The sequence below is a fragment of the Spermophilus citellus genome (assembly GCF_964194105.1).
Source record: "Spermophilus citellus genome assembly, chromosome: 4".
NCBI classification, from domain to species: domain Eukaryota; kingdom Metazoa; phylum Chordata; class Mammalia; order Rodentia; family Sciuridae; genus Spermophilus; species Spermophilus citellus.
The window spans coordinates 38263375-38541864 of NC_138185.1; the positions used below are offsets into that span (position 1 = coordinate 38263375).

Sequence of the window (278490 nt, forward strand, 5' to 3'; positions counted from 1 at the left end):
ACGGCTTCAGAGATTCAGTCTTGGTTGCCCAACTCCATTGTTGTGGGGCCAGAGTTGAGTCACAACATCAGGGTGGAAGGGTCTAGTGGAGGAAAGCAGCTCAGGACATGAAAACCAGGAAACAGAGACAGACCTCTGCTCATCAGGGACAAAATATAAACCCCAATGTCTCACCCCCAGTAACCTTCTTCCTTCATCCACACCTGACCTGTTTACAGTTGCTACCCAGTTAATTTATATCAGTGGATTAATCCACTGATTACTGCATAGCTTTTATAACTCAATCATTTTGCCTCTGAACATTCTTGCATCATATCACTGGTGAGCTTTTGGGGGACACCTCATATCTAAATCATAACATAGATCAAGGTCTTCCAGACTTTTTTTGGACTTTTCTAATATTCAATTTGCAGGGTCTAACTAAGCTAATAACTAAATATATAGACAACAAATGTAGAAACAAACACCTGATTCACTAATTCATGCTATACATTCTTTTCTGTAGCTATGTTATTATTTTTGGAGAGGGAGGATATTTAAGATACAGCAAAACACATAGAGAACAACAGAAGAAATATCTGATTTAAGTAATTTTTAAAAAACATCCAATTGAAAACCCATTTCTAATTATAGAACTCTGTATCAACAATCCCTAATTTGGGAATTATTGTTTCCATATCTCTTTTTTAACTTTTAAAACATTTGACATTTGTAATCACCCCTTTAAAAGTATACTTAGTGGGACTAGAGATGATGTTCAGTGGTAGAGTATTTGCCCAGGCATATAAAAAGCCCTTGGTACAATTCCAAACACTGACATAGAAAACAGTATATACCATATTATTTGCATATTACAGCTTGAGTATAACTGAAAATTTACTCTATTTTTCTAAAAATTTTTCTAATGAATGATATATTTTTGTGGCTCATCCCTAATAGTAACTCTACCTTCTGTATGGTAGTCCATTATATAAATATTTCACAGAATTATTTTATCTTTGCTTTTTTTCAATGAGCTAGATTTTTAAATTCATCTTCAGATATATATGGAGATAAATATATAAACTATTTAAAAATATTTGTTTGATATTTTAAACAATGATATGCTAAGCATTATATGCAGGTCTCCTTGGGAGATAGGCACAAATATTCTAGTTTATTTTATATATAGTTTAACAGAATATAGTTTATTTAACAGAATATATAGGTATATATAGTTTAACAAAATAATAAATATTCTGTCTTAGTCTATTTTGTGTTGCTATAATAGGATACCTGAGATTGAATAATTTATAAAGTAAGGAGGTTTATTTTGACTCATGGTTTTGGAAGACTATAAACAAGATGCCAGCATCTGCTTGACTTCTGGTGAATGCTTCATGACAGAAGGGCAAGTGGGCACATGCAAAGAGACAGATGGTCACTGAACACCATCAACAGCTAAAACCATTAACACAATAAAAAACATTGATCCATTCATAAGAATGGATCCCTTATGACTCCAAACACCTCTTAAAGGACCCATCATTCTTCTACACCATTACATCACATTGGGGACCAAGGCTCAACATCAGTTTTGTTGGGCACAAACCATATTCAAAGCATAACAGATACTATTCCCATTACTACAACTGCTGCTATTGAGAATAAGAGCTAACTTTTCTTAGTCTGTTTGTTTTAAAGTAATTAACTCATCTAATTCGAATACTTCTGTGAAATAGATGCAACTATCAAATTCACCTTAAAATTTAAAAAAAAATTGGAGAGGAATTACCAGGTTGTGGAATTTTCTACCTTATGAAATACTACCAAATTCTTCCCCAGGACACTTGCAAAATTTTATATCCCTATGATGGGTATGTGAAAGCTCCTGCTGCTCCACATTCTCACCAAAACTTGGTATTCTCAGACTAAAAATTTATATATGTGTGTGTGTGTGTGTGTGTGTGTGTGTGTGTATACATAAAGAGAGAGAGAGAGAGGAGAAAATGTAAAGAGATATATTTATTGATTGTTTGGAAGATAGATCAGAAAAGACACAAGGAGAAAGAAATCAAAGTAAAAGCAAGTCTATTTTAAGAATGAGGGAAAGATGGTCAAAGAATCAACAAAAACACAAGATACCCCAAATGAAGCTCTCACGTCCTACTTGGTAGTCTTATACGCACCCATCCAAGCCATAGAACCATACATATGCTAATTCTTTCTTTTCCCAGGGCTCATCTGGCTGTCAAAGACTACAGGGGGATATCTGAATTAAAGATCAGAGAATGGAAAATTCCTTTATCTCCAACTCTCAATTCATCCCCACTTTTAACGTTATGACTTTTCAATAAATGGGGTGTCCCTAAGCACCTCTGCTCTCTCCTTTTTATTATGAATAATTCAAATAGCACAGAGCAAATCAATAACATTCTTTTTAACCTAAAGTTATCACTTTCCACCAGGATTCATTCATTTTCTTTTGTCTCCTGCAAGAGGAAGAAATGTTTATTATGTGTGCTTGATCGATGACCAAACACACCCAAACTATGAACAAAGGAGATTAAAAAGCCTTCGCTACAAATCAAACACACGCTCTTAAAAAAAAAATGTAACTCCACTAGACCACAGGAGACACCAATTTTTCCTAATTTGTTAGTATTTACTCTCTAAAGTCTCTAGAAACTTCAAAGTGGTATTACAGAGCTAGGATCTTCTGGGTAACTGAGGCAGCGTCGAGGTCCCCTTTAAACCTCTATTCTTACGATCAAGTCAGAAAGATTTCAGACACGTCACTCAGAGCAACAGGCATGAGTTTATTAGAAGGATGGGAAAAGAGAAAGGGGACACTCTCAAGGGAAAAAGTGGGTTCTTCCAGAGAGGAGAAGAACAGCATGTCCTCCTGCCCTCCGATTTTATTGGGGTCCCGGGAAAGTTTCCAGAGTCTCACCCAAGCCCACCTTACTGACAACATAGGAACTGCATGAACCACCTCCAAGAGAGAATGGTGTGGTGGCCACAGAGAAGGGGTTTTTAAAGAAATCGAGTCACCTTGTTTTTTGCTTCAATTCAGGAATTTTCAGTTCCTTATGCTTTGAACAGTCCCCACCAAGTTCTGTGAGAGTCTTGATGTTTTGCTATCAGGTGATTGGGTGTTGTAACGTAGTTTCCAGTGATGAGTGAGGAGGGTCCTAGAGACAAGGTTACAAAAGAGAATGGCATCAGGCTCAGGAATGGTAGTTTTTTCTTAATTCTGGGGGAGGTTTTAATATACCAAACCCCAATCTTCCAGGTGCTTTCAACTACCTTCATTATCTTTTCCCTGCTCACTTATTCATGACCAAGTAGTTACCTAACAGTAGGACCAACTGGAGTCCCCAAGGTGTAAGAAGAAGGATTTTGTCACAGCTACCACAGATCCCTTCCATGGGCCAAGGCCTTCTGCATCCAGTGGGTAATAGAAATTTGGGCACTTCTGTAAAGCAATGAAAACAGGCTTGACTGGATAAATGGTTACCATTCTGCTCAAAAAACAAATTTAGGCCATAAAAAGTAAAGTAACCTCTAACAACAAAATAAATGGCATTTTAATTGTGAATTTTATGTTTTCATGGCAAACTCCTTTTCCTCACTGATAAAAATTAAGTTATTATGACCTCTATTTCAGAACTATAAAAATTCTGGGTCCTTACTGAAATTAATTTAAGAATTGTCACTGGCTGTGAACTACTTCCTCTGATCTCAGAAACCCAGTAAAAATATCAACAGTTACTGCTCCCTCAAAAAAAAAAAAGACTCCTTTCTTTGGATTTTTCAGTTCCACCCATTTTTAAATCATCTGAGCTTTTCAAATAACCAACAAAGATTCTCTAATGGGAAATAGTGAAAGAAATCATCCTCTCTGCCTGGAATTCTGGTTTCAAGGAGAAGCCCGGGTTTGGTGTCTGTGTTACTGGTCAAACTACTCAGGTTCAGTGATAGAAGAATATTGGAATAGTGTCTTCTCCCTCCATCTTTCCCAAAGTAAAGTAAATGTGTTTTGTGGCAGAGCCTTGGGCATTGAAAGGGTTTGCAAGCTATTTAGTTGTTATAAACCAGTCCTTATTCTTCCATGAAATCACTTCAAGATAGATAGAATTTGCTGTGATTTCCGAACCAGAATCAAAGAATACTTGTACATTTAAAAAAAAATCCCTCTCTCCATTTGAGTCTTGATCAAGCCAGGTTGTATGTGTTCTCCATTGGGAAATGATATCCAAACCTTCTTGAGTTAGCCAGGACTTATAGCTATGGTTCATGATTCTAAGAATACCAGTGGCTTCTTTCGAGAATATTCTAACTAAGAGTAGTTGAGATCCTTCCTCAGAAGACAATGACATTTAAAATAATTTAGTGTGAGGTTAAGATATCAGGAGGTATGTCATTAGGCAGAAGTGTGTTTGCCCTGGGATAGTGTCTAGAGGAACCGCTCAGGCTTGTCTTCATTTTACAGTGTATGTGAGTGGTGTGAGAGATCTGGTAGGACCGAGGAATGTGGAGGGACGAAAAGCAAAGGGAAAGGAGAGGGACCAGGGAGTGAAGAAACAGCAGGAAAAACATAAAAAACACGAAAGGAGAGTGTCCTTATCCCTACAAAATCACTGCTCTCCCTGAAAACAGGTATGCTAACAACTCTGTTAATTCTCCATAAAGAGACCTACATTTTTTCTTTCTTTAACACATTTTAGACTTCCTTGGGGCTATACTAACCTCCACAATATCAGAATAGATATAGCAATAATCAGGATATCAGTAAGGGAAAAGGTGACACAGCTAAAATAATAAGTAGTTTTGAAAAAAGTAGCTCTGTGTACACACACACACACACACACACACACACACACAAAACACACTGGTTTAATCAGTTTTTTCATCACTGTGACCGAAAGATTTGACAAGATCAATTAGAAAAGGAAAATTTTATTTGGCTCACAGTTTCAGAGGTTTCAGTTCATAAATGGCTGACTCCTTTGCTCTGGGCTGGAGATGAGGCAGAAGGGTATGGAGGGAGAAAGCAGCTCAGGACATGGAGGTCAAGGTGCAAAGAGAGCTCTGCTCACCAGGAACAAAATATATGCCCGAAAGGCAAACACCCAATGACCTACGTCCTCTAGCCAGTTCCTACCTGCCCACAATTACCTCCCAGTTAATCCATATGAGTGGATTAATGCACTGATAGGTTAAAGCTCTCCGAACCCAATCTTTTCACTCTAAACTTTCTTACACAAGAGCTTTGAGGGACACCTTATATCTGAGCCATAACATACACATTGATCAAAGTGAACCAAGCTTCCTCAAGGTTTTTTCTATGTGCTCTATTGGCTATGTGACATGGTGGTTGTGAGAACATGATTCCGTATCTCAGGCACTGATGTCACCTGAGACAATATACCCACAATCATTATTGTGCATTGTGTTTGTGTGGGTTTCCCCTGAAATCGGTGTTGAGACAATAATTTAAGAGCATTTAGTTTACTTGGGGAATAAAGGAATCACCATGAAGAGGAGTAGGGGAGAGGACCGGGCAAAAATTCCTTGTCAAACCAGCTGCCACTGAGGATGACCAGGGGACATCTGGAGATGAGTGAAGAACACAGTGCCTCAGAATTAACTCACATGAGGGGAGAGGGAACTGGGAAGTATACACACCAGGGCTGCAGGGATGAGGGGAAGAGGCATACATAAGTTTCTTTGGTGGTGGGTGAAACAGTCTTAGTGCCACAGAAAGCCCTCGGGAATAGAGATGCAGGTACGAGCCAGTGAAAGCAGCCCCATGAACCGAGTCTGTAAAGGAAATGGAGCTGGGCAAGGCCTTGAGGTAAGAAAAGCTTAAAGTCACCCTCACATTACCCAGAGCACCTGACAGACACATAGGTGTCATCTCCTTCAAAGGAACACTATGAAGCTCCAGTAGCAAGGGGACAATTGAGTTTTCTATGGCCAACTCCACTTGCCTTTAGATGCTCTAGAAAGATGTCCAAAGGGAACATTATGAAGCTCCAGTCAAGTTACAGAGGGTGTCTTTTCATTTCTCAAGATGGATCTAAAATCATGATAAGGGGGCCTCATCTCACAGAAGCCTCATATCAGCACCAGTGGAGCAAATAGCGTGTTACATTATTAGAAGAAAAAAAAAATACCTGTCTTTATTTCCAGTTCTGAGAAAGAATTCTCCAACCCCTTGGAGTTGTTAATGAGAGTGGCTATGTCATTGGTGTTGGGCCCTTGGGTTACACTTGAGTTTATTTTAAAAAGGAGACTTATGATGGACCCATTCTATATAGTTCAGGGCACAGCTAGCTATTCAGGGCTCACAGACCAAGAATGCTATTATAGGGCTGAGATTTGAGCTGCATTATTAGCCCCTTCTCATGGGAGTAGAGAGGACCAGAAACTGGCCAAATGATTGATTGTCAATCATGCCTACATAATGAAGCCACAAATTAAAATAGGGACACTTGAAGTTCAAATGAGTTTACCTGAGTGACAATTGCACATTCATGTGTTAGGAGGATTCTGTGGGACTGTGTTTCCTACTTAGGACCCTGGCAGACATAGTCCCGAGCATCTCTTTGTCTGCTCCTCTTTTGTGCCCTTAAAAAAAATGACAACAATAATATAGCACTTTCCAAGTCCTTTGACACATTCTAATGAATTATCAAACTTTCCGGGAATAACAAGAACCCCAGAATTTATAGCCAGTTAGTCAAAAGTCCAAGTGGCCTGGAACTCTAAGGCTTACAGCTGGTGTCTGACTTGAGGTCACTCTTCTACAAGGCTTTTCCTTCAACCCGTGAAATTTGACCTACCTCTGGATAAAGTCAGAATTGTATTATGCAGTTGCAGAAATTATGCAATTCATCTAATGTTTTCTAAATGCTAAAAGGGCATGGGCTCTGACTTGGATCCTCTTTGCTCTAGTTACAAGTATCTTCTACCCCATCTTGCTGAATTTTAGGCTATTTCAAGGAAGATTCAGGCTGGGGTCAGGGAAGACTCTAGTCAAAGCTGGTTTAAGACCTCTAGGAATATTGTGAAGTGTGTGACAGTTTCAAAATATATAAAAATACCAATAAAATGGACAAAATTTCTTTCAAAGCACAATTAATCTATGGGGATATCATGTATCTACAATAATTCCTAAGCCTGTTCTTGAATCTCATAGCCTGAAACTTAATCTACAGAGTTTTGACTAATATTGGTTTAAAATTAAATATAGAGCTTGAGATCTTCCTTCTGATATGACCATCACACATTTGGGGAGATTTCTGGGTTTGCTGGGGTGGTTACCCTTTCTCTTGCAGATCATATGAAATACAGTTGCGTTTTTTACTCACATTAATCTTAAATGTGAAGATAAAATGATTTATTTTTACTTTTCTAGAATTGACCTTAGATCTCTCACAACTACCTAACAGCAGATGTGTGCACTGTGTTTCATTGTGTAGGGTAAAATGGAGATAAATCTGTATAGATTTTTAAGTCACCTTTAAAAAAAAGATTAATGTTGCATTCTAATTATAAATAATAGTGGATTCATTGCAACATATTCATATATGCATAGAACAAAATTTGTTCAATTTTATTTCCTAATACCTCTCTTTCCCTTCCCCTCTTCTCTCCCCCTGATCCTCTTCCTCTACTCCATGAGTGCCCTTTCTATTTTCAAGACATACCTCCTCTTTTTTTCTCTCTTGCTTCTCCATGCAAAAGAGAACATAGACCTTTTTCACTTAACATAAAGACATCATTTTGAAGAATAATATACACATAGAAGTACGTACAAATCATGAATGTATGTCTGAGTGAATCTTCACAAGGTAAACATGCCTGTATAATCAGCCCCAGATCAAAAAACAGCATGACTAGCACCCCAGAAGCTCCCAGGTGCCCCGTCTTGGTCAAGATGGTGGGAAGGTTGTGATCCAGACTTTCACACCTGCATTCAGAGTTCTTGGTGGTATATTCTAGGACATAGGTTTATCCTCCTGTCATCAGCTGCTGACATCGGTGGCCATCATAGCTAATCAATGCCCATCAATTGTCACTGCTTACTGAATCTCATGACACTTCTAAACACTGCTCTGAATCCCCGCAGCACAGTCCCCAGGAATACTATCATGCTTCTCATGGAATTCTGGCTCATGTGGTCATTTTGTAGTTATCCAGGTAAGAATGTTTTTTGCCCCACCATAGGGACACCATCTGGAAAGACACTTTACCTTTCTCTCAACTGTTTTCCTTCACTGGGGAGAGAAGTTAGGCATGGAAGAGCATGGGGCACCTCTTCATAGCATACCCAAACACCACTCTCTCTCTTTCTGCCTCACAAGATGGCACCATGTTTAAACAAGACCTCCTCAGCTTGTAGCTAAGGCATCTGGGAAACTGGCACTGATCTTAGAAGGGAAGCCAGATAAATCGCTCTAACTCCCTGTTTTTTTTTTAACCCCTAAAGCAGCATTATTGCCTAATGCCATATAGGATATAGTCACATGCAGAAATACAGGCTTCTAGAGTTCATGTAGTGTGCCCTTTCTAGCCTGCCCAGCCCCAGTATTTTTGGGATGCTGCACACTCAGCTGAAGAACTTAAGTTGGCCTCACCACTACAGCCAACCCCTGGAAGAGATCCGTCACTCCCTCTCCATCTCTCTTTCTTTAGTCTATAAGATGGAATCTTCCAAATTCCCCTTCCATGACATAGCCTTCTACTCTAGGGCATTAACTCTACTAGCTGAGTACTTCTCTCCTTCATTTGGATTATCTATCTCCTATCCTAGTAGCCAGAACCAAAAGGGGCATGTTCACTACCTTGGAATAAAATTGATAAAAATTCTCCAAAGTTAGAGAAGGCTTTTTGGCCCCTCAAAAAACTGATTTCCAAGATTCTGATTTCCAATTTCATTGTGTGGGGTAAAATGGAGATAAATCTGTATAGATTTCTTGCAAGAGGTGTGAAAGGAACACTCTATTTCATGCCAAGAACTGAATATTCCTTTTTTCACTTTAAATATCTTTTATAATAAACCTAATCAATCTTAATTCTATCCTGCTCTTTTCTTTTTTATTTTTCCCCCCTCTGAAACAAGCAAATGTTCTCAGGGGAAGTAGAATAGAATGGGGAAGTCACACACACAAAAATAACTTTCGCCTTGTGTTAACCTTACAACATCCTGTGGGATATGTTTTACTGTCTTCTTTTGAAGGCTTAAAGCAGTTAAGCTATTTGTCAATGTAGAGCTACAATGTGAAACAGAAAAGGAATACACTCTAAACTGGTCTTCTTGACATACTTTGGTAGAAATTTGTATTAGGGGGAAATTTCTGTGTTTTTCCAAGGAGATATTTTTACCTTTCGGTTGTTCAGATGATAATAAAATGTAACTTTACTCCTGGTGCCCTGGGAAGCCCTCAGCAGGTAAATTATATGCAGTGTGTATGTGCTTCAAGGAAGTGCCCTGCCTTAAAAAAAAATTTAAAAAGGACCACCATCTTCACAACAAAGGACACTCTTGACCCCTTTGAGGTTGGTATGATGCAAATTGATGGTTTTGCTTGTTTGGAGGGAGGGAAGGATTGAGGAGAAGAAGGGAATGATTGAGCCTTCCTCTGGAACATGAGAGTTATGGGCACAAGGGAGCCTCTAGGAAACTCTGCCATTCCCCAGGGTTTTCAGGAACCTGCTAGCACCCATGGAAAGCTCATATTTAGGATCAGGACCATTGGACAGTAAAGGGAGGGAGTCTCCCATAATTCGGGGAACCTGGATTACTACTATAATCAGGAAGAGGAACTGAAGTTGAACTGTCTCCATTTATCATTCATACCCACTTGACACAGAGAGAGGAGGGCAATTGTGAAAATAAAAAGCTCAGAGTTCATAGTTTGTTTTACTACAAATAATGAAACCATCACTATGGATGTAGACATATTCAGGGCTTTGAGTCTAGAATCAAAATCATCTAAATCCCAGCCATTTGATTAACCTCAGACAGGCCACTAGATCCCTCTAACAACTAATTCTCCCGGATGTGAAATGGAGATTATCAATGCTATCTCATGGGTGGCTTTCTGGAAGTTAAGAGAGATAATTTAGAAAAAGTCCATAGTATGGTGTCTGCTAGTCCGGCCCTCAAAAAATATCCCAAAAGTGTTCCTGTATCCTGAGAACAAAGCTTTGTTCACAAGCTAATTGGCCATTGATCTTCACATTTATTTTCAGAAAAATGAAAATTTCAAGTTCATTGGAATTAAAATGTTCTAGCTCCTTCTGGAATTGTGAAGATATTGTTTTTCAAAATGTAAGGTGAGTAAAAAAATCCCTTTGTCTTATGATCAGCTTTCAGCTCTTTTCAGGTGGCATTTGCATTGGTCTGCTGGTAAACCCATCTAGGATGCTGAGCAAATAAATGTTTGCCTTCAGTTGGATTTTCAATGACACCAGATATGTAATTTGATGTCTGGATGCCCTCGGCTAACAAGGACAGAACTGTCTTTGTTAGGTTATTTACAGGAAGTCTTTGTTTACCTGCCCCCAAATGTCCTCCTCTCAAATATGTCTTAAAGTCTGACATGCTTTCTTCAAATCCCAAAGGCTCTCTATGTGTTCATGAGCTCTTCATCTATTATAATGCAAATGTCCCTAATTAGAAAAAAGAATAATTCTGCATTGATTCATATTTTAAAGAGAAACATAGCCACGATGTTAACAAGAATTTCATGGCAGTCCAGATGTGAGGGTGGGGTGGGGAGTTAACATAGGAGAGAGCATGGGACAAAGGGCAAATCCAGGTGGATAATCTCTACCAGTGCAAGTAGAAAAAAAGATGAATTTTAGAAGTGAACAGGTGTTCAGAAGTGGAGATGTGTTCAGATTCAAAGGGAGCCAAACTCCATGACCCTTGTTTTGTTTTCTCATTTACAAAGCAGTCATTTAAATACCCTTCCTAAGGTGATTTTAAAGATTAAATGCTTTTAAAGATTAAATGCTTTGGAAGGAAGTGATGATCATTAGTTCTATCTCTAGGCCCTGGAATCTGAAGGCCTATGCTCAAGTCCTTGCTTATCCACCCCTCGCTCATTGCAACTGTGAGCATTGCTTGGTTCTTATCTATGTAAAACGAGACACTTCCACTGTCCCACTCATTAAGAAAATGATGGATGAGGAACACTCAGCTTGTTTCTAGTTAAAACTACACAAATCACTCGAGTCAGCTGCCATTAGTTGGTCATTTAAAGAAAAGGGTCATCCACTGATATTAAGTGAATAGATTATTAACATTAAAGCATAATCAGTCACAATTAGCCAGAAACAAATTTGTCTGTAGTCATTACAATTAAAATATTATCTTTCTGATAGATAAATCAAAAAGACTATTGAGTAAGTTTAACCTGTAATAAGAGAATGAAGGAAAACTTCTTAGACTGCAGTTTCCTCAAGAGATGCCTGAACTCCTGGAATCACTTCTTGGCCCGGTGCCTTCTCAGACTCATCCACAAGATGGCAGCCTAAGCTCAGCCAGTTTTGCGTTTTAGCTGGCCTTCTAATTTCTTCCTTCGTGTTTGTTTTCGGTTTAGGGCTCTGAGCAGAGGAACAGTTGTTTTGGATTGTGGACACAAAGCAAATCAAAATGGATTCACATGAGTACTAGTAACCTCTAAAGGGACTTTGCTTACAACAGTTTTCACAGTCTCAGGAAGACCTACACTTTCTTCAGGTTGTAGTCCCTGAGTCAGGGGGCATTGTCTTTGCTCAGGACAAGTATTTGCATTTGTTGGTGCCTCCTGCACAAAGGCAGAAACCCCAGTAATGGTCATATGTACAAGAGAGACTGCAGTTTACCTGTGACAGTGAATGAAGGCAATTCCTAGGCTGGCTAAGCAGCCTTGGGAACTTCTTAGGGTAAAAATCACTTCCTCACTTGCAACCTGTGCTCCCTAATGAATCTGCAGAACCTTCCCTCCTGGGTACAAGATGCCTGCAGTAGCTCCAAGAATCAATCTTGCTACAGTGAAGGCAAAAAAAAAAAAAAAAAAAAAAATGGGGAGCTTTTCTTTCTCCATGGATTTTGTAAGAATGGAAAAGAATCTCCCCAGCAGACATACACTTACAATTGAGCAGTCAGAAATTCATCTTCTGACTCTGACTTACCAGCAAGAGGAGTGGGGATGCCATGATTCTTTTGGATCAGTCATATCCATCCCCTGGGCCTGGTGAGAGTCTGCCTTCCTTGACCACATTGTTTCTACCAGATATCAATTATCCTGGAGCTGAGTTCTAGAATTTAGAGAGTTAAAAGAAGTCAGGACAGTCTTATCTCCCTGACGCTGAATGAACACAAGTCTAGCTGTGGCTGCCCCAAGAGAGCTACACTGGACTAGAGCTTATGTTAAGCAAAGACCAAGAAACTACCAATTAAACTACCTGCCCTTTGATGAAGGAAGAAGTAAAATAAATGCTGCTGTGACCTGTGTTGGCCATGACATCAAGACGCTACAGGATGAGTGCAGGAATACTCACCTGGCTTCTGGGACCTACTGTGCTTGGACTGTCTCCCAACTTAAAAAATTGCCTTTGCTTTCTGGGACTGCTGCCTTCAAAGATATGCAGCCTGTTCCAGCAAGAGCAGCTTTACATAGAATCAGCCTGGGCGGTGGCCCTTCCATGGGAGCAGACAGGTTTAGGACCCTGTTTGTCAATCTCTCACTGTGCCACTGGGCCAACAGTTAAGCGATCCAGTAATTTTCAACCAAAGGGACTTTTGTCCACTTTCTATGACCTTTCCTGGAGCTGACCTATGGGGATAAAGCAGCAAAATATAAATGTAGGATAGCCTGAGGAAGGGGGCCTGGGAAGGGGCATTAATAGTAAAACCATTGATCTGAATGCTTATAAAATGGAAGATGAGTTTACATATCATCACTGCACAGGACTCTATAAAACAGGAAGTTAAATATTCAGGACCATGGTATGCACCAACTCTGGGGAAAAGAAGAGAAAGAAATGGGAAGTGACTTTGAGTTGCGTGTGCACTCTTCTTTCTCTTAAAAAGTACTTGCTTGCAGAAATGAACATGCTGTCTGTTGGGATGCCAAGGCCACAGGAATAGTTAAAAATTTCTTCATATCCATTTGCAGTTAATTCCCTCTCCCAACCCCAGCTTTAGACAAACACTGATCTGTTTTCTCCCTATAAGTTTGCTTTTCCTAGACATTTCATACAGATAGAATTTTACAATGTGTGGAATTTTTTTTTTTTTTTTTGGTCTAGTTTCTTTCACTTAGCACAATGTTTTGGAGGTTTATCCGTATTTTAGCATATATCAGCTCTTTTTAGATACTGAATAGTATTCCCTTGTGTAGATACAGCACATTTATTCAACCACTCACCAGTTGGTAGGCATTCAGATCACTTCCAGTTTTCAGACATTTTGAATAATGCTTCTCAGAAACATTCACATACATCCTTGTACAAACATGTTTTCAATTTGCTGGGTACATTCCAAGTGGAATTGCTGGGTTTCATGATCAGTATAGCTTTTTTTTTTTTTTCAAAGAGAGAGAGACAGACAGAGAGAGACAGACAGAGAGAGAGAGAGAGAATTTTAATATTTATTTTTTAGTTTTTGGCGGACACAACATCTTTGTTTGTATGTGGTGCTGAGGATCGAACCCGGGCCTCACGCATGCCAGGCGAGCGCGCTACCGCTTGAGCCACATCCCCAGCCCAGTATAACTTTTTAAGAAACTGCCAAACTGTCTTTCAAAATGTCTCTGCCGCTTTTCACTCCTACTAACAATGCATGAGGATTCCAGTTTCTCTATATCCAGTTTCTCTATACCATCATTGTCTGTTTCCTTATAGTCATTTTAGTGAGTATATAGTAGTGGGGTTTTAGTATTTAGGTACTGGGAATTGAACCCATGGTTGCTTTGCCACTGACCCATGTCCCCAGTCTTTTCTTTTTGAGACAGGGTCTTGCTAAATCCCTGAGGCTGACTTTGAATTTGCAGTCCTCCTGCCTCAGCTTCTTGAGTCACTGGGATTATAGGACTGTGCCACCACACCTAACTGTATAATGGTTGTAATCTGAATTTCCATAACGGTAGATAACATTTACTATATTATAATGCACTCATCATTCTTACACTGATTAGCCATTTTTATACCTTTTTTGGTGAAATGTCTATGCGAGTCTTTTGAATATTTTGGAGTTGTCATCTTGTTTAGTTTAAAGAGTCTATAGTCTGAATTCAAGTCTCTATATGATTGTCTATACATGATTTGTTTTCTACTAATGAGTGTCTTGTGTTTTTGTTATTTTAATGGTATCTTTTTAAATGTGAACTTTCTAATTTCTATGAAGTTCATTTAATATTTTTTTATTGACATGTTTTTGATGTTATATCTACGAAAACTTTTCCCAGTCCAAAATAATAAACATTTTCCCCTTTCTTTTATTGAAAGCTCAAAGTTTGGCTATTGTATTCAGGTCTATGATCAACTTTTAGTGAACTTTTTGAATAATGCAAATTAAGTGTCATTCTTTTTTTTCTATTTTTGCACATAGATATTCAGTTGTCTCAACACTATTTGTTCAAGAGGTTGCACCTTTGTTAAAAAAAAAAAAAAACTCATTCAGCTATAAATCTAAGTATTTATTTTAGACTCTCCAATAGTTTCCAGTGATCTATATACCTGACCTGTGATAATTGTGATAATACCATGATGTCTTAGTTAGTGGAGATTAATAGTAAGTTTTAGAAGCAGATAAGTAATCCTCCAAACCTGTGTGTGTGTGTGTGTGTGTGTACAAAGGGGATGGGGGGGGGTGTGCTGGGAATCAAACTCAGGGCCTCATGCATGCCAGGCATCCGTACTCATATTCTTTTTAAAATTGTTTTGGCTATTTAAGTTGTTTTAATTTCTATGTAAATTTTCAAATAAATTTGTCTGTGCCACCAAAAATATCTACTGGTATGTTTTTAGTAATTTTTGAATTTGTAAACTGCTTTAGAAAGAATAACTATCTGGAAAATTTTGAATCTTCCAATCAGTGAATATGAAATCTTTCCACTTATTTATATCTTTTAAGTGTTTCTCAGCAATGTTTCATAATTTTCACTGTTCAGGTTTTGCTACATTTATCTTTATTTTATACTTTTTCATGCTATTATGAATGAAATTTTTATTTCATTTCTGGATTATTTGCTAGTATGCAGAAACACAATTTAATTTTGTAGTTTGAACTTGTATCCCATAAATTTAATAAGCTCCTTTATAACTTCTAAAATTTTCTATATAAAGGATCTTGGCATCTTAGAATGAAAACTATTTACTTAAAAAATCGTATGGTTTTATTTTTCTATTTATATACTTTTTTCATTTCACCAGTTTAAAATTATAGTGTAATGTTAAATAAAATTGATAAAAGTGGATATCCTTTCTTTGTTTCACAAACTTAAGGGAAAAAATGACACTTTTGTACTGTTAAATATTCTGTTATATGTGCTTTCTTTCATAGCTATTATTTATTAATATAAGGACATTCTTTTTGTCAGACCATTTTGTTGATTTTTTTTATCAAGTGTGGGTGTTGGGTTTTTGCAAATGCCTTTCCAAAGTCTATTGATAATGTGGTTTGTGTCCTTTATTCTATTAAAATGGTAGGTTGTTTTCATTGATCTTTCACGGTTACACCTCCCTTGCCATCCTGAGATAAATCCTATTTGGATTTATCTCATGGTATAGAATCCTTTTTACGTGAGGGTATCCCTTTCCTTTCACTTTCAATATGTATCCTTAAATATAAGGCAAGCACCCTACAGGGGATATTTAGTCTGATCATGTTTTCTATCCAGTCTGGCAGTGTTGGACATTTTAGAATGTTTAACCATGTACATTGATGTCATATGATTGTATTCCTATCTGTCATTTTGTCATTTGTCTTCTATGTGCCCCTGTCATTTTTATTCTTTATACTCATTTATGACCTTCTTTGGCATAAAATATTTTTTCTCTAACATTTTAATTCTGTGAATTTTTTTGAGAATTTTTTTGATGCTGTTTTTTAATGGCTGCCCTAGGGAGTGAAACATGACTCATCCCGGCCTACTTCAATTTCAATTCTAATAAAATATAAAATATTTGCTCCAACTTAGCTTCATTTCCTCCCTCCTTTGTGTTGTTACTGTCATTGGCACAACATTGACAATTAATTTCTTAATGAATAAGAAATACACTTATTTTGGGTCTAACCACATATTAACTATTTCTAATGTTATTCATTTCTTCCTTTGGTTTTGAGTCACTGTTTGACATCATTTGCTTTCAGTCTGAAAGCATTCATTTTGTAGTTCTTTTTCAGATTTTTTTTTTTTTGTAAGTTCCTTTAAGTCTGGTATCAATTCATTTTCTCAGTCTATGTTTGAGAATATCTTTAATTTCCCTTTACTTTTGTTGGGGAGGGGTGTCCTGAGGATCTAATTCAAAGACACTTTACCACTGAGCTCCATCCCCAGACCTTTTTATTCTTCGTTTTGGAGACCGAATCTTACTAAGTTGCTGAGGGTCTTGCTGAATTGCTGAGGCTGGCCTTCAACTTGTCTCTGCCTCCCAAGTCTCTGGAATTACAGATGTGCGCCATCTCCACCAGCTGCCTTCACATTTCTCATGATGGTTTTTCTGGGTCTGCTGTCATGATTTAGTAAGGTCTTTTGTTTTGTCTTGTTTTGCTTTGATTCTTTACCTTTTTTGTCTCCACTGCTTCTGATGAGTGGTCAGCCAATAAGGAGGATTTCTCCACTCTGAAAGATAAACTATTTTTTTTCCTTGCTACTTTAAAAATTTCCTCTTTGTTTTCAACTTTTGACAACTTGACTACAAAATGTCTAGGCATAAATTCTTTTCATTTATCTTTTCTAAGAGTTGTTAAGCTTCTTGGATGTGAAGGTTAGTGCTTCTGATTAAAATTTGGAAATATCTAGCTGTTATTCAAATAGGTTTCTTCTCTTCTCTCTCTCTTTTTTCTTTCTACTACACACATTAAGGTTCATTTTATATCTTCCCCTCAGTATCTGTGAGTCTGTTGATTGTTGCCTGTAAAAATCTGTTTCCTAAAAAAAATTTCTGCTCATAGACAATACACATGACACTAGACAAGCAGAGTGATTGTGGAAAATAATGATAATACAGAAAAAAAGTTTCCTGAGGAACAATACAAAGATGATCAGATAAACAAAATACCAGAGGACTTTATAATTAGGAAAATAAAATAAAACAAACACAGAAAACTTCAATAAAATAGCAGAGCTCAATAAATAAGAAATATACTTATTTTGTAACTAACCACATATTAACTCTCTCTGGTGTTCTTCATTTCTTCCTTTGCTTTTGAGTCATTTGGCTGAATGCCCCTGAGTTCAATCCCTAGTACTTCCCCCCCCAAAAAAAATAAAAAATAAAAATTTATAAAACTATAGAAATAAAGAAGACTTGGGTATACACTTTCTTGCTGGTCCAGTATTCCAGTCAAAGGCAAAAAGGGGTTTTGCTGGTTTCAGCTAAATCTTGGTGAGCCTCCATTCTGTCAGTATCTCATATGCAAAGACCCACACATGGAAACTGCTATAGCAAAAGAAGACTGAATTCATGAAAATAAGTAAAAACACATACTATGTGGAATTATGTACTCTATTACAGTCAGAAGGTATTAGAAAAAACTTGAAAGATATGGGGTTTTATGAGACAATTTGGGAGACAATTCAGAGAAGTGGGACTTTGGCCTGCAGTGGATGCTGTCAGAGAGTAGGAACTGATACTCATGGGTATCTTAATAAATCTCATTCAAAAGGTGCTGAACAAGGAAGTTAAAACTCTATTTGCTAAAAAATGTCAGTAACTCATTTCTTGCTAGGAGAGGAAAATGTTTGGCCAGCTTTGCAATTTCAACTATATATATATATATATATATATATATATATTCGTTCTAGGGATTGAACCCAGGAGTGCTTAACCGCTGAGCCACATCCCCAGCCCTTTTTATATTTCATTTAGACATAGGGTCTCGCTGAGTTGCTGAGGCTGTGTTTGAACTCTAATCCTCCTGTCTTAGCCTCCTGAGCTGCTGTGATTACAGGCGTGCACCACTGTGCCTGGCAATTTTCATATTTTTGTCTGCAATTAGACATTATTACTGAGTAGACTTGCGTTTTCTTGATGTCATGGTGACAGAGTTTCCTTGTCTGAAATTCATACTCTGTTCAACAGAACACCATTACCACCACTTTTCCTCTGATTATTGAATTTATCATTTTATTTTTCTAATTTCTCTTAAATGTTTTTCTAAAACTGAAAGTGATCACAACACTCAGAGAGACCAAGAGATCTTTATTGCAGCAGTGCAAAAGAGAAGAAAAGAGAGAGAGAAAGAGAGCGGGGAAAGAGAGGAGAGAAGGAGAGAGAGAGAGAGAGAGAGAGAGAGAGAGAGAGAGAGAGAGAGAGAGAGAGAGAGAGCGCAAAGAGATTGAGGGGCCTAGCAGGAGGGAGTTTTTATAGCCAAATCTAATGGGGTCTCTGGGTCTGCAAGCTGCCTTGTTGATGTACAGTGATTGGATCATATAGTAGTTGCTAAGGTGTCATCTTCTGCCTTCAGGCAGATGGGGCAGGGGTCAGATGTGGGTTTCCATTGCACCAGACTGGTGGGGGTCCAGTATTCAGCCTTGAGTGGGGTTGAGTATTCAGACTTGAAGCAAACAGGTGATAAAGGACCAGACAGAGGGGGGTTTAAGTGTCCAGGTTATCCTGCAGCTAACATTCGTTCAGCCCACCCTGCAGACAACTTAGTTCAGCCTGCCCTACACCTAACAGAAACTGTATTTAATTCACTTTTCTTCTTTATCTCTATAGTTTTTAAAGTTTTATTTATTTTAAGGGGTACTGGGGATTGAACTCAGGAGCCCTCAACCACTGAGCCACATCCTCCTCCCTTTTTTTTTTTTTTTTTGTATTTTATTTAGAGACAGGATCTCACTGAGTTGCTTAGCACCTTGCCATTGCTGAGGCTGGCTTTGAACTAACAACCTGCCTGCCTCAGATTCCCGAGCCACTGGGATTACAGGCATGTGCCACCCTACCCAGCTCTCTATTTTTTTTAAAGCACCATATATTGTCTTATAAAAATATTATAATCTGACTACTAAAAACTATTTGGGTTTCTCTCAAGATGACATGAATTTATCTTCTCCATGTATTTTTGAAAAACATCTTATCTTCCTCTTACAGAGGTTAATTTTGATCCACCAGAAATAATTACAGTATTTTGTAGCCAGAACTCTTCCATCATGAGACATGTTCCAGTGCTTGCTTTTTCCTCCTATGAGCAATGTCCCTTTTCTCTATTGGGGTCTGCTGTCTTCAAGGTTCTCTTGTGGATTCAATTTCTCATTTTTCAAAGTTTCACAGCGTTTGTTTCTTATAGCACTTCAGGAGGGACCAGCAAGACACCTTTCTCTGAAAGCCATTGGCAGTTCATCCAGATGGCCAGGAGCATGACCAGGTTAAAGTAGGCTAAGACCCTGCCATGTTTTTCAGGCCTTTCTTCTCACCAGCCTTTGCAACCTCCTGCAAGAATTTGCAAATCACAGTGTTTTTATGGTACCCTCACACCACTCTGGTGGTAGGGAACTTATGTATTCCTCATAGTGTCATCTTCAAAATGGCCTTGCTATGAAACTTTATCTGGTGACTCTGATAGAACCATTTCTCTTCTACATAGTGATCTAAAAAAAAAAAAAACTCAGGTGGTCATGACCATCACAGTGATCTGGAATTCCAAGTCGACAGGATACACAGAGAAGAATCAGCAGGTCAACCAAAGACATGGAGACAGCGGGTGGAGGAATCCAGAAAAACATTCTGTAAATCCAAGAGGCGGACTATGGCTGTTGACAACTAAGAGAAGCTGGTGACAAGCAAGCTTGGGGTAGGGGTGAGGTATAAGGAAGCTGTAGGCCATGGTTGACTCTGAGATCCATTAAAGGATGTAGATAAGAAGGTGTCCTTGAGAGAGGCCCACGTGAAAGAGACCTGTATCGGGAGCCCAGGTGTAATCCTTTCATGCTCAGCCTCTCCACTGGGTTCAGGCCCTGACAAGTGGCCTTTTTTCAATATCCTGTGCCTGCATGGCCAATCCCAACTCTGCCTTAGGTTGGTCACAATGCAACCCTAAGACCTCAAGCTTCCCCATCCCAACCCCACACTTGAACTCCATCTCTTGACCTCACCCACCTCTGATCCTGTACAGAGAGACCCACCCAGCAACACTGCTAGTCTCCTTTCAGATCTTATTTCTCTTCAGACGTCTTACCTCCATCTGTTCAGTAGAGATGATGTCACAAGATTTTCTGGAGAAAATAATCAGGGCTCATTCCCAGGATGCAAGGAGAGCTGGGTCCAAGAGGCCACCCAAAAAACATAGGGTGGTTTGTGGTCAGAGGCTTGTGCTGTCGTTCAGCCTTAGTATCTGAGTTCACCCCATTGAAGTACCTTCCAGAACTTTTGGCTGAAGTTTCCATGATGATAGTAAACAAGACTCAAATGCTATGGCTACCAGGCTGGGCCTCATGCCAGTTTTGTTATGTGCTTAACAATTAAGAGCTCAGATGTGCAGCTGTGATGAGCAGAACAGAGGAAATGGAGCCTCCAGTGTACAGAGGCCCAGGAGAGACTTGAGCAAGAGGAGACTAAAGGCATAGATAGGGAAAGGAGAGGTTCAAAGATCTACTCCAAACCTGGGATCATGGCAGAAGCAATGGGAAGAATCAAAGAAAGGACCTTAGACTGTGGAACCTAGAGAGAAAGGTATGGAGTTTGAGGGAAGCCCAGACATTTCTGTGTCCTCAGGATTCATCAGAGAAATGAGAAGACCCAAGAGGGGATTCATCTATATAACAGGTTGCTGTTGGTAGGACTGTCTTAAAATAGAGCATATCCCTGGAGAGCAGAGTTCTCCCAGGCTGCGACTTCGTGAGCAGAGGCCTGAACCTCCTGCCAGGAACACCACCTGTGCAGTGCAAGCATTAGGTAATCAGGAAAAAAGGTTTTTTATTAGTCTTTTCCTTTTATGAAAGTTACAGTCACATAGACTAAACAGTCAAGTCATTTATTTTAGGTTTTCATTCAGAATATGATTCCCTCCCTCTGTTCTCTGATGATATAAAAGAAAAACAAAGTGAAACTCAAACTCAGTTTTTCTTACCATATGTTCACAACACAAACCACTTTTGGCATCTGAAAGTGGATGGGGTTATTTCCCACCAATATGCAATTCTGCCATGGACACACACTGGGCATCTCTAATTCAGTTTAATTCTGACCTTATCCACCATCAGATCCCACAGCAGGAGGGCTCTGCCCACAGGTCTGTCCTCGCCTCACTCTCAGATTCTCTGGAACTTCTAACTGAGAAGCTACATATTAGGGTTCCAAGGATCATTTCTTCAGGCTTAGTTAAGGTGCTTGAATGGCTCATGGAACTCAGAAAAACTTTTATCTGTTTATTATATAGGATATTTTAAAGGATACAAATAAACTACCCAATAAAGAGATTCATAAGGTAAGGTCTGGAAGCGTCCCACTTCCAGGCACTTCTGAACCAATACACGGAGCTGAGGTGTCCTACCATCCTGGCCTGTGGTTGTGTGCTTATTCACCTTCCTGCAAGCCCCCATGCACTCAGAGGTCCAGAAGCCCTCCACAACCTGTCCTTTCAAATTTCTATGGAAGATTCTTTGCATAGGCATGATTAAAGCATGCACAATCATGCAGAAAAGCAATAGAAAAATAAGGATATGAGCTAATGCTTATAGACTGAGTGGGGAAACCCAGCAAGGCCTGTCTGCTCTTCTGGGCCTCTCTGTGCAAAATTTCTCCCTATAGGGAATGGAGCAGGACTCTCTGAAACTGGGGTGGGGAATTTATGATCTATTATCAAACATAAGTCAGAGAATTTCTTTATGGTCTCTTCAAGACAGAAAGGTGGGGAAGGATTAGTTTCTATGGCCATCATTGGGGAGGAAAAATTCTAGTTTCTATGGCCTACAGATGAAAGGAGGGTAGGAAATAGGTCAGAGAGAGACTCTGTTTTCCAGGACTACTTCTGAAGCCTAAAGTATCCCAATGTTATAGCAAAACACTGTCTTCATTCCAACCATCATTTTACAAGGGCTTCCTTTTCTCTGCATCCTCTCCAGCCTATGTCAATTTTTGTCTCTGTGACAAAAGCCATTCTAACTGGGGTGGGATGATATCTCATTATGGTTTTGACTTGCATTTTCTTGATGGCTAATGAAATGGAGCACTTTTTCATGAATTTGTTGACCATTTGAATTTCATCTTTTGAGAATCTTTATATCCTTTACTCATTTTAGTTGGATTACTTGTTTATTGTCATTGAATTTTTGAAGTTCTTTATATATTCTGGATATTAATCTTTTGTCAGCTCGATAGTTTGCAAACATTTTGTTCTCTGTTACTTCATTGATTATTTACTTTGATGTGCAGAAGCTGCTTAGTTTGATATAATATTGTTTTTGCTTTGGTTTCTTGTGTTTTTGAGGAGTCTTATCCAAAAACTAATTGTCCAGATCAATGTCTTCTTAGTTTTTGGTTTCTTGTGTTTTGAGGAGTCTTATCCAAAAAATAATTGTCTAGATCAATGTTTTCCCTGTTTTCTTCTAGTAGTTCATGGTTTCAGGTCTTACATTAAGGTCTTTTAACCAGTTTGAATTCATTTCTGTTTAGGGTGAGAGATATACTAAAAGTAAATCTACCATATTATTCTGCTATCCTACTTCTGAGTATTTCAAAAGGAAATAAATGATACTAATGTATCAAAGTGATATCTGCACATCCATGTTTATTAGTGCTCTATACACCATAGATCAGCTATAGAATCAACCAAGATGTACATCAATGAAGGAATTGATAAAGAAAATGTGGCCATATATACACAACAAAATGTTATTCAGCCACAAAGAAAAATTATAACCTATCATTTGCAGCAAAATAGATGTAAATGGAGGGCATTAAGTTAAGACTGGACCAAGAAACACCAATATCCCATGTTCTTTCTCACATGTGGATACTAAAAATAGTCACCAGAGCATGTAAATGACTACGAGAGGCTGGGAAGGGTTGGAGGAGGGATTTAGAAGGAAGTTGAGTAATGAGTACTAAAACACAGTTTGGGATGATCATGGTTCTTGATGTCCTATTATAAATTTTGTCAATAACTAGAAGAAAGGAGCTCAAATTTTCCAAACACAAAGTCATGATGGAAACATTAATCATCTTGATTTAATTAGTACATATTGTATAAATGTATTGAAATATTGTACTGTACCCCCAAAATATATGCAATCATTATATGTTAATCAAAATTTTTTAAAATGTTTAAGGCAAGGGAAGCATTAACCACCCTGATTTGATCATTACACACTATAGAGATGTATTGAATGATCACACTGTACCCCATAAATTTGTACAATTACAATCACAATTTTTTAACAAGATTCACCTCCATTACTCTGAAGCTGTTCAGAAACTGCTTCAGGAACCAAGGACTAAAGGCCAAATACTTATCTTGATTCTTCTTGTCATTTAGGACATAATAAGAGCTATTAAAACTATGAGCCAGGAACCTTGGACAAAAACTAAAAATATGCATATCTAAATATCACAAGTCTCGGGAAAACCTTTTTTCTCACTGGTATTGTCCTATATTGAACTTCTCCCAGCCCTGCAGCTCCCACTGAAGCATCAGCCTATACCTCTCCTCTAGGTAGGTCTCTGCATGACAGCTGCCTATGCAATGTGAGTCAGTAGTTTGGGTCACAGTTGTCATTGGTTGCCCACAGATAATGTGTCCCTGGAGAGAATTCTCAGTGAGTCCAGCTTTGCCTTTTCTTTTCTTTTTCCCCCTCATCTATGCTTTTGTTGTATCTTTATAGGACTATCTGGGTGGTTTGATCTCATCTTTGAATGATGTGAACTTTTCCTGAATCATATTTTCAATAGGATGTTCACATAGGAGAAAGCTATACACTGTGGTCCAGACTTCAATTGTTTGTCTGCTTAAACAACATATGAAATAGTTTTTCATGTCCATAAACTTTAAATATAATTTCACTCTGTGCTATTCTTTTTAATCTTGATTTCCTGGAACAGTGTCTTGCTCCTACCACCTCATCTAAGTATCACACAAGTTCATCTTTCCATCTCCCTCTCTGTCCCTTTGACTCATGTCTAAGTTGTCACAGCCTAATGGTCTGTGAACATGGTATATAGGTAAAGACAGAAGTAAGGATCCAACTCCACTGGAAGAATTTGCATATCTCAAAAGATGACATTGGCTACTCCTATTATAAGTAATGACACATACACTCACAATTTAATCTGTATTCCCCTTAGATAATTATACATTTTGGACATCAAACTTACATCTATTATCCCACTCACACATATATATCTTATATATTTGGAGTAGATATTTGAGATGTATAAAGAATTGAAATCTAAAACTGTCCTCTTTCTATTAAATCATGTTACTTCTAAAAGAAAATCTAGAAATCTTCAGAAGAAAGCAAGAATAGGCTACTTGGAAGAGCTCCCAAGAGGGGTACTGACTCCTTCTTCATACACTAGTGAACATAAAGACCCTCAGTATGTGGTACCCTTTGTTACAACTTCGAGTTTTTAAGTCTTTTGTAATAATTTTTTATTTTATTTTATCTAATTAGTTATACATGACAGTAGAATGCATTTTGACACATCATACATAAATAGAGTATAAATTCTCATTATTCTGGTTGTACAATAGAGTTACACCAGTCATGAAATCATATATGCACACAGGGTAATAATGTTCAATTCTACTCTCCTTCCCAGTCCCCAATCCCCTCCCCTCCCTTCACTCCCCTCTATCTAATCCAAAGTACCTCTATTCTTCACAAGCATCACCCCCTTATTGTGAATTAGTATCTGCATATCAGAGAAAACATTGGCCTTTGGTTCTTTGGGATTGGCTTATTTTGCGTAGCAAAATATTCTCCAGCTCTATCTATTTACAGGCAAATTCCATGATTTAATTCTTCTTTAAGGATGAGTAATACTTCTTTGTGTACATATACCAAAATTTCTTGATCCACTCATCTGTTAAAGGGCACCTAGATTGGTTCCATACTTTAGCTATTTTGAATTGAGCTGCTATAAACATTCATGTGGCTGTATCACTGTAGTATGCTGATTTTAAGTCCATTGGGAGTGGTTAAGTCTTTGGAGTTAGCTTCTCAGAGACTAATGATCTCTGTCTTCCTTAATGCTCTGTCTAGAGGGTCAAGTGATTGCATTTTTTAAGTGTCACTCAAACACCCTTATGCCTTTGTAATTAAGCCTTTACATTTACTCTAACACTGATTAGTACCTGTTGTTTAGTCAAGTAATTTCAGCTGATCCTTCTCAAACTACTTGTATAAGGACCAGTGTTTTACTTTCCCACTGGTCCATATATACTTTTTAAAGTATACAGATAAATACTTTAAAAAATTACTAGAATAACAAAATACAGAAAATCACTGCACATAGACATTAGGAGTCAAAATTTATTGGTAGTTTCAGCAAATATAAAACTAAATCAGAACAGATATAGCATCAAAAAAGAAAAGAATTTCAGAAACAATACATAGTGTGAAAAATAGGCACATGGATGGTTAATATAAAAAAATACTGTTCTTGTTACTTTTGTTTTTAATAAAAAAATTTAAAATTGTGAATAAGATAGTCAATTTCTCATATTAAACATGTATGTAACACTTTGAACAAGCTTAATGACATTTAAAAGATTTTACATTACAAATTATTTAACAATAGTAGAATAAAAGTTTTAGAGCCATTTTATCAATCTCAAAATATCAGGGATTTTTTAGCTTTTATCCAAAATGAAGTATATGAATGTGCTATATTTTCAAAATTGATTTTTAAGTCAGACTAGCCCACACCTTTAGTCCCACTTCTTGGGAAGATGAGGTAGAAGGATTTTATGAATCCATAATTTTGAGAACAATTTTGACATTTTGAGACCCCATCTCAAAAACAAAAGCTATATATATATATATATATACACACACACACATATATTACTTATATACATATATACACATATATTAATCTTTTAATGATAGTCAGTTACATGATTTTCCTGTGAAATTGTAATAATTAAAAATAAATCACCTTCTAGATAAAAGAATGAGATCTATATACATAAGCACTAGGCATGGATCTTCTTTTGTTAGAAAATAATGAAAATGTAAGGTGAGGCTCTTGATGATAAACCTTGGCAGATGTGCAATATCAAGATCACCAATTACTTCCTTGATAATTGTTGTCAAGTCATGGAACTGTATTCTTTCAAGCTTCTACTTGGGATTTTGCCCTTCAGTCTTATGTGCCATGGAAAGACATGTTAATTTTTTCCTTCCAAAGCAATTGTAAGGCCACACAAAGAACACAAAAAGACAAATAAGACAAGTTAGACAATTAAGAGCAGCCAGTTGTCCAATACTGTCTTTAAAGTCAGTATCAAATCACTTACCTTGCAGAAAAACTGAGTTGATTCCATAGTTCAAATATTCTCCACTGAACTTTCCCCGTCAGTCAACAAGTTCCTCCAAACACATTAACAATTGTTTTTGATCGGCTCCCACATTATTGCTTCCCAAAAGGAAAATAATCTTAAATCTAACTTATTATTCCTCATGGGATACACGTTTTACTATTTCTCTAAGCACAGTTTACTTCAACTGTATAGTACTTTAAAAAAAACGAAGAAAACATTACTTTGATTTATAATCTCTCACAAACCTCTACTGTGTGCTATTATTTTGTATTGTATTGTTTTGTTTTTTGGATTTCATGGTACTGAAAATTGAACCCAGGAGTGCTCTACCACTAAGCTACAATCCCAGTCTTATTTTGAGACAGGTTCTCAAAAATTGCCCAGGCAGGCCCCAAATTTTCAATATTTCTGCCTCACCCTCCCCTATAGCTGAGATTAAAGGCTTGTGCCACCACCTCCAGCACAGTCACAGACCTGTTAATGTGGGTAATTGTTCTAGAACACGGCCCTACTCTGCTCAGCAGTTATATGTAACTCCTCCCAGTTATGTCTTGTCTTTGACGTGGTCTATACCCTGTTCAACAAAGAAACTCCACTTAGATGTTGTAACACAAATGGCAATAAAAGTCTCTAAATACTTGCTCTTGGTTGCTGTATTAAGCCTATTTTAAGACAGAAGTAAATTATTCACTGGTTAGCAGTGATTCACAGACTACACCTTGCAACTCACTGATTCAACCATTATATTCTCCCCACTCATGGGGAACTCTCAGAAGTGATATTTAGATGATTTTCTGAGTTTGCAAAGTCGTTCCATGATAAACTACTCTGCCCTTAGGATGCATTCAATAAATGTTTATTAATTAGAATATTTAGTAGAACTACATGAGGAGGCCATGTTGTCATTATCTATATCCAAGAAATATTTTTTAACACAGTTGTCTTAATTTTGGTTCAAGTCAAAAAAGAAAGTTTGTTATTCTTTTTGTATCATTTCGAGCAAGTCTTTTTGTATTATTTTGAATATATCTTTTCTTGGTATGTGGAGAAACTCAGCAACAGAGGGCTGAGTTTCCCAAAATTTCCAAACGAAGAACAATATATTCACTGATCTCTCAAAACCATCTCCTTTATTTTATTTATTCATTCCAATTTCCCACTTCTTTTTCTACTAACGTTCCCCAAAGGAACATATACATTTACTATATGTCTTTTATTATGTGTAGTTCTTATAAAATGCATAGTGCTGTAATGTGTGCTTGTTTTAATTTTAGTAAATGCTACTGTTATATTTTATTTTCTTTCTTACTCTTTTAGTCTTAATTCTTCTTCTAGACAATGCCAAGAGCATAAACTTTGCTAGCTCGTTAGTGTTCTTTTTTATTAAATAAAAAAAAAATAGATCCATCTAGATTAATGTTAAGCAACCACTACAGACAGGTCATATTTGGCACTGCTGCTTTATGAAAATAAACTTCATGGAACATGGCCATGCCCATTCATTTGTGTACTACGAATGCTTTCCCTCTACAACTGCCAAGTTTTATAGTTGCCACAGAAACCATAAAAAACTGCAAAGCTGAATATATTTACATGGGAGTTTTGTAGAAATTTCACTGTCCCTGGAACTGGACGATCACGGAATGACAGCTCCCATATTCTCATTGTTAGAAATCTTTTTGACAGCCATTCTTACTGCCTGATGAGGAAGATAAACAAACATTTACCATGGCTGCAGAGATTCTCCTAAGGCACTTTCCACTTCAGAAACCCCACTTGTGGTCACGCGGCACGGCCACAGCCCTGGCACACCCAGGCGCTCTTTGGAAATGCTCCTTCAACAAGCTCCATCTTAACTCCCCTGGATTTTTATGGTCTTGAACAATTAAGTCACGGTGTCTGAGACTGTGAGACTGCTTTTGAAATGAGCCCATAACTAATGCTCACTATAAAAAGAATCTGAGCTCACTGAGAACTGATCCTCATTCTTTGTGACTAATGATGTGCCCTTTTACTTTTTAGTATTAATTATGGATGACAGTTGTTTCCTATATTATAGAACACTATAAAAAGCTTCAGGTTTAGGGGTAACATTTAAAAATATAGCAGACACAAACACTTTGCAATTGAAGCAGGACTGGTAAAGACAGCACACCCTAAGCTCTTCGCATCAGATGAAGGTCTTTCAGGGTATGTTATTCTTCATCTTTTGTCCTGTCTAGCCAGCATATTATGGGGTGGTTTATTAAAGACTCAATTTATGGCAAAGTCTATGTCTAGTAAAGTGCTAGCCATAGAGAAGCCAGTCATTACATTTCAGTTGGATGAATGTGGGGATGTGCTGGGTGTTTGGAATTGAATGCCAGCCCTCTAGAAACTTTGAAAGTAAAAACAAAGAAAGTACTGATATGGGAAATTGGTGTTGAACATTCAGGCCACAGCATGAGAAGAGTCCAAACACAAATGGACAATGAGTTACAAAACCCGAGGACCTGCATGAGGACTATGGGCTGCTGGGGAGCACAGGAGGACACAGTGAAAATAAATGACTAGCCTCACTGGAGTCTTATTTATGCTCAATTGGTGTAATTAACATCAAGGAAACAATCATGCCTTCATTAACCCTGAGGAGCCAGTAACAAATATTTGGTGTATGAATACTTTAATTGCTTTTGGATTTCACTTGTTTTCAATTCCTTAGCAAAGATGTAAATTTAATTAAGACATGATTACATGAAACTTCTTATATTGAAATCAAGGGACCTTTCCAGATTAACAAGCAATTATTGTTCCCAGTAAATGTAAAAATATAAAAAGCTAATCCCTGAATATGATACTTATTCATTATTCTTGCTATTTATTGTTTTTAAAAACTTTGTTGTACAATATTTAAAATTCACTGAAGGACATAAAGAATGATACAGTGAAATATAATTATTTACACATTACTCAATTTGAAAAGTGAAATATTCTTAATCCATTTGAAGCCCCAAGTGGTCTCATCCCTGATCATAGAACACTATGATCTATCCCTACCAAAAATAAATATTCTATTGATTTTGAAGATTATGTTACTATATATATAATATGTATATATATATATATATATATATAATTTATTATCTTAATAATTTTCTAGGTATATATCCATCCCTAACAATATAAATTATTGTTTATGGCTGTTTTAGTCAGCTTTTTCACTGCTGCGACTAAAGGATCTGACCAACACAACTGTAGGGGAGGAAAGTTTATTTGAGGGCTCACAGTTTCAGATGTCTTAGTCCAGAGAAGACTGGCTATATTCCTTAGGGCTCGAGGTGAGGCTAAACATCATGGTGGAGTGTGTGGCAGAGGGAAGCGGCTCACATCACTGTGGTCAAGAAGCAGAGAGAGCAACTCCAGCTCCAGATGCAAAATATATACCCCATAGGCACACCCCCAGTTAACCACTTCCTCCAGCCACATTCCACCTGCCTCTAGTTACCACTCAGTTAATCCCATCAGAGCTAACTGAGTGGTAGCTAGATTGGGTGAAGACTCTCATAATCCAATCATTTATCCTCTGAACCTTCTTGCATCGTCTCATATGTGAGCTTTTGGGGGACACCTCATATCCAAAACATAACAATGGCATACATGAAACTGGTATTATATTTGGGTACTCTTTAGCAAATTATTTTAATAAGTATTACATTTTAAGATAGATCCATACTGATACAGGTAGCTGTTGTATAATATTCCATTGCATGAATCTAACATATCTTTATACATTCCATTTTTATTAATATTTAGGTTCTTTGCAATTTTTGTTACTATTACAAATATAATTTTATGAAAATTAATGTGCATTTTTCCTTGTGGGCTTTGCAAGAGTTTCTTTAAGGTAGGAAGCTCATAATAATAACTTTACTACTACTAGTACTACTACTACTACTACTACTACTACTAATAATAATAATAAAACATACCAAACTAAGAGCTAAATATGTAATATCTATATATTTTACATATATTAAATCATTTTATTTCCACATCAACCCTACACCACTGTGCTGCCCATCACTACCACCCCACCTTGGAACCCTATGAGATAGATAAAATTATTGTCACCATTTTACAGCTATAGCAAACATTAGTGAGCAATCATTGGAAATATGTAAATTTTCAATTTTACCAGATGAGAGAAAATATTCTTCCACATGTCATGACAATTTCCATTCCTATTTGTGGTATATATAATTTCATATTTTTCAACATTCTTGTAACACATAATAGTGTTAGGTTTTCAAAACTGGGTTTTGAAAGTCTTTCGATAAATAATGTATATTCATATTTTATTTGTGTAAATGCTTGGGTGAGAGAGAGATCAGAGCATATGATCTTAGGAGTGATGCAAGAGAAAGGAGAACTCAGAGAATAGGAACTGAGAACACGGTGACATGCCCTTAAGAGAGTCAAATGTTAGTGTTCATCTTGGAAGGTGCCTGTCCAAGAAAGAGCCAGACAATTGCAAAGTCTTTGTTTTTCCAGTGCTCACAGGGCCTTAGATAACTACAGAGGAAGTCTGAATTAAACATTAGAAGATAGGTAATCCCATTCTCTCTAACTTCCATTTCTTTCCTAGCTTGAACAAGGTAACTTTCAGTGGGTGATGTGCTTTTAATACCCTCCACTTTCTTCTCTTTAAGTTGTGAATCATAAAGAAATTCTCTCGAGGTATGAAATAACAGAGAAAAAACAGTACCTTTTTGAAACATCAAAATATTCACTTTTCCCCAGCACTAAAGAATTTTCTTATACTTCCCATTAGAGGAAAAGTGATTATTAAGCATGTTTGATGGATATGGAGATGCACCCAAATTATAAACAAAAGATTAAGAATCTTTACAACTGTGGTCAAATGAAATAAAGCTTTCAAGCTCATGAAGATTATTGGAAGTGCCATTTTCCACTAACACACTAATATTAACACTTGAAGAACACTGAATCTTAAATTGCACCAAATGGAAAATGCTCTGCAGAGAGAGTGGGCTTTTCACCCCAGGCTGACTGATTCCCTCTTCACAAAGGGCCCCTATGTGTTCAGCAGATTTCAGAGAGTGGCATTTTTGTAAGGGTGCTATACAAACATGCTTGATTAAGTAAAAGGGTAGAAATTGTTTTGCAAAGACATAAAAATTCAGGCCATAAATGTTAAAAATAAGCTCACAGCAACAAAACTGTAATTTAGCCACATATCCCTATGTTTTCATGGCAAATGCCTTTCCCCACAGAAACTTAGAGGTACTATCACCTTCATAAAACACTACCAACTAATCCCCAAAGGGGGAATTGAAGGACTCTGAAAGGTCTGATCCCCTACTGAATTTTATAGAAGAAGCTTTATGAGACCATGAATGAGTCCTTTTTCCACCACTCTCTTCCCCAGTACTGGGGATTGAACCCAGGAGCACATCCTACCCCTTTTAATTTTTTAATTTGAGATAGGGTATCCCTAAATTGCTGAGGTTAGCCTCAAACTTGATCCTCCTTGTTCTTCTGAGTAGTTGGGATTATCAGTATATACCACCATACCTGGCTAAATCTGATTCTGCAATTCCTGAGAACACAGCCACAGTAACAAGAAGAGCTTGCTTCTTCTGTTTCTTAGTCCCAAAAGATCTCTAAACTCTTGAAACATCAACTTGGATTATTTAATGCACAAAATAAGGAATTTTTCATCATCCTGGAATTTCGGTTATAAAGAGACACCCAAACTTGGTGTCATTGTTATAGACCAAAGTCCCTCAATTCAAAAATGGAATGTCTTCTCTTCCTCTTTTGCAAAACAAAGAAAACATGCTTCGCAGTGAACACTTGGTGATGGAGGGTCAGTTCTAAGTGACTATTAGCCAGACTTTAGTCTCCCGTGAAACTACCCAAAGAAGGATGGAGTCCACCATAATATTCAAAAGAAGAAGGGAGGGGGAACAGAAAAAGAAAAGAAATGGCATATTTTGAGGAAAAATATTTGTTCTTCCTGTGTCTTAATTAAGCCAGCATGTTTGTTCTCCATGAGGACATCTGCATTTGCACCTAAATTATTTGAGATCTCAAAAAAAAAAAAAAAACTGTCTCAATAAAGAACAGTCTAACTAGCAGAATTTCTGCACATGAAATACACAGAAATCATTGTCTTTTAATGTATTTACATATCAAAGGGAAAAAAAGATTTTGAAAGGTGTGTTATTAGCCAAGAATGTGATCTTACTGCGATAGTTTTCTGAAGGGGTCTTCTGATACTTGTCTTCCTTTAAAATGGATTCAGAGGAGGGGAGAGGAAATAAGGAAGGAATGTGGAAGAATGAAAGGAAGAGAGAGAAAGAAAGGATGGGAAGGATCTCTGAGAGAGAAAATTTCATTCATTAAGATGTCTCATTCCTCTATGACAAATCAGCATGTAGAAATTTCACAGTTTGTTTCCTTAAGGAAACAAAGGATCTTTGTTATCTTTAATGCATTCTAAGTTTATTTCTTTGAAATTATGCTGAATTCTGAAGGATTAGCATTCAGAAAGGAGAAGCAACCCAGATGACACTAAACAATAGCAGTTTTAGAAAATAGACAAGTGAACATATACCTACTGAAATAAACCAATGCTCCTTTCCCAATTTGGTTTTACAATTTTTTTTTAATGGCCCAGGGCATGGATGGTGAGGAAAAAAAGGCTTCTGAACTCAAGGAACCCAAGGAGAACCCATAAGGAAACCAACAAATTCAATTTCAAGGATCCAAAATTGTAGCTAATATTGTTGGATGTGTCTTGGTTTGAGATTCAACAGAGGCAGACCTTGAAACAGGGATATAAATGCAACTAGTGTATCCGGGAAATGAAGAAAATACCAGCAGGACAGTGGGGAAGTGAGACAAGAAGAGAAGTCACCTTAATAAGTATGGAAATCAACCATAGAGCAAGAGGTTGCTGTCATTGTAAGACACAAGTCCCAGTGTCATCATTTTTCAGTGCCAAGGAAGCTGGAATGCTCATTGGGTGCTGCTTTTAGGGGTGTTAATTCTCTGACGCTTCCCAATAATTAGGGACGGTCAGTCTCACTCACCAGAAAACCACCCAGACAGGGCACCATAGGAACAGGTAGTTACAATATATGGGAATTCACTGAAGTGCTTGAAAGAAGGGCATACAAGGGGTACCAGAAGTGTCAGCAACTGTTGCGCAGGACTGAATGTAAAAAGTAATTATCCTACATCCACTATGTATCATAACCCACAGAGAACTTGCCTTCACATAGCACAAACTGTTTAGAGATATATCATTTCATATGACAAATTTTTAAATAACGTAAGGAACCAGTGAAATTTTAACATGACCAATGCTACTTCCTTTAGACCATTAGATAAAGTACCAAAGCCCTGGAAATATGAAGCTACCACTGGAGTTTTACAGAGTCAGTACATATTATGACCCTCATTTCTCAAGACAGATTTACAATGGTCAAGAGTGTCCTGTTATTACAGTTTACAAAGGACTTAAACATTCAGCATCTCCTTTATTCTCACTGCAAGATGGTGGGTTGGGCAGATTTGAGGATTATTTCACTTGTGAGGAAGTAGCCTGAGAGGTTACATGGTTCGCCTAACATTCTACAACTGCTAAAGGGCAATTGACCCACTTTCTTATTTCTCTTTTCCTCCTATGCCTCTGTATTCTAAGACTACTGACATGGTTCCAGGAAGGTTTTTGTTAAAGTTAATTAAAGGTCTCCAAATCTATTGGAAACTATATACTCGCACTGTTTTCCAAAATACAAAAAGTAACAATAAAATATAAGAAATATATTTCAACTTCTCAAACATCTATGATAGTATACAGATCTGATACTATAATGACTAAATCTCCTCATTAATTTCTATCATATGAAATTGATTCTACAACATTTGCTATTCTAGATAGTATTTAATATAGCACTAGCCTAAATTTTCCCTATGGAAATGAAGTCTTTGTGGATTTTTGACAAGTTTTCTTTAGCAAAACTCATAAGTGAAGCCACATGCTTCTTACTCATATTCAACTCATGTGTGGAGAAAAGATGACATCCTTATTTCTCTAAAATTGATATTTTGTTTTTTAAAAGTACCACCTGCTGGGATGTATGTGTGGGTCCTTATGGATGGGCAAATAGATGTGAAGGAATAAGAATTTACAAGCAAATATTTTGCTAAAGAATAACATATTCTTGCATATAAGAAAATATGCAAATGTTAAGTGCACATCTGAATGGATTTTCAAAAAGTAAACAAACTTAAGAATTTAGCACTCAGAGCAAGAAATAGAACATTACTAGCACCCCATAACCTTCCCCCATGTCACCTTCCTGTTTCTACCCCTGGAGTGTGCAAATAGATAAAATCCAATTCACTGCAGGTCAAGTATCCCTTATTCCAAGCTTGGGACCAGAAGATTTTTCTCAGATTTAGAATATTTGCATATATATATATATATATATATATATTTTAGAAAAAAAGTCTAAACAGAAAATTCATGTATGTTTTATATACACCTCATATATCTAGCCTGAATATAATTTCATATATATTTTTTTAACAATATTTTTTTTAAGAGAGAGTGAGAGAGGAGAGAGAGAGAGAGAGAGAGAGAGAGAATTTTTAATATTTATTTTTTAGTTCTCGGCGCACACAACATCTTTGTTGGTATGTGGTGCTGAGGATCGAACCCGGGCCGCACGCATGCCAGGCAAGCGCGCTACCACTTGAGCCACATCCCCAGCCCCAATTTCATATATTTTTAATGTACCCGTATTTTGACTGAAACCTGTCACAGGAGATCAGATATGAAATTTTGCATTGGTGCCCTGATGATGGTACTCAAATAAGTTTCAAATTTCGGAAAACTTCACATTTCAAGTTTTTTTATTTGGATGCTTTAATTTATATTTGATAATGTTTAAATAGCCCATTCCCTATCTAGTAGACTATGCTTCTTTCTCCTTTCTCTGCCCTCAACAGGAAAATATCTCAGCATGGAAAGTGTGGGGCTGAAGTCTCTGTGATCTGAGAAGAGGGTGTCAGATCTGCATTCAGAGTCCACACTGGTTCTAAAGAAGAAATAAGACACTTTGCTCTTGTCTGTGTCACTCAGTGCATGGCAGGGTGGAACCAGCTGTTCCTGAGGACTGGGCCCCACATCAGCACATTTCTGAATGGTGCTATGACTCTTTACCAGTTTGTGATCATGACTCTGGCCCAGACAGTTCTAAGATGGTGCTTCTTTCTCCACCATAATGATCCTTCTGCAAAATCCTTAACCATGATCCCAATTCTCTTTTCCCCTTCAGAGGTCTATGTCAACATCTATGTCCCACCTATAGCATATAGAAGCTACCTACAGTTTGAGAACACCCAATGTCAAATCCTCCCTTGTGCTTTCATCATTATAATTTTTGTTTTCCTTTCAAGGACCCAAATGAGAAATAGTTCTTGAAAGGGATGTCAAATAAAGTCTAATCACCTATCTCCCTAAGTCTGTCTTGGCCACTAGAGGAGAACTGTTGCTCATCTCTTTGTTGGAAGTGGTCATGAGCAGAGTGTAGAAGCCTGTGCATTTTATCTAGTGCTTCTAGGGAAGCAGCCCTTGCCACAGTATTCTTGTCTATATCACATTTCTAGGAATAAGAACTTCTGAAAAGAATATGTTCATCCTCCCACCAACATATCCCTTTCTATTTTTATTTTACATGTTTAAAGCAGTAACCATCAGGATTTTCTTTCTTCTATATTGTATTAAAACCTGTCCTATTCCATTGAACTTTTCTTTTTCAATAGCATATTCATTTCCCCCTCCCTTAGTGGTATTGGGTGGTAGAGGCATCTCATTTCTGTGTAAGAAAGTCTATGACCTGAGTCTGTAGAACAGTTATCTTCTATGATAGAACAGACCTAGAAGAGCATTTGAAAATCTGTTCTATCATAATATAGCAGGACATCCAAAAGTCTTGTTAAATACAGCAACAACCTTACAAGTCTTGTTATTCTCTTTGGATTTCTGCTATAGCAAATCTCACCTCTCCCCATCCTCCCACTTTTCACCCCTACCTCACCTATCTGCCCAGATGATGGATGCTCAAGTAGAGTGAGGATAAGGCTACTAGTCAGAAACAGAAAACAGAAAAAAAACCCGTATAAACATATTTCAAAATATCAATTCCACATACACATATAAATTAATATAAATTGCATAAAGAATAACTTTAGCATATGCCCCACCCCAATCTTCCTGCATTACTGAGAACTGTGCATTATAACTGAAGAACTCTGGCCAGTTTTAGAAGCACTGAGTTAAAAACAATGCAGTAAAAAAAAATCAACAGACATTTATGTTTGTATGATCCTTTCCAGTTTAAAGATTATTTAACTTTAATTATCTCACTTGGTTCTCACTAAATGAAGTTATGTTCTAATTTAGAGGACTAAAGAGTTTTTACCTACTTCCCACTAGCAATAGTGGTACAGTGAGATCAAAAAAGAAACTTCATCTTTAAAATGGATTCTTTTAATGTGTCTCACTCTGAGAGTGGAAACTAAAATCCAGACTTGGGACTGAATTGCTGGTTTTGAAAATTATCTTTGTAAACCCACCTTTATCATAAGATATAGATCAAACAGGAGTCCATTATTCTTTGAGAAACTCTGAACATTGGAAAAGTAACCTCAATTTAAATGCTTCAAAGTGAGATACTAACGGTGTTGTTTTACAAACATGACCAGCATCATAATGAATGGGTGCATCCTTGCACAGGTTAATAATGTGGACTGATGATTTGCTTCCTGAGGCAGGGGCCTGAGGCAGGACTTGAGTCTTTCCTTCCAGAGACATTAAAATCAGAATCTTTGGGGAGTAAAAATATGGACTCCAGGATCTTGGCAGTGTGCTAGGAGCTGCAGCTCAAGGAGAAATCAAAGAGAATAGGCAGCTTGATAAATTATAGGAAAGTAGAAGCTGGAATCATATTTTTAAGTTTTCCTTTTTTGCATTGGAATTTTCTTATGTTCTCTTCAAGTATCAGCTAAGTTTCATTCATAATCTTTTGGAAGTTGTGCTTGCATGAAGCATCCTGGTTCATAGCTTTTGGTGAAAGAGATCAGAGGAAATAATGATGTTAGACAAGGGATCTCAGACTCCCAAAGGAGAGAGAGATGGGGGGACTGAGCCTCAATCTAGAACATGAGGTGCTGGGGACACAGGTAGGCCCATAGAATACTGCAGCACCTCTCATGTTCTCAGAAATTCCTACTGGCATCAACAGAGGTCACTTATCACAGACCACTAGACAGTAAAAGACAGGGCTTCTCATAGTGGAAATTGGTTTGAAATAGAGTAAGTCAAACTTTTTGAAATTCTTACATACACTTGTATTAAAAATAAATTTAAACCCATAGTTACTATTGTCAAATATTAACTTTATTATAGATATATTTTAAAGTTCAACTAAATAATATCACCATGTTGTCCAAAAATTAAATAAATTGGTTTTTGTTTCTTCCTTGCATCCTCGAGGACACCATTCTTCCCACCTGCTGGCCAGTCTGAGGAATAGTTCCTTAGTGAAGTGTCTATATCATGCTGAGCCACAAGATGTCAGCCTAAGATTAGTCAGTTTGGATTTCTCTATCCCTTGGAATTTTTTTTTTCCTCCCTTTCATGAACAAAAGGACTTTTGAGGACCTCAGGATACTTGGGATCAGAAACAGAAACTACAGATGTCACTTATCCTGAGAGCTCTTCAGGCCTGTTAGCAGCCATCTTTGGTGGAGAAATGAAAAAGGTGACACTAGCTCCTTTCTGTCATATCACCAGAGGAAACTGCATTCCAAATGTGGTGTGCAAACATTTCTATCATCCTTGCTCTGTCTCCTGCCCATCTGTCTTCTCTGCCAATTCCCTCTTCAGTTAGGCTTTCAGGCAGATGGGCAAGCCTGCATGCCTTGGGAGACATCCCTCTGGGAATGAGATCCTGCCTTCCTTTTTTTGCAAGCATCCCTAGTCTTTGTGAATGATTTTCTCCAAGGCCCCATCAGTTGGCATTACAAAAGAGAAAGCCCCTTTAACAGAACACTTGCTTCACTAACCTGACGCTCACACTTCCTATGAATACTCCTACTTGTCTGGATTCTTCTATAAGTCTGGGGATGGGGTGGCTTTCAGGGACAATAAGGATAGTGTTTCTTTTCTTGGCAAATCCAGAACATGGCCTGGACCCATCTGTTTGCAGTCCTTTCCAGAAGGTGGGTAATAAGGGGCCAAAGTATGAATGTCCTCTTCAGACTCTCTTAAATTTTACATTGTTAGCAATTGTTAAAGAGAATTGGAGTTGTGGAATTCTGTGTGCCGTGCTAATGAGAAAGACTCTAACAAGTTTTGAATGCTTTATTTCATCTAACTGTTGTAATTCAATGAATTAATATTATCTTCACTTGATAAATTAAAAAATTGAACTCAGAAAGTCTTCAATAACTTACTCATATTCTTATAACTAGTAAGTCAGACAGAAGCAAGACCTGTCTGATTCCAGAACCTTCCACTTAACCCTTTCTGAATAGCAAGTTTTAAATAATCTATGTGAAAATATGATAAAAAACTGCTTGAGAGGGTATAAATCCCCCCAGCTAAAGGGTTACAACAGGCCATCATATCACCCATCTCAACCATTTAGAGCTGCCATGTGTCTCTGGCCCATTGGCTAGTACTGCAGAATCAGAACTAGAAATAGTGGCATCTATGAATGGTGACAAAGGTCCTGAGCATCCAGGACTATTGAGCTACATTTGTAGGTTTGGCTAGAATCAGAAATAGAAGTTCAAAATAAATGATGATCTTTAGCATTAAATGTTCTGATAAATGTAATTTTTAAAGAAAAACATAAGTAAAATAATATTTTATCGTTTGTAGTCATTATTGGTCTTCTCTCCCTCTCTCTGTCTGTCCCTACCTATGGTCATATGAAGGTTCCCTTTTCTCAAACCCATCAGATTTACCACTCCTTTTTATAGTAAATCTCTTATAAAGTCTCATACAACACAGACATAAAATTCAGAGATCACATAACCTAGTTGACCACAAAATCTTCAAAACCATCAATATTATTTAAAACCATAATACAAATGAAAAAGGCAAATTTCTTTTTTTTTAAAAAAAAAAGGCAAATTTCTAATATATGAATGTATAAAATTGCACAAATGTTCAAGTGTTATTAAATTAGAAGATATTATGAAATGATTTGAGGGTTGAATCTACTCATATTATGTCACAGCTCCAAATGCAGATTGGTCCAGGTTGTAGTAGTGAAGAGTCAATGAACAGAAGTATTTTTGTCTTAATGGTGATATTTTATAAAATGGTAAAATAATCTGGATTAAATTATAACAGGAAAAAATAGAATCTTCCCTTGATTGATTGATTCACTCACTGAATTGGAACTGGAGATTGAACCCAAGGGTATTTAACCATTGAGTTACTTTCCTAGCCCATTTTAGTTTTTATTTTGATACAGGGTCTCTCTAAGTTGCTTAGAGCCTTACTAAATTGCTGAGACTGGCCTTGAAATTGCAATCCTCCTGCCTTAGCCTCTTGAATTGCTGGGATTACAGTCATGTATCACCATGCCCAGCTTTCATCTTTCCTTGATTTATATTATGATTTATTTCTAGGAAAGTTATGATTCATTAAAATTATGCAGAAATGCCTTCTGTGCATATGGTACAAAGAATTAGATTCTAAATTATATTCTAAGCTTTTCATTCTCAGGAAAGTCTGGGGCCACTGGAAATCTTAAATGCACAGATTGAGCTGGATGTCTAGCTCCATGGCTTTGCATCAGAATTCTTGATCAGTAAGACAACCAAAATTCTCTACATGTGTTTCAGAGCCCTCTTGGGGGTGGTACTGTGCTTACTGCAAACTCAATTTGTACATCACATTTGGGGGGGGGCACTCCAATCAACCTTGGTTACCAAAGGAATCCCATTGGACCCAGCTATCCTGATTCCTGGATCCTGACATCTATGAAATTTCAGGCTGTACTTGGACTTAGGAAGCTTTACCAAGATTGATAACCAGTCTTAGGGTGCAGATGTGCTAGACAGACCTCATGAGCATCCCTGAAGAAGTTCTGCCTACATCCTCCCATGGCACAGCCACCCACAGAATGGAGGTTCCATCTCCAGCCAAAGGATGTTTGCCCTTCTTTCCTCATCAACAGCATCTTCCCTTCCCTATTACACACATTCCAATTAAGGACTTCTATACCATTTCTTCAAAATAAATCCACAGTTCTCAAAGTGTGGTATAAAATCCCTTGGGATCCCCAAAACTCTCACAGAAATCTTTGAAGTTAAAACTATTGCTATTATGATGCAAAGCAATTATTTGCAATTTTCATTATTTTGGAAGTGTGAAATGGGATTTTCCAAAGGTTAATAACGTGATATCAAGATATAACAAGTGCTACCAGGTAAAGTGGTGCACAACTGTAATCCCAGTGACCCAGGAGGCTGAGGCAGAAGGATTGGAAGTCTGAGGTCAGCCTCAGCAATTGAGTGAGGCCCTAATCAACTTAATGAGACCCTGTCTCAAAATAAACAATAAAAAATAGGGCTGGGTATATGGTTCCATGATAAATCTCCTCTAGGTTCAATCCCTGGTACCCAAAACAAAACAAAAACAAAATATAGAATATACCTGCTGTGTTCTATTAAACCATTAAGGAGATTTGTAAAATGAACACAAAGCCATTGAAGAATAAAAATTCCTTGGGGTCCTAAATCATTTTTAATAGTGTTAAGGAGTACCCAAACCCCAAACATTCTTAGAAGACAGAAAGAAATATTTCCTTTCAATAGCTTCTCAGATACACAACACCCTGAAGTTAAAAAAGAAAGAAAAGAAAAAATAAAATTCAGAACTGGCTCCTTTTCCATAATGATAAGAAAAGAAGGGATAACAGAGAGGGAAAAATGGAGACAACCAGAGCTCACACTAAAACCTCAGTATGTGTTCTTGGCACAAATCATTATCAGATAATGAGCATGACAAACTGAAGAATAGGGTAGGGTGTGTATTTCATTTTCAACACCCAGTTAAAATCCACTTAAAAAGAAGTGGCAACCACAGGTAAATAAATAAATAAATAAACAAACAAACAAATAAATAAATAAAACAGGACTTTTAAGAATTATCGAGAGCCCACTGTGAACAGGGAAGAAATGGGGTGTTAACCTCACCTTCAAAGGATGTTGCAGCTAGGAGATCTCCAGGCAGACAGCAAATGAACTACAATAAAATGTGCTATTTAGATTCATATATGTGTTGCATGATGATCAAGTCAGGGTAATTAGCATGTCTATCGTCTTGCACTTTCTTTTTCATATCTGTATGGTTCAAGATTCTCTCTTCTAGGTTTTTTGAGGTTTATAAATATATACAGTTAATATGTATCAACAAATAATGATCATATTTTAAATGTCCTAAAACAAGGCAAAAATCCAACTCTAAAGGGGTTCTGAAGCTCCCTTTCATGTTTGGGGGAAGGTTGCAATTGAGCTGAGTCCTGTGAATGGGTAGGCTCTGGAGCTGAAGGATTGGGGTGGGGTGGGGAGCATACACGCAGAATCACCCTACAGGTTTGGGACACAGCCAGCTGTAGCCAGTTTGGCTGGAACATAGGCTGTGTGGAAATTTCATATTAGAGATTGAGAGATAAAAATTGAAATTTAAAATAGAGTCAGATCACAGAGAACCTTCCCAGTCATGCTAAAGTTGTGGCTGGTAAACCATGGGAAGCTTGTGAGTTGAACATCATCTCATAAGTATTGTGCCTTGGACTAGTGAGCCTGGTACAGGGCGAAGCATCAAAGTGGGAAAAAGTTGTAAAATTTAAAAAGTAAAAGGTAGAACACCAGGAAACTATTTAGTTATCTCAAAATGCAAATATCAGCCAGGATGTGGAACAACTGGAACCTTTGTGTACTGCCAGTTGAAATTTAAGTGGAACAATTACTTTTTAAAAGGTTTTTGGCAATGTCTTGTAAAGTTTAACTTTACCTTATGACCCAGTAATTTCACCTCTTGATAATCCTTCAGTTTCACCCATTGGTACTTATTTAAGAGAATGTAAGTATACTGAAAGACTTGTATAGGAATATTTTCAGCAACCACATTCAAAATATAGTAACAATGGAAACAACTCAACTTGTCTATCAGAAAAAAAAATGGATAAAAAATTGTAGAGTATTTAAAAAAATAGAATATTACTTAAAAACAAAAAGGAATAAAGGACTGATGCAGAAATGATGTGCTAAATCTCAAGAATGGTATGTTAAGTAAAGGGAACCCAATATAAGAGAATATTGCTGTGTGGATCCATTTATTTCCAATCCAAACTCAGTCAAAATTAACCTAGAACAATGGAAATCAAATAGTAACAGAAAAAGGGGTGGGATAGGAAGGAATAGGAAGGAACTCTCTAGAAGATGCAAGTATTCTGAATATTAACTAATTGGGGTGGTATTTACACATACTATACAATGGTCAAAAATTCATCCATCTGAACATGTGATACTTGTGCATTTTATTTTATTCTAATCACATCTCAGTTTTTTTTTTTTTTAAAAAGTATAGGTCATTGAAAATGTAGCTTTCACTCACCCTTCCTGAGAATAAAAAAATGACAAATCAAAATATTCTTAATACCTGAAGAATCATCACAATTAATAATAACAGAAATTATGACTGAACAAAAAGCCTAATGGTGAAGAATAAAACCAACAAAACTTATACTAAAAATAAAATTGTATGCTTAGATTTTTTTTAATTGACCTAATGATTTTGTAAGAGCTAACAATTGTTATAAAATTAATAATTTAGTAACGGTCTTTTTAGCAAATGCTACATTATGTGAAAAATCAATGGGAAAAGAAAATGCAGCAGTGTGTTTAAAGAAAATTAAGCTGAACACAGTGGCCGAGAAGGCTGAAGCAAAAGGACCACAAGTTTAAGGCCAGCCTTAGCAACTTAGCGAGGCCCTAAACAACTTAGCGAGACCCTGTCTCAAATTTTAAAAATGCTTTTTAAAAGGATTGGGGATGTAGCTCAGTGGTTGAGCACCCCTGGACTAAATTCCTGGTACCAAAAACTAAAAAAATTAAAAGAATTTTAGTCTTGCTGCTGCAAAAGACCAATGATAATCTCAAATATCATATATTTACATTTAAAAGTATTAACTATAGCCTTAAGGAGGTTTTTTTTTTTCAGTTAAGTTCATGATTCATTAGTTCACTTCAAAAATATAAACTGATTTTGTTGCATTTATTTCTCATGCTGTGAAGTAATTAGTGTGTACTGAAGTGTGTCCTTCCATCTCTTGGGTAGGTAAAGTTCAGGGTTAAAAAAATGCAGCATATGACTTTACGCTATCAGTTTAGGAAGCAAAATTAAAATTATTATTCATCATCTCTCACCCACATAAACTCTAAGTCTATACTTACCTGTAGGGAGAATCAGAAATAGTATTTCATGTTCAAAACAAAGGTAAAAATCTATGGAATCTGTCATTTTAGTGACTTGCTAGGGGAGTATAAAGGAGCAGTTGGAAGTCCATTTGAGAAGGAAAATACAGCCTTGCACCATGTATAACTCATATACCTCTCTCTACAGAGTAAGCTCAACTGTAACCAGTATTTTCCAGTGATAATCAGATGATAGTAATAGTAATATGAAAAGGAATTAGATTCTGTATAGGGTTGATTGAGTGGCAAGTGTCACACACAGCGCAAATCTTTGAGATACACTAATAATCTGGATCTCCCCAGCTCCCACTCTAGATATTTGTCACTTCTCTGAATATCTACTACCTGGGGAGGCTAGAATTTGGTTGCTGAAAACAAATGGAGTGATATAAGAGGCAAATGAATTAATAAATTATGTTAAATCCCTGCAAGGAACTCTTAGGCAGTTAATAAGTAGGGTTAATTAGATCCATATTTTTTATGACATATTAAATGATAAAAATCAAGTTTCAGAAAAATGTGTACTATAAGAATTGATTTTGATAGAAATTAATCAAAAAGGTCAAAAGTACCAAAGATTTGAAAAGAGCTAAAAAATGTCATAGTAGAAGAGCTATTAATGTAATTCTGATTTAAGTGGAAATATTTGACAGATCTGTTCAAAATGAATATGGCAACTTCTATGAGGAAACCGCGCATGGACAATAAAAGGAAATTCAGGAAAGATGAGTTAATATGATGTATGGGTGAATGGATATATGGGTGGATGTATGGGTGAGTAGATAAGTGGATGGACTGATGGACAGAAGAGAATAAAAGGAAAGGGAAAGAATGATAGGCAAGGAAATAATTATTCTTCAGAAATTTTAAGACCCTGTGTATTAGCCAGCGTATTTTAGAGGTACAGAATCAACTGGAAGTATAATTTTTAAAAGGGTACTTATTAGGTTGGCTTATGCAAGCAGAAGAAGCTGGATAGTCCACAATGGCCGTCTGCAGGGTGGAGAGCTGGAACAACCAGCAGCTGCACAGTCCAAGAGGCTGAAGCCCCAGAACAAGACAGATGAACAGTGCTACCCTAGTACAAGACTTAAGGTTTCTGGAGAATCACTGGCAGAGTCCGCTTTGGAAGAATGAAGAAGCAAGAGTCCGACATCCTCAGAGGATCACAGCAGCAATCAAAAACCTATTCAAGAAGAATGGAGCTTGCCTTTGCAGCTGCTTCCCTGTTCTTCCAACTTTTATTCCATCCAAGCCATTATCCTATTGGACAGTGCTGCCAGTGCTTAAGGAGGGTCTCCATTTCAGTTGGCTATCCCACATGCCAATCATTTCTAGACACTCCCATAAGCCTCATAATCTAGTTAACAATTAACCATTACACCCTGTTTTGATTGCTTTTTTTTTTTAAGCATCTGATGTTTCCAATGATAATTCTACTGCCAAAAATAGCTGGTCTTCTCTTTATCTTTAGTATTCTCATATTATTAGGATCTAAATGTGAATCCTCATATTTAAAGAATTCTCTTTCCTTTGGGCTCTGAAAAATATCCTTATATTGCTTCTTAGATAATTTAGACTCCTCTATTTCCTCTATTCCATCTTTTCTGTCAACACTACCTGCTGCTGGTAAGATCTCCTAGATAGATTTTGTGTCTTTTGCTGTTTTTCTAAAACTTTCTGTTTCCCTTTCTTCGTACCCTATATTTTGGCCTTCCCCCCAACACACACACACACACACACACACACACACACACACACACACACACACACCGTGGCACTAGGCATTGAACCCAGGGCTTTGTGCATGTGAGGCAAGCACTCTACCAACTGAGCCACGTCCCCAGAAATACCCTGTTTTTTGATAATTCCTTTCTCTCTGTCTCTTTTTTAATGAAAGAATTGTCATGAACTTTGTTTCTTTTTATAGCATCCTGTTGTTGTTTTATAGACACTGTATCTTCTTAAGTTGCCATGTTTTTTTAAGTTCTCTTCTGTGCCTTGAACTACCTGTGTGTATGTGTTATCCTAAAGCAATTAAGAGAAAAGGAACTAGAGTTGTAGTTTGAGAACAAGAGATGTCCACAGATTTCTGGAAGACAGTAAAAAGAATGGATGGCTGAGTTAAAGGTAAAGAGGGAAACCGTTTCTTAGAATGCATAAGGAAGAAAGTACGTTGAAGAAACCAATTGTCCTGGATTGACATTCTATAACTGCCAATTATTACCTAGATGTCTATAGGCATTTTACTGAATTTCAAGTTTTTACCACTATTAAAAGATCAAATATGGCCACACCTTGCGGACAATACCTGTAATCCCAGCGGCAGGAGGCTGAGGCAGGAGGATGGCAAGTTCCAAGCCAGTCTCAGCAAAAGCAATATGCTAAGCAACTCAGTAAGACCCTGTCTCTAAATAAAATACAAAATTGGGCTGAGTATGTGGCTCAGTGGTTGAGTGCCCCTGAGTTCAATCCTTGGTACCAAATAAATAAATAAATAGATAGATAGATAGATAAATGAATAAATAAATAAAGTATACATGACCCAATTTAAGACAGTAAAAATTAGCAATATTTAGAAGCTTCCCTGTATGCTTCTTCCAGATTACAACCCTCTGTCTCCCTAGTTCTTTAACTTCCATGCTTTTATTCTTCTAGTTCTTAGTTTTACCATCTATATTTGACTATATTATTTATATGTGGTATCTATTGTTTTATAGGTATATACAATGTAAGTTATATGTGCATGTAACATAATTGGTTTTAAGCTTACATAGAATTGCATATTAACTTTCCATTTTCTGATTTAGTTTACCCATTCATAAAAATTAGGTCATTTGGGCTAGGGCTTAGCTCAGTGGTAGAGTGCTTGCTTCCCATGTGTGAGACACTGAGTTAGATCCTCAGCATGACAAAAAATAAATACATAAAAAATAGGTCATATTCACTTTGGGGCTCTTATGAATGATACTGTCCTGAACACCATTCCACCCTACCAAGTTGCTGAGATTTAAATGATTGACAATGATTAGAATGTGGAGGAACTAGAATTTTCATGCATTGCTTATTGGGATATAGTGGTATACCAATTTTGAAAAACACTTTAGCATCAAGAAGGGTGGAATGGTGTCTTATTTGGGGTTTCATTTTTATTTCTATTATTACAAGGAATTTGCAGCATAACTACATGTTTTTTTGAGCCATCTTCATATTCTCTTCTATGAAAAGTTTTGCTTATACCCCTTGACCTTTTATCTACCAGACTAACATGGATTTTTTTTTCACTTAGTAAAGAGTCTCTCACTTTGTTAATGATTGTCTCTAACTAACAGTAATATTTACTAGCCCTGTTGTCTCCTAGGGTCCTCCACATTTCCCAGTTCCTTTGTAGTACATGGGACCACGTGTAGGCAATTGAAAAATCACTTTTAAATCAAAGTGTTTATGAGTGAAACATGTCTCTCTCACTCTTGTTTCTATGCCACAATAAACAAAAGGCCATAAAATTCTTAAAGGTACACTTACAAGATGAGGAAGTCTTTGTTTTCCTGAATCTCTGATCCCCTGAGTGATTCTGAGGAGCAGAGTACATGCCCCACCCTCAACTACCCACACAACTCACACTGGATTCACACTGTGAGAAGTGTGAGGAACAATTTGTTACTACAGCATTGCCTGGACTAACCTGGCTCATGCTTGCCTTTCCAAGAATCAATTTCCACTAGGCAAAATTTGTTTTGAGCTGTGTATTGTGTCTGCAGGACTATATATCTATCCCACCATGAATAGCATACTTTATCAATTGGTATGATGTGATAATAAGTTCTCTGCTTCTGATAAGGAAAGTTGTTGTGCCTTGTTCTTTCATCAGGAGAGTTTGGTTCATTTCTTTTTTTCTTTTTTTGTTCTTTTATATAATTTTAGAATCATCTTCTCAATGCCTGAAAACTCTATAGGGATTTTGCTTGTAATTGCATTAAATTCTCAATTTGGTGAGAATTTATATCTTTGTTCTATTGAAACATCTAAGCATATTGTTTATCTCTTCACTTAATTTATGTTTTTTTAAATGTATCTTAATAATTTTTCCACAAAGCATTTGTACATCCTGTGTTTAATTAACCTCTAAATATTTGACATTTTTACATTTATTTTTTCTAAATAATATCTGTTAAAATGTTTTACCTAATTTATCACTACTGGTTTATGGATAATCAATTAATTCTACTATTTCTATTAATATTTTTATTTAAAATATTTAATATAGACAATCATATCATCCATGAATGATATCAATTGTGTTTTCTCTGTTCAGATACCTTACTGATCCTTCTGGTATAATACTTTTTTTTTTTCAGTAGTGGGGATCAAACCCAGGTGCAATCTATCACTGAGTTACACCTGCAGCACCTCCTCCCCCTTTGTTGAAACAGGGTCTCCTGGTTTCAAACTTGTAATCCTTCTGCATTAGCCTCCCAAATCACTGAAATTGTACGTGGGCTCCAGTTCAAACTTGAAAAGAAATTATGACCACAGGCATCTTTTCTTGCTCTTAAACATACAGGAAATGCTTTCATTCTTATCAATCTTGTATTATACTTGATGTACATTTATATGGAGGCTCTTTATCAGATTGAAAAAGTTCCCTTCCATTTATAGTTTGCTGAGAGGTTGTGCCTGTTTTACATAGTGTCTTCATGAATAGGTGGTGAATTTTGTCAGGTGATTTTTCGGCTTACATTTAGATGATCGGATATTTTTTCTCCTACTAATGAGATGACTCATACTGAAGAGTTTTATACATTAAGCTGAAATAAACAAAAACTGGCAATGATAAATATCAATTTTGTACTTCCTAGATTTAATTTAATATTTAGTTGAGGATGTTTTTATTTATGCTAGTAAGATAACCCTATAATTTCTTTCTCATAATGTTTTTGTCAGTATGTGGTATCAAGGTTACTATAGTTTTATCAATGAGAAAGACAGCATTTCTCTTCTTTTATACTCTGGAATACAATGTTTAATAGTGGAACTGTTTATGAAAAAATGGCTATTAGAATTCACTGAAAATTTAGGGCTGCTTTTTTTTTCTATGTTTGGAGACTTTTAAGTATAAATATAAATACTGTGAAGTTTTCTAATTATATCCAGGTTTCCCTTTGACATTGAGGCAGCTTTCATTAATTAATTGTACTTTCTTGGAAATTATTTATCTTAGCTGTTTTCAAATTAATTTCTTACATTATCTTATATTCTATGTCTGTCCAGTTCTTTTGCTCTCTGCTGGTTTCCATAGTGATATCTCCTTTCCTTGTGTATTGTAAAGTTTGAACTCTGAGCTTCTCCTTTTTACTTGAAACTTCATCTGGGAATTTTTTGGTACCAGGGATTGAACCCAGGAACATTTTACCACTAAGACTCATCTCAGCCCTTTTTATTTTTTATTTTGAGACAGAGTCTTGCTGAGTTGCTTAGGGACTTGCCATGTTGCTGAGGCTGGCTTTGAACTTGCAATCCCCCTGTCTCCACCTCCTGAGCTGCTGGGATTACAGGCATACACTGCCATGCCCAGTATGTGGGAATTTTTTAATGTAAGTTCAAATTTGAGGTTTCACAAAACAAGCATTTTTGTCTGCCAGGTACCCAAAGGCATTACCAAATTGCCACCACCTGAATTAAGTGAACTTGTTGAAATTTTTCCAGATACAAGGCAATCTGAACATGAACTAAAACCCAGATGAGAACTGCTTTACCATTGTGTATTTTTAGAGGAGATTCCCACCAGCCAATCCAGCACCAAGGTCAAAAAAGATGTTTCACTGATATTCTATCTGCAGAGTGAGGTTTTCCCTAATTCACCTTACCTCCAAGGTCTCAGCCCTTGAGGATCCAAGCATTATGAGAACTTTTGGAACACTTAACATTTTGTGTTGTTCTAAGGTTCATCTTTTACTTCCTATATCCTGCAAGGCCCATCAGAAGATCAGGTGTCCCTCAGCTTCTTAGAAACTCCTGGGGAAGCTCCAGTTGTGGCAAGTACCTAATTTACAGCTTCCTGTTCTCACTTCAGATTTATTCTTTCTTTCTTTCTTTTTTCTTTCTTTCCTTCCTTTCTTTCTTTCCCTTTTTTAATGCCAGCACAATGAAGCATTTAGGCAATATTTTTAAAATAATCCACCCAACATTGTTGTTGTTTCAATTGGTAGTGCCATTCAATGTATCTAATTTGGCAAAGATGGCAAAACCCACTTTAACTTTACCCAACATTTCCCTGCTGCTAAGAAACTTTCTGTGATAATAGAACGTTCCACATTTGCACTGACCAATATGGAAGCCAGTTTGGCACACTGTGGCAGCCGAGCCGTTGGAATGTAACTCATGATTAAAGAAGTGAATATCTATTTTCGCTTAATGTTAAATGATTTAAATTTAAATAGCCACTTGTGGCTGGTGGCTCCTTATAAGACAGTTCAGAAATACACCTTCATTCATTCACAGGAGATACATGAGCACTACAGTGAGGCAGAATTATCAGAATTACGTATAAATGAGGAGATGAGACTCTTGGCTACATGATTCAGATTGCAATGGCCAAAGGGAAAAAAAATAGTATAAAAGGAAATGTAAAAACAAAACAAAACAAAAAAAAAGTTAATTTTCCTGCTGAACTTGCTAAGCCTCTGGCCTTATCTTCTTTGTTTTGGTTTTGTTTTGTTTATTTGTTTGTTTTTTGTAAAAGAAGAATTTCTGGATGTGTGGTATCCATCAGGATATGTCACAATAAAGGACTTAGTACAGGTTGTGGGATTGCACAAACCACAAACAGAAACAAAGCACAGGAAATGAAACAAGGCACTCCCCAAAAGGCTTAATTAGGATAAATCTTATCTCAGCTACAGTGGCCTTCCCTCCTAATCTAATGAGCCAGCTCTGACTCAAACTGGCTTCTTGAATTCATGCCAAAGCCCATACACATTCACAGCTGGGCCTCACCATGAAGCCTTTCCTTAATATTATTTGTGGCATTGAATCTCTACTTAGAAATTCAGGGAATGAGCCTTTCAGCACTAGGCTCACCCATAGGGAGGTATCTCTCAAAACTATTGGACTAAAGTCCCAAAATGTATATTTCCTTTTAGGAATACGGAGAAGATTTTTTTGTGTGTGTGAAATCGTGCAGAAACATCAGATTTCTGTTTCCAGCTTCTGGGTTCTCATAATAGATCAATCGCAGTAGAAAAAGAACCAGCCATAAACTGATACCCAGGGACTTGATGATGAAAATGGCACTAATTAAGGACTTGGGGGACACAATCTTGTTTCTAGATTGCACAATTTATCACAACGCATCTGGAGACTTTCCATACTGATACCTAGGGAAAGGCAGCACTAGCCTGGTAGACCCAATGAGGATTCACTAGGTCAAGAGCTCTTTGTGTTTTTGCTCTGTCCAGAGCTTTCCAACCCAGCAGTGGTGGATGGTGATTTTGAGTCTCAGAATCACTGAAGGCATCTTCCATTCATACCAATAATTATTACTCCAGTTTCTCCTTCGTCCTTGGCATACCATACTTAATGACCTGTTTTCTAGTTGAGAGAAGATTAAACGCTCAGAGTTCCTGACACTGTTTCTGAGCCATCTCCCAGGGGTTTTGTCCTCTCTTTAAGGACAATATTTAATTTTCCATTAGCATGCCTTTCACTTCCATGAATTAAAAACCCCTTCCATCTATAGTGTCTGAAAAGCCAGAAACCATAAGACGAATATATGTTAAGACAGTAGGTCAGTTACATGTTTAAAAAATAGACACTAAATTTAACACTATGGGTTTAATTTCTAGTTGGGCAAAAAGTATAATAAATATACCACAGAGTGCCCTAAAGTTTGAAAACAGACAAACTCGTAAATTTATTATATATTATGCAGAAAGAGAAACTGAGTCTCAGAATGGTAAAGAGCTCAGAGTTAGTAAGTAGTGTGTCACATCCCAAATTCAAGCTCATATTTGTCTCCTCTGAAGCTATAGTTTGTCACACATTAGATATAAGCATCTTGAATCAGAACCAGATCACTAACATTTCTACGGATTTTCTCGCCATATTTATAAATAACAATTCACCTTGAAAATGACTGAATGAAGCCATCCAGATGTTTTTAATGCTTGATGCAAATATTGAATTACACTTTGGTCAGTTCAACACATTAAAAAAATCACTGTTTTCATTTTTTTTCCAAAAGGAATTTTATATAAATATGTATATACCTTTTTAAATAAAATTACTTTTATCCTAAAGCCAGCTATATGTATCAAATTTTCTTCATCCTATGACGTTAAATATATATATTCAAGTCATCATTCTCTACTTGAACCAGAAATCTAATTACAGAGTACTATCCTGCCTAGTTTGTTTCTATAGTGTATGTTACAGTATCCAGAGTAAGTATGATGATTCAAACTTAAAGAATTAGCAAATGTTTGGGCTGAATGGGACCTTATAATAAGCTACTCCAACCACCCCCATTTATAGATAAGTATAATGAGATCCATTCATTCATTTGGCACATACCTACTGTGTGATTGCAGTGAATGAAAAAAAAAAGAAAAAGAAAAAAAGGAGAAGAAGAATTAGCTCAGAGGAGTCAAGTGATAGCCCAGGAACACTTATGACTTCATGTCACGTTTAGAATAATGTTACTTTGCGCAATGGTGATAAGGATGCTTAGGACTTACATGTAACAACACATATCTAAAATCATTTGTAAAAGTAGCAAGAAGTTTGCTGTGAATGCAAACTCAATGAGCACATGGGGAAGGAAATCTGTCAGGTATTTTTAAATATTAAATGTTAAAGAACTATTTCAAAGCTCATGTATCAGTGCCACTGAAGTTGGGGGGATAGGAGTTGGTGGAATAGTTAAGCATTTAACAAAAGAAAAATGCAGGCTATGGATGGCATGGTGTCCAAAAGGTTCAAGGTGGAGTACATGAGGCTCTCCATCCTTGAGACAGCAAAAAGTCATTTCTGCCCTGGGTGGAACCAGTTTCTTCCAGACTCATATCTTTCTCTCCTCCACTCTGCAAGTGAAATCCACAGGCACACCTACCCAAACAGATACTGAATTGCAAATGAAATCAGTCCTCCTTGGCAAATACAGGAGGTTAAGGTGCAAAAACATCAATAAAAATTCTCTTCTACATCATGTACCTGATAATGCAGCAGGCCCACCGATAAGAACTTGGAATACTGAGGAGTACAATGGAAACCTCCCACGTTTGTTCTCTCCAAGTCTCATGGCCACTGTGGCTCCCAGGCTGGTTCTTCCAAGACAATAAATTGTGTTCTACTCAAGTGTATCTGGACACGTTTGGAGGACGTGGGAGGTAGGACCACAGATACAGACTTGACAGAGATCTGTCCAAGCAACACCTTTGGTTTAAGGGTAATGAGCAGTGTTTGCAGATGGGAACAGTAAGGGAAATGTACTCGCATGGAGGCTGGAGGCATGAGGATAGGTACAGACTCTCATAAAAATCAAGTAAAAAAGTAAAATCTCATGTCCCTTAGGCTAATAAATCTTCTTGTGCTGGGAAAGGAGACAGTGCTTGAATTGTGCTAAGTAGTCCCTTACCTAAGCGCTAGGACGTGCCATGACTATCCTGGTGCTGGTGCTGGGTGCCTCATATGGAGGCAGCTGACTCATGATCTCGAGGTTGCAGATATTTGTAGTTTTTCTTTTTTATTTTTTTTAGTTGTCAATGGATCTTTATTTTATTTATATGCAGTTTTGAGAATCAAGCTTAGTGCCTCACACATGTCAGGCAAGTAAGCCACAGCCACAGCCCTGCAGATATTTGTTTTGAAGGTGCAAAGTCCTGGTCTACTGGCCCTGCTGCTCTTGGCTAATTGTTCTCGCCAAGTCACATGGAGAATATATTAACACAATTTTACTTGAGAAAAGCTGTCATTCTTGCATTGTGGTTGAGGTGAACCCAGAAAAATACTGTTAGATGACTCTTGTCATGAGGTTGACTTATTTATTTGTTCTTCTGTTGGAACACAGTTTAAATTATAGGTGAGGTAAAAAAATGTACTGTGTAAAAATAAAAGACTATTTGGGGAATTTGACAGCTTAGTAAATTATAAAATACGATTTCCACCCATGTAGTCTTCTGGTGGCTGTTCCTGCATCTTCTCCATGTACTTCTCTATGAACTGCTTCATAAATAGCAACAGTCAAGATCAGAAGAGTAATTTTTTTTCTTTGTGGTGATGCTGGGTATAGAATACAAAATCTTGTGCATGCTAGGGAAGCCCTCTCCCAACTATATTAAATCATAGTTTATTTAAGTGAATCAATGTCACTGGATTCTGAAAATCAGATACATCAATTTCTGTTAAACTGACCAATATCAAAGAGGTTCTAGAAGATGCATAATGTATTCATCTATTACTATGAAAACATCTACCATTAAGCATTTTGTACTTAAAAATCACCTCTATTAATATTGCATTTACTACCTCCTTGTTTAGTGTTAACCTTTACAAATGCATGTATGTTTGGGCAAATCTTACACACACACTTATGCATTATAAATTATAAACACACACACACACACACAAACACCTCCCCGCCACACACACATATATCCTTTTTCTTATTTTTTTCCCCTCGGAGAGTGTGTTTATTCAGGAAATTTCTAACACAAACCACAAACAATTGGTATAATAAAATAAGAAACAGGGGAGTTTAGATGTGGAATGCCACACCTTCTTACTTTAATCTAAGACACCAATGGAATTACCAAACTAGGGAAGTTTTGAACCTTACCTAGATAGAGAGAATTAACGATTGCCTAGTGTTCTCTTAGTGTCTGGAAGTATTATCCCCACCCCAAGTATACTGAGTAGGGGAGACTGCCTCTCATACTCCCAGATAAAAAGATGTATGTAACTCTTTTTACAGACCCAGAATGAGATCCTGGGAAAGGTTCTTAACCTCTTGGGGTTCAATTTTATAATGTGTAAAATGAGAATAAAAATATCACTTTTTTCTACCTCATAGAATTTTGGCAGATATCATTACATAAAATGGAAAACTGCAATGCCCATGTATTTCCTTTTTATGATAATTGCCTTCCTTTAAAAAACATCAACTAAAAATTAAAATTGTCCTTTTAAAATGACTCCTTCTCATGACCTAAAATATTGGAATACTGATTCCAAATTTACTTATAAACAATCTTTGGGAACAAAGCCTTCTCAATAGCTAAGGGCAGTCTGTGTGGTTAGGAAAGGGGGTGTTAGATCAAATGTTCCCTGAAATCCAAAGCAATAACCTGTTTTTCTGTAATCCAGGTACTTTATAACATAGCCCAATCCCTCAAAGAAAGCAGGATGTGCTGGTGTGAAGAGGGTTAACAATTGTGAAATGCCAGCAGCCTATCTGGATGCTAGGATAAATTTCTACCCCACCCTATTTGAAGTAAACAGAAGAAGGGCTGATTAAGTGTCTTACTCCTAAAAGTGAGGATCAGAAATTTGTAGATGTCTGAAAGAGAGGGTTCTCACTCTTGTTTAATTCATAAAGTTGTTCTTGTTCTTGGACAACCTGTAGGAAAATGTTATATATAGTAAAAAAAAATGAAGGATATTATGCAATTTTAGCTTTTCAAAAAAATCAAACATTAAAAATATTACTCAATGCATTAAAAATGAGTATTCTTTTTTCAACTGGTATCATTTCTTTTTTTTTATTGGTTGTTCAAAACATTACGAAGCTCATGACATATCATCTTTCATACATTTGATTCAAGTGAGTTATGAACTCCCATTTTTACCCCAAATACAAATTGCAGAATCACATCAGTTACACATTCACATTTTTACATAATGCCATATTAGTGACTGTTGTATTCTGCTGCCTTTCCTATCCCCTACTATCCCCCCTCCCCTCCCCTCCCATCTTCCCTCTCTACCTCATCTGCTGTTGTTCAGTTCTCTCCCTTGTTTTCCCCCCCTTTCCCCTCACAACCTCTTGTATGTGATTTTGTATAACATTGAGGGTTTCCTTCCGTTTAAATGAGTATTCTAAAAAATAAATATTCTTCATTGATTTTACATGTATCCTAGAAGCACTTAGATTCTTCACAATCATTTATACATTCTTATATGCCTCTTGATATTAAATGAAACAGCTACATTAGCAATAATTCTAGACTTAGCAATTTATGTCAGAGACTATATTGTTCAGCATTTAAGTGCTTTGGCAGAATCATCAACTTTTAAAAAGTTATACTTTCTTCTATTGTCTTTTTTTTCTAAGAAATTGTACAATAGCACCTATACTCAAAGTCACTGATGGAAATATCCATTAAGAAAAAGTTAAAAACGTATCCCTTTATTTCCCAGGATAATTTGGGAATCAGTTTTTCTCCATGACTCCAGAAAAGTATGTGATATTTTTTAGTATCTTAACAAAATGGTTTTATATTAGTCACAACTCACATTCCTCTTCAACTTTTCTCTTCTCAGTTATTAATCTCTTTTTTTTTTCCTTTTTTTTTAATGCCAGGGTTGAACCCAAGAACACTTAACCACTGAGTCACATCCCCAGTCCCTTTTTATTTTTTAATTTTGAGACAGAGTTTTGCTAAGTTACTTGGGGTTTCACTAATTTGCTGAGGCTGACTTCAGACATTCAATCCTCCTGCCTCAGCCTTCCAGGGTCGCTGGGATCACAGGCGCACACCACTGTACTAGTCTCACTTATCATTCCTGAGAACTCCTTTAAGTCCAACTTGTACCTCTAAGGTCATTCCTTATCACACCTGTAAAATGTTTCATTCTGTAGATGTAATCCATTTGCCCAATCATTGCACAGCTTATGGACATTCAGGTTATGTCCAAGTGTCTCTTTCTTATTTTTTTTATGAATGTGTATCTTTTTGTGGTTGTCAACTTCTCTACTACAAACAGTGTGGTGACAACCTGATACATTGAATATCCATGTGTTTGAGTCTTTTGGTACTATAAGTGACATGGGATAGATTCTCAAAGATAAGATTGTTTGGACCAAAAGATACATGCATTTTTATTTTATCACTTAATGCATCTCTTCCCTCCCATTTTTAAGATCTTAAACAGAAAGAGTTTATCTTGTACTGGTTGTCGTCCTCCACAATTCTTAGCCTGGATCCCAGAATGAGTAAGTAGACAGCATTAGACTGATTACCTTAGGACCCTTTTATTTGGGGTGACGAGATAACCAGATGCCAATCAGTCACCAAACATTCTTATTGTGTGGTTGATTTCAAGGATATTCATATCCTACATGCTCTTTGAAAAAAATAATTTTACTTTAAAATATTTTTTTTCAAGCTCATACCAAGAAATAAGTATTAATTCCAATCTCCAAAAACATACAAAATTGTTGACTGGTTTGTCATCAGGATTACTTTTCTAAAATAATAACAAGTGTTGGTGAATACATGGAGATATTGGAACTCGCGTATACTGCTGGTGGGACAGAAAATGAGACAGCCACTTTGGAGAAAACTCTGGAAGTTATTAAAAATGTTAAACATAGAGCCACCATATGACCAAAAAATTCCATTTCTAGATATATACCTCTGATAATAACAAGAAAAAAAATGTACCAGCTCAACCTCAGTTTCTTCTATTATATGCTCAGAACACAGATCATCTGTCACCCAAAAAGATGTGATGACTTTGCACCACCAGGGAGCAAGGAATTAATTCTGCATCAGACACCAGCTGAGTGTCCTTCAATTCAATTTAATTTAACTCCGACACTATCTACCTGAAGATGACATCAGGCTCCATAGGTTGACGGCTCAGCCCTAAGATTACCTTCCCTTCCAACCTCAGATGCCAAAGGCAAGCCTCAGTTTATGATCTGTTCTACAGCTGAGGGGCTATAAATTAGGGTTCCCACAACGCCCTCCTTAAGATTGATCGATTTTCTCAGGTGACTCACAGAACTGAGGAAAAACACTAACTTATGTTTACTAGTTTATTTTAAAGGATTCTACAAATGGTAGAGCTGAAAAGATGCACAGGGCGAAATCTGTGGAAAGAGGACTCCAGTTTCCATGCCCTCTGCAGTGTACCACTCCCAGGAATCACGTGCTAAGCTCTCCGGAAGCTCTCTGAATGCTGCCCTTTGAGGTTTTTATGGAGACCTCATTACATAAACATGATTGAAGCAGGGACCACTGTGTACCAATGTGACCAGGCAACACAGGCAGGATCTAATGCCAATAACCTGAGTGAGGACATAGCAGGGCCTGTCTGTTCACACTACTCTTGTTCCCTATGCAGCATTTCTTCCTCCCGGCTATGAGGCCAGACCTCTTCTGAAATAAGATTCTTGTGAGCAACTATCAGACAAGGTAGTTCAGAGAATTTCTTTATGGCCAGCTCCAAGGCAGACAAGTTGGGGGAAATTGCAGTACATGTTTTTGTTTCTGTGACCTGCCTTAGGGAACAGAAATTCTAGTTTCCATCCTGCCTTGAGGTGAAAAGGATAAGGGTAGCAGATCAGAGGAAGAAAGGCAGAAGGGCAGTGGCCTCTCCCCTCCTCTCCCCTCCTCTCCCCTCCTCTCCCCTCCTCTCCTCCTCCTCCTCCTCCTCCTCCTCCTCCTTCTTCTTCTCTCTCTCTTTTTCTCTCTCTCTCTTTCTTTCATACCAGCAGGGATTGAACCCAGGTGCCCAACCACCAAGCCACATCCCCAGCACTTTTTAAATGCATTTTATTTAGAGACAGAGTCTCATTAAGTTTGAACTTGCCATCCTCTTGCCTCAGTCTCTGGAGCCACTGAGATTACAGGCATTCACCTCTAAATTCATCTGAAGCTGCTTCAGGAACCAAGGATAAAAGATCAAATATTTTAACAAAAGATATTGTCATTGTCCAAGGACTATGGGAGCATTCAGAAAACCCCACGCATTTATATCATAATATACAATCCAAGGAAATAAAAACATTTCCATATAAAAAATTTCATTATTAATACTAAGAAAAAAGGTGGAAATAATCCAGTTGTCCATCAACTGATAAACAGATAAACTAAATGTGGTATATCTATACAGTGGAATATTATTCATCTAGAAAAAGGAATAAAATACTGATATCTGTAACAATGTAGATGAACCTCAAAAATATTATGCTAAGTAAAATAAGTCATGTACAAAATACCACTTATTGTATGATTCCATTTCTGTGAAATCAGAATTGGCAAAATCATACAAAGCAAATTAATGGGTCCTTAATTGAGGGGTATAAGTTGAGAGAAAATGAGGAATGAATGCTAAAAGATATGAGGTTTCCTTTGGAGTACTGAAAATATTATAAAATTGATAGTGTTAATCTTGCACAATTCTGTGCATATATTAAAATCATTAAATTGTATACTTTTAAACTGGTAAACTAAAGGGATATGTGAATTATCTATTAATAATGCTCTTATATTAAAAACTAAAGGGGTTAAAGTACAGCCCAAGAAACTTCAAAAACATTATAAAAAAAGCCATGGATAAAATATTCTAGCATTGGAAAAGCTAAGGTATCATTGAAGCATGTCTTGTGGTTCATTTCTGAGAGTTTTATCATAGGTCACATACATGTGATTTCTCCATGATCATTCTCATGAAAGCATGTCAAGAACTGGAAACCAAATAACTTGAAAATGGAACAAGAGAAAGCTGTCAGGTTCCCAGAACCTGAAAAACAGGTTAAATGATGTAGATTGGGCATGCCACCAGTCAAAGTTATATGCATGAGTTCACGAGAGGGAAGAAAAAATAATAATCATTTGGAAGAGAAAATAGTATGATTAAATATGTCAATATCTTCTGGAAGCTTAACACTTTGCTGTTTCTGGGAAATTGGCATCTATTCCAAGTTCAAAACCCAGTTGGTGTCCCTTCCCACCTCTATTCAAAGCGGATTGATTTCATCACAGTGAGTGTATATGTGTGTGTAAGATGTGTAATTTGGAAAATTATACTGAAATGATACTAAGCCAATAGTAGTAACTATGTTAAGATTTTTATAAAATAAATACAATTTAGCAATAGTAAAACTACAACTTCATGTAGTGATGTGGAAAAATCTCACCATCATGTAAAAAAGAGAGAGAGAGAGAGAGAGAGAGAGAGAGAGAGAAAGCACACACCATGTAAATAAAATGGACCATGAAAACTTTCAGAAGTCAGGGTCACCCTCTGCAAAGTAGGGACTGGAACAGGGATGTGCAGGAAGTTTCAGGGTGTTAGTCATGTTGTTTCTTATTTACACATGGAGTTTAAGCTTTCAATTTTTATGGGGCCCACAAATTATATAGTTTGTCCTGTCCTTAGTTCTACTTAGTTAACACATTTACTACATCTTGAAATTTAAGGAAAAAAATGTTTATTGCAGCTCTGCAGAACTGTCATGAATCACAAGTTCAGGAAAGGAAAATAGAATAGTAAGTCAAGCCAGTCTGAAGCAAGAATTCTTACATAAGAAGCACCCTATATGCTTTACCATTCAGCTTTGAATCACAGCTACTTTGTGTTTTGGAGAGGAGAGAAAAGGGAAAATAGTTAAAATAAATTGACCAACTTTGAACCTGTTATAAAACATTATCTTCTATACTTAGTTCTTTCCACAAAGGAGAGGAATAATTCATTTGATCATCAACCACTAGTTGTGATGTTTTGTTTATTACTTTAAAAAAAATATTGCTGACCTAGGTGCTCTTCAACAGTTGAGTAGATAAACAAATTGTGGTATATGTACACAATGAGGTATTACTCAGCCATGAAGAAGAATGACTTTATGGCATTTCCAGTAAATGGATGGATCTGGAAACTATCTGCTAAGTGAAATAAACCAATCCAAAAAAAGCCAAAGGCCAATTGTCTTCACTGATATGGGGAAGCTAACTCACAATAAGGGAGGGAAGGGAAGAATAGAAGTTCAGTGGTTAGAAAAGGGTGAATGAAGGGAAGGCAGAGGGATAGGAAAAGGAAAGAAAGTGGAATGAATCTGACATAATTTTCCTATCTTCATATATGAATATACCACAGTGAATCTCACCATCATGTACATTCAAAAGACTGGGATCCTAATTAGAATAAGATATATTCCATGCTGGTATAATTATATCAAATGGACTCTACTATCAGGTATAACTAAGAAGAAGCAACAAATAATCCTGTTAATCATTTTTTAAATTTTATGAACTTTTTATTTTGCATATTCTTGCCTTTCTTCTGCCAACAAATTGTTGATTATTAGCCTCATAAATATCACACATTCCTTCATGCAACTGACATGCATACTCAATATCCTCTATAATGTAGGGAGGGGGCCAATTTTGCCTTGAATTTAAATCTCCAAAATGAACAAATTGTCTTTTTTAAAAAAAGGCAAGGAGCACAGTGTCTTCAATATTTTTACAAAAAAAAAAAACTGTATAATCCTCAGCAATTTTGACTTTAAAATGATCCAGATTGACACACAGGAGGCACCAAGGGTGAGAGTAAGCTGGAATTCATTGGAAACCCAACAGTGTTGCATAGTAATAAGTAACTGTAAGATCCTTCTCTGAGCCTCGCCAGTTTTTAGTGTAAAAAAATGGAAATCATATTATCTAAATTAATTGTGAATATTATTGCAAAGACTAGATTGAATGTGGAAAAACCCTGAGAGATATTCAGAAAAAGGAGAGGATAAAAGGGGCAATTTAAATACCAAAGAAACATCCTTTACTACAAATGATTACAGTATAATTTTCAAAATGTGAAAACACTTGACTTTCATACAAATTAAAATGAATATGTCAAAAAATTTATCCTATTCATTTAACTAATCAACAGTTATATGCAAGGACTGGTTCACAGGAGAACTTGAAGTATGGAAAAATATAAATAGATGTATACAGAGAGAGGAATACAGAATGAATTTTTTAACAGACATAAAGATGTGTCGTATCCTCTGGGAAATAGAATATAAAGTTGTTTAGGTTTATTTTATAAAATTGGCAGAAGTCAACTCTATTTCCAGTAGTAAAATTTCATTTACATTGCTATCCACAAGGGTTACTAGTATTTCTATCAGTTTTCTACACATTAACTTCTATCCCTTAAAAATTGTAAAACAGTCAACAGAAAAGGTACATACACCTAAAGCATCAGATGATCTCCTGAAAGTTCACTAGATTATGTCCTTGCCCTCCACTAAAAAATGTTCTGTATTTTTTTTGCCTCTTCCCAAGTATTGAACAAGTTTTAAACAAAATTATCTGTTGTATAACAGCATATATGTTTATGTAGCTGATTGGGAACCATTTGAAATGCCTAAGATCACATCCATTCCAAACACTGTGGTCGTACAATACACTTGCTGTGTGTCTGTGTTTGCCACAAGGATGGATGGGTAGGCAGGGGGATTCTAGTAGAATATTATCCTAACATACAAACTGATACACATCATCTCTCTCTCCTTCTCCCCTCATCCAAGATGTTGGGCTGCTCTATTCTCATTGAACCAGGAAGGAAAGCAAAATACAGAGAAATAAAATAATAATAAACTCTTCTGGGTTTTTGGGTTCCAAAACAGAAGTCTTTAGGGGAAGTACAGAGACACACATGAGTGGTAACAGCAGGTTTTCAGTAGAACAGGATGTTCTGGCAGACTAGACTAAGAAAGACGTTTCCAGGTTTAAAGGACACATCAAGGGCACAGGAGCACAGCAGCAGAGGGGCTTGCTCTGCTTCCCAGGTGGTGCCTCTAAGGAAAAGAGCTGCAGAGGGAGTCTTGGTGGATGGGTCCATCTTTTACAAGCCTGCATCTTTTTACAAGCTGACTGGTTTTTTCCAACCTTCTTTACTTGCAGGAAAATTATGACTCTGTGGTATATTTCCTATGGTGAAGCTAAATGAGAAGCATCAGAACCTGTGTGTGCCAGGGGCATGAGGGGAACGAGTTTCAACCATGCCATAAATACCTCATTGGACATGACTCATGCAGGAATGTAATGAGCAAAAAGAAGAAGAAAAGAGGTGGATTTCGAGGTCTGGATGATCTTTTTTTTTTTTTTTTTTTTTTTTTGGACATACTTGTGGCACCAGCCGCAAGACCTTAGAGAAGAACATCAGACTCTGATGCCAGGCTTCTCTGAAATGTTCTTGGGACTCAAAAGCTATGGTTTTGACTTTCCCTTTTCCAGCCAAGTGACCCTGAGGTCAGTAGGCAAATGGCCTCTGAGGTAGAAGGGAACTCATACTAACTTCATTAATTCCACTGACCTTATATATGTGCAAGCCTATGCCTGAGTGTCACACCTATCACTGGGAGGAGGGACAGGAAGTAAATACTGTTTTCCCTCTTCAACCATGAGGGATTTAATCTCCAAACCCCTCTTAAGAGGCAAATTCACAATTAAATGACTTGGAACCTTCTCAAACAAGTTTAGGGTTTAACAAAATTCACTGAATTTCAACTTCATATCTGTGCATTTCATCATGTGTGAAGTCTACCTTAAAAACAATAGCAACAACAATAAGAAACCTTAATGAGATACCACTCATTAAGGTATCTCATTATGGTAAGAACACTTTTCTTGTAGCAATTGTCAAGTATATATTTCATTGTCAGTAACTATGGTCATCATATTGCACAATAGGTCTGACCATGCCAGTTGTTATTGACTGGTGTGTAAAGTTGCACAACCACTTGGAAACTGTGTATTAATATCTCCCAAAGTTACACTGATGCACACCCTATGTCCAGTGGTTTTACTGCTAAGTACATACCCAACAGGAATATGTAAATACAGTTACCCAAAAACATACTAGAAAACTCACTAACAATAATTGTAACACCTAAAAATAGGAAACAGCCCAAATTTCCACAATACAATGGATAAAACAAATTACAGTGTGTAAATACAATGGAATACTATATGACTGTTGAGAATAAATAGGTTACTTCTACATGCTAGAGTACAGAAAACATTCTCAAATATAATTAGGTGGAAGAAGGAAGACATTAAAAGTAAATGCTATAATTCCATACATATGAAACTATGAGACAGAATTAATCAAGCATGACAGAAAACAAGATAGTGGTTTATTTTAGGAGATAGGAAGTAATGAGTGAGAGTGGGGCTTGAAGAGGGCTTCCAGATTCTAGAAAGTTCCCATGTCTTGATCTGAGTGACAATTCCCATGTGTGTTCACTTTTGAAAATTCACTCAGTAGTAGACTTAAACCGTGTATCTTTGTCTCTATAAAATAGATTGCAATAAAAATTTGCTGGAAAAAAAGTTTTTAGATGCTCAACTTTGGAATAAACTATGAAAAACTTTTAAATGCACATTATTTAAAAGGAAATGACAGGAAAAATAAGCTAAATAAAGACACCCTCTGTGACTTTTTGCACACTTACCATTAGTGGCAATAGGTACTGTGGTAGGCAGAATAATGATTCCCTATACATGTACAAATCATAATCCCTGATCCTATGAATACCTTACCTTATATGGCAAAAAGGACTTTACATGATATTGGACCCATGACACAAAATTTCACTTAAGCAGGAGGAATAAATTCAAGAGACCTATTGTACAATATGATGACCATAGTTAATGACAATGAAATATATACTTGACAATTGCTACAAGAAAAATGTTCTTACCATACTCACGCATTAGTCATCCTACAGCGTATATGTATAACAAAACCCACCATGTGGTAGACCATAAATAAATATGATTTTATTTGATAATTTAAATAAATTATTTTTGCTGATGAAATAAACTTTATAAGTATCATTGAGACTATTCTGAGATTTTACTGGACCGTCCAGATACTCACAATCTAATCACATGATTTCTCTTTTGGAGGGCACTCTGTCACTGATCCACACCCCCAGCCCTATTTTGTATTTTATTTAGAGACAGGGTCTCATGGAGGTGCTTAGTGCCTTGCTTTGCTTAGGCTTGCTTTTGAATCCTTCTGCCTCAGCCTCTTGAGCCACTAGAGGTATGCGCCACCACACCTGTCTCACATGATTTCTTAAAAGCAGAGGCAAATGACTGAAAGATATTCCAAAGATATCCCAAAGATGCAGCAATGTTAATTTGAAGATAGGAGGAAGGGGTCTCAACCAAGGAATTTGGGTGGCTTCTTTTTTTTATCTTTTTTTTTATTGGTTGTTCACAACATTACAAAGCTCTTGACATATCATATTTCATACATTAGATTGAAGTGGGTTATGAACCCCCATTTTTACCCCAAATGCAGATTGCAGAATCACGTCGGTTACACGTCCACAATTTTACATAATGCCCTATTAGTAATTGTTGTATTCTGCTACCTTTCCTATCCCCTACTATCCCCTCTCCCCTCCCCTCCCATCTTCTCTCTCTACCCCATCTACTGTAATTCATATCTCTCCTTGTTTATTTTCCCATTCCCCTCACAACTTCTTATGTGTAATTTTGTATAGCAATGAGGGTCTCCCTTCATTTCCATGCAATTTCCCTTTTCTCTTCCTTTCCCTCCCATCTCATTTCTCTGTTTAATGTTAATCTTTTCTTCCTGCTCTTCCTCCCTGCTCTGTTCATAGTTGCTCTCATTATATCAAAGAAAACATTTGGTATTTGTTTTTTAGGGATTGACTAGCTTCACGAAGCATAATCTGCTCTAGTGCCATCCATTTCCCTGCAAATTCTATGATTTTGTCATTTTTTATTGCTGCATAGTACTCCATTGTGTATAGATGCCACATTTTTTTTTATCCATTCATCTATTGAAGGGCATCTGGGTTGTTTCCACAGTCTAGCTATTGTGAATTGTGCTGCTATGAACATCGATGTGGCAGTATCCCTGTGGCATGCTCTTTTAAGGTCTTCAGGGAATAGTCCGAGAAGGGCAATAGCAGGGTCAAATGGTGGTTCCATTCCCAGCTTTCCCAGGAATCTCCAAACTGCTTTCCAAATTGGCCACACCAATTTGCAGTCCCACCAGCAATGTACAAATGTACCCTTTTCTCCACATCCTCGCCAGCACTTGTTGTTGTTTGACTTCATAGTGGCTGCCAATCTTACTGGAGTGAGATGGTATCTTAGGGTGGTTTTGATTTGCATTTCTCTGACTGCTAGAGATGGTGAGCATTTTTTCATGTACTTGTTGATTGATTGTATGTCCTCCTCTGAGAAGTGTCTGTTTAGGTCCTTGGCCCATTTGTTGATTGGGTTATTTGTTATCTTATTGTCTAATTTTTTGAGTTCTTTGTATACGCTGGATATTAGGGCTCTATCTGAAGTGTGAGGAGTAAAGATTTGTTCCCAGGATGTAGGCTCCCTATTTACCTCTCTTATTGTTTCTTTTGCTGAGAAAAAACTTTTTAGTTTAAGTAAGTCCCATTTGTTGATTCTTGTTATTAACTCTTGTGCTATGGGTGTCCTATTAAGGAATTTGGAGCCCGACCCCACAATATGTAGATCGGAGCCAACTTTTTGTTCTATCAGACGCAGAGTCTCTGATTTGATATCAAGCTCCTTGATCCATTTAGAGTTAACTTTTGTGCATGGCGAGAGAAAGGGATTCAGTTTCATTTTGTTGCATATGGATTTCCAGTTTTCCCAACACCATTTGTTGAAGATGCTATCCTTCCTCCATTGCATGCTTTTAGCCCCTTTATCAAATATAAGATAGTTGTAACTTTGTGGATTAGTCTCTGTGTCCTCTATTCTATACCATTGGTCCACCCGCCTGTTTTGGTACCAGTACCATGAGATGGAAAATCCAAGGAGACGGATTCTCCCCTGGAGCCTCTGGAAGGAATTGCAACCATCCTGGGGAGGAGTGGACAAGTCAAACAAGTATGGGAAGTCGGCCAATAACATGATTTTAGACCAGTGAGATTCCTGATCTACACAGCTCCAAAATGATAATTTATGTTACTTCAGCTGTTAAATTTGTAATAATTTGCTACAGTAGCAGTAAAAAAAAACTGATAAAAGTGCTGAGTATTTCATTTCCATTTACCATCTCTTGCTAGCTAAAAACGTAAAAGGAGTCTTTCAAAGAAAACATTAAGGAAAGGATAATAAGTTAGTTTTATTTTTTTCAACCAATAAAATTTATTCTAAAAAATAACATATTTTCAAAGACTTTTTGGAGTCTGTCCTTAATTCAAATGTGTGCTGCTGTTATGATACTGTAAGTTTATGATTTTCCTTCCCTAAGATTGTAGACACTCTCTCCTTATGTATCCCACAAACTTTTCCTATAGAAGACAGAAGAGTGCAGATTTCCTATTTCTCTCCTGAATTTATTGAGGTTTTATTCAATGAAATATTGAGCTTTCTGATATGATACTTCTCTTGATTTGGGAGGAATCTAATATTGATCATTATCATTCAAAAGATTCAAGTTAATCTCTGAGCTACAGATCTGAGGGATCAGTTGGGACTTGATTGTCCTAATTTAGGTTCCTGCAGACTCTGAGACAAGGAGTTGGGTGCAACTAGTTTATTTGAGGGGTGTTTTGGGGAGGAGTGGACAAGTCAAACATGTATGGGAAGTCAGCCAATAACAGATGATTTCACAAGAGGGTTACTGCTGAGGGTAACAAGGTCGCTGGGAATTGATTATGAACACACCAGAGAAGATGAATAGACCTCAGAATTATCCCATAGAGAAGACAAGAATGGGGGTGTGGGGGTTGTGAGGGTGTTTATCCATCAACTCCTGTGCCTTGTTGGTTGAGGGTTGATCCCAGGAATGTGAACTCAGCACACCTGGCCCACACTACCAACAGGGGACACCTATGGTCAGATGCACTATTCAGATACAGAGATACATATGTCTGCCAACCTATAAGGGGACTATCTCACAAGGACATCCAATTAACCCAAGAGAATATGAATGAGGAACTGGTAGAGTCTGCAATCATGAATATAGTCCACTATTTCAGGGAAAAGTTATGTGATAATCAATATGTACATGACTTTCCCAGTCATACCTCTGCACAAAACTCAGAGGTGGGAAGACTAAATTTAACTTGATCTTGACAAAGACTTAAAATTTCCACCTGAAAATGGAAAAAAAAAGTGACATGGTCATTTTCTGAGTTTTCTCAATTTCAATGACCTCATGGTCAATGCAGATTTAACTTTTGGTTGTCTATAGTTTGACCTTACATTATTATATTTATAATCTGTTGTTGAAAAATCTTTGAAAGTGAATTGTCTCCACATTGAACATTTTTTTTCATTCTAAATTCTTCAGAAAATTCAAATGTATCCATGTAAATATTGTCAGGAGATATTGAAATGTCATTAGTTCTTTGTACCTATTTAATAGATTGCCAGATTTTAACAGATTAGGGCAGGGAACTGAGAGTGTCTTTTTATTCATGGTTTGGTCAATTCAATGTATTCACTCATGTCACAACAGTCTCTGCCTTGGTGGCTGATGGCTCTTATGTCAACAGCTGAAGGAACAGTACCATAGTGTCAGGGGAAGGAAATTCACTTTGGGCCCAGAGATTTTTGAGTTCATGACCTACTTCTACCACACATTATACCTGTGGCTTTGAAAAAGTCACTTAACCTGTTGGAACATTAATTCCCACATCAGCATCAGAGAAAGATTGATTCACTGAGAATCAATAGATCTCTATACACCACACAATTGTCCCCATTCGTTTTGCTCATTTTCTCCCTTTTCTTTCAACTTTTTATCTCCAACAGGTTTCAAGAGTATTTTCCAAAATGTACTATTCAGCCTCTGAACATCCCTTTCTTGCTTATCCCTACTCTGTGATCTCTTTTTCTGTCTGCTTCATCAAGAGCTGAGAAACAGACTTCTGGGCAAAAAAAAAAAAGTCACTTCAGAGAATATAAATCCATTGCTAACATTAACTTCACCTTTAGTCACTAATGGACAGATTTACTTTTATCTTCAATAATGACATAACTTCAGTAGAAGCTAAGCAGGGGCTGCTAACTCTTACTTTCAAGATGGTAGAGCTGTGTATGTTTTTATTCATTGTTGAATCCAAGGACTTAGCAAATAACCCACTAAACACTCATTCTTAAAACATTTGTTGAGTTTACTGCTCAATTTGAAATGCATTTAGTTATTCAAAGAGACCAGATGTTTCTCAGTATTTAGTCTTTTACCTCCATCCCCATCCTTAAACTAAAAACTACTGCCCAGATTAAGAGAACTCCAAGTTACTGTGACTGGAGATAATGCCAAGCACTGACCCACCAGTGATTACACAGGCCAACAGTACCTGATGCAGAAAGAGTGCTGGATTAATATGATTTCATGCACACAACAATGCCCATATTCCAATATAGCAAGTAAAATAGCAAATGTTCAAGAGTGAGAGCTCATAGTAGGTGGTTCCCAAAGGTTTACGTATGAATATTTAGATTTGCAGTTGGGGGCTGGGGATGTGGCTCAAGTGGTAGCGCGCTCACCTGCGGCATGCGTGCGGCCCGGGTTCGATCCTCAGCACCACATACAAACAAAGATGTTGTGTCCGCCGAAAAACTAAAAATAAATAAATATTAAAATTTAAAAAAAAAAAAAAAAAAAAGATTTGCAGTTGGGGTTGGGGAGGTGGGACAAGTAGTGAAGGAGACTTCAGCTGTATTTTGATACATTTTTTTTAATTTTTATTTTTTTTGACATTTTAACTATATTTAATGTTTCAACCCAGGAGCATGGTAGATCTTTCCACTTATTTAGGTTTTTTTTTTAATTCTTATGGCTTTAATGTCTTTTCTTTTTTCTTTTTCTTTTTTTTTATTGTTTGTTCAAAATATTACATAGTTCTTGATATATCATATTTCACACTTTGATTCAAGTGGGTTATGAACTCCCATTTTTACCCCGTATACAGATTGCAGAGTCACATCAGTTACGCTTCCTCTGATTTACATATTGACATACTCATGTCTGTTGTATTTTGCTGCCTTTCCTATCCTCTACTATCCCCCCTCCCCTCCCCTCCCCTCCCCTCTTCTCTCTCTACCCCCTCTACTGTAATTCATTTCTCCCCCTTGTATTATTTTTCCATTTCCCCTCACTTCCTCTTGTATGTAATTTTGTATAACCCTAAGGGTCTCCTTCCATTTCCAAGCAATCTCCCTTCTCTCTCCCTGTCCCTACCACCTCTCATCCCTGTTTAAAGTTAGTCATCTTCTCATGCTCTTCTTCCCTACTATGTTCTTAGTTACTTTCCTTATATCAAAGAAGACATTTGGCATTTGTTTTTTAGGGATTGGCTAGCTTCACTTAGCATAATCTGCTCTAATACCATCCATTTCCCTCCAAATTCTATAATTTTGTCATTTTTTAATGCAGAGTAATACTCCATTGTGTATAAATGCCAAATTTTTTTATCCATTCATCTATTGAAGGGCATGTAGGTTGCTTCCACAGTCTTGCTATTGTGAATTGTACTGCTATGAACATTGATGTAGCAGTGTCCCTGTAGCATGCTCTTTTTAGGTCTTTAGGGAATAGACCCAGAAGGGGAATAGCTGGATCAAATGGTGGTTCCATTCCCAGCTTTCAAAGAAATCTAGATACTGCTTTCCAAATTGGTTGCACCAATTTGCAGTCCCACCAACAATGTACAAGTGTACCCTTTTCCCCACATCCTCGCCAGCACTTGTTGTTGTTTGACTTCCTAATGGCTGCCAATGTTACTGGAGTGAGATGATATCTTAGGGTGGTTTTGATTTGCATTTCTCTGACTGCTAGAGATGGTGAGCATTTTTTCATGTACTTGTTGATTGATTGTATGTCCTCCTCTGAGAAGTGTCTGTTTAGGTCCTTGGCCCATTTGTTGATTGGGTTATTTGTTATCTTATTGTCTAATTTTTTGAGTTCTTTGTATACGCTGGATATTAGGGCTCTATCTGAAGCGTGAGGAGTAAAGATTTGTTCCCATGATGTAGGCTCCCTATTTACCTCTCTTATTGTTTCTTTTGCTGAGAAAAAACTTTTTAGTTTGAGCAAGTCCCATTTGTTGATTCTAGATATTAATTCTTGTGCTATGGGTGTCCTATTGAGGAATTTGGAGCCCGACCCCACAGTGTGTAGGTCGTAGCCAACTTTTTCTTCTATCAGATGACTTGTCTCTGGTTTAATATCAAGCTCCTTGATCCATTTAGAGTTAACTTTTGTGCATGGCGAGAGAAAGGGATTCAGTTTCATTTTGTTGCATATGGATTTCCAGTTTTCCCAGCACCATTTGTTGAAGATGCTATCCTTCCTCCATTGCATGCTTTTAGCCCCTTTATCAAATATAAGAAAGTTGTAGTTTTGTGGGTTGGTTTCTGTGTCCTCTATTCTGTACCATTGGTCCACCCGCCTGTTTTGGTACAAATACCATGCTGTTTTTGTTATGTTGCTGTGTACTATAGTTTGAAGTCTGGTATCGCTATACCACCTGATTCACACTTCCTGCTTAGCATTGTTTTTGCTATTCTGGGTCTTTTATTTTTCCATATGAATTTCATGATTGCTTTCTCTATTTCTACAAGAAATGCCATTGGGATTTTGATTGGCATTGCATTAAACCTATAGAGAACTTTTGGTAATATTGCCATTTTGATGATGTTAGTTCTGCCTATCCATGAACAGGGTATATTTTTCCATCTTCTAAGATCTTCTTCAATTTCTCTCTTTAGGGTTCTGTAGTTTTCATTGTATAAGTCTTTTACCTCTTTTGTTAGGTTGATTCCCAAGTATTTTATTGTTTTTGAGGATATTGTGAATGGAGTGGTTGTCCTCATTTCCATTTCAGAGGGTTTGTCGCTGATATACAGGAATGCCTTTGATTTATGTGTGTTGATTTTATATCCTGCCACTTTGCTGAATTCATTTATTAGCTCTAATAGTTTCTTTGTAGACCCTTTTGGGTCTGCTAGGTATAGAATCATGTCATCTGCAAATAGTGATAATTTAAGTTCTTCTTTTCCTATTTTTATGCCTTTAATTTCTTTCGTCTGTCTAATTGCTCTGGACAGTGTTTCGAGAACTATGTTGAACAGAAGTGGTGAGAGAGGGCATCCCTGTCTTGTTCCAGAGTTTAGAGGGAATGCCTTCAATTTTTCTCCATTCAGAATGATGCTAGCCTGGGGCTTAGCGTAGATTGCTTTTACAATGTTGAGGTATGTTCCTGTTATCCCTATTTTTTCGAGAGTTTTGAACAAAATGGGATGCTGTACTTTGTCGAATGCTTTTTCTGCATCTATCGAGATGATCATATGGTTCTTATTTTTCCATCTTGATGCTTAATTTTGCTGGATACACAATTCTTGGTTGGAACCCATTTTCTTTCAGTGTTTGAAATATGTTATTCCAGGATCTTCTAGCTTTCAAAGTCTGTGTTGAGAGTTCAGCTGTTATCCTGATTGGTTTACCCCTAAATGTGATCTGCTTCCTTTCTCTTGTAGCTTTTAAGATTCTCTCCTTATTCTGTATGTTGGGCATCTTCATTATAATGTGTCTAGGTGTGGATCTCTTATGATTATGCACATTCGGCGTCCTGTAGGCTTCTAGGATTTGGGATTCTGTCTCATTCTTCAAGTCTGAGAAGTTTTCTCGAATTATTTCATTGAATAGATTGTTTATTCCTCTGGTTTGGAGCTCTGTGCCTTCCTGTATCCCAATGACTCTTAAGTTTGGTCTTTTAATGCTATCCCATATTTCTTGGATGTTCTGCTCATGGTTTCTTAACAGTCTTGCTGAGCTGTCTATGTTCTTTTCAAGTTGAAATACTTTGTCTTCATTGTCTGATGTTCTATCTTCTAAGTGTTCTACTCTGCTGGTAGTATTCTCAATTGAGTTTTTAAGTTGGTTTATTGCTTCCTGCCTTTCTAAGATTTCTGTTTGTTTGTTTTTTATAACTTCTATCTCCCTGTATAGTTGATCTTTTGCTTCCTGGATTTGTTTATGTATTTCATTGTTGAAGAGATCTTTCATTGTCTGATTTTGTTGTCTAATGTCTTCCTTGAGACTCCAGATCATCTGAAGCATGTATCTCCTGAATTCTTTATCTGACATTCCATCTGCTGCAGATATTACCTCTTCTAACGTTGAGCTGACCTGCATTGCTTGTGGTCCTTTCTTTCCTTGTCTCTTCATACTGTTCGCGTTTCTTTCTGCTTACTGAGACTGTTGTGTTGTTGAATTTTCCCCCTATATATTTGTATTACTCTTGTATAGTTGCAGAGTCTCCCGCGCAGGCGCGGGCAGGGGCTCTGCTCCTCCTCCAATTGGGGCACTGTGCCTACCACATCGGCAGGCCGCTGGGCCTGTTCTGCTGGTTGGTAGCAGGTGCACCTACCTTGCAGGCGCGTGGGGCGGCTCTGCCAATCCCAGGTTGCTGGGCCTGACCTGCTGGTGGGTTGCAGGTCCGGCTACCTCGCAGGCGCGGGGGGAGGGCGCACACCTATTTGTATGTAGACAGTTACACGAAATGGAGGACGTAATGCTTGGGATGAAAGTTGGGGGGAAGGGGGAGGTAGGTGCTCTTGAAAAGAAAGAAGGAGAGGGAGATAGATAGCATAGAGGAGAATGGAAAGAGCAATAAACCTTGGAAGGGGAGAGAGAGAGGGAAAAGGGAGAGAAAAAATTAAAATGAAATAGGAAATAAAATTAGGTCTTAGAGATCCATTTTCTTCTCTTCCCGTAGGCAAAGCTGTGCCCTCCGGACTGAGTTTTGCCCTCAATGTGTCAACAGCAATCCCTGTAAGGCAGTTCCTGGGAGTCTCTCAATCCTGTTGGTCCAGAGCCGTTTCACTTCTACGGCCCCTCCTCCCCTTCCTCCTTCCAGCCAGCCAGGTCCTGCTCACCGGAGGCAGTTCCCCAAGGATTTGGTTACACTTTCAGCCCCACCGAGTGCTCTATTTCTCTAACTACTGAGCACTCTCGTTGTCATTCATCTAAGCCCCAGTGCTGTGGAGCTGTAGTCTGGGAGTCAATTGTTTAATTTTTCCGGACCCCTTTGGTGGGCACACCTTCGCAATCTGGCAGCTAAGACCATTGGTGTCACTGCTGGTGGTAATAGGAGTTGGGGGTCAAGGATCCCCTCTACTTCCCTCAGCCCCTACAGTCACAACCACACTGCTGGCGGTAGGAGGAGTGGGGGTCTGGAGTGTCCTCTGTTTCCCTCCGCCCCTACCGTCACACCCTCTCAGTTGGTGGTTGGGGGATTTGGGGGTGGGGAGTCTTCTCTGCTTCCCTCTGACCCTACAGTCACGCCCTCATCACTGGCAGTAGGGGGAGTTGGGGGTCGAGAGTCCTTTGGCCCTTACGGTCACGCCCACGGAGAGATTTTGAAGTTTCCCCATTGTTTGTATCTGGTGTGGGTGGGAGTCACACTCCTGCTAAAGTAGATTCTGCTGGGAAGGAATCTCTTTGGCCGAACTTTGGTGACTTCCCTTCTCTGCTATGGCGGGCCCCTGGCTCCTTGCCGGAGTGTCCGAAGGGAGGGGTGGAACTGGCTTGTCTCTGGTCTGACACAATCTCTGGTTTTAGTTCCCAGTTTGCTATTTCGTAAAGTGTTGGTTAGATTCCCTTCACGCTGTCTGGGGGGGGGGGGAGCCATTTGCCGGGTGGGCGGGGCTGTTAGTAGAGCCCGGAGGGCATGGGCTGTCTGCTGGGCCAGGCGGGGACACTTCTCGCTTGGCCGGGCCGCCGGGGGCTGCCTGTAGAGCCGGGCAGCTGCGGCCGCGTGGCTACGAGCCTGGCAGGCGTGGTGGCCGTTCACAGAGCGAGAGCAGGGCCTCCCCAGGATGGCGAAATGGCGGGTGCCGTCCGCGGGTTCGGGCGGACCTCACCGCTCGGGGCCGCCGGCCGCTTTCTGAAGCAGCTGGTGGCCGCGGGATTGTACCTCTGCACCCGCCGGGGGGCGCCGCCTGTAGAGCTGGGCAGTTGCAGCCGCGTGGCTACGAGCCTGGCAGGCGTGGTGGCCGTTCACAGAGCGAGAGCAGGGCCTCCCCGGGACGGCGGTATGGCGGGTGCCCTCTGCGGGTTCGGGCGGGCCGCGCCGCTCTGGGCCGCTGGCCGCTTGCAGAAGCGGCTGGTGGCTGCGGACTGGACCTCCGCGCCCGTGTGGCCGGCCAAGATCCACTTGTCTGGGACAAACTGACACTTCTAATAAACCTACCAATTCCCGGCAGGTCCCCTCTAAACAGAATTTTGCTAGAAGTTCCTCAGTAGGTAGACTGCCGCTGTTCCAATGGGTCTTTCTGATCCCGTTAATGTGGAGACATTGGAATCGCTGCTTCCTCGCTGGCGGCCATGTTGGATCCTAGGTTTTTTTTAACTTATCTCATGAATGTTTTATAGATTCAGTGAAATTCTTTTAGATTTATCCTTAAATATTTCATATTTTATGCTATTATAAATTACATAAGAAATTTGTATTTGTTGCTAGTATATACAGATACAATTTATATTTGAATATTGGCCTAGAAGCATTTTAAGTGTTTTCCAGTTTGTACATAGATGGTTATGTCATCTTCAGATAAAGTTAACTTCTTCCTTCTCAGTCTGGATGCCTTTACTTGATCCTCCACTACAGCAATGAACAGAAATAATAAGAGAACAGTTTTACTTTCTTTATTAGATACAGGACTGTTTGGGATGTAAACTTCTTGAGAGCATTGGTGGTTTGCATTTTTTAAGGAATTTGCCTATTTCACGCAAACTCTCAAATTTATTGACATAAAGTTGAGGTAGTATATCCTTTATATTTCTGTAGAATTGGTAGTAATGTCCCTAATTTCTGATTTAAGTAATTTGAGTCTTCTCTTTTTTTTCCTTAGTCCACCTACCTAAAAGTTAGTCAAAGAACAAACTGAGTTTCATTCATTCCCAGCTTTTGGTATTTTTATTATGAACGAATGTTGAATTTTGTCAGGTACTTTATCTGAATCATCTGAAACAATCAGGTGGCTTTCCTCTTCATTTGTTAATACAACATATGATATTGACTGATTTTCAAATGTTGAACCATTCTTGCATTCCAGAAATAAATACCATTTGGTCGTCATTTACATTTCTTACATGTGCTGCTGAACTTGGTCAGCTAGTTTGAGGATTTTTGCATCAATGTTCATAAGTGATTTTGGTCTCTAGTTTTCTTTCTTGTAGTGTCTTTGCATTTCCACCTCTTTCTTGATAACTTCAAGCAAGAATCAAGGAGAACAGTGTCAGTCCAACATTACCCAGGGAACTGTCCTTGAATATAACTAGTAATGAGACTGAATCGGAAAATTAAAAATCTCTGAGAAAAAAAACCCTGACCCTGATGACTTCACTGCACAATTGTACTGAACATTTACAGAAGAGCTAATGCCAATCATACTCAATCTGTTCCAATAATTTGATGATCAGGAAGCTCCTTGAGTTCAGCAATGATATATTTTTTAAATGCATGTCTTTTGCCCACTTGTAAAAAATTTAAAAAGCAGAGAAACAAGAAAAAGAAGGAGGGAGACGGGTTTAAAAAAAAAGAAAAGTGTAAAAAAGGAAAGGGAAGAAAAAAAGAAGAAATATCTAGCATTCTCACTTTAGTTAGTTTTATCACAAAATCTTTATTTAAAAAAAAATAGCTTTTGGAGCTGGGTGCAGTGGCAAAAGCCTGAAATTCCAGCTACTCAAGAAGCTGAGGCAGAAGAATTCTAAGTTCAAGGTCAGCTGGGGAAACCTAGCAAGACACCTATTTCAAAATAAAGTTTTAAAGAAGGGCTGGGGTTGTAACTCAACATTAAAGTGTTTACCTGACATTTGCAAGGCCCTGCCTGAGTTCAATTCCTAATATTGCAAAAAAAAAAAAAAGATAAAGATGAAAAAGAAAAAAATATGTGTGCATATGTATGTATGTATGTATGTATGTATAGCTTTTAGCTATACATACATACATACATACATACATGTAGCTCAGTGGTAGAATGCATGCTTAGGATTCTCAATGCCCTGGTTCAATCCCAGGTACCTAATAATAATAATAATACAATCTTTGTATAGGACAATAGAGCTCAGTCAAAATAATACAATGTCCTCAACTTGTCCTTCTAAGTAACAAGAGGCAGTCAGGCCACCAGCAATCAGTACTCACTCCCATTTCTTTATCTTTCCATTGTGTAATTCTTAGAGATAAATAAGCCAATAAGGGCTTAGCTCCCAACACCCAGTGTAACAGCTATGGAAAAAGAGAGACCAGTGAAAAGTTCCTTCTGCTCTGATGACAGCGGTTGAGAGAAATACAATAAAAATTCTAACTTGGAGACTCACACTGGGATGGATACACATAATATTTATTCTATTTCACCTTTTGGTCAAAGACCTTAATATTATTCCTCCAGCACTCCTTGGGATGGGCAGAATGGGGACCCTCACATGAAAATTGTGGTCAAGAAGTCAAGGAAGCATGATGACCACCTCTTCTGGTAGCCACATAATTTTGGAAAAGAAATAAACCTCTAAACCCCAACCAAGCTCTCTTGGAATTAGAAAATGAGGCTTTAGCAACAGGGGAGATTATATATATATATATATATATATATATATATATATATATATATATATATGGTTTGTTTGTATCTTTTGATCTAATAAATGGGTTTATTTGCTAAGTACCTGATGTCAGAAAAGTTTTGATTAAGGTAGAAAAGGGAACAATCCCCTTCCTGATAGGGTGGTGGTGTATATCTCTGTATTGACACATTAATAAAAGACAAATATAAATATATCTGGTCATAGTTTTACATGGCATGGGAGCCTTCAGATCCAAAGATTTAGGGTGAATAATCCAGTTTTATACTGTTTTTGCTATCTGTTTTATACTGAGTGGGGGAACCCAGCAAGACCTATACATTTAGATTCTTCTTGCTCTCTCTGCAGCAATTTGTCCCCTAGGTATGGGGGGCAGGATCCTTCCTGAAATGGAGATCTTATGATCTACTGTCAGAAAATGGTAAACTAGAGAATTTCTTTTTGTTTGGCTTCAAAACAAAAATCTAAGGAAATCAGAACCTATTTTTAAGTTTATGCCTTACCTTGGGGAAAGGGGGTTTTAGTTTTTATCAAAACAAAAATCTAAGGAAATCAGAACCTATTTTCAAGTTTATGCCTTACCTTGGGAAAAGGGGGTTTCGTTTTTATCAACTACCTTGAACAACAGAAATTCTGGCTTCTATGGCTTTCCTTGGGGGAAGTGGGGGATAAAGGTGAGTAGGAAACAGAGGGTCAGGAGAAGGGAAAAGAGGTGCTTTACTTCTAAGGCCTTTACTTTGGAGTATCATTCTCCCTACTCCAACATAGGAAAACCACGAAGGTGGGCTTGGACAGACTCAACAGGCTGTAAATGATTAACACTCTCTAATAAGCCGTGCCACTATAGTGCCATTTGATGATGAGAGAAAGAAGCAGACCTCTGATAATTGGTGCATAGAGAGAAAAAGAGTTAATGAATAAACCGAGAGGTATTTGGGGACTGGGAACCTGCAGTCACTATCTGCCTCACATACCTGTGTTAGTAACAAACCCAAGCCACAGTTTTATTTCCTAATGCCCCGTTAGACACAAGTCCACCAAAAACATTTTGTCTCATTTTTTTAGGCAGTAAAGTTGAAACAGAAAGAGGGTTAATGACTCCTCCAAGGTCACATGATAAAGATAATACATTGGTGAATAATGAGAAATCAAACATTCGGTCTCACAGATTTCCATCTTACTGGAGTTCTTTTTTTTAATTTTTAAAAATGTTTTTGTTTTTGTTCTTTTTAGTTACACATGACAGTCAAATGTATTTTGACATATAATACATACATGGACTATAAATTTCCATTCCTGTGGTTGTACATGATGTGGAGTTACACTGGTCCTTACTGGAATTCCTATGATCATCCCTCATTATATCTGGTTACATATATTCATATATTTACATGGATTTTGAGTGTTGTTTTTATTATGGTAAAGTATATAATGCATAAAATTTACCATTTTCCTTCCTTTTGAGTGTAAATCCAGCAGCATTAAGTACCTTCACGCTGTCGTGCAATGATCTACCACCATAAATTTTTCTTCTGCTCCACTGAAACCCTGTACCCATTAAACACATTCCCATTCCCACATCCTTCTAGTCCCTGGAAACCACTTCTGAATTTTATTTTACTGCAAAGAGAAATCGTGACCTATGAGCTTGGTTTACAACCAAAAAAAAAAAAAAAAAAAGTAATTACATGCAGAAGACAGATGACAATGAAGGAAAGAGGTAAATTCAGAACTGGCTGTACAGTAAGTACTTAGAAGACTCAGTGAGTGTGCTGGGTATGCAATGTGTGTGTGTGTGTCTTTAAAAGACTCTCCACCTCCCTGCCCGCCTCCTTACAGTTTGCTACTGGGTTTCTCTTCCCCAAGTTTCCTCAGTCTCCTAGAGGAGCTAGCATGGCCAATTTCCTTTGTAATTTTGGAAGCAGGTCTGTTGCCATGGAATCTACATTCTGACTGGAGTCGAGGTGTATAAAGGTGACCATTTGTTTTCAGTTTCAAAGATCTGGCAAAAAGATAGGTTGTTGCTCTTCTTCTGGAAAAGCCTGACTGGTAGGATTCCTTTAAGGGCTCAGCCCCAAGAGCTTTATCCCATCCCCTCGCCTACTTAAAAGTTAAAGCTCCAGGAAACCTCCGAAGGGGATTCTGCCGGCTCCATCACTTCCCCCAAATGGCTAATCCTGGAGGTGGTGCTGTTTGCAATGGGACGCTTCACAATCACAAGAACCCCAGCCATGGCTCGCAAAGTGGAAACGGCACCAAGAATGGAATCATGAAAGAAGCCCAGGTAAGAGGCCATCCCGTGCTCCCCTTGCTCTGCACATTTCAATACTGTCTTTGCAAAGCTGTTTGAGGCTAACTCGGAAGTCCTCTGGTGAAGTGTATTTGATGTGTCTGGGCTTCTCATCGCAGCTAGTATTTTGACAAGCTCGGCTGCCAAAAAGTTTAGGTGTGGAAAAAAAAAGGAGGGAACTCTTTCTCTTTAGAAGACTGAGCACACAGAGACCCACACAGCTTTAGATTTTTCGAAAATACACACTTAACCTACTACACTTTCAGTTTCTCTCAAGCACTGAGGGGGCAGGGTTGTGAAGGTTCAGACTCTTCAGCTAAATGGCAGTCCATCCAGAAACCTGTTACCTTCACAATGCTTCAGAAGGAAAAGAAGAAGTGAAAGAAAATTTTGCTCCCATTATGGGATGTAGATGGCATTTTTCCCTGCTACTCGCTAAATGTCTCTGAAAGGCGAGTTGTTTTTGGTGTTTAATAGAGCATTGTCAGAGTTTAGACAACTTGATTTGAGTCCGGTCTTTTGAAATTTGGCATCACAAAAATTCCTTCCTGAAACATTTTAGAAAGTGTGGCTCACTGTAACATGCATGCAGAAACCAAAGTAGTGTCTTTAAAACAGACTTTTTAGGGTCACCCCACCACCACCCAGATTTGATGCTTTTATTTATTTTTTTCTTTCTGCTTTTACTTTTGCTTTAATAGAAAGTTGGAAGGGAATGTTTAAGGGGGAGCAAGAATTCAAGAAATTATTCAAAGAGGAGCCTGGATCTGTGAGTTTCTTGTTTAAAGGCAGTTCCACAGTTCCACACTTCCCACACAATGCCCTGTCACTCTGCTCCTGCAGAAGGGGTGAGCTTATCAGCCCTGGGTGCAAACTTAAGTAGCCAAACGGGTAGCCTTATTTGTTGAGAAATGAGAAGCTACACAGGGAACCCCAGGCAATCTTCCATCATTCAGTCATCCTAAGGTGTCGGCATCCACCTAGGGGAAAGGTCAGATTATTCTAAAATCACAGTACAGGTGGAGCTAGCTGGAGCCAGTCCTCCATTCATTGAATTAAATCTGTGGGTCCAGTTGCAAGAGGCAGGAGGCACTATAGAGTCTGCTTTGTGTGTAAAAATTAGTGTGATCCCAAAATGTATTCCCCTTTTCAAATTCCCCTAGCCTGGGAAGTATCTACCAGAATCTCAGGCCTGACCTCTCCCAACTGAGTATATGAGCAAGGTAAAGAGAAAGTGCTCATTCTCTGCTATTAGCATGGGGAAAGTCACAATAATATCAACATGTATTCATCATTCAATGTGCATTCAGATCACTGCCCAAGATGTTCCTTGTCCCTGAAATGTCTGTATCTCATTGACCATTCACTCATGCACCTTCTGGATCATTCTGTCCCTGAGGGCTCTTTTTTGAAAACAAATGCCTTCAAAACTTGTTTTCCCTTTCTCTATCTTAGTTTTATAACCATACTCTAATGTTTGAGTTTAGAGACTTTGTGTATGTTATAGTTACTGCTATGTAAGGAAAGACTCTAAGATCCTAAAGATTTCCTACTAACTGTACCTACAAGACTACCAAAAACCTTGAATATTGAGGCTTCCCTAATAGCAGGCAAAAATATAAGGGCTGCTGTTGTCTTTTCTGACAGCTCTTTCTGAAGGGCCATCCAGAGCCTGTTGGCTAAGATATATTTAGGTGTTGCTAAGTTGAAATTGGCTTCCACCAAGAGCCTCAATTACAGCTTAAAAAAATATTTTCCAAAAAGAATAAACCCCAATGAGATCACAGTGTAATACAGCAAAAAGGGCCTATTTTCTTCTTCCATGATGTGAATGATGTTGTCTTTACTATCATGATCCTCAGTCACTAGTTTCATCCCATAGGCCCTTTGACAAACTAGGTCTTGAACAAAAACCTTACACATATCTGAGACAGTGGTCTTACAAATACTTTCTTCCAGGCTTAGCATCTTCCAGATAGAACATCATCTAAAATTCTTCCACTTCCACTTTCTCTGAAAATTCCCTCACCCTTTCTCTACCAGCTTTTTTTTTTTTTTTTTTGCAACCATATAGAAATAGAGTTATCTCTTTTATATATTGAGGGATCCTTTAAGGTTCTGTTGATGGAGGGTTTGGCATAACAATTTGAAAATCCCTGTTAGACAGTAGCTTGGGAATCCTCCTTCCTTTTGTTCCAATGTAGCCAGGTTTGAACCCCCTCACTCTGGCTTGCAGGCTTGCTACCCCAACTTCAAGGCTAGCAAGGAACTACACACTTTACATTCTGGGAACCTTCTATAGTTCCTTTCTGAAGTTGTTTGTTTGTTTATTTATTTTGTTCTATCACATTGCCTGTTTGATTTTTTCCCTCCTCTTCTTTTCTTTAAACCCCATTTAACCTGAAGATTCACTGACAGTGGTTTTCAACAGTGCTTAGATCTATTTCTTTGTTTACTGCTAATCCGTCCTTCTATCTGACTTCTAATAGAACACTGTTATCCTAAAGGATTCCTTCTCCCTCCTCATGAGCAAGTCCAAGGAAAACAGAGAAGGGGCCTTTAATGTCCTTAATCCATAAACACGAGGTTTCTTATAATTTCCTATTGACTTAATTTCATATAATTAGTTTGAATTATATTGTCTCCATAATTGCTTTTTAATTCACACTAATTATTTCTGACCTGGCTACATGCATTTATTTGGAAACCTGAACCTTGGGCAGTAGACATTGTGTTTTCATTGGTCTTAACTGTGTGCCTCTGGATATGCATTTTTATTAGGATGAGCTCTGCATTTTCTTATTTAAATTGATTCTATAGGATAAAGAAAAAAATAGTGAGGTTTTCCTCTAACCATTCCTTTTCTGAAAAACAAAAAGTCCTGGAGTTAGAGACAATCCAGTGTTTATGGAGTCTTGAACTGAATATTGTAATATTACCAGGTATGGAGTTGTAGGTCCTTAGAGCTAGTTGCTTTTACTATCTTTCATTCACTCATTCACTAGTAATTAATAAGAATCTGTTATCCTTGGGACATGTAAAGATAAAAATAAGTTTATAATTTACCTACTAGGAGAAAACATTTATCATATTTTTCATATTAAAGTTAAATGAGCTGGGCACAGTAGCAAATGTGTGTAATCCCAGCAGCTTAGAAGGCTGAGGCAGGGGGATCATAAGATCAAAACCAGCCTTAGCAAAAGCGAGGCACTAAGCAACTCAGTGAGAGCCTGTCTGTAAATACAAATTAGGGCTGGGGATGTGGCTCACTGGCAGAGTGCCCTGAGTTCAATCCCTGGTACCTCCATCACCCCAAATAAAAGTTAAATGATAGTGTAGGACAAGAGCTATCATAAAGAAGGTATAATTTAAGGGCAAATTAGTGGTATACACAGAGAAGTTCAGAGAGACAGGGGAGAAAGTGACTTATATCAAGATTCTGCCAGGTACCAGGACCAGGCTAAGCACATAGTCCCATGAAGTGGCAGCATCATGCACCTTACAACGATGAAGAATCATAAATCATTGAGGACCTTGAACAGAATCACAGGTAGCCTAGCCCAAATCTAAACCCAAATTCATGTTGCTCCGGCGCCAGTTTCCTTTCCACTACTTTCTAGGGAAGCATAAAGTAGGGATTATAGGGGCAGCTTTAGGGAACTAAAAGGACTCAAACTGAAGCCTGAAATATTGACAATGACAGATAAAATGGGGAGTTTATTCCTAGGGGACAAATGAGGAAAAGAAGGGTAAGGAATCCCAGAGATGAATGTAGGAGTTGTTAGAGAGAGGGCACAGGAAACATCATAAAGTATAATGACTGATCCTGGGGTCCCACAATGCTCTCTGAGGACATGCCCTCAATGACCTAAGGACCGCTCACTGGGCCACCTCTTACCTTTTCCACACTACTTCCCAACTCCATCACCACAGGGACCAAGTTTTCTACATATGAACCCTAGAGAGACAAACTCAAGCCATTTCCAAACTATCGAACTCCACCCCTGGATCCAAGGCTTGTGTCCTTCTCTCTTTTTTTAAATTTTTTTAAAATTTGTTTTAATTAGTTATACATAACAATAGAATGCATTTATGCACTCTGATATATCATACATAGATGGGATATAATTTCTCATTTTTCTGAGTGTATATGTTGCAGAATCATATTGGTCATACAGTCAAATGTATACACACAGTAATAATGTCTGTTTCATTCTGCTATCTTTTCTATCCCCAGATCCCCTCCCCTCCACTCCCATCAGTTCCCTCTACCTAATCTAAGATAACACTATTCTTCCCTAGTCCCCCCTCCCCTCACTTATTGTGAATTAGCATCCGCATATCAGAGATAACATTTGGCCTTTGGTTTTGTGGGATTGGCTTATTTTGCTTAGCATGATATTCTCCAACTCCAACCATTTACTGGCAAATGCCATAATTTCACTCTTCTTTAAATCTGATTAATATTCCACTGAGTATATATACCACATTTTCTCTATCCATTCATCTATTGAGGGACACCAGGGACACAGAGGATAGTTCCATAGTCGAGCTATTGTGAATTGAACTTCTCACAATGCAAAATATATTCATTCCATCTCTAATAGTCCTGAAGTCTTACTTCATCTTAGCATCACACAAAAGTCCAAGTCCAGACACACAGCAAATTCCTCGAAGCTCTGAGTTCCTATAAAATCAGAAAGTAAGTAATAGACTTCCAAGATACAGTGACAATGAGAAGATAAGTTAAACATTCTTATTCCAAAAGGAAGGAGTAATCACTCCAAGGCAAGACCAAAACCCAGCCCAGAACACATTAAATCTTAAAGCTCCAAGTCTGGCATCTTGTGCACATAGAGAAATGGGCAGGCCCCAAAGCCTCCAGCAGCCCCGCCCTTACAGCTTTGCTGGTCAAAGGCCACATGGTTACTCTCTCAGGTTCGTTTTGCCCTCTGCTTGCAGCTTTCCCTAGCAGGTGTTGCACACCACCTGTAGCCATTCCTTTGGGGACTCTTAGGGGCAGTTCTACTCCCATGGTTTTATTAGGCATCACCCCATCAGGGACTGTTCTGACCCAGAGCACACTTCTGCCTGACCTTTAAGTATTTTTTTTTAATCTCAGTGTAAGTGTCCAAGATGCCATAACTATTGCATTTTGTGTGTCTGCAAAATCAACACTTTGTGGACACCAAGATCTGTCCCTGGGATGAACTAAACCTGGGCCTAATTGAACCACAGCTGCAGTGGCTACAAAGCACTTTACCAGAAAGCTAGAATCCTCAAGCAGTCATGGCAATATGCCTTAGAAGAGATCCCTGGACTTGGTCCTTTGAGCAAATTTGCCTGGAGTGCCTCTGGTCCTGTGATGGGAGAGATAGCCTTGGAGATTTCTGAGATGCCCTCCAGGAATTGCCTCATGGTCTCCTTTTATCCATGATAATCTCTTTTCCAAGAGATTGCTCCACTACACCCTTATGCTCTTTTACTCCTTTCCTCACTAAATCGTGAGATTTTCAAATTTTTCTTTTCTGCTTCCTTTTGCTCCCAGGTCTCACTGACAATATGACTAAAGAGTGTTACAGCATTTTCCAGTCACCCAGTTCCAAAGCTGCCTCCACATTTTCCATTGTATTTACATTTACAACCCCCTCCTGAATAACAATTTCTTTTTTTAAGTCGGTTTTTTTTGGTACTATAACAAAATGATACTAGGTGACTTTGTAAGAAAAGTGGTTTATTTAGCTCACACTTTTGGAGGTTCATATATATGATGCCTACATCAGCTCAGTTCTGGTGAGGACCTCAAGTTGGATGGCATCATGATGGTGACAGTGCAGGCCAGAGAAAGAGATGACGTCATTATACTGGAAGCCAGAGTGAGATGGGGGTCGTTGATCTCCCCTATTGACCTAAGAACATTACAGTAGGCTTTACCTCTCCTCTTGTAAGTTCCACACCATCTCCCAACTCCGCTACCCTGCGGACCAATCTTCCAACACATGAGCCATGTGGGAATAACTCAAATTATTTCCAATTCATACCACCAAGTATCCAAGATACTTAGTGTTCAAGACTTTACTGTTGGTTGTCGTCCAGGGAACCTTCACAAGGACATCCCTCTATGTGCTCTCTAAATAGTCCATAGAATAGCCCTAACTTATTACAGGGTGTCTTCTTCTAAGAGCATATAAATGGACACTGAAAGTTATCTCATATCTCAGAAATGATTTGGTTACATTCTGTCATCCACATCAGTTATAGTCCAGCCCAGATAAAAAGGGAGGGGAAATAGACTCTATTTCTTCGTGGGAGGAACAATGAAGTTAAAATGGTAAAGATTGTGACTGACTGGAAAGATTAATGTAACCATCTTTTGAAAGAGTCCAATACAATTGAGATATATCCACTATGCTTGGGAACACAGAGGAGAGGGAAACTGACCTAGCTGGGGAGACAAAATGTCACTCAAGACATCAAAATTTGACCCACTTCAGGGAGTTGGTGTAGAACATGCCTCAAAGTTTCCTCAACTGAGGCACAATAAGAACAAATTTCTATCAACCATCTCTTGTCCTTTATCGGGTAAGGGGTACTTCCAGAGACAGCATTTTTACCCTTCCTACACATGGGCTGAGTATACCTCTGTGGTCAGAGAAAGCCTTCAAGCTGATGTGTCGGTGTTGTGGTACACCAGACATCACTGGAACCCATGAGGGTCTGGCTGTACCACCAAGAGCATCTACTATAACAATAGTTATTTGTGAGTAATGGAGGATTTAGAAGAGGATTGATGTGATTAGCTGTGGTTTTCTCTGACTGTGATTTTAATTTATGATGACTTTTAGAACACAGTTTATGAATTATCCCTGAACTAATGAGCTAATCATCATAGAAGACAGGATGATGTTATTGAGCAACATGAACAAACTTACTCACTAAACTTGGCAAGGAGATAACAATATATCCATGTTGAATGTCACCATCATAATTTGCTCCCTTTGCATTCTAGCAAGAAGAAAAAATAAACCATGAAATCTTAGGAAATTGAACAATATATGGTAAAAGACATCAGAAAGGATAATGAATAAAAATCAATTGGAGAATGTAATTGGAAAAAATAAAACATTTACAGTAGCACCAGAAAAATGAAGGACTTGGGAAAAGATGTAAGATGTAAGTTGAAAATTAATTTGAAGAGAATATCAAATGCTACAGAGGAACATGAAAGAAAGATGGAATAGGTGGAAATCCATGTAATACTCATGGATAGGTAGCCTCAAGATGAAAATATGACAATTCTACCTTTGATAATCAATAAATTTCATGTGATTCCAGTAAGACACCATATTTTGAGCCAGACTTTATTTTTTTATGGAAAAATGAAAAGGAAGAATAAACCGAAAAAATTAGAAAGAATAATAATGAAGGGTAACTAACACTGCTAACTAGTAAACCCTATTATGCAATAAAAGACTTAGAAGAGTTTCATATAGTATACAAATAGATAAATATTATTTGAAAGTGTTAACCTCGATTCATAAAGTAGTAAAACATGTAGATTTTTAAATGATACTTATATGTGAATTATCTTTACACAAAAATCAACTGTCTTTCTGCATAGCAAAAACAAAACAAAGATAACCTCAAAAACATCAAAAAGCAAATTACAGACTGTGAAAATGGTTACAATTTACATCACAAAATGCAAACTTTTTAATACATTAATGAGTTTAGGAAATCAATACAGAAAAAAATCTAAAAAAGAAACAATAATAGGCAAAATATAGGAAGGAAATATTATAGGAGACACTAAAGCTTAGGAAAGGAAAAAGAAAGAAGGAAAGTTAGAAAAGGGAAGAAAAGTTATATGCTCACATCAGGTTTTATGAGAAGGGAAAGAAAAAATCTACTTTTCCAGTTTGTGTATAAAAAATACAAAAGCAATTTGAAACTTAGCTTGAATGATTTAGTTATTTAGATGAGCATAAGAATAATGGCATAGTTTTTTTTCATACATTTGTTGATCAATTGTATATCTTCTTCTGAGAAGTGTCTGTTCAGTTCCTTAGCCCATTTATTGGTTGGGTTATTTATTTTTTTGTTGTTAAGTTTTTTGAGTTCTTTATATATCCTGGAAATTAGTGCTGTATCCAATGTGCATGTGGTAAAGATGTTCTCCTACTCTGTGGGCTCTCTCTTCATGCTATTGTTTTCTTTGCTGAGAAGAAGCCTTTTAGTTTGAATCCATCCCATTTGTTAATTCTTGATTTTATTTCTTGCGTTTTAGGAATCTGGTTAAGGAAGTCAGGACCTAATCTGACTATATAATAAAGATTTGGGCCTACTTTTTCCTTCCATTGGGTGCAGGGTCTCTGGTCTAATTTCTAGGTCCTTGATCCACTTTGAGTTGAGTTTTGTGCATGGTCAGAGATAGTGGTTTAATTTCATTTTGCTGCATATGGATTTCCAGTTTTCCCAGTACCATTTTTTGAAGAGGCTGTCGTTTCACCAATATATGTTTTTGACGTCTTTGTCTAGTGCTCCATTTATGTACAATGGATCAAAATGCATTCTGCTGTCATATATACCGATTAGAGTAAATTTAGAAATAATAATAATAATTATACAGTTAATGAATAAGATTGTTGTTAGATACTATACATCAGGCCCTTTTGTATAATTTGCCTCATTTAATTCTCTTATTGTACTGCCAAGTGGATATTATTAGCCATGTTTGAATAGATGAAGACACTGAAGCTCTGAAACCATAATTAACTTACCCAAGTTCACACAGCCAGAAGGAAATTGGGACATAAATTTGAGATTATCCATGCTAGCCCAACTTCTTTTTACTCCCAGTAACATTGCAGGGTCCCATGGTGCCATTACCATGGACCTAGAGATTATTATTTCAAGAACCAAATATAAAACTAGTTGCCTAAAGTATCAGTACATAAGAAAAGAGTTTAGTATTTCCTGTAACCACAGAATGAAAGAACACAATGCTTCAATTCCCAATACAAGCTATACTGCAGTGAAAAACATTGAGAGGTAAAAAAAGGAAATAATAATTATAATAGTCTCTAATGAGTATTGAGTTCTTTCAAAGTGCTAGGCACTCTAACTGTTTTATGATCATCATTTTGCAACAGTCCTATGAGGTATTATTGTTTGGCTTATTATGTCAGTGAGGAAACTGTCTTAGGAACTTAACCAAGGTCACCAGATTATAAGTATTAAAACCAGGTTTGGAAGTCAAGTCTGCCCAATTCTACAACCTAAATTTTTATTCCTTAGTTCTCAGGCTTCTCTGAATGCAAAATATGATTAGGAATAGGATTGACACCTACTTCCAGAGAGAGCAGGCCAACTGGATTCAGTATTAAAGGTCAGAGTCAGTGTGAATTAAAGGCATTATGGATTGTTTTGCTTGATGGCCTTTTTGTTCTTCACTAAAATTTGAGTTCATCTTCACAAATGACACTGAAATGTTGCATATCAGAACTTTTAATATGCAACATTTTCCCCACTCATAGACAAATTGTATCAAGTGAACTGACTACCTCCCATGCTTCACTTTAAAGGACTTTTGAGTTAAATAAATGAAACCCTGAGTCATCTGGACTCAGATTTAGCCCTATCTGGGCTCAAGGGATAAGCTCCCTGGCACTTAGAACACCTGGAACTTTCAGAAACTTTCTGCAGGGCACATGGTCTCCCTGAATAGGCAGTTCCTTTTGCACAGTATTTCTTGGTGATATGGCTATTTTAGATATGTAATGTGAAAATGAGAAGTAGAGGTAGATTTTTTTTTTATTTTAGATGTAGATCACTTCCCACTGAGTGATAACATCTAATTCTGCCCCCATTGAATCTGCCTTGATCTAATGACTTACTAGGCCAATAGAATGTGACAAAGGGACAATCTGGGATTTTTTGAGGTTCAGTCACAAGAAACATTTCAGTTTGAATCTTGGAACTCATACAGCATGTTTGGAGGAAGCCCAAATTGCCCCAGGAAGAGCCCAGGTGGAAAGAAAACAAGTATCCGAGCTGTGTTCCCGGTTGAGATGTAGCACCAACTCTCAAATGGTGTGGGTGATCTCGAATAAGTGGATCTTCCAGCCCTAGCTTCTGTCTGCTCCAAATGATACTGCATGGCACAAAGAGAAAATGTCCCCAACTGAGCTCTACCCAAATTATGGATTTTGTTTTTCTGAGAAAACACATGATTATTGTTTTAAATTTAGCGGTAGTTTATTAAGCAGCAGCAGAAACCCACACATGGATATTATATTTCTTTCAAATGCCTACAAAAGTCATTTTGCAATCTTTTTTTGTAACTATTTCCAGTGCTTGAATTTACTTTTTGAGGGAATAGTTTGTTTTGGCCATCTGTTTTTGGCAATGATGCCTTTCCCTAGACTGTAAACTTCTGTTTTATTTTGTTTGGCGAAGAGATTGTATGCTTAAGTTCTTAACCCAGTGATAAATGTTTGGCTGTAAAAGTCAAATACAATGAAACGTAAATACCATCAATGCAAAAAGCACCATCATTTAAATATTTCCAAACATGAAGTGTACTTATTCAATCTGACAGGGCCTGTAATGTGTTGTGTCTTCTGCGAATGAGGAGTTGGCTCAAGAGAACGTGTGTACTCAGTGTTTCATTAATTAAAAGAACAGATATTTTTAAAATGTATTTGATATATTTTAACTGTGTTATTTAAAATAAAACATGTTGTTAAGTATATTTAATATCTGCCAATCATAAATTAATTTTACTTATCCGTTAATGTTTTCTAGAAGTCTTTTTCTCTTTGGAAATACCATTAGCCGTAAATTGATATTCAACTACTGGCAAAGAATCTATTGCCTTTGTTTTGAAATATTCTTAATCTTCTCACTAGAATCCTCTTTTCTCATGTATATTTAAGAAAAAGTGGCTCTAGGAATTTGGCTCCCCTCACTTCAGATTTACTTTGTACTTTAAAAAAGCAATAGATAATTCTTCCATCTTTGATTTCCTGAGTTTTCATGTTTAACTCCTGGTCCCAGAATGTGCAGGTTGGAGGGACCCTTATGATAACTTCATGCACTAAATCTCCTTGGATAAGCCTGATTTAAAACATTAGGTCCCAGAATGATCATCAAAATGTCATAAACTTGGCAAAATGTATTGGCCAAACCCCATTTTTTTAGACTTGGAAGGAAATGACACAAACACCTTCTGTTAGACAATGAATGCTCAAAGCCTGATCACCATTATTGTTCTCTAGATCTGGCCTAACTGGGCCTTCAGACGTTGTCCAACAAGAAAACTATGTGTAAACCCTGATAATCCTTCTAACCTTAAGTTATATGTGGCTGTTTGTCCTCTGCCATGTGGTTGTTAGCTTTTGAAAGGTCAGGGATAGCTTGGAGAACCTGACAGATACTTGTTATAGAAAAGTAGATATGTCTATAATCACAGAAATTTCTATGTACAGAATTCATATATTCCCTCGTGTCTTCAGACCCCCAGGATATAAATGTTAGCGCTGAAATGTCTTTATCAATTATGGTAACCCTATACTCACAACCCAGCCAAAAGTACCAACAAATCATCTATCTCAGAGAAGATGTAGGGTGAAGGCGTCACAGAAAGTCACCAAAGACAGAAAACCACGCATAGAAAATCAGTCCATAAACTCCCTGTGTGTAAAACATTTATTTTAAAATTATACTCGAATTTTGCATTCTACTCTGTAATAAATTTATATTTCCTTTACTACAAGAGTACTTTTGTGTCTTCACTTAAAACTTTTGAGTAAAACTATACTCCCAAGATGGATATTTGTGTGGTAGCTTTTCATACCACAATTCCCCTTGAATTTCCCAGGTAAATCAAAACTTCTTAAGGACCTCAGATACAGTGAGATTCACAAGCCTTCCACTTACTAGTTGTGCCATATTGAGCAGGTAGTTTTGTGCCTCTGATCTAACCCTCACAAAGATATTGTGAAGATTTAAATAATAAAAAACATGAAAGATTACCAGTAAATATGTTATACAGTATATACTCAATAAATGATAACTATTATCTACTAAAGCCTACAGCAATCTCTTTCACCTCTACTACTATCATAAGAGTGGTCAGTACAATGCCTGGCATATAATAGGTTCTCAATAAATGATAGTCTTATACTCTTAAATTTCTTCATCCAATGGTAGGTAACTTCTTGATCTTCATTCTACTTGGCTGTCAGCAGCATTTGACACAAGTATTCTCTCCCTTCTTGCTATAGTTTGGATATGGGTTGATCTTATGCCCCAGGACTCATGTATTGGAGCCTTCGTCCTCATTATGCTTGTGTTGAAACTGGGACCTTAAGAGGTGAAGCCTAGTAGGAGGTCAACGGTTCATTGGGGGCATCCCTTGAATTGATGAATGTTAGTTCTCATGAAGTCAGTTTGCTGACTTAGTTCACATAAAAGAGAGTTGTTTTTTTTTTATTTGTTTTAATTAGTTACACATGACAGTACAATGATCTTGACACATCATACATTTGAATCAAATGGGGTATAATTTCGCATTATTCTGAGTGTACAGGTTGCAGAATCACATTGGTCATACAGTCACGTGTATACATACAGCAATACTAGTATCCATTAAAAAAAAATGAGCCCAACCCCTGAATCTCTCTGCAACCACCTGTCTGGAAGTGATCTCTTCTCCTCCCACACGTGCTTCTATCATTGTGGTGCCATCTGCCATAAGGTGATGCAGTCAAAGGGGTTCTTGCCAGGATCAGCACTATGTTTTTGGACTTTCAGCCTTCAAAACCCCTTTTCTTTATAAGTACCCAACTTCAGGTGTATCATTTCAATAGAGACAAGCAGACTAATACACCCCTCCTTAAAGCCTTTTTTCTCTTGGCTTCCAGGATGTAACTTTCTAGATTTTTCTTCTTGTATCAATAGCTACTTTTTTGTAGTTTCTGTTAGAGTTCCTTCTCATTTCTTTACCTACAAACCATGGAGTGACCCCAGACTAAATCCCAGTATTTCTTCTTTCTCCTAACCACACATTTCTCATGATGATCTAATATTGTCTCATTACTATTTATATGTAATGTGTTATATATATATATATATATATATATATATGTATATATATATATGAATATAAATATTTATATGTATATATGAATATATAAAATCCATATATATGGAGAGAGAGAGAGATAATAGGCATTTCCAACTAACTGTGTGACATACATACAAACACACACACACACACACACACACACACACACACACACACACATAGTAGATCATCAAAAGTCTTCTCAATTTAATACCTACAAAACTGATTCCCTGGTTTTCCTCCTTCCCTCCCCAACCCTGTTTACTTTACGGTCTTTCTCGTCTGAGTAATGGCAGCTCTATTCTTTTTGTGGCTCAAACTAACATCCTTGGCATCATTCATGACTGCTCTTTCTCATCCTTCATATTCCGCATGCAGTCTGTCAGCAAAGCATAATCCTTCCTTCACAACAGATCCAGAATCTGAACACTCCTTAACCTTTCTCTCAGCAACCCCTCTGGTCTCAGCCATCATTACTTCCTGCCTGGATTAGTGCAGGAGCTCCATCTCTTTTCTCTGTGTTCAGTTATCTACTGCTCTATAACAAATCAACCCAACACATAATGGCACAAACAACAACTGTTTTATTATGCTCATTGATTCTGCTGGTCAGGAATTCAGAAAAGGCACAGTGGAGACAACTCTTCCCTGTTCTATATGTCTGGCGGCCTCAGTTGGGAAGACTCAATTGGCAGGGCTGGAAGAACTGTGCCAGAATGATCCACCTCCAACTTGGAGTCCTCACTCCCAGGTCTGGCACCTGGGTTATGATGGCTGAAGAGTTAGACAAGCCAGGACTAAACGGGATTGAAGCAATCTCAAACAAGATGACCAGGTCTAGGGAAGGGACCATCCTACCTCTCAATGGGAACAGTATCAAAGAATTCCTAGACATATTTTAAAAGTGCCAGGCTCTGCTTGTACCCTTGCCCTGCTGTCTGTTGCCATCTGTAAGACCATTCTCTTCTTTTTTCTTTTTTTTTCTTTTTTTTTTTATTGGTTGTTCAAAACATTACAAAGCTCATGACATATCATCTTCCATACATTTGATTCAAGTGGGTTATGAACTCCCATTTTTTACCCCAAATACAAGTTGCAGAATCACATCGGTTACACATCCACATTTTTGCATTAAAAAAAAACAAGGGAGAGAATTAAACAACAGCAGATGGGGTAGAGAGGGAAAATGAGAGGGAAGGGGAGGGGGGATAGTAGGGGATAGGAAAGGTATCAAAATACAACAGTCATTAATATGCAAAAATGTAAGACCATTCTCAATGCAGCAACTAGAGATCCTGTTTGAAAGGAAATCCACAGCTGCCATTCTTCTGCCTAATTCTTTCCCATCGCTAGCATTTACTCAGAGTGAAAGCTAAAATCCTTACATTAACCTTAAGGCCTCAGGGCCTGGTACTCCCTGACTCATCTGCTGCTACTTTCCTTTGGGTTCACTCTCTTTCAGCGGCTCACTGCTCCTCGAGCTGGCTTGTCTGTGACATTCGTACTTCCTCTTACCTGAGCCTGAAACACCCTTTCCCTGGACATCCAAAGGTTCACCCTTCCTTCCTTTCAAGTCTTAGTTCAGTACATGCTCTGGGAGACTTAGGTTCACAATCCTTTCTGAAAATGAAAGAAATGAAATTGCAAAATTCTTTACTTGTCCCTTCCCTGTTTGTTTGTTTGTTTGGGGGCATAGCAGGGATGGAACTCAGGGCACTCTGCCCCTGAGCCACATCCCCAGCCCTGTTTTGTATTTTATTTAGAGACAGGGTCTCACTGAGTTTCTTAGTGCTTCACTTTTGCTGAGGCTGGCTTGCAATCCTCCTGAGCCACTGTGATTACAGATGTGTGCCACCGTGCCCAGCTCCTGTATTTTTTCTTTACCATTTGATATGATCTGTGTGTGTGCACACATGCACACACACACACACACACACACAGAGTCACATACATGCCTACACATAGAAAGACACACACACACACAAACACAGTAATATATTTTCCTATTCATTGTATGCCTTTACCTCTAGATTATGAGTTCCGTGTGGGTATGGATTTCTGTTTTATTCATTCATGAATCTTCTACACCTACACCAGAGCCTGTACATAGTAGGTGTTCAATAATATTTTTAAATGAATAAAACTACTCATTTTTTTCCTAATATGTTGTTTGAAATCTCTTATTTAATCCTATTTTTTTAATTCAAATTTCTATTTGCTACTCTGCTCAGACTATATGCAGCTTTCTTTATAACCTTTAAGCTATATTACCTCTCATTAATTAATCCACAGGTTTTCTAACTTTTATTGAAGAACATGAATACTAACTATGACTGTCTTTGTGAAAATTGTTAAATCTTTAGATTGTTTTGTGTGACTAGGTAGCTACCCACTTTTATATTGTTTTCCAGTTATTATATATAATGTACTACAAGACTGAGACAGGAAGCATGTTTTAAGCAATTGGAATTTTTTGAAGAAAATGAAAATAGAAATTAAACATTATTAACTCATTCCAAAAATTCTTGTTACTTCTTAGCAGAAGATAAAATATATCAGGATTAAAGGGGAAAGTGGATAATCCCCCAGGGTATATTGGCCTGTCATCGGGTACTAATAAAACTCTGCATTTTCATAGTTGAATGCCTGAGAAAAATCAGCCTGATCTCTTTTTTCACTAATGACTCCATAAATGAGATAATTTTCTAAAATTTTATTTAATGAAATTATATATTGAATTACATGCTAATAACTTTAGGAATTCTAACTTATTTGGTCCTCAACTGACCTTATGAGGTTAAAGTATTACTATGCACATTTTCTAGATAAGTAAATTGAGCTGTACCAAAGTTAATTGACTAAGTAGCTAGTTTAGCAGTGTGAACTGGTCCCAGGATCTGTGTTTTTATCATTAGATGAAATGCCTTTTCCTTCAACATTTTATTGTGAAAATTTGCAAAAGAATTCTATAGGAAATAATCATATATCTACCACTCACATTCTACAAGTTTTTTTCTATTTTTATCATGTTTACTCATCTATCCTTCCCTTAATCCATCAATCAATACATATATTATGCGCATTTAAAAGAAAATTATAGAATCAATAAAATTTATCACTAAAACCTTTAGCATGCATATTGCTAAGCAGATGTCCATATTTGACTACAGTATTTTTTTTACTTGAGTTAATGGTATACTTCAAGTCTGTGTATTTCACTGCATGTAAATTTTAACTCAAATATAACAATTAATTAATAACATTTGTTGTTACTAGATAAGATTTCATGAGACAGCTTTGACTGATGGTGTTCTAAAACTTTGTAGTTAATATTAAGGGGTTTAATCTCTAGAAAAGATAGTCAATCTTTAAATTAGCATCTAATCAGGTAAAGGAAGGGCTCACTAGAAGGCAATCAACTAGAGAAACATCCCTATTATATACCCATAATACCAAAAGGATCAAAAGCTATTTTTCTTTGGGTCTTTAGTATAATCCAGATAGTAGGAAGAGAGGTTAGGTGTGGAAATCCTTACGATTCCCTTCTATCCTGTCTTCCTACACATGGGAACCAAGGATCAGCAAGTGTAAGTGATTACCTTCAAGGTCATACCAATATTTGATGTCCAGTCTCTTGATTTCCATTCCAGATCCTTTCTGGCAAGTTGCACCTTTTTTTGAAACCTCAATTTGTTAAGGGAAAAATCAGTGACTGTAATTATTTGATGAGTCTCAAAGTGGCATCTGCAGTTACAAATTCCTCCAGTTGCAGTTTCAAAATTGATACTTCAAAATTGCATTCATCAGAAGTAAAGACAGCCCCAAAATAAAAGCCACATGTAGAAAGCTTCCTTTTCTGCATGTTTTGGGACCTCAAGTCACAGAATCAATAACAATTCAAGTCCTCACACATGAGGATCTACTCTGTATTTGCCCTTTTAAAAACATTGTTAATTCTAACAACAGGCTTTCAAATTTCACGTGTAAGAAACTAAAGTTTGTGGAATAGAACCACTATTTGAACCAGTCATTCCACTCCTTGGCATATACTCAAAGGACTTAAAATCAGCATACTATATTGACATAGCCACATCAATGCTTCTAGCAGCTCAATTCACAATAGTTAAACTATAGACATTGGTACCCTTCCACAGACAAATTAATAAATAAAATGTGGTATATATATATACAATGGAATATTACTCAGCTATAAAGGAGAATGAAATTATGGCAGTTGCTGGTAAATGGATGGAACTGGAGAATATTATGCTAAGTGAAATAAGCCAATTCCAAAAATCCAAAGGCAGAATGTTTTCTAATAAGTGTATGCTAACACACAATAAGAGTGTGTAGGGAGGGAGAGTAGAAGTTCATTGAATTAGGCAAAGGGGAATGAAGGGAAGGGAGGATGGATGGGAGCAGGAAAGACAATAGAATGAGTTGGATATAACTTTCCTATTATTCATATATGAATATATGACCAGTATAACTCCACATCATATACGACCACAAGAATGGGAAGTTATACTCCATATATGTGTAATATGTCAAAATATATTCTATTGTCATGTATATCTAAAAAGAACAAATAAAAAATACTTTCAGAAAAAAAGAAATCAAACTTTTAAAAGATAATATAATCATTCATATACTGCTAGAAAGTCATAGAATCAGGATCTTCTGATTCCTAATATCAATCACATAACTTGTTACCGCACTCCTCAGATCTTGTGCACTAATAACTCAAATCATGACATAGAGTTGGGAGCAGGGCTTTCTATTCACATTTTCTAGGCTTGAATCCCAGCTTCACACTGAAAACTCTGTGACCTTGAGCAAGTAGCTTAATGTCTCTGTGACTCAGTTCCTCATCTGAACAATAGGAGTAATAGTGGTGCCTACCTTATGGGGGCTGTTGTGAGAAGTAAATAAGCTAATACATGCAAAGCCTCAGAATAGTGCCAGATTCTAGAGATAAGTCATTAATGTATCCTATTATTAATGTTGGCCCTTGTAGAAATCTGTCTTATTTCTAACCCTATTCCTTCTTTGGTGAAACAGTATAAGGAAAAGAGATTCATACTGGGCTGCAGAAGCCTTTAGTACATTGTGAAGAAAATACTTGAATAAAATAGCAACAATTCTTCAAGTGAAAACAAACTGAACGTTAAAGTGTAATCATACAGAGCAATGGAAGTTAGGTGTTAAGGAAGTGTAGTGATGACATCGAGGTGATAGCTGGAGACCCTCTCAGTGCCATATTCACTTCTGCTCTTAGCTCTTCCATTTCTGTGTACACAGCTTCATTTCCAACATCCAGCTTTTGTGACCTCTGTTTGATGACTTTCTCTGACCTTCTGGAGATGTTCTGCCCTAATTTGAAACAGGCAAAAAGTGCTGGGGAATGAGCATCCCCAGGAGCAGCTCTCAATGCAAGCTGGAGGATAAATACTGGTGTGTCCCACATTGTCTCAAGTATTCGCTAGTGGAAGAGAGTTCCAGCTTCCTTCACGGGTAACTCCCTTGACAGAACGTCATTTAAGGGATTCCTTCCCTTCCCTGTCTCCTATGGGCTCCTTTACCAGTGCTTCCTGGAATCACCTTCTAAATAAACAGATTACATATGAATCCCTTATAAGGGTCTGCTTCTGGGAAACCTTAAACAAAGAAAACAATTCTTAAGGATGCATAACCAAGTTGTATCCCTTTAACCATCACCTTTAACTATAATGATCCCTATCGTCTTTATGCATCATTTATACATCACTTTTACATCCAGAACCTAACTGGATCCTCAATGGTCCAGTGAGTGGTTTGATGCTGGTAGGTAAATTTTAAGGATAAAAAAGCTGTGGCTCACTAATGAGACTACAGTCATCTGGATAATGGGAACAGAGCAGGATAATAATCCCAGACATGCTGACTCTAAGATCAGGAATGTCTTGAAGGATTGGCAGCAGCAGACATTTTGTCAAGCATTTATTTAGTACATAAAACTCCATCAGCTGCTCCTTATAAGAATAGGTAGGAGGTTAAAAAAAATCAGTCTCTGTTCTTCAGTATTTTAATTTAGCACATATGCAAGTTCAAAAAAAGAAATGAAAAATAACTTTGGGGCTCAGGATTAGTAATTTTTTAATGTGATTCTAAAAGACTGAAAGAATAATGTTGATTTCTATCTTAGATTTCCAAATCAAGGCAATAAAGATATTTTACAAGGCATGTCAGAAAGCCAGGCTTCCTATAAATCTCTCTTTAAAAATTATTTACCTTTGTCTTCATGTCTTTATGTTACATAGGATGGATATTCCTTAAAATTACATTCCTCTGAGTCTTGGATCAGCTTCAACTCCTTTTTTAAAATCATGACATAGTAAAGATTTGCTTTCAGACAGAGCAAGGGAAAATGAATTAGTTTACTCATTGCTGAGCTTGCTCAAGCTAATTACATCAATGGGATGATAGGGACCCTTGGGTTTTTGCAACTTGGCATATTTTTAAGCCACCAACTCTGATATTTAATCCTAAAGAAATCTCGCTTTAAATCTTCTCAAGCATTAGAATAATAATGGCAGAAAGGATCTCAGATCTCCAGAAACCATGTTATCTACAATTTCTTTTACATATTATTGATATGTTTTTCAATAGGACCAGAAGTTTCTATTCATAAAGTGTCAAAACTCAGAAGGCTGATGTCTAGTGATTCAGCCCAGTGGAATTCAGACTTTAGAAAACTGTCAGATTTTTTAAAAATGAATTTTAGTGTGCCAACTTTTTTTTAACCATGATTTTAAAAATTATAACCCATGATCTGCTATCATCATCAACTATACATCCACAAAAAAAATGGTTGGTCAACCAAAAAATTAGTGATGACATCATATCTGATTAATGGATAGTCCTTAAGAAAAATAATGTGTATGCATGCATATATGTGCATATATATATATATATATATATATATATATATATATATATAATTTATATGTATGTATAATATACTACATAAATAAGTGCATATATATTATTTTCTAATGTTCCCATACATCAGCAAAAAATTTAGCAAATATCTTCATAGAGCTGCAGATGAACATTTGGGAATGATTATAATAACTGACAGAAGGATACAAAAATAGGAGTGGGTTGTTTTTCCTCGCTGGTTTTATGTTTTGTCAAATCCTATTATGGTTTGGTTATGAGGTGTTCCCCCAAAGTTCTTGTGTTAATGCAGGAATATTCAAGGGGAAATGATTAAACTACTAGAACTTTAACCCAATCAATCCATCCTAACTTGAGTGGACTGACTGGGTGGTAACTGTAGGCAGGTGGGCCCTGGCTAGAGGGGATGGTCACTAGAAGCATGCCTTGGAAGGGTCCATCTTTCCTGTATCCCCTTCCTGTTTTTCTCCCTGCTTCCTGGCTGGCACAAGCAAAGAACCTGTTCTCTGCTACATTTTTCTGCCATGGTACTCAGCCTCATTTCAGATCTAGAGCAATGGAGTTGGCTGATCATGGACTGAAACCTCTGAAACCATGGGCCCAAAATAAACTTTTCCTCCTCTAGGTTATTCTTGTCAGGTTTTGGTCTCAGCAATGAAAAGTTGGCTAACGCAGAAATTGATCATGGCTGTGATTAACCTGACTATGTGGTTCAGAAACTTTTGGAAGTGGTTTGTGGTAAGAGTTCTTAAAAGTTTGGGGATGCAGGCTAGAGAAGCCTTAGAATGTCATCAGCAGAGCTGATGGGTGAGTCTGTTGGGCACTCAGAAAACCAGAATGCAGATAGGAATTTGAACAGTAAACACTGTACTTATGAGATTTTAAAGAGGAATGAGAACTCAAGTGGGATTTGAACTGGAGGCCATTCATGTTACATTATGGCAAAAAAGTTGTCGACATTTTGCCCATGTCTTGAGACTTTCTGCGAGGCTAAATGTAAAGGTGATGGACTACTTAACCTGGTGGAAGAAATTCAAAGGTAGTACAGAATTCAAGAGGTGGCATGAAAATTGTTGGCAGCATTTAGCCAAGTTTACTCTGAGAATCAGGAGCAAAAAGCAGAGCAGAAGGATTTTTAAAACTTTCAGTTTGGCCAGAAAAGTGCATGTAAAACTGAGGGCAAGGAAGGTATGTTGGTTGAATGAATTGTCAGCACTAAAGAAATTCTAAGTATTTTTTCCACAGAGACAATGGAAAAGATATCTTGAGAGCATCTCAAAAATTGACAAAACGACTCCTATCTCAGGCTCAAGGGTGTTAAAGTAAAAATTCCTTTGAGAAGAGTTCATGGGGGCACCCTTCCTGCACAGAGTGACCTAGAAGGTGTTTTCATCATGCCCATCCATCCAGACACTCAGAGGCCCCTGCAATCATGATCCCAGGGAGCTCAGCTGCTGCTTGAGTTGGTGGCAGACCATGTGGTGGTGGTTCTGCAGGAATTCAGGATGCTAAAGTTAGGAGGTTCCTAAAGACGTCCACCAATATTTCAAAGGAAGCCTAGGAGGCCAGGAAAAAAAAATGTAGCAGGATTGGAATGCCTGCAGGCTGCCTCTGACAGGGTGATTGGTGAACCTGAGGTTGAGGCCCAAGCTGAAATGGAGACCCCGAGAATTAAGAGATATGAGTAAAGTGAACTGTCTGCAAAGGACAGCTGCTGGGTACAGAGAGAACCAGGCTCAGAAAAAGGGAAGAGAACTGCAACAAGCAACACCGAAGGGGTGGGGCTGCATGAGCCTTGTAAAGATGGCATCTTGCCACCATGTGCCAAGAAGCGGGAGTTGTAGCCATCGGACTCTGCCCAGCTGGGTTTCCAGTCTTGTTTTTGTCCTATCCCTTCTTTCAATGCCTCTGTTCCTCCCTTTTAGAATAGAAAGGTTTGCTCTGTGTCACTGTATATTGAATAAATGTAACTTGCTTTTAATTTTTATATGGGCCACAGCTAAGAGCCTCAGAGGAGGCATTAAACTTAAGACTTTGGGGCAGTGCTGTAACTGCAAGATTATGGGGACTCTTGGACATGAACTAAATGCATTTTTCACTGTGAGATGAACATGAGCTTTTGAGGATCAGGGCAGAATGTTATAGTTTGGATATACAAATCTCCCAAGAGCTCTTGTGTTAATGCAGGAAATTCAGCAGTGAAATGACTAGATGATGAGAGCTGTAACCTAATCAGTTATCCTAGCTTGAGTGACTGACTGGGTGGTAACTGTAGGCAGGTGGGGCATGGCTGGAGGAGGTGGGTCACTGGAAGCATGCTCTGGAAGGGTTCATCTTTCCTGCAGCCCCTTTCCTTGTCTCTTTCTGCTTCCAGACCACCACAAGCAGAACAGTTCTCTGCTATGCTCTTCCACCTCTGATGCTCGGCCTCACCTTAGGCCCAGAGCAATGGAATCAGTTGACCATGCATTGAAATCTCTGAAACTGTGAGCCCCAAATAAAGTTTTTCTCTCCTAAGTTGCTCTTGTCAGGTATTTTGGTCATTGTGTTAAAAAGCTGACTAACACAAACCCCCAAGTCAAAATTCACCACAGTTACAGTTTCCTTTTCCTTTAAAACTGAATCCCTTTTGCTTTTTGTCTTCACTAGAATCTGAAATTCATACCCAGGACCCAATCTTTAACACTCATATCTTTTTACTACTGGTAGAGCTATTTGATTTTATTTTAAATATGAAGCAACGGAGACTCAAACAGGTGTAGTCTTTTGCCCAAGTTCTCAAAATAACCTCTACACAATATATCCTTGGACATCACAGAACCAAGAACAAACCCTCTTGGGGCCTTTGGCACTAACACTTTTTGTCAGCTTGTGGGAATGATTTAGGGTGCTTAGGAAAATCCCACAGCAGGATTGTGAGTTTATGACAAGAGAGGATGCCTGTTCTCTAAGGGGACATGCCTCCTATTGGTTAATTTTTTAACCAATGCAACGGAATAAAATGTCTACAGACTCAGTATTATACTCAGAAATAAAAGTACTGAACATGATAATCTGTAAAAAATGATCTACTGGCCAAAATAATTGGCCAGTAATTATTAATCCATCAAAATAAGTCACAAATATCAGTTTTATTTCACTAAGTATAACATGCATGCTATACTTTGGTCCCAGGTCTGAGTACCTCAATCAAATGACTTAGGCCTTGCACCCAGCCATTACTTCAGGCTCAAAAACTAATAAGGCTAAAAAAAATGCATGTATCTGCTAAAGTAGTTGATCCTGGAGTACAGGTAAAGACTAGTCAAGGTTAGGCTTGTTCTGGGAGATGTTATCTTTTTTCTATTATTTGCCATTGATATCAGATTTCTTGGAAGCAACAAAATAAATCATAGTGCTTTATTCTTAGTGAATTGGCTGTTTGGAGATATTATACTTATTTTTCATGAACTTGAAAGGTTTTTATGGAAAATAAAACAACATGTGCTGCTTTCTGTGAATAACAAAGTGAATCTATGTACACTCAACTTGGCATTATCTCTTCAAATGATGATCCAGATTATATGGAGTGACAGGCAGTGAAGGAGGGTAGAGAAGCAAGAGGTATGTGCAACAAAGAGTCAGTTCCTAACCAACACACAGAAAGAAGCAGCAGTTGACTCCCTGGCAAGTTTCTGACTTTCTGGGTCAGAAGGATTTGTGCTTCTGCGTGCTGCTGAATGGCAGACCTTGTTTGGTCTAGCCCCAGGGGATGGGAAGTTTGGGGTGGGAACCAAAAACCGCAGCTCAGCATCAACTAGGAACAAGAAGAAATTGATTCATTTTGATTCAAAGAGCGGGGGAAAAACATTGTTCCTAATACAAGTTCGGTTCACTGAACTCAGCCAAATGACTCAGGAGCCCCACCCTCCTTATAACTCATCTATGAGTCATGGCTGCCCAGCAGCACCATGAAGAAATGCCACAGTGCATGCCACACTGTGATGTTCAAAACCTCCTCGGTTGGTTCATTTCTGTACAGTTTGGAGACTCTATTCTTTTGATTTTTAGTCAGAGGGTCAAAATTCCAGAGTCAATTGAGCAAGCTGGCTTTGTTGTCTTTTTCTTCCACCAATTGCCATGAATCACTGCATGTGAAATCTGCATGAATATCCTTTTCCATGCCACCTCCTTAGGGCACTTTTGAGAGTGCATATCTGATCAGGCCATCATTTATTTTAATTCATCAGTGGCTTCTCTTATTAGGATCAAGGCAGCAATTCATAACTTGATTTACCTGTCCTGCATAACCTCAGACTGCTCATTTATATATCCATTTATTCATCAAATATTTACTGAACACTTTCTACCTGTTAAAGGCTGCTTTCGGTGCTAGAGTACTATCAATGGACAAAGTGGAGAGTCCCTTGTCGTGGAACTGACATTCAGCCACACCTATCCCTCACTTCCCATGCTATTTCAACCTTCTTCCACTTCCCCAAGCTCTGTTTTCTTTTGGAGAGACTTTCTACTCCTGTTAAACTCCTACTAATTCTTTATATTTCATTTTAAATAACATCTTCTTTGGGGAGGCCTTTCCCTTTTCGTGAATTAGGTCAGATCCATATGCTATCTATTCCACAGCATCCTTACTTAATCACCATCTCTCTTTTTGTAAGTATTGTTTTACATTTGTATTTCTATCTATACCAGACGTTGCCCAATTTTTTTTTTTTTTTTTTGCTAAGGGGCAGATAGTAAATATTTTTAACTCTGTAGGCCATTCAGTCTATCACAGCTACTCAACACTGCCATCATATCACAAGAGCAGCCTTGGAAAAAACATGAACAAATGGTTATAGCCGTGTTCTGATAAAGTTTTGTTTACCAAATCAGGCTGTGGGCAAAATCTGGCCTCTGGGCCATAATTCTCCAACATCTGAACAACAGAATTTCCTACAATGATGGAAATGTTCTACTAAGTCCTCTCCAGTATAGTAACCACAAACCACATGTGGCTGTTGAACACTTGACTTGTGGCTAGTGCAATAGAGGATCTAAATTTCTAAATGTATTTAATTTTAATTAGTTAAGTTTAAAAGAAACTTAGCCACGTGTGGATAATGATTTCTGTATTGGACAGCACAGGTCTAGACCATGAGGTCAGGAGCTGTGTCCTTTTGCTCACTTCTGTGTCACCTGGACACAAAAGCTGGCACAGGGTAGGTATTCAATCCTACTCTGTGTGTGTGTTGAATGAATGGGTGAATGAATCAATCAATGTAAAAGTGCTGAAATATGAAATGATAACGGAACTCTTATTTCCTTTTAGCTACCACTATGGTACTTGATTAGATGTTGGGATACTTTTTGCTTTCTAGTCATAATCGGTGTGTGCATTTTTATCTCTCCACTACATATGAGCTTGATGAGAATGCAATCTCTAGTGAGACTACCTGAGTAATCTCCTCATGCCTTCTCATGCACAGAACAGTCAAGAGTGTTTGCAACTATTAGTGGGAAAACAAAAGATTCAGCCCATGGTTACTTTATTTCTGAAATATGTTCCAATCTGTCTTGTCTCAGAGGTCTAAATTCATACTTCCTTCTGGCTTCAATTCTCAAGTTGTGGAGATAACAGATCCAAAGTCTTGACTTTTTCTGTTTTATAATCTTGGCCAAGTTGCTTAACACCCTTGTATCATTTTTACTAAGTGAAGATAATTCTTAAGAATATCATGTAATGTCCATAAAAGCTTTTGAGCACCTTACAGGTAAACATTATTCTCAAATAGCACATTATAATTGGTCAAAAATGTGGTATTTATTCTCAGAGATATTTAACTGGTGCATTGTTTTTTCTGGTCAATCAGCCCAACTTAATAAAAGCTCTCTGTTCCTCAAGTGAGCCAGGTGATTGTAAGCCAGATCAAAAGAATGCAACCTTACAAGGTGGTGAATGACAGCCACTCAGCTCCAAAGTTGAATCATGTCCAATAAACTTTGGCACCTCCACCCTAGCTGCCTCCCCAGGTAGGTTCTAGTTTACAGATCTTTGTGCCTTGCATTCCTTCTGCAGTTATGATAAGGTGGCATTCCAACGATGGCACAACTTTCTTACACAGTACCTAAAAGAGAATGCCTGTCTTACCTTGCCATGGGAAAACTTTCTCATATTCAATTCCAAGGGGTTGTATGCATCTCATCTTCAAGTATGTATGATGGGAGATCCAGCTAGAGGTCTCTTCAAGGTCCTAGGACCTCATTTCAAACCAATGAATGTTCAAGCCAGGTCTCCTCTCCTGGAATTTCCTTCCTCCTCTCCTCTCCCAAGTTTCCCAGTCTTGGCTCTTCCTCATTCATACATTCCTTCAGAAGATATTCACTGGTCATCTTACTAAGGCTCCATTTAGACCCACTTAGTACAATCATGTTGCTCCTGTGAATTTCTCAACTCACCATTCTGGTTGTACCTATTGAAGTCTGTGGCTCTCCTCATGGACTACCCTGGTTACTAGCCAACTTATCAGGTGAATGAAACTAAAAGTAGTGATGATGAGAAACCAACTTCACCTCTCAAATACTGAATTGGCTCATCAATAAAAAGAAAGGGTTGGAGTAGCTAATATAGAAAGTTCTGTTTATAACCTGTCTCTTTATCTCCAACTTCTAGTGTCACTGAAGCCTCAAACTTGCAATGTATCATTTTCCAGCATGTACTATTTAATACCAAGAGATGCTTATTAAATCAAGAATTGAATCTTTGAGTTTTCTGGCTTACATTTTCCCAGACTCAAACTAGAATTTTGGTCAGCTCAGGTGAGTCCCGAGGTAGAAGTTTCTTTGAAGAGGTGACTTTCTTCTCAGACTTCTTCTAAACCTTTTAAGCAAGGATTAAAAATGAGGAAAAAATCAATTTGTGCAGGAACTAAATCCAGGACCTCAGCTTGCTAAGCACACACTTGTTGAGAGCCACAGCCAAAGGGGCCCCAGCAAACTTCCAGCTGCCGGCTGATGATTGGCTCACAGTGGCCCCAGCAACATCTAGCTGATTGGCTCCCCTGCGGTGATGCTCATTGGGCTGTTTCCCTGCCCTTTCAGACCACAGAGCTGCTCATTGGGGGGCTTCTTTGGCTCCGCCCACGTGACCCAGCCAATCGGCCTCAAGAGCAGGAGGCTTGTGTAGGGATGAGAGGCTTGTGGGAAGCTGGTGGTGGCAGTTGGGCTCTGAGGGTTTTTTCCTAAGGAGCTGTTTTCTTTGGGTGTGTGGTTCTAAAAATAAAGTTAGTTTCTTTTGACAAGTGGCTCCTGAATTGTGCCCAGCCAGACTTCGGCACACACTACTCTCCTATCCTCTGGAGTACAAGAATTTTAACAATATTTGTATTGTATGTATGATATTAAGGTACTAAGTTTTATAATGTGTAAACTACCAAATCTCAGTGGCATAACTCAATAGAAATATCTACGTCACTCATATTAAGTCAAATTGTCAGTAATAGAAAGTTGAGAAAGATGGAGAAGACTCTGCCCTGAAAAACTTTTCAGGGGATCAGCAAACAAAGGCCCTACAATTTTTAATGTGTAGCTTCCAAGGTCACCTTGGCTGTCAATATTCAGATGACAATAGAACAGAGAGACTTATTGTCCAGGTGCAGAAGTGGCACATTTCACATCTACCCATTTCTAATTAGCTAGAACTAAGCCACATGGTTACATTTGTATAGAAGGGATGTGGAAAATGTAGCCTCGCTGTGAGAAAAGAGAAAAAAATGGATTTGGTGAATAACCAAAATCTTTGCCACACTGAACAGTAGTGTTAAAATATTTGAAGGTCCTTTGTGTGAGATAATGAAAGCTACTATTTTTGCAAGTTATCTTTTATTTTCTGTTCTCTTTCTAATGAATAGAAAATATTTATTTGATGACTTGTCTTTTAGTATATTGTCAAAATAGTTTTATAAAACAATAAGTTAACTGTACTGATGATGTCATGCAGCAAGAATATTTAGCCTGGATCTTTTTAGTGAAGCCAGAGCTGGGTCTTAAGCAGAGCTTGTCATAAAGCAGGCAAAAATAAATAGAAATGTAGATAGATAAAAAGCAGGAAGTACAGCTAGGAAAAAATTGCAGAAATTACAGAAAAGTGACAGCACACAAAAAAATTAGGAAAGTATAAAAAACTGGGTATGAAGTGGACATAGTTTAATGATGCATACAACAAATGGAAGATGGGAATCAGGCTGGGCATTATCTTCTGCTTTAAGCAACTTAGCTTTATGTTGAAACTAACACTTTCCAAAGAAAGCTTTTGCCATGGCATAGGTAAATTTATATAAAAGGTGGAAAACACATTTGATACACATACTAGACTATCCAAAGTTTGGTTTTCACTTCAGTATTTTTATTAAACATTAATTTTTTTATTTTTTAATATTTAATTGATTTTATTTTTTAAATACAGTACAGTGGAATGCATTACAATTCTTATTACACATATAGAGCACAATTTTTCATATCTCTGTTTGTATATAAAGTATGTTCACGCCAATTCATGTCTTCATACATGTACTTTGGATAATGATGTCTACCAAGTATATGATATATGTCATATAAGCAAATATTTGTTGATTCAATAAATATTTGTTCAGCATCATGCATAAGCCCAGAGGCACACAGGGGGATGCAGTAATGAACAAGAAAGTTCTCTCCTCTGGCTCTTACAACCCAGCTTCTGTATACTGCAAATCCTCCAGAGGCGGCAGAGGTCAGTATTATTTTAAAACCCATTGTGTTGATGGTCATCTCTATCTAGGGAACACTTTGGAAATAGCTAGGGATAAAATTATCTAGCAAATGCAGAATTGAGAAGTCAGTATAGAATAAACAAACCACACAGAAGGTAAATGCAGTGGTCCAAGAGAAAGGTGATGAGTATCTCTCCTAAAGCTCTCAATTATATCTTAAGGATCTTTCTATCCATTGCCACTGCCCTTATCTTCCCTACTCTCATCCTCCAAGCCTTTGATCAATTATCCCCTGATTCATAAAACATTTTCCCCATGTTCTAGCCAGTGTTAGGTACATCTTTCTCCCAGTTCCCACAGTACTCTGGACATCTCTCTATAATACATCTCTCTTTCTAATGGATAGTAAGTTTGCAGTCTATTGTGAGCACCTTGTGTCTTCTGGCAGAGCATTAGCTAACAGGCAACCCATTGAGGCTTGGTTTAGGTTAAAATCCAAATTTTTTTTTTAAAAAACATTAAATAACAATAAAAACAAACCCTTCAGATAAACTTAAATATCCCATATCTGTTATCATTATCACATCTTCCTAGTGGCTTAACCATTTTATCATTATAAAATGTCCCTTTTTACTTCTGATTACAGTTTGGTTTAAAGTTTATTAATATAGCCAATCTAGCTTTCTTATGGCTACTGTTTACTTTTTTAAATTTTATTCTTCTTTTTAGTGGTACAGGGGTTGAGCCCAAGGCCTCACACATGCTATGTGAACACTCTGCCACTGAGCTACATACCAAGCCCTTGATTGCTGTTTTTATGATCTTTTTCCATTCTTTCCAATTTAACGTACTTGGATCTGTGACTATGAAGTGTGTCTCCAGTGGACAACTTATGGGTGGATTTAATTTTGTTTTTATTTAGCTTGTTACTCTGCCGCTTGATTGAATTGGTTGATCCATAATTTTACAGTTGTGATTAAAGGAGTTGGATTTGTGTCTGCCACTTTAACTTTTACTTTTTGTATGTCTCATGTCCTTTTTGTTCCCCTATTTTCATTTAGTGCTTTCTTTTCCATGACATGGATATTTTCTAGTGTGGCAATTTTCTACAATGGATATATTTCAATGATTTTCATATTTTTTGATGTTTTCTTTGTGATGATTCTTGTGCTTAACATAAATAGTGTGTGTGTGTGTGTGTTAACTTTTCAAAATTGTTTCAGATTTATACAAACTTAAATTCAGTGAGATATAGCTGAGCTGTTCTCATCTATTTAACTCACAGTACAGAGTCTCTCCTTAGAGAATGCAGCCTTTACTATCTACCCTGGAATGACAGTAGCTGTAGCAAGTCTCTTAGTATCTTTTTCCCTAATCTGTTAAGCTATCTGCTTTTATTGGTATCAGTCCCAGCAGCTGGTCTTCACTATTTATTGGCTCTATTGGTTTTGACAGTACCCTGGGGCACAAGTTGTTCCACAATTTGATCCAATCAAATTCATGATCCTTGACATAAGTAGTGTTTTGAGGCCAGTCTTTTGAGGTTCTGACCCCAAGAGGACTCTTCTTAGCTTATTTCCCTGGTTCTCTTCAATGAACTGACAACTGCCCACCGTTTAGCTTGTTTTTGTGAAGAACCAATCCCCTCTGAATTGTTTACCAGCAAAATCTCCATGGTTTCCAAGGGTATCCTGTAGCCTTACACTTTCCTGCTCTCCATTCCAAATACAATCAATTCCCTTAGTGAATCCTTTACTAATCTGTGTTTTTATGATCAATCCTTCTTCCTGGGCAAAGCCAATAAGCTACTGTTTCTGAGCTGGGTGCAGAATGTGGCCTCACTCTCTAGATGGGACATGAGCAGAGTTTTATGAGCAGGGATGTGGGTGGGACAGTAGCTTCCGGTTTTCCTCTTCCACCACAGAAACCATATCCTGCTAGTGAGCTGGGGTAAGGACAACTGGGGCTGCAGTATTTCCAGCATGCCAAGCCTAGTGAAGAGGTTCTACTTTAAGAGTGGGTGTTCAGAGGAAGAAGGGAACTCCCAATCTCTCAGACATACTTGCAAGGAATTTAGCCTCTGCAAAATAGACCTGGGGTGATGAGAAAGGCATGCTTCTCTCAGGGAATGTATCATAGTCCTGGACTGGATCAGGGGAGAGGAAGCCCCATCCTCTTAGCTATACCTGCTCAGAAGGGAAATTTTTTCATGCTGAGCTGGAAGGTGGAGGAGTGGAGGGAGAGAATGGGTCATGGCTTGGTGCCACAGTCTCTCACTGTTTTCACAGCCTCTCATTATTTTCACAGTCTCTTTTAGGTTATTCAGTAGGTCATCTGGAACAGACCTTTCTTAATTTGCTATATCCTTAAAACAATTTCCAGACACTTTAAAAAGTTTCATTTTGATTATTTTATCAGATTTTTTTTAATTTTTAAAAAGCATCTATGGAGTTCTTTATGTGACCATTAGGGAAATGGTCTCTCCTGCCACTATTTTTTTTAATCAGCTTCTGTATCTTGATACAGTACAATATTTTAAATAAATCTCTTATTCTACATATTTTGAAGTAGTTTTGCATCCCTGTAAAAACTTCACTTGTACAATGTAAGTGGAGATTCATTCCCAAATGCCAGTATCTTTGAAAGTTTGTGTTCTCAGAGGAGCACCTATATGTTAATTCTTGATCATAATGTGGAAAACTCTGTATGTAGTCCACTTCAGAAAGGAACATGATCTCCTTATTTCCAGTGTTCTGGGGTTCCTTTGGCATTTCAACATTATGCTAAACTTTCTGCTCTTGTAGAGTGACTGAGGCCTGAAAGCCTCCTCATCTGGACTTTCCTTTCCAAGGAATGACCCAGCAGCATGATGGAATGAATGTGCATGTTACATGGGATACCTCATTCTGACAACAATAGCTTACTTGTGAATGGGTGGTAAATCAACAGAATTCTCTTGATTTTCTCAGTCTTTTGAATTTATTTTGAAGCATGCACTCTACCACTAAGCTATATCCCCAACCCTTTTCATTTTTTTTGTTATATACCCAAGAACCTAGAGCAGAACGAGTCTGCAACCCAAGTTCCCCAAAGTGCTGAGACGGTGTGTTGTTATGGTTAGGATAGTCATGTGGGCTCATCATTCCATCTTCCTTAGGAGATCTCATTCTAGAACTTACAGTATCTCTTACCTTTCTCTCCAATTAACCTTGATCTATGAAATGTTTTTCTCAGCTCCAAAAGACACTAATTTTTTTTTATTCCAAAATAAGTATCTCCCATCACTACTAGTATCCAAAGCCTCCACATTTTCTTTTTCTCGTTCTCCACCACTACATTTCTTTGATGATTAGTAACAACTCTCAGCCCTATCACCTCCCCAGCCTCTCTCTTCTTAAATCCTGTTGGCCTAATAAAATGGCAGTTATAATAGGCTGATAAAAACCACTTGCTCAAGTTGTCTTGTGAGACTCCCCATACACAGTGATCTATTTCAACCCTCAATGACTCTTGAGCTCCTGCATGTCTCTCTTCTTTCTTACACTTTCTGTCTTGTTACTGGACCCTCAGTATTCTAATGCCCCCTATGTATAGGTATTGAACAAGACTGTATGTGTGTGTGTGTGTGTGTTGTGTATGTGTGCATATATTCTCTTCTCTTTTCTCCTTTCCAAAAGGTTTCTCTAAAAGTAGCACTATCCATTCTAACAACTTCAACAGTCATCTCTAGTCAGAAGATATCATGAAAATTCTAATATTTAATGCGATCTGCAACAAGTAAATATGTTGCACATGTATATCTTATTTAATTTTCAAAGTAACATTTGTTGGTCCCATTTTATCCTTGATACATTTAACATCCAGGGAAACTAAGTGATTTGCACAAGGTCACATAGTCAGCAAATGAAATCAGTGCCTGGATTTGAGCCCAGGCAGCCTGACACCTGTGCACATCTTCTCCATCATTATGCTCCATCAAGGCTGGACTCTAATTCAACCTCCTTCCGAAAGGCACTCCTGATCACTTAATGTGATAGGATCCCATTTGTGTCTTCCATATGTCATTTACATTATCAGTATATCATGGTCATTTGCACACACACACATACACACTTTAATAGGACTTTGGACACCCCATTGCACCATTGACTCTGGGAGAAAGATTGTATTTACTGATTTCATATCACCTTTCATGTTAGCCTATGACAACTGGCAAAGGAACTGACAAATTGAGTGGAAGATAAATCATCTGCTTCTCCCAGCAGGTCCAAGCACCTATTTATATACAGATGTGATAAGAGTGCAAGAAGAAAACAAACTTCAAGGTGTCACCAGGCTCCAAGTGACTAATCACTCTGGGCAAGGTGGCTTAAGCTCTGTTTATTTTGAAAGATGTGTAAGGAAAGGTAGAACAAACCACCATGTATTACAGATCATAGTGCTGTGTCTGCAGCAATGACGCATGCTTAATTAATACAAACTTATTAAGCAAGATGTTATGCTTCATCTACTTTAATAGGACAAAAATCCCATATTTCAAAATAACTATCCAATCTCACATTGAGAAATCCTTTTCAAGAGGTGTGACTGACTTCAACTCTAAATAAAGGAATGTGGTAAATGAGTCACTTTCCATTTGTTAAGGAAAACACCAAGAAAGTTTTCTGTTCTCCATGAAGGTCTCTCATGTTCTTGCTGTGAAATAAAATGTAAATTAAATAAGACAGGAAAATAGACATTATTTGGGGCTGATAAACTTTGAAAACTTCTCCTTTGTTATAGAACATGTCAAGGGAGAATAAAGAACAAAGTTTCCCAGGCCCAGCCTGTGCAACCAACGGAGGGCCTTATTTATATCTAGTTTAACTATCTGTTTTTTTTTTTTTTGGGGGGGGGGGGTTAGCTTTTTTTTATTGGTTGTTCACAACATTACAAAGCTCTTGACATATCATATTTCATACATTAGATTCAAGTGGGTTATGAACTCCCAATTTTACCCCAAATGCAGATTGCAGAATCACATCGGTTACACATCCACAATTTTACATAATGCCCTATTAGTAACTGTTGTATTCTGCTACCTTTCCTATCCTCTACTATCCCCCTTCCCCTCCCCTCCCATCTTCTCTCTCTACCCCATCTACTGTAATTCATTTCTCTCCTTGTTTATTTTCTCATTCCCCCTCACAACCTCTTATATGTAATTTTGTATAGCAATGAGGGTCTCCCTTCATTTCCATGCAATTTCCCTTTTCTCTCCCTTTCCCTCCCATCTCATGTCTCTGTTTAATGTTAATCTTTTCTTCCTGCTCTTCCTCCCTGCTCTGTTCTTAGTTGCTCTCATTATATCAAAGAACTATCTGTTCAACTAAGAGAGAGGAAGCTTGCCTCAGAGCCTATTCAAGCAGAAAGTACCCATGGATTTCATGGGAAATGCTCTATTTTATTTGGGCATATGCGGAGTTTAGAGATGAAATGTGGGCAGGAAAGGAGAAAGAGAAAATCTGCTGACCCTCAGAGGCTGACCTTGAACATCCTACGTGTTTATTGCCCTACAAGCACTTATATAACTTAGCCATCCTCTAGATCAGCCAAAAAGGTTTATTTGTGAGCAGGTTACAATAAGGTTCTGAGTAGTGCCCATAAAAGAACTGTGACCCAAAATTCTGTTCCAAGACTGTCACTCTTTGTTTGCTCTTTGTGATTTGTCCCTTATCACATTGACCTTCAAGCACAAGAGGAATTATGCTTCATTGTAGAACATTGGTTGAACAGGTGTACCATGATCTATTTATTCAACCATTCATTGTTTGATACAAGTTATTTCCATATACTGGCTATTATAAATTACTTCCATGAATATGGGGATCCAGATGTATCTTCTAAGCACAGACTTCATTTTCTTGCACTCAGAAATGGGATTGATGGATTATATATTAGGTCTATTTTTAATATTTTTTTGAGAAATGTACATACTGTTTTCCATATTAATTATACCAATTCATAATCAGTAGTATGCAGGAATTTTTTTTCCTACACTGTTGCCAAATATGTTATCTCATACTCTTTTGAAAACAGCTACATTATCAAATATGAGATGTGGTTTTCCTTTACATTTCTCTGATGATTAGTGATGCTGAACAAAATTTCACGTCTGTTGGGCATTTGCATGTTCTCTTTGGAAAAATACTTTTGAGGACCTTTGCACATTTTTTAATTAGGTTATTTATTTATTTTTGTTGCCTTTGTTGTCTTGCTTTTAAATTGTGTGAGTTCCATCTATGTTTTTACTTTTAGCCCTTTTCAAATATGTTTTCCTGTTCTGTAAGTTTCCTTTATACTTTTTTGATGGTTCCCTTTGCTACGAAGAAACCCTTGTGTTTGATTTTTACCATTTGTCTGGTTTTGCTTTTATTACCTGTGCTTTTGCTTTCATATCACAAAATATAATCACCAAAAACAATGTTGTGAAGCTTTTTTTTCAAGAAATTTTATAGCTTCATATGTTACAATTGAGTTTAGAACTCATTTCTAGTACATTTCTAGTTAAAAAAAAATGTTCCAATTTCAAAAAAAAGTAATGTAGAGATTAAAATGTTTCTCTACAAGATTTTTATCATCTATTGTGTGCCTTGCAAAAAATCCTCCAAGAGACTAAATCACACAGCATTTCTATTTAATACTACTTAATATAATACATCATTCTAAATTAATGTATTAATTTAGTTTGCATATGTAAACTAAATTAATACATTAAATATTAGTAGATATTTGATGCTTGTAAATCTCTGAAGACTACACATTCCAAGTGGTCAAATGGCTTTTTCATGGATCATTTCCTTAAGAAATAGGGAATTTTCAAATAGACTAATATAGACTGAAGGAAATAATAAATGAATATATAAATATTTATGAAGGACTAAAAATTAATTAAATATCAGCATTAGAAATCATTTACTCACTCATACATTGAACAACCATTGATTATGTTACTGTCTGCTAAGCAAATAATAATCAGAATGGCCTAGTGCTAACAGTCCATAGAAATGTTAAAATAGAAGAAAAAGATTTTTTAGCTTATTACTATAAAAAATTGGAAACATATAGAAAAGTAGGAAAATAATATAAAGGATACCCATATAACCTCCATCCAGAGTCAACAATTATTAACATTTTTCTAGAATTGCTCCATGTGTACATGCAATTTGAATGAACAATTTGAAAGAAAATTATAGTTGTCGTAACACTTTCCCCCTTAATACTTCAGCATGCATCTACAGGATTAAAATATTATAATATTGCAACCATTTCTAACAAAATTAACAATGCCTATAGTTCATATTGAATTTTCCCACAGTTGTTCAAAACATAGCATTTTCACCTTTTTATCCACACACACATGCAAAAAAATAATAATAATTTAAAAATAGAATCCAATTTGGTTGTTCTTTGTCTTAAGTCTACCCTCTCTACCTGTTTTTTTTCTTTTAATGAGAATTGACTTTCTGAATAGACCAGGCCAATTATCATATAGAAAATTTCACATCCTGGGTTATCTCATTGTTTTCTTATAATGTCATTTATTATATAATTATAATTTCTTATAAAAGACATTAGATATAAGAGCGTGACTAAATTCAGGTTAAATATTTCATAAGTGATGTTGTGTGTTGATTATTACATCAAATTTCATAGGTGATGTTGTGTGTTCATTATTACATCAAAAAAAAAGAGTACAGAGTATCTGGTTGTTACAATATTTGTGATGTATTTTAATTACATGGTTAAAGAACTAACCCCAGGTTTGCGATTAAGGAATAATTTAAGGGATTGTGCTTTGGCATGTTGTGAACACCCTATTCTGCTAACTTTTCATTTAGTGGTTTGATCATTGGTTGAGTTACTTTTTTTCTTGAATCAATTATTTCATTAGACTTTATGAAGTAAACTTTATATTTCTGTTTCTCCTCTTCAATGATCAATTTCCAGTTTTCCCAAGCAGTTTTTACATCTTAAGTATGTTATTTAAAATATAAAAGGTCAAAAACCCAAAATTTTAAGTATGATGGGATATTTGTAATGGAGACTTACTCATCTTTGGTTTTTTCTTGTGTTTTCAGCAAAATGGGAAGCCACATTTTTATGAAAATCTCATTGTTGAATCTTTTGAGGAAGCACCTCTTCATGTTCTGGTTTTCACCTACATGGGATATGGAATTGGAACCTTATTTGGCTATTTCAGAGACTTTTTGAGAAACTGGGGAATAGAAAAATGCAATGCAGCCGTAGAGCGAGAAGAACAAAAGGTATGTATATGCATCTCCCTGGATCTGTGTCCTTGTCTGCTCTGAAATGCTCTCAGAAATGGTGATGCAGAGACAAGACCTAGATGGTCTGGAACTATTCAGGGTAAATTCTAGTAATTTCTACCCCCTAAACCTCCCTCTCTGTGTGTTCATGGATTTTTTTAAATTAGAGCTTTATATTTATACAGTAGGTTCTTTACAAGCTCATACATGCATAGAAATTGATAGATTTGTTTTTACAAACATTTTTTTAGCAACTGCTAATTGCCAGACACTGAATGTAAGCTCTTCTATTCATTTAAATGTTTAATTTATATACGTATATATGTCAGGAAATAGATATCACTTGAAAGATAAAAACATCAAAATATGAGAGTAAGGACACCTGAGATCTTACTCTCATCTTCTAACTATAGATTGAATATTTACACCCTATCCTGAAATAGGAAAGTATATCTGAATGAAATATAATATTTTAATTTCATCTCATCAGTTTCTCAGCTTTCCCACTATTGATGCTTTGCACTAGATAATTCTTTGATGTGAGAGGCTCCCATGTGCATTGTAAGAATTTTAACAGCATACCTGCCTTCACACACTAGATTAATCACTGCTCTCCACAACACACACACACACACACACACACACACACACACACACACATTTGATCATCAAAAATTCCTCCAGACAGTACCAAATGTCTCATGGGATACAAAATCACCCATGATTTAGAACCACTGATCTAGTCACTCTTTATAATTAACCCATAAAAGCCTACATCATCTGGTGTTTGCAAAGAGTTAGAGAACAACCTGGAAAATATTCAGAGCTCTACAAAAACCCTGCATTGTGTTAATACATTTTTCAAATTGGTTCAAAATATTTATGATGCCATGAATCTCTTTTTTCCAAAACTTGCTTTTGGATATTGTGAATATTGCCATGAACATAGGTGAGACATGAATGTCAGTGTAACAAGAGAATCTCAACTCATGTGATTTATCAAGTACTACCATTGGTAAGATAAACATTTATCACACTAACACACCCATGAACAAATCATATGGATCACTTCTTTTGGAATTTCCTTAAGCGAAGTGTATCACCTTCAGAAGAAAATCAGACTCAGCTCCATTATTATAATCCCTGTTGACCTTTACAAATATTTTAGCACATGTTAGGGGTGATCTACATAGAAGAAAATATAGGGCATGCCATCAGAAAATTTGAATTCCAGTATACAAACAAGTAATCCATTTGCTCAAAAGTGATGCTAGGGAACAGAGATGTGGCTCACAGGGATCTTTACCCTGTGACTCTCTTAGCAAATGAGGAAGTCTTGATGCTGAGGCCTGACTGAGGAGCAGGAGTTTGCCAAGTAAGCAAGGATGCAAAGGAAAACATTCTCAAAAGAGGGCATTGCTTATACCAAGGCGTGTGTCCACTCATTAATCAAGCCAGTTTCTTTTTGAGCATGGGTTTTTGTGCTGTGGACTGTGCCACAACCTGGGGATACCAGAATAACCAAGTCGGACATAGTTCCTGCACTCAGAGACTAAATTATAAAAAAGCAACAGCATTAGGGGAGGAAAGAGACATGCCTAACTTGAACCTTCTGCTCAGTGAAGCCTTCTGTGAGGGACAGAAAGTTGAAGTGAGATCTGAAGACTGAAGAGCAAGCAGTAAGGCAAAGGGTGAGGTAAGACCCAGTGGGGAGGGGCAAGGATTCTTTAAGGAGAAGGTATGTGGGCAAGATGGTCCAGGGTAAGAGAAAGCATTGTGTATTCAAGGAATTCCAATGACTGGAGTGTTGTGAGTGGGAGCAAGAGTATGTGAGGAGGAAGACTGAGAGGCAAGCAGGGGCTGGAGTATAATGGGTTTTTATAAGCCATGGACATATATTGTAGAAACAGCAAGAAAGTGTTGAACAACTTCAGACAGAAGAATGCAAATTGGTATATGTAAAAAGATCATTCACTGTACTATGAGAAATGGGTTGCAGAAAGTCAACATAGAGATGAAAACCTGGGCAAGAAACTTATACTGAAACCAAGGTAGTAATAGTAGGGGTGGTGATTAGGCCAAGAGATGTAGAAGAAGTGGAGCTAGAGATGGTCGATTTGACCTGGGAATTTAGGAAGATGGACAAAATCAATGGCCACACTCACATTTATGCAGATGGGCACAAGGTAGTGTCATTAATTGAGATGAGAAATAGAGAATAAAGATCCAGATGGAGGGGGAAACTGGTCAATTCCTTTTTTGCCAAGTTGAATTAGAAGAGGTGGCAACTAAAAATAGAGATCTGGACCATGAGAGAAAAAAGTCTCAGATGGACACCATGGCAACTTCAGTGTGTCTTCAGCATACTGACATGAATCAAAGCCAGAGAAGTCGACAAGATCTCCCAGGGCAGGTCTGAAAAGAAAAATAAAGAGAGAGAGAGAGAGAGAGAGAGAGAGAGAGAGAGAGAGAAAATGAAAAGAAAATGAACTTCAAGAATTTAGTACATGTCAGGGATGGAATTCCAATTCAGGACTAGAAACAAAGCAACCACAAAGAAAGCTAATGGTAGCTTAGAAAAGAGGTCATTGTGCTTAAAATAGGGAAGAAAGGAAGGAAATCAAAAGGGAACTCATTGTAGAGACATTTAGAAAGTCATCAAGTCTTGGTGGCTGAATGCGTGGAAGGTAAGATAGGAGAAGGAATACAGGGAGGTTCCAGATTTCTTGCTTGGATTGACATGTGAATGGCAGTGTCAGATCCATCTTATATTGACAAACGATGGTGACAGACCCAAGAAAGGCCCCCACAGGGAGCTCTGAAGACAAAAGGCTCTTCAGAGTCATTCTGAACTGTGGGAAGGAGGCTGGGCATTTGAACTTTGGCATTGATAGGGGTTGCTCCTAAGGATCCTGGCTGAGGAAGATCCCTTCAGGCCCAGGTGATGCTCAGAGAAATTTTTAGCCTCCAATGCTTCCAACAACTAGGAGAATGGGTAAGTCAGTCCTGAAGGAGGGACTGTGGGCAGCCTATGCTTTAACAGCATTCCAAATTGCTACAAGAACTGCTTAACCCACTTTATATGGGGAAGGCCCTGCCTTAAATAAATTGATAATTTACATTTCTTTACAAAATAAATGGTTTCCATCCTGTTTGATCTTTACAAGGTTGAGAGCATCAATCAATATGCTCATATTGATTGATGGCATACATTTTTATATGGTATATCTTTTATTATTTTTCCCATTTGAAACCCTTAAATGATTCAGAGCCTTTTAGAGTGACAGGTTCTGACTAACTGTGATCACTATATTCCTTCTGATGGGACTTGATTATTCTCAATCATGCCTACAGACTGACCCTTTATCCTTTGAATAGTCTTCTTGCTTCCTTTTAATGAACTATCTGAGGCACATCTTGAAGTCTTTTGCTCAAAACAGGAACTATGCTATTTTCCCATTCATCCCTGGTTCTTTTTAGTGGAAAGGAGTATTACATTTTAAAAACTGGTCACTAAGAATGCAGAATGCATTGCCTGACAAGACAAAACAATCATTGGCAAATTCCCCAGGTGATTTTCACATGCAGCCAAATACTTTAGTACCATGCTTCTCAAACTTTACTAGGCACACAAATTATCTGGTGGTCATGTTCAGATGCAGATTCTGTCACACCAAGATTCTGTATCTCTAAATAACCTCCCAAGAGAAGTGATGCTGCTGGTCCAGGGACCACATATTGATCCAGTTTGGTGCCATCACCTGACAGCTTGTTAGAACTCTCAGGCCCAGCCCAGCATTTCTGAAGCAGATCCTTTATTTTAACATGATCATTGATGATGTGGACATGCACTAAAGTTTGACGAGAACTTCTATTCTAGATATTCCATATTTGAAGTTCACCTGTGATCAGGTTAAAAAAAAAGCATCATCCCACGAAGCCTCTAGGTGCTCATCACCTTTCACTTGTACAGCTATTCTACTGTCACTTCCGTAAAATGGAGTCCCAGCCCATCTATACTTTATTTTGGTAGTTTTTTGGATGCCAACCAATCCATATTAGCAGTTGAAAATACAGATTCAGAGCTTCTCAACCATGAGTGCCAACCTTATCTATTGATCTACCCCAGGAATTTGTCTTTGCCAACTTTTGTCTTCAGTATCACCTCCAAATTGCTCTATCCTACTTCATCCCTAGAGTCTATGTCCCTTGATTTTAGTTTCTTTCTATTCTAAACTCCCCCATGTTCTCTTTTTCTTCCTTGTATCCAGCTTAAATTCCACAGCTTTGATACACCCTCAATTTGATGCACATCCCTGCTTAAGATGACCAATCACCCTTTAAATTCAGCATCACTAGGCCCAAGGTGGCTCAGTGCCTCCTGCCAATCACTCTGCCTTGCCTTGTACATTTAGTCACTACCTTCTTTCCCCTCAACATCTCTTGGCCCTATTGACATTCAGCAAATAATTATGTTTCCTACTTCACTGAAAAAATAGAAGAAAGCCAGAACTCCCACCTGCTTGCTCTCCTTCACCACTTCCTTACCGACATCTGTGCTTACATATTTCACCTTCTACTCCCTTTCCACGGAGAAGGTGGATGGACTCCCTTCCAGGCCAGCCCTCCACCTGTGAACTAGATCCCATTCATCAGCAATCCCTTAGCCTTGACACATTCAAATTCTGCGTTCAAGCTTCCCTTCCAAGCCTGTGCCTTTCATAATCTCTCCCAGATTAGTCAGTGATGACTCCACCAGTCCAGGTGCTCTAGACAAAAACAGCTTAAGTCATCCCTGACTTCTCTCTTTGACCCCATCATGTATATAATACATTTTATATATTATCAAATCTATAGGCAATAATAATTGTTCTGTGTTTAAAATATATGTATCAGACTACATTTTGCCATACTGCTGCCTCCAGGTTTGTGTTCATTAGCACCTTCTCTTATGTACCCGGTTTCTACTTTTGAACTCTACAACCTTCTCTCAACTGACAAGCACTGTTATTCTTTTAACACCTAACTCTATACAGAACCCTTTCATGCCTTTCCGACTCACGTGGACAAAGAGCCACAGAAGGTTGAGGCTCTGCAGAATACAGCCCCCTCATGTCTGTAATTTCATTTCCTCTACAACTCTCCCCTACTCTACACTGCTTCAAACACTAGGACCTCCTCGCTCTTCTTCAAGCATCACCTACATATACCTTCCTTGGAGATTTTTCACTCCCATTTCCCTCTACCTTGAGTGATCCTCCCTCAGGTATTTGTGTGGCGTATTCCCTCACTCCTTGACTCAAGCGTCACAAAAGAATCAAATACCTTTAAATGCAGTAGGAATCACTGACCAGTGAAATCCCCCATCTCCCTTACCAGGGTTGGTTCCAAATATGTTCTGGTCTAAAATCAAATCCACTCTCATAGGGGTGGAGATTTTCTATTAGTGCATCCATCAGAGCAGATCCCATAGGCTGGGAAGACAACTCCAAAATATTAAAGTTCTAAAAATATTTTGCACATTAGGATCATCAATTAAATGAGATCACAACCTCTCACAATGAGTACACGCAGAATCCAGAATTGACTTGGAGATATATATGTGTGTATGTATGTGTGTGTATATACACATATGTATATATGTATGTGTATGTACATATACATATATATAAAACATGTATATATGTAAAATATGCACATACAATATATATCATGTATATAATACATGTTATATATTATATATTAGTTATAATGCAATTGACAGTATATTTTTATTATAATTAATGTTATATAGAAGATACCTATGTACAAATAATTCCTGATGTCGCCTTCAAAAGTTAGTCAAATTGTTTTTTTTTTTTATTTCTTTTACAGTATAGACCCCTCTGCTTTATTCAGCAACAGGAAATATAGGAAAGTGGGAAGGATGGACTACATTAAATAGTCAAAAGCCAAGCAGTGGAATGGGTGGATTATGACTGCCTTAACAAAGAGCCACTTATCAAACTCTGGTCTTTTTTCTTTTTCCCTTTTCCTTTTATTATGGAAATAATGAGTAAAAGCAACCACTTCCTGTGTCCCAGTCCCTTAGTGCACCTCACTACACTTATTTTCCTTTGCATTCACCCTATCCTTTCCTTAACACAAATGAGATTGTATTACATATAGTGCTGTGCTGTATAACTAACTTCTTTTTTAAAAACCTAACTATAATATATATCTGGATATCTCTTCAGGCCAATACAGGGTTACTTCATTCCTTTTAGTAGCTTTATGGTTGTATTCTATAATATGAATGTAGCATAATTTATTTATGATCCCCTTTTTATTATTGTAAATAATTTGTCAATGAGTAACATTTGCATCATTCTAGGATAGTTCCTAGAAGTAGCTTTCTGCCTCAAAGGAATGCATGCTTTAACTTCTGTGAGAAACTGACAAATTGTCTTTCAGAAAAGCTTGCAGAGCAAGACTCAAGTGATTAATAGCTGAGTATAGTTCCTTGTCCACATTTGGTATATTGATACTATCAACATTATTTTAAAAAATTTTGCCAATATCATGGGAGAACATTTTTATTCATATTTTATTTCACATCTTCCTGAGTAATAATGAGGCTAAGCTTCTTTTCACATAATTTTTATTTATTCATACTTATTTTTCCTGAATTGTCTATTTAAATTCTTTGCTCAAAATATTATTAAATTTTCTTGTTGAATTAGCAGTACCCTCTCTATCCTTATATGGATCATTTATTCTTTAAGAGTATTTTAAATATTTTTTCCAATTCTGTTTCTTGGCTCTTGACCTGTATTTTTTTAGCTGTATACAAATTATCAGCTCATTTGTATCAAACATTTCTTTTAGTAACTGGCTCTGTGGTGCAAAACCTCTAGCGAAACCTGCAATGGCTATTCAAACATTTCTTTTATGTTCTCTTTGTTGTTATTTTTTTTATCTTTGAGAAGAGGGAGATTAGTCATGTTTAGGAAGGTTCTTTTTTCAACTAAAGTCTTGATAAATTTTCCTACAGTTTCAGTCAATACTTTTATGATGTCAGATATTTATTTTATATGTGTATGCACAAATCCATTAGATTTATTTTTATGTGTTGTGAAAAGTACAAGGACTAATTTTTAAAGATATTTCTAGTTGTTCCAGTATCATTAACTATATATTTTTAACCCACTGTCAAGAAATATTGATCAATCCATCTATTTCTTAGATAACTGTAAGTTTTTAAGTAAATATTAGATTTTTTTTCCTCTGTGTATGCTTGAGAATTAACTAGTCAAGTATTGAATTTTGAAAAAGAGCTTTCCACTTTGATTGGGAATTCATTAAATCTATAATCTAACTTTATAACATGTAAATCTTCAAAATATTTAGTCTTCTCACTTGGAAAAAAATTCTTTCCATTTCTTTGTTTTTCTAATGTTCTTTTTAAAATGTTTTATATTTTTTTAATAAAAGTTTCACCATTTATTTTTTTGGAACAATTTTTATGGTATTATTGAGATTATCTTTTTTTCTTCATAACATCTTCTAATTATTTATTGCTAGCATATAGAAAGCCTATTGATATTTTCATATTTTAATCTCAAATGTACCACTTTAATGATTTCTCTCCTTTATAGCTTCTCATATAGGTGAATTAAAATTTCTTGAAATTTTTCGTGTCCCACAAAAAAAAATGTAGGTTATCTAGTAGGTGATTATTACAAGACACTTGCTAATTGTGTTAGTTAAGTCCTCTAGTTTTACTTTTTGTCTACTCAAGCGTTTTCAATAAATGTGTGTTAATACCTTTCTCATATGTATTTTAGTGTTAACTCTCATATACATAAAAGTTCCTGGTTCTACCAGTTCTTGGTGGATTATCCCTCATACATTACTTTTCAAGATATACTCTGTAGCCTGGTTTTAATCATTATACATCTACTTTTTCTTCACTAGCCATTCCTTTCTTTCCACGCTTCACAATTTTCAGAGAATGTTTGCCTCTTATAAGCAGCCTCTATATTGATTTAAAACAAATACTAAAGCTTCTGTATTATAATAACATTAAATATTACTTAAAGTATATTAAACCACTGTTTTCATAGGCTAAAAATGGTCTCACACTAGCAATTCCATATGACTAAACCTATCATTTTGTTGACTCATTTTAGACTTATTTCTGCCTTCATTATGTTTTATGTACACATTGTTGTCTTTTTTTAAAAAAAATATTTCTCTCTTTATACCATGGTCCATTTCTTTGTTTTTCTTTAATTTATATTTTAATATCATTTCACTTATTGTAATGTCCTACAGGTTCATCCATGTGGTTGCAAATGAGAGGATTTTCTTCTTTTTTAAGACTTCATGGTATTCCATCATGTACATATACATTTTCTTTTTCCATTTATCTGCGATGGACACTTGGATTATTTCCATATCTTGTCTATTGTGATAATGACAATATGAAGATGAGTATGCATATACTTCTTATAGACACTGATTTCATTTCTTTAGGAATTTTATCCATGAGCGAGATTGCTAGATTATATAGTAGTTGTATATTTAATTTTTTAATAACTCCATGTTGTTTTGCACAATAGCTGTTATCAATTCACATTCTCACCGTGCATAAGGTTCCTTTTTCTCAAAGTCTTTATCAACCCTTGCTATCTGTTGTCTTTTTTTTTATTGATTGTTCAAAACATTACAGAGCTCATGATATATCATCTTTCATACATTAGACTCAATTGGGTTTTGAACTCCCATTTTTACCCCAAATACAGATTGCAGAATCACATCTGTTACATACTCACATTATTACATAATGGCATATTAGTGACTGTTGTATTCTGCTACCTTTCCTATCCCCTACTATCCCCCCTCCCCTCCCATCTTCCCTCTCTACCTCCTCTGCTGTTGTTCAATTCTCTCCCCTTTTTCCCCCTCCCCCTTGCCCCTCATAACCTCTTATAATTTTGTGTATCATTGAAGGTCTCCTATCATTTCCATATGCTTCCCCTTCTCTCTCCCTTTCTCTCCCCCCATTCGTCTTTGTTTACTGTTAGTCTTTTCCTCATGCTCTTCCTTCCTGTTCTGTTCTTAGTTGCTCTCTTTATATCAGAGAAGACATTTGGCATTTGTTTTTTAGGGCTTGGCTAGCTTCACTAAGCATAATCTGCTCTAGTGCCATCCATTTCCCCGCAAATTCTATGATTTTGTCATTTCTTAGTGCTGCATAATACTCCATTGTGTATAGATGCCACATTTTTTTATCCATTCATCTATTGAAGGGCATCTAGGTTGGTTCCACAGTCTAGCTATTGTGAATTGTGCCGCTATAATCATTGATGTGGCCGTATCCCTATAGTGCGCTCTTTTAAGGCCCTCAGGGAATAGTCCGAGAAGGGCGATAGCTGGGTCAAATGGTGGATCCATTCCCAGCTTTCCCAGGAATCTCCATACTACTTTCCAAATTGGCCTCACCATTTTGCAGTCCCACCAGCAGTGTACAAGTGTACCCTTTGCCCCACATCCTCGCCAGCACTTGTTGTTGTTTGACTTCATAGTGGCTGCCAATCTTACTGGAGTGAGATGGTATCTTAGGGTGGTTTTGATTTGCATTTCTCTGATTGCTAGAGATGGTGAGCATTTTTTCATGTACTTGTTGATTGATTGTATGTCCTCCTCTGAGAAGTGTCTGTTCAGGTCCTTGGCCCATTTGTTGATTGGGTTGTTTGTTATCTTATTGTTTAATTTTTTGAGTTCTTTGTACATTCTGGATATTAGGGCTCTATCTGAGGTGTGAGGGGTAAAAATTTGTTCCCAGGATGTAGGCTCTCTATTTACCTCTTTTATTGTTTCTCTTGCTGAGAAAAAACTTTTTAGTTTAAGTAAGTCCCATTTGTTTATTCTTGTTATTAACTCTTGGGCTATGGGCATCCTATTAAGGAATTTGGAGCCCGACCCCACTATATGTAGATCGGAGCCAACTTTTTGTTCTATCAGACGCAGCGTCTCTGATTTGATATCAAGCTCCTTGATCCATTTTGAGTTAACTTTTGTGGATGGTGAGAGAAAGGGATTCAATTTCATTTTGTTGCATATGGATTTCCAATTTTCCCAGCACCATTTGTTGAAGATGCTATCCTTCCTCCATTGCATGTTTTTAGCCCCTTTATCAAATATAAGATAGTTGTAACTTTGTGGATTAGTCTCTGTGTCCCTGTTGTCTTTTTAATAACAGTCAATTTAACAAGTATGAAGTAGTATCTTCCTGTGGTAAATTTCATTTCCTCGATGATTTATAATGCTAAATATTTTTTCATAAACCTATTGGTCAGTTAGTATGTCTTCACAGAGAAATATCTGTTTGGTTTATTTGCCCATTTTATGGTTATTTTTTAGTTGGGTTGTTACTTTTAATTGGGTTACCTTGCTATTGAGTTGAGTTTATTATATATTTTGGATAATAATCTCTTATCAGATACATGGTATGAAAATATTTTCTAGCATTCCATTGGTTGATTCTTCACCTGTTGATTATTTCCTCTGCTGAACAGAGGATTTTTAGTTTGACATAATCTTATGTTTTCTTTTTTCTTTTTTTTTTTTTTGGTGTGCTTTTAGGGTCATATCCAAAAAAACAAATCATCCTTTGGACAATATTACTGCTACTTATTTATTAGGCCAGCAAAGGGATCTAGCTTCCCAGTTAGTCTCCCTGAATATCAACTTATTCTAGCTCTTCACTCTCCATTTGGAGTTACCCTGAAGTTAGTTTATATTATAAACCAATGTCAAGAAACTTTTCCCCTGTTTTCTTTCAGTAGTTCTATAGTATCAGGATTTAAATTTAACTCTTTAATCCAGTTTTAGTTCTTTTTTTGTTTGTTCTTTTTAGGTATTCATGACAGGAGAATCCATTTTGACATAATTATAAAAGCAAGGAATATCTTGTTCTAATTCAGTCCCCAGTACCTCTTGTTGAGTTCATTGTTTATGACATGAGGTGAGGTTCCAGTTTCATTCTTCTCCCTAAGGACATCTAATTTTCCCACCACCATTTATTGAAGAGATTGTCTTTCCCTGTTATGTGTTCTTGGCACCTGTGTCAATGGGTCATAAATGTGTAGACTTATATCTGGGCTCTCTATTCTGTTCCATTGGCCTATATGTCTGTTTTTATGACAGTACCATGCTGTTGCTATTACTATTACTTTGTAGTATATTTTGAAACCCAGTATAATATCCTCTCAGTTATTCAGAAAAGTCTGTGGTTATTAAACCCATGACAGTGTACATATAAGGGAATGTGTTTCTATGTTTCTATCATTTGATTATTGATTTGGCTGAGTATAGGATTTTAAGTTCAAAATAATTTGTCCTCAAAATCTTTTCTACCATTGTCATCAAAGAAAAGTCTAAAGCAATTTAACTCTTATTCCCTTATGTAAAAACTGCTTTACCTCCTATAGGAAACCTTTTTGGGACTTTTCTCTTTACCCTTGGAGATTTGGAGTTGAAGTAGGATGTATCTGGATGTGAAATTATTCCTTTTCTCTAAGCAGTACTTGATGGGCTCTTTACATCTTACCTTTCAATCCTTTCTTCATCTCTAGAAAATTTCACTCTTTCTTCCTTCTCCTACTGCACCTTCTTTTCCTCATCCTTCTATTCATCTCCTTAATTGCCTGTTTTGAATTTTGTCATGCCAGTTACTGAGACATTGAATCTTTTGTATCAATCCATCATATCCCTTAACTTTTCTTTCATATTTTCTTTTCTCTTTGTCCCTTTTTCCACTATGTTCTAGGAAACTTAGTCAATTTAATATTGAAGCTTATTAATTTTCTTTTGGGCTATAGCCATTATACTCTTGAACTGTTTTATCCTTTTAATACATGCACTGTTCTGTTATGTCTCTATATATTGAGGCACTGCTCTTCCTTTTAGTTTCTGCTGCCCATCACAAAGCTTCATCCTCCGGACAATATTACTGCTACTTATTTATTAGGCCAGCAAAGGGATCTAGCTTCCCAGTTAGTTTCCCTGAATATCAACTTATTCTAGCTCTTTACTCTCAACTTGGAGTTACCCTGAAGTTAATTTATATTCATACCATTCTTCCCAAAAATGTTTCAAACTATGGTATCTTATGGTTTTATTTCTCCAGATTTTATTTATGTTCTGTCCTTTGTGATTCTTCTGATTTATTGATGATATTTTTTAATCTTTTAGGCATTTGTAACTACATTTGGCTTTATTAAATGTTTAATTTTATCTCATTTTATAGAACTTTTATAGGAGTGAAAGGATCCATATAAGTACTGAGTCTGTCATCTTTATTCTGTCCCCATCTGTGTTAGTCAGCTTTCCATTGCTGTGACAAAATACCTGAGAAAATCAACTTAGAAGTAAACTGACTCACAGTTTCAGAAATTTTAGCATATGATCACTTGGTCCCATTGCTTTGAGTCTGAGGCGAGACAGAAAAACATGTCAGGGAGCACATGATACAAGGCTGTTCTCCTCATGGTGACTAGGAAGCAAAAACAGAGAGAGACACATAGAAGAAGGGGCTCAGTTCCAAATATTCTTTCAAGAGCATAACCCCAATCACTTCCTCCCACGAGGCCCTTCCTCTGAAAGGTTCCACTACCCACCAATAGCACCACAGTCTGGCAACCAACTCTTTAACCCATGAGCCTTTGGAGGATATTTAAAATGAAAACCATAATATCACCTACTTCCTTTAATATAAAAATTAATTTATTTTAATTAATTAATTTAAGTTTCTCATGCTTCAAAGGACTAAAATTACCTTACTAACAAAAATAAAATTACAAGCATATTCTGATATTATTCTGAGCTTTCTGGTAATATTTCTCAAAAGGAAGTAAAGATATAAAAATAAATATTAGGTGAGAAAAGAAGTTTCAATGTATACATAAATTAATAAATGGTGTTTTATAATTACCTTCTTTCTCTAAAAAGCTATGATTCTATTTGGTACTTAACAGGCATGTAATTAAATCAATTAAGAGAGACTTGCTTCCAAATATAGCAACAATACTTGGACCGTGAATATCTTCTTTTCACTTCCTAATAAACCCCAAGCCCTGTTCATTGAATAAAGCATCGATAGTAGAATTTATTCCAACTTCCAATTTTTGCAGTGTTTTCTGACTTTTCACCTATTTATCCACAACAGCTGGATGGAAACATCTACTGTGTTTGGAAAATGATAGATGACCATCTAAGTTTAAAGTTAGAAAAAACAATGATTGCCACCTTGAGGAAGAAATAAAGCCCTTCTTTTGGTTATATTTTTAGGTTGGACTCATTCTTTCCTACACCTGACCCCCCAAAATGGTTGTGTCTTGATGACCTAGAATTACCTATCACGTTTATCCATTTGTGTCAGAAAGATAAACAAAGATAGTGAGTAAGCCATGATAAATTAAATGTATAGATAAATATATGTCCTGTTTCGATGTTTCTGTCTTTGAAATATCAAGTCTAGCTTCATTTTCTGGTGTAGTTATATTGCTGTGGGAAGCTTGTCTGAGACTAGAGGACATTGACCTTTTAGAGGTGTTGGCTGTTCCTGAAGAAAATTCACTGCTGCTCACAGGAATGGGGTGGAGTGAAAACACACCCAAGCAGAGGCAGGAAGCCACATGTGTGGGGAGAAGAGGAAAGCAAGCCAGTTTGTTCCCAGACCAGATCCTCCATTCTAAGGAGGCTGCCAAGGCTCAATTGTCCATCTCAGGACTATGTACGTTGCTGAACTTGTGTGTCAGATCTGGGTTAGTATTTACATCATACCCAAAAATACACCTCTGTGGTAAAAAAAAAAAAAAAAAAAAAAAAAACCTACCTTTTGTGACAAGGAAGGCACAAGTACCTAATCTGTAACATTGTTATTGAATGTGAAGATCATTCCCAGCAGGGTGTCTTCCTTGACCCCCCACACAATAGGTGTGAATCCCTCTAACTTGTCCTCAAAGCCTGTGTTTCAATAAATAGGTAACTGCCCATTTCCACATGGTACAGATTCTACATCTCTGAGTCAGAAGGGAGAAAATCGTGGGAGGATGTACATTGGAGCCAAGATAGCCTCTTCAACAAATGGTGCTGGGAAAACTGGAAATTCATATGCAACAAAATGAAACTAATGATGATGTAGCTTCATAAAGCAGGACATGGGGAAGCTACACATTGTTTCCTCCCATCAGTGCAGAGCTCCATGTGACTAGTAGACACTCCTGCTCTAGACTGGAGATATGTTGGACAGAGTTTTACATATTGTCGGTGAGGTATTTGTGTCACCAGTGGTACGCTAGAGAGAATCTGAATAATCCTGAGGACATTCTGAAGTCTCTCCTGGGAGAGGGAGTGAAGCCAGAGGATGACCCACTCCTCTTTCTGGGTCTGATTTTCCTGATGTGTCAAGCAGGCACTTGAGTTCTGTGATCCGTGTCCTCTCCATCCCTGCTGCCTTGTGAATCCTGGGGTGACAAATCTGAAATTAATTTTGTTTTGATTTTATAGACAGAATGGTTTTGTTTTATCCTTCTCTCCAAAATCAAATTTTGCTTTATTTTGAGTAAGATTTATCAAAAAACCCGAAACTGTAATTCTACTTAGATCCCAAAAATATTACCTGCAGACCTACTTTTACTCTTTTTCTCCTCATAAAAAAAATAAGTTTATATGGCACATTTTAAATAAGTATTGAAATGAATAGAAGGACACAAATAACATATGGGACATGAAATAATCCACCAACAGTAAATAGTCTGAAAAAAATATTTAATCAAAGGGGAAATAGTTTGCAAATAATTTTCCAGAGTATGCAATCTTGTCTCAAAAATATGTCTTTTTTTTTCCCTTGAGAATGTAAAAGGATCATATAATTACCATAAACTCATCATTTTAAATGATAATAAAACCGAAACCACAGCTATTTAGGAAAAAAATGCATTTGGTATGAAATTTTGAAATGTAACCAGTAGAGTTTCAAATTCACATGTAACAGTACCGTGTATGTTTATGAAATTTCTTTGTACAGAGTACCATAATGGGATTTCCATAGGGAACCCTAGGAATGATGTCATTATCACTGAGTACCAAGGGTCATGTGACACAAAGGACTGTGGCTTAACTATGGCCACCTTCCATAAAAGACCTGTATATTCTCATTAAGGAAGTTGGGGCCTTATCCCACATGATGGAGATTAGAGCCTACTTTTTCTTCTAATAGGCTTAGTGTCTCTGGTTTAATTTGTAGGTCTTTGATCCACTTTGAGTTGAGTTTTGTTCATGGTGAGAGATAGGGATTTAATTTCATTTTGTTGCACGTGGATTTCCAGTTTTCCCAGCACAATTTGTTAAAGAGGCTATCTTTGCTCCAATGTACATTTTGGTGCCTTTGTCTAATATAAGACAACTGTAATTATATGGGTTAGTCTCTGTGTCCTCTCTTCTGGACTATTGGTCCACCAGTCTATTTTGGTGCCAATAACATGCTGTTTTTGTTACTATTGCTCTGTAGTATAGTTTAAGGTCTGGTATAGTGATGCTACCTGCTTCACTCTTCTTTTTTTTCACATTATATTTTTTTATTTTTTTTTACATTATGGATTTTTAAAACAAAACTAAATGACAGCAGAATTTATTACAATTCTTATTTCACATATACAGCACAATTCAGTTTTTTATATCTCTGATTGTTACTTCACTCTTCTTGGTAATAATTGCTTTAGTTCTTCTAGGTCTCTTATTTTTCCAGATGAATTTCATGACTGCTTTTTCTATTTCTTTGAGGAATGTCATTGAGATTTTGATTGGAATTGCATTAAATCTGTATAGTGCTTTTGATTGGAAGTGCATTAAATCTGTATAATATGGTCATTTTGACAATTTTAATTCTGCCATCCAAGAACAAGGGAGATCTTTCCATCTTCTAAGCTCTTCTTTAATTTTTTTCCTTAGAAAAAAAATTTCTGTAGTTTTCATTGTAGCACAAGAATTAAAATCAAGAATTAATAAGTGGGATGGATTCAAACTATAAAGCTTCTTCTCAATGAAAGAAAAATCAGTGAGGTGAATAGAAAGCCTACATCTTGGGAGCAAATTTTTTCCACTCACACATCAGATAGAACACTAATCTCTAGGGTATTTAAAGAACTCAAAAAGTTAAACACCAAAAACAACAACAACAACAAACAGTCCAATCAATAAATGGGCCAAGGAACTGAACAAATGCCCCTTGGAATATGATATACAATCAATCTACAAATATATGAAAAAATGTTCAACATCCATAGAAATTAGAGAAATACAAATCAAAACTGCTCTAAGATTTCATCTCACTCCAGTGAGAATGGCCGTTCTTAAGAAAACAAACAACAATAAGTGTTGGTAAGGATGTGGGGGGAAAAGGTACACTCATACATTGCTGGTGGGACTGCAAATTGGTGCAGCCAACATAGAAAGCAGTATGAAGATTTCTTGGAAAACTGGGAATGGAACCACCATTTGACCCAGCTATCCCACTCCTCAGTCTATACCCAAAGGACTTAAAGTCAGCATACTACAGGGACACAGCGCCATCATGTTTATAGCAGTACAATTGACAATAGTTAAATTGTGTAACCAACCTAGATGCCCTTCAGTAGATGAATGGATAAAGAAAATGTGGTATATATATATACACAATGAAATATTACTCAGCAATAAAAGAGAATAAAATCATGGCATTTACAGGTAAATGGAAGAGGTTAGAAAAGATAATGCTAAGTGAAGTTAGTCAATCCCAAAAAACCAAATGCCAAATGTTCCTTCTGATATAAAGAAGCTGATTCATAGTGCGGTTGGGAGGGGAAGCATGGGAAGATTAGATGAACTCTAGATAGGACAGAGGGGTGGGAGGGAAAGGAAAGGGACATGGGAGTAAAAAAGATGGTAGAATGAGATGGATATTATTACCCTAAGTATATGTATGAAGACACAAATGGTGTGAATATACTTTATATACAACCAGAGATACGAAAAATTGTGCTCTATATGTGTAATATGAATTGTAATGCATTCTGATGTCATATATAACAAATCAGAATTTTAAAATTAATTAATTTTTTATTTAAAGACTGTAAAAAAGACTTGTGTATTCTCTATATTCTCCTGCAGAATGGAACAGCTCTGAAAATGAGTGGGCTAGCTAGTGGCACAAGAAGATCATCCAGAAAGGCCTTCCCACAGTCTTTGTTCCCTCGGGAAATATGCTGTCCATCTCATAAGGGAAAGAAGAGGATAGGAAAGCAAATGAGACACTCACTTCCAATTATTTAGTGACTCCCTGTTACCTAGAGAACAAAATTCAACTCCTCATGCAGAAGCCTAAGGCTCCTGCTTTCTCTGCCAAAGTAACCTTTCAGCCTCATCCATGCAACAGAGAATAGTGAAGGGATGGGATAAGAGAGGTAACCAGAGCCAAATAAATCAGGGCCTTGGCTTTGACTTGGAGTAAGATAAGAGCCAATATAGGCTCAGAGCAAGGAGTGGCAGGATATACCTGTTGTATTATCCTTATTCATTCTTCTCAAATGTTCTCCATATTTTAGCATACAAACTCATCCACCCTGAGAATCCTCCCCAAATATTCCTAATCATAACACCCTCATTCTTCCTTAGTGCCACCTCAGCGTCCCTCCCACTTAATCAGCTTCTCTGATTCCTTCAGCAAGATGTGATGCTTGCTCCTGGTCTAATCCTATGAATGCCTGCTTAGACCACAGCCATGACTTTTGCATTTTCTGCCTAGCATGTACTAGTAGAAGTCAAATGACAAAATCAGACATGTCTTCAGCTGGTCTTCAGATCCCTCCAGCCATGAGTTACATTTTATACAGGAACACAGTGCTATAGCTTTGGCTGGTGTCCCACAAGTTTCTCAGCCCAGTTTCCAGGCCCTCAGCAATATGACAGCCAGCCACCTGCCAATCAGCAGTTTTGCCAATAGGTCCAATAATTCAATTCCATCCATTCATCTAAAAACATGGTAAAGGGGAATACAGACATTCAAAAACAGTTAAAGCCAAATTATCATCTCAACCATTTTTTTCCGAACTAAACTGTCTAGACATAAACACATACCTGCCGTTCCCCTTCAGCCATAATTCTCTCTGGGAACACCGCAGGGACTCCTTGTCTCCACCACTTGTTCTGGGACTTGCTTTGTATGGTGCTGTCCTCTTTGTTACCCTTATTTATCACATTTTTACACCCCTTTCCCCACTAAAGGACAGGCTCTTTAAGGAGAGAGGTCTTACGGTTTTATTTGTGGGCCCCATTAGTTTCCTCAGCCACTGACTCTTGCTCAAAACAAAACAAAAGTCCACAGATGGATTGTTTGCAGGGCTCTCCCAGGTGTTCTCTCAGCCCTCAACTGCAAATGAAATAAAATTAAATTAAAAACCCAGAGCCCAAAGCTAACCGTCTACCTCTGTTACAGGATTTTGTGCCCCTGTATCAAGACTTTGAGAATTTTTACACGCGGAACCTTTACATGAGAATCAGAGACAACTGGAACCGGCCCATCTGCAGTGCTCCAGGGCCTCATTTTGATGTGGTGGAAAGGGTATCTGATGACTATAACTGGACATTTAGGTGAGGCAGACACCTGGAGGGGCTTGGTGGAAAAATAAAAATCCCTTCAAGAAATTCTAGCATGGGCACCAGATCACAGATCTGAAAAACCCCAAATACAGAGGTAGCTGGGGTCTTCATCATCCAGTCCTTGGCAGCTCTCCTGAGGCCAATAGAGGAAGTCACAGTAATTATGTTGGAAAGGTGGTTTATTTATAATGTAATTAAAGTGAAACCTGTGTCAGAAGTACAGAGTCAGCCTTGAAAAACCCTTTTCAGCTTTCCTGTCAAATTGTACCCTTCTGTTCTCCCTAATGGGGACAGTGGTGACATAGCTCTTGTTCCTTTAGAAATTCTTGTTGGACTTTGAACCAGAGCATGATTTTCATGAAAGCAATTGCCCAAGGGAAATGAGGAGTGAGTAGTACACCATGGCCCAGGATATCTTTCTCTAATGCTCCTCTCCACTTCATTATGGGTTGCTTTCCTCTAAGGATAAGCCATGATATGCTGAAAACAGTGTCAATTTAAAAGAAAAAGAAAACATATAATTTGGGCCAGGCCCAAATCCCAGTCTCTTGGGTACTGGGAGAATATTAAATGAGATAGTCCTCCGTGTTCACTTGCCTGTTTCCCTATAGGTTTACTGGAAGAATCATCAAAGATGTCATCAACATGGGTTCCTATAACTTCCTTGGGCTCGCAGTCAAATACAATGAGTCTATGAAGACAATAAAGGATGTTTTAGAAACATATGGCTCAGGTGTGGCCAGCACCAGACATGAAATGGGTATGTGCATCCACCACTTTGGAATTTCATCCAGTCCGGTCTCAGATTCCTTGTGACTACTTCTCAAGTCGAGATTGTATCTAGACTATGTGCCTCAAATCACTATTATAAACTTCAAAAAGCAAAAGGGGTATAAAAGTCTTTTTGAAAATTTCAAGCATTGTGCTATTGCCAGGTGGTTTATTAAATGTGTTTAAATTTTCACGCATGAGTGAAAATATAACTTTTCTGATCATATTTCTAAAATAGCAACTATTGTGCCTCCTCCAACAGAGCCTTTTCTGTCTTTTCTCTCACGTTTAGTATTAACATTCATCACTGATTCAAATAATCTTGTTTTTATGTTTACATATAACCTGTCTCTGCTACTCCAACATAAGCTTCATAAGGAGAGGAACTAGCCTTGTGGAATGTTGGGTTGAATGAATAAATGATAAATGAATAGACAAGATGGCACAGACTGCCTATTTATTTATCTTCTAGCCAAAAAAATAAAAAATAAAAATCTTATTCAAAGGAATAAAATTTGTAATAAGGAAACTTCCACTCCTCTCAACTGCAGGGAGAAAAAATACTGTGAACTTGCTCTTGGAGAATGCTTTGCAATAGCTGGTATGTTGTGGTGGTGATTGTTTTCATGTATCATAACATTTATTCCTTAAAAAATAAAATTCAGTGGCACACGCCTATAATCCCAGAAGATCAAGAGTTCGAAAGCCAGCTTCTGCAAAAATGAGGCACTAAGCAACTCAGTGAGACCCTGTCTCTAAATAAAATACAAAATATGGCTGGGGATGTGGCTCAGTGGTTGAGTGCCCCTGCGTTCAATCTCTGGTACCCCCCTTAAAAAATAGATAATAACATCCTGTACTGTAAGCAGCATGGGTGGTATTTTCCCATCTTCTAAAACAAACTGAATATCATGTTATCTAAGTGATGTGTCCAAGTGGTTCATTAACTACCCTATATTTCAGTCTAGTTCAGCTTTCTCTACTGTTATGATTCTCCATCATGAGGACAAATGCAAAATTTACCAGGTTAGTCCGAACCTGCCTAGGAATCAGTGAGAAGTCTGATGAAAAGGGATTTACCATTAATGAATAATGAATCACATGCCCCTCTTAGATAATTAGTATAAGGGCTTAAAGATCAAAAGTTATTTGAACAGTAAAACAAATAATTCAAATTGCACAATGTAACTTTATTTATTCAAGCAAGCATTTGACAAATAGCCAAAGCTCCAGTTTTAATGTGGTTGCTCAGATTTCTTAAGAAAGACAGCCTACTTAGCTTCAGAGAAAAGCTTTCTTAGCATGAGAGCTGGAGATGTAACAGGATGCTGGTGGGTTGTGGGAACAGGGTTGGTACTAACTCACCCATGATGCCCCATTTGGAGATGGAGAGAGAATGGAATAATACCCCAGCCATAAGAGGCACAAGTAAGAAACATTTATGGATGTTTCCTCTGGTGCTGGTGACATCCAGTATCAGGTTCGTAATGACCAGGCAAAAGTAGAGTCCTAGAGATGATGACCCCTTCACTCAGTGAGATAGAACACTCCACCATTATAGCTGGCAGAATCTGAAGGAAGGCATTTGACACTGGCTGTGGTTTACCTGCAAAGGAAAGTAGATATGGAATAAGGATCCCTGATTCCATGGGTTCAGCAAACCCAGAGAAACTATGCAGAAAGGAAGTTACCATTTGTTACTGATCACAGCCTAAATTCTTTCTCTGCCTACTAATACCTTTGAATTGTTAATCTTTTATATTTACCTGCTTCTTGCAACACTCAAGTTCAAGTTCCAAGAAGAGATTTCAATAGTTTCCAAGTGTGCATAATGACAGACCCAAAAAAGAAGTCACCCACACAAATTTTAGACAAATAGAAGGACTGAAACATAAAGATAAGCAATCAGTCAAGAAGTGAGTAAATAAGAGGGGACTTTGAAAGTATTCTGCAATATAAATAATAATCTTAACATGGCATGCAACAATTTGGAATAGTAGAACTCCAAAAGACATTTATTCTAAGAAATTCAAGTAACTCTTGGAAAACATGTGCTTTAGAGTCTTAAGAAAATATTTAACTGCACAAATGGATTAACAACAGATTTGCCTACTAAATGGAAAAGATTGAAATTTGGCCCCAAAACCCAAACTCAACTATGTGCTGTAAATTAAAATAAATATTATTAAATTAAAGTTATTACAAAGGATGAAAAGTATAAAGATAGGTCTTAACCAGATACCTGGTTTCTACCTCCCTGCTATAACTGAAAGTAAAGTGACCATGACACTCAGAGCGACCAAGACATCTTTATTGTGGCAGTGTCTGATTAACAGGGAAGGAGGAGGAGGAAGAAGAGGAGAAAGGGGGGGGGGCAGCAAAGTGAGAGAGAGAGAGAGAGAGAGAAGAAAGAGAGAATAAGAGGGAGAATGAAAGAGAGCGCAAAAGTGAGAGAAGAAAGAGAAAGCAAGAGAGGGGCCCCCCAAGAGAGTTTTTATAGCCAAAATCTAATGGGGTCTTTGGGTCTGCAAGCTGTCTTGTTGGTGTATAGTGATTGGACCATACAGTAGTTGCTAAGGATGTCATCTTCTGTCTTCAGGCAGACAGGGCAGGAGCTAGATGTGGGTTTCTGTTGGGCCAGACAGGTGAGGGTCCAGTGTTCAGCCTTGAGTGGGGTTGAGTGTTCAGACTTGAGGCAAACAAGCGATAAGGAACCAGACGGGTGAGGGTCGAGTGGCCAGGCTACCCTGCAGCCAACATTTGTTCAGCCTGCTCCGCAACTAACAATAACCACCAGCACCACACCCCTAGTGGCCAAGAGGAGGCCAGGCCAGTGGAAAAAGTGATGAAAGCCCAAAAAGAAAGTAGTTGCTTTTGAAACCCACACCTGTTAGAACTAAGGCCAAAAATAAAGCTGGCAATGATACATTCCCACAAATACACACAGAGAAATGCAAATGCCATTTTCAAGATGGGAAATAATGTACTTCTCTTTATTTAAATACACCTTAAAAATAATGGAATACAGAATTAAGGGAGATTTCAATTCTCTTGTGAGTCAATTTAACATTGTGCAGGACGATGATAAAAGAAAATGCATAGTTTTCAAATCCTAACTATGAGACAGACTGGAATGGTATTTTGGAGTCATAATCCAGTATTTAAAATATCTAAAATATTTAAAATTATTAATATCTTCTACTGGTGATTTTTTTTTTCTCTGATGCTCCTGGATCTTGGCTCTCCTTTTCAAATTATGTGCTACATGTTCAAGTTTAATAGTAGCTACATAGTGATAGTCTAGTTTCTCTTAAATATATTGCTCAAGTGCTGTGAAAGGTTAGAAATTTGTGAGTGACATCAAAGATGTACAATAGAGAACTCTAGGCCTAACAACTTATCAAAGCTTTAAGAAACTGGGCTCAATTTACTCTTTTTCATGGTGGCTGGAAAGTCACTAGAAGAACTATTTGCAAAAGGATTCTAAAATTACATAGACTTTTAGATTTTCAGCACTGGGATTGAGAATTTTGTGCAAATTGTTCATAATGTCTGAGTTTTAAATATCAAACAACAATAAGTAATATCTATTATGCAAGACATTTCCACATTTGATCTTTGAATTTCCTTGTATTCAAAAACAACTTAATTCTTCTCTACTTAGAAGATATTTGACTAAATTGGTTTAGCAGTAGAAAAGAGCGCAGCAACCCCTAAAGCAAAAACAATGCATAATTGCTTGTTCTTCCTTTACATGAGTCGAGTTTCAAATAAAGAGTAAGATGAAACTTTAAAAAATAAATAAACAAATGGACTAAATGCCTGGTGTAAATATGAACAGAAAACAAAGCACAAAATAAGCTTCACTTATGAATCATTAAACAGAATAAAAGATGCACGTCATAAAAATAATAATAAAGATAAATACACCTCCTTTACGCATCACATAACACAACAGATACATGTATGGATTTTGTTTATGTGTGTGGGTGTGTGTGCAACCAGCAATTAAAGGGATAAGAAATTGTGGAAGCCTTCAAAAATCATAAGGTCAATTTATATTCAGTCCACAGAAACAAAAGAAAAAAATAGAACATGAAAGAGTAATAGAAGACCATAAGTCTCAATCCTTAAAAATGCTTAGCCAGGGGCTGGGGTTGTGACTCAGTGGTAGAGTGCTTGCCTAGCATGTTTGAGGCACTGGGTTCGATCCTCAGCACCACATAAAATAAATAAATAAACAAAATTAAGGTATTGTGTCCAACTACAACTAAAAAAGAAAAAATTGAATTAGCCAAAAACTGCAAGAAAAAAGATATAGAAAATGAAGACATGTAATTACAAGTGATTAATGTTAATTTAATAACTATGTATTGAATGCTAAACCTTAAAACATAATATCTGTGTACTTCATCTTTTTGAACAGTTATTAAATTTTCACAAAAATTTACTATAAATTATGCCACAAAGGAAATCTCATTAAATTCCCCAAAGTGGAACATACATAAGTTGCCAGTGAGCCTATGAAATTGATATGTTAAGTAGTAGAAGAGTTTTTTTAAAGAATAAAGTTTACTCAACTTAGGAAAAATACCAGAAAAAAATGTGGCCAGTGAGCTATGAAAAATATTCTGGCCCATTAGTGAAGAAAGACTAAGACATTGAGATATCGTTTTTCCCCGAATTGACAAAAGTTTTTTAAACTTTTCTTATTATTTTTATAATAATATCTGGTAGTTCCAAAAGAGTGAGGAAAAGACCACTTTTTATATATTTGATGAAGGAAACTGAAGACAACAGCAAGCTATTTAACTCAGCCATTTTGAAAATTTTGCCTTAAAAAAACTTGAATACCTAATTAAAGATGTGTGTTCAAAAATAATCACTACAGTGTGCTTAATAATAGTAAAACTTAGAAAACTAAGTGAGTTTCCAACATTAAGAAACTGATTAAATATATTAGGTGTATCTTTTCGACAAAATATTATTTAGGCATTTAAAATTATAATGAGGTTTCTTAGCGCCACGTTTGAGAGCAAAGGCCCTAAGATTGCTTGGGTTCAAATCCTAGTTCCTCTCTTTCCAAGCTATGGCCACAGATAAACTTGTGTCCTTGATTTTCTCCCATGAAAAACTGTAAATACATTGTTGAAAAAATAAAACAAGTTATTGAACAATGTATATATGAAGCATTCTTTTAAGAATGTATTACATATGAATATGTGCATCAAGGAGTTTATATTTATTTTGTAATATTTTCTCATTTTTTTCACAAGCATACCATATTCTTTGGGCAAATTATTTTCAAAATTATCACAAAAAAATGAGAAGAAGAAGGCTGGGAGTTAACTCAGGGATATGTATGACTGAAGCACTGAGTTCAACCACCAGCACCAGATTTAAAAAAATAAAATAAAAAAGAACAGGAGCCTAAATGAAGTCTTATGAAGAGAGTTCCTGCACTTCCAAGTTGTTGCTATTGAATCAGACCATAGTTCGCTGTCTATTTGAGGGGCTGTGGAGCAGAGAGGATGTCTCCTTCCACCTAAAACAGTGGCTCTCAAACCTTAGCTCACATGAGAATCACCTGCAGGGCTTAAGAAAAGATAGGTTTCTGGTTTCACTTAACACAGCTTCCAATTCAGTAGATCTGGAATAGGACCCATGAATTTGCATTTCTAATGAGATTCCCCTCCATGTTGACACTGCTGCTCTGGGGACCTGAAATGATATAGCATGGCTAACTTTCTTTACCCAATTGGTCAAAAGTTTTCCAAAGTCACTTTGTGTTGTATGAACACCAGGTCTGCAAACAGAGTCTGCAAACTAAAAATTGCAAGTAGATTAATAAACACGCCAAAAGTTAGCACCGCAAGTTAGTTTTGATCACTGAACATCTCTGGACACATACTTGGGGGCTAGATTTCCAAATCCAGGAAAGATTAAATTCAGGAAAACCATAGAGAAGCTTTTCTTTCATTTCTTCCTCCTTTCACACTTTTGCTCTACCAGGGTGTATAGTTTCTTAGACTTTCTTTCCTTGAGCACCTGAGGGTGAGGAACAGATATGAAGTAACAGCATATAATTTTCATTCTTATAATCTATTAGTCCTTTGTGCTACCTTCATTTCATCCAGGGCTGTTAGTCATAAGTTCACTTCTAAGAAAACAAACTCATGGAATAACCACAAGACTAATTCTTATGACAATGAAAGCTCATCCCAGCTTGTGATATTTCTACCCTTGTAAAGGAAAACCTCACTCTTGCTTCTCTCGAGGGGTGCCTGAATAGTAGGCATGCCTAAAGATAGCCTCCTTGAGGACATTCCTTCAAACTGTAATTGCAATTTTGTGATTTTCAAGGAACCTCTAATACTTTCATGTTCCAAAACATCAAAATTTACATGTTGACTTAGGCATCCATGCAACTGGATGTAATAGAAGATTCTTGTCTAGAGTTTCAGGTGTGATTTTTACACGAGTGGTTATATACAAGTTTACTGAAATGTCTATTTTTTCAGTTTGAGAACACTGACCTTACTCATTCTTATTGAAACTTAATCTTCCTAACACATTCTCTGCTATCATTTAATTCAATTATCAAGGTTCTTCTCGTATATCTTTCTCAGAGATTTGTAGCTAAATCTAGGGAATGTACAGTTTCATTAACCTGAAATTTGAATAAAGGGCCAGGCTAAATTTTTAAAATGTCTAAATTAAAGCATATTTTAAATAAATAGCAACATAGGTCCTTTGAGTTCCTTCATGACTGAGAAGTTTCTAAGAAACTGCTACCAAGTAGTGATCTTGCTTCCTTTGAAAAGCAATTTTAATGGGCACATTTTTATGAAAATAAATGCTACAAGTAGTCAATTTAATTAAATAAATTAAATAAGCTATAAACATCCCCACTCCAATTAGTTAATTTACGTAGCAAAAGCCTTCTTCATAAATAACGCCAATTCTGCTCAGACTAAATTGTTGTACATTCTAATTAATGAGATTTTACTACATTTCTCTCAAGCCTCTTAATTTTCCTTTAATAATGTTCCTAAGGAAAAGGGGACTCTCAAAGGAATTGTTTGGGAGTAGAAAAATGAAAGCATATCTTGGTTTCTGAAGGCCTTTTGACAATTTTCCAAGACCTAGTAGAGTTTTGACAGTGATAGAAATTACAGTCCAGCCAAATTTCAACTAGCTGGGGTATTTCAAAAAGTGTAGAATTTGGCTCTGCAGGTTCGACAAAGCCAAGCAAGCACGATTCAACGAAGTGTGACAATAATTTTATGTAAGTATAATATTTTCCAACAAGGTGATACCTAGGATGACAACAGAAGTTGAGACTCCTAGAACTGCAGAATTTGTAGATTATTGCCCTCCTTTCCTCCCTGCCCTAAAAAATACCATAAGATGGGGCACCTGAAGTCCAGAGTTGTTTTTTTGTTTTTTGTTTTTTAATGATGTGGCAATCAGTGTTCTTGCAGTCTGTCTGTAGCAAAGTCAAGACTAGACGTGGGTTCTCTTGAGTCCCACTGAAGAGCTCTTTGTATTGTTCCCTGCTGTTCAAGCTAAAATCAGAAGCCATCTAGATCAAGGGTCGCTAACCTAGTCCAGGTGCTCCCTGGTTTTGCAATGCCTGTAGTTAAGAGTTTTTATATTTTTAAATCACTGGGAAAATGAAAATAAGAATAATCCTTTGGGACACATGAAAATTATATGAAATTCAAATTTCAGTGTCCATAAATAGTTTCCCTGGAACACAGCCGCCCTCATTCTTTTATGTTTTGTCTATGACTACTGTCACTTTACAGTGGCAGAGTTGACTAGATGCAATAGCAACCATATGGCCAGCAAAGCCTCAATAATTAACTCTCTGAACCTCTATAAAATGTTTGCTAGTACTTTAAGCTAGTACTTGCTATCATTGTGATTTGGAGAGAAAAATCTACATTTAACAGCAATGGACCAGATATCCAAATTTAGTGCATATCAGCAATACATTAAGCTTTAGCTTCCTTCCTTTAAATTAAAATCCTATTATTTCCAAAGACATTAAGAATGCAGATTAGATTGCTATACAAAATTACATATAAGAGGTTGTGAGGGGAATGGGAAAATAAACAAGGAGAGAAATGAATTACAGTAGATGGGGTAGAGAGAGAAGATGGGAGGGGAGGGGAGGGGGGATAGTAGGGGATAGGAAAGGTAGCAGAATACAACAATTACTAATAGGGCATTATGTAAAATTGTGGATGTGTAACCGATGTGATTCTGCAATCTGCATTTGGGGTAAAATTGGGAGTTCATAACCCACTTGAATCTAATGTATGAAATATGATATGTCAAGAGCTTTGTAATTTTGTGAACAACCAATAAAAAAAAAGAAAAGACAATGCCCGGTACTGACCATTTAGTTGTTAAATAACCTAGGACCCTGTGCAGCTTGGCACATAGGCATTCAGGGCCCAAACCAATCAGTTTAAATGTATCTCCCTCTTTAGGAGTGATCTATCACCCCCGCCTGACCTGTTCCCGCCAATGAATGGACTAATCATGTTTGAGAGTTGTTGTTCAATTTTCCCGCGCCTCATGATGATTTGCTCTGATGTATGCAAAGCCCCTGCCCTCCCCAAAAAGTGTACTTAAGCACTGCTCAACCCCCTGCTCGGGGCTCTGGGCTGCTCTCCCTTCTTGAGTGAGCGCGGAGCCCCAGCATGCTGGATCTGCAATAAACCCCTTTTGCTGTTGCATGAAAAAAAAAAAGAATGCAGATTAGTTTTAATGAACATCTGCACCTGCGTACATCCTTTAAGCTCACTGTTATCAACCTGAGGGAGACCAAGGACATCATCAAGTCTAATTTCTCACATTGGTGCAATCATCTGTGGAAAGAGGACCAATTAGGATAGAAAAAAAAAAAAACCTGACAGAAATGCCTATCCATTTATTTTGTATCCTCCTGATAATGCAAGAATTATGTATGTTGGTAATAATGGAGGTCACTTCTGATTATTTAGCATCTATGTTTCTTCTGATACAAAGAACACAACCTAATTGTATGACCTCACTTCGCTTCTCACTTGTTGACTAGTAAAACTGAAAAATCTTGAATTGCAAAACTTATCCGTTCTTCTCTTTTTCTTCTACCTATTTCATGTGTCAATCATCATCCTTCAGGACAAAATGGACACCATATATACTTTGAATGTCTTTTCCTGAGTTAAGAAGGAGAAGAATAAACTCTCCAATGAACTGAAGACCACATAGGAGCCTATATATTAATCTCTAGCTAATGTATAACATAGAATATATCCATCTTGTCACACACCATGTTGAGACTTATATCTCTGCCACTAAATTGAAATAAAATACAGAAAGAATCTCTCTTACCCTTTCTGCTTCAGGTACTCTGATTTTTCTCTTTTTAGTACATCTAATGAAATCCTTTCAACTTGTGTAAGCTTTTCTAAAGATATGAAGAAAACTTTCCACTTTGGATCCTATATTATGAACCTCCCCAGAAGCAAAAGTGGTGTCTGACCACCTACTCAAAGAGAAGGGGGGAAAGGTTATTTAAGGGGAACATGCATAGTTAGTATTTCAATAATTTGTCCCATAGTGTTTGTAACAATTAATCTTTGTATATCTAAAAGCATACAGATGCTTGGCACACCTTAGGCCATCAAGAGTTCTTGCTTTGAGAAGAACCATGAAGAAGGGGTCACTCTAAAGTCAAACATGCTGAGTTTGAATCTTTGCTCTAGATTTTCAACTGTGTGACCTTGGAGCTTCTAAGGAGTCTTGAGAGTGAACTAAACTTTCAAGCTTCTATGTTCTCATCTGTAATGTGGGACTAATTCTAGTACTAACCTCAAATAGCTGTGTTATAATTAACCAACGTAAGCCTTGAAATGTTTCAGTATGGTAAATTGGCACATAGTTAAGTAGATGGCCTGTATTATTAGCTCTGCTTCTTTGTGATTAACAGCACCCCTGTGCCTATTTACTCTTTGGTAAAGTAAGGAAACAATATCCTACTTTAATAAAGCATCTGTGGGTGTGAGGATTATAGAGTGTGTGCAGGTGTAAGGATTAAAATAATTAATCACAGCACATTTGTAAGCACTCATTACAAGTTGCTTAATTCCATTTCCTTCTACTTTTCTATTTTGGTGATGGGTTTTAATAGTGACAGAATCGAATCTGAGTTAAGGCTGTAAAATAGATAATATATACAGTATCAATGATAACAGTACTATAGGTATATAAGAGAATTTCTTGTTTACAGGAAGCATGCATTGAACTATTTAGACTAATTAAGAAATTATGACTGTAGTTCATTAAATAGTTCAAAGAAAGTACATGTATGTATGTAATATATAATAATTACTACATATTAGTAATTGGTTGTCCTATAGTATTCATAACAATGACTCTTTATCTAAAATTATACAGATGCTTGGCATGCCTTAGGCTTGCAGCCATCAAGAGTTCTTCCTTTGGGCTGGGGTTGTGGCTCAGTGGTAGAGCGCTTGCCTAGCATGTGTGAGGCACTGGGTTCAATTATCAACACCACAGAAAAATAAATAAATAAAGATCTTGTGTCCATCTACTACAACATCAAAAATTTTTTTTTTAAATAAAAAATAGTTCTTGCTTTGAGAAGACCATGAAGTAGGCATCACTGTAATGTTAAACATGCTGAATCTGAGTGGAGGGTATGTTAGAATTCTTGCTACTATTCTTGCAACTTTTCTGTATGTTTGAACCACATCAAATAATTTGGAAGTCACACTAAGTAAAATAGGTCAGTCACAGAAAGAAAAAGATTGTATGATTCCACTCATAAGTAGACTATTTTTAAAAGTCAAATACATAGTAGAAAATAAAACAGTGGTTATAGAAGGACAGAAAAAGGGAAGACATAGATCAAAGCATACAAAGTAGCAGATACAGGATGAGCATAATTACAAATCTAATATACACCATGGTATATTAAATTTAACAATATCATACCATACTTGGAAATTTTGCTAAAAGTAGATTATAGGAGCTCTTGTCTCTCTCTCACACACACACACACACACACACACACACACACATGAAAAGAATAACTATTTTAGATTATGAATATGTAAATGTTGGCTTTTCAATATCTGCATGTTTATCAAACATCACATTTATATAGCACATATATAAAATATAAACAAATAAATGTTTAAAAAACTATTTAAAAATGAGAAAAGAAAGTGAGGGAGAAGTCGTCTTTTTCTCTACTTAAAAGTTCTTCTCTCCTTAGTATTATTTACCATAGTTTCACCATAATTATATGTCCACATCTCCCTTTGATCCTTGTTTACATTTGATTCTGATTATCTCCTGATACGTTAACCTGCCAAGAGATGAGGTTTGATTAAAATAAAATAAATGGGCAGTTCCAAGTTGTTTCTGCTCATTTACCAGACTGTCTAAAAGGAGGGTCTCTGAACACAGCAGTAGTGGTCTGATGTTCAGTGTGACAGTTAAAAGACACCATGTCTGACTCCTTTCATTCTTTCTCTGAATGTTGGCCAGAAAAACAGTCACTGGGCTGGGGATATGGCTCCGTGGTAGAGTGCTTGCCTGGCCATGCATGAAGCCCTGGGTTCAATCTCCAGCACCACAAAAAGAAAAGGAGAAAAAATCATTCATGAGGCACCGTGGCTCCATAACCTCCATCAGACTGAACACAGTGGGGAAGGAAGAAACCAGAGTACACAAAAGCCTTGGAGCAAAGTCTTAAGGTAGAATCCTTTAGGCAGAAGGATTGATACTGACTTGAATGCAGGAATCCCTGGCTCAAGCAAAGTGGCTCAGATGTGGACTGATGGCCATGGCATAATTGGAACAGATAGATGGGACAGCTGGCAGGTCCCCATAATAAATGTCAGCCTGCTCTTAGGCCAAGTGTGGGAACAGTCACAAATAGGACATTCAGAACCAAAATGACTATGATCGCAATTTGGAAAATATTTTCACACATGCTACAAAGGAAAAATTGGTAATTTTGGGAAGCAAGCTTATTAACTATACCCACATTCTTTCCTTCTAATCTATGGTAATATGTCAGTATGAAGACCAGCAATCTTCATGTTCTATCTAATGCATGTAAGCCCATTAGTATCAGTGAAAATCCCGCAGGAGTGTACAGTCCATCAACAGAATGTTGATATTTTATCCTGAATCTAATTTTGATCAATTTGACTAATGGAAGTGAACCCAGTGCTTGGCACATTAAAATATTGCTTAGAGAACTGGCAAGAGAATATGTTTACTCATGAAGCAGGTTATGAGTATCACACTGTATAAATAAACCATCAGAATAAGAGTCAATATATGCATAGCATAGCAATTTGGAGATGCATTGTCATAAGCCAATTTATAGCTTTTATTGACCTTCACAAACTAAAATGTCATTGAGAGAAACAAAAATAAACACTACTATGGGTTTATTTGTACCTTCATCTAGGGTTATAGTTTAGCTCTCTTGGGATTTTTAAAGAGTCAATATTTGTATACCAAAGACAAAATTTTGAATATAATTCCTGGAACATCTTTAGTGCTGGGACCATGGACTACAGCTTCACATCTTTACTCAAATAGAGGATGGCTTCAATGTGTGTGGAAAGGAAGCTAATCAAGTTTCTAGTGACTTCTTTGTTTCTAAGCTCTACTCATAATGCCTTTTTATTTATTGAATAAGAATTAAGAGAGGAAAGCAGCACTAACTTAATACAAAAAAAAATTGTATTTTTTTATTATTCTTAGCAAATTTGACCTTACCCCAGATCATCCCAGACTAACTTTCATGTCTTCCTCACGTGGAAAATGTCCAGTCATCCTGGAACTCTTTCAAATTTGTTTATAAAACCTGAGCTATGAACACTAAATAGACATTCCATGATGGTGGGATTTGGGGGATATTGTTTTCTATAAGCAAAGGTGAATTTTTAGATGCAAGACCCTCATAACACAGCTGTTAGACATCTGTTCATATAAATTGGTCTATTTAAAATTACTTTACTATGCTCTGCCAATTTTTTCTGGAAAGCCAGAAAAAAAAAAAAAAGCCGGTTTATCTGGAGACCACAGATGAACCACTACATTTCCTCCCCCCACACACATTTTTTTTAAACCAGAACTAGCGGTAGGATGGTCTTAGACATACCCACATCTCATAATTACTTGTCTGTTTAATTGCTTAACAGGACATTTCGGCTATTCTAAGGACTTACAATGATGCAGTTGTAGTAAGGAAGTTAATTTACCAATTTAACTAGAATTCTGATATTCCACTCTGCATAGTAAATATCGTTATCTTTAGGTTGAAGGAACCATGTTTATAATAGTCCTAAATATGTTAACAATATTCCTCTCACTTAAAATCTCAATAGCTTCCTACAGCCCGTGGATAAAAAATTATGGCATATGTCTGTTTTTTCTCTTTTGCCAAATAAAATACTGCCCAATAAAAATATAATGCAAAACCTGTAGTTTTAAATTTTCTAATAGTCACATTAAAACTAAAAAACAAAAGGCTGGGGAGGTAGGTCAGTGGCAGAGTGCTTGCCTAGCATGGCTCAAAGGCATGGGTTCCATACTTAACACTGCCAAAATAAAGAAATAAATAAACAAATAAATAAATACTAAAACTAATCTTTAAAACGTATTTTTAGTTGTAGATGGATGTAATGCTTTTATTTACTTTTCATGTGGTGCTGAGGATCTAACCCAGTGCCTCACAAGTTGTGATAGGCAAGCACTCTAGCACTGAGTTACAACCCCAGCCCAAAAAACTAAAATTAATTGAATAGCATATTTTAATTAACCTACTATGTCCAAAAATTTATCATTTAAACATGTAATCAATATAAAATATCTGAGTGAGCTATTTTATACTCATTATTGTACTAAGACTTCAAAAAAGTATATTTTTTAAATTTATAGAACATCTCAATATATACACTAACGTTTGAATGAATAATCTGAAAAATAATCCTATCAAAATAATAAAGTTTTGTTTAGTGAAAAATATTTTACAGTGCTTCAGTTTAAATACTAAATTAATTACAATTAAACGAAATGTAAAATTCAATTCCTCAGCTGCACTACCTACAGGCAGCCTGTGGCAACTCCATTGGATGGTGTACAGCAAAAGTGGAATGAGTTATGGCATGTAGGAATTATGAGTAGCATCAACATTAGCTATCAGCAAGACAGGAAGGAATCATGTTTAAGAAGCTGTCAGACAGCAAGCACACAGAAAGTTATACAGAGGTGAAAACATGAATTTTGGAGTTAATCTAGATGGTCTCTGCTTTTGACCTATGAAATCTTTAAACTTCAGTTTTTTAATCTTGAAAGTAATAAACCTGCACTTCTGAGCTCCTAAGATTAAATAAGATAATCTAAATAACAGGTTTGGTATAGTATATAGTACATCCCAAAGGTTCAATAAATTATACATATAAATATAGACATATCTATAGACATCATGGGATCTATTTACATTTAGGTGTGGGGGGAAATCTCTGAGGAGGTTTTAATTTAATTAATTAATTGTCAGGTATGGGGGAGGAATTGTGGTACATTTTATAAATTTATTGCAGTATAGAATACATACAGAAAAGTGGAACAATCATAAGTATATATCACAATGGATTTTCACAAAACCAACAAATCTGTTGTGGTTAGCACCCAAATCCTTGAAATAGAGAATCTCAAAAACTCTCCTCTCCCATTCCAAACAAAAAAACATTTACCAGTCTAGGTCTGTTTTGTCTGCTTATCAATTTTATATAAATGGATTTCTATAGCCTGTACTCTTTTAAATGTCCGACTTATTAGCAATGTGTTTTGTGAGATTTCTGTACATTGTTGTGTGAAGCAGTAGTTTATGCTTGGTGTTATGTTTCATTATAAAAATATCACCACAATGTATTTATCCATGCTGCAGTAGATGAACATTTGGGTTGTTTTCTATATTGGAACTGTGACAAATATCCCTGCAATGCACAGTCTTGTACAGGTCTTCAGATGATGCGTATCGACTGAAATTTGATTTCTCATTCTTGGGCTTGTTGCAAAGAGAAAAATCACTTTCATTTAATTCCATATGCAGGTACCTTGGATAAGCACAAAGAGCTGGAGGACCTTATGGCTAAGTTCCTGAATGTAGAAGCAGCAATGGTCTTTGGGATGGGATTTGCAACTAATTCAATGAATATTCCTGCACTAGTTGGAAAGGTGAGAATCTGTTAATACAAATGACTTCTACTATATTCCTATGAATTGTAATTCTGAGCAGGTCCTTTGATAGAGGTATGGCTGAGATGATCTTTTTCTTAGGGAGATTCAGATTTTTTAGTAGGTTGCCAGCTTAGTACAGCAGATCTCTTCACCTTGATGTTCCTGGTTATAGAATTGCAGACCTAATAGTGGGTGAAGCTTCAACATCAGTGATGACTTAGCAAGGTCAAAATTTTAGACTCTTGAATCCCTATTTGCCATACTTATTAAGCATTTATTTAGACAAAATATTTTTCCTATACAATCCATTCATTTATTCATTTAGTGAACCATTTATTGAAAATATACTGTGTCATGGAATGAGACCAGATACAATATAGGGATGAACAAAGCTTGCACTTTGAAAATTTATGTATTTGATTGTCTAGTGGGGAAACAATACACTAAGTAAAATTCGGGGAATACCATAAAAAGTAACACACTACAGAGTTGTTTCAAAGTCTTCTTGAGAAAGACTGTCAATTCTGCAGGTGGTGGCATGAGAACAGAATTTTAACAGATAAGTTATTTCCTTAAGTCAAGAAAGAAGGGACAACATGTACAAATTACAGAGGTTTGGAGGAAATAGAGCAATAATAATTACCAAAGAAGAGACTAGAGATATAAGGCAGGTTTCAAATCACAAAAATTCTTATAGGGTAAAACATCCTGGAATGTTTGAAATTGTTCCTAAGACAAATGGGAAGTAGTTGGTTAGTTTACATAAATAAGTGTGATAACAATATTGATATTTTAAAGATATCTAATGATAACTAAAAGCAATGTGTGACCTTAGATTTGGATTCAGCTTTAAAAAATATAAAAGAAAAGACAATGTCTATAAAAGATGTTAAGTCAGTATTAGAATAGTTGGAGAAGTTGAATCTGAATTATGTATTAGATAATAGTACTCTGTAAATGTGGGACGTCTTGGGTATGATAATTGCATTCTGATTTTGTAGGAAGATGGCTAAAGGATATAGAGATGAGGATTATGATAAATCTCAAATGTTTTGATGGAAAAAAATTTAACTTGTCTCAGACACATGCCCACAGTGTGGAAATGTGGGAATTCTGTTGGCTTTTGCCTCAAAATCTTAAAGCACATCGTGTGTAAGAGTACCAAAATGTAGGAGAGAACACATTTTTGTGGTCTAGGCAGCCACCAAAGACAAAGGTCCAATATAATTCATCATTGCGTTATTGGTATGCTTAAACAGTTCTACAATTTAGACATTTTTTGAATTAAAAAAGAAATTTACAAACAATAATTTTATAGGCAGTAAATTCGACTGAATTTTCTCACTTATCTCAGGCTAGATGGCCATCCATACGTTCCCAAATTCAAGGTTTTTAATTGCAAAGCAATGGTGTTTCTGTCTCTATGCATGTGAACACTGTGGAAGAATGAGAATCACAGCGTGAGAGCTTGAAACATCCTGCTGGAGGAGCCCTGATTTTCAAGGACCATCCCAAATAATCTAGAATGGATTAAACCACCCCAGAAAGTCCACAACCATCTGCAAAACAGATAGGTTTTCCTGTCAGAAGGTCAATCCTCTAGACTTTAGCTGATGCTCAACCAAGATCTTGGATGAACTTCTCTTTTGCAAACTATGTGTAAATGTTCCAGTCAAGATATAATCTCTTAAAGCAATTCTCCTCTCTGTGAGCTTACTGCTATCAGTATTTTATTCATATAGATACCAGCTTAATCTCTTGGCCTTTGAAAATTTAAGAAGGCTTTAGGAATTTGTGATAGGTTTTATAGTGTCTTCTTGTTCCCTTCATTTTACATACTGGCTTGTATTCTATGTGCTTGTTTTCTGCCTAGGGATGCCTCATTTTAAGTGATGAGTTAAACCACACCTCTATTGTCCTTGGGGCCCGACTCTCTGGTGCAACCATAAGGCCCTTCAAACATAACAGTGAGTATTGTGTGTTTCTTCAACTTGTACTGGCTTGCTCCTGGATGAAAGGAGAGATTATTGATAAAGCTTTGTCCTTGCTCTTCAAACTGGCAAATTTTCCTAATGAAGAGCAATTGTCTTTATATTCACGGCTGGATTGTTAACCTCTGGTGACCTGGAACAAATGGCTGAGTGTATTAAACATCCAGATTGCTAAGTGTAACCCAAACACATTAGTGTCACTGTTAGTGGTCTTACAATGTGGTCTTTGAAGACATAACTGATCTCTTAGGATCGTGGGTTAGCAGAGAGTTATAAATCTCCCCTTCCTGAAACTGCCGTGGGCAAGTGTGAAGATTTAAGTTTCGTGTTCTTTATAGTCAGGTAAAAAGTGAGCTTATTTTGTAGTGTAATGCCTTCTTTCGCTCTTCCCACCCACAACTAGTTTCCATATTCAGATACTGTCCCCATAAACTATTCAACTTCATTAAAATGTCCTTTGAGGGTCAGTTTGGGTTGTGAGGTTGAGTGGTCAGAAGTCAAAGAGCTATTTCTTCTTTAAAGATCTGATGAGATGGCCTGGCTAGTCTTAGGAAACACTCTGAAAAAGGTAGGTGGTGGTAGACACCTGAGATGTCTTCAGGCTCTTCCCTTGACTTGCTAGGTCACTTTGTGTAAATCTTTTAATCTTTCCATTCAGTTTCCTCATCTGTATACTGAGGGTGTTGAACTATGTGATCTACAAGGATCTCCTGGTTCAAAGGTTCAGATTCTAATGCACTGTCATCAGAGACCTTTCTTTTTGAGTGCACAACATACAGATACACAGAAACACACACACACACACACACACACACACACACACACCCACCACCACCACCACCACCACCACCACCACTACCACCACCACACAAACAAGGTTTTCTCTTTTTTCCTTCCAACCCCCTTTCTCTACCACTTCCCTTTCCCCTCCACTTTTCCTTGTTTCTCTTGCTTGGTACTTCTTCCTTGAAGAAAGTAGCAAAAGTAAAACAAAGATAATTGATAGAAAGCAGAGAAAGAATGCTCCCAGTTCTGTTCTGCTCACCTCACAGCAACCTCAAACCAAAAAAATAATTGATGAGAAAGGAAAGAAACTGCATAGGAGTATTCTCAAGTAAACCCTCTTTTTTCTCCTCGTAGAGCTGTTCACATTAAAAAAGCTCCTGTTCTCACTGACTAGGGGCATGGAGTGAGGTCTGGTCATGCCTTACTGAACCACTTTCAGCTTCTGTTGAAGGTAAATCTTTGGAGTGAAGTTTAGGGTCAGGCCCTCCAGAAGAAGCAGATGGTGAGCCCTAATGGCTCATCTACAATGTCCAGCTAGATGCCATTCAAAATACACGGACCTCGTTGATTAACTTTGCATCAAACACTCAAACTTGGCTTTAGTCTTTAATAAGCCAAGTTCAATCCCTTCAGTTCTGCTTGATTTATTATCCAGATTCAAATTATTTTGGCAGTTTTGGGAATTCGTGATAACAATATTGATTTTTTTTTCCAGAGGCACACATGTTTTGGGCCTCCAGAAGTGAAGAGACCAGAGCAAATTCTTTTGGTAGTATAGCTCAAGTATACTATGCCCTTATGAAATCTTTAGCATGACAGATAATTGGTGATCAAAGGCTTTGCCTAACTGTGAAAATAGAGGGGATTGTTGATAATTATTTAACTGTAGATTCATCCATGTATATATTTAACATGATAATCTCTCTTCCAGAAGGAGAAATAGTCATGTTATTATTTGTATGGAACAAATGAACTATATCATGGCCAATGTTAATCTCTCATTTCTTCACTCCATTCTGTTGAGAGCAGGGGGCCATGACCCTATTTGCACAATATAAGAACCTAGAGAATATTTTTGAAAGATTAATGACTGCACCTACCTTCAGATCAGCTACATCCAAATATCTGGGTTAGGACCAAGGCACCTACAAATGATTATGATGCATAATGAGCACCATAAGACCTACAATCTTATTTTCTAGACTTCCATTTATTTGAGTTGATGCTGCATCTTGCCAGTGTGCCTTGCAGTATCACCAGGTACTCACCACATACTAACTCTTCCTCTTACCACTCTTTTACACTTCTGATATAAATTCTGAGTAAAAATAATGCAGAGACAATGTCCCAACCTAAAATGCCATGAGCATTTACTGAATAACTATTTTTATTCAGATACTATATGAGTTCTTTGGAGGACTATAAAAATAATTAGATAATATCTTAGCTGAGAGCATATGATCTAGTAGGACAGGCAGCTATATGTTTACAAGCAGCTATACCGTGGATCAAAATATAAAAGAACCAGGATGGCATCAGGCAACATCTAAGAGCACAGGCTTCGACCACAGTAATTTTCACACCCACAAGAACAGCTAAAATAAAATTATGACACCACCAATTTTTAGAAAAGATATGGAGCAACTAGAATTCCCACCCATTGTTGGCGGAGTATAAAATGGAACAGTGTCTTCAAAAAACTCTTTGACAAAGTCTTACAAAGCTAAACATACCCCTATACTGTGACCCAGAAATTCCATACCAATTATTTACCCATCAGAAATGAAAGCATATGTCTACAAACAGACTTGTATAAGAATGTTTATAGAAGTTTTATTCATAATAACTAATGACTAGAAATAACTCAAATGTCTTTTGGCAGAAAAATAGGAACACTTTTTTTAACTTATTCATACATAGAAAACATTAGAAAATAAACAAGATACTGTCATCTTGGATGACTCTCAGGAAAAATAATTTCTAAGGGAATAAATCAAACAAAAGTGTGTACAGGGCCGGAGCTACAGTTTCACAGCAGAGTGCTTGCCTAGCACGTGTGAATCACTGGGTTCCATCCCTGGCACCACATAAAAATAAACAAATTCAATGAAGGCATGATGTACATCTACAACTACAAAAAAAATTTTTAAAGGAGTACACATACTCTGTCAATGTATTTATAGCAAATATAAGACTTGACAAAGCCAGTCTATGGAGACAAAATCATAGCATGCCCATCTCTGGTAGTATGGGAGAGAACTGATGTGAAAAAGCACAAAGAAAGTTTCTGGAGTGATGGAAAGATGTGATATCTTGATTGGGGTAATGGTTATATTCTTACTAAAACTCTGAATTACAAACTTAAGATCTCTACATTTCCTAGGAGAAAATTGTATCTAAAAGTATCCTATCTAAATTGTACCTAAAAGTATACTGTATATCATGTAGTATATAAAAAAATTAAGATTGATTTGATTTTTTTTAAGTATAAGCTTTGATCCAAGCATTAGTGTCCTCATTCTACAGCTTATTAGCCTATGGTCTTAAACAGATTACTTAAACTCCTGGTTCTCAATGTATTTATTCAAACAATGAGGATAATTATTGATACTAATTCAAAATGTGTTGAAGGACACAGAGCACAGTGCCTGGCAATGGGAACTACTACCAAATCATTTAAGGCTGCAGTGTTGTTGTTAGTATTTTTATCCTCATGTTGTCATCATGTCACTAAGGGACAATAGAAAAGGCTGAGGTCAGTTCACCTTGTATTGCATGAAATGGGTTGCATTTTGCAATAGTCTTTAAAGGATTAAGAGAATTCTAATCAGAGGAACCATTTTGTGTGTGCAAGACTTCCAGTGTGACCTGAGTGCAGGGCCAAACTATTAGAGAAGAAGCTAAAAACTAAGATCCAGCCTGTTAATGTAGACTCATTAAGGTGCATATGCCAGCTAAGATGTATGTACTTCAAGGAGCAACAACAGGTGCCTGGGAATTTCTGTTTCATGCTATGCTCTTCCATGGGTGAACTGGTTTTTCTCAAGACATTTAGTAGCCTTGCCATATGTCCAGTGCCTTCTCATATTTCAGAGGTGGAAACAGAGATCAAGTTTGAATTAAGCTGAAGCTTTGAATAACATTGAATAGAAAAACCAAGATTATTTGTTGCCCAAACAGTATCATCCTATATTTTTTCTGCCCTGCATTTTCTTATTGTTTAAAATTCATACCAAATTCTATCATTTCTAGTCTTTTTTTTTTTTTTGGAGGCTTTAGAGAGATAGCTGATAAATAATTTAAGTGACTGATTAATGGATAGATAGATATACATACATGTATATATACATGCATACCCAACTGGAAGATTAAGCACAAACTTCATTAAGCCCTCATCACACATTCCTATTCTGCAGATTAAGGCTTTCATTTTTTATTTTTATTTTTTTTATTATTTTTTTATTTTATTTTATTGTTGGTCGTTCAAAACATTACAAAGTTCTTAATATATCATATTTCACAATTTGATTCAAGTGGGTTATGAACTCCCATTTTTACCCCATATACCGATTGCTGTATCACATCAGTTACACTTCCATTGATTTACATATTGCCATTCTAGTGACTGATGTATTCTGCTGTTTATCCTATTCTCTACTATCCCCCTTCCCCTCCCCTCCCCTCCTCTCCCCTTTTCTCTCTCTACCCCCTCTACTGTAAATCATTTCTTCACTTGTATTATTTTTCTCTTACCCCTCCTTTCCTCTTATATGTAATTGTGTATGACCCTGAGGCTCACCTTCCAATTCCATGCGATTTCTCTTCTCTCTCCCTTTCCCTCCCACCTATCATCCCTGTTTAATGTTAATCTTCTTCTCAAGCTCTTCGTCCCTACCCTGTCCTTGTCATTTTTTATTTGTAATTGATACATACTAATTGTACATATTTATGGGGTTCAGTATGACATTTCAATACATGTATATAATGTGCAATGATCAGATCAGAGTAATTGGCATATCCATCAACTCAGACACTTAACATTCTTAGGTTGAGAACTTCCAAAATTATTTCTACTCATCTCAAGGCTATTTAGGTATCAGTCTTCCAAGACAGCCACCAATGATCCTCATCTACTATTATTTATTCTTTTTTTGTGGTCCTTTTCTGCAATGTATCAAAGTAGACAAATGAGATCAATAGACTACAGATAAAAATAATAAGGTTAAGATTCAAATATGTAGCTTCTGCCTTTCTCATTCTCTTTTGGGTCACTTATGTGGACATATGTGGACACTTAGGCAGCCTACGGAGAATAAGAGAGGACCCTTACTAATAACCTTATGAATGGGGCATTCTAACTGATCTCTGACCTCTGGAGCCTCCAGATGACTCTAACTCCAGCCAACATCTGATTGCAGCCTCATAAGTTTCCTGAGCTAGAATCACCCAACCACGTATCCCAAATTTCTGATGCATAGAATCTATAAGATGATTAATATTAATTTTAAGATACATAGAATTGAAGTAAATTACTACATGGCAATAGATAACTAACACAGTTTCTCTGGCCACCATTGCTGAGGCACAAGTCAGACACTCAAGTATGGCTTCTTACTTCCTCCTCCAGTAAGTTCTATGGAGCAGATAGAACTGTGTTATCCACACCACACAGTCACTGGCAAAGAACCCCAAATGGAACAGATTGGAGACTAACTTCAGCTATCAGGACAAGCCTTTCCTCGTCTGCATGAGGACAGAAATCATGAGAGCCTGTGAAACATAGGTCAGGAAGTAAAATGCAGCTTGGCTAATACTTTTTGACTTCTTCAGACACAGTTTCCTACCAACTAATGCAACATGGCCAAGAAGTGTAGACTTTGACCTTGGGAGCCTTTGGGGCGGTAACTTGAAGTACTTCTTGCACTGTTGTCCAAGATTGAAATATGAAGAGAAGACCAACACCTTCGCATCTCACAAAGTTTATGAAGAAGGCTTCTCTTGTCCACAGATACATGAAGTAGATGCCCACAATGGAAACACATCAATTTCCAAAGAAAATATTAAAACAAAAACTGCAAAACAAAGAATTTAACAAAAGCCATGCAATGGGAAGATTTCTAAGCAGAGCCTTACAAGGCAACTTCATTTTAAAAATTTAAATAAATCTTATCTAGCCACAGATTATCTTTCTGCCAGTTTCAACTGCTCAGCGATTATTCAGTGATACAAAGTAGTTCAACCTGCTCCTCCTGACCCAGCCCATGCCAGACATGCAGCTATTTTAGTATCTTCTCCTTTAGATTCCAATTCCAGGATAACAGTTCCACTGAAATTACTCTCAAGAGAGAACATAGTAACTATACCAGGGAGAAATCAAAGGAGACAGGGACAGTTAAAAAAAAAAAGAAAAGAAAAAAGTGACTTCATCAGTGAGGGGCAGGTGAGTATTGTGTGTCTCCAGATGTGACACCTGAGAAGTATTCAACATCATTTACATACAAAGGGTGCAGATCAGAACACCATCTTATTGTTAGACAACCCCAAATTAGGAATGCTCTATTAAAACAATAGAATTATATTCTCCAAACGTGTCAATAGCATAAAAGACAAAGAGAGGGTGAAGAAATGTTCCAGAATAGAGTCTACTTGAAGAGCTGTGACAACTGAGTGCAATACCTGGTCCTAGAATGCATTCTGTAAGAGATGGGAATAAATGCTTTAAAAGCGATTTCCAGACCAATGCACGAAATTGGAAGATGAACAATAGATTAGATAATATTAGGTAAGAGTAATATGTCATTGTTAAATATACTGAAGGGGATGTCTGTATAACCTACCCCTGCAAGCTTAGAATAGATTTTACAGTCTTCCTGCCCAGCTTCCCAAGTAGCCAAGATTATATGTGTGTACCACCAAGTACAACAGTTTTTACATTTTAATTTTACATTGTATAGTTAACAGAGGAGAATGTGTGATGAAGACCATATGGGGTTCATAAAGCTTAAAATATTACTATCTAGCTTTTTGAAGGAAGTTTGCTGACAGAGACAGGGAAGAGAGGGCAGCAAATGCAGGGTGCATTGTGGAGTAAATTACCACAGTGGACAATTCCTACTAGGATCTCAGGGAGATCTGAGCACCAGTGTAGATACCTCAGTGTTATCCCACCTGATAAGGGAGGGAGCTGGGGTATTTATCCACCAATTCCCATCTGGGATGAATTGAGGACTGTTCATTCCTCAGGCCAAGTATGTATGTGTCCACAGTAAAAAAAAAAAAAAAAAAAAAAAAAAAAAAAAAAAAAAAAAAAAGAAAAGAAAAAGAAAAAAAGAAAAAAAAAGTGTTCTTGTACAAAGAATGGCCTGTGTTTGCAAAAAGGAGCTGACATTGAAGTATAACATTAGAACATCCACAGCATTTCTTAACTCTGCTTGAGTCCAGTAATTCTAGATCACTTGTAGGACCCAGAAAACTGTATCCCCTTATGTAAAAAAAAAAAAAAAAAAAGCCATTCCAATGTAATGGCTATTGGAGTCCTATCCTATTGGTTGCTTAAATTTCCACTCAGAATGCTACAGTTTGGCCTTTGAATTCTTGCCAGCTAAATATTAGGAATATCTTCTTGCATTTTGTACTGTGGGAAGCTTCAATGAAATAGCCCATCCTCAGATTGACTCACTGACTCCCCCAAAACACTCTGCAGCTATTTTGCAGCCTAAGCTAAGGAACCAGATCATTTGTTTTCCACTGTGATTCTGCTGCATTTTGAAGAAATGTGCAACTTTGGGAAACACATTTTCTGGGCAGAATGTATTAACCCCCTGAGCATTTGAAGATCTCAAACCCTGGAGAGACTTTAATCCCCTGGAAAGGGCAGTGTCTTCTTCTGATATTTGGAGAAGTCAAGACTAAGTTACTTCTTCCCTCAACCTGCTCACATTACTGGTAATTACATATGATCTAGAGTCAAGAACAAGTCTCTCAAGCTTTAGTGTGCAGATGAGGCATCTGGGGGTCCTGTTAAAAAGCAGACTGTGGGCTGGGGATGTAGCTCAGTGGTAGAGCACTGCTCTGATTTCATGGGCCTAGACAGGGGCTTGAGACTCTGCATTCTGAAGAGCTCCCTGCTGATTCTGATGCTATTGTGCAGGACCACACCTGGAGCAAGCAGCCTTTATCCTCAAGTGTGTCACAAAGGATTTCTTAAGCTAGTCTTGCAGAAGAGAAGATGTCTCTTTGCTAAGAGAGTTGCCATGAGATAAGAAATCCAAGTGAGCCAAGAATTGGAGTGGTTAAAAAAAAAAAATGAAGAGGAACCAAAATTCTACCTAGCAGCAATTCAGGGCCAAGAGGAAGAAGAACAAAGAGTCTAGTGTTTGCTGGAAAACTCTGAGCACTGCCTCCTCTGTATAATGAGGGGTCATGAAGTTGTTTGCGTGAAAGGTCAAACCTATAAACATTGCTTGCACTCTTTTGCAAGTCATGGCCTTTTAGATCTCCAGGTCCGACTTGGGATCCTCAACTAAATTATCTTTTTTTTTTACATATTATTTTTTTTATTGGTTGTTCACAACATTACAAAGCTCTTGACATATCATATTTCATACATTAGATTCAAGTGGGTTATGAACCCCCAATTTTACCCCAAATGCAGATTGCAGAATCACGTCGGTTACACATCCACAATTTTACATAATGCCCTATTAGTAATTGTTGTATTCTGCTACCTTTCCTATCCCCTACTATCCCCCCTCCCTTCCCCTCCCATCTTCTCTCTCTACCCCATCTACTGTAATTCATTTCTATCCTTGTTTATTTTCCCATTCCCCTCACAACCTCTTATATGTAATTTTGTATAGCAATGAGGGTCTCCCTTCATTTCCATGCAATTTCCCTTTTCTCTCCCTTTCCCTCCCATCTCATGTCTCTGTTTAATGTTAATCTTTTCTTCCTGCTCTTCCTCCCTACTCTGTTCATAGTTGCTCTCATTATATCAAAGAAGACATTTGGTATTTGTTTTTTAGGGATTGGCTAGCTTCACGAAGCATAATCTGCTCTAGTGCCATCCATTTCCCTGCAAATTCTATGATTTTGTCATTTTTTATTGCTGCATAGTACTCCATTGTGTATAGATGCCAAATTTTTTTTATCCATTCATCTATTGAAGGGCATCTGGGTTGGTTCCACAGTCTAGCTATTGTGAATTGTGCTGCTCTTTATCCCTGTAGCATGCTCTTTTAAGGTCTTCAGGGAATAGTCTGAGAAGGGCAATAGCAGGGTCAAATGGTGGATCCATTCCCAGCTTTCCCAGGAATCTTCAAACTGCTTTCCAAATTGGCCGTACCAATTTGCAGTCCCACCAGCAATGTACAAGTGTACCCTTTTCTCCACATCCTCGCCAGCACTTGTTGTTGTTTGAATTCATAGTGGCTGCCAATCTTACTGGAGTGAGATGGTATCTTAGGGTGGTTTTGATTTGCATTTCTCTGACTGCTAGAGATGGTGAGCATTTTTTCATGTACTTGTTGATTGATTGTATATCCTCCTCTGAGAAGTGTCTGTTCAGGTCCTTGGCCCATTTGTTGATTGGGTTATTTGTTATCTTATTGTCTAATTTTTTGAGTTCTTTGTATACTCTGGATATTAGGGCTCTATCTGAAGTGTGAGGAGTAAAAATTTGTTCCCAGGATGTAGGCTCCCTATTTACCTCTCTTATTGTTTCTCTTGCTGAGAAAAAACTTTTTAGTTTAAGTAAGTCCCATTTGTTGATTCTTGTTATTAACTCTTGTGCTATGGGTGTCCTATTAAGTTCTCGAAACACTGGCCAGAGCAATTAGACAGACGAAAGAAATCAAAGGCATAAAAATAGGAAAAGAAGAACTTAAATTATCACTATTTGCAGATGACATGATTCTATACCTAGAAGACCCAAAAGGGTCTACAAAGAAACTACTAGAACTAATAAATGAATTCAGCAAAGTGGCAGGATATAAAATCAACACGCATAAATCAAAGGCATTTCTATATATCAGCGACAAAACTTCTGAAACGGAAATGAGGAAAAACACTCCATTCACAATATCCTCAAAAAAAAATAAAATACTTGGGAATCAACCTAACAAAAGAGGTGAAAGATTTATACAATGAAAACTACAGAACCCTAAAGAGAGAAATAGAAGAGGATCTTAGAAGATGGAAAAATATACCCTGTTCATGGATAGGCAGAACTAACATTATCAAAATGGCGATATTACCAAAAGTTCTCTATAGGTTTAATGCAATGCCAATCAAAATCCCAATGGCATTTCTTGTAGAAATAGATAAAGCAATCATGAAATTCATATGGAAAAATAAAAGACCCAGAATAGCAAAAGCAATTCTAAGCAGGAAGTGTGAATCAGGCGGTATAGCGATACCAGATTTCAAACTATATTACAGAGCAATAGTGACAAAAACAGCATGGTACTGGTACCAAAACAGGCGGGTGGACCAATGGTATAGAATAGAGGACACAGAGACTAATCCACAAAGTTACAACTATCTTATATTTGATAAAGGGGCTAAAAGCATGCAATGGAGGAAGGATAGCATCTTCAACAAATGGTGTTGGGAAAACTGGAAATCCATATTCGACAAAATGAAACTGAATCCCTTTCTCTCGCCACGCACAAAAGTTAACTCAAAATGGATCAAGGAGCTAGATATCAAATCAGAGACTCTGCATCTGATAAATTATCTTTTAACATAAGTTAACAATATAGAAAGCTTGCTACAAGGAGCCTTTTATATGCACTATAATTTTAGTCTCACAACTATATCACATCGCATCTGCTGTTATTTCCCCTTTATTATAGGAGAAGAGACAGAGGCACAAAGTGGTGAGGTGACTTGCTTAGAGACAGAGAGCTAGTTTGAGGCAGAGCTGGGATTTAAGCCCAAGACATCTGTCCTGGGCAAATACTTTGGTTCAATCCAGAGCTAAGAAAATCTGTACCAACATATTTGCCCAATATGTTTTAAAATGTAAAGGCACCAACTTTTCTGTGCACCAAGAATACTCGCAGTGATTTCATAGAAAATAAACTCCATAAAAATCACTTTCAGAAAAATATTTGTTTTGCTAGTCAAAGTTAGCCATTATGATTTTTCCCCAAAAGACTAAACAAGGGGAGGGGGCAATCTTCCTTATCACCATCATAAAAGAATAATTTCTTTATCATTCACATTTAAATACCTACTCATAATTATCCCACACTTGGGCTGAATCTTAAAGGATTAAACTGGACAAATCTCCAAGGGAACAAAAGAAGTAATAACAAGGAGCAAGAGAGGAGAAACACTAAAGAGTAGCATTCATTCATTATCATCTATCCATTTTTTAATTTATAAAATATCTGTTGAGTGCCTATCCTATGCAGATGTGAAAATGTTTTTGATCAGTATCCCATGGAGTAAGAACCAAAAAGCATCTCTATCTGGGCAAGGAGGTGCACGCCTGAAATCCCAGGGACTCAGGAGGCTGAGGCCAGAGGATAACAAGTTCAAAGCCAGCCTCAACAAATTAGCAAGACCTTGTATTAAATTAATTTAAAAAAAAAAAGACTGGAGATGTAGGGATGAAGCTCAGTGGTAAAACTCTCCTGTGTTCAATCCCCATGCCCATGCCACTCCTAAAAAAAAGTCTTAATGCAGCTGGAGATAGGTTTTGAGAAGCCCTGAATGATAAAAGATAAGCCACCAACCACACCAGGAAACATACACAAAGGGGAGGCAGAGGAGGCAGGAAACCAGGATCTCCTTCTTCTGAAAGAGAGACAAGGCATAGAAATGGGCAATGAAGGAAGCCCTCACACAAAATCCAGGCTTTCAGTGGAAGCAAAAATCCACAACAGGAGACAAATGGCAAAAATATGGGAGGAGGAATTGTGTTGTCACTCTACAGTAAAAAAGGAACAGAAATAAGCATCCAGTTCTCATCCTCAGGAAGATACACTTAGAACTACACCTAATCTGCCCCTCTTGGAAGATTCTGGTGCCCATGCTTTCAGATGCTGTCTTTTCTCAAGATCATATCTACAGCTTTCGCACATCTAGCAGTCTTGCTGATGTTATCAGGGCTTTGAATTTAAGGACAGGTACAGGCTCGGGCTTGCCGAGTATATGTGTCATCCAAGCCTGATTGCAGTTTTCAACACATCTTTGGATTATTCCAGATATGTAGTAATTCAGCAATCCAGTTGACCATATCTGTGAAAGACCAGGCCTGTTGTACCAGCCATGGACCATAGCCTCCACGTTTTCATTTTTGATAGTTAAATATTCACAACCATCTTGTCAGGTCCATCCTCTTGGTTCTCCACAGAGCAAAAGAAACCTCCCTGGTGAGTCAGATTTTGTGGTGAGTAACATCTAAAGCATTGTTGATGCTCAAACTTAGAATGATCATAATCACATAGTATGTCATTATGACTTTACAACAACTTTGTACAATCGTGTCGTGTGCCTTGATAGTGTCAAAAATCATTCCTTTATTTGAATTTCCACATCTCAGAGTTTTCTTATAAGAAACACTTGGAACTACAAGTTTATAAAACAACAAAAATGGGCTTGTTGGGGGACTTTTTTTTTCCTAAACAAATTTGGCATTAGTTTGCTCTCAAAAAAAAAAAATCACCTAGTCATTCTTCCCTGTTTCTCAGAATTGTTGTAGGGATTAACATAATGCTAGAATAAGGGACGTAGTAAGTATTACTACTTAAAGATCCCTCGAAGATGTTAGCAGGTGGCTTGGGAAATGGCACAATCCCACAAGGTCTACAGAACATAAATCACAATCCCCTGAATCCTACGGGTTTGAAACTGACACACAGAGACTTGCAGAGCAATACTTGCAGAACCAGAGAGGAAACTGCCTAAGCAAGGCTAATGTGGGTACAGAACTCAGGCTGAGTGAAGTCATCCCTTTCCCTGTCCAACTTCTGTGATTCTAGGTCAGTGATTTTGTCCCTCCCAGGGGAAACCAGGAGGGAAAAAAAATCTCTGATTTTTTTTTTTTTTTTTGTATGCAGATAATACAGTATGTGCACACTGGGGGTTTTGTGAAGTCCACCAAAAGCCTCTCTTCATGGAATTTGCTATTCAAGTGACAAATGATGAGGCACAGTTTGGGAGGCACTAGGAATCCTTTTGGTTTCATTGGGGAAAAGGCATAAAATGTATCATGTCACTTAATGGCTTATTTTCATGTTCTGCTTGTTATTAAAAGAAGAGAGAAACTTCTCTGTAGGACTAGTGGCATTCATTTTAAAACTAGCCCTGTAGAGGGCGTATATGACGTTTTCAAGGGGAAAGAAAAAGCCTGTGGATTTACAGATTTTTCAAAATCTTGCAATATCCATCTTAAAATGATTGCAAATGTAGTTCACTTGAGCTGGTTTTTATAAGGATGGCATTCGAGTCATCCACATCATGTATCATTTCTATACAAAACTTCCAAATTTCAAGTTCCGAAAGGAAAAACATCCCTTAAATAGAGCATGTCTTTATTCATTCAGAGGCTAACAGCCTGCCATAGATGGAGAAAAGGGACACAAGTTCCTCCAATCACATGGGTTCTTTCAACATTTTAGACACTCAGTCTACAGCATAAATGACAATAACAACACCAGTGAGGGTTGATGACCCTTGAAAATTTGACAGAGCTACTTTTTGTTTCCTTGGCTGCCATCTAGTGATTAATGATAAAACATGCACCCAAAAAAACATTCAGAAGAGATAGACCTGTTTTTGAAACAAAAACAAAAGCACAGATAATTAAAGAATTGTCACAGACAGTTGGCAATTATCCTTTCTAATAATTTTTACTTATATCTAAAAGTGGTCTTTACTTTTATGAAAAGAGAATCGATCCAATAATCCAATATTGATGTGTCCCTAATATTTATACTTGGACTTTGGCTAGAAAGATACAGAAGAGAAGGCCCCTGTCTTCCAGGGAGGAGAAATGTTTAAATCAATAATTAGTATTGTTATAGGTGCTTAAAAGAAGAATAGATGAGTCGTGAGGGGCACTGAGGAGAAAGCCCCATTATTGACCAGGAACTTTTGAGTTGATGTTTGAATGATGAGTGGAACTGTTCAGATAGACAACAGGAAGAGCTTGGAGACTGTGTGTTGGAGAACACTGAGAAACTATGTCGGAAAAATATGCAGAGGCTAAACTAGAAAGGGCCTTTTGAGATTGTATAAGGTCCCTGTTGTTATAACAAATAACCTAAAAACCTCAATAGTACATAAAAATCAGCACTTATTTCTCACTTGAGACTGTAGGAGGGTTGGGATAACTAAGCCCTGCCTGTCTTTTTTTTTTTTTCTGGGACCATCCCGGGACTAGTGGACTAGCCTGGGGATTTTTTCTTATCAAGACACTAGCAGAAGCTAAAGAGAAAGAATAGAAATATATGAGGCCTTTTTCCAACCTGTATTTGGAACTAGCAAACTGTCTCCTCTTTACACTTGATTAACCCAAGATATTCACTTGGCTGAACCCCAGTCAAGAGGCAGGTTGTCTACCTTTTTAGTAGGAAAAAATGGCAAAGTCATATAGCAAAAAACTCAAATGAAGGGAGAGTGGGAAATAAGTCTAATAATGCAATCTTCCATGAGTTCCATCTTAGAAATGTTGGGTTTGAGATACCCACGGATTTGTCTAAAGAATTATAAAGTTGGAAAACAAGTTTGTAACCCAGAACAGAGATCTGGCTTGCAGTTAAGCATCCAAGAGCTCTAAGAACCCAAACATGCAAACTTCTGGGCCTCATCTCACACCAACTCTCAGGAGAGAGTCAATCTCAATAGAAACATCAGGAGTCTGCATGCTGATCAGAACCCTAGATGATGTATTCTGTTCACACTGAGGGTGGAGACCACTGGCAAATAAATGACAAAGTAAAAGACAAGAGATGAACATCAAAAAGAACAGTGATAGAAAGAAGAAATAGCTCCTATGAAGGACACTAGAAATAGTGGGAAGAGGGATAACAGAAACCAAAGAAGAATGGTGTCCAAACACTAGAGGAGAGAAACTTAAAGCTAAGTACAGGCTGAATTATATCAAATGCCACTCGTATGTCTAATAGGACAGGATTGGGGGGAAAGAAGCCTATAATTGTAAAAGCCTCATATATTTGGCAATTAGGACGTACTTGATGCATAGGAAACAATACTGATGCCAGGCATATCATTAAACCTGTTTTGCAGACAAAAGGAAAAAATAGTGGCATGAAATAAAATGAAAATCTACCATCTCTTTCATTTCTTTTTTTCACGGATTCCCATGTTATCATTACCATTGATTAATTCTGTAACTAAACAGATGTATCACCCAGAAAGTTAGTCTCTGTATAATTAAAGAAATAAAAGTGACATTTTTTATCTGTTGGTTCACATATGATGCCAAATGTGATTGATGAAACACTAAAAAGGGGCTCTTGCCAATATGTAAGGCCTTATTTATTTGAATAAAGAATTATTTCTTCATTTCTTCATTACTTCATAAAATACACTATGAGTTTTCTTAAGAAGATCAAGGATGTCAAAGAGTGTGTTAGAGCTAAGTCTTGGATTTCCAAGAGCGCTTTCTAGAACATAATGCTCCTAGTTACATGTCATATACTTTTTCTGAATGTCAGAGCTCAAGATAGTATGTTGGTGCTGGTGACAGGTTGTGAGACACAAAGAAACCAAGGTTTCCTTTGCAAAAATGTTCTGAAACTGAGCCAGCAAAATCTGATTTATCCAAGCCTACTCCTATTCAGATGAAGGCACCTTATTGAATGTACTTTGCTCAAATGTACTTGATGATTCTCTCTCTCTCTCTCTCTCTCTCTTTCTCTCTCTCTCTCTCTCACACACACACACACTCACACACACCAACACACGCTCACACACACACCAAATAGCTAAGTTGATAGACAAGTTCATCATAATCTCTCAACCCAAGCCCAGCCATCTACATCAAATTGCAGATAAATGAAATGCACTGTTAATTATATTTGTCAGTAAATGTTAACAAGGATGATCTGCTGGACTTTCCTCCTTCTTTCTACATTATCATGGAGTTTGAGAAGATAGCACATGGTTTTCACATAAAGCAGTAAGGGTAGCAGTCACAAATGAGAATCACAGTACAGACTATGAGGTCAAATCCTGACTTTGCCATGTATGATCTAGACCTTGGGTAGTTTACCAAACCCCTCTGTGCCTCAGTTTCCTAAATCATAAAATGGACATATTTTTAGTACTTTCTTCAGAGGGTTCTTATGCAGATTAAATGAACTTTAACAAAGAATGAATGGGCTTGGAAGGGTGAATGCACACATACAGGACTCAATAATCAGGAGCTATTATTAATGTGTCCAGAACTCTGCAAATATATTTTACAAAGGAGGACTAATTATCCTACCCTCTTATAGTTTTGAAATTTCTAAGATTAAAAGATGTCAAAAATCAAGCCCCGCCAGGCTTGATGGCACATGTCTATAATTGCAGTGGCTCAGGAGGCTGAGGCAGAAGGATCCTAGTTCAAAGCCAGCTTCAGCAACTTAACAAGGCCCTAAGTAACTCAGTGAGAACCCATCTCTAAATAAAAAGGGCTGGGGATGTGTTTCAGGGGTTAAGCACCCCTGGGTTCAATCCCAGGTACCAAGAAAAAAAATCAAGTCCCACAGCAAAGGAAGTGAGATCCCTTACCAGCAAAGTCGCCATGCCATGAAAACTTAACTAAATCCTAGTATGCTAGTCTGCACAATACCTGAGTGGGAGTTACTTGTATCTCTCAGAAGTCATTTTAACCTGACAACAAGCTTTAGCTTAAGAGATGCATTAAATGTAGAATTTCAAGCTCTTTAATGTAGCAGAAGAAACCGTTAAGAGCCTTGGAAACCACGCACCTTCAGAAAGGGTTGACTCTGCCTGCTCATACAAATCCAGCTATTCATCTCAAGAGAGTTAAGTTTTACTAAGAAATAGAGTTCTGTCGTCCCTGGTGTTCTCTGATTCTAACTTAGTTCTCTGAAAGTTCAAGTCTGAGTGTGAACCTAAATTACCTGACAACTTCTTAGGAGAGAAAATGAGGGAGGGAAAGAAAAACCCTCTCATGACTCAATTTCTCTCTCTCTCTCTCTCTCTTTCTCTATCTATCTATCTATCTTATTATTATTATTAATTTTTTGATTATGTAAAGATATAGAAGACTTAGAGAAGCTCCTGAGAGAAGCTATCATCTATGGTCAGCCTCGAACCCGCAGAGCTTGGAAGAAGATTCTCATCCTGGTAGAGGGCATCTACAGGTATGTAAATAACCACAGCCATTTTAACACCCATAGAAGGGATGATCGATGGGGGGAAACTGACCTTTCCTAGGTAAATGAAGAAACAAATTAGGTATGGATATTATGAAAAAAAACCTGAAACAGAGTTACTTACGGGAGTTGTCAGTCCTTGGGTCTCCATCTTTTCAATGACATTTTGCATATGGTGGAACACCTTGGAGGTTCACATGCTCTTGAAGCCTTCATCAGAAGTGTTCTCATAATTAATTTGTGTTGATTCTTTCCACTACCTTTACCTGCCCTGGGGTTTTAGACATCTTTTGTGACTGAGTTACTCAACATCAGAATGTTCCTTGCCTTTCCTCTGTAATATTAATTTCAATCAGTGGCCCCTGATTCCGCTAACTAGACAGTGCATTCAACCACCAGCTGCTTTCTGAATTTGGCCAACTTCACATTCAGTGACTGGCATCAGAAGACAAAAAGCTTTCTCCAGAGCCAAGGGAGGAGGGAGGATGGCAGTGTGATGATCTTAACATTTTAATATATGCTCAGGATCAAGTTTTTCTGTCTCCTTTTAAGTTGGGCAAACACTAAGCCATTCATAGCTGTACTTTTATATTTCCGGTTATGATATAAATTGATTCATTCTCTACCTAAACGAATTATCATTGTTAAAATGAAAATCACATCTAAGCATTTTTTTTTTTTTTTTTTTGCTGTTGGGTTTCCTAATCCATAGGCCAAGGAAATATTATCTTGGAGGTACCAATTCCTACCTAAATCAATTCTCAAATAATCTTAATGTTAGAGTATTCAAGGGAGAGATTTACTATGAAATAATGATAGAGAAGTGAAAAATGTTAAAAGGAAAGAAAGGCTGTTTAACCTTCCAACCAGGAGGAGTATGACTGCAAAGGAGACTTAAGAACTAGCTACCTTCAGCTGGCTAGTCTGATCAATCCCTGCACGTGTTTCTCTTACATAAGTAATGTGTTAGTCAGCTTTACGTTGCTATGACCAAAATACCTGACAAAACCAACTTAGAGGAGAAAAATGTATTTGAGACTCACAGTTTCAGAGGCTCAGTCCATGGTTGGTCACCCTCATTGCTTTGGACCTGAAGTGAGGTAGATTATCATGGTGGAAGGAAAGTGGCAGAGGAAAGCTACTCACCTCATGCTGGCCAGGACGCAGAGAGAGATGGGAAGGGGCTGCAGGGAAGACAAACCTTTCCAAGACACACCCCCAGTGAGCCACCTCCTCTAGGCGTACACTAGCTGCCAACATTTAACCACCCAGTTAATCCATTCAAACCAGGATGGACTGTTTAGTTTACAACTCTCATAATATAATAATTTCACCTTTGAATATTCCTTATTAACACAAAAGCTTTGGGAGGACACCTCAGATTCAAACCATAACAACTGAGAAACAAATAACTAAAGAAATACACTACCATCCCTTTTAGAAACAGGCAAATTCTCCCATATTTAAAATCATAATGATAATTATGATATTTTTTAAAAATTTTAACTCTAGTACTTGCCTCCCAAAGTACTGCTGTTCTGAATATTCCCAGAGCTAGTGAGGGGTTGCAAAGGAGGCTTTTAAATTTCTCATAGCCTACTTCCTGCATCACCTATCATTACCTCCTAAGGTCCCATTACCCAGCAGTGTGGCACTAATACAGAAGTCTTTGGGACTCTGAACTAGTGGTCCTCAACTGTCCCCAATGTAGGCATATTTGGCAATTTTCAGTTACTACATTTGCAATAGGATGCCGCTGGTATCTAGTGGGGAGAGGCTAGGGTAGCTGCTAAGCATTCTGCAATGCACAAGACATCAAGAATTATCTAGCTCAAAATGGCAGTAATGCCAAGGTTGAGAAACCCTGCTCAATGCTCTATAGGGATACGGCTGCATCAATGATTATAGCGGCACAATTCACAATAGCTAGACTGTGGAACCAATCTAGATGCCCCTCAATAGATGAATGGATAAAAAAAATGTGGCATCTATACACAATGGAGTATTATGCAGCACTAAGAAATGACAAAATCATAGAATTTGCAGGGAAATGGATGGCATTAGAGCAGATTATGCTAAGCAAAGCTAGCCAAGCCCTAAAAAACAAATGCCAAATGTCTGCTTTGATATAAAGAGAACAACTAAGAACAGAACAGGAAGGAAGAACATGAGGAAAAGACTACAGTAAACAAAGACGAATGGGGGGAGAGAAACGGAGAGAGAAGGGAAAGCACATGGAAATAGTAGGAGACCTTCAATGATACACAGAATTATAAGAGGTTATGAGGGGCAAGGGGGTGGGAAAAAAAAGGGAGAGAATTGAACAACAGCAGGGGAGGTAGAGAGGGAAGATGGGAGGGGAGGGGGGATAGTAGGGGATAGGAAAGGTAGCAGAATACAACAGTCACTAATATGGCATTATGTAAAAATGTGAATATGTAACAGATGTGATTCTGCAATCTGTATTTGGGGTGAAAATGGGAGTTCAAAACACAATTTGAGTCAAATGTATGAAATATGATATATCATGAGCTATGTAATGCTTTAAATAATCAATAAAAAAAAAGAACAACCTCAGTAATTTAGTGAAATCCTGTCTCAAAAAATTAAATAATTAAATAGGATTGGATATCTAGTTCAGTGGTAAAGAGCACCCCTGGGTTCAATCTCCAGTGCACACAAAAAAAATATCATATTTAATCTATCAGATGCTTACTTTTAAATTTCTTCCTTTTCTACACTCATAAAGGGCTTTGTTACTCAATTATAAGATTAAATAGTCATGTATTTTTCTTTCTAGATTGTTTTGTAGGCATTTTTAACAAGCTTCCCCAATTAATTGGCTATAATGAGATAAAAGAAAAATTTTAAATGAAAGACTATCTCTAAAACTTGATATATTTTAAAGGGAAGCCAGTAAAGACACAAACAGAAAACTAATAAAAAACACAACTGAAGTCATCACAAGTTATGAACATCACAAGTTATGAATGCCAAACTTGAGAAATTAGAGAAAACAAGAGCAATATCAAAAATGAAAAAATAGCTCAGGATGAAAAAACATTATCCATGACAGAAGGGATACATGTGTATAAATGTATACATGAGTTAATAATAATAAAAATCATTTATAACTATTTTTATAATAAACTAATTTTTATATCAGCTCTATGAGACTTAGAGCATGAAAAAAACAAAAAAAAATAATAATAATTAACTCTTCACTAATCCTAAACTTGCTAATTTTAACGAGCAATCTCATATTTACTCTGTGTCATAACCTCAAGTATAGCTATTTCTCCTTGTGTCATTTGTGCCAGTGCCAGCCTCAGAAAGGAAGAAGACAGCCCTTATCAAACACCTGTCATTCAGACTTGGACTAGTGGGAGTATATATGGGCTAAGGGAAAGCACACCAGGCATCTCCTTTAACTAGAGTAACTGAAATCAATTACAAATAAACAGAACTAGATTCTACTGATGGACAATTAAGTTTCAGGCATTTTAACCATGGCTGAAACTAAGAGTACCACCACCATTTTAATGTCAAATATTCTCATTAGTTACACAGAGAAACCATTTCAGCTGAAGAATTTGTTAATGGTATGTGGGCCTGTGTCCTACCATGATATCAGAAGGACAAGCAAGCCAGGTGTGGACTTCTGGCTCCAAGCCAGTGTGGCATTAACCTATAATTTAGGTTGCATTAGCAATGGTAACTGCTCAGTTGTCCATTGCTATGTGACAAATCACCCCAAAGCACAATGGTTTACACAGAAGTGATTTATTATTCTCCATTCTACCTGGGTCATCTGAACCAACTGGGCAGTACTTCTGCTCTATGTTGGATTCTTCCTGGGACTGTGTTCAACTGAGAGTTCAGCTGGGACTGGAATATCCAAAATTATGTCATTTACACCTCTAACCCTTGGTACTGGCTGTTGACTTGGGTGCCTTATTCTCTTTCACATGGCTTTTTCTGCATATATTCTCTTTCTGTTTGACTATTTAGCCAGAGCTTCCTTACAACACAACAACTAGCTTCCAAAGGAGCAAAAGCAGAAGCTGCCATCATTTTAAGGGATTGCCCCTGAACTGAAACTGCATCACTTTTGTCATGCCCTGTTGGCCAAATCATATCATAAGGCCATCCCAGATTCCAAGAAGGTGAAATAGACCTTGCCTGTATATATTTTTAATTTTTTTTAGTTGTAGTTGGACACAATACCTTTATTATTTATTTATATTTATATGGTGCTGCGGATCAAACCCAGTGTCTCTCACATGCTAGGCAAGCGCTCTATCACTGAGCTATAATCCCAGCCCTAGACCTTGTCTCTTGATAAGAGAATCAACTTGAGTACACAAGGATAGGAATACTTGCAGGCTGTACTTGTTGGAGGCAGTTTACCATAGCATCTCAATCAACCTGGCATTTATGCAGAGTGAAGTCTCCCCTTGACATAGACATTCTTAACAAAGAGGCTCCTATCCTATCTGCACATGATAGGATGCCCGAAAGGTCTTATTCATAGACAGGAATCAGGCACCTCTTAGAAAATGCCAATACCACATGGAACCTTAGTTTCCTCATCTGTAAAATAAGGCTAGCCTAAGGAGAGTTCTTTAGCAAACCTTAATGGGAAAGTATTCATACAGGGGTTCTAATTTTCAGCTATCACCAAAACATGGAATCATTCCCAGAGGATTTTCCAAAGTTAGAAATGTAAAATCAATAGTTTACAACTGTACTTCCACTTTTGAGAGGTGTATTATGAACACGGATCTAGGTGATGCCTTCTCAAAGCCTCCTTTGAATTTTAACTTCTAGGATTTTCTTTTTTTCTCTTGCTCGTGGTCTGTCAACATGGAAAAAGTACCCCCACCACAAAGAGCTCACATATCATATATTTTTCATAATGCCAAAAAAGATCAGTCGGCCAAATCAGAAAGTTCCTGAGAGGTATCACTATTGTCATGTATTTTTTAGAATAAATAAATAAATAAAAATTTAAAAAAAAAAGATTTAAAAAGACTAGGTACCAAGACAAAAGAGTCAAAAAAAAAACTCCACAAAAGTAATATAATAATAATTATTATTATTAAGTTATATCAATTATGATTAATGTCACCAACTGTACATGTTATTTTATTTTTATATATAATGTAGAAGAGTCAGGATTTGTAGGCAGGTCTGGAACCTGGGTTCAAATCCTGATGTGGCTGCCTTCAACTATGTACCCTCAAAGGAGCTATTTTGAAAGTATTAAATGAGATCATATAAGTTGGTCTTTGTCAGAGGCCTGTCCCATAGAAAGGCCACACAAAGAGTGGTTGTCTTCTTCATGATATTTGTTTACAATTGAGGAAGTTGCAACATATATTGGCCGCAAAGCTTTTTGCGCTTCATTCACACCAAGAGCAGATGTCAGAGGATGGAATCATAATTTACCATGTGTCTGCTCCTTGCTATGTATTTCACAAATGCAATCTTGAATAATCCTCTCAGTGCCCCTGAGGTTATTTTGAAGATGAAGACACTGAGGCTGAGAAGTCTAGATAACTCTCCCCAAGACAGATAAATGAGATAAAGCAGAGCTAGGATTAAACCCAGGTGACCTTGGTAGGACAAAGGCTCAATAGAAACACAAGAGTCAGCCCATCTGTCCACATCCAAGGAAGTAACCATGGAAACCCAAGATCACTCATTTCAACTTTTATAACTAGTCTATCTAGACTTTAGTTTCTTTATAAAATGGGGAGATTGAAACTTGAAGTCTCAATAAATCTATGATTTATGATCCCATGATTTCCATATACCTATGTAAATATTAGAATGCAATAGTATTATTTTAGTATTCTGATCTGCATTTTCCTATTGTTTTAAAATCATATTTTTGTAGGGTTTTTTGTCTCTGAGAAATCTAGATTTCTTATCAACTCACGGTGGTTCAGAAATCTCAAAATTATTTAAAAACATACTAGATAAGGAAAATATCCCAAATAACCTGGAACCTAAACTAGCATGGGAGGAGCCCAAACTTCAAAAAAATGTACATATAAACTTATGCTGAAGTCTCAGAATGCCATCTGATTTAAGAATAGACTAAGTAATCCATTTGGCTCTCCAAAACAGTATAAATTAAGAATTGAGAACTTTAATGGTAAAACACTATCCTATATCTCTATGGTTTAAACACGTAAAAGCAAAGAATAATGAAAGAATAGTTATTTTTTAATATTTTTAATATTTATTTTTTTAGTATTGGCAGACACAACATCTTTGTTTGTATGTGGTGCTGAGGATCGAACCCGGGCCGCACGCATGCCAGGCGAGCATGCTACCACTTGAGCCACATCCCCAGCCCAGAATAGTTATTTTTAATCATAACTCTCTCCCTACCCACCTCCTCTCATCTTTGGACCCACCAGGGTGATTTTTCCACATGCAAATTGGCCAACCAATGGTTTAATTTCCAATCCTGCCAGTGGATAATATGGTTTATATGTGGAGAGAAAGGTGATGAGAGGGAGATTTCAAAAGGGAGTCTTGTCACTTAGCTAATACACACTATGTAATAGAAAATATATAAAGAAATGATTCACTGTCTTGCTGGTTTAAGAATAATTCAAGTCCCTGCACAGAGTTTTCAAATTAACTGATGGAATTATCTTTACTTATAGTTATACTTTAGTTGTTTTTTCTTCTATTGAAGTTAAAAATATAATCTTTCCTTTACAAAGAACAAAATGCTGTTCTTTCTTCTTTGTTGTTTTGGGTGCTTTTTTTTACAATAATTCATGATAATAAGATAGTTTTTATGCAAGATTTAATATCCCACTAAAAGAAAAGGTTCAATTAAAATATGATCACACTGAGAAAATGAAAACAGCTGAGTTCTCCCTAGGACTCGATGTGTGCCCTGCATTAACTTCAGAAATCAGCAGTACTGTACAGTCATTAATCTTAGAGGAAAAAATATAAACCAGGTGGGCAGGCTCCTAACATCAACTAGAGTAGCCCCATGGAATGATGGTTAATTACCTGCCGAGAGTGTCTATAAACACTATTCAACATTAACTGCCTCCTGTCAAATTCAGTTCCAGAACAAAGAACGGCTATTTGTGGCATGTCAAATATTTTTAGCATATTTGTGTCACCAACTTATAACATTTTAAAGATGAGAAGAAAGTTCTAGAATTCCAAAGGCCCAATGCCATTTATTATATTTGACACCCACAATGACACCCACATGCCTCATTCCTAGAAGATTCAACGCAGGGCATTGTCAAGAGCTCCCAGTTTTCCAAGTTAGACCTCATTGCAACCACTTCCTCCTACATGCCTCCTCCCAGGAACAATAACAATTCACTGAGCACTTGTGTGCCACTTTACAAGCACGATTTCTAGTTATATTCTAAAGACCCTGTGAGGAGGGCTCCATTGTCATGCTTATTTTACATAGGAAGAAACTGAGGCAGAGAATGGTACATAAGTTGCCCAAGTTTCCAGCTAGTGGCCATAGTCTAAATTTAGGCAGTCAGATGGCCATCCTGCCTCCCCTTCCATGCAGACAGCTTCAACAAGCAGTCAACCTAAGGAAATGTTGGAATTAACTCACAAATTTACCTAAGAGAAGACATCCAAAGTAACTTTGCAAAAAACACAAATGTTGCACTCAGTGATAATCATACTCTCCTCAAACCCACCTACTTTGGTCTGGATAACTATGCAACCAGCTGCACTACTGTGATCCAATCAACCTCACATATAAGCTTATTTTTTTAAATACACTAAATTTAATCTAATAAACTGATTATAAAGGAAGCAGTAGTTCAACTTTGTTTGATTGAATTGATTTAGTCCTTGAACTAAATTAAAGGGGTGCTAGCATTGTTTGACAAGCTCCTTTGTGTGGCGAGCATGTTGAGTTTGAGTGTTTTTGTGAAACTCGCCTGTCAGGGCACTCAAAATTGTGTGCAGTGTAGATACAGCCCACAGTTTTCTGAGAATGGATGAAAGTCCAAAGTTCTAAACCCATGGAATTCTAAAAAACAAACAAACAAACAACAACAACAAACATGTAAATATAAATTTTAATTTTATTGATTGACATTATATTTTTCCCTTTGTTGGAAGATTTAAGTGTTTTTGCAGTTTACAATCCCATGAAAAATAAAATACTTAGGTCTAAAGCAAAAGGATTCCTCTGTAGCATTTGTCTTCCAAGTGTTGTCCCCAACCACTGGTGTCCGCTCTCCTGGGAGCTTAGGCACATTCAAAGCCCCACCCTAGACCTACTGAATCAGAAACTCTCTGGTAGGGAACACAACTTAAACCCTTCGGGGGATTCTGACACTTGCTCAACATCGTTTCATTGCCCAAAAGGAACAGAAAGAAGGAACTCCACAGGATGCTTCCAATAACACTTTGACGGGTAGTGAGTACTGAACAGAGGTCCTAGGGATTGTCTATTATGCTATAATCAATGCCATGATGTCTTAAGTCAGTTTTTGGTGTGTTTTTAATTCCTTCTTTTAATCTTTGGCAAATCCATGCACTTAATTTAGGTCAGACAGGCCTGGCCAAACAGGCAAAAGCAGGTGGATAAAAAGTGGGTCACCATAGAGCAATTTATAACTAGTAGAATACCTAGAAGCCAAAAATGGTCTGTCTAGTTACAATAATCAGCTTTACAAATAAACTGGATCAAAAATAAGGTGGGTTAATTGTTGGCTTGGAGATTAACTGTAACAACCCAAAGTGGTTCAAATTCATTGAATGTAAATTATTTTACTCAAGTAGCTTAGACGTGCCAGACCACCCTTACAAGACTGAGAGGACTTTCTTATTTTTTTTAAAAAAAATATATGCCTTGAGAAGAAAGGAATGATATGTCCCTGACCCCCGGCCCCAGTTGTGTCAGAATAGGCTATCTAGGACGGTTAGAAGAGAGACTAATAGAGCTTCACAGGAAAGTATTTGTTGATTATGAGCATTTGATTATGAGCATTTTATTCCTAGCATGGAAGGTTCCATTGTGAATCTGCCCCAGATTGTGGCTCTGAAGAAGAAATACAAGGCCTACCTCTACATGGATGAAGCTCACAGTATTGGGGCCTTGGGCCCAACTGGACGGGGTGTCAGAGAATTCTTTGGAATGAACCCTGATGATGTTGATGTGTACATGGGCACCTTCACCAAAAGCTTTGGATCCTCTGGAGGTTATATAGCTGGAAAAAAGGTAAGGAAGGGATTCCTTATGTCTTTTTAAACCCTGAACACCCGAAGCATGTCAGCAGGGCTTCTCTGAATTCTTTGAAAGTATCAATTCAATGCACCTTATCTTGTCTAATCTCTGTAACCTGTTCAGAGCCAGGCAAGGCCTGGAACATCCTAGAACTCACACTCCAGTGATAAAGAGAAACCTGGGATGAATGATTACATTATAATAAAAAAAAGAAATGCTAGCAGTGTGCACAAGGTACAGAGGATCCAGACTCTCCAGGGTAGGATCTGGGATCTTTTAGAATGAATTTCAATCTATAATTGAAATCTAAATTTTAAATGAAGACAGATATTAAAGAGGCTGACCCCATGGGTTTTAAAAGTGTTGATCAAAAGAATGACAGGATCAGGAACAGACTTTTAAGACACTTTGTCTACAAAACTATACTTACTCATGTTGTTAGATAAGTGATAGGCCAAATATTGTCATTCTCTAATTTCTTATCTATATAACTAAAAAAAAGTTCTGATTTGATGTGATTAGATGATTAAATGAATTCTAACCCTGATATTTGAGTGCCCATATATCACCAAGGGGTTTGTAAACATACAACAGCAAATATTGGAAAGAAATTTTTTAAAAAGAGGGACAAGAAGAAAATCAAATATTCAAACTCCCCAGATCAGGGAGTGCGTTGTCAACCTCCTTACATATAGCCTTATCCAACTCTTGCAGATCATCTCACACAAGCCTACACCTGTCCTAAACAGATTGTGTGACCATGGAGTTTGGTTCTACCTTGCATTCATGGCACCACAGGCCCCAAACTAATGCATGCATGTGGCATCTATAGCTTGTCTAAAATTCCCAATTCCCTTCCCCTATGACCAGCAGGAACACAAGCTCAGTCTCCTGGTAGGAGCAGTGAAAGTCTGTGATTTAAAATAACAAATTTTATTTTAGCCACTCTCCCTGCCATGAGATGTTCAGATGCTTTAAAATGTTCAGAGTTTAAAGTGGTCTTTTACCCTTCAGTAAGTACTGCTTTCTTCTGGTGCTTGAAGCATGGTTTTTCATCCTCCTCTACTGGCCTGTGGGAATTAGCAGGATAATGCTAAAAACATAGGTGAGACCCAGATCCTTACAAATGTCAGCTAAATCTAGGGAAAGGTTAAATGTCCCCTTCCTAACTGTCACAGCAGTGGGATCAGAAGGTCTCAAATTTAGAAGCTACCTCATCCAGGTTACATTGCTTTGTGAGGTTGTGGTTTTGTGATTACTTTAGCAGCAGCAGTCTGAGCTACAAAATTTGTAACCAAGCGTAACTATGTTTCCTGAGCCAAAGGCACCTGAATAAACTGAAGCAAGCAGATCCTTGAAATGCTGTCAAATTGGGTAGATGTCACATTTTTCTCTTTTGAGTGTCTTCGTTTGTTACCCACTTTAAACAAAGGCCTGTGATTAGCTGCAGTTAGGACCAGCTTGCTATGATTTTCTCCCACTTTCCATCCTGAAGTCAGTTGTCATATTTAAAAGTGGAGGTACTCTTGCCTACATGACATCTATTCATTTGGGGATCGATACTAAGCAACTGTAAAATTATTTACATTAATTAGGATTGCAGAATAAGTTTTTACATTTGTTTATGTCTTTGCACTTTGAAAATTCATTTTTGTTCACCATATTTGGATCCAGCAAGCTGCCTCATGCACACCCCTTCTCTCCTTCCCCTCCTCTCTTGTCCCCAAACTCCATGTTACATGCAGTCTCTGAATGCACCACTAGATGGCAGCAGGAATTAGAGAGTGTTTGGCAGAGGTTCATCCGCCAGGGCCCTAAACCAGCAAGATATGAAATCTTGGATACGTAAGGTAGTTTGGAAGACCTGGAGAGTGAGCAGAGGACACCTAAGAAACTGAGTGTGTGGATCATTCTCTGATGATTTTAAATTTAGTCAGACACATATCTGAATGGAACAGTTTGGGTGAGACTATAATAAACCCAGATAAATTCATTTCTTTCCAACCTAAATAGCCCATGAAGTAATACAATTTATGTATCTGCTCCTTGGTATCGTTATAATTTTTAATTATATTAATTTAAAATTATATGTACTTCTTACTTAAGTCACATATTTTATTCCCCTAAACTTTATATAATTTTGTGAACAATTTCATTTTAAAGTCTGTTTTAAACAATGCTTTTGAATCAAAAGAGCTTAGGATTGGGCAAATAGTAAAAAATTTTTATTTGAAAAAAATATTTCTATTCATATATTAAATAACTAGTGCACAGTTTTCAAAGATTATAAACTTTGGATATTTGGTAGTATATATTTCATGGACACAAAATTAACCATAAAAAAAATTAAGTGCACACTCATAGTCTTGACATTTTTCTGAAACTCTAAAAAATTTAAATTTTATTGGGTTCTTAGTAAATCTTGAAATTGGAAAATATTCATGCAAATATAAAAATCAAGAAAAAAGATTTGAAAAAAGACAAAAATATATGGCTCTGAAATCTCTTTAAATGGCCTTACTCATGTAGAAGGATGATATTCCCAAAAACAGTGTTTTGGAAGTTCTAGAAATCCTTGAAGAATGGGTCAGGGTCAGCTTTATACGTTAGTAACTGAACAAATCATACAAGAAATCAATATCTTGATTGATTGAGAAAAATTGGCTTTGTGCTGGTAGGACCACAGACAATAGTGGTTGTGTTTGGGTCTCAGCCTTCCCCTCACAAATGTCCTACAAATTTATATCTGCTAATTAGAGATTGTTTCTGGGCTGTGGCTTGCTTTCCCTACCTCAGGTAAACTGTCAAAGCAATTTCTCAAAAGCTTGCAAGAGTTTTTAATTTTGTTCACATTGTATTTGGAGCTGCTATATATACAGAGTGAACAGTCCATTTGGAGGACCCTGTCTTTTTAAGACCTTTTAGATGAAATGTCAGATAATCCCTTCCCTCCCCATGTCAGAGCTCCATGCTATGAATGACTTCTTTGAAGAAAGCCTGAGGTGATAGGGCTAGGTTTCTTTCTGCTTTCGTTTATTTCTTTCTTTTTTTCTTTAAGTTTTATTTATCCAGTTGCTGGGAAGATGTGTTGCACACAGCAGACCCTCAGTTTTTCTCCAGGCATAAATCTGCAGACTCCTTGCATGCCTTTGCTATTCACTGGCTTCCACAGCCTCCAAAGGCTGACCAGAAAGTTGCAAATGAATGAAGCAAAGGTTGTCCTCGTGACTGATAGGTTGCAGGGCTGAAATTCTGAAAGAGGAGAGTGGGATAGGGCAGCAGAGTTTGGGGTGATCATTAGCCCCAGCAGCCTGCATGCCAGAAGGAGGCAAGCCCCTTGCAGAAGCCAGCTCTGCCCTGGGTGTATTTAACAGCCCTTTGAAGTAAATAGGGGTCATGGAATGAGTACCAAGATGTTTATTCTAAGAGCCTCCTGTCTGATTTCCTCCAGAAAACCCACCCTTGTCCTTGAACTCCAGGCCTATGGGTAAAGAAAATAATCAGGGTTTTGAACTTACAAATGGACTTAGAAGCCTCATTCTGAGCAGACCTCTAAGCCACACTGAAGAAAGACACTACCCAGACTAACCTTACAAAAGACCAAAGCCAACGCCTAATTCATGGCTCAAGGAGCCCAATGGGGGGTGTGGAAAGAAAGAAAGGGAATCAGTAAGCAAGAATTGAGGCTTTCCTTGACACTCTCCAGAAGTTACTTAAAGACTCCCATTTTCTGAACCACACAGCAAATTAACCCTCATCAGCAAACTCAGACTGAGAGAAAGTGAACTCAGTCCAAAGGAATAATAATGTAATATGGAAGGTCTTCGTGTTGTATTGATGGGCTACTTACTCAAACTGAGAATACTTGTGAAATTGTCAGTTTATGAAAGAAAATTGGAGTTGGGGACAGTGGGAATCAAAAGAGGCTTTGTTTCCTTGTCTGGTCTTGGTCAGCAGTGCCCTTCAGACCAGGAACATTTGCTATACTTGTTCCTAAGAATGCAGCTTAGTACTCCCTTTATACATCAAGGAGTCCCGCTATCCTTCTTGCATCTTTGAAATCCCTCTACCTTCCACTAGATAATTAGGATGTGCTGGACCCCTGCTAAATACCCACTTCTGTGTATTTTAGGAAAGTGTACTAGCTCTATCCCTATTCCCAACAAGCTTTTCTTTCCTTTGAAGAAACAAAAGTAATAGACATGAAACATTTAAAGACAGAATTCAAGCTGTGGTTTAGGACACTGTAGACTGGTGTATATCCAGAATTTTTTCCCATCTCCCCCACGAAAGGGACAATCTCTGTGGATCAGGAGAGTATCACAGAATAAATAAAAGTTTAATTGGTCTTTGTTCTCTCCTGGACCCTCCTTCGCCTTAAACTAAGCCCACTCTTGGTCTGATTTGGAGAGATAATGAGTCTAATACCAAGGATGGGGTGGACTCCAGCACTAGATTCTTTGGATTCAAATCTTCATTCTGCCACCTGTTGTGAATAATTTTCTGAACCTCTCTGTGACTCAGTGGTCCCATCTGTAAAATGATGATAAAAGTAGTACCTATCTCATAGAGTTATTGTGGAGCTCAAATAAGTTAAACACCTACAAAGTTCTTAAAATGGAGCCTCACATAGGAAATGCATATACATTATCGATGGTATCAATTTTTAGCCCCATTTTCTCCTCAGAGTCATTCAGTCTGTCTTCATGTCTGAGTATTCCTTTGTTTAGAATGCCACTCTTTTTCTTTCTTTTCACTGCTGTTGCACCACCCCTCTAATCATGAAAGAAGATCGTGAGCTGAATATCGTTGGCTTGTGGTGAGAATTATCTGTGTGTAGTTACATAACCTTAGGACATTACCTCCTGCAAAATGATGGAGCTGAAATAAAGACAATCTGCAGAGTTTTATATTTTTGTCTCCTCTACCCATCCATGTTACATGCTTGACCTACCCACTCTCTCCTACTTGGTTCCTCCAGCATCCTGTGAGAAGGTACTTGCTCTAAACAGAGAAAGAAAATCCCTGCCGGTTCTCCCTAGGGGTGCTGGACACAGAACTTGAAGGGAAGCCTGGGTGTAGCAACCTGGAAAATGATTGCTTTCTTTTAGAGGTATACCAGATGCCCCAAAGTGAACTTCCTGAATGCTACCTGGCTAATGCCTTAAGTCAGGACATCATCATACACATGCTCTTTGACTAGAGGAAAACTCTCCCAAAGAGTTTCACCAAACTGATATGATTCACAAAAGAACAGAACAGACATAAAGTTAATTTTCATCATAAACATGGGTAATAGATACCAGGGACCAGAGTATGGTCCCTATCTGTCCTCCCTTCCCTCTTGGACTGCCACACATAGGTCAGAGCAAGTCTTTGGCAAACACTGTCTAGAAAGAAAGATGGAAGAAAGGAGTGGGAAGAGGAAGAAAGGGGAGAAGAGAGAGAGAGTGAATGAAAAAAAGTGAAGGAAGGAAGAAAATACTAAGTAAAAAACATTTTAATGGAAAAATTGAAATGAAAAAAATAAATAAATAAAGAGGGGGGAAAGTAACCCGAGTCCAAGGAAGAGAGAAAGAAAGAATCTAGGAAGAAAAGCAGAAACAACCAAAAGGAATAAACCATTTAAAGTGCAGAAGAAGGAGGAAGAAAGTAGAGAGGAAGGCAGATGAAGGACCTTGGAGGAGGCAGGAAGGACAGAATGGAGCTTTTGGCTCCCCCTAAAGGCCAGGTAGAGTCATCACCTATTGATTTAACCTTCACACACCACATGTGAGGCTGACCAGCCACTTTACTGAGGAAGATGAACTTCAAATGTTCAAAATACTTGTAAATTAAAAAAAAAAAATGCCTACAAATACCCCAAAAAAAGATGAGAAAATGAGAGGCAGGGCCCATTCCCAGGCTCAGAGGGAGGAATATTTATATGACCAGTGAAGGAGGGTTAGAAGGATATGGACCTACCCAAAAACAAAAGATCTCAATTCCAAGAGCTCTTCCCAGTTCACTGCCATAAGGAATAATTAGAGACTTAACGGGAATTTTAAGCTATGATGATATCCTAGAGAAAATGGTGTATCCTTTAAAGATCTCACTCTTAATTCATAGTTACCACTAACTGCCTTAGTTTTTCTATAGGACATCCAGAGAGTCCCAGGCCATGAGCTAGTGAAGTCAAGCTGAGCACATGCAAATACCAGCTCTGGGTCCCTCCCCATTGTGGCATTCGATTTTTGGAACTTCTTAGGACTCTCAGCAAACTTTCCTGGGACTTTATAATTGGCCCCAGAAGTTAGGGCATGTGGGTTAAATATTGTTCCTACCCCTGAAAACCAAAATTCTGTAATGGCTCAGCACTCCAAAGATTGTTATACAAAAATTCCAATAGGTCTCTATGGCCTAAGGCACAATCTGCATTTATCTGGTCCTATCCTGTACCCTGGTTTAATTTCCCACTATCCCTACCTATCTAGTTCTCTGCTAGCCTACAAAAAAATGTGTATCTGTTAGTCTTTGCTAAATAACAAACCACCCCAAAACTTAATGACTAAAACACCACATGTATTTAGCTTACAATTCTATATATAAACAGTATGGGCTAGGCTCGACTGGGCTACTTTTTGGTCTCATCTGAACTTGTCCTTGTGTGACAGTCAGCTGTAGGGTCAACTGATCACTGGATGCCTGGAGTGGCCTTTGCTGAAATGGCATTGCTCTACTCCACATGATCTCATCCCCCAGCCAGCTAGCTCAGACTTTGTTTGCATGGCAGCTTAAGAAGGTTCTGAAAGAACGAAATTCCTCTTAAGGCATAGGCTCAAAACTAGCTCACCATCACTTCTGCCACATTCTACTGCTCAAAGTAATTCACAAAGCCAGCCCAGAGTCATCTGTCTCTTGATGGAAGGGCCTTCCAAGTTGGATTGCAAAGATGTATGGGCACAGGGAGTAAAAGAATTACAAAAATTTCTTTGCTAACAAATCAAATATACGTGCTTTCTGCTCTCTTGCCTCTCTGCACCTTTGATTTCTCCCTTGTGCCACCCACTTCTTACAAGTTTTCTTTTCTTGTTTATCTTCATTCTTCAAGGCTTAATCGATCCCATCTTCTCACTGGAAGCTTCCCTATCTATTCCAACTATCGACCAGCAGCCTCTCTCTTTCCTATGCATCTTGTAGCCCTGAAAAATACATGTATTTGCATATCTATTATTTCTTGTACCCTTCCACTTCCATAAGCATGATCATATGTAATATTCTCAAGGGCAAGAACTATTTCCTGTATTCTTTGGATACTCCTGAATACTAAGGCAGGCGGTGCTCATATGTAGTAGGCATTCAGAAGTGTTTCAGAAATCATTTTTCCTTCATACATCTGGTTTTAAATTGAAGATCTTAATTCAAACTTGTAGCACCCCCCCCCCTTTATACTGTTCATAGGTGTTTGAAGGAAAGACTAAGAAAAAAGGGATAGAAAAAATAAGCAATTGGCAATCCCCATTGGAAACCAGAGCACATTCATCTTTTGAGCTGAAAAAATCAAAATATCTTTTGTTGCAATGAATGGGGATGGAACTAGATTTGATAATCACCACCAGTACTGATATTTATTTGCCTTCTTTTTTGGTTTCCTCTTTTCTTTAAGGAACTTGTGGATTATTTACGGGTTCACTCACATAGTGCTGTTTATGCAACATCCATGAGCCCCCCGATTGCAGAGCAAATCATCAGATCCCTGAAACTCATCATGGGCCTGGACGGGACCACACAAGGTAAGAGCATCTTCAAAGAGCACAGTTCTCTTGAACTCCTCTCTCAAACCTCTCTGTCAATCTGCCTCCTTCTCAAGTACACATCCTTGTCTTATGAAGTCCAATTTGTAAATCAAATTGGGTGACAAGTATACTATAGCTGTTGTCAGTACACACATACATACACACATGTACACACACAAATCCTTTGTTAAACAAAGAAAATCTTCTAATTCACCCTTTAACATGATTAGCAAATTTGGACAATTTTGTGTGACCCATGTTAAAATGAAGTAAACATTGTGGTGTGTGTGTGTGTGTGTGTGTGTGTGTGTGTGTGTTTGCCTATATATGTTTGAGCTCTGTCTCCTGTATTTCCCAGAGACCAAATTAATCTATTTAATATTCACTTCTTGAAACACTTTTGTATTTTTTCCGGCAGAGGTTAGGCAAGGGAAAGCCACCAGTGGCCACTTGAGGACCTATGGGGAAAACACACACAATAGCTTTCCAGTCATTTATTTGTCATTTATTTGTCATCGGGTCACCTCATCTAAAATTTGGCTACTTTGTTCAACCCAAATGAATATAATCTTCTTTTTGAAGAATTTCTTTTTGAAGAATGGTTTCATCAAAGCCTCTTGGAACTGTCCTTCTATCTTTCAGATCTCTTTTATAGAGTTTTTACTATGTGTCACATACCAGTGGGAACTTTAATGATGAATAAAGCAACTCTCCCTGCCAGGCAAGCTAGTAAGCACATTTATAGAAGTAGCAAATCATACTGACCCCAGAACAGGCCACTAGGCTAGGCAATTCTTGTATTCTGTCCCTCCTTCCAGCTGGTCCAAAGCCCTGTGTTGTTTAGTGCAAACTTCCAAACCTATTTCAGTAGATACATGGTGATATCCCTCCTTTTTAAATATTATTAAAGGCAGCAGAATACTTACTCAGATATGTGTTTTACCAGAAACCTAGGACCTGTTGGCCATTCACAACCTGAAATTCTGAAATCTCAAATGCTCTAAAATCTGAAACAAAATTTTTGAGAGCTGACATGATACCACAAGTGGAAAATTCCACAACTGACTTCATGTGATAGGACATAGTCAAAGCAAGTGATTAAAAATATTTTATAAAATTACCTCTAGGGGGCTGGGGTTGTGGCTCAGTGGCAGAGCACTTGCCTCACACATGTGAGGCACTGGGTTTGATCCTCAGCACCACATAAAAATAAATAAACAATATAAAGATACTGTGTCCATCTATAACTAAAAAATATTTTTTTTTAAAAATTACCTCTAGGTTAGGTGTATAAGGTGTATGTGAAACATATATGAATTTTGTGTTTAGACTTTAGTTCTGTCCTCGACATATCCCGTTATATATATGCAAATATTCCAAAATCCAAGAAAATCTGAGATCCAAAAAACTGCTGCTCACAGCATTTCAGATAAGGAACAATCTATGTTCCTCAGTTATAGCAGAGAAGAATAAGGCTGGTCTGGTTAAAGCAGTGTCTCCATACATTCTGACCTATAGCCACTGCGGCCCTTCTATTAAGCTGTAGTTCTCCCCAGGATACTTATCTGGAAACCACAAAGTAAAACATTTTTTCCCCCTAAATCAGGAAAATGGCCTGAAGAATGGTTTCTGATAATTTCTCTTCCTCCTATAAAATTCAGTGGTTGATTGATCTCTAAGGTCTTCCCTTGGATTGCATCTTGTTAAATACTCTTTGCAAAAAGGAAATTCAAACCCAGTATAGGAAGTCCTGATTTTACAGGCTGAAGATAGTTGAATCTACTTCCTAGAGTCTACTTAGCATTGTGTGGCCTTCGGAAAGTGATTTATCTTTTCAACCCTGAGAAAATTACTTAGATTCTCTGTGCTTCAGTTCCTCCAGCTGTAAAATAAGGCGAATAATATTTATGTGTCTAGGTTTCATAAGAATTTGGTACATTAATCCATGTTGAATAATTTTAAATGTGTCTGGAAACAATAATAAGTCCTATCTAATTGTGTATTATTGTTATTTGCTATTATTTACTGAAGTGTTCAAGAAGTATTTGAACACTTTTCAAGGATGCTGTAGAAAAAATTCTTACTACAGAGGAAAGTAGGACTAGATGTCTATCCTGACCCTTAATCAGGATAAACTAGTTACACACCATAACAAATAAACCCTGAAAATCTCATTGGATTAACAGAATCAAGTTTTATTTATTGCTTGCACCAAACAAAGCTAATAAAATCAGACAACTCTTGGCACACTTCTTGTCTATAGCGCAGTGATTCAGGTCGTTTTCAGGCTTGGCCATCTTGACTCATGGCGTCTATGGTCACCAAAGTAGAGAGAAAGTGACGTCAGTCTGTGATACTTATCACCTTGCTTATAGTTCATTGGCAAAAACTGGTCACATAGTCATACCCCAAAAAGAGGAGGTGGTAAATTAAGAGATATGGAGATTAGGCCAGGTGTGATAGCGCATGCTTGAATCCCAGTGGCTTAGGAGGCTGAGACAGGAGGATCCTGAGTTAAAAGCAACAGTGAGGTGCTAAGCAACTCAGTGAGACTATCTCTAAAATAAAATACAAAATAGGGCTGGGGATGTGGCTCAGTGGTTGAGTATCCCTGAATTCAATTCCCAGTACCCCCCCCAAAAAAAGAGATATGGAGATTGTATAAGTAGTTATTTCTCAGCTGTTAAAAACTAAAGCTATTTAGAGTTACATTCATTTCTATGTGTGTCAAGTTATCTTAAAAAAACATTTCAGGGGCTGGGGGTATGGCTCAGTCATAGAGCACTTACCTAGTACACTCAAGGCCCTGGGTTCAATCCCCAGCACCACAAAAATAAATAAATAGATTAATAATACCAAATAAAAAAAAAAAAGCTGGCCTGAAACCATTGGCTTTCCACAAAGCTCTATTAGTTTTTTCTTGAACTTCAAGCACTTCTTAATGGAAAATCAATTATTTGAGATTTAAGCAAAAATGCAAGTGACTTGTCTCATAATAATCAAAATTATCCTTTGGTATTATTTTGAAGATGATTAACTAGGAAAATGTTATTTTGAAAATTAGCCTAAGTCTCAGCAGGGATTTTCACTAATTTCTTAAACTCTTTGGTGCTTTGTTCTTAGAATCAGTTGATTTATATGTATACAACTTTACAATCATTTCCTTCCCTCCTCTGGATTGCTTTACCCCTTCATTGCAGACAGAACTCACTGTTTATCTGATCAGAATTGAAGATCTGCAGAAAGATTTCATTTGAAGATATGATAATTTGCCCTTCAGTAGTCATCCATCATCAATTTTTCTTCCCCTGAGGTGGGAACTATTTCTCTTGGTTCTTTCCCTCAATCTTATGATTAAGCAATTATTTGGTTATTATTTTTAACCTCATAGTTGAAGTTTCTCACTTTACTCCTCTTGCCATCTTAAGAAAGAAAGAAAGAGAGAGAAAGAAAGAGAAAAAAACAGAACAGAGAATTCTGTGTGTATAGTCTATTTTCTTAGAGCCAAGATAGCAGAAATAGGAAGACAGATAGGAAAGTTTCCTTTCAAATAAATGAACAAAGGAAAGCAATAGAAAACTCAATTGACAGAATCATCAGCCAAGTTTCAGGTGGTTCTGCCTGGCACATCTTTTGAAGAATTCAAAGGCACACAGTGAATGATCACACTGGCCTCATTTACAACAATGCCTGCTTTAAAGAAAATGAACAGAAACAGGTTGGGAATATTGCATTAGCTTACCCCTTTCTACAGAGACAGACTGCCTTTCAGGGTAAAGTTGCCCAACACTCAAAGGGATGCACTGTCATGCTAGAGCTGACTTACAGGATCTGAGAAAGAGGAGCCTGGCTCCAAGCCTTCATCTTCAGCCCACTCCACTGCAACTGTGATTGGAGCCTTTCAAGGCTTTGTTTCTGGTGGAGTTTGGGGAGCGGTTGGCCAGATCTGTTCCTTGATGAATGTCTTCACTTTAATCTGCAATGCAAAGCCATACGCTTCAAAGAAAGGCAAGCTACAGGAATAAGGTCAGTGTTCCTTTGATGCCAAGGTTCAAAGATGAAATAGCAGTCCCAGTGAAATGACAATGTTTATGCACAAACAGCCACCTTCACTCTGCAGCCAGGCTGCTGGTGGAGTTAATGCACACAGGCTGAGGGGCTGCAGGCCGGGTGTGCATTCCATATGCACCAAGACCAGTTTAATCTCCTGGCCTGTCACTCTGTGCAATGCAATGAGCCCAAAGTGGAGATTTGATTTCCCCATCCTAATGGATGTTGGGTGGTCCCTCAGCCAAACCCATGCTGTAAACCCCTTAAGGGCAAGAAATGTGTCTTGAATTAATTTGGTGTTCCTCTGAGTGTCAAACTCAGTGCTCAGCTTAATAAATATGTCATGACTCAACTTCCATCTTGCCAGCCTGCTCGATTTCAGGTCAGTGTTTATGCTAAATAAGATTGTGGGGATGTTTATCTCATAGGACTAGGAGCCCGGAATCAGTTCCACATCAGTTGTGGCAGCTGAAGGGATCACTCAGTGGTTGAGATTACTCTTGGAGAGGTCCAGAAAGATTGCAGCTCAGCATCTTTCTTCATCTAGACATAGCACAAGCAGCCATAGGAGGGTGAGTCACAAACTACAGACCTCTCCCCAAAGAAAACATTGTCAACAGTTGTCTTCTTTTGTTTAAGTCTTTGATGCCTGGTTTTCAATTCATCAGTGAACATTTTTTTTCAGCTTCCAGTCTTGACCATTCCTCTCCACACCCACTTTTCCCAATTCTGAATAACCTTTCACTTCTCAGAAAAAGTACAGATTGAATCACATAGATGAATAAAGGGGTACACGCTGTGCCAGACTGCATTGGGCCCAGGGCCTGGCCTACCATTTGCTTCATAACCGTTGCTTGCCCTCTCTTCACCTCAATCCTGCATTGAGAGTTGAGGTTGTCAGGAAGATCAAATGATGTGATATAGGGAACATAGTGTGATGTTTGATACATAGTAAACAATAAAGCTACCAGTATTTTTAACTTGTTTGCTGTTTTCCCCTTCCTTTCACAAATTTTCCAATAGCTTTTGCCCATCTTGGAATTCTCCCTTGCTCTCACACCTGATTCCTACTCTATCAGCAAAACTGCAGCACTTCCTTTAACATATATCTTCAGAATCTGGTCACTTCTCACTTCTCCATCACTCCTGCCATCATGTCTCACCTGGATTACTGGAGGAGCCTCTTGAATATTCTCTCCACTCTGCCTTTGCCTTTTTATGGTTTGCTCTCAAAAGAGCAAAATCATCCCTGTTATCATTAGTTTCAATGTACAAATTTGTGGGGGCCCAATGTGAGAATTTAATTTATCTATACGCTGTGGGTAATGATCAAATCAGGGTAGTTAACATTTATATATCCTTCAACTTTTGCGAATTTCTTATTAACACTTAATTTTTCATATTTTTGGAGTTCAGTATAATATCTCAATACATTGTATGCAATATTGCTGATCAAATCAGGATAATGAACATTTCTATCTCCATATCATTACTTTTTGTTTAAAGCCCTTGAGCTCCGCTCTTCTAGTTATTCATAAAATAATAGAATATTATGAACTGTAGTCTCCCCCACCCACTCTTCTATAGAACACTAGAGCTTGTTCTTTCTATTTGTGTTTGGGTACCCATCCTCCAACCTTCCTCTATTTTCTCTCTCTCCATAATTGCTATTTACATTCTAATTGACTTTTTTTTATAACATCCATACAAGAAAGAATATGTGGTACTTTAAAAGAAGAAAACAACATAATTCAGACCATGCCACTCCCCCACTCAGAACTTTCTGTCAGCTTCCCAGCTTACTCAGTATAAGGTCCAGATGCGTGCAACTGAGGCAGGAGGATTACAAGTTCAAAGCCAGTCTCAGCAATTTAGCCAGGCCCTAAGCTACTTAGTGAAAATCTGTCTCAAAATAAAAAATAATAAAGGCTGGGGATGTTGCTCAGTGGTAAAGGATCCCTGGCCTCTGGGTTCAATCCCCAGTTCCAAATAAAGAAGAAAAAAAAAAAAAACCAGTAACCCAGTATAAGAAGCAGACTGGCCTTCATGCCTTCAGTGGATTGGCCCCCTTCATACTTCCTCCCACAATTCCCTTTATTCAGTGACCTCTGGGCAGCCAGGCAGCCAACAACCTTGGAGTTCTGGGATCATGTGGAGCATCTCCTGCAGAAGGCCTTTATGCTTGCTGGTTCCCCCAGAACTGCTCCTCTGACCAGCATCTGTGTGGTCCATTCCCTCACTCTTTCCTCTCCTCTCCCTCACATCACTGCTCAGAATCAGTCTTTCAAGGGGAACAGCTCTATCCTAAATAGTACACCCTCCTTTTCTCTCTCATTTTCCTTGCTTTGCTTTAATTTCTATAGCATTTTATGAGGGACTGAAAATTTGATACAGATAGATGATAGGTAGACAGATGTCTGCCTATTGTCATTTTTCTCTTTTTAAGAGAAGCAGCACTTTGTCTATGTCATTCATTCACTATACCAAGAGCAGTGCCTGGCAAGCACCAATTCTCCACAAATATTTATGGAAAGATAGCATTCTTCATTTTTCTCTCCCTCTTATCTCGGCAAATAAACAACTCTGATCTCCTTTAGGTCTCTGTTACTTAATTCCTTCTGAAGGCACTGGCCCCTTTTCACAACCAAAAACCTGTTGGTTTTGCTTATCCTAAAAAGCCTTCCCTTTGCCCTTTGTTCCCTTTTTCCTTCCATAGCAGAGAATCTCAAAACAGACAACTGTCCACTTGCTCTGTTTTCAGTCCCCTCAGCTTGTCCTCTGCTCCTCTGCCCCATGGATTCTGCCATCTCAAAGTTCACTCCTGCTCCTTTTGCCAGATTGTACTTGACCTCTCTGCATCGTTCCCTTTTAAAAAATGTTCTTCCCTCAGATTTTTCTTATTTTTCTGTCTCCCTCCCTTTTTCTGCAGGTTTTTTTTTTTTCCTGTTGATATTTGCCAGAATCCCAGCCTCTGTTCTCTTTGCATTTCCCTTTACACAAGTATCCTTACTTGTTTTAAATATATATATAAAAAATGTTTTTATATATAAAAATATGATTCTGCATCAAGATTACCTGTGGAGATACGGACCCCACCCCCAGAGATTTCTGCCTGAAATACTTATTGTAGTTCTAATAAGGCCCAGGAAATGCTGCTGGTCTAAGGACCACTCTTTGAGAACCAATGCTTATTAATCACCTTGGATTCCTTCTGTCCTTCCCATCAGGCACTAATAAATTGTAAATTTCTTGTGGATACAAATCATCATGGTTATATGATTAGCCTCAGCACAGTGCCTGGCCCCATAATAGGCTTTCAATATAGAGTCAAGTTGAATTAAGAAGAAATTGTGTCATGATGAAGAGGCTGATAAAATACTTGAGGCCATTTTTTTCTTTTTCCTCAGAAGACTTGGGGACATTTTTTTTTCCTCAGAAAACTGAGTACTTAATATCAGATGCCTAAGTAACTAAACTTGCTCACCAAGGTCAGCCTCTGACTTATAATTCTTGCCCATTTCCATAACTAGTTTTGCTCATTATATTTACATGTAGACTGTAATCCCATGGATGCAGCTGCCTATGTGTCTCCAATCATCACTTCAAGTTTCATGATGACAAGAGTGCCTGATAGGAGGGAGCCATGACTGCTTTATTTATAAAGCAGTTGTTCTCAAAGGATGGTCCCTAGACTAGCATCATCAGCATCACCTGGGGCTTGTTGGAACTACAGTAGGCATTTCTGAATCAGAAACTCAAGGGCTACGGTCAGAATCCCCTCTAGGGGATGCAGGCTCATGTTTAAGAACCACATTTACATATTTTAAAAAAGAAAAGAAATAAGTGTATGTCTGCAGAAGGAAACAAGAACTGAAGATAGAATTTTGGCCAATGCAGGCAGAGGTAGGAGGCCTAGCAGATATAGAATAGGGAGGACATACAGGGGATAAAATTACTAAAACAGAAAAAGGAAAGCATGAAACATGTTTTGATCCATATCTTTGAACACTTATTTCAATCAAAATATAAACCCTGTTCACTCAATTACTACAGGAATCTCGCCTATCCTCCTCAATACCTGTGACCATCTAGGCATCGAGACTAACAAAGAGGATTTTGCTCACATGAAGTGCATGTTCCTTACAACAGGTCATCCCTAAAACTTGTGCTTTCATACAACTTTTTGAAGTAGGTAAAGTCATAACCCTTCATGGTCACAACGTTGATTGTATTATGCAATTTGATAGTAGGAATCTCACAGAGATGCTGCATTTCTTCACTAACTCATGTTCCTTGGGTTAAAGAGAATGGTATTCACATTAGTTATTTAAAATTGTTAACATGTCAGTGCATCTTCAATAGGTAGAAGGGAATGTTTGAGGAAGGAGATCCCCAACAGGCAACACTACTAAGTGTTGCTTTATTATGGGAATAAATTATGACCGATATTTCATATCCGTAACTTGGAAAGAATGGCTTTTCCAATAATTATGTGGGATCTGCTTGACTTTGCACTATAACTATCACCCTCCTTCTGGCTGATCATTGTCCTGCCATGATGATTACAATTTTGAAGACATGGTTTTGAAGTGATCTGAGCCTGTTTTAAGAAAGTTCTGCTCAACCTAATACACCTACTAAATGTAGGATACTAAGTTCTTGTTATAACTCCAATTTCATTATCCCTGAAATAGCTACTATATTAGCAAGCACTTTGCTTCCTTGTTAATGTGTATCTTTTAAAATCTGCACAACTATATATCTGAAGATGTAAATCTTTGGATATTTTAGAATTTTGCATTAAAAATATCTTTTTAAATAAAGAGTTAACCAGAGACAGGAATAATTGGAATGATTCTAGCTATTATTATCAGGCTAATGATTAATTTTGGATTACTCCATTGACTAGCTCATTCTTTATTTCACAGAAATGGCTACAGGAAAAACCATAATGTCTACGATTTAATCAAAGCTGTCTCAACTGTTACTTCAGTGTTAACACTGATGGAATAACTATCAACTTTCTAAATCATGATATCAGTTTTTGCTAACACATGCATGGAAATAATTTGTTTATAATTGAGTGGTCATTAATGTCTGTAGAAAGGAAAAGAGCAGTGAAAATTTACTTCCTAAAGAAAATGAAGACAAAATTCTTTTTCCTAATGTATAATATCTTATTTCAGCAGACTACACCTGCATTATTGCTAATAAAATCTCCTATGCTTACATGATAAATCGAGGAAACAACGAAACTATTTTTCTTTACAGTCGTGTGTTGGCTGAATGAATGACCTTATTCAGTGTAAGGTTGGCCACATCTCATCAACTATTCCCCAGGCATTTATACCTCCCTGGGTGTGCTCAGGGTTTGTCCTCCATCTGGTAGGCTCTCATCTGTCCCCACAACCTGCTACCCCCATTCTTCATCTCCTAAACCCCTCTTAATCCTTTTGAACACTATCTTGATAACCCCAGTCAGAAAATAATCCTCTGCTGCCCCTCCAGTTTCTGAAGGTTTTTCTTCTTATTAGTTATATGCACCCCTAATCCAGCCCTCCAAATAGGCAGTAATTTGTTATTTAATTGTGCTTTAAAAATTAAATATGTGAATTAATATGGATACCAAATGCTAGATTTTGGACTAAGCAAAATTCCTGTACAAGTCTTGGAATTTAAACCATTTATAGATATTTCCAACTTATTTTAGAGGTGGCCTATAAATCATTTTGGTTCAAATATTGAATCACTTCATAGATGGCTACATGCATGAAACAAAATCTAAATTCACTTTTCAATAATTTTGCTAAATGAATGATTTTACATTGTGTACAGTAAGGGTTTATCTATACCATCATATAGAGAAATGAGTTGAGTAAGATGGATAATTCAAGCTAATGCTGCCCAAATTGCAGAAAAAAATGGAGTTCTTCCTTTAATTATCCAAGTAGTTCACTGAATCCTTCACTTAAGGTTTCCTATGAAGACACTACCTAAAACTCAAAAGTCCATTTGAGCTTTTAATGCACAATAATCAGCAGGGTCTGGGGGCACCAGCTTAATCCTCTCTGTACAGATGTGTATATTTCTGCAATATAATAGACTGGATTGATTCATAACCATTCAAAAAGGCCTTTTCCTTCCCCTCTCCAATTCCTCCCCCTTCTTGATGATTTGTACTTTGGATGTTTTTCAATCAAGAAACTACTTGTTTTCATGGCTTAATCTGGTGACTAGTAATGAGAGGCTAAGAAACTAAAACTCCCATGAAAAAATGCAGATTACATTTCACAATATACAGCTAATAAAAGAGAGATGGGCTGGGGTGTGGGTGTAGCTCAGTGATAGACTACTTACCTAGTATGTGCAAGTCCCTGGAAAAAATGAAAAGGTAAAGAGCATTAGGGTTTTGAATTCTTAGTAGCTTTTCATAGTATCCTTCTTTGTGTGGTCAGCATTAGTTACAATTGGTTGTTAAAACATAGAAAACCCAACATATCAGTGCCTTAACACAATAGAAATTCACTTTCTCCTCATATGAAATCCAAAATTGGTGGTCCTGTTGAGCCAGTTGTTCTCCAGGAATCTAGTTAGCTTCCTCCCATTTTATGTTTCCTCCAGTGTCACATATGGCTTTCACGTTTTCCACCAAAAAAGTAAGGAGCATAGAGGACTGTTCTCATAGGCCATGACTGGAGAAGCACATTTCTGCCCAAATTCTATTGGCCATAGCTCTGTCACATGATTTTGCCTAACCACAAAGGAATCTGGGAAAATGAGGTTAATTATCTGTCTAGGAGTAGAAAATGAGTCCCATGAATCGGTATCCAGCCTTTGTCACGGTAGTTAACTTCAGTCCTGGACTTGCTTTCCTCAGGCTTTCTAACTGTAAGATACACATATATTATATATTTAGATTGTTCCCAATTTTTTTATATTGACTTAATAAATAGGCTCTTGAACTGGAATAGAGTAAAAGTAATAAAAAAATAAAAGCAAATAAAGTCCAAAGGACTAAAGTTGGATCTCTTCCTTTTATAGGGACCGTGAGGGTTACTAGTCTGACTTTTAATACATCCACTTCTGGTTTCTTTTTCTGCTAGTGGGACAGAACTCTGCCCACCACATAGCAGGTATTCACATCATTATGTTGCCAAGTTATCAATGCTGTGTACTTTGTATCCCTCCAAGAATAATGCTTCCCCAAAATGAATTAAAATGACATACAATTCCAAAAGCTCTAAGTTTCGGGCCAGAAGAGGGGAGAAAGTATATATTGGAAATATTAACATGTAAACCTTAGACTTTTTTATTATTATTGTCAAAATGAGATAAAACAGAAAATGGCATCATTGTCAGAATATTATAAATTTCAATTTAAAGAACACACACATTTGTACTTTGGATGTTTTTAATAATAGGCCGATTATCTGAATTGGATGGGTTTATTTTGGGTTAGCCCCAACTGGTTCACTCAGCTTTCATTGAGTTCTTTTGGGACTACAGACCAAGAGGAAGCTAACAGGCTGGAGTGGGTATTGAACGTCTGATGTGGATCACATTAGCCCTAGCTCTTGACAAACCAAGGTAACCAGACACAGGGAAAGATTGAATTCTGACCCCAGACAGAGAAATGAAATTGGAGATTCCATATCAAGCTTGAGCTATATAAAAGTACAATCCTGTTCAACATCCCTTTCAGCATTTCATCTACTTTGAGAAGCACTGAAGGTTGTGTGCTTCTGTTGTTATGTCTAGGTAGACAAATTCATGCTATATAATTCATGTTGTGCCATATATGGGACTTTTTAAACAAAAAAAATTCTCAAGTTTAAATTTCTGCGTTTAATCCAATGATTAAAAGGAGGAATTGAATAAAAATCCAATGTCTTTCAAGTAACTTCATTAATTTTAAAACTCAACCACTTTTATGTAAATTCTGCAGAGAAAAGACAAAGGGAAAAAGAGTGATAACTTAGAATGCATTTACTTTGAAAAAATAAACACATGCCTTATTTTAAACTCAATTTGTCAGGATGATTTCATTCATTCTGATCATTTGGGAAAAGTTTATCATGAGATTGGTAGATGAGCTATTGACCCTGCTTCTAAACCAATGTGGACTTGGAGAAAGTGGCACCAGCCCCTTCCAGCTGTGACCTTCAACCTTTGCTCTGGTCCCTGGAACAGGGCACACATATTTTTACACTTGAGTTTGATAGGTTTAAAAACCAGGAGTGACTAAATGGGAAGATTTAGGGCACTGGGAGGATGGAGGGAGAAAGGAGTACATTGGGTGACAGCAATTAGCTCTCAAGAGAGGAATTTTCTTGCTTTCCTACTGTTTATTTTTGACATCAGATACAGTCACAAACTTCTCTCATCAAACACTGCTTTTCTTCAATACCAGCTGTTTGGGGGATGCAAACTACACATATCCACCCACATCATCAAGCCGATCTTGGTGTCTGTTATTTATTGCACAATTTTACCCTCCAGTAGAAATTCTGTCTCTCCTCTGAGGAAGCAAAAAGAACTGTGGTCAAAGCAATAACACTATGATAATTAAACACCCAATTTTAAAAGGTTTGGGGTTTTTTTCATATTTCTCATTTTTTTATCACAGCAAAGAGTTTATGAATACCAAATTGGCTTCCTCCCTCACCCCCTTTTTTTGCTCTGTCAAACTCAGCCACAACAATCCTCCCAGGGAGGATTAGTTCTGTCCCTTTGAGGTCCCTTGATGAATGCAAGTGGCATCAACAGAAAATTCCACCTAAAATGCACCATCTGAGGGCCTTGGCATCAAAGGCCCCTGGCATTTTTGTGAAAGGCGCTAACTGCTGCTTACTAAATATATTTGCCACTTGGTAACCAGCTGGAGACACCGAAAGAGGCTAAGAAAGAGACAGAGGGCACAGAAAGCTGTGTTTTCTAAATGGTTTCAGACCACTGGCATTTCAGCAATAGCTAATACAAAACAGATGTCAGGTGCTATGCTCCACTGGCTTTCAACGGAGGGGCTGCCTGGACCCATGATTAATCACCTGTGCTGGGGGGTTAAAAAAAAAAAGTTCTACCTAGTCTTTTTGTGTGTGAAAACCTAAGGTCAGGGTTAGCAATCAAGGTGACAGGCATTGCCCCCCCTGCCCCATTGCTTCTTAAATACACGTAGGACAACTTGGGTTTGTCCAATAAACACAAAATTCACCAACAAACTGAACCCTAGCTAGGAGGGGACATTTGCCTGATTGTAGAAAAATGGCTAGCAATCTGTTCCGGAACCTTCCACCCCTTCATTGGCTTCATCCTAAAAGTTAGCCAAGAGTAGGATTTTATGGCAGTCCAGGAAATTCTGTACTTGCTTGGAATCCTTTAAAAAATTTTCCCCAGAAAGAAAATCTGTTTGTTTTTTATTTTATTTATTTTTTTAACTTTTTTTTTAATGTTTATTTTTTAGTTTTTGCGGACACAACATCTTTGTATGTGGTGCTGAGGATCGAACCCGGGCCGCACGCATGCCAGGCAAGCGTGCTACTGCTTGAGCCACATCCCCAGCCACACCTATTTGTTTTTTAGATGGCATGGGGGGGCTGAAGGAAAGTGTGGCCACTTCCTTCCAGCCATCTTACAAACAAGATCTTTTTACATCATGACTCCTACTGAAGATTGCTCTTCTCATTTGTCTCCTCTGTCTGGATGGCCTCTGAGGTGGGAGAGTTGTGAGGTAACATGCATGGAATTCCATGCTACCTCAATGCAACTGGAAAAGGAAAGAACACAATTCCCTCTGTGGCATCTCCCAGAGCTGGTGTTGCATGTGATTCTTTGCTTTTTCCAACATGGTCTCGGTTTTAACTAAGTTGGTTTGGAGACTTTTGTTATGAAAACCAGCTACCTCAACTGCCACAGCTGGGGAGGATTTAGCAGGTGGACTCCTGCCCGAGAAAGCCCTTCCGTGTGTGTGTGTGTGTGTGTGTGTGTGTGTGTGTGTGTGTGTGTGTGTGTTTAGGCTAGAGGGAATGTATTAGCTTCCTATTTCTGCATAACAAATGACCACAAACAGAGCCTTAAAACAATGACCATTTATTATCAGTCTCCTTGTGTCAGGAGTCTGGGGACAGAGTGTTCTCTGCTCAGACTCTCATGAGGCTGAAATCAAGGTGCCAGCAGCTACACTTTCATCTGAAACTCAGCTCCTCTTCCAAGATCAACTGGTTGTGACAGAATTCGATTCTTTGGGGTTGTAGGACTGAGGTCCCCATGTCCTTGTTGTCTGTCAGCCAGGGCCTCTCTCATCCCTCACCTTTGGCCCCACCATTGTCAAAACCAGTAATGGAGTCTCCCTCCCTTTAAATCCCTTCCTGTCTGTCTTTGAAATCTCTTCCTTCCGGAAGAGCTGAGTCCCCTCTAAGGGCTTCCTGTGACAGGTGCTAACTATTGGTTCATGTTCCTAAAGCTTTCACCCCATTATAAAGTGGGACGACTTTATATAGTTAGATTCTCAGTGATCATAAGATTCAACCTGAGCACCTAGAACAAAAGTGATTCTGTTGAACGCTTAAACTCTGGGAGATAGAAAGGTATTGGGGGACATAGTCCACACACTAAAAAGACCTAGGAGGGCACAGAGGCAGCCTGATAGGCTGTAGTGACATTGACCACAGGACCAGTTAGAAAGCAAAGCGAATCTCCTCACTCTATTAAGTGCTTAATATTAATAGTCATAATAGTCTTAAATGGGCATTGTTATTATTATTAATTATCATCATAATCATTCCCATTTTTCAGCTGAGAAACCCAAATTTCAGAAAGATATAGTACTTTGCCCAAAAGGATAATGTTGATTTTGAACCCAGGAAACTGGGTTCACAATCCTTGATCATCTGTCTGTGGTAGTGTTATTAAAAGCCAAAGTAAAAGTTCTTTCCATCTATTTCCCCCTTGCCCACCCCTCTGGGAGCTTCTACAGTGCACTTCTCCCAAGCAAGTTCTTTGGAAACATAATTTTTAATTATGTAGTTGGATGCCCCAAAGAGGGTCTGCCTTCATTTGCATGACTTCTCAGAGTTCTTTCAAGGGACCGATTAACCAGGTTACCTAGCCCAAGATGGGTCCTTTGCCTTTGTGTCACAAATCAAAACAATCATTGACATGTATCTCCTCACCTACTTTGGACTTTTGCACCACTCTTGCTGTCCAGCTTGTACTTTAGGTTTTCCCTTCTCTGAATCCATGCATGATGCACTATGAGCTTCATCTTCCTAACCCCCCTCAGAACATGCTGTCTTCAGCTTATGATGCTGCCTTTGCTCCCCACTACCCATTCCCAAATTCTGACTCTGAGGGTGGAAATTGCAGCTTCCACTCATCTGACTCCGTAATCTTTTCATGACTCCAATCCAAATGTTTTGGCAAGTGAGTTACCATTCCTGCTATAACCCCCACCAAACTTATGTGTCCAAGACATGAACTAACCACTTCCAGGTCTCTACTCTAAACTCTCAATACTTTTTTCATGATGCACTTGATTTTCCACCTACTCTTATGAATGTATTAAATTTTCTAGTTTGTAAGCTTCTTGTAAATAGCGAATGTGTTCGTCTTTCAGTCGTCTGCTAAACAATAGCCACCTGCACATAAGAAGTCCTAAATAAGCAGATGCTAAATTAATCCTCCTCCTCAAAGTCCTAGGAAATACATGAATCAGCTATTACTGTCATCCCCATCTAATAGTAAATTGAGGCTCAGACATGATGAGTGACTTGCTAATCTTCATAGAAAAAGGGACAGATGGAACCCAGCAAAAATTCTTTATCACAGAATATCTTCAGTTATGATCAATCATTACTTTTAGAGATTCAACCACTTTGATATAATTTTTCACTTTGAGCAATGGTTCTTAATTGGGGTACACCCCACAATTGCCCAGAAGGTTGTTTTATAAACATCCCTTCTAGAACAGAATATATGCAGAGGGAGGCTAATATATATATTCTAAAAATTAAGTAAAATAAATTTTAAAAATTCCAGAAGGCTTTGGTGTATCCCTCTACTTAAGAATCACTGATTTACAAGGGTTTCCAGAAGGTTTTCCTCTCAAATTACCTCCCTTAATGTGTAAAATTCCATAATTGGTGACTTGCTAAGAAATTGTTCTCTGCTTAAATGCAAATTAATATTAGGCTCTATTATTCATTCAGTAAGTATTCATGACACAGTGCAGTGAGAATATCTATATCTGTTATAGGGTACTTATTTTCAGTGGTATATTATTGGATATCTATACTGTCTTCTATCAGAGCATTTCTTTCCAAACAGTCTTCAGAATTTTTTCAGCTTCTACTCCCACCTCTGCAGCTGGCCTGGCTCCTGTACATAGAACTTTTCACATGTGAAATGTATGTATCCATGAGTCATAGGATTCATAGATCATACTGAATGAATTAGCCAGCTTTTCCAAAGGACAGACTGTGTCTCAGGCACAGCCCCTTTCCAGATCATCTGAGTAATTCTTTCCTCATCTCCAAGCCTCAGTTTCCTCATCTGTAATGGGGACCCATAAACACCATTCGCTGGCTCACAGTAGGTATGCAAGTCATGTCCTTCTTCAACCCTCCTTGTGGATTAAATCCCTAAGGATGTTGTTGAGCAGCTGGTGGGGAGGTGAAAGCAGGGTTTTCTTCAGAGCCCTTGAAATCTGTCCATGCAGACGTCCAGCCATCCACTCTAATGACCAGCCAGCTCCTGCATGCATTCCACAGGGGCATGACTGAGCAGCCTGGAGAGCCCTTGGAACATGTGTATGGGACTATAAAACATGCCGTAACCTTGGAATCCCGACATCAAAAGGGAGAGCTTCAGTGCCTGATAAAAATGTGTGTTCCTCTCAGCAAACCACTCCAAATGCTGTTTTCTCCACCCCACTGGGAAGCTTGTCACTGCTAATGTGATTCTTATGATTCTCACCGCTCTGTAGCCTCTTGATCTTTACCGAGATCTCTCTGCCCCAAGTGTGTTGGAAACACAATGTCCTGTCTGGTGTCCAGTACTTAAAATAACAGACTCTGGGTTCCTGCTGCCACATTGAAATTTTACTCCCAGATCTCTCCCCAGTACCCCAACACCATGCCAGGGGGAGCAGCCAAGGACACCATGGGCAGAGAAGTGGAGAGAACATTCTTAGACCACTGCAGGCATTCTTTAATATCAATTTGATTTTCTCTGGCTTAATTTTTCATAAATATGAACTTCTTAAGTGGTGATAAATATTTTATGGAATGATACTTTCCCATCTCCAGAGACAAGGAGTACATTTTCCAAACAATACTGCCTAGCAGCATATTTGAATTGTCTTAGTCTGTATTTCAACAATGGTGATGTGATAAATAATTTAAGGAGGGTATAAGTCGTGTATATTTCTGTCCATTTTTGAGCTTAGGAAATAATAAACTAGTATATATCCTGTGGATTCTGGGTATATATATGTTTCCTCCATTAGAAAGTGAGCATGGCACTGGTATTGGCCCACAAGCTCATCAAATTCGTCTCTTCTTTAACTTATAGGGGGAAATGCCTTTCTCACTTTTTTTTTTTTTTTTTTGCATACCAATGGTTTTACAGGGAAGAAATTTTCCTTTTTTAAGATAGGTCATTCTGGTAGTTTCCACTGTCCATAATTCCTTCTGGCCCTCTGGGAGACCGAGTTGTCCCAAACATAGTTTTGGAAACGCCACAGACCATTGTTTTTATTAGGGGACTGCAAAGCTTTGTAGTAAGATGCTTTGTGTTTTATTTGTTTTCCTTCCTCTGCCCCAGCTGTTTTTGTTTTAACAGCATTGGAGGGAAGGTTAAAGCACTCTTGGCCTCTGTTAACCTAGCCCATCTCTCAAGCCAACAGGGCTAGAGATCTGGTCAGATAGAACAGCAACATACAGGTCATCAGCCGGAATGGGTTCTTCCCTGATTTTATCCACCCTCATGAAAGAGGTGAGGTTGACAGTGGGGGGGGGGGGGGGCTGATTCCATGTTGAGTACTTGGGAGCAGGTAGCTGTCAGGGGAGCAGGTCACCCCCACAAAAATTCACCTTTTGAAAACCAAAATTCATGGCCCAGTCTCATCCACAGAGACCCTGATTCAATTGGCCTGGGGTACAGCTTGGGCAATGGGATTTTTCCAACCTCTCCAGATGATTCCAAGGTGCCACTGAAGATGCCGAGGGCTACTTCTATTAAAAAAATATATAATTAACTTTTTGAGCACTTGCTGGATACAGTCCTGAGCAGTTTTCCTTCATGAATCCCTTTATTTCTCCCAATCTTCCTATGAGATAAGCTTATCTCTATTTTACAGATAGCACTGAGATTTCAAGGCTTTATGTTCTCAAGGTAGAGTTTGATTCCCATTCCATTTAACTCCAAAGCCTGTTCATTTTCACTCAACAGCCTCCTCAGAGAACCTAGAATTAGGTAAAATAAACACATAAATTCTCCAGAAGTCTGCATAAGAAATCTTCTTATTCTCCTATCTGAGTAAGGACCTTTCCTAACTTCCATGTAAGATATGCAAGAAGAATCTCTTAGGAATTTTTGGCATTTCAAAGAGGATTTTGTTGTTGTACACATTCTCCCGAGTGCCCAGGTACCATCCTGTCAATGGCCAATACTATAGGAAAGGATTTGTGCCAAATATTCCTTTCATTTTTGCAAAGCACTCTTCAAGTGAGGATCTCAAAGCACAAAATAATTAATAAAATCACCCACATCCTGTCTAGATGAGTAGCATTTTATATATACAAATTCTCCTCTGCCCCCAGGCCCTCAGAGAGAATGCAAATGTTTCCAATTTTAAAGAGTGAGCAATAATAGGTAATAGAAAGGAGTTGTATTTTGGCCAACTCCAAAGACCCCAAAAGCATTTATAGTGACCTATATGAGGAAACATGGTGACCACAGAGTGTGTCATAATGGCTTGTCAACCGTGCTGTGCTAATAAGTGATGCAAAGATAGCAAAGACAGAGCGAGAGCAAAAACATTCAGCTCTTGCAAGTCAGATATCCCCGGAGCCAATATTATGATCTATTTGGTCAAGCCTCCAAAGGATCTAGAAGCACTGAAGTGGTGACATTAGCTGATGATCCAGTTACTTGGGTTAATCAAGGCAGAGGGGACAGACGGGGCCAATTAAGTAGCTGAGCAGCCCAATGATAGATGAGTCATTATAGGCAAGTGCAAAGATAATGCCATTGGGAAAAGCAATATAAGTCATTCGGGCACTTCCAGGCCAGGAAATCCTTCCAGTCTTAGAGGGGGAACATTTAGGAGTCATCAGACCCAGCCTGATGAAGTCATCTATTCATTGTGCAGCTAAGGATCAACAAAAGAGCCGAACACACAAGGGGACAGGACATATGGAATAAATTTTGGTGGCTGGAATATATTTCTGTGACTTCATTTCAATCACCTTTATAACAAATCTTACCTCTTTTTTTTCCTTCTGCCTGTAGTATTTCCCTCCGCCCCATGTTCTTATCTCTCTAAACAGAGTTTTGATGTAGGAATGAACATTTTAAATAAATATTCTCCTTCCCAATTTTTAGTTTTTATCTTCAAATAGACTGATCTCTATACACATATGAGTTTCCAAGGGGCACTTTAGATGTTACAAAACTATTCTTTTTTTAAAACACCAAGGAGGCCGTTTCTATGCAACAGAACGTGTACAAATTTGTACACCTCTTCAGATCCTTTATGTTTACTTCACAAGTCTAGAATTGGAAGATGGGGGAATGTTATATTATTTTGTTAAGTGAGTGGGAAAATATATTGTTATGGTTTAGGTATTAGATGTCCCCCAAAGGTTTATATGTGAAACAATGCTAGAAAGTTTAGAGAGGAAATTGGGTTAGGAGAGTCTTAACCTAATCAGTGTGTTAATCACCTGATCAGGATTAACTGGGTGGTTAAGTGTAGGCAGGTAGGTTGTGGCTGGAGGAGGTAGGTCTTTGGAACATGCCTTTGGGCTATATATGGTTTATATTTTGTCCTTGGTGAGAGGAGTCACTCTTTGCTTCCTGGTGTCCTGTCCTGAGCTGTTTTCCTCTGCCACACCCTTGTGCCATGACGTTCTGCCTCATCTTGGGCAAAGAGCAATGGAGTTTGCCATCTAAGGAACTCAGAAACCATGAGTGCCAAATAAACTTTTCCTCCTCTAAAATGCTCTTGTCAGGTCTTTTGGTCACAGCAGCAAAAAAAAAAAAAAAAAAGAAAGAAAAATTGACTAAAACATGCATTGAAGGAAACTATACTTGCAACTGTTTCTGTAAACCTACATGCCATTTGGGAATCCCAAAGTAAAGGTTTTCAATGACTGCTGTACTGATAAATCCAATAGATTCCATCTTCTGATGTATCTTCTTCTCTGATTGCTACTGTTTTGTCTCCCTTTTAGGTCCAGCCTCCTCTTCCCAACCATTAAACATGAGATTATTTGATCTCTAAAATCTCATATGCCCCCTCCCTTTTTTTTAGACAATCTTCCATGTTTCCAGACATATCTTTCTTCACACTCAATCACATCCCACATCTTGCTTGTTTCTCAACCACTCTGTTCTCCTACAAACCATGGTACCATTGTACTTATTTCTTATACCAGCATACTCTTTTCAGGGTTTTGCTCTGATTAACACTTGCTAGCTCATAACATTTTTTGAATGTATCAGATTTGTTCCAACCTCCCTAATGTGAGCTTTTATAACATCCCATAACATTTCTTTACAGTACTTATTAGAATTATAGTTTTATATCTATTTGTATGATTCTTTGATTCATGTCTACCTTCCCCAGTACACTATAAGCCTTTTCTGTTTCTGTATCTTCTCTTTCTATTGCTACCATCTAACTTTGCACCTCCCACCTTTCTTCTTCATAGGTTGCCATAGCTCTTGCCAACCAATGGCTTACTCTGTTTTGCAGATTCTGCTAATAAGCTTTTCTCTCTGTCTTTCAATTTCCACTCTTACTGCCAGCTGTCAGTTCTCACTAAATTTTTTGTATCCACACTCTACTAGCTAGAGACCTGGTTGGTCTACTTCATATTTATCATGTCTTTATCAAGGTTCCTTTGACAGAATACTTCATGGCTCTTTGTCTAATGCTCAATGGACTTCACTCAGGTCAAGGTCATCCTCCTTCCTTTGTTTGTGGCCAGGATGGTGGGATTGAAAGGCCAAATGCCCTGAGAAAATACAAGACACCAGGGCTGGGGTTTGGGCTCAGCAGTAGAGTGCTCGCTAGGACATTCGAGGCCCTGGGTTCCATCCTTAGTGCCACATAAAAATAAATAAATAAAATAAAGGTATTGTGCCCAACTACAACTAAAAAAATATTTTAAAAATTGAGACTTTTTTTTTAAAAAAAAGAAAATACACCAGATACATTCTTCATTACAGTCTGCTTGGTGGGAACTAGCAAAATTGGGAAAGGATCTCCCTTAAACTGAAGTTGTAGGAAGGATAAAACAGAAAATAAGCATGGAAAAGAATAGAACAGAATGATATCTTTCCTGACCATGAAATACTTTCAAACCATGATTTTTTTTTCCATATTCCACGGTAGAAAAGTTCATACAAATGAATTTGACAGCTCTTATTATCCATTGTAACGTTGGTGTGCTTCCAAGTTGTGCTTGTTCACCTTGGAACTTGATGAAATTGGACCATGAATAAAAAAAGAAAGAAAAGAAAAGGAGCACAGAAAATTGTAGCATTCAACATCCTGCTCCTTGGTTGATGTTCTGCTCAACAAAATCTCCATTCCTCTGCATATGTTGTTAGCACATTAAGATGCACAGGTTAAGTCCATTTGTGTCTGATGAGCAAAGAAAAATTCTTAAAGGAGGATCTGAAGCATTTGGGGAATGACAGAACCTACTAAACACATGTCAGAGTATTGGATAAAGTACTCTTTAGTGGCTACTCTACTGTTCCATCTTTACGTCTTGTGTGCAGAGCTTCAGGCCCCCACCCAAACTGAAAGGGGTTCACCAGTTCACCCCTTTAGCAGCCCCGGCTTCTAATCCTTGATGTTTTACCCAACCCCTCAAAAACTTGAGGTTGTCAAAAAATTTCTCAAGATTCAATCCTTCAACAGTCTCTATTACAAAAATGAAGAAATGAATAAAAATGTAATTGTGACCTAAACAGCTGGCAGAGATGAGATTTTTATTAAACTTAAAAAGATATGGCCACCATCCATTTCCTTGGCAGAGCACTATAGTGTTGAGATTAATAGCACAGATTCTAGAATTTGATTGCCTGGGGTTAAACTCTGGATTAAATTCTGGCTTGACTATCTACCAACTATGTGAACTCAGGTAAATTACTTGGCTACCCCTCATGTGTAATATGGTTGGTGCAAAGATTAAATAAGTAACTAAACATCAAGTGATTACAACAGTGGTGACATTAGATGTGTGTGGGCTATAATTGTTGTTTATATTATTATTGTCCTTTAAGCCACCTGATCCAATTAATGGCCACCTGTATCACTTAGGACACATTTGCTTGAAGGTAACAGAAAGGAGATTTATTGGCTCACACAACAAGGAAATCCAAATGATGGCCTAACTTCAGCGTGGCTGAACCCAAGTATTCAAATGATGCCACCCAAGAACTCTGCCTTGTGCCTTGGCTTTCATCCAAGCCAACACTATTCTCAAGCAAGCTTCCTTTGCATGGTAACAAAGATGTAGCTTGAGGACTACTCTGTCCTTTCACTTCTTCCTCAATGGATCCCGAGAGAGAGCCTAATAGTCCCAGGTTCTGTTCCATCATTGAGCCCATAATCAGAGGGATGGAGTATTTCAATCAACCAATCCTGGACCTCGTGCTACCTTTGTAGCAAAAGGGACAGGTAGGGCTAACTCTATACAAATATCACGATCCCCTGGAGGAAAGATGCTCAGCAGAAGATACTCACTGCTCAACCCTTTGTGAAAGCACAATCTGGGACCACTTTTTCTAAGGAGGGACTAGATGACGCCCATTGACATGTTTATTGACACTTTTAGCCTTTTTACATCGAAAGAGTTCAAAACATCCATGACTGAATGTTCAAACTGTTGGAAAACTTCTAGAGTGTGACCTCTGGTTCAGTCTGAATGAACGTCAGAACAATCAGAATGGAGGAAAGCTACCAGCAACCAGCACAACTGTAAAAGGACATTCCCACTGACCAGCAACACTGCATCAAGTGCAAACACTGGGTTGAATCTAGGGGACTCAAATGTTTAACCCTCTTCATTTTCATTGAGCACACAGTCTCTAATTCTTTCTGCTTTATTCACCTACCACTTGGAGGCAGGACTGGAGTAGGCAGTTGTTTTCAGAACTTCTCCTACTCTTTAATTCCCTTTATCGTCTTACATGTTTGACCCCTGATTTGGGACACATACTTGGGACAGAGAATAAGCTTTTGAACTAAAGCTTGAAAGACCTTGATATGGAGGGATGGAGGAAACATACTCTTCTTGTTGTCTTTCCCTGCTACCCACCGCCCCCCCCCCAGCCTGAGGAAAAGAGAGGTCCCCACGGTTTTTTTTTCTTTTTTTCTTTTTGTTTTTTCCTACTGCCACCAAGTACTTCATAAAACAACCATGATATCAGCTGGAGTAATCTTTGTCCAGGGATACACTACTTCTTCAAAACCAGGTTGAGGCAACCTTTGATTAGAGACTTACATGAGGGGTAATTTAATAGGCCAGCTCAATTTGGCTAAAATGTATTTACCAACAATGAGTGTGTGTGTGTGTGTGTACTTCTTATCACATTTGATTCTCCTAAGTTAATGTGTTCAAAGCACTTAGCACAGAGTTCACACCAAATAAATATTCCCCCTCTTCCCCACTGGCCCTGAAGTCTAGCCTTAGTAACTTATTTAATCTTTGCACCAACCATATTTCACCATGATAAAATAACAGTTAAAACACAAAGATGAGTTGTTTAGCGTTACTTGCTTACAATACCTAGCAGCACCTCTTCTTCATCCTGTCTTCCAGACACACAAAAGTGTCCACACCGGCTCACCAGGAGATATTTCCCCACCCTTCTCTCCCAACTAATATGTATGCCTACAGAAAGACTTAGAAATGCTTGCCAAATTGAGTTGACCTTTGCTTCCCTCTTCTCAATGGAAGTTGATGGATTTCACACCTGTCTCCTTTTAGGATTGCAGAGAATACAGCAACTTGCAAAAAACACAAAATACTTCCGAGAGAAGCTGAAGGAACTGGGATTCATTATCTATGGCAATAACAAGTCTCCTGTTGTTCCTGTGCTCCTTTACATGCCTAGTAAAGTAGCGTAAGTATCTGAGGACTCCTGGAGTCACACCTGAACCCCAAGCTGACCTAAGATGGTGCTATTGACACTCTACAGTTTTCCTGCAGTTATTAGATTATGCATTTGAAAAAGGTACTTAAATTCAGAACTCACTTATACAACTTCTCAGAACCCACATGCCAGACATAGCAGAGATTTTTCCACATGTCTTATAATAAAGGAGTCAGATGCTTAAGGACCAACTAACTCTCAACCTGCTACCATCTTCAAGCTCTAGAAATTTGGGGAAGTCACTTACCTGCACCATAAATTAAGAATGATCCTGAGCCTCCGTCTAATCCATGGTCTTTCTTGGGGAGAACTTGCAAAGCCCAGTTCTCTCAATATCAATATCAAAACAAATCAGACCTTGTCCCATTGAACTCTCATGACCATTCTCAGAAGTGGGCATCCTCATTCAGGTGTGAGAAAGCCGAGGCTGAGGGAAGTTCAACAACTTGCCCAAGGTCATATAAATCAAATGGTAGTAAAACTAAGAGCAAAATCCAAAACCTAGATTCACAACAAAGCTCATTCTCCTAACATCAAATCTTAATGCCTCTGCTGTAAGCCTATTTGGGGTTGTTTTCTGCTGTTTTCAACCCAAATATTGAGCATTGGCAGCAACTACATAGAGGAAAAAATTACTTTTTCTCATTATGGCTTAGACAATTTTATACAGGAGCCATGCTTCAACCTGTGTGAGACTAATTACCTCTCTGTTAAAAAGAAGTTAACCTAAAATGTTCCTAAATGTTTATTGGTGTCTTTGACCAAGCATAGGGTAGAAAGTAATATTCAACATAATATTTCTTAGATTCTAAAGAGACCAAATTCCCTTCCAACATAAGGCCATTACTGGAAATTTCTGTTTGACTCTCTAACAGTCTGGACAGACTGACAGACATTTGCAATAGAAAAGTACCAGTGAAAAAAGGGTGTGGGGCACCAGTGTTGAAAACTAGGGAGAGCAGGGTTGAGTTCAAAGTTCCCAAAATACTGATTCTTTGAAGCATGCTCTGGTGTCATTTCACCGTGACGAAATAACAGTTAAAACACAAAGATCAGTTGTTTAGCATGCCACACCAGAACCACTAGTTGGTCCTTCTCTTCATGAATCTGGTTCAGGAAGACAATGCATGGAGCATCCAAGGAGACAGAGTGCTATAGAAATGTTACACACCAAGGCATTCTACGGCAGTGGGGTGGAGGATGACAACAGTAATTCCCAGTAGCAGATGGTTTCGGAAGGCGCACACACACACACACACACACACACACACACAAAAACACTCAAAGTGGCTGGGGAATTGCATGTTCTAGAAGGAAAATCCCAAACTTAGCTCTTATGTAACTAATATTTGATCTTTAGCTCAAAAGAAGGCACCCAAAATAAACTTGCTTGGGGATACAGTGCACAATATTGGAGTGGCGGCATAAAGGAGTGTGCTAGGTAGTTCTCACTTTCATGAAAGCCAGAATTAGGATCTCAACATGTTGGACAAATGAACCAACCTAAAGAGAAGAGTCTGTGAATAGGAAAAAAGGGGAAGTGGCAAGAAAAGCATTTCTACTAATTAAAATATAATTTTAACTGTTATATATATTAAAAATGTACATATGTACATATTAATGGGGTATCACATGATGTTTAAGTATATGAATATACATTATATAATGTTTAAATCAGGCTAAAAATATCTATCTCAGTCGGGCACAGTGGCACATGCCTATAATCCCAGTGTCTAGGGAAGCTGTGTCAGGAAGATGGTGAGTTCAAAGCCAGCCTCAGCAATGGCGAGGTGCTAAGCAACTCAGTGAGACCCTGTCTCTAAATAAAATACAAAATAGGGCTGGGGATGTGGCTCAGTGGTTGAGTGCCCCTGAGTTCAATACCCAGTACAAAAAAAAAAAAAAAAACAGAAAACAAAAACAAATCTACCTCCTCAAATATCATTTCTTTCTGGTGAAAACATTCAAAATTCTTTCTTCTAGCTATTTGAGATATAGAGTACATAATTGTCTATAATCACCCTATTGCACAATAGCCAGCTAGCTCTTCAAATGCATTCTAGTTCAAGTAGTCACTAATACAATATGCCTCATGTAAAACTTATGCTGTATGGCATAGTGAGTGGTTTTGAATCAAAAAAAGAGTTTTGACTGCCTCTTAGGAATCTGTGGAATCTTGGAAAAGTAGTCCAACCTTCTGAAATCCTAGTTTTCTTATGTATAAATTGAGATATAAAAATACCTGCTTCCTAAGATCATTATGAAGATTAAACAAGGTTTTGGCATGTTGACTCTTACATAACAGTGTTAGCTGTTATTAATAATATCAATAATGTATATGATGCACTTAACATAGTTCTTGTTTTACTATAAGCATTTAGCCAATGATACCCATCATTACTGCTGTGATTATTGTTCTTTTATCATAAAGATGATTATTAGTTTCAATTGAGTACAATGATGAGTCATTGTGGTTACATGACTCTCCAGCAATTTTGGTTACATTAATAAAAACGGAACTCCCAGAAAAATTAGCAGGTAAAGATCTTGCATCAATTATGCTATATTGGGCACTGGATGATATGTTGAAGTGTTGTGTTCATTCCAGTTGAAGATTGTTTTCCAGGAGAAGCTAAAATTGCTTAATTCTGATTATATGCCAAACAAGGGTATTTGACCTCAGTGATCACCCACGAGTTTAACCACTGAGGGTGGGACACTGACACAACAGTCAGTTGAAACTGTTTAGAAACCGCTTTCTAAGGCTCACACAGGTTGTAGGCAGCAAAGCTCAGAATTCAATTTGCCTCCTAAACCTAAGCACTTTTGAATACACAGCCATTCAAGCTTCAATCCATAAGAGAAAATGCACATCTCATTAAAGAAACAGAGTATAAATTTAACTCTCTTGAATGCCATCATCGGTCATTCAAAAGAAATCAGTCACTGTGACAGAAAAATATCAGTTTGGATTTCCTACAGAAACTGAGAAAAAGTTAGAAAGAAAATATAATTGCAACTAGGAGTTGCTGGCAAGAGCTTATTTTAATGGCTGTCTTTGTTCCTTTCTATGATACTTCTTCCATTGAAGGTTTATATGCAGAGAAACAGAGAGTTAATTGTATCAGACAGTGTAGAAAACACTTTTTTCATTTACACATTTAAAAACCTTCCATGTTATTAAAACATTGTGGTTTCTCCATATTACCACTTCTGTCAAATGAAAGGATAATCTCTAGCTAGTTATCCTTTTGAACAAAGTGCTGTTACAACTCTACTACTGGCATCATCTATGGCATCTAGAATAATGTGATGTCACCCATGATATGAGCACTTCAATAATCAAGAATGTTCATATTTGGTATGTGGTATAGGGAGGATTTGTATTTTCCTTCCACAATTCTTGTCTTGAACTTGGAACACAAGATGTGGTACACAAGACGTGGTCATGCTGCATGTAGTAAGATGCTAATGTTCATCATATCGTCATCATCATCATTATTATTTCACCCAGTTTAGCTTTTTCCTGCAGATGCCAGTTCTAATTTGCTTTGGGGAATAAAACCCAGAAGCTCATTATATAAAATGTTCAGTGCAATCATATATATTAATATAAGGGTATTAGCTGTGGTAGTATAAGTTTTCAAGTCAAAAGTGCTCCAGGGAGACCCTGAATTAGCCTAATGAATCAATAGAGTCATATATTTTGCTCTACATTTTTGGCAAAACTTGCTTCCTTCGGTACAAAGGGAAACATGCAGACAGTGAAAATGGTCTTCTGGGGCCCGAAAATTGGCCTGAGATCATGGGTCAGGTGGTTTGTACTCTAGCAATAAAAGCACTTGACTTGTTTCTCAGACAATTATGAGCTCTCATCCTGTGCAGTTCCGTGGGCAGCCTTCCATAGGGTGATCAAGAAGGAGACAGAACAGTAGAAATCAAAGGGCTAATCTTGCCTTGCCCAAGCCAGGGGGCCAGAGAGGCCGTGTGTCCTGTAGGTCTCACAATCTCCACTGCTTCATTTGATAACCTGCTTTCTGCATGAGGCAACCAAAAGGCAGACTTCTAAACAGCAGGACAGATGAATGGGCAAGCAGCCTTACTCTCCATGTCTGGTTCTAAATTCTTCCTGAGTTATGACTGTAGGTTTTTGTGGCTCTGTCAGTATCCAGCCTAAAATAATATACCAGCAAACTCTTAATGCTCAGAACAGATCTGAGGCTTTTACTTTACTTATGGGTAGAGCCACTCAGTAATTAAGGTTTCCTGCAGAGAGCAACAGAGCCCAAAGCAGGGAAAGACTCACTTGGGGGTATGTGCCTTTTTATCTGACCTTGGCTCTCAGCACAAGCAATTTACAGACTTTGAGTTTAATATTCTAGAATTGTTACTGAGATTAGCTTTAGGAAAAAAGAAGGCTAGAAGGATGAAGGGAAGGAATCAGAGCTTATAAAGGTTTACCCTGCATCAAAGAGCTTTATCTGCCCATGAATTTCTCTGTGTGCTCACTTCTTACCCTGCATCCCTCCTGCCTGATTCTCCTTGATCCCAGTCAATGGGTTTATTATCCCAGAGCATACCTGCATATGTTCATTCATGCACTTAAAAAAAATGAGACCCTTGCTATTTCTTATTTCTGATTTTATGTAAAATATGATCTTTGGCTCTGGAATGGGAATGTTGGGTTAGAGATTGGATTCTACAAACCCTGAGATCCTGATCTTCAAATGATAAAAAACAAATATAACTTACTGGTATTAAGTGTTTTAAAACATATAGATTTGCCTTTAATATATATTCTTTCTAATGTAATTGTAATGTATTAGGTGTTTTTAATACAAGGAACCCAGCAGATTAAAGGTTTTATATCAATTCAGTCTTGTTAAACCAGAGTCATATACATCAACATTTTATGCTCAATCTCACAACAGACTCAGTGCTCACAATTATCAAATGTGTTTGTCAGACCCCATAACAACCCCATAATACTACACACTTAGTTATGGGAGATATCAAATGACCACCCGCCTCTTTTCAGTTGCATCTAACAGAGTTTAATAACTTTAAATCTACTTGTTATTATAAAAAAAGAAAAATCAATTTTCCATGTTCCTTTTGGGCAGTGGGGATCAGGATAATTCTGTCTCCTTTATGTTAACTGTTCTCCCTTTTCCTAAGGGCTTTTGCAAGGCATATGTTAGAAAAAAAAATCGGGGTGGTCGTCGTTGGATTTCCAGCTACTCCACTCGCAGAAGCTCGGGCTAGATTCTGCATTTCGGCAGCACATACTCAGGAGATGTTGGACACAGTAAGTACCCCACAGGCCAATGGGAAGTCTACTTGTGGCACCTTGGATTCTGAACATGTAGTTTTCTTGAGCCAGATTGGGATTCTCTGAATTTTTCTTGGGTAGTGACAGATGAAACTCACTGCTAAAAACCTAGGGTATGGCAACAATACCCAACAAAGTGATCAACTCAATTGAAGGAAAAAAAATCAGTTTAGTAAAGGTGAGTCAAGTCAGTATTGTGGTTTCATAGAACAGACAAGTAAATAGGCAAATGTGCTATAGACTTGTTCTGCAATGTGAAAGCTGACCTTCCATGCTATTTTTTAATGTTTATTTTTTAGGTATAGTTAGACACAATACTTTTATTTCATTTGTTTATTTTTATGTGGTTTGAGGATCGAACCCAGGGCCTCGCCCATGCTAGGTGAGCTCTCTACCACTGAGCCACAACCCCAGCCCCCTTCCATGCTGTTTTAACATTAACTACCTGTATCCTGATATTTTCATAGCCACTAAATTTTCCATCATAAAACACGACCCAGTTAAGCAATACATTGGAAAACAAACAAGGACAGACGTATATGACATCAGCCAGATAAAAGTCAGGTGGAAATAATTTCAAAACTGCATTTTTTTGTCCTTTGATTTCAGTTTTTATATTAATGAGTAATATCAGAGAACTAAGCCATCTCAATCAGTTTGGGTTAGTGGAATGAACAAACCCTGGAGCAAAAATAAAAGTCTAGGAGTAGATACAAATAAACAACTAATGATAACATCAAACAGAATAAATTGTAAAGACGAGATATGTAAATAACACTGTGGGAGCTTGAAGGTGGGGATTAATTATAATAATGGGGGAAGATTTACAGGTAAAGTGACTTTTCAGCTGAGTCTTTTTAATAAAGATTATGGGGCATGATTCAAGGTTTCTGACCAATAGTACAGCATTATCATGTCACTATGAAAGAAAAGTGACAAAGGGGTTGAAGAAGAAAGAGGCGAGAGAAAGGGATCTAAAATGGAGGTGTTAGAACAAAACAAGAAATGACAATGACTGTGACAGCAGGAAGACAATGGATCTATGAACTGACATTACAAAAGCAGGAATTGCCAATATCTGTCAAATGACTGGAGCAGAACATGTATGGGAAGAAACAAGAGCAAAGGTAATTCAAGGTCTCTAACCCTGGTGAACAAATATCCGCTTGTTGAGATTACGTGTCCATGGGCCGTCTGTGGAAGAGAAAATCAATTCTAGAACTTAAAGGAGTGTGCAAAGCTGAAACTGTTGTAGTTTCAGGAATTGGGGATTCTTTTTCTTCTACAAAGTAGAAGATATAATTGTCCAGGGAAAAACAAGGGTAAACAGGCAAAAAGCAAATTCTTGTGAAGTACATGATCCCAGGACACGAGGATCACTGCTAGAGCAGTCAGGAGAGACACGGGCTAGCATAGTGTTGAACACAGTAAGAGGAAAGAGTTTTGAGGAGGAAGAGGAGAATTAAAATATTCTCCCAAAACCTAAGAAACTTCAAGTGGGGTGAGGGATGAGAAGAACATCTTGAGTTAATAATTCATAGCAACTCAGTGTTTCTTATAGTGGACAGTTCTAGGGGAATGTAAAGAACAGAAATAGTACAAAGAATAACAGGATGAAGGAGATAGCTTGAGCTTTCTCTCTCTCTCTCTCTCTCTCTCTCTCTCTCTCTCTCTCTCTCTCTCACACACACACACACACACACACACACACACACACACACCAGTGACCATCTTCTTCTTCTTTATCATTTATCCCCTCAGGACCTAAATCAGTGTACAGTACATAATAGATACACAATAAAAACAGATTAAGTGACACATTAATAACCAAACTAACTCCAGGTTTTGAGGTGATAGGTAAACTCTGTTGTTTGTCTTTATATCCTTCTATATTTTCCAGGTTCTCTCAAACGAGTCTATATTTCCAGTAATTTAATTTTAATATATTGCTTCTTTTAAATGGAGTGAGACAGTGATAAGAAGGAGCAGGCAAGTATTTCCAAAAAAAGTTTGGTTGTAAATTCAAGAAAATTAAGGCAACTTGGGAGGTTGAGGCAGAAGATTGGCAAATTGGAGGTCAGCCCAACAACTTAGTGAGAGCTCAGCAACTTAGCAAGGCCTTGCCTCAATACAAAAATAAATAAATAAAGAGGACTAGAGATGTGGCTTAGCATAAAGCACTCCTGGGTTCAATCCCAAGAGAAGAGAGAGAGAAAGAGGGAAGGAAGGAAGGAAGGAAGGAAGGAAGGAAGGAAGGAAGGAAGGAAGGGAGGGAGGGAGGGAGGGAGGGAGGGAGGGAAAGAGAAAGGGGGGGGGAGGGAGAGAGGTATAGAGGAAATTAGAACTAAGAAAAGCCTTTGAAGATGGGGGAAGACATGTACATGTTTACACATAGAAGGATGAAGAGAGTGAAGAGGGAATCCTACAGGTTCAGAAGACAAGAGGACATGGCCAGGAAGCAAGCTCCCAGAAGTGACAGGAAGGATTGGACAACAGGAGATTAATTTGTGTTTCTTGCAGACCAAACGGCATTGAAGTATTCAAGTATACCCTTGTGATTTTCTTCAAAAGTTCTTCATTGCTGTGGAATATGTGGTGTGAAAGAAGCAATGAGCCAGCATCTATTCAGACTGCTCTAAACTTCTGAGATCATGCATCCATCTCATAAAAATTTTGAGCAGTTCTTTAATATAAGTTTAAGAAAAAAGTGAAATTTGACCTGTTGAACAGCCAGGGCATTTAACGCAGCAACTGAAACATCACAGAATATCGAAAATATGAAACCAAGTGAGGCCAGAGACCATGTTTAGGACAAAACACAAAATGATTTCGCTCTCCCTTTCTGACTGAAAGCTGCTCCTTTACCGATGACAGCTCTAGCTTCACCTAATCCTTCCACCTTCCTGATAAAGGTTATAAATTAATAACTAGCTGGTGAACTCCTCCTGCAACTTCACAGCATCTAACCCAGAACTGGGTTGGTCTCTGCTGCTTTAAAATCTTCTCAAGCACAAAACCAAATGTAATAAGAAGCCCGTCCAAACTTCAGGTCATTAAGTTGTCCTTGGCTCTGGAGCTTTGCTTTCCCATGCTGCAGCAAGCTGAAGAAACCTGTCTTTGAGTAGGGTGCATTTTAGATAGTCTTGGATCAGAGAACTTTAACATAAGCTATTTAAATAGTTTATGTATGCATTCCCAATATATTATGTACATTATTTAACAGATATAAAAATAGAAGTTAAAAATATTAAGATAAAAATGAATGAAATGCCTAATATTTTCGTCCCATGTTCTCCATAATTGTCACATATATCCCACAAGGGCACAGGTACTCCTCTATACAAATCTCTGAACTATCCCATGCCCATCTGCAAAGATCAATAGAAACTACCCTAAATAAAAGTCATTTAAAAGACAACTTTTGCTGCTTTTTCTTAGTATATATATTTGATGTAAGACATTTAGAAGAAATAGGAAAGAACATTTTAAACCACATAACCTTATCAACAAGAAATAAATTTCTCTTAACATGTTAGTGAATACTTTAGCTGCTATTAGTTTGAAAGACTTCTCAAACAGGAAAGTTCATAAGCCTCATTAATTATTCACTTTAATGTTAATAATTCGCACTCTCACTTTTATAGAGTAGATCCTAATATTGTTTTTTTCCCCTTATTTGGCAGGTTAATAAATACAGGCTTAGGGCTATGGATGTGGTTCAGTGGTAGAAGGCTTCCCTAGCATGCCTGAGGCCCTGGGTTTGATCCCCAGCACCAAAAATAAAATAAAATAATTCAGAAAGATTGGAAAGGTGTGCTCAATACCATTATTATAAATATAGATAGACAGAAATTTATAAATATCTAGCCAGCCAATGAGTTGGATCCTTGTGGGTTTAAGTTGCATTATTCCATGGAATGTGGAAATGAAAGAGATGCGTTTTTAAAAACAGGGGTTGGGGGGAGAGTTAAAGCATGGGAGGACTGAGGGTGATGCTAATTAGCTCCCACAATGTTCCATTTTGTTCTTGGCCAGATTAGTTTATTGTGTCATGAAGACACAACCTCAAATGGATTCTGCAACCTTATCTTTTTCTTCCACAAGGTTATATGTAAGTCATTAAATTTTAAATAAATCCTTAAAGGTTTTAGATGGGTCAGCTGTTTTTATTCCTCTCCTCACATTCCTCAAATAAAATAAACATTCATAATGTGGAGTTAGGCCATTAAATAAAATGAATTAGCATCTAACATTCCTCTAGGACTTACAAACCACAACCTGATGATATGGATCTTGCTCCTTTTCTTTAAAATCAAAGGAGCTGGCAAAATTAGACTGAGTCTTTGTGAAGCTTGTCGTTAATCTGGGCTTTGCAAGCAGAGCCACTTAGGGGTTTAAAGATAACTGACAGAAGGCAATCTCATTGCAGGTTTTGGAAGCCCTTGATGAAATGGGTGATCTCCTGCACCTGAAATATTCCCGGCACAGGAAGTCAGCACGCCCTGTACTCAATGACGAAATGAGCTTTGAACTTGACGATTAAGTTTCCTGGTCCTGGATGGAACATAAAGACTTTGCCAGAAAGACCTCCCTCCTTGCCTCAGAAGGAATATAAATGGATTTCTCCCCCTTTCTAAGGACAATTTTGTTTTTCAGACCAGCTTAATTGAACTGAGGGAGACATCATTGTGTTTTTAATGTCTCAACATGTGACTACAGAAATGAAAATATGGTTCCAGATTTAAGTTTCTCCTCCTCTCCCAAGTATCTGCTAGAAACACACACACATACACACACACACACACACACACACACACACACACACATACACATATACCCACATGCACATTTCTAAGAATATTTTTAATGGCAATGAGTCTACTTTAGCTGCTACTGTGCAGCCTGATTGGTTCAGAACCTTTCAGGAGTTCCAACCAAATGAGAGGATTTTGATGGTGAATTCCACAATCTCACTGTATGTTTACGTATTTCATCTACAGACAATGGTAAGGGTTGTGGAGAGTAGCTGGAGTAGCTGACTTCCTCATTCCACCCATAAAAGTTCTAGCTACAACTCATCCACATCATGGGAAGCTCCAGGCAGGAGGGTAAAGAAATGTTGCTTCTACCATTTGCCACATTTGGACTTTTTCCAAGGACAAGTGTCAAAAGACACAGTTAACGTTTTAAGGGAGAGAGCAGAATTGGCCTGCAGCAATTGGAGACGTCTTTAAAGGAAACTTTTCCTTTTCCTCTTGCCCTTCTATGGTTTTACAGCTGAGTTTTTGAGGTTGGGAAAATTCAAGACTCTTGTATCATAAAGAAGGGCACAGAAAGCAAGCACAGCCAACTTTAGGCCTAGACTAGAACTGTAAAGTTATAACTACTCCAATATTGCTTGTGCCATACAGAGTGAATGTTTAGCATGCACAGCCTTTATTACTTTAAGAAATAACGTGTCATTTTCCTGTTGGATTCTGAGTAAAAGGTAAGATTCAATCTCCTTTAGAACTGACTCCCAAGACTACACTTGAACAATGTATTGATTCAAGAAGGACATTTAACATTGAATTCTCTCATCCCCTTCAAGACTGCCACACCCCTTCAGGCCTATTAAATAATACTGTAAATTTGGCACATATACTCAGATGGGGTGCAAGGTGGGCCTGCACAAGTTCAAGCAACTAACTGTAATTTATTTGTTTACTCTCTCGTTCTCTCTCTCTACCCTCTCTCTTACACACACACACATACAACATGAACATATTCTTCTTTGAAAAATTAGTCCTTTGCTAATTGGATCTAGTTGGTATGGAAAAAACCAGTGGAAAACCTTATCTTTAACAAGCTCCCAGATGGTACCCAGATTTGGAAACTCTAAAAAGCAGTGGTGACCTTTTAGCCAAGCTTCTGTAACAGTTCGAATGAGTTACAGAACATTCCACTCCATCAAATGACACTGTAAACAAATCACTTCAAGAGAGGTCTGGCTTTGTGTGACACAGATGGGCCCAAGCTTTCAAGCTGTGCGCTGAGATAGAAACTCAACCCGCAGCACCAGTTTTGGTGGAGAAATACGCCCCGATGCTCAAAGCTCGTTCAAGGAAAAAGGTGATCGGCATGGAAAGCTTTTTATGAATTATAACCCCCAGTGGGTTCATCAGTTTAAAAGTGAATCATGGTGAGGAAGTTCCTCATGAATGGTTAATGTTATCGATGGAAAAAAAAAAGAAGTTCTGAAAATTCAGTTGCTTCATCCAAGGATTGGTTTTGATAACGAATTCCAACCCTCTTAATGAACTGGTGCAGCATTATTTGTGCAGTGAAAGCATATGTCATATAAATGTGCAAAGAAAAAAGACATGTAGGCCTTTTTAAAATATGCATTTGAATGACATTGTTCCTAGTGAATTGTCCAGAATGTCTGACAATTCTGAAGTTCTATAAAGGACACAAGAGGTGAGGAGAGCAGTCAGACATCTAGGCTTTCCCTAAGATATAACAAAGCAATAAACATACCCCTTTTTTCTATATCTGTCTGGGATCTTCACATATGCCTTCACACCTAACCTTTGAGTTTTAAGCCCCTAGATGAACAGGTGTCTTTGTCAGCAGAAATATCTACCCTTAGAACTTTCATGGAAGAACCTGAGTCTAATTCACTACTCACCTGGAATGTGGGGCAGGGAGAATAGTTCCTTTTCATTAAGATCCAAGAGTCCTGGACAATTTAATACATTCCCATATATAAGAGAAATTACCTATTTCTATCAGAGAGCCTGTGCTGAATATACACTTACAATAACAACTCTAACCCAAGTGGAATGCTTCTACAGTACACCAGAAGAGACCCTGACTCAGAGAGCTAGCAATGTAAGAGGAAAAGGTTGATTGAGAGGGTGATTATGAATAATGAGAAATTTTTTATTTTCATGAGCTGAGTCCTCTACTGATAGGTTAATAAGACCATGATTTCAATTCAGTAAGGATTATTGAGCCTTGATAACTGCATCAGAGTTTGGGTCCATTAGGAGAAAGAATTTTCTAACAGATTTATAATGTTTTGCATCCCCAACACCCATATTTGAATGCACACACACACATACACAAATGTGTCTTTCCTTTGCAGAAGAAATGAGCAAAAAGGTATAAAGAAGAGAATCTGATTGGATGATAGAGGGATGGAAAATGTTGTTCTAGAAGATAACCTTCAGAGAAGAAGAAGCCAAAGGTTTCAGACTCATATTTAATAAGGACACCTTTGCACAATAAGGAAATGGCATAGACTCACTGATAATATTAACTTGGAATGACGGCATTGTGGATATTTGGCCATAGAACCTTTTAGCATGTTTTGATTTGACAGAGACCGAAGGTTTCAGAATTTACTAGGAGGCTTGTTAATATACAGATCCCTGGGCCCCACACCAGACCTCCATGGAATCAAATCGCTGTGGTGCCCAGGAATCTACATTTTAATAAGCCTTCTCAGGTGATTCTAAAACATGCCAGAATTAGGAACCATTATTGGAGGTTTTGGTAGACCAGTTGGCTCTAATAACATAACTGGAACTTCATTCTGATTTTCTGTTGATATTTAAAGATGCTTATACAAAAGTGAATTTATTCTATGGCCACCCTTTTCTCCTCAATGGAACATTTTCTTCCCATTCTCTAAGTTACTTTTCTTTTTACAAAAATGAACCCAATCATGAAAAATAATATGCCACGCTTTGGGACCAAATTCCTTCTCCAGTTTTCTTTTGCATCAATATTTACAAGATTTTTTTTCTCTTTTCATCACCTTGTTTCCTTGAATGTGATATCTTCTTTTTTCCTATTTTTTCTTCCTATCTTAAAAAAAAACTCAACCTGATTATTTATTTATTCCAACAATAGCTCCTCAGCAGGGTGAAATTCTTAACAGTTTCTCAAACATGCAGTATGCCTCTGTATTTTTCTTCAAAGATAGCAAATACGTAAATGGATTACTCTGATTTAAAAGCTTAAGTTCTGATGATGAAACCTGAACTCTGTTAAATATAAACTTTGATTTACAGCAGTAATAACAATTGTAATAATGGCAATGAGAACATCATGTGGTGAATGCTTTGCACTTTTTCCTGGTCTCAAAACTGTAAGAAGGACATTTTTGAAGTTTGTTCTCTCAGAGCCTACCCAGCTGTGTAGTCTTTAGGAAATTAAAAGGAGATCATATCTTAAATTTTTCTAAGCATTTATTGTGGGATATTAGTGTTATGATGTACAGTACATGGCCGGTGTGTGTGTGTGTGTGTGTGTGTGTGTGTGTGTATGGGTGTGTGTGATGTGTTTCACTGAAACATTTGAAGTGACCAATTTTACTTCATTCTGTCTGTGAAATATTAGTTTCTTGAATAAACAAATCACCAAATTTATAGTATAAAAAAAATAATCAATGATTTTGTTGCTATTGATTTAGTTTAGGTTACCCTAAAAATAAAAAGACTGAGGTGGAGATCTGCATTTAGGAATTTCTCTGGGGAAAACTGGTAGGGCTGATAGGGGCAGGCTTACACACTCATGAGAACCAACTGAGCACATCTCTTTCCAACTCCTCGTTCAGTGGCATTGCATTGAGAGCACAAAATTAGCCACAGTGGGTGTATTTACACCATAGAAACTGGAAAATGGTATGAATCAAGGATCTGGAGAGATGGCTGTTAGGCATTTGCCAGCATGCCACTGAGATCATATACAATGGCACAATACCTAGGACACAGTAAGGGAACAAGATTAGAAAGAGGGGGAATTCGAACTGTGATGTAATCATGACAAAGGCCTCAGTCAATTCCACGGGAAACTGTGCAACTGAGATAGTCCTCTAGAGTTATCACAAATATAGGGAAAGAAAATCAGGCCTTTGTGTCCTCTTACCATCAACCAGTGACTGGACGTGTAGGGCATGCATGAATTTGGGTCAGAAAATTCTATTCAGCTAAAGATCCAGCTGTTATCATTTATGGTAACACCTATGACCAAGCTTCAAACATGATCAATTCATGGTCAGGCTGTTACTCTATCCTTTCTCCCACTTTACTCCCTTCCCATCAGATTACTTTAAAAAGAACCCCAGAAATCATCTTGCTTCATGAGTAAATATTTCACTGAGATTCTCTAAAAGGTAGGGAATATCTTAATTTATTCCCCCATTCTCAACCTCATTGAAATATAGCTCTTCAGAATAGCAAAGGAATCAAAATGAATCAAAAGTTAACCTTTGCTTTCTGTCTCATATATAGCCTGCATATGAATTCCCTGGATCAAAACTAGGAATTATTTCTAAAGTAGGTGTATGACATCTTGAAAGACAACCATGCAATCATCTTCAGAAACTTACCACATGCCAAACACTGTAGTAAAGAACTTCAACATAAGCCATCTTCCGGGTACTCTTGTAGAGATTTGTAATAGATTTCATGAATGGCAACAGGATTCAATTTGCAAGTGGATTAGCAGAGCTAAAGAGGACTCCACGACTGATGGTACATGGTTCTTTCTTGGAATGCTTGTCCTCTTCTTTATCAAATCAACTTTCTTAAAAGGTTACTCAGCTAAACTTTATATATTAGCAGGAGTTACATTAATCCCCTTAATCTCTTATTCAATCAAGAATGAGAGAACAAGTCAAATCAATTTACATGTTTGGAAAAGGCTGACACCTATGCCAGTTTGGGTTTAAGTTAGAACTTGTTATTCTAATTCTCACTGCATCCCTTGATCCAAAGGAGAGACTGAAATCTGACATTTGCAAGTCAACTGCTAAGAACTTATCACAGAAACAGATCAATAAAATCTCCAACAACAGAAAGTAAGAACAGAAACAAGAGAGGATTTTTGGTGCAGCATGAAACAGTGCTCCCTTTTATTCAGGCCAGATGTTAATTTTTATATCAAAAATATTGATTGAAGGGACTAGTGATTTTGGCTCTCACCCAAGTTTATTCAGGATCTTTCTTAATTAGGTTTGGGTCGGCTGTAGTGCCCATGGCCAAGGGTAGGTCTGGCTCCAATCACTACATCGAGCTCTCTACTTCATCACGGGCCAAGGACTAAGGCAAGGAAATTGCAGCTTCTTTGTTTCTCCTGCCTGAAAGTTTGGTTTTTTCCAGATTTGAAGCATGCATGGAGCAAATGTGTAAGGAAGACCAAAAGAAGTGTACTGGCTTCACTGAGATGAGATCAATCCACCCTACAACTTGACTGTGATCCCCTGCGTGAATAAAGCCCTGTGTGTGAAAAATGAATGGGTAGCAATATGAGGTCATGGAAAAAGATCTTGGCATCTTTTAAATGAAAGCTTTTCAACAGACTGATGCCGTCAAATCCATCTATGAAGTTTTTTAAGCGGGTAAAATCATCTCTTTTTCAACCACGCATGGTTTCCCCATAACATGTCTGTTTTGTAAATAATTGCAGTTGTCATGCAACTATTTTTATAGTGTCCATACCAATTCCATATAATTTATACAAGTCTTTTAAAAAACTTCACACACATAAAACTTTAATAAATCATAGTCACAAATTATAGACACCTATAACAAAATGGGTTTTCCACTCTCTATAAAATAGTGTGTTGATGTTAAAAATATATGTAATTCAGTCCCCCTAAAACATTTCCAACCAAAAAGCTATGAAGTTTGAGCTCTAAAAAAATTGTTAAATAAAACTTCAAAGTATAAATTTGTAAGAGATTTTATTAACAAGACAAGCCCAACTGAAGTCCATCAAATGTTAAAGATTTCCTACATAGATGACTTTATAACTCCATAGATAGTTAATTGTTCTAAGAATATTATACACACGCATTAAAATATTTTATTAAAGTAGGTCCATATCTAGTAAAATAAAAATTCTGTTGAAATTTGTATTTTTTTTTGCACATTTAGTATTTGTAATAGCCAAGTTGAAAGAAAACATGATAGCTTTTCATACTAATTGACCTGGCCCTCCACTGTGAACAAGAATAGAGGAGCAGAGATTACCAAGTATTTGAGGAAAACCAGCAACACCAAAATGGGTAGTCAAGATGAAAAAAGAGAAAATTTCACTGACATAAACAGTAATTAGTGGAAAAGAAAACTTTTAAGTGCTCTAATTATAAACCTGTAGGTCAAACTGGTTCTACTGTATGAAGATATTATATCCACAACATAAGAATTGGCAGCTGGACACAGTGCCACATGCCTGTAATTTCATGCTCAGGAGGCTGAAACATGAGGTTTGAGGGTTCAAAGCCAGCCTCAGTAACAGCAAGGCTCTAAGCAACTCAGTGAGTTCCTGTCTCTAAATAAAATACAAAAAAGGGCTGGGAATGTGTTTCAGTGGTTAAGCACTCCTGAGTTCAATCACCACTAACAAAAATAATAATAATAATAATAATAATTGTCTGATACTAAAAGGAACCCAGAATTTCCAGAATCCATGAATATTGAAAGTATTTAATATTAAAATGTTTGATGAAAATAAATCAGTAGAAAGCAAAGAAGAAATATTTTCAAAATCTCCTTCAGAATATAAACCAAAGGTCAAATATATTAAAAATGTGAAAGAAAATATAAAACACAATGGATTCATACAAGATGACAATATTCACTCAATAAAAAAAAGAGAGAGAAGGGCTGGGATTGTGGCTCAGCGGTAGAGCGCTCACCTAGCACGGGCGGGGCTCGAGTTCGATCCTCAGCACCACATAAAAAATAAAGGTATTGTGTTGTGTCCATCTACACCTAAAAATAAATAAATAAATAAATATTTTAAAAAAATACTTACATTTAAAAAAACGTTGAGAGAAATGGAAAAATATTGAATGCAAGGGGGGAAAAATCAACACATAATAAAAGAACTATTCCCCTGGGATTGAAATGAAACAGAAGATGAAATGGACTAGTAAGTGCTCAGCTAATGAATATTAAAAGATTCTTACCTGAACACACCTTCATCAATTTTATTACATCAAGGGTAAAGTGAAGAACTTAAAGTTTCCAGCTAGAAAAAAAACTAAATCATCTCACCCAGAAGTAATTGATCTTATTACTAAATATTACAAATATGTCTCCAGAATGCCCATAACAATTTTTTCATCCATTAACATTGTGTAGATTATCCATTCCCTTACTCTGCGCCAATGCTGGGTGTCACCATTTTTATAGTCTTTACCAATGTGGTAGAAAAAAAATAGTTATCTTTAACATTTGATTCCATTTACTACTGATATGATTTTTTTCATATGTATGTTAGTTTTTTGTCTGTCTTTGCAATTTTTTTTAAATTTGTAGTCCCTGCCTCCTTCTCTATTGCAAATGTCTCATTAGCAAAACTGGTTGCTAGACAACAGTGAAGCAATGCCTTCAGAACCTAGAGGGAAAATAGTTTTCAATCTAAAATTCTATATCCAGAAAAATCCATCTAATGAATGGAGACCCATTAGGGATATTTTTACGTGAAAGTTTATGTCCTTGATACCCTTTAAAAACTTACTTGAAAAAAATACTGCAATAAACTCTTTTAAGCATGAGAAATCATGGTATCCAGGAGACAGGATTTATCTAGAAGCACAATGAAAAATTCCAGAATGACCATTTCAAATTAAAATAGATAAAATGGCTACAAGAAGAAATAATGAATTACTTTTTGCACCATATCAAAATCTAAGCTATCTCTGATTGTCCAGTGCTCTCTTCCTCGTGGTGTTTCAAGGACCCAGGTTGGTTTCCAGCTAGTGATCCAACCATCCCCTTGGACTTTGTCATTACATGCAATCCCCATCTGGTGACTAACTTAACTCTTTGAACACACTTTGAAAGAGCTGGCTGACTCTGATTCCTCAATGTAAACAGAGTATATACAGAGATTGGTAAAAAGCAGAATCACTGCAAAAAACATCCTGATAGCCTCAGTTCCTAGAGTTTCAGCTCTCCTCTCCCAACACTGCTCCAATATCAATTTCATTTACTTACATCAAATCTTAAAAATTTCATCCATATTCTAGTCCTAGAACCTAGAGGCATAAACCCACTCCCAAATGGTCCGTAGGCTAGACCAGTCACTTCTCATCCCATCCCTGCTTCTCATTACCTATGGACACATAAACCTAATTCCTCAGTGTTAGAGTCTGTAAACAAGTCTGGATGGCACCTGGCATTTTGCCAGGGGGAGTGGTTTGTGGGGTGGCGCCAGCGAGCCATTAAGTGTGGAGATTCCTTATTGGTTGACTGCTGTATCTAGTTTATGTTAATTAAGATAAGCTGTGTGGAATGTATAAATATCCCTCCGGTCCTACAATAAATGGCTCCCACTCCTGCTGTATCAATGTACACAAGTTCTTCGTCACTCCCCCCCCCCCCCGTTATTTTGCTGCTGCCGGACTGCAGCACCTCAGAAATGATATTCTTATTTCTGTTCACAGCATGCAAGGTGGCTGTCAGATGTGAGTGCTAATAAAACACCTTTGAAAAGGCTGGGCTGGGATGGAGGAGGGGGCATTAGAAAAGTGGGTGTCCATCTGCTGTCCCAGCCACAAGAACATGGGCATGCTTAGTCTGGCCCATATGCTCCTTGGGATATGAAAAAAGAGGTGATAGGCTTCTCACCTCTGTGATCTTCTCTCTGCTTCCCAAATTGTCACACCTCACTTCAGGACCCTCCTGGGTTTCATTAGTGATGGGGAAAGCAAGCCAACTGGAGTTCCGTGTAGATTTGTTTGGAATTGTCTCTTTTAAAATTTCACTTTCACAGGGTAATAGCCTGGAGCCAACTCTTTAGTGAAATGCTAGAAAAGAGAAAATATGGTGCACTTTACAGCTTGTTTATCCATCTGCATTTTCCCTGGGATACGTTCCTGGAGTCCCTCCTCTCCTGGGTTATGACCTTTCAGGGTTTTGTAGCTTATTCAAAGCTACTCTTCAGTGACAGTTAAGGACTTGAAGAGGTAGCCACTAAAAATAACAGCATGCACAGCAATTAATTTTTGCCCCATCCCTCTGAAAGGCCTTCCTCCGCTCCACCTTCCAGCCTTCAATGTGAACATATGTGAGTAATGTGAAAATAGAATTTATATACAATAGGTCTTCACCTTGTAGAAGGAAGAACGTGAGGGCATGTTTTCAGAAAATTCTTGTTCATCCTAATCCCATGGGCATGTTCAGATCTTTTGGATTTATACTTCCAAAGTTTATGATAAAACAGATGTTCTATTAAAGAGGAAAAGCTTAAAATGAGAAAGAGACAAGTTGAACACAGATTTAGTTAACAAAAAGAGCAAAGAAATTATTTAAAAGGTGCCTTATGTTCATTGTCATGCTCTTATATTTTACTCCTAAAGAATTTCAAACAGGACAAACTCCTTGCAACATTGCATATTATTTATCAATTATTTTTATATTTTTACATGCACACATATATCTTTTTCTTTAATCTTTGTTTTATTTATTTATTTTTATGTGGTGCTGAGGATCAAACTCAGTGCCTCATGCATTCGAGGCAAGCACTCAACCACTGAGCTACAACCCCAGCCCAAATTTTAACTTATGAGGTACATTCAAAACGTCCATATCTCTTAAATTTGCAATTTCACCTCTAAAAATGCACGTTAAATAAATGCTTAAGACTTTTAGTTTCTAGTGATAGTGTGATCTAAATACTTAGAAATTTCAGATTGGGGATATAGCTCAGTTGGTAGAGTGCTTGCCTTGCGTGCATAAGGTCCTGGGTTCAATCCCCAGGACAAAAAAAAAAAAAAAAATCTCAGAATCTCTTCCTTTATAAAATAGAAACACTAGGTAAATGTAAGATCTTTTTACATGCAGGGCTGGGCCTGAAAGAAAGTTAGAAAAATCCCCAGGATTTTAAATAAAGAACCTTGAAATCTTAAACTGCAATAGCTGAGTTGAAACTCTGGCAGCCCTATGGGAATTTTCTGGTCTCAGTAACACAGAGGTTTTAAAGATGAAGAATTTGACTGGTGAGAAGTTAGAAAAGAGAAAGATGATCAACTTTTTCTGTCTTGGTTCTAGATGAAGAAAAAAAAATGGTGTACTCTGAGAATTCATGATCATAGTCCTGGCCTGATGGGTTTGGCATATACATATATACCAGAACTTTTATGTCAATAAATTAACATAGAATATGATCTTTGCTAGTAATACCCACATGCCTGAAAGAAGGCATAATAAAAGCTCTTAGAAAGGCCATATATTTACATTGGGATCCCACTGAGGTCCCACAGAAGATAAACTCACACTCCCAAATTACAACACACATAGATAAATAATCTGCTATAAGCAAGAGCAATAGAAGCAGATATCAGAAATAACAATAGATACCTTCCATTAGACATTGAAAAAACAATCATGCTTAAATGATTAAATATATAAAGAATGGATAGAAATTATGAGAAAAATAGGATAGGTTTGGAAAGTAAAACTTTCATAAATAAAAAAAAAATCATTGAAAACAAAAATCTCAAAAGATGTTAGATATAGCTGAAGACAGAATTAGGAATCAATTCAAAATGCAATCCAAAGAGATAAAGAGAAAATATGAAAGAAGTTTTGAGAATGAATAAAGGATGTCATACAGATTAAGCAATAAGAATCAAATGTAACAGTTACGAGATTTGTTTAATTTTAATGTTTTATTTTTTAGAATTTTTGTAAAATTTATTTAAGTTAATTAACTTAGTATAAATGATAACCATTAAAATGCATCTAATGATATTGAAGGCATGAATTACACACCTAATTAAATGCTTTAGTATTTAAGACAGGTATCTACAAGAATCCACAAGAAAAGATTTTAAAAATTTACCTAATTTTCTCTGGGTAAACAGGGTATGTGTGTGTGTGTTTGTGTGTGTGTGTGTGTGTGTGTGTGTGTGTGAGAGAGAGAGAGAGAGAGAGAGAGAGAGAGAGAGAGAGATCTAGATATTTTCCACAGTTAAAAAATAAAATTAATTTTGGGCTGGGGATGTGGCTCAAGCGGTAGCGCGCTCTCCTGGCATGCGTGTGGCCCGGGTTCAATCCTCAGCACCACATACAAACAAAGATGTTGTGTCTGCCGAAAACTAAAAAATAAATATTAAAAAATCCTCTCTCTCTCTCTCTCTCTCTCTCTCTCTCTCTCTCTCTCTCTCTCAAAAAAAAAACATAAAAAATTTATTTGATTTTGAGGAAAAATAGTCACATACTCAAATAACTCATATTATCCTCTCAGATTAAAATTCTTTATTGATTCATGTCTTGATTGAAGTCCCCACTGTCTCAGTGCTGAGCCCTAAAGGGAGTAGTCCATTCTGCTTACAGGTTTGAGTCTTTGCAGTCAGAGATAACAGAGTTAAGAAGTTCCCTGAGAGGCCTCCTGATCCACACAGAGTGAAGTGTGGATCTCAGGTAAGAAGTATCTGTCACACAGGCACCTCTGGCCAGCTTTTCCCGAATCCCCTCAGCTAACTTCCCTAAAGAGTCCCCCTGTAAATTTTTCAGGAAACAAATAGCTTCTACGAGGATACTGACAGAGATGGACCCCATCCTGTTTTATAGGATGAATTCATGGATTGCCCCCAATATTGCCATTGACCAAATCCTCACCATGCTGAAGTTTTTACTCTGTGGGGTTCAGGGAAGGAAGGCCTGACCTGCATTGTAGTAATTATTCATCCAGGTGTTGGGCTGTGCTCCCCACCTTACTCTGAATCCTGATTGCAGACCTCACAGGTAGACGGCCACTCACAAGAACCTGGATACTAGCAAGAGAGAAATCTAGGGGAAATATGGTGATTTCAAGGGTAAATGCTACTGTGAACTGCAAGTTTCCTGTTTCTGGAGTCCTAAGGTTGTACTGTAATGGCAATTACATATCTCAAGATGCAAATACTGTCAATATGCTATAAACTCATCAATTTCTAAGCTGCGTAATCTCATACATCACAATCTGATAAAAACAACCCTATTTGATCGAATGCCTGTAACCTGCCAGGCCCCTGTTTCAGATCCTGTTATAGCACCAGAGGGGTGCTATGAGAACTTCTTTAGCTTCCCCACTGTGTCGACCAGCCCTTCCACAATCAATGGTATTTTTCAATCTTCTGCCAAGTACAATCCAGCCCCTGCCTTTTCTTCCAGCCTCACTTTTGTATCCTCAAAATTTCCCCAGTGCAGAAATTCTAAAACAATAACTGAATATATATTAACCCATATTCTTCCTAGAGTAAAACTTGGGTCAGTATCATTCTTCCAATATTAAACATCAAGAAATAGAGTAAAGAGCAGACAAGAAACAGTGGAATACAATCACATAAATTACTGAGCTACAAGATATTATGCCATTTCTTTGGCCTCAAAAGCTGAGGTCTCCCCCCTTCTCCTAAATTCCCTCCCTATATAATCATTCTGAACTGGACATTGGGAAAAGAAGATAAAAACTACTCTGTCCCTACCTGCAAAATATTCATATTCCCTCTTGTTCACAGAAGATAGGAGTTGCTGTCTCAGGAGCCACCCTCCCACATAAGCCAGGAAAGTTGGGAGATGAGCACCTCAGTCTTTTTTTTTCCCACTGGGAGATAATTTGAAGGTATGTTCTATGCTGTCTCTCAGAATGTCCTCAGCAGGACAGAACTCCAGTTACCTGACTTGCTTGCCAATGAACATTCTGTCACCATGTTTTTGGAATCACTTCCTAAATAAATGACTGGCACCCAAATACTTGTCTCTACTATAATTTTAGGTGGACCCAAGCAAAAAGACATCTCTTTCTCTTTTACCCACAAACATCTAATCTTGAGGTCTATGGTCTCCTTAAAGTCATGTGAACTTCCTTAGCCAACTATGGTACTGTTACAACCTGCTCCACGGAGCCAAATGTTAGCCTTTCCATAGAACTGTCTTGACAAAGAAACCCCAACTCAGGCAACCGAGAGCCGCTCCCTTGTTAATGGGATTAAGTCCCTTTTACAGGTGGTTTCACAGAGTCAGCTACTTCATCCTCCTGCCTTCCGCCCAGAGAAGATGCAGCAAAAACACCTTCTCAGACAAAATGCCAGTGCCTTGATCTGGTTTCTGGAGTCCTGAGGTTGTACTGCAGTGGCAATTACATATCTCAAGATGCAAATACTGTCAATATGCTATCATATCTAATCTCCAGAACTGTGAGCAGTGAATTTCTGTTTTTTTTTTTATAAATTACCCATTCTATGATGTTCTGTCATAGCAGCACAAAGAGAGAAGTACAATATTTGAAATGTTGAAAGAAAAAAGTCACTAAACCAGAACTCTATTATTCAGTGGAATCATCCTTCAAAAATGAAAGGGAAATTAAGACTTTGCTCTGCCAACCCAAAACTGAGGGAATTCAGTGCTAGAACCATCCTACAAGAAATGCTAAAAGAGGGCTGGGGATGTGGCTCAAGCGGTAGCGTGCTCGCCTGGCATGTGTGCGGCCCGGGTTCGATCCTCAGCACCACATACAAACGAAGATGTTGTGTCTGCCAATAACTAAAAAATAAATATTAAAAAAACATTCTCTATCTCTCCCTCTCTCTCTCTCACTCTCTCTTTAAAAAAAAAGAAGAAATGCTAAAAGAAGTTATTTAAGAAAAAGGAAAATGATAGCAATCAGAATAGAAGAGCAATGAAGAGGAAATAATAAAGGTAAAATAAAATATTTTGCTTTTATTATCCTAATTGATTGAAATGATAACATCTAAAAAGTTATAATAGTCACAGTGTATTGAAAAAAAATCTTAGCATGGTTAGTGAAATAAATGGCAGCAATGTCACAAAGGACAAAAGAATAGAGAATATTCTATTGAAAAATACCTGTGCTTCATGTACAGTGTTCTAGCATTATTTGAAAGTGGACTAAGAAGGTTTTTTTAAAAAAATAAAGTTGATTATGCATTCTATGGAAACCACTAATAAAAACTTTAAATATTACTGATATGCTAAGGAAGGACATAAAGAGAAATCAATCACAGAAAATGCTCAATGAAAACCAGAAAAGGCTAGTTGTGGTACACTCCTATAATCCCAGCTACTCAGGAGGCTGAGACAGGAGGATCTTCAGTTCAAAGACATCCTCCAGCAACTTAGTGAGAACCTGTCTCAAAAAAAGTTAAGAATGGCTGGGGGTATATGTAGCTCAGTGATAGAGCACCCCTAGGTTCAATCCCCAGTACAAAAAAAAAAAAAAAAAGCAGGAATAGAGGAGGTGAAAAAGATTTAAAAAAAAAAATAACATTAAAAACATAAGAAAAACAGTGACAAGTATGGTAGTTGTCAATCCAATTATATCTTTAATCACTTTAAATCTGAATGGTCTAAATTCACTTGCTAAAAGACATAGTTCATTGGAGTGGATGGAAAAAAAAATCAAAAAGGTGGCAAGTGGAAGAGCCCAGATATAGTCCCAAAGATGTTCTGAATCCAAAACAGAAACTCTTTCCACTTTACCAAAGCAGCTGTGTATTTCTATTATATTGTTAAATTAGTCAGTAATTTCTTTGGTATTCAAATATTTCCTGAGTCAAGCTACAGCTATCAAAACATTTTTTAAAAAGGTAAAAAATGACCTTAGATATTCAAAGAGTTGTTAAGGTACTTGGGTATACGAATCAGGAATGCATTAGGCTGAAAGTAAGAAAATATGCAATAAAACACTGGCTTACACAAATAGGGGTTTAGATTTCTTACCTAAAAGAAAAGTCAGAGATAGGCAGTCTCTGGCATGGTTTCTGCTGATCCTGCAGCACTATCAAGCAGCCTGTTTCTGTCCTTCCATTCCACTATGCTTGGCATTTGTCCTTATGTCTATTGCCTGATTATCACAAGGAGGTCATCATGATTTGGGAGTTCCCATTACTGATCAAAGCAGTTCAGAGGAGGAAAGGGGCATGCTAGTAGTATATTCCCTGCTTCATCAAGAAAGTAAGTACTTTCCCTGAAATCCCTATAGAATACATCTATTTACAACTTAGTGATATGAACCATATCATGTAGCTGCCAAGTAGCTGTAAAAATGAGCATTTAGCTCCTTTAATCTAAAAATCTGATGTCGGTGAGAGAGAAAAAGCTAGACCAATCTCTTAGAGTGGCGATCATATCCAGATGAAAATAGAAAATCCAATGCTTTACCTATTATTGGTTTTATATGGTCTTCTTTTGTTTGCACTTTGGATTGATTTCCTTAAAAAAGAAAAATGTTTTCACTGAAAATTCTGTATGTAAGCCACACATTCACTTATCATTATCTGACACTTTTTCCTTTCCATCCTCAGCATAGAGCTGGTCTCTGACCTATATCCTAGTCTATATTCATGTTTGCATGCATTGTGACATACACCTTAGATGAAAAGACATAATTTAGATAAATGTATTATACAAATGATATGCAAAATTCTTCCACATTTTTTATATAAGTCTTTCAAATTATTTCACTTTAGGATGATTTAGGTCGTTTATTGTAGAGTATCAAGCCAGAAGTCAGACAGAATGTTCTTAGTTGCAAACAGTTGAAAGTCCAATTTCAAATGACTCTCTTAAAAACAATGAAAGGAGATCTCAACTTCAGCAGAGGTTGGTCCAGTGAGTTAGAAATGTTGCCAAGGTTTCCATTTTATTATATTTTTTCCTTTCTCCATCTGTCTTTTATGCTATCCATGATATCAACTTCACAATAAGATTGGATTGCCTCATGCTCACATGATGGCTGCCAAGGACTGCAGAGCTAAATATCTTCTCATGGATATATAAAATTGCTTTTATCTCTGCCATTTAGTTTGTTACAGTTCTTCACTTTGCTCTAACAAGACCCAAATTAGTTGCAAACTTGCTGTGGAACCAAACACTGTGGCACTAAGTAAATAATGTTCTGATTAGTGACAGCCAAGCAAGACCCATTCCTGTAGCTAGGAATGAGATTGATCAAAAGTAATGAGATTGATCAATAGTAGGAGAGGCAGGTGAACTGGGATGCTGAAAAGGTAACCATGGTTAAACTAGAGCCAGATTCCTACATTGCTTCTTTACCATCTGTTAGCATAAGTCAGATTCCTCCTTTAAAGCCTGTAAGTAGTGTGACCTGTTCAACCCACCCCTGAGACGCCTTGAAAGGATTAAATAAAACAACTTAAATGGACGTACTTGGTAAACTATAAAATATTCAGCAATGAAGTATGCTTCGGAATGGATTTCCGTTATGCACATTAAGCAGCTGCTGGCAGTGAGCGACCTGTCCACATTCACTTGGCTTTTCCCATTCCTGTGTACACCATTCAAATTCCAAATGCAAGCACCTATGTCCCTTTGTGGGTTTTTTTCTGAAGACTGGCTTTTGCTGCCCACATGGACATCCTGTGCTAGAGAATTGTTGCCCTTCTCCCCAACCCAGGAGCATCCCAGCCTGTGACTGACAAACTGTGTAATCTGGAAGGTGAGCTAATTCTGAGACATGTTCTTCACAGATCCCAGAGTGGCACAGAATGATTAAGCTCCAGGTGCCCTGTATGGTAACTGGCTTGCTGACACATCTATTTTTTTTTTTTTTTTTAGATTCCTTCCCACCTGGTTTAATTCCCACCCTTGCCCTGAAATCATCTCCCCAAAAAACTTTTTACACTCTTATCCTGATCTCTGCATCAACTTCTGGAGGAACCCAAATGAAGAGGTACATTAAACGAGTATCATGTAAATACGACAACACATATTTGTCATGGAAAATACATACCAGACATTTTATTTTAGAATACATTCAATGATTCTCTTCAAGCTGCTTCTGTGTAAGTTTTCATTTTCTATGTATAGTGTACCTTTGTTTCTAATTAATTCATTATGTTGCTGGGCTAACCGAGGGGTCAAACATGGCCTGCCTCCAGAGAAAGATAAAACACAAGCAATGGCACCCAGATGTATTTTTCACAAAGTCCTGTCTTGAAGATAGATAATGCTATTAGAAAGTAGGACCCACAATTAGTATATTTATCAGTAAAATACACACTAGATTGTGATAAATTTGCATGTTTGAAGGAAAAATCTGTTCAATATGCATTTATGTAGCCATCATTTAAAAAAAAATAAAGAAGTTTCATTTTGCACTGAGTTCTTTTCTATTGTAACCGAGCTATTAGGGCTGCACTGAACTGGTCATTTCATTTTCACTCTTAGGAAATGATGACCTGTTTTGTTATATGAGCATTTTGGAAGAACAATTTAGCTTCTAGCAAGGCTTTATAGAAGTATTATAATGTAGATACCTAGCTACATCTGTTTTTTTTTTTTTTTTTAACAAATCAAATTTGGTCAAAATCTTAACCCTGCCTCCTCAGGGTCTTGGCTAGTTCCTATTTAGAGTGTCTTAAATCAGCTTGGTTGGCTCTTTCTCATTATTTGAGTGATAAAAGGACTTTTTCTTTCACTACCTAAGACTATGCTATCTAAAACAGTGGCCACTTGTGAATGATGAGCACTTCAGATGTGTTATATATACAAAATGTAGAATGGATTTTGAAGACAATGTGAAAAAAGAAGTACATCCTTTTACTAATAAATTTTATATTGATTATGTGTTGAAATATTTTGATATACTAAGTTAAAAAATATATTAGAATTAATTAATTTTACCTGTTTATTTTTACTTTCTTGATGTAGCCACCAGAAAATTTAAAAATATATATGTCGCTCCTACCTATGGCCTACATCATATTTCTACTGTTCCATGCAAACCTAAACCACCCTCAATTCCCAAACCACCCTCACAGCACTCTTTGACATCAAAGCACTTTATCTCTCTCTGGAAATTATACAAGTAAATTACCACTTGTTTACTTGTATACTATAAGTTCCAAGGATCTTGTCAGCCAAGTTTATTCTACACCAGTATCTGGCACATGATAGAGTTGAAAACTATTTCATGAAATAAATAGATGAAAGAATAAAGGAATGAGGGACCCTCAGCTAGCGTTTCCACCTTATTTGAGTGCTCTCTGGGTTAATGAGCTAGACTGCAGCCCCCTGGAGGAAGAGGAGGGGCACTCACACAGAATGAACAGCACTTGCTCTCTGGCCATTACTGAATCGTATTTTGCAGTTTTCTTTATGATACTGCCCTCAGAAATGTAAGACTCTTTGCTTCGTCTGGTCAGAATGGCAAACCCAACTAACAGATCCAGTTTACCAGAGGATTTGCCAGTTATTGGAAAGCTAATGATTCAGTAACTAAGGTGATTGACTGGGATCAAACAGACTCTTTAACTGACCTTCTGCTTAGCCAACAATCATTACAACAATAAAGAAACTAGAGGGACTGCGTTAGGCTAGAAGTCACCACTAATTGCTGGCCTCTGAGTCCCATAACTGCCATTAAATGGCTAACAGTGTTATATAAGTGATATAATTAAGCCTCATAGTTGACAACCCCATTAAGTTGAATGAGAAAGTTCACACTCTGCTCACTACTGTTATTTTTAGATTTGCCTGTCTGAAGACTCAAAGATTTTGTCCAGACCATATCGAAACCTACTTATTCCTTGATCTGAATTAGTTCTGTTCTCTACAGAAAGCCAAAAATCTGGGGTTGGCCAAGCACAGAGTGAATTACTTGATAAGTTGTGTTTTTCCCCATATTATCCTAGAATAAGGATTTCTGGATTGAAAGAAAAGGAAAGGTATGTATTTTGAACTCATGTCTAGATTGTCTAGGGTTCCAATTCTCTCCTGGCCAATGATTTACAGAAAACCTTTGAAGATTTTTTCAACACCCTTGCATCTATGATTCCTGATTTAGGTTATTCCTGCTGTAAAATACTTTGGTTACAAAGAAGGCAAATAAGAGTTTGATTTTTATGTATATCTTATTTATTATTATTATTATTATTATTATTATTATTATTATTCCCTTTCTAAAATATTTCAAAAGAATACATTTAAAATTTACCATCTATAATGAATATAAATACCAAAGCCTCCCTAGGGTCTTTCACAGTCTTTGTCAAAAACCTGGAAAATTTCAGCCTAGTATTTTGATGCTATTCTCCATATAGAACAAACAACGATGTCTGGTTTTTTTTTTTTTTATTATTGTGATAAGAACAATGTGTTAGTTTGGGCCGCTATCACCAACTATCATAGACTAGATAGCAGTTTATAAGCAACAGGAATGTTGCATTTTTCAGAGCTCTGGAGGCTGGAAGTGTGAGATCAAAGTGCCATCATGGCCTTGCTCTAGTGAGGGCCCTCATCCAGGTTGCAGACTGCCAACTTCTCATTGTATTCTAAAGTGGCAGGAAAAAAAAGAGTGAGGGCTTTCTCAGGGTGTCTCTTTATAAAGGGGACTAAGCCTTTTCTTGGGGTCTCAATCCTCATGATCTATTTACCTCCAAAGCCCCTCGCTTCTAATACTTTTACATTAGGGGTTAGAACTTCAACATGTGAATTTGAAAGGGGATGCAAATATTCAGTCCCTTGTAAACATTTAACATAAGATCTGCTCTCTCAGCAAATCTTTAAGTGAATAACACTTAAACTCTTTTTTTTTTTTTTGCCATGAATTCCCGCCTCATCCAACAACAACAACAAAAAAAATTCATTGTCATCCTTGTTATTTGTAAATAGCTTTTTCCAGCTTACAACAACATGTATACTTTATATCATTTCCATCTATCCTTCTTCCTTCCTTCCCCCTTCTGTACATTTACAAAATATGTACCATGCTTCTACTATTTAAGATGAGCCAACAGAGAGTAGGAAACCTGGCTCCTCTCCTCACAAAGCTCCTCTAGTGAAAGAAACAGCACAAATCCATTCATCTTGTCTCTGTACTTAACTCACAAGTCACTTGAAAACAAGGACCACTTTCATCCAGGGGTCAGGGAGGATATCAAGAATACCTCTTAAAGTGACCACTGTCCTTTAAATTATTTTTAAATCCATGTGCAAAACTGACTTTGTGTATTTCCCTCTAGGACTCTGATTAAGATATTTAGTGAATGGTTGAATCCTAAACCCTTGTATCCGGAGGAGGATACAAAAAACTAGTTGGAGCAGCTGCCACAGAATGGTGTCCAAATCTAGGAATTTCCAAGTCCAGTCATAGCTTGTGCATTAGTTTTAGTGATTCTACTTCTGAGAGTGTCCTGTTCTGTAGATTAAGTCCTTCACCCAACTGTCCTGATTTTACACTTCCTGTTCCACTCCCCAAATCGAATGATGACAACATACAGCTCCATCTAGCAGTAATGAAACTCAATATGAGGCAGGAGGATTACAAGTTTGAGGCCAGCCTGGGCAGCTAAGAAATACTCTGTCTCAAAATTTAAAAAAAAAAAAGAGAAAAGAAAAAGAAAGGGTTGGGGATGTAGCTCAGTAACAGAGCACCCTGGGCTCAGTCTCCAGTAATGTAAATAAATAAATAATTCCCAAAGGCACTGTGACTATTTCATTGACTTTCTTCATTGGATTTCCTTCATCATCTCCGAAATCAGGTTAATGATACCAATTGAAGACAAGATTCATAGAAAAGAATCAAAAGTAATTTAAATTGATCAATGCCAAATGTCATTCGCACATCACACATAATCTGTATTTAATAAGCGGGTCGCCTTTGGAACACCGTCAGCAATGAGCACTCACCACTTGAAAAGCATCTGTCACTTTAAATTATCTTTTTCCTACAGCAGGAAACCTATGGAGACTGTCTTCTCTTTTGCAGTTAACTGTAAATATGTTCCTGGAAGTTGGTCAACCCTAAGACGAAACACTAAACCTCAATGTCATGAGAACTGTTACTGTAAACTTCTCAAGTCACCTTATAGCAAAATCACCTCTCTGAGAGTGTTTGGATCACACCAGGAAAGAAACAATGGAAGCCCAAGGGGAAGATGGAGAAAAGCACTAGTTTAGAACTCATGTGGGTTACTTTATCATAAACTTGCTTAATTCATCTAAACCTATTTTGCCCCTTACAGAAAAGAAAACTCCAGACACTGTAGTGCACACCTGTAATCCCAACAATTTTTGGGAGGCTGAGGCAGGGGGAATCACAAATCCAAGGACAGCCTCAGCAATTTAGGGAGGCCCTCAGCAACTTTGCAAGACCCTGTTTCAAAGTCAAAAAATACAAAAGGGTGGGGACGTGGCTCAGTGGTGGAGCACTCCTGGGTTTAATCCCTACTACCAAAACAAACTAAAAAACTAAAAATTAAAAACAAAATCATTAAAGTGACCAAAAAGATGAAATGATATTTGAGATAAATTTCCTCTTAATCTGAGTCTTGAACAAAATCCAGTATAAATGACAGCTCCAATGCCAGACACAGGTTCAGTTGGCTGCTTAGGGGAGACACTTCAAAGTAGGGGGAAAGTGAAGAAATGGCTAAATTTTAACCAGGATAACAGGCAAACAGTGCAATGCAGCAGATAAAATCAGCCTCAGTTTATAGAAGATAAGTGTCCTTATCTTCCCACATTTCTTTTTTTAAAGACAGAACTCCTCAAACTTTAAATTTCCTCCTAATCTGGATTATGTTACCCAGGGCAGCTCCCCACCCCCTAGTGAGAGGGAGGAGTTAGGAGTGAGCTTCATTAGCCATGATGATAATTACACATATTTTCAAAGAGTCTTTTATCCCCAAGGCTTGAAGTGCCCTATAAACATTAATTAATTTAAGCTCTGGGTAGGCGGCACCATGACCTCTTTTGTAGAGTAAACAGAAGTGTACGGAATTAAGTGATTTTGCTGGGCTCATTCTGGCAGCCAGCAACTGAGTAGTGAACAAAATCCAATCTAAACGACAGCTCCAGGGCCAGGCTCAGGAGCTCAGGCTCAGGGGCTGCGTGGAGCAGAGAGAGGAGAGACACTGCAAAGTGGGGTAAAGGGAAGAAATGGCTAAATTTTTTACTGGAATAACAGGTAAACAATGCAACCCAACAGATATAATCAACCTCAGTTTATAGAAAGATAATCATTTTAATTAACACAGACGCCCCTTTTTTAAGGCAGAATTTCTCAGACTTTAACATGCATCCATATTTCCTGGGGATCTTGCTCAACTGCAGATCCTGAATCATCAGCAGGTCAGTGGTGAGGTCAGAGTCTTCCCAGTTCCAACTGTGAAGCTCTCAGGTGATGCTGATGCTGAACTTAGACACATTATATAATCGTCTGTTATTTTCTTGTATTTTTCTTTGTTTGACCCTGTTTCATTTTATTTTTTTTTTCCAATACCCACGTGTTACCTTTTCATTGTCGCCCCCACTCCCTTTTAAAATGGATGTATCATAGTTATTGAGAGTGTGTACGTCTTACAGGATACTTTCTGAGTTTTGACCTCATTTGGAATTTGGAGGCAACATTGAAAGCATATAGTGCTACAAATACCACCCTAGAGTTTGGGTCACTTGCTGTTTGATCACAGCAAAGACAGACTGCCAGTCCTTTAGCAGATCTGCCTCAGCTCTTCCTACAAAATGCACAAAAGGAAATTTCCTTTTGTGATTTTCATTATTTGATATAAATATTTTAATTTCTCTCAGTCTTCCTTTCAAGAGGAAGCTTTAAATTAAGAAAAAAAATTAAGAGGACCACTAGACATAGGCAAGTTTGCACTGTTTGAGCAAGGGGAAATTATGGTTTAGAAAAAAAAAAAAACATGAGATTGTATTTAAACAATTCTAAACCACAGAGGTGAGAAGGAAGACAATTAGTCAGTCAGTCATAGTTTTCTTTTTTCCTAGTGAAGATAAACATCTGGATATTTGGAAACATGTGGGTAATAAACCCGCTTTTCAAGTTTTCATTATAAACAAATTAATGTAGTGATTTTTACTGAGGGCAGGGTTATCTATAAAGCATGCTGCTAGTTGACTTGGGATGTAGATGTTGTACAGACTCTGGAAAAGTTTATAGTCAAGTTTATAATCACATTTAGCAAGATAAGAACATATAGGAGCAAGGAGAAGGGAGGCTCCGTTCAGGGCACATTCATCTAGGAAGACCCAGGAAAAGTTCCTGGAGGTGGTCTCTTTAAGGTGGGACCTCACCAAGGACAGGTTGTAGTGGACCATTGGGTATACCAGGACAAGGAATACAGACAAGGAAAAGTACAAAAGAGGGAAGAACTGAATGAGAACCTAGGAAGCTCATTCCTGTTGTTACTACAAAAGAAAAGTAGGATGTTGTTGTTTTTTTCATTTGCAAATGTAGCTATAGCAAAATGCGACTGAGTTTATACAAATCATCATGCATGGCCACACTTTGGTTTTTCATTCAAGAAATATTACTAAAGGCCAGTGTGTATCCAGCACTGTGCTAGGCTTTGGGCAGATTCAGGGCATACTCTGATGCAACAGACAGACAGTTCATGGAACTTACATTCTAGTTAAGTAACCAGACAAAAGAAAGAAAAAAAAAGTCATTGCTACACATAGGTAAATGACGTAAAGCAAAATAAATGAAAGAGATATGGACTTGTGATCAAGAGGATGGACTTGTTTTATACAAGATGATCAAGAAAGACCTCCCTGACAAGGTAGCATTTCTACTAATATCTGAAGGAAAAAAGTACTTAGACTTTTAAGAAAGGAGAAGCACAGGGAAGATACAACTACAGGACTGCTTGTGCAAAGGATTGAGACAGAAAAGAATGGACATGTTCCAGGATCTGTCAGAAGAACAATGAACCTAGCACTTAAGAAGCCGGGAGAAAAATGGTCCCAGATAGATAGGGCCAGCCCTCAAAAACCAGAGAGATCCTAACAGAGCCCTATGGGCCATAATGAGAATGTTTCATTTTAGTCCAAGAGCAGTGCACAGCCATGGATGAGTTTCAAGTTGGAAGTGGTGTGACCTGATTTGCATGTTGAAGAGATCATTCCCTCTATTGTGAGGAGACAAGAATTGGAGAAGGACAAGAAAGGAAATGAGAAGAGCCCAAGTGTTGAAGGAGCCCTGGCAGAGAGATGGCAGAAGCCTGGCTGAGTGGCTGGCACTGGAGCTGAGAAGTGGTGAATTTCGCTTGTGGTTGAAGGTAGAGAATCAATGGGACTAGTAAATGGATACACTGTGGAGGGCGAGGGAAGAAAGAAATTCAAGTAACTGGATGGATGGCGTTATTTTGGATTTTACGTGCCATTGCTACCTATAGTAGCACAGATCTTTAAATGTTGTCAATTTAAAATGAAAGAAAAATAATACCTAATTATCATAAGAATCCCTGAAATGCTACACATGCTACTGAAAGTTAAATATTCATATGCAAGAAAGGCAATGAGAAAGTACATTCAGATTTTCACTCTGAGTGTTCAGAAATATCACAAATAAGTGTTTAAGTTTTCCCTGATGACATGTGAAAACTTGAAAATCAAGAAAAAAAAATAGGATGAAGCAAAATAAAACTGTGGATTCTTAGGTGATAAACATTTTGAAGCTATTTACCCCTTTTTACTCACCCCTCCCTCAATGGTGTGCTGATAATATTTAGCAACTAGCAGGGGAGGAGGCCCAGTGAGGTAGGGGAGCCCTGGTTTATAACATTTGCATTCCCTCCATAGCTGATTTCAAGCCATTGATGTGACATCACTGGACATAGAATTGGGAATTTTTATTATTCCATATAATAATCGAATTGAGAAGAGTTTGGCAGAATCACACCATTATATGGTATCTACCCATACAGATACAAAGACATGAATAAATTTAAGAGCATAGGTAATCATAAAAAGCAAAGAGAAAACAAATTTTGAGTATTACCTTTGATAACAATGTAATTTGTTTTTACATTTTGTTTTATCATTTGAATTCTAGAAAAGGTTTGCCTTACCAGAATATTCATTAATAAGCCGTAATTATGTGCACAATAACTGGGTGCTAGGGATTGGGGAAAATGAGAAACGTGTTTTGAATTATACTGGGTGCCAGTCATTGTTTCAGATCCTTTATTAACTAAATTAATGCATGCAACAACCTTACAAGTAACTATTACTCTTATCCCCATTTTATGAGGAAAAATTGGAGTACAGAGATGGTTAGGAGGTGATAATGCCACAATTTAAAACTTCTCTCTAAAGTTAAGATACTTAAAGTAAAATTTCTGCCTTCGGCAATCTCATAAAGACCTAATGCATATGTATCTGTTTTGTGTGCAAACACCAATTTTAATGATCACAAATCAAATTTTAGGATCTTATTGAGATACTGGAAGGTTTTACATTTTCCACTGCCTAGAGCATTTGAAATTATGGCCTATTTTAATAAAATGTGTCTTTATTGATAAAAATAATTAAATTACAATATGAAAAGGTAATTATTTGATTTCATCAACATGGAAAATTGCTGCATTTTTAATTAGCAGTGATTTAGAAACATTTTTATAGCCACTGCCTCTTTCTCTTCATGCCACAACTTGCAAAGAATTAAGTTATAAAAATAGTTTATATGCCTATAAAAACCACAAGCTATGCTAAATGGAAAACAAAGAAGGTAATTTGTACTGTCAAACCATCATTTTAAACTTCAGAAGAAGGCTGGGGGTTGGGTAATTCAGAATAAGAAATGCAAAAAGTGTAAGGATAAGCTCACCTTTTTAAAACAGCTTCTGACTCAACTCCTTAAATCCACTTTGAAACTACAATAAATGTGCGTCTCTGAGGGAGAAAAAGTGTTTGTTCAAGTGCTTGTCACATTGACTCATACCAAAAGCAGCTTTGCAAAATTATTGAGCATAAAACTTAATAATGCCCTAAGACTTCTCAGAATCCTCATGAATATAATAACTCAAATAATATTCCTCAATCACCTATATGTTTAAAGACAGACTTAATCAGTCTTCTGAATACTGATTGGTTTTGGATTTCCATAGTTTTATTTTAATTTTGAGATGTCTTAGTTTCAAGGCTGAAACAACCTAATTGCTTTCACAACAGAGTTCCCCACTTTTGAAGGGAGGTGGGTGACAGAGACTCCTTAGGGGGCCGAGCTATTCAGCCTGTCTGGGCTACTTTTATTCAATTATTTCACATTTAGAGCTCACAGTTTTCCTCTGCCATTTACAGGACCTCTTGTTGGAATTTTCAAGGGCCTGTTTTGTACACTTCTGTAAGAGTATTCTTCCCCTGGGTTCAGAAATATTGCTGGGGCCTCCTTTAATAATTTTAACATGGTGTTGTGCAAGAAGATATTTATTTTGTGTGGTCCAAGTGTGGGGAAAATATCTCTTTAATTGTGAGCTCATATTTTTCTTCCCAGTTGAATGAAATCCACTTTGGATTTGGTATAAAGTAGCAAGCAGTTTAAGGATTTTAAGATCTCATGGGGCCCAGGATATCTGTTTGGAAGGCAATGAGGGCACCTTCCCTGACCTAAAGACACCTATTGGCCCTCTCTGATTATAGAGAGAAACAGAACATACAATGATACAAATGGGAGGCAGAAGGCAAGAGCTATCACAGTGCTCAGAGGCACAGGGCCCTCCAGCATTAGCCTCTCCTTTAAGAGGGAGCCTAGGAGTAGACCTTGGTGGTTACCTACACTGTCTCCTGCCAAAAGGGGGTTGCCCTGGGTTCCACATTTCTGAAAAGATCTATTACTGACCTCTGAAAATAAATCCACTTTTTTTCTGGCAAAGCCAGACCTCTCCACAGGGATCTGCCCCATGCCCACCTCTCCAAGTGTTCTTTCCTCTGTTTGCCTCTCTCTGTAGCCATATAGGCCTCACTTATATTGTGATGCCTTGGATATCACAATGAGGCTTGGGTCACATTCCCACCTCCAGGAATGTTTTAAGTGGTGAACCTTTGGCTTGAAACTTTCTTCTAGTGCAAATTCAGGTCTCTGTTCAAATGTCACTTTTAAGAGATGGCTTTCCTCTTACTCTGAGTCTCTAACAATACCATAAAAAAGTGACAAACTACTGACATATGTCAGTAGCAGAAAGCTGGAGAGTCCAAGATCAAGGTGCTGGTGGATTCAGTGTAGTGAGGGCAGGCTTCCCAGTTTATAGCTGGCTGTCTTTGTGCTTCTCTGCTACATGACAAGAGAGAAGAGAAAAGGCAAGCTCTTTGATATCTCTTCTTATAAGGGCACCGATCCCATTCTTGAGGGCTCCACCCTCATGATCTAACCACAGGCCAAAGGCCCCACCTCCAAATGGCATCACATTGGGGATGAGGGTTTTCATTTTGAATTTTTGCAGACAGTCCATCATATGCTTTCTGCTATGTTATCACATGTGGGGTAGGGAGTAAAAGTGAGAGGGAAAGAACCAAGGCAGGAAGTATTGATGGGCAAGTTAGCACCATGGGCAACTAAAACCCTCTCAGATATTGCATAGAGAATTCCTCAGGGTTATTCCCAGGGAGGAAGTTACCCACTACTTTTCTCTTTCATTTGTTGATGGCTGCTCCCAGGGCATCCACCATTGCATGCAAATGAGATACACTTTCAGTGACCAAAGAACATCCTTAAGCCAAGTCACAGGCAGTCAGAAGAAGGAGTCCTTAGCATCTCTCAGTGTTTTTTTTTTTTTTTTATCTCCCCACACCCCACCCCCATGATGTGGGGGATTAAACCTAGAGCCTCATGCATGCTAGGCAAGTGCTCTACCACTGGGCTACATCCCCAGCCCTTGGCATCTCTCAGTGTTGCCAAGGTGATACAGGACATCAGCAGAATCTGTTAAGACCTATTTCATAATCCTGAGGGGAGCTGGCCCTGTAGTTCCTGGCAAACTAAATGCATGGACATCTTTCCTGGAAATACGTTCAGGTTAGGACTTAGGAATTTAGGATCTGAGTCCCCAGATCTTGCTCTTTCTAAGCACACTTGGGTGATATTTTTCCTCTCTGAGGTTCTGCTTCTTTGACTATAAAATGAGGATATTTTTCCAAAGTGTGGCATATAGATTATAGGTGGTACAGAAAGTAAGGTTAGGTTATAATGGATGGATGTATTTTAATTTTAAGGGCTGTGATTTTTATTATATAGAGTGACTCTAACTGCTGACACAAATATCCTGAATTCTCAGGGATGTACATAAGCAAACATTGATTTCTTTTTTTTATTGGTTGTTCACAACATTACAAAGCTCTTGACATATCATATTTCATACATTAGATTGAAGTGGGTTATGAACCCCCAATTTTACCCCAAATGCAGATTGCAGAATCACATCGGTTACACATCCACAATTTTACATAATGCCCTATTAGTAATTGTTGTATTCTGCTACCTTTCCTATCCCCTACTATCCCCCCTCCCCTCCCCTCCCATCTTCTCTCTCTACCCCATCTACTGTAATTCATTTCTCTCCTTGTTTATTTTCCCATTCCCCTCACAACCTCTTATATGTAATTTTGTATAGCAATGAGGGTCTCCCTTCATTTCCATGCAATTTCCCTTTTCTCTCCCTTTCCCTCCTATCTCATGTCTTTGTTTAATGTTAATCTTTTCTTCCTGCTCTTCCTCCCTGCTCTGTTCATAGTTGCTCTCATTATATCAGAGAAGACATTTGGTATTTGTTTTTTAGGGATTGGCTAGCTTCACGAAGCATAATCTGCTCTAGTGCCATCCATTTCCCTGCAAATTCTATGATTTTGTCATTTTTTATTGCTGCATAGTACTCCATTGTGTATAGATGCCACATTTTTTTTTTATCCATTCATCTATTGAAGGGCATCTGGGTTGGTTCCACAGTCTAGCTATTGTGAATTGTGCTGCTCTTTATCCCTGTAGCATGCTCTTTTAAGGTCTTCAGGGAATAGTCCGAGAAGGGCAATAGCAGGGTCAAATGGTGGTTCCTTTCCCAGCTTTCCCAGGAATCTCCAAACTGCTTTCCAAATTGGCCACACCAATTTGCAGTCCCACCAGCAATGTACAAGTGTACCCTTTCCTCCACATCCTCGCCAGCACTTGTTGTTGTTTGACTTCATAGTGGCTGCCAATCTTACTGGAGTGAGATGGTATCTTAGGGTGGTTTTGATTTGCATTTCTCTGACTGCTAGAGATGGTGAGCATTTTTTCATGTACTTGTTGATTGATTGTATATCCTCCTCTGAGAAGTGTCTGTTCAGGTCCTTCGCCCATTTGTTGATTGGGTTATTTGTTATCTTATTGTCTAATTTTTTGAGTTCTTTGTATACTCTGGATATTAGGGCTCTATCTGAAGTGTGAGGAGTAAAAATTTGTTCCCAGGATGTAGGCTCCCTATTTACTTCTCTTATTGTTTCTCTTGCTGAGAAAAAAACTTTTTAGTTTAAGTAAGTCCCATTTGTTGATTCTTGTTATTAACTCTTGTGCTATGGGTGTCCTATTGAGGAATTTGGAGCCCAACCCCACAATATGTAGATCGGAGCCAACCTTTTCTTCTATCAGACGCAGAGTCTCTGATTTGATATCAAGCTCCTTGATCCATTTTGAGTTAACTTTTGTGCATGGCGAGAGAGAGGGATTCAGTTTCATTTTGTCGCATATGGATTTCCAGTTTTCCCAACACCATTTGTTGAAGATGCTATCCTTCCTCCATTGCATGCTTTTAGCCCCTTTATCAAATATAAGATAGTTGTAACTTTGTGGATTAGTCTCTATTCTATACCATTGGTCCACCCGCCTGTTTTGGTACCAGTACCATGCTGTTTTTGTCACTATTGCTCTGTAATACACTTTGAAATCTGGTATCGCTATACCGCCTGATTCACACTTCCTGTTTAGAATTGCTTTTGCTATTCTGGGTCTTTTATTTTTCCATATGAATTTCATGATTGCTTTATCTATTTCTACAAGAAATGCCATTGGGATTTTGATTGGCATTGCATTAAACCTGTAGAGAACTTTTGATAATATCGCCATTTTGATGATGTTAGTTCTGCCTATCCATGAACAGGGTATATTTTTCCATCTTCTAAGATCTTCTTCTACTTCTCTCTTTAGGGTTCTGTAGTTTTCATTGTATAAATCTTTCACCTCTTTTGTTAGGTTGATTCCCAAGTATTTTATTTTTTTTGAGGATATTGTGAATGGAGTGTTTTTCCTCATTTCCGTTTCAGAAGTTTTGTCACTGATATACAGAAATGCCTTTGATTTATGCGTGTTGATTTTATATCCTGCCACTTTGCTGAATTCATTTATTAGTTCTAGTAGTTTCTTTGTAGACCCTTTTGGGTCTTCTAGGTATAGAATCATGTCATCTGCAAATAGTGATAATTTAAGTTCTTCTTTTCCTATTTTTATGCCTTTAATTTCTTTCGTCTGTCTAATTGCTCTGGCCAGTGTTTCGAGAACTATATTGAATAGAAGTGGTGATAGAGGGCATCCCTGTCTTGTTCCAGATTTTAGAGGGAATGCCTTTAACTTTTGTCCATTCAGAATGATGCTAGCCTGAGGCTTAGCATAGATAGCTTTTACAATGTCAAGGTAAGTTCCTGTTATCCCTAGTTTTTCTAATGTTTTGAACATAAAGGGATGTTGTACTTTGTCGAATGCTTTCTCTGTGTCTATTGAGATGATCATATGGTTCTTATCTTTAAGTCTATTGATGTGGTGAATAACATTTATTGATTTCCGTATGTTGAACCATCCTTGCATCCCAGGGATGAATCCTACTTGGTCATGGTGCACAATTTTTTTGATGTGTTTTTGTATTCGATTCGCCAGAATTTTATTGAGGATTTTTGCATCTAGGTTCATTAGAGATATTGGTCTGTAGTTTTCTTTCTTTGAAGTGTCTTTGTCTGGTTTCGGAATCAGGGTGATGTTGGCCTCATAGAATGAATTTGGAAGAGCTCCCTCTTTTTCTATTTCCTGAAATAACTTGAAAAGTATTGGTATTAATTCTTCTTTAAAGGTTTTGTAAAACTCCGCTGTATGCCCATCCGGTCCTGGGCTTTTCTTGGTTGGTAGTCTTTTGATGGCTTCTTCAATTTCATCCATTGATATTGGTCTGTTCAAATTGTGTGTATCCTCCTGACTCAGTCTGGGCAAATCATATGACTTAAAAAATTTATCGATGTCTTCACTATCTTCTATTTTATTGGAATATAGGTTTTCAAAATAATTTCTAATTATCTTCTGTATTTCTGTGGCATCTGTTGTGATATTGCCTTTTTCATCCCGTATGTTAGTAATTTTAGTTCTCTCTCTTCTTCTCTTCGTTAGCATGGCTAAAGGTCTGTCGATCTTATTTATTTTTTCGAAGAACCAACTTTTAGTTTTGTTAATTTTTTCAATAGTTTCTTTTGTTTCAATTTCATTGATTTCCGCTCTGATTTTAATTATTTCTTGCCTTCTGCTACATTTGCTGTCGTTTTGCTCTTCCTTTTCTAGGGCTTTGAGATGAAGTGTGAGCTCATTTATTTGTTGGTTTTTTCTTTTTTTGAGGAATGACCACCAGGCGATGAATTTTCCCCTCAAAACTGCTTTCATTGTGTCCCATATATTCCGATATGTTGTGTCTGTATTTTCATTTATCTCTAAGAAGTTTTTGATTTCCTCCTTTATGTCTTCTGTAACCCATTGATCATTCAGTAACATATTGTTCATTTTTCATGTGATGTAGGATTTTTTCCTTCCTTCTTTTATCATTGATTTCCAGTTTCATTCCATTATGATCAGATAAAATGCAAGGTATTATCTCCACCCCTTTATATTTACTGAGGGTTGCCCTATGGCATAATATATGGTCTATTTTTGAGAAGGATGCATGTGCTGCTGAGAAAAAAGTATATCCATTTGATGATGGTTGATATATTCTATATATGTCAGTTAAGTCTAGGTTATTGATTGTGATATTGAGTTCTATAGTTTCTTTATTCAACTTTTGTTTGGAGGATCTGTCCAATGGTGAGAGAGGTGTGTTGAAGTCACCCATAATTATTGTGTTGCGGTCTATTTGATTCTTGAACTTGAGGAGAATTTGTTTTATGAATGTCGCAGCACCATTATTTGGTGCATAAATATTGATAATTGTTATGTCTTGTTGGTGAATGGTTCCTTTAACAGTATATAATGTCCTTCTTTATCCCTTTTGATTAACTTAGTCTTGAAGTCGATTTTATTCAATATGAGTATGGCCACCCCTGCTTGCTTACGAGGACCGTGTGCATGGTATATTTTTTCCCATCCTTTCACCTTCAGCCTGTGTGTGTCTTTTCCAATCAGATGTGTGTCCTGGAGGCAGCATATTGTTGGATTTGTTTTTTTAATCCATGATACCAGCCTATGTCGCTTTATTGAAGAGTTTAAGCCATTAACATTCAGAGTTACTATTGATATATGGTTTGTACTTCCATCCATGTTTGATTATTTATCCTTTTTAAAAAAAAATTAGTTTGTTTCTCCATGATTATCTTTCCCCTCACCCTCTGTCTTTACCGAGGCACTTCCTACTGATGGTTTTGGTTATTGTTTTTCATTTCTTCCTCGTGTAGTGTTTTGCTCAAAATGCTTTGCAATGCTGGTTTTCTGGCTGCAAATTCTTTTAACTTTTGTTTATCATGAAAGATTTTTATTTCGTTGTCATACCTGAAGCTTAATTTTGCTGGATACAGAATTCTTGGTTGGCATCCATTGTCTTTCAGTGTTTGAAATACATTGTTCCATGACCTTCTTGCTTTCAGTGTCTGTGATGAAAAATCCGTTGTTAACCTTATTGGTTCACCCCTGAATGTAATCTGTCTCCTTTCTCTTGTAGCTTTTAATATTTTCTCTTTGTTCTGTATATTGGATATCTTCATAACAATGTGTCTTGGCATTGGTCTACTGTGATTTTGTGTGCTCGGTGTCCTGTATGCATCTTCAATTTGTATATCTGTTTCCTTTTTTATTTCTGGAAAGTTTTCTGTAATTATTTCATTCAGCAGGTTACTCATTCCCTTGGTTTGAATCTCTGTACCTTCTTCTATCCCGATGACTCATAAGTTTGGTTTTTTTATGTTATCCCATAACTCTTGGATGTTTTTCTCGTGATTTTTTACCAGCCTATCTGAGTTGGCTAGACTCTTTTCAAGATGATATATTTTGTCTTCATTATCTGACATTCTGGCTTCTACTTGCTCCACTCTGTTAGTGATACTCTTAATTGAGTTTTTAATTTGGTTTATCGTTTCCTTCATTTCTAGAATTATTGTTTGATTATTTTTTATAATCTCTATCTCCTGATAAAGATGCTTAACTTCTTCTTTTATCTGTTTATGTAATTCATTCTCAATGTTTTCTTTCGCTGCTTGAATTTGCTGTCTTGTATCCTCTTTAAGGTTCCATTCCATCTGTCTAAGGTGTTCCTTGAGTTCTTTATATGACCATTTTTCTGATGACTCTAGGTCCTCCTGAATATTTAGGCTATCCTGCATTGTTTGTACTCCTTTTCTTCCTTGCTTTTTGAAGCTGCTCATGTTACTTCTTGTTCTGTTTGACTGATGAGTTACTGTTTACTCCTATAAATTTATTAGATGCTTGGGAGGAAAGGTATTAGAAGGGAAGGGAAGAAGTCACTGTAGCCACAGGTTTCAATGAAGTTATCTCCTCCGCCGCAGTCTGATGACGTCAGTTCTCTGCCATGGTGGTATCTCTTGCAAATGGCGACAGTTCGTTTCCCTTTGCCGGGCGACCAATGCAATGGGTGGGTCCTTACTGTCTCTCCCAAGCCCCGTTTCAAACCTGTGGCCACTACCTATGAAGGCTTGGTAGGCATTTACCTCCGTAGGATGAGAAGGGCTGACCAGTTGTTTCAGCTGGATGGATTAGTGCTGAGTCACAGCTGTTTGTCTGCATGAAGCAGGCGAACGGGAGCTTGAATTCAGCCGATCTGGGCTCAGAGTGTGTTCTGAGAGGCTCAGACTGTTCACCCCAGATCCACGTCAGCTCAGCATTGTCTAGTGATCCTGAGCAAACAGATGTAGGTTGTTTACGACTCCCTATGCCTGCACAGCTGAAGAGGTCAGAGACTTGATCTCTCTGCGCCCGTCGCCATGTTGGAATCAAACATTGATTTCTTGTTCATGGACAGTCTAGTGCATGTTGGTGGAGTTGGAGGGAGGGAGGCTTCTGAGCCATAAGGTCTTTCAAAAGCCAAGATTCCTTTCCTTCACTGATTCCACCACTCCCATAAGACCCTAGAGTCTTAACCTGTTTTCTTTGCATCCATCCGGTAGACAGGGAGAAGGAGAGACAGAGAGAGAGAAGTGTTCAAGAAATTTCAAAGACCAACTCTGGAAATACTACTTCTTGGCCAGAGTTCAGTCAGAGGGCCCCATCTAGCTAAAAAATGTAATTTTGTGTATCCAGAAAAAAATAGGGACTGATAAATAAACACATAGATGATATTGCTACAGAATATACATATATATATATATATATATATATATATATATATATACACACACACACACATACACACACACACATATATATAAAGCTATGTGTGTGTGTGGAGAGAGAGAGAGAGACTCTGATGTTGATACAGATACAGACAAATAAAAAAATAAAGCTTACACATCTCACTTGATATTTGCTTGAAAATGAGTAGATAGAGGTATTGATCAAAATGATAAATTTGGAATAATCTTCTTAAAAAATAGGTGAATAATAATGGAAGGATTGTATAGTTATGACAAATGTTGAAGGGGGGATGTACATGATATTTCAATTATAAGATTTCATGTAGAGTTTATTTATTCAAGCTTTGTTTCAGTAAATGTGAGACTAAGTCAGAGAGAGATGATTCAGCTCATGGTTCTGGAAAATTAACCAGGTCCACAATAATATTATATAAAAATCATTTTTAAAATCCATGGCTAAAAACAATAATCATGTATTCACATATCTTCAGGTGAGAATTGGCCAACCTAGGCTGGGCCTAAGCTGATGTTGGCCCCAGTTTGCAGGTTGGGTCCAGGTCTATTCCACATGTCTCTCATTCTCCCTAGAACAGCAGCTGCCACAAGGCAAAAGAATTAGAAACATGCAAAGGAACTAGTTTATTAGGAACTAGCCTCAGTACTGACATAACATTGCATCTATCCATATGCCACTAGCCAAAACAAGTCACATGATGAGTTACTCAGGGTCATCTGGAGAAACCTAACCAATAGGATATAGATGTAGACTTAGATGATACAAATATGAAGGAGCTTGGGTCACACACTCACAGAAGCTGAGAAATCTCCCTATCTGACTTCTGAAAGCTAGAGATCCATGGAAGCTTATGTTGTAGGTCTGAGAACTGGGGGAATGGTAGTATAAGTATCAGTCAAGGCCAGGGGAAGACTAATGTCCAAGATAAAGCAATCAGACAAAGAGAGCAAATTCCCCTTTCCTCTGTCTTTATGTTCTATTCAGACCCTCAAGAGATTGAATGCTGTTTACCCATATTAGGAGAGGGATAATCTATTTTACTCAGTTCACTTATTCAAATTCCAATCACATCCAGAAACACCCTCACAGACATATTCATAATTAATGCTTAATTATGGGCACCACATATCCCAGTCAAATTGACCCATAAAATTCACCATTACATATGACTAAGCCTAATATCAATGGACTATACTCAGCCCAGTGTTCCACCTCCCCAGTGCACGAATGTTGGGGTTGGTCATGGTGTTTTGGCCAATGGTGTGTAAGAGGATGTGATATGAGCTGGAGTTTCAAATGTGCTAAGTGAAGTAGGCCAGTTTCTTGGAGCTTTTACCCTCTATCATGAATCCTCAGCCAGTTGCTGTTCCTTCAGATTTGTTTCAGAGATGCAAACATGAGAAAACCTGTTGACCTGGACCCATAGTCCATCCTGGATCAGCCAAGATCAGTAAAACCACAGCCAACTTGCAGATTCATGAGTATGAATTAAAATGTTTATTATTGTAATACACTGAGATTATTGTGTTTTTACTAAGTAGTATTAACATTACAAAATCTGATGTACAGAGTATTTGTGTATAAGGTTAGTGTACTATAGGATACATATAACCTTGTTCCATAAACCAGTAACATTCTTAAAAACATAATGCAATTACTTATTGATTGTATCATAATTAAACTATTTCAGAAAATTTTACAAAATGAAGAGTCCTATTGTGATTCCTTTTTGCAAACTGTAGTTCTTGGAACAATATCCTCAATTGTATTGATATTTGAATTTTGATTTTATATGTTCAATACTAGGTTAAACTGAAACTGATCTGAAGACCTAAGAAGAATATAGAGTTTTAATTATGACTCCCCAATGATTATTGTCCTTTGACAAATCTAAACATTACAAACATTATCTGTCAGATTCTGCACTTGTAAGACTACTGTAACAGAAAAAGAGATCTTAGACTTAAGAAAACTTAATTCAAAATGGCATTGTTTTAGAATGTAGGAGATTATTCTATCCTAGGCAACTTAAAAGTAGTCAAACTCTATCTTCAAAGATACAGCAGAGCATTTTAATTCTTAAGTATGTTTATTAAAGAAAAGCTTATGTATAGTAAACTCCACAAATCTGAAGTATATAGTTCAATTAATTTTTGCACATAAATGTACCTGCATTCAAATCAAGACAGAATGCTTTTAGTATTCCAAAGTTTTCCTCATGCCCCAAACTAGTCTATACCTCTTGGAAAGGCAATATTCTGGAATTTCATATAAATGAATGGCACAAAATCTTTATTACATGTATGTTTTTGTACAAAACCTATTCTTGTTTCCCATTAAATATTATGTCTGTGAGAATCCTCCATATGGACGTGGAGTAGCCAGCCATTAGTTCTTTCTCACTGATGATTAGTATTACATTGTATGGATACATTAAGTGTGTTTATCTATTCTAAAATTGACATACACTGGAATTGTTTCCAGCTGTAGACTATTAGGAATAAAGCTGCTCTGAATATTCTTACACATGTCTTTTTGTTGATATAAGTACTCACTTTGTTGGGTAAAAACCTCTTAATGGTATTTTAATGAAGGAAATTTTGTACAACATAAGTGTCCAAACATAGAGGGTAAGCTAATTGTGATATATTCATGAAAGAAAATGCATAGCAGCCATTAAGAATCTTATTTTAGAAGATTTGATTAATTGTGTGCAACTTGGTTTCAGTTATGTACCCAAACTATGTAAAAATTTCTACATATGATGGAATCTATGCATATCAGCATGCATATAAATAGATGTTTGGTATATGTCTACATGCACACATATATGTGTGTGTATAAGTGGAAAAGAGCTATATCAGAAGGTTAAAAAGGATCATCTTAAGGTGTTAAAAATATTCCTGATTTTAATTTTTTCATAATTTTTCATATTTTCAAGACTGCAAAATATTACTTTTAAATATTACTTTTAAAATAATAAATCACTTAATAAAAATTAAAATTTATAGCAATCTTTTCATGAGTGATCCTACATTGCAAACCACATTTTTGCAATGCTATCTTTGATTTACTATCTTTTTATTTTGTATATTACTGAAAAAATGATAACAATAACACTGTATTATTTTGAATATTCCTGAACAATGTACAATGTCTGACCCCCTCACCATAGAGCTAATTAATCAGGACTGATACCATCAGGCTACACAGCTGCTCCAAAAGTGACTAGAATGTTTAATGATTATATTTTCTCATTACTGTTATTATCCAGTTGTACAATATTGAGGAAAACTAAACATTCAAAAACAAGGAGAGAAAGAAGAGTAAGGAGAAAGTCAACATCTGAGAGCTTCAGATAATGCAAGTATTGAATGGATCTTAATATTACAGTCAGACAGCCTAGAAGACATTAAAGAGCATGAGATAACTGTGGGTCAGGTAGCCCAAATGAAGCCTTTTGTAAGGACGTGTAGTTTGTCTATTTTTAAACATAATTTCTCCTGTTTACTATTCAGTTTATATAAGTAAATGTTTTTATTTTTAAGTGTTATTTCCTGAGAATGTAACTGTTGTTTTATTCTGCATAATCTTTATGGCCTCAATTAAGTCTATTTTCTCACATAATTTGCACAAATAGATCATCTGAAAGTTTCAACCAAAGTAAGAAAAAAGCTTAGGAAGTTATCTAAGAAAGAGAAAATTCCATAGTATCAAACATTTCCTTTGAGAATTTCTCTAGTTGAGATGCCAGCAAACTATGACCATCAGGTCAAATCCTGCCCACTATTTTTTTTTTTTGTGTGTGTGTGTGTGTGTGTGTAGTTCACAAGCTAAGAGTGTATTTTACATTTTTCAATGGTCATCTTTTAAATGGTTATTTAAGTAGACATGTAATCTCCTTGACTTTTCTTCTTGCTACATAGGGCTGAAAATATTTATTATCTAGTGCTTTATGGAACACATCTGCCGACTCCTTCTCTAATTCATCTATGACTTTATAAGCCTTAGTTCACATACTTGTAGAAATAAGTGGTGTTTTTGCAGAAATAATTCTGAGTGGAAACACCCATGCATCCAACCTACCCCCTTCCCTTTCCTCATAAGCATATAGGAATTCTGTATTTCCCAGCTCTTCTTCAGTTGGATGGGGCCATGTCACTGAGATCTGGCAATAGTGTGTAGTCTGGCCCTTAAGATATCCTGAGCAATTTCCCAGATAGTATTTCTTCCCTTATCTGCTGGATCAATATTCTAAAAAATGAATACTCAGGGCTGAGATTGTAGCTCAGCGGTAGAGTGCTTGCCTAACTTGTGAAAGGCACTGGGTTTGATCCTCAGCACCACATAATTAATTAATTAATAAGCACGGGTGTGGTGGTGAATGCCGTAATCCTAGCAGCTCCGGAGGCTGAGACCAGGAGGATTGCAAGTTCAAAGCCAGCCTCAGCAATGGCCAGGTGCTGAGCAACTCAGTGAGACCCTGTCTCTAGATAAAATACAAAATAGGGCTGGGGATATGGCTCAGTGGTTGAGTGCCCCTGAGTTCAATCCCTGGTAAACCACCCCCCCAAAAAAAATAAAATTAAAAATTAAAAAATAAAGGTATTGTTTCCAACTTAAAAAAAAATGAATACTCACTAAATGGAAAGATCCTGGATTCCATAATGAAAGGCTACCCTTTGAATACCAAAGCATTAAAAGTATTATGGCATACTGGCAAGAGATGGACTTTTATTGGGCTAAGTCACTGAGCCTTGGCAAGGGTATTGTTTGGTACAGCTATTGTCATTTTCCCTAATACAAGTATAAGAAATTTTTCAAAATTGCCATGCCTTTTATCATTATCACATACTACCTACTCACGGATACACACACACACACACACACACACACACACATACTCTCTAAGAGTAGTTCATCCTTCAATCTTTGTGAATAACAAAAACGTCCCTTTAAAGGGTTTCTGTAGCTATGACAAGTAAAATCTGTAGTCCAAAGGCCTAGTTTTTGTCACTTATTATCGATAAAAGCCAACAGTTGTTTACCAAACCAGAATTTCAGATGCATGTTAGACACCAGATAAATAAAGGAAAATTTTGACCTTCATAAAGTAACAATCACCCCAAACTTCAGCTCCAAAAATTTATAAGCAACCCTTTCATGCTTATTCCTCCATAAGGCCATGTCTCATCTTTCATCATCCTGTTTACAGTTTACAAGTGAGAATCTTCAGATTTCAGTTCAGACACATCTGGCTCACAAATGAGGCACTAGCCCCTCAATCATTGTGAAATTCTTGCCACCAGCACTGATGATGAGATCTTGTGTTTATTAGTATAGATGTTAGAACCAGTCCATTGCAAAGCTATTTCGAGTGGAGATGTCTCAGATGTGGAGTCTTAAAGGTGTCAGTTTGATCTTTCTCTGCTGAGGAACTGCTGGATTAAATCTACTTCTAAATGCAAATTAGCCAGTTTGAGCTTTATGTCAGATATAACCTCACCTGGAGTTGTTGAAAAGATTATCTCAACTATTTTGAGAAAAGAGTTAAAATCTCAAGCCTGTTGGGATTTTTCATTTGATTGAGCTCTTTTTAACCTCCCCAAGGTATATTTAGAGTCCTTGTTTTTAAAAAATGCATTATAAAATTAAAATATTTATTATTTTAAATCACCAAATCACATTTTAGATTAGACACAAATTTATTTTTCTTTCATCTTACATCATGTCTGACTTGCTCCTAAAAAAGGAAACAAATAAACAACAACAAAAAGAGTCTGAGGCTAAACTGTTAAGAATGATTTGATAATAAACTTTGATTAGAACAAAAACAATAATAACTGCCTTCTAGACTTCAGCCTGAGGATAGTTACCTGGTAGTACAGTCACAGTATGGTCACAATCCACTGCCCTATGTGAGCTGGACAATGTTGACAGCAACTTGGAAGAAAATGAAGTAGATTCCCAGAAAATTAGATGAATTCATGTTTTCTTTCCACACTGAAAAAAATAATCCAACACACCAACATATTCTCAGTCCAGAACTCTTCCCATTTAACCTCACAAAAATGATTCTGTTTCTCTGTGTCTGGAGATGGATTCCTCAACCATTGAGAAATAAACATCATGGACCCCATCATGTGATGCACTGAGAAGAACATAATGTTATCTGAGTGGTATTCTTGTCCAAAGTGCATAATCTGACATTGGTTCTGGAGAAACAATCACACAGATAAACTGAAGGTCATTCTGCAAAATGAACTGGCTTTTAAAAAGTGTTAATGACATGAAAGACCAAAATAAAAAGGGAAGAGGACGAGACAGAGACTGTTCAAGAACAAAAGTGATAAAGAGATATAATGAAAATTAAATTCAATGAGCAATTCTCAACTGAATTCTAGACCAAAAAAAAAAAAACTGTAAGGATAATGCAGGGATAATTAAAAAATTTTGAATGTGGATTGTGATTTAAATGATATTTAAATATCATTTAAATATCATTTAATCAAAAATTTGAATGTGGATTGTGATTTAACTGATATTTAAATAACATTTAAATATCCTGAGTGTGATTATTATTAAATGCCCTGAGTATGATTATTACATTGTGATAATGTAGACTCACTTTTAGGTGAAGGGTTTTATTGAGCACCTTTTACTGGGTAATGAACTACCTCATTAAAAAAAAAAAACTATTTATTTAATTTATTATTCTATTAAGACTCGGCTTATCCAGGTGGTCCTTAGAGCAGGCTGGGTTCTCTCAGATGTCTATGATCAGCTATGGTTAACCTAAGCATCTCTATTTATGGGGGTAAGCTGATGTTGGCAGGGGCAATAGGAATGACTAAGCCTCCTCCAGCAGACTAGTCATGGATTATTCATATGACACTGGCAAAGTTCTGGTGGGTTGGGGAGAGTAATTAATGCTTCTTGAAGCCTAACCATAGAATTGGTCCATTACTTTTCATTAAGTTAATCCAAAAGCCAGCTCAGGGTGGGGGGCGGTTTCCACTTTGTGTTGAAAGAAGTTGCAAAGTCACTTCATGAAGATCCTAGATATAATGGGGTGAAAAATAGGAACACTTTTGATAGTCTATTACAAGGATCCATGGATGTTCATTCAATTAAATTCCCAAGTTTTTCATAGGTTTGACATTTTTCAAAACAAAGAACAGAAGATTGCACAAGAAGCCAGACACAGAAGAGTAGGTACCATAAAATTCAACTTATATTAACTTTTTTCATTTATTTATTTACTTATTTGTTCTAATTAGTTATACATGACAGTAGAATGTGTTTTGACACATTGTACACAAATGGAGCATGACTTCTCATTCCTTTGCCTGTACATAGTGCAGAGTCTCACAGTAGTCTGATGCTGCCACCAAGTCATAGTCATATTGAGAATACCTATTTAATTCTCTGGGCCTCAGTTTCCTTATTGGTAAAATAACATCTAGACTCTGAGATTCAAATCTGACCGAATGGTATGTTTACTTCCTGCCTAAAAGTTATTTGTTAGAAGTTTTGAAAATAACATACGTGGTAAATAACATATAACTTTGTAATTATGCAGCACTTTTCTCCTCCATTTATTTTCCTTTCAAGAATTTGCAGAAATAATTGTAATAAAGCAAAAGTAGTACAGTGGTCTTTTTAGAATACAGATGGAGAGCTAAAGGGCTGGCCATTTTCAAAAGAAGTCAGAGGAAGAACACAACATCTTATTTCAATGTAATACCAGCAATGAGGTAACAGAGCCTCTGGGTAAGGAAGAAGCATCGTGAGTCCTTTTGAGAAACCAATCAATCATATGTTACCACCATTCCATCCTTGGCCAATGGAAGGGCAGCACATTATCTGCCAGGTGGCTTCTTGACCTCTTCAGAAAGCCATGAACTCAGTCGTCTATTGGGTTCTTTGCACATTTAGAAGCGTTTAGGTGAAGCAAAAAGAGTCACAGGTGTCCCCTCAATCTTCACATATTTCAATACATGTTAGAGCATGGGGAACCAGAATGTTGCCAGGGTCCAGGTGTCCACAAACCTAGCAGCTGCCTTTTGGGGGTGAGAGCACCTCTCATGGTGGTGATTTTCTCACTTTCAAGCACTATGACCCCTTCGTAATTCAAAGGAGAGACTCTAATTATACAACACTTTGGGTTTTTTGTTTGTGTTTTCTTGAAGGCTTAGAGTTTATCTCTAAGGCCCATTTGAACTACAATTTTCAGCAGTTTTCTAAAAAGCAGCATTCACTGAATAGGTAATTATAGAGTATCCACTATGTGGATTTTGAAGTGAAGGAGGGAAACAAGCTCACTGGTCTCATGGATAGCATGTGGTATCCTTTATCTATTACACATAGAGACATGAGATTTGTTATGTTGTTCTACTTGTGGAAGTGGTAGATGAACTTCACAATAGCCCTGGAGTAGACATTTTTGGCCCTAATTTACAGATGAGGAAATCGAGACTCAGAGAGGTAAAATGATTTTCCCCTAAGATTACATCAATCATAAGTGGAGTCCATGTGAACACCCCTTTGCTATACTTTCTTCATGTATGGCATCTAAGACAAGGTGGTGAGAGGTACCAGTCTCTTAGAACTGGGGTTGTCAGTTATGTGAACCAGAAGCCTATTTCTGTGTTTTACTAAAACATAGCCTCACCTACATATTTTCTATATCTATTTTCCTACTGCAACAGTAGAGTTGAGTGATTGCAACAGGGACCTAATGGAGACAAAAACAAAGAAAATTGCTATCTAGCCCTCTAAAGAAAAAGTTCACCATTATCCTCTCTTGGAATATTACCTTCTGAATTAGGGTAATGCAAGCCTCTATAACAAACCCCAAAATTTTAGTGTCTTAATGTGCTCACTTTTTTCTCATTTCTTTTTTTTTAAATTTTAATATTTATTTTTTAGTCATCGGCGGACACAACATCTTTGTTTGTATGTGGTGCTGAGGATCGAACCCGGGCCGCACGCATGCCAGGCGAGTGCGCTACCGCTTGAGCCACATCCCCAGCCCTTTTTTTTTTTCATTTCTATATCACATAACTCAACCAGGATATTCCAGGGCAAAGGTGGAAATCAGGTAGGGGTTCTGCTCCATGGTCCCAGGCTGATAATTGCTCCAAAATCGCCCTGGGCAGAAACATCCAGACAACAGACAAGGGAAAAGAGAGAATCACACACAGTAGACTTTCATGAACTAGATCTGGAGGGGATACATACATCTCCTTCACCCACATTCTACTAGTTAGAACTCAGTCTTGTGGCTGTAGCTAAATGCATAGGATACTGGGGAATGTAGTCTAAGGGTATGTGCAGGAAGAAGAGGAAACAGAGTGTGGTTAGCATGTAATAGCCACAACCCAAATCCCTAAATACTAATCGTTCTTACACTCAGAAAAGGGCTCTAGTTTTTTTTTTTTTTTTCTATGTTAAGGGCTCTAGTTTTGACCTCCAAAATTTTAACTGAGCTTTTACTTTTTTGATATATATACTAAATATGTACATATGAAATGCAATATCATAAATGTCCTTCAAAATAATCAGGGGAGGGAGTTAGTTTATGAGAATTCAGGGGTGTCCTCTTATCCCTCAGTGGATATCTGAAACTATTGATAGTACCAAACCCTATACACACTGCTTTTTTCTATACATACTTTTCCATGATAAAGTTTCATTTATAAATTAGGCACAGTAAGATATGAACAACATTAGCTAATCATAAAACAGAATAATTATAACAATACGCTGTCATAAAGTTATATGAATATGCTCTTTCTCAAAATATCTTATTTTACTATACTCCCCCTTCTTTTTATGATGATGTCATATGGTACAATGCCTATATGATAAGATGAAGTCTGGTCAATGATGTAGGCATTGTGAGATCATGTTAGGCTACTATGTAAGGATTACTTAAGGTAAGCACTGTAATACCTTGACAATGGATCTGATAACTGAAAAGGCTACCAAGTGACTAAAAGTAAGTAGCATATACAACATAGATACATTGGACAAAAGAATGATTTGCATTTGAATGGGATGCAGTGGGGCATCAGGAGATTTTATCATGTTATGTAAAATGACACACAATATAGAGTTTATGTTTATTTCTGGAATTTTCTGAATATTTTCAGACTGCACTACACCCTGGGAAGACTGAAAACACAGTAACCAAAATCACAAATAAGAGTAGGACTACTGTATAGATAAGAAGGTTGGTCATGAGTTTTGTTGTTAACTAGATTATGAGTATAAGAGGATTTATTATATTTTCTCTTTATGTTTGTATATATTTATAAAAGATTACACTAAGACTAGCCTTTGCTGCTTTCAACTAATATTTAGTAAAGCTTAAAGTAAAAACAATAAAATCCTGACCATAATAACTACAATGAAACTATAATCTCTTCAATAGGACTCATTCTGAGTCCTTGTTAATTTTTCTTATTTTCATTTATAAATTAGGCACAGTAAGATATGTGCCTAAGTTCTAGTCAAATAAGTTAGCCTGTATTGTAAATGGGACTGATAATAAGACAAAATCTACTAGAGTACCTAGTATAATCATGAGAGAAAAGAGTTAACAATATTCATGCAGGACACCTATAGTAGGAACTCTAAGGTGAGCTAATTTATTAAGTAGGGTCTAAATGAACACCAGATTTATTTCATTCATTAAAATGACTCTGAAGCAAGGCATTGGACTCAGCTCTAAAAATATATGATGAGGAGGCAGGTGTCCCTGTACTCTTATCAGTAATACTAGTAATACTAGTTGTTGAGCAAACACCCACAAATCACAGTGTCTTTTAGCAAAAAAAAAAAAAAAAAAAAGTGTATTTCTCATTTGCACAAGGTTAAATGTAGATATTCCTGGTCCAATGGTGCTATTTTAAGCAGAGACTCAGGCCTGGGTTCCTTCCATCCTTGCTAAATGGACAGAGAAGATAGTTCTTGTAAATGATTCTGCAGGATGTCTTATAGGCAGACCTGGAAGTGACAGAGCTCTGTAATACCACTTAGTATTGAATGTGACTGGACAATATCCTCTAGCTATGAACCCAGGAAGAAGAAAACTGGATACTGGGATTAGAGTTCTAGAATGTTCTACTACAAAGATGATCCTGACCCAGGTCTGGTGGAAAGGCAGACATGCAAAGAGACACAATATATAGTAAGATCAATAATAAAGACATAAATACAGTGCTGTGGGGATTCTAAAGGAGGCAGGAGTTTTAAAACTTTCATCATGTACTGGTAAGATTTCATAAATGTGCTTGAAACTCAATTTGTAGGCTATTAAATTTGCAATTCTGTTTCCATAAAAATTCTAAACCTATGTCCCTAAGCCCTCAAAAACAGAGCCCTGCTGATAGCCTTTTGGCAAGTTTAGCCATAGAACATGAATATTTATCAATACTACTATGTGTGCTTGCTAGAACATAAACTCACCTGGAATTTGGATCGCCCAGCATGAAGGGACTTTAATAGGATTCATTCATACATTTGTTCAACATTTAATAAAGACATCTGTCCCAAAAATTCAATTTACAATTTTTACAACATTTTACAAAGACTTTGATCTCCAAATCTCCACTTACCACTTTACAAGTATTTACATTCACTGCAAGGTTTTCTTTCCAGAGTTTTTTAAAAGTCATTTTTCCTCAGGATCAAAAAATGTGACTTTTAGATGAGAGGAAAAGCAGTTGAGGCTCACATGTGGGGACTGTGTGTGAAAAAAAAAATGGCAGGATACAGCAACTCCTGGACTCTAATTTAGACCAGCCTGCCTCTGGCAATAGGAAAGTCATTTGTCCCTGAGTGTCCACATCACAATGTTGCACAACTGCGGTAAGAGCCATCCTTCAACTGTTTTTGGCTACAGCATTCTAGTATGCCATCTGAATTTTATATATATTCCATCCCTTGGGCTAATTCTACCTCACCCCACCCCCTTAAGTGATTCTAATTAGAAAACACACAGGAGGATCCTTATGGGATTTGAAAGCTGCCGGGATTCCCTCTTTGATCTCCCATCTGAACCACGGACGGTTTGTTGTTTCAAATTCTCCCCTCAGCGCTCCAGTTGACAATTATTGGCATTTTAGATCCTGAAGATCACAATGCCTGACAGGCCTGGCCGCCTAAAAACCCCAGGCGAGCACTCCCCTCCAAACACCTCTTCTCTCTGCCACAAACAAACCAACCAACCAAAACAAAAAAACACGCCACCGAAAAGAAAAAGATGCTGTGAGCTCTATAAATAGTTACCAATTTATCAATAAGATGCTGGGCCTGGCTAGAATTTTAAAGATGCTTCGGGCATCTTTAAAGACGCAGCTAGCGCTTCCTTTCCCGGATACAAATAAACCTCATCAGCTTAGGGTACCTTAACCACCGCTATATAAATTCTGCAAAATGCCGCGGTGACTTGAGGAACTTTAGGAATGGCGAAAGAATTTGTTTTCATTAGGGTAAGACTTGGCTAGGGTGCCTTCCATAAAGACGTGAACTCGGAAAGTAGTCGAATTTAAAATCATTCATCAGTTTTTCGGACGCGGAGAATACTGGTAGAAAATGCGGTGGTGGGGAGTGCCCATAAGAAAGTTTAGTTTGTTTACTTAATTTCATTCACCAAGGGAGAATCCGAAGGATTCATCCCGGTGGCACTGGGGTCTAGGATGAGAGACGGGCTTGGCAATTTGTGAAACGGATGTGTGCGAATGCCCAGACTTGGGTTGGGCTCACTGGGAGGGAAGAGCTGGGCTGGCGCAGGGGAGGAGGAAGGGAGGAAACCGCGGGAGGCGGAGGGAACCCAATATAAAAGGCTCCAGACTTAGAGAGCGCCCGCCACTCCAAGCCTCTGAGGGAAGGCGGGAGCCTGAGCAAGGCCAACTGGAAAGGAAACGTGCGGTGCCACTGCAGAGACCTGAGCCCACAGACGAACCCAGTTCGCTACGGCATACGAAGCGAGGATCCCGTGCCCTCAGCTCGATCCCCGAACTCCTCCATTCGCTTGCAGAAGGTTGAAAGGCATGACCCACGCGCGGGAGCCCGAGGCTGCAGAGCAGTCATGAGGCGGTGGTCCAGGAGCAGCGGCTGCGTTAAGGCAGCCCCCAAATCCCCTCCCGGCGCGGCGCCCCCGGGATGAGTCCCCCAGAGTCCAGACTGCCAGAGCTAAGAGTCACTTCTAAGGGCCACCAACGTCCTGAGCGCCCAAGCCACAGGCAACGCGCCTCTGTAGCTTCCTGCCGCGACACCTGCGCGCTTAACTAGACGCACGCCCAGCGAACCCAATCCACCTCCCTTCCCAGGCTCTACTGGGCGCAGGATCTGCTGCACCGAAGGATCAGAAATCCCCGCGTTCAGAAGCAAGTGTCAAGACCCTTCTGGAAAGACACTTTGTCACCCTCCCGATCCCCGCCTGCTTCGGGCCGCGGGGCGCACAGTCCTAGACAGACACCTGGTTTTATCCAGCGCCCTCTCAGTTCTCCACCACTACAACTCCAGCTCCACTTTGCCAATAAAGGTTTCTAAACTCGCCTAGGCACCCTCCACTCACCCGCAGCCCCGATTTTCAGTGCGCACAGGAGGTCTCTGCCCTCGCCAGCCACAGCGATCTCTGCAGCGCGCACTTGGCACAGCCGATCAGGCGGACTTGGGCGCCGCCGGGGCGCCCCGGCGGCCCCCAAACAGTGACAACCTCCGTGTACCCAGTGCCCCCACCTGAAGCTAGCCCACCCCAGGACTTGGAGTGCGGGGCAGAGAGGTTGGCGGCTCTCTAGAGTACAGAGTGAGGGAGGTGGCTCGCCGGGTGAGTGGCTCAGGGCGGCAAGGGCGGGGGAGCCAAGCGTGGAGGTAACTCCGGGCGGCCGCTGAAGCCCTCCTCCTCCTCCTCCTTCTCCTCCTCCTCCTACTCCCCGCGCTCCTCTGGCGGCCTCTCCCGCTCCAGCTGCGGCGCTGCGGCCACATCTGGGGCGCCCATGTGCGCTCGGGGGCTCGGCTGCGTCCGCCCCGCCGCCGACCCCGCAGCCCCCTGCCCGCAGGGTGGCCCTTGGACCGGCCGGGGTCCCAGGCAGCCCCGGGTCCCCATCGCCGCCGCCACCGCCAGGCAGAGCCAGGGTTTGCTCCGCAGCCGGCTTGGACACCCCCGGCCCCGCGGTGGCTCCGCTGTGGTGCGGCAGCGGCGGCGGCGGCGGCGGCGGCGGCGGCTCCTGCTCCCCGGGGCCCTCGCGCCCCGCCGCGCCCAGCGCTAGCCCTGCGGGCCCAGGGAGCGGGGCCCCGGCGGGGGCCGAGGCGGGAGCCGCGCTGTCCGGCTCCCGGGCTCCGACTCCTCCTCTCCCGGCGCCGCCGCCGCCGCCGCCGCCCGCCGCGCCGGGTCCTAAAGCCGCGCGCCTCAAGAGGATGGTGCGACTGGCGGCGGAGCTGTTGCTGCTGCTGGGGCTGCTGCTGCTCACTCTACACATCACGGTTCTGCGCGGTTCAGGAGCATCCGACGAGTCCGACGCCGCCTCGGGCAACGCCAGCCGGGCCCAACTGCAGGTGAGTGCGCCGCCGCAGAGGGGCGTGAGCGACAGGGGAGAACCGGGGTGACGGGGCGTTGAGCTAGCCCCTGATGGATGAGAGGAGGCGGGTCCTCCACCTCACCCAAGAGTGACTCTTTGGGCAGTAGTCTTGCCTGGGCAATTCTGCTTAGACAGGTAAAGCGGCGGTCTGGACCTAGAGACTGGACCGGACTTGAAGGTCTGTGGGTTGCGCCGGTCCGGATCGGTCCCACGTAAAGTACCTGGGGTGCTAGGCTTGGGATGCGTGGAGGAAGTGGAGAATTTGTGTTTGGTTTGGAGGGTTGCTAGTCTTTGATGACCCTTTTGACGCTAAATAACTTGACTTGAAATAAGGCGGAATAAAGATGGGATACACAAGGAAACCTTACAAAATAATATCCCAAACAACGTTTGGAGGAAAGAACTAATCTATCCCATTAGAAAGTAATGCCAAAGGTCAGAACATAATTTCCAGAGAATAGCCAGACACCCCCCATCTCCTTCTCGAGGTTCCGGTGCCTCTACCACTGTGGGACCTCTCCAGAGGTGAGGTGCACCTGGAGAAGATGCAGAAATCAAGGCACCTGTTGTGATTTGTGCCGGGGTTGCCTGTGGATTTTAAACTTATAGCAAAGACTTCTTTCCAGGGACCAGTCCCTGTGAAGGTCTTTTTAGAAATAGGATTCCGTTAATCTAATTCAGCTCCAAGTCAGGGGAGGAGTCTCCACTAGGGAGGGCGCGGTGGGCAGGCAGACGCAAGGTGAATTTTGATGTTTGAGTAAAAGTTCCCTGTGTAGGGGTTTCCTGCCCCTACCTCAGAAAGCGCTGCTTCTTGGGTCTAGGGGTCTGCCAGCTTTTGTTTTAGGGAACTGGTAAAAATGAGTGGGAATTTTCTCAGCAGGCAGGGGGATTTTTCTGGCTCCTAAAAAAAAAAAAAAAAAAAAAAAAAAAAACTATTCTTAAAACCATCCCCTCTAAAACTCGACTCTGTAATATTGAGATAAGCATATTCTTTATGTAATTTGTTGCTAAAACTTTACTGTTAAAGAAGAATACACGTACATAATTCTGTCACTTGAGCCTGTGATACAGGTTCAAAGTGCTTCACAGAATTTAATTTATTTAATTTTATTATAACCCTGTGAGGCACAGTACTGTAAATATCCCCCCTTTACAGATTCAAAAACTGAGGTACTAGAGAGGTTAAGAAAATTGCCAACGTTCACACATTCCCAACCGTTAATTAATTACTCCAAGCTTTATGTCTGCCAGGGTATTATAGACTAAAGCAAGGGGTTCCTTGCACACAAATACAAAACCAGGCATGGAAAAGTACACACCCAAAACAAAGTTTAAAAAAAAATGGGACATTTTGGGCTGGGTTGTGGCTCAGCGGTAGATCGCTCGCCTAGCACACACCACATAAAAATAAATAAAGGTATTGTGTCCAACTACAACTAAAAAATAATAATATTAAAAAATTGGGACATTTCTAAAAAAGACTTTTTTATATATATACCTGTGAGTAAACAGGTACAGCAACAGACAGACCTGGTTCTTGTAGGGGAATAGAATATATGGCTGTCCTGTAGAATGTGGTTCAGCCACCAGCCTAACAATGTAGGAATAATTCTTAATATCTTTAAGATTTCTGGAAGTCATATTTTATACATGATGCTTTCTTTCCTCGTGGACTCACAAAAAGCCATAAAAATGATGTTCTATGGAAAAGTAAATTTGGCAGATTTCTTTATGAGGTGTTTGCTATCATTAGAATAACCTGGGGTTGGCCTTTTCCGCCCCAACAGTAAGGTAATGAGAGAAGCAGCTGGTGGAACTGGCAACTCTAAAAGGGAAGTAGATCAAATTCTCAAAAGGGACTTTAACTGAAGAACTGCCCCAAGAGGGCAGAAGAAATGGGGGACTTAGAGCAAAGCTGTTAGGAATATCTTGGGTCCCAAGTAGCTGCTAATCCACCAGCTTTCAATGTATCTTGTAATAGGGTTTAGTTATTCTGTCCATTCAAAGCCCATACTTATCCAAGCAGAATGATGACTTTAACAGGTTGGTTCATAATTTCTCTCTCTCTCTCCCTCTCTCTTGGTAATTTGTTATTGTAAAAGTTTTATATTCTTCCTGACCAAAGTTATTTCTTTGGCCTTCTAATTCTCCAAAAGTATTACAATTCAAAGGGACAGATTATGTTTTGCCAAGTGGGGAGATCTGCAAAAGACATTTATTCGTCTGCTGCTTTCAGGCCCTGAAAGTGAGTTTGCTAATAGCAGGTGTATTTGAAGACAAAACTGCAGATGCTGTATTTTTTCTGTTTACCAGACATCTGAAACCCAATTCTTAGACCCCATCTAAATTTGTTGGCTCTGCAGTGTTTAAACTGCTACAATCCTTCTTAGTTACATGAAAAATAATCAAGGCTTACACATTATTTCTGCCTTTATCTCTGCTTACAACATTCTCAAACATGAGGTTAGTTTAGTCAGGAATGTGCAATGCTGAGTTTACCAAATTGCAGTATATTTGGAATCATTTAAAAAGAGACACTGCTTCTTTAAGATTTGGTGGTTTGGACATATCAAGGATATCCAATAAAACAGCAGTAGGAATAACAAAAATAATAGTTAACTGCCTTTTATGTGGTAAGCACTGTTCTTAGCACTTTTTACATATTAATTTCCTTAATCCTAAAAGAAAATTCCATGAATTAAGTACTATCATTATTCCCACTTCAAATGGAAAAACTGAAATTGGGTAACTTACCCTAAGGTTGCAGAGCTAGAAGTTCCTTAATTGGCTTTTGTTATTTTATAGTGCAAAAAAATGTTATTATATATTTTGCATAGTAAATTCCTGATTCTATACTTGTATTTCAAGTTCCCACTAAACTCATAATACTGGCTACAAGAAAAAAATATATATCCTAACAAGTTACATTTTCAAATGAATCTTGACAGTGTTACTGTGTCAAACATGAACTATGTATGCCTACATAGACATAAATAATGCATACATACTATACACACATACATGCAAACATGAATTAACAAATTTATTGGTAGTTTCAGCACTCATGAATTAACAGATTTATTGGTAGTTTCAACATTATGTAAGTACCAACCCTGTACTCTAGGTATTCTGTTACTGGGTGGCAGTAAAATGCTTTGAACACATTATCTCTATCGCTTACTGGTTCATGAAAATAATGATGCTAATTTTGTATTGTTATATATTTTTTAAATCAAACAATTCATTGTAATTAGTTGTCTGCAGTAGCTGAATGAAATGCATTAAAAACATCAACTTTTTAAACTTTTGAATGAAATCTTACCTCCTCTTTGGAATAACTTTGTCTTATGTTCATCAGCTGCACGGATCAGTTCTTTCATGTATCTTCAATTAATAATGAGAAGATAATAATATGTAATAAAAGCAGTCTGAAAGACAGAACATCTCAAAATATAGACTCCACAGGCAACAGTAATTATAATCATAGTAATGTTATCTGCTTTATGAAATTCAATGGGTGCCTTTCTAATAAATCTCAGTCATAGTTAGAATTATGAGTTTTAATAGTAAAACAAAAACTCATTAAAGCCAGTAAGATTTAAACAAGTACCATAAAACACCAAACTGATCATTTTTACAATAACAATGTAATGAATTGACTTTGTAATGTAATGAAATGACTTCGTTCCCAGTCTCCTAACTGCCATCTTTCTGAACACTTTCTCTCTTCATCCATCCATTGCCTTTAATAAAACAGTTTAATATCTTATATTCACTGCTTTATCTGAACCATATAGCGAGAGAATCAAAAGCAACACTTATTCATACAAGTAAAATTCCTCACAAGGGTAATATTTATAGACAGCTGATCCTCCTTGTCCTCAGTGGATATGTTCAAGACCTCCAATGGATGGCTGAAAACTAAGATAGTACCAAATCTTATGTATACTATGGGTTTTCCCCCTATACTTAGATATCTATGATTAAATTTAATTTACAAATTGGCCCTGGTAAGAGATTAACAACAATAACTTGTAATAAAATAGAAAAATTGTAACAATATACTTTATAATAAGAGAAATTTCATCACACTACTCAGAATCAGGTGTGATTGAAAACTTACCAATTATTTCTGGAATTTTCCATTAACATTTTCACACCACAGTTGACTACTGATAACTAAAACCACAGAGAGTGAAACACAGATAAGCAGGGGATGGAGGTACTGAGCCCATTTCACAGACGAGGAGATGGAAGACTAAAGAAATCTAAGTAACTTGCCCAATGCTACACAGCCATAGTGGGGCAGGGCCAAGAATTGACCCAGGCAGGCTGATTGTGGATCCCAAATTATTGTTCCCATTTAGGAACAAGATTCTTCTAGCTTCAATTCAAACCAACAGCCATTTATATTTCTTGCTTCCTGATTTGCCTATCTATGTTCCTGTCAGACTTTTTATTCTTGTTGCTGGAATTCTTTATACATGATGAATGAATGTTTGTCCCACTTAACTATTGCTGCATAACAAAATACCCCATAATTTAGTGGCTTAGTACAACCACCATTTCATTTGCTTGTGAATTTATATGTCAGCAACTTGCTATGGGCTCAGCTATGTGGTTCTTTCAATTGGTCTCCCCTGAAATTATTCATGTTGCTACAGCCATCTGTTGGCTTAACATGGTGGGGTGATCCATGATGACCTCATTCATCATTGTTGCTGTCATCTAGGTCCCCTCTCTCCAGAGTCTCTCATCCTTCAAGAAACTGGTCACCTGTCTTTATATGGTAGACTCAGAGCAGGAAGGAATAAAAGCAGGAGTTGCAAGGCCTCTAAACAAACTTGACAATTATTAGCACTTTCTTAGCACTTTAGTTACATTCTATTACCCAGTCAAATCCTTGACTCAGCTTTGATTCTTAGGAACAGGACATCAATTCTTCCTCTAGGTAAAAGGAACACCAAGTCACATTGTGAAGGAGCATGTGAATGTGAATGGGAGGGGTTATTCAAGCCATCTTTGCAAAATACCTACCATATTGATCATTGTCTCATATATTTTGTATTTTGCACCTGTCTTTTAATGCTGTTTATGATGCTTTTAGACAAGTACCAACTTTTTCTCTTAAATGTAATCAACTCAGAATCTTTTCCCTATGACTTTTGGCTAAAGATTATAAAACTCTTTAACTGTATTCTGTTCTAATATTTTTATTTTTTTGTTTGTTTGTTTGCTGTGAACTGCATTCTATTTTGAAATTATTTGTGGGTTTAAAATAAAGATAAAACTTTGCTTTTGTTCAAGTTAATAGCCAATTGTCCTACCATACTTGTTAAACCTTCCAATCTAACTTCTTTCATACAAAATGCCACCTTTAAAACATGCTAACATTTTCCATATATATCAATGTGTTTCTTTCTTTCAGACATAAGTCTGTTTATTTTGTCTGTTCATATACAAACACCACACCACTATTTATGTAATGTAGCTTCATAGTATGTTTTAATAGGGCAAATGTCTGTTTTAAAATTTTTTTCTTAGAGATTCTTATAAATGTGTTCTATCAAATGAACTTTGGAATTATCTTGCTTTAAAAATCATTAGGATCCCATTTTAGACAGCTTTCTGGCTGCTGTAACCAAAAGACCTGAAAATTAAAGGAGGAGGGCTCATGATTTCAGAGGGCATAGATGACCAACTCCATTCTGTGGGGCCGAGGTAAGATAGAACATCGTGGCAGAGAGTGTGGTGGAGGAAAGCATCTCAGAATACGGCACCAGGAAACAGAGATGACTCGCCTTAATAGAAACAAAATAAACCCCAAGGGCTGCTTCCATCCATTCATCTCCTCCAGCCACACCCTACCAGCCTACAGTTACCACCCAGTGAATCCCTTTTAGAGGATGAATGCCTTGATTAGGTTGGGCTCTGATAACCCAGTCATTTCATCTCTAAACTTTCTCACATTGTCCCACACATAAACTTTTGGGGTACACCTCATCTCTAAACCATAACAGATCCCAATGAAAGTTGTTTGAAATGTTTTAGGCTAGATTGAGGAAAATTGAGCTTTTCCATTTTTAATTATTTCATTGAGGTTGTGGTACAGGTATGTTTCATGAGTAAAGTTCTATAGTTTTCTTCATTTTTTCATGTTTTGTTTTACACATTATTCTCGAGGTTTGACTGTTATTGTGTTATATTCTCTACTTTGTTAGTTCTGAAATCTAGGAAAGCTATACTTAGCAATATATACTCTTAGGGTTTTTTTTTTTTTGGGGGGGGGTTGGTTTTTTGGTTTTGCATGAAAGGTAGCATTAACCATTTCAATAGCGAGATCCTTAGAATTCATGGCATGAGATCAATTTTTTTTTCATTTTTTCACTATTGCACTTGAATAATAATTTATTAAGAGATTGTTAAAATACTCATGAATCCTCTTAAACTTGTTATCTCCTTTTTTGAGATCGGGATTAATATTTAGGCTTATTCTATGTGGTCAATACTCCATTCAAATTGCAAAATATTTCCTTAGTCAATTTTAATAATTTTTATTTTCCAAAAACCA

The 278490-nt window shown here is 37.7% G+C and overlaps 2 protein-coding genes across 3 annotated transcripts in view; both read left to right on the forward strand.

Moving 5' to 3' along the window:
• Positions 1-79807: 79807 nt before the first annotated feature.
• SPTLC3 (serine palmitoyltransferase long chain base subunit 3) lies at positions 79808-226327 on the forward strand. Its single transcript, XM_081291357.1, has 12 exons — positions 79808-80174; positions 117095-117280; positions 135804-135958; positions 136579-136727; positions 151899-152023; positions 153900-153993; positions 171047-171152; positions 180189-180408; positions 188060-188186; positions 212465-212600; positions 217809-217938; positions 222392-226327. The coding sequence occupies exons 1-12, from the start codon at positions 80058-80060 to the stop codon at positions 222503-222505; spliced, it is 1659 nt and encodes a 552-aa protein (XP_081147483.1). The 5' UTR covers positions 79808-80057; the 3' UTR covers positions 222506-226327.
• Positions 226328-271619: 45292 nt separating this feature from the next.
• The window catches only part of ISM1 (isthmin 1), a 72539-nt gene continuing 65668 nt past the window's right edge, over positions 271620-278490 (forward strand). For both annotated transcript variants that reach the window (XM_081293191.1, XM_081293192.1), the window contains exon 1: positions 271620-271896. In XM_081293191.1, coding sequence (XP_081149317.1) covers positions 271759-271896 — 138 coding nt within the window. In that variant the 5' untranslated portion in view covers positions 271620-271758. The remainder of the gene's footprint in view (positions 271897-278490) is intronic.

Excerpts from the sequence above, each read along its gene's own strand:
- SPTLC3 (XM_081291357.1), top strand. The coding sequence starts at position 80,058 with ATGGCTAATCCTGGAGGTGGTGCTGTTTGCAATGGGACGCTTCACAAT. Across the intron at positions 117,281-135,803 it reads TAGAGCGAGAAGAACAAAAG|GATTTTGTGCCCCTGTATCA; the intron begins GTATGTATATGC and ends CCTCTGTTACAG. Across the intron at positions 217,939-222,391 it reads CTCAGGAGATGTTGGACACA|GTTTTGGAAGCCCTTGATGA; the intron begins GTAAGTACCCCA and ends ATCTCATTGCAG.